The following is a 214,766-nucleotide window of genomic DNA, read 5'->3' as shown; positions in this document are numbered from 1 at the left end:
AGCCATTACCCAATTGAAGGACATTTACTGGATTTTCAATTCTTTGCCACCACAAACAGGGCTGCTATAAATATTTTTGTACAAGTAATGTTTTTACCCTTTTTCCTCATCTCTTCAGGGTATAGACCCAGCAGTGGTATTGCTGGGTCAAAGGGTTTGCACATTTTTGTTGCCCTTTGGGCATAGTTCCAAATAGCTCTCCAGAAGGGTTGGATGAGTTCACAGCTCCACCAACAGTGTAATAGTGTCCCAGATTTTCCACATCCCTTCCAACAATGATCATTATCCTTCCTGGTCATACTGGCCAATCTGAGAGGTGTGAGGTGGTACCTCAGAGAAGCTTTAATTTGTATTTCTCTAATAATGACTTAGAGCATTTTTTTCATATGGCTATAGATTACTTTGATCTCATCTGTAAATTGCCTTTGCATATCCTTTGACCATTTGTCAATTGGGGAATGGCTTTTTGTTTTAAAAATATGACTCAGTTCTCTGTATATTTTAGAAATGAGTCCTTATACCTCATAGATCTTTAACAAATATTTGTGCATGTGTACTTGCATGAATGAGTTTATAAATTACAAACAAGACAGGATCAATTATTGAGTTTCATCACTAGTGAGCAAATTCAACCTCTGATTCCATGTTGTCTTCCAGAATAAAAGTGTTTAAATGATGCAGTGGAGGAAAATGAAGCCTGCAGTCAGGAAGACCTGATTTGAATCTGATCTCAGATACTAGCTATGTAACCCTGGGCAAGTTATTTAACATCTTTTTTCCTTAATTCACTGGAAAAGGAAACCACTTGAAACCCTTTCCCAAGAAAACCCCACCAACAGGTTCATGACTAAACAAAAATGACAAAGCTACGTGGAGCATTTATCAATCACTTACTGTATAGAAAAACCTAGATAACCACTGGGATATAAATACAAAGGGAGAAAAAAGAGTGCCTATCCTCAAAGAGATTACAATTCTAATGAGGGAAGACAACACATACAAGGGAGTTACAAAGCAGAAGAATGGAATGGAAACTCCCCATGTGACTGAAGAGTCATAACAGACCCCAGGAGAAGTGAGCATAGGTTTTCATGAAATTATAACCAACTCATCAATCAGAGGAGGGGCAGTAGGGCTGGATGGAAAGTGGAAAAGTCCAGAGAGAGAGAGTAGTGGAGGAAAAAGCAACTCTTCTTCTGATAAAAGTCCTTATCAGTAATCCCACCCTCCCCATTCTTCTTGTCTTCTAGAAGATTTAAGCAATGCTAATTGTACTGAATAACTCTAGTTGAGCTTCTTTTCTGCAATCTCAGTTAGTCTTACATAAAACTCAGACTTGTCATTTAATCAAGTCCCTAGGGGCAGCTAGGTGGCTCAATGGATAGAGCACCAGCCCTAGAGTCAGGAGGACCTGAGTTTAAATTTGGCCTTAGACACATAATAATTACCTAGCTGTGTGACCTTGGGCAAACCACTTAACCCTATTGCCTTTCGAAAACTACAAAGACAAAAAAAGTAAAAGCAAAAACAATTAAGTCCCTTATCACCCACAATTGCTCTGGTGTGTGTCTGGACATGAATTTCTGAGAGACACATGGGTAAACAAACATACCCAAACATGAAAGGTTGGGAAGTGAAAATCTACCAATTTTATTTTTGGAAACCCAGACTTTTTATAGCAAAAACTTATCTCAGGAATGACTGGTTAAAGGAGACCCAGTTTTACAATTTCCTGGGTAAATTTACAATATTTCTTCTTAGAAATCTGCATACTTCTCTATTAAAGAAACCTTTTGCAACCACCTCTGAAGCCACAGATTATCCTAGGTCAGGGTTCACTGGTGAGCCAACAGATCCATACAATGAGCAATAATCCACACATATTTTTGATGGAAAAAGTCACCAAGTATATGTGAATATCACTCCCTGGGGTTGGCCCTCTACAATCCCTGACCAGTATTTAACATGAGCACTTTAGGCTGGGGTAAATCTATAATGGATTAGTTTTCATAATTACCTTAAACTACATATAGTCTGTGACACTGGGTGCTGATGTATATCTCAGGGTGGGCAATCTGCTCAACTTGGATATTATCAGATATTCTGTCTTTAGAATGACCCGGGCAGAAGCAACTAGCATAATGAGAGGGCAATGCTTTTTGCAGAAAATAGAAGGAAGAAAATGAAAATGTCTGAACTTTCAACAAGTAATTTAATGAGGCTATAAGAGGTTATGCTTCAAAATAAAAAGATTAATTCTTAACATGCAAGCAAAAAAGGATTATAGTAATAAACTATAATCAATACAGAGCTTTAGAAAGGAGTCTCTCAAAATGAGGGATACACTTGAAGTGTCAGTAAGCAATAAGCCAGAATAATAGCAAAAATAAGTATAGCCATAACAATCATAATAATAACCATATTATAACTATCATAATAGCAGTAACAGCAACAATAATAGACTGACTTGATCCATCATTTAGCCTCACTTTTACAGGTATAAATTTATAGTTCTTTAACATTTAGGAGCATGACACAGGTAAAAGCAATCAAAATAAGGTGCTATTGAAAAAAATCCACACAGACCATCCTAATAATTTTCTATTTATGTCCATTGATATAACTATTTTCTTGTATGTGCATCTTCTGTGACTGTACAAGCTAGAATAAAGCATTTTTATTCATACCATTAAAGTAAATTATTGGAAGGAAGATAATATTGGAAACAGTATAAATGACCCAACAACTCCTTTTATATTAAAAGTTCTGGGCAATTAACTCTTGGCCCTCTTCACTTCTTGTCTGCTGAAAGTTATAGCATTCAAGATATGATATTGGGTTTACTTTCATTGAAGATTTTGAAATTAGGACAGTGGATAGAGCACTGGCCCTGGAGTCAGAAGTACCTGAGTTCAAATCCAGTCTCAGACACTTAATAATTACCTAGCTGTGTGACCTTGGGCAAAGCCACTTAACCCCATTGCCTTGCAAAAACCTAAAAAAAAAAATTTTTGAAATTAGTCTGAAGTAGCTCCAGGAAACACTTTTTTTTAATTGCATGGATACATTTTTTTCTTTCTGAAAATGGGGGTGAAAGTGAAAATTATGGGATCTTTAATGTTTCTTGGCATCCAAGAATCTTCACTCTAGCTTTTTATAGGAAATCATAGTACTAAGATTCATACAATTCTTTGGTCTATAAAAAAGGCCAGATAGTTATCTAATGACCATAATATTTTTTCTTTTGTTTTTTTAGCAAGGCAATGGGGTTATGTGTTTTGCCCAAGGTCACACAGGGAGGTAATTATTGTCTGAGGCCATATTTGAACTCAGGTCCTCCTGACCCTAGGACAGGTGCTCTATCCACTACACTACCTAGCTGACCTGTAACCATAATTTTTAAGGTATAATCATAGCAATTTGTCTTTTCTTTTAGATTATCATTATCATGTTTATTGTTATCTATATGGATTCTCTCAGAGTCACAGAACTCAAAACTACTGGAAATAAGTCCAGTAAGATTAACTAAGTCCAAGACCCTATTACTCCAAAATCTTAAACAAATTTATTGCCTAGCATGAACATGGCAAGTCAGAAAATGTAATCATCATTGGACCCTGTTTTCCCCATATGTAAGATATGCTAGAATTAAATATCTTTAAGGACTGTAACTAAGGGATCGTTAATTTTCAGTGAACATTTTACACCTTAAAAAGTAGCAATCCTACAAATCAGTTTGCAATTTATATTTTTGTTGATTGTCAACTTAGGAATGTGTTACTAATACAGAATCAACTTAAAAATGCATGTGCATACTTTTTGGTGGGAAGAGAGCCAAATTGTTAAACATTTCCTAGCACATCCCCATATTACTCTATAAACATTGCTTGAATGGAAGTGCAATGTAAGACTCAGAATTAATTCTTCATAATAGTGGAAACTTGTTAACTGTAGGCTAACCAATAATAATAATAATTGATAATAATTGATATATATATCACTTTAATGTTTACAAAGTGCTTAAATTTATTATCTCATTTGACTTTCACAAAGCCCATATCAACAACAATTCTACAAGTTCTTTGATTCTCAGATGAATATGAGCCAAATTTCAATTCCTATTCCCTTTTTCATTTTAAGCAAATAAAAACTGATGTGGGTCCAGCAATAGCCTATTATCTGAGGATCATCTTTATTAAATTTGAAGAGGCTCACCATCAGATGATGAATTTTTTCTGCCATAGTAGCTCCTAAAGACTACTAACATATGAAATGTGTCAGTCTGTAGTAGTGGAGGGAGTATTTACACCAGTGAAATCCAACTCCTTCGAATAAGTAGAGGTAAAGCTGGAATCCACATCTCTGATTGTTCAGACTATTGCTCATTCCAAAACTGCTGTTGATCTGAGTGAACCACAAATGTAAATTTCATGTTCCCATAAAAAATGAATAATATTAATTCATATTCTTTCCTTATAACAACAGTATAAGTATCATTTTTATTTTACATCTAAATGAATTGTATGGTACTGGTAGTTTTCCTCTATATTGATGGGTATATGAGGAGAGACAGGTAGCTATGAACAGTCTATTTACTGTGACCAATATCAGCATAATTCAGAAGATGATACTCCAAGGCCTGACGACCAGACCCCCAGTCCATATATATATATATATGTATATATACATATATATATATATATATATATATATATATATATATATATATGATTGTAGATTGTACAGTGGCAATCACTGAACATACTTTAGGAAGCACTTACAAACTCTCTGCCTATCTGAGTTCCTCTATAAACCCTCAATCTAGAGTTTACAATGTAAAATTCATTAGTGTAAAGCATTTCATAAATTTATCCAGTCTACCTATATTTCCTATTAATATTCTTATCCCCTCCTAAATTTATTTGACCAAAGGAAAACACATCTGCTTTGTAAATTAGAATACATGTACAGAAGGAAATCAGAACTGAAAGTATAGTAGTGTAAAAACTCAATGCCACTCTGTCACTGATCAGTGAAAACCTGAAAAATTGCCACTTCATTCCTTGTTCCTCATCTAGGTATCCCCAAGTCAACAGAGTGATCTTTAAGAGAGCACATCCCTGCATTCCATTTTCAAAGTCAAAGACAAAGAGAGAAAGGGGGGAAATGCCACTCCCACTCCCCTATTGGAGTAAACAAGCCACCAAAATATTCCAGATCAGAAGTTACACTAACCATCTCCCAGAGCTATAATGATCTGAATGTAATGTGCCCCTAAGAAACTCTGTTCTTTACCCTGTTACAAGGTTTCTGTCTTCTATTGGCAGGGTTCTGGCAGTTCTGACAGGTAAGTAAGTATTGAGTATGCAGGAAGTCATAGGGAGTGATCCCCACCTCACTGCAAACTCCTATCCTTTATGGAATTCTCTTGGTTTCCTGAGGCATCTGGAATAAAGCAATTTATTGTCTTCATTTTAAATGCCCAATTCAATACAAACAACAGCCTTTTAGGGAATTTTAATGTTAACAGTTTTGGACAAATCATTCCCAGCACCCTATATTTCCAGTCCCTTTACAATGGGAAAATACAAAGGAATAATAAGGGAAAAATACATCTTTAATTCAATGTCATTCAGATGAAATTATTGAGTGTCTGAAGTTGAAATTGGTTTCATGCTCACACAGTATCTAAGACAGAATTTGAATTCAATTCTGACTATAGGTCTAATACCTTTCTAGTTAGATATATTACTTTCTTAGAAAATTTTTTTTTTAATTTACATCAGAAAAAGAGCTTGGAGATGATATGGCCCCAGCTCTCTCATTTTCCAAAGGGCTAAGCAATTTGCTTAAAAGTATAAAGATATGGGGCGGCTAGGTGATGTAGTGGATAAAGCACCGGCCCTGGAGTCAGGAGTACCTGGGTTCAAATCCGGTCTCAGACACTTAATAATAACCTAGCTGTGTGGCCTTGGGCAAGCCACTTAACCCTGTTTACCTTGCAAAAAAAAATTATAAAGATATTTAATAGCAAAGGCAAGATCTGAACCCATGTTCCTTGACTCTCAATTAATTCATCACTCTTTCCACCACATGATCCTACCTATCATGCCCTTTGAAACACTGTAGAGATGTTACAAACATCAGAGGCCCAAAAGCAGTATGCAACCCACATTTTCTAATGTAGCCCAAACCAGATTAAAATATAATACCTAGGGGCGGCTAGGTGGCGTAGTGGATAAAACACTGGTCTTGGAGTCAGGAGTACCTGGGTTCAAATCCAGTCTCAGACACTTAATAATTACCTAGCTTTGTGGCCTTGGGCAAGCCACTTAACCCCACTTGCCTCGCAAAAATATATATATATATATATATATATATATATATATATATATATATATATATAGCCTATCTGAATTTAATGTGTTGATGGATTTTAAAAAATAAGAAATATATAAACATAAATTAATAGAACAAGAAACACTCTGTCAATCAGATCTATGGAAAGGGGGAAATTTATGACCAAACAAGAATTAGAGTAAATTATAAAATGCAAAATGAATGATATTGACTCTATTAAATTAAAAAGGTTTTGTACAAATAAAATCAATGCTGCCAAAATTAGAAAGAAAGCAGAAAGCTGGGAAACAATCTTCACAACTAGAAGTTCTGATAAAGGTCTCATTTCTAAAATATATAGATAATTGCATCAAATTTATAAGGTTACAAATCATTCCCCAATAGATTAATGGTCAAAGGATATGAATAGACAGCTTTCAAATGAAGAAATTAAAGCTCATATATATACTCATATGAAAAAATGTTCCAAATCATTATTGATTAGAGAAATGAAAATTAAAACAACAATGAGGTATCATTTCACACCTATCAAATTGGCCAAGATGAGAAAAAGAGAAAATGATCAGTGTTGTAGAGATTGTGGGAGGATTGGGACATTGATGCTTTGCTGGTGGAGTTGTCACACTGATCTTACCATTCTGGAGAGCAATATGGAAGTATGCCCAAAGAATAATGAAAATGTTCATACCCTTTGAGTCAGCAATTACAATTCCAGGTCTATATCCACAAGAAATTATAAAAAATGGGAAAAATCCTACATGTTCCAAAATATTCATGGCAGCTCTTTTAGTAGTAGCAAAGAATTGGAAATTGAGGGGATGACCAACAATTGGGGAAATGGCTAAACAAGTTATGGTACAAGAATACTATGGAATACTATTGTTCTATAAGAAACCATAAATGGTTGGACTCTAAAGAAGCATGGAATGACATACAAGCATCTGGGGTTGAGAGAAGGGAACAGAACCAAGCGAATAATATACACATCAACAACAACATTTTGAGATGATCAACCTTGATGGAAGCAACTCTTCTTAGCAGTTCAGAGACCTAGGATAACCGTTTTAGATTGACTAGGACAGTGTTGTCCCCATACAGAAGAAGAAAAACAAAACAAGACAAAACAAAGAAAGAAAAACCAATCCTTCAGAATCTGATGAACACTTTGTAACAATTATCTCTTATGTATCTCTTTCCCTAAATCCTAATTCCTCATACAGAAAATGACTAATATGTAAATATGTTTATCCAGAATATGTATGTGCAATGCTAACCTAACTGCCGCTGAGGAGAGTAGGGTGGGAAGGGAGGGTGGAAGGAAATTTTTGTAACTTAAAAATATGCATGTGCATATGGATGAAAATTAATTAATTAATTTTTTACAAAAGGAAATATATAAACATGTGTGATTTTCTAAGTTAATATGCAGCTCACAGGTATGGTTTAGTGACTCCCTAATTTCTTTTTGAATTTGCTACCACTGTGGTTGAGGATGCTTGAGAATAGATACAACTTTGCTTATAAGTAATATTTTTCAAACTTCTCTTGGATTATTATAATTATTAATCTTATATTTTTTCACACTTTATAGTTTTTGAAACATTTTCACTAAATTGTGGCATTGGAATGGCAGTTCTTAACAAACTCAGTGAATGCTGATCTCATCCCAAAATCAAATGAGACAATTTTTGTAAAGCATCTAGCACAGGGCCTGGAACATAGGTTGGTATAAATGCTTATTGTCTTCCTTGTCCCCTTCCTCCCAAGAAAGAACTTCTAATAACACTCCTGTAATCTAAGTGTAGCAATCTATTAATAGTTGAGCTTAAGTTTATTAATAAGTCTTTATGCAAACATAGCTGCTACTAAAATAGTCTTTTCAAGAAGCCTAGAGGGATTAACAATAGAGACCATCTGTTCGGTCAATTGGGTAGTAGGTGATTGACAAATACTATTGACTTAAGCTAAACTTGGTCATTTTGCACACATCACTAAAACAGCATTGTGCCACCTCCCCACCCCCATGTCTAATTCTTTTTTCAAGAAACTACAAAAGCAAACTATTAGCTTTAAAATAGCAAACAGTGCTGCAAATCTTGCAAATCTGACATATCACTTGTAAGGTTTCTCAGCATGGATTTGAATATGGTTTGTACTTTTACCTTTAGAATTCGGTCCTCAAATAAATAATAGGTCTCAACACTAAGCCAGAATAGCTTAGTGGATAAGGTACTGGTTCACAAAGCATAAATAATCCTTTCTGCCTTGACCACTGTAAACTCTCTTTCGAGGTCCTGGCAATATTCCTCAGCAGTTTTCAAAGATGGAGAAACAGAGTTGATTTTTCTACTGATATCATTCAGCCCAAGTTATGACATATATTTTGATTCTTTAGTATAAAGAATATACAAGTTTTCCCAAGACAATCAAGTGTGCTTCCAAAAATAATTCCCCAAAGCATCTATGTGGAGACAAATTCTGCTCCAATTTGGGGTCGAGAGACAAAATGCAAATATCTACCAAACTAAGGAAAATATCAAGGATGAATTTGAAGAAGACACAAAAGTATCTCACTGTGTCAAGGTAAGAACATTACTATAATCACTAATCCAGGTAGAAACTATGAATATGCAAACAAATTTAAGAATCTAAACTCTCCTTTTTAATTGAGCTGTTGGAAGTCCTTAAGTGGACATTTCTTCTATTCTGAGTTATACATTATTCCTATGATGATTATGATGCTTATATGTCTTGCATTTTCCTCAATCCAAAGGACTTTCATCAACAAAATCAGCCCATATTCATCATTTCTGCACTCTGAAAATAATTAAATGGGAAAAATAATTAAGTATATTTAATGATGAAGTAAAAGATGAATAGATCTTATGACTGCAGACAGTATCCTTAAATAGTTTCCCTAATCTTCCTATACATAAAAGAAAGAATAATTCTTAGATTCTAGTTATTTTCAAAGATTGCTACATGGTGAAACTGATACTTTAGTATTAAATACTAGAGAACCAAGAATGGGATTTTTTTCTTCTTTTATCTTCTTTTAGTTGGAGTAACTCCTAAGAGTGAGTTTTCTAATCATAGGCATAATTATTGGTCCACTTACTGATGGAAGTGTTGAATACTTTTGCAGAGAATATAGTCACTTGTGTTTGTCTATAAATAGAATCACCTAATAATAGAACCATTTAATAGAAAATTTGTTTTATTTTTGCTAGTGTCCTCACTTCATTAGCATAGCACTTTACACATACATACTTAAAAAGTGTTGAACTGAATTAAAGGTTGAGTTGATTGATAATAAAATTTATTAGACTTTAAAATGAGAAATTTTTGTTGTTTTTGTGTTTTTAATGTAATGATCTCATCCAGAATCTAACATAGCATTTATACTTTTTGCTAGTGACACATAGTGTCATATTGTAATTACACAGACCTGTAATTTGGTCTTCTGTTTTCTCACTCTGATGATATTACAAATTGAATTGTGAAAAGTCAGACAATCAATCAAAAAGAAAATTTGGGGTGCATTGTACTAGGTGCTGGAGATACCAAGACAAAATTGAAATAATTCCTAACCTCAAGGAGCTTACATTCTGTAAGGGGATAGATTCCATGGATAGATGCCTTATAAGTTTATACTTGTGGTTTTGATTTATTTGGAAGCTTTTAAGTAAAGATCTATGATTTCATTGAGGTAGAAAACTTACAGTAAAAATTTCTCCCAATATACCTCAACAACTCTTTTGCATCTTTAAGAGGTGCTGGGGAGACTTGGACCATCACATAGCCAAAATTTGTTAAGAGGTTGAATTTGAACCAGTCTTCTCTATCTACTAAGCAAGACAACCTTTAATAAGAACTATATACAAAATAAATACATTGTAATTTCTGAAGTAAAGGAAAGGCATTAGCAACTGGGGAACTCTGTCTACAACGGGACCTTTCCTAACACACCAATTACTTGGTGTTTTAACAAATAGTGTGCATATACATTTTTTATGTACCTAGTTATTAACACATTGTCTCCCCTATGATGGCAAGAATGGCAATTCTGCATCACTTGGCATAAGCTGGTTTTCTGATTCATTTCTCCACATGTAGAATATAAACTCTTTGAGGGGAGGGACTATTCATTTTTGGTTTGTCATCTCCAGTGCCTAGAAAACTGCCTGACATGTTTGTTGATCAATCAATTGATTAGTATAGGAGATGGCGTTTGATTTGAACTTTGAAGAAAGTTCACATTCTAAAAAATGGAGATGATCAAAAAAGTATAATCTAGGCATGAGAGAAAGCCTACACAGAGATTCAGAGATGAGAAATGTCCAGACATGCATGAAAAATAGGGGAAACAGTTTGACTAGACTACATAAAGGGGAATAATATATAATAAATCTGAAAAGTTAGATTTTGAACCAGTTAAGAGTTTTAAATACCAAGTAGAAAAATTTGTATTTGTCCCTAGTCATTATTGTTTTTGTTCAGTCATGTTTGAATTTTCATGTCCCCATGGTCAAAAACATGCCAGGTCCTTCTGTTCTCCACCATCTGAAGAATATGTCAAGCTCATGTTTGTTTCCAAAATACTATCTATTCTCTTGTCCTCTGCTGCCCCTTCTCCTTTTATCTTTTCCAATGACTCCTATCTTCCCATTGCATGGCCAATGTATTTAAGCCTTAGCTACAGTATTTGTCCTTCCAATAAATATTGTTAATTCATTTCTTTATCTAATGGTTGATTTGATATTCTTAATAACCAAAAGACTCTCTAAAGTTTTCTTCAGCATGACAATTTGAAAGGATTGTTTGTGTGCCACTCAGCTTTCCTTATAGTCCAATTCTCATAACCATACATTACCAGTGGAAAAAACATAGACCTGACTACATAGACCTTTATTGATAAGGTGATATCTCTGCTTTTTAATATGCTGACCAGATGCACCATAGCAAATGTCTTTAATTTCAAAGCTGTAGTCATTCTCATCAGTAATCTTTGAGTCTAGAAACTATAAAATCTGACCTGCTTCCATTTCTTCTCTCTCTCTATTTGGTAGGAAGTGATCGACTCAGTTACTAAGGTTTTAGGAGTTTTGTTTTTACTTTGTTTTTTTATGTTAAAATTCAAGTCAGCTTTTATACTCTTCTTACACTCTCATCAAGAGGCTTCTTAGTTCTTCACTTTCTTCCATCAGAATGATATTGGCTGTTTATCTGAGATTGTTTATGTTTCTTTCAGGTTTTTGATTCATCTAGCTTTGCATTTTGCATAATGTTAGTTATGTAAGTTAAATAAAGAAGGTGACAACATATAACCTTGACATACTCTTTTTCCAGTCTCAAATCAATTATCTATTCCATATTCAGTTCTAACTGTTGCTTCTTGACCAACATACAGGTTCCATAGGAGACAAATAAGATGATCTGATATTCTCATCTCTTTGAAGACTGACCACATTTTGTTTTGATTCACACAATGAAGCAAAACTAGATTTTTTTCCTAAAACTCTCAAACTTTCTCCATAATCCAGTGGTCTCTAGTTCCTTTGCCTCTTTGAAAATCAGACTTCATTTTTGATAATTCTTGGTTTACATATTGCTGGAGTTGGGTTGCACACCTATAAGTTTGCCATATAAAATAAGTGCAATTGTTTGGTAGTTTGAACATTCTAGTATTGCCCTTCTTTGGCAATTGGGATGCCTAATATTTTGCAACCCAATGACTGCTGTTTAGTTTTCCAAATTTGATGGCATATTGATTGCAGTACTTAAAACAACATATTTTAGAATTTTAAATAGTTCAGTTGGAATTTTGTCATGTCCATTAAACTTATAGTTAGCAATGATTCCTAAGGCCCATTTGATTTCATTCTCCAGGAGGTATATCAGTGGTATTATGATCTTTTTTTCTTTTCTTTTTTTGTTTTGGGGTTTGTTTTTTTTTGGTTTTAGTTTTTGCAAGGCAATGGGCTTAAGTGGTTTGCCCAGGGCCACACAGCTAGGTAATTATTAAGTGTCTGAGGATGGATTTGAGCTCAGGTACTCCTGACTCCAGAGCTGGTGCTCTATTCACTGCGCCACTTAGCCACCCCTATTATGATCTTGCTTGTATAATTCTTCTGCAAATTCTTGCCATAACTTTTTTGTTTGTTTGATTTTGCTAGGCAATGGAGTTAAGTGACTTACCCAAGGTCACACAGCTAGGTAATTGTTAAGTGTCTGAGGCTAGATTTGAACTCAGATCCTCCTGACTCCAGAACTGGTGCTCTGTCCAGGGTGCCACCTAATTGACCCACCACAACTTTTTAATCTAACTTTAATTTAACTTCTGTTGAATTCCTACCATTTTTTATAAAAAAAATTCTTTGATATCTCTAATTTTCTTGAAGTGATCTCTTATCTTTCCCATTCTATTATTTTTCTTCTATTTCTTTGCATTGCTTATTTAAGAAAATCTAATTTCTCCTTTCTTCTCTCTGGAGTTCTGTTTTGAATTGGATTTATCTTTCCCTTTCTCCTTTCTCTTTCATTTTCCTTCTTTCCTCAACTATTTATAAAACCTTATGAGACAGCCATTTTGCTTTATTGATCTTCTTTTTCTCTGGAATGTTTTTTTCTTGCTGTTTACTATACAATATTATGAACCTCTGTCCATAATTCTTCAGGCACTCTTATCTACCAGATCTAATCTCTTAAAACTATTCATCACCTCCACTTTATATTAATAAGGAATGTTATTTAAGTTATGCCTATACAATTCCTACTTTCTCTGATTTGGTTTAAATTTTGCAATAAGAAGCTCATAATCTGAGCTGCAGTCAGCTCCAGGCCATGTTTTAACTATTTAGAGCTTCTCAACCTTTGCATGCAAGGTATATAATCAATATGATTTTGATAATGATCATTTGATGATGTCTATGTATAGAATTGCCTTTTGAGTGATTGAAAAAGAGTGTTTACTATGACCGATGAGTTATCTTGACAAAACTGTTAGTCTCTGATTTACTTCATTTTGTACTCCCAGTCCAAACTTGACTATTATACAATTACCTTTGATTTCCCATTTTAGCATTCTAATCTCTTATTATCAATATGATATCTTTTGGGAGCATTTTTTCTAGATGTTTTGGCTTTTGTTTTTTTATTTTTATTTTATTTTATTTAGGTTTTTGCAAGGCAAATGGGGTTAAGTGGTTTGCCCAAGGTCACACAGCTAGGTAATTATTAAGTATCTAAGGCCAGATTTGAACTCAGGTACTCCTGACTCTAGGGTCGGTGCTCTAACCAGTGTGCCACCTAGCTGCCCCTGTTTTGGTTTTTATAGAACTGAGCAACTTTGCTTTTTCACATCAGTATTTCGAGTATAGTCTTGTATTAATGGGATAAATGTTCTGACTTGGATTTGAACAGATATTATTCTTGTCATTTTTTTAGATTATACCCCAATATTATTTTTCTTACCCTTTTATTGACTATGAGGGCTTACTCCATTTCTTCCATGGATTATTGTGAAGCTCTAATGAATTGATATATGTTTGCTTTGCAAATTTTAAAGTGATTTGTGGATATGAGCTATTATTATAGAGTAAATTAGACATTTCATAGACAATTCCCAAATCTACCCTTTAATACTCTTCCTCCACTTCTCATTATCAACTTTTTTTCATGTTTAATTTTGGCCCGTTGGAATTATAAGCTCCTAGAAGATAGGGGTCTTCTTCTTTTCCTATATTTATGTCCTTAATGCTTAACATATTGCCTGCCATGTAATAAACAGTTGAGGCCTTATCTTTCTAGAAGGAATAAAAAAATATGGCAGTGTTCTTTCCATTTCATAGAAGAGTGATTTCAGAATCCAGGAATAGCAATCAGTCCAGAGTTATATAAGGATTCAAATGTAGAGTTGATAATGAGACCCAGGACCCACTTCTCCTTTTGCTTCCTGATACCCTTTAAACTAAATTCTTACCTATTAACTAGGTTTTTCTGTTACTGTCTCTATTACAATTGCCTTGAAGATAACTAGATAACTTAAGCTGTAGTTTTAAAGCTGATCATTCACCTGGGTTGATACACCAAGGACAAGGTATCTCCTGGGATTCACACTCATATAAATTCCTCCAAATCAACTGATCTTCCCACAGTTCTTCTATCGCTCTCTCTTTGGTTTTTTCTATAGCTCACCTACTACAATTCACCTGATGTATTCACCTGTTGACATTTAAGGTCTGGGACCTAAGAATGGATCCAGGTTGTGCAAATCATTTGGAGAGTGGGAATAGGTATGGGAAATGTGCCATCATTTCCATAATGTTGGGGAAATGGTCTAGATACCAAGGTAAATCTAGAAGAAAGACATGTCTTTTTTTTTTCAGGCGATAAATACTGGTCAATCAGCCCAAAATACTGTATCTTTATGAGGTTATTCCTTCTATGAAGTCAGAAAAATATTAAGCCTGGGTGGAAAGGACGGTGTTGGAATGAAAAACGATTGTGGTTTCCCTAAGAAAATATTATTGAACCCAAGTAATTTGTCCCTAAGGCCCAGGAAAAAACCCAAGGTTTACCAAGAGGTAAGTCTATATGTTAGGCACCTAAGTGACAGAGCACTGGACTTTGGATCAGAAGAGTCAAATCTCTCTGAGTTCAAATCTGGCTTTGGGAAATATTGGACAAAGAAATATGTTTTATATTTACTAATCTGTTCCTTCTGCACACACACATATACAGTACATTAACATGGACCCCTCCTCTCATCCCATTGTCCAAGCTGTGAGGTGAGGTCAAAGAACTTTCAGTTAAGTACTTTGTCCCTCCTTTGCAGAGGACTCAGTAAATCCCTGCTCCTAGGCACAAAATAAGTCTGTATCAACAAAACAACGAATCTCTGCCTTAGCCTGAAAGATAGGTCTTCTACCCACTAATCATCATTTACATATCCCTAATTATCTCATCTCTACTACAGGAGTTACTACCACCATCAACATATATATATGAATTACCTTATCTTCCTGCCCCTTTAAAAGCTCAACTGACCCTTCAGTTGAATTGCTTGTCTTCCTTTGAAGCTAGATCACTCAGGGGAAGGTGACCTCACCCCCATGCCTTTCTTTATTAAATATAGCTTGCTGCTCACCTTCCTTTGGAGGCGAGCATGATCCCCCAAACTCTCCCACTACCTCTCCATGCTAGACCCTTGTGGTCCCAGTTCCATGTTACTGGAACCGTGTTGATCAACCCCAGTCACTGTCTCCTGGAAGTTTCCTTTCCCTTTTCCCCTTCTTTAGCTGTCCTTGATGTTCTTGCCAGACTAGTTTGTAGCTGTTTCTTCCTTGTTTAAATTTCACTACTTCTAAAAACTCACTTTCTTTTCCTTGTTGAAGAACTTAACCTTTGAACCTTTTGTAGTAACTTGTGAACTTTGACAGCAACCTATGAATTAAAATCTATCTATGCCCTTTTCTTACCATCATGAATTAGAAAGTCTGATGATTTTGTTACTCAAAATGAATTACAGCTACCTCTTCAATCTCCCATGCAGTTGCTTGGTAGCACTCAGACCCTTATTAGCTATGAGACTCTGGGCAAGTAACCTTTAACCCTGTTTATGTCAGTTTCCTCATCTTTAAAATGATTTGCAGAAGAAAATGGCAAACCATATCAGTATCTTTGCCAATAAGATGTCAAATAGGGTAATGAAGTTTTGGATGCAACTAAAAATGAATGAACATCAAATCTATAGGTAGGGTGATGATGTTTGTCCTTCTTCTGGAAGAAAACCATGACACCAGAGAAGTGATGTCATAACAAGCACATGAAGTGGATTTAAATCAGGAGATGCTGTGCTAAGTCATCAGCCTCCTTTTGTCCTACAGAGTCATCTAGTCTAGAGACAGATAGAAACCAGGGTCAAGTGATTTGCCCAAGGTCATACAGCTAGTAAGTATCTGAGACCAGATTTGTGCTTAGATCCTCCAGATCCTAGGATTGGTGCTCAATCTACTGTACCACCTAGCTACCTAGAAGCCCTGAAGGTAAAGTGGAAGACACAACAATCAGAAGCTTAAGGGTATGACTTTCCCCAAGGCTTTCCTTGACTCCACTGTAGTCTGTGAACTCTATTATTACTGCCTTCAAAAGAAAAAAAACTCTAGGAGACTTGTTGATCAGAGACCAACAGAGTCAGACAACTTTGGAACTCACCAGTAGAGCCAGGGTCCTCTCCACTGGTTGTCCTTGGAACAGCAGCTGATGAAAGCCTCTTCTAGCCTGAGCAGCTTTTCAAGGTGAAAGGGTTGCCATGGCAGTGACTCTCTCTTGTCCTTTTTTTCAGAGACAATTCCTAACCCCATCCTCTAATATTCTGCCTCCACTCCCTATCCCCACTGCCAGACAGTTCTAGGCTTTGTAAACAGTAATACTGTCTTCTCTCTGAAATAAGTTATAGCTTTCTTGTACATTAATAATAAAGGCACCAATTTTTAAAATGCTTTAAAATTTACTATGCACTCCTTACCACAGCTCTGTGAGATTGGTATTATTATTATTATTATTATTATTATTATTATCATAAAAAATGGGGAAACTGATATGGGAGTAGTTATTTGCCTTGGATAAATTTTCCAGGTCTTAGTTCAAGATATTATTGGGTTCAAATACTAGGTCATAGAGAGGAGATGAGAATAAAGACAATTTTAGACTATAAACCATGATGTAAAAATTAGCATTACCTGAAAGCATGGAATGAATATGGTCCCTAGGACCAGTTTTGGGGGGTTTTTTTGGTTTTTGGTTTTTTTTCAAGGCAATGGGGTTAAGTGACTTGCCCAAGGTCATACAGCTAGGTAATTATTATTAAGTGTCTGAGGCTGGATTTGAACTCAGGTACTCCTGACTCCAGGGCCGGTGCTCTATCCACTGTGCCACCTAGCCGCCCCTCCTAGGACCAGTTTTGAGAAACAAGTTGTGAGTAAACATGCTCTGGTACTAATTAGTTGCTTTCATCACAGGTACCTTGCTACCATACTTCCACTGACTTTTCTCTCTGTGCTTTAGTCCCCTTCTTCCATTGGTGAGTTCCTCTTGAAATCTCCATTTTGGACAAACTATCCTTCATTCTCCAAACTTTACCACCATGACCTCCCACAGTTACATCCCTTTTCCCTTTTTTTTAATCTTCTTTTTAATTTGTCTTCCTAAATTCTGAGGAAAGTGATCCTCTTTCTTTTTGTTTGTATTTGCATTCCCAGTCTAACATAGTTAGCACAAGCCAGACATGTAGTTATAACTTAATACACTTTTTTTGTCTGATGCACAGATGCCTTCCCTGGCAGAATAAGTAGAAGAGAAATTTTAAGATGGAGGGATAGTGTTAATAGTGGGTTTAATAATGAGATCAGAGGCTGTACTCATAACTAGAAGGGAAGGGACAGCAAAAAGTACACAAAGATTAAGCTAGTTTTTTTCTGTCATGATATATAATGTAGCTATTCAGTGCTGGGCACTGAATAGGGGGCCACTGAGTTCAGACATGAAGAATGAGATATGTTTGAATTGACTGAATTTAACAAATGAATCCATGACCACTGATCCCCTCTTCAGATGTGCTATGTCCTGGCTTCCAGGCAGCATTGAACTCAAAAATGTTCAAGATACTCAGTGTAAAATTTCACACAAGCCTTCTCTGGAGGTATTTTATTAGTCAGGTTACACACCATACAACCAAGAAAAATGGGAAGGAAACCCCTAGACTGACACAGTCCAGTCAATCTTTCAGAGTCCCATCTGCCAACTGATCATCCCTGCTCCCTCACATGCAACATTTCAATTCCTGCAAAGGATGGACTAACCTGACCAAAGTGCAACAGCCATCAGGGTGATGCAGAGGTGTCTCTTTAAACCCATTCCTTCCCTACCAGATATGGGTAGAATCCATGACTGACTCTTTATGACCCCACCCCTCACTACCTGATACCACTCTTTATCTGCCCTCTAAGGTTCCTCTATAACCCTATAGCTCAGTAAAGAAGACTCTGACCTTTAAGGTGCTTTTGGTCAAAGTATCCCATAAGTACCAGGACATGGACATACATACCACATGGTCCTCAGAACTGTGCCCTTTCCATGACAGCAGGCAAAAATTTTGTCTTTTCATGTACAATACAAAAATCTCCTGTATCTCATCTTCTCTGGTGAGAAGACAAAAAAAAAAAATGTGACTGGTCTTTTCCTTTTTTATGTGAGTATTCACAAGGGTATTCATCTTTTAAGTAAGAATTATGATTCAAAGGGTAAATTTTCCAAGTTATTGAACCTGGACAGGTCACTTAATATGTGTCTGTCTCAGATTTTTTAGTTTTGTTTTGTTGTTTTTTTCTTTTTTTTTGCAAGGCAAACGGGGTTAAGTGGCTTGCCCAAGGCCACACAGCTAGGTCATTATTAAGTGTCTGAGAACGGATTTGAACCCAGGTACTCCTGACTCCAAGGCCGGTGCTTTATCCACTATGCCACCTAGCCGCCCGTCTCAGATTTTTTAACCATAAAATAGGGATAATAATAGCTCTGATCTGCCTGTATTGCTTGCTATTTACTCATTTCTTTTATTAAACCTGGCTAGATCAGCACACCTTATTGTTGTTCAATTGTTTTAATATTGTCTAACTCTTTGTGACACTATTTGGGGTTTTTTTTTGGCAAAGATACTGAAATAGCTTGTTAGTTCCTTCTCCAGATCATTTTACAGATGAGAAAACTGAGATCAGTAGGGTTAAGTGACTTGCCCTGGGCCACACAGCTAGTAGCATATTTCCTCATGTATAAGACATACTTTAATTTGGGGGTCTGAAATTTGAAAAAAAAAAACGTATTACATAAAGTTATTGAACTCAAATTTTATTCATCATAAAATTCATATAACTCCTTATCACTGTCAAAACTCCCATCCATTAGCTCATCCTTATCTGTGTTGGATGATGAAGAGACTCTGACTGCTCTCCTGCCTGTGCTCTGGTCTGGAGTTGACCACAAGCTCTCCCTGGTAAAGTCTAGTGTATGGATGCATGCTTAGTCCATTCTGTTCCATGGACCTGAAGCATCAATTGGTGTCCTCCTTTGAAATCAGTCACTTCCTTTTCATCAGCAATTCTTCTTGCCTCCTGCTGAAACATCTTTGTGGACACAGGAAATCCAATGGTCCTTTGCTCTTCAATCCATCTCTTCACTTCCCTCTCTAAATCAGGTCATTTAGCTGACTTGCCTCTCTCTTGGCCTTCTTCTGTTGGAGTGTTTTCAGTAGGGTTTCTTCTTCCCATAGTCAGTCTCAGATTGTTTTCTCAGTTAGTGGAGGACCAGATTTAGGTTCAACAGCATGATTTCTATTCACTTTTGCAAACTGGATCACTTTGAACTTGAATTCAGCACTGCATGAAAATCTTTTCTGAGTCATTTCTGGGCAGAATGAGGCAAAAAGTAATCTAATATACTGGTAACAATGTGAAACAATGAGAACAAAAAGATAACAAGTGTAAAAAAGCAGAAAATGCAAGTTAAAAAATCAACAATCACTGTATAATACATTCCCAGTTTTTAGACCCCAAATTTTTCAAAAAGGGGTACATCTTATACATGGAGAAATATGGTATGTATCTGGAGGCTGGATTTGAACTCAGGTCTTTCTCATTCCACATTCAGCACTCCATCCACTTAGTCCTAGCTGCCCCACAATATACTTCAAATCTGCTTTCTTATTATTAGAAAATATCACAGGATCATAAAATTTGAGAGTTGGAAGAGACTTTAATGATCATCACCAACCCTGAAAGAAATCCCCATTGACACCCCAATAGAATTCTAAAGTCTCTGCTTGAAGATCTCTAAGGCCCTCAATCACAACCTCTCAAGGCAAGCCACTTCACCTTTGTACAGTTCTAATTTTTAGGATTTTTTTTCCCCTGACATTAGGCCTAAATTTTCTTCTTTGCATCTTCTATAATTGCTCTAACACATATATGCTGTACATATGTTTTATATATATATATATGTACATGTTTATATACATGCTCACACACAGAGCTCTACTCTCCTCCAGTAAAACCCTGATCTCCTTGAGGGCAAGAACTGTCTTTTGCTTTTCTTTATATCTATATCTCAGCACAGTATCTGACATTTAAGAGGTACTTAATAAATCCTTTTTGGTTGGTGTATGATGATTCTAAATGACAGCTCTTCAAATATTCTAAAACATCTACTATATTCTTTCTAAGCTTTTTCTTCTCCATACTAATTATACTCTTTCCTTTAAACAGTTCTCATACAGAGGGACAATCAAATCTATTTATTAAGGTTATAGTCCACTAAAAATCCTTGGAACTTTTACAAACTCTTATTGAACCATGCTTCCCCCATTCTTTTTTTTTCTCTTTTTTTTTCCTCCCCATTCTTGCTTGTGAAATTGAATTTTTTTTTTAAATTGTAGTCAATGTATTTATTTATTTATTTATTGCAAGGCACTGGGGTTAAGTGACTTGCCCAAAGTCACACAGCTAGGTAATTATTGAGTTTCTGAGATCAAATTTTAACTCAGGTCCTCTTGACTCCAAGGTCCATGCTCTATCCACCCAGCCACCCCAAAACTGAATATTTTGTACCCAAGATAAGACTTTACACTTATCCTTACTGAATTTCATCTTTTTTTTTCTTCTAGAATAATGCTCTAATCTTTCAAGTTTTTTTGGATCCTAATTGTTTCATCCAGTGTATTAGCTATCTTATCCTTCCCAGGTTTGTGTCATCTCCAAATTTCCAAATTTGATGAGCATCTATGCCTTTTATTCAAAATCATTAATAAAATCATTAAACTGTTCTTGTTGTCCTTCATTCCTGAAGAGGAGCAAAATGGAATCACTAGGTCAGAATCAAGTTACAGTGTGTCCAACTGTGGCTGATCATATCAATACAATCTCAGAATGCTCAGGCATAAAAAATCCATATAAATAAATCCATATAAATAGTTGGAGTGATTTTGAGTGCATTTCATTATTCTTTTGAGCTACTTCAATTCTGCTTTGCTCATAAAGCACAATACTTTCTCTGATAAAGGCATGCTACTCTGCACAGTTCTGTCCCAGTCTCTCATGCCATGCAATCATTTCCAAAGTTCATTAAAGAGATAAATGTCCTTGTGTCACTTTTTCTAACTATCACATGAGCACTTGCCTTGTGTGAGTTCTCTATAAAATGGCTTTTTAGGGAAGCATATGATTGTCATTCAAACAACATGGTCAGCCTATCCCTGGAATATTCTCCTGAAGCCTTCTTTTCCTGCCAATACTGAACCATTAACAAATACTCAGAGGCAGCAAGACAGCACAGTGGATAGAGTCCTGGGCAGAGTCAGGAAGATGTCAGTTCAAATTCAGCCTCAAACACTTACTAGTTGTGTGACCCTGAGCAAATTACTTAACTCTCTCTACCTCAGTTTCCTCACAGAGAATAACAGGACTTACCTTGCAGAGTTTTTGTGATGATCAAATGAGATAATGATTGTGCAATACTTAGTAAGAACATAGTAAGAACTACATAGATGTTAGCTATTTTTATTATTATTATTATTATTATTTACAGTGCAAAGATTATTCTCTTTAGCAGAGAAAACATAAAACTGAGAATTTAGCAGCTCTACCTTCATTCTGTTGTCAGTTTTCATTTTCCCATTCTTAGTTACAGTTACATAATTTCACACCTATTCTAGACAATCTATAGAACAATAAATGCTACAAGGAAATATATATATATATATATATATATATATATATATATATATATACCCAAGAAGAGATGAGAGATTCTAAAGAATAAAATTCTGGAAAAGACCAGAGCTTAATAGAAAATTTGGACATCAAAGAGGAGGCTCAAGAGACACATGAAAAGGTAAAAAAAAAAAAAGGGAGGGGTAAAGAAAAATAAATACTGCTATCCAATAAGATGAAACTGGCTATATACCCACTTGGGTGAAAGGTTCTCATAACTCTTGAGAATTGTAACTCTTTTAGAGAGAATATACTTAGCCAGAAGTGATAGACACTCATGACTTTCCTGTGATTCAGACAGAATGATTTAAAAACAACAACTCAGGCAGCTAGGTGGCGCAGTGGACAAAGCACTGGCCTTGGAGTACCTGGGTTCAAATTCGGTCTGAGACACTTAATAATTACCTAGCTGTGTGTCCTTGGGCAAGCCACTTAACCCTATTTGCCTTGCAAAAACCTCCTTAAAAAGGGGGACAGTAAGGAGACAGGAAGAGGGAAGAAACTGAATGGGGCAAATCTCATTACATTAAGAGGTACAAAAGATCTATTGTAATAGAGGGGAAGAAAGGAGAAGCTGGGAACCACCTGACTCTTCCTCTCATCAGACTTGGCTTAAAGTTAACTTATACAAACACTCAATTAAGTTAAGAAACTTATCTTACCTTTATAATATTAAAAGGGGAAAAGGAGAGGGAGAAGATGGGGAGGGGGAGAAAAAGAGGAACTAACAGAAGGAAGGGAGGGAAGAAGGGGAAAAGAGAAAGGGAAAAGGGGAGGGGAGATGACATAGAAGGGCAAACACACTGAAGGTGGCAGTATCCAGAACAAAATACTGGGGAATATGGATAAAGAGAAAAAAAGGAGAAAAATACACACAGAGGGAAGAGAGCATGGAGGGCAATAAAGAGTTAGTAATTATAACTTTGAATGTGAATGGAATGAACTCTCCCTTAAAACATAAGTGAATAGAAAAATATGATTTCTCATCACATTCAACTTAGATCAATATATACCATGGAAACATTGTAAAGACTAGCAGACTGCCTTCTGTGGGGGGAAGGGAGAGGAAGATTGGGGGGGGGGAATTGTAAAAACTCAAAATAAATAATATCTTAAAAAAAGAATAAAATTCTGAAGAAACAAAGGGAAACAATTCCAATGTGGGGGGAAATGGGATTGGTCTGAAGAGTTCAATGGTTTGTATAGAACAATCATAAAACAATTTAGATTTTTAAAAAGACCTGTTTAGAAGATGGGCAGTAGACCAACTAACAGAGTATTGATATAAGACATTGTCCTAGAAAGACAACGTCAGAAGAGTGGAAACTCAGAATGAATTGAGGCTAAGGAAAACAAAACAGGAAAAAAAATTTAAAAGAAAAAAACAAAACAAATGTTTATTGGAAGAAAAAAATAGAGTGGTTAAAGAAGGGACAGTTCCTTTGCCTAAGAAAGTGATGAAGAAAAACAAAGATATGTCCTGTACATACTCTTTTGGCGAGCTGATTTTTAAATATTTACTAGCATATTACTGGCAATAACAAAGATTAATATGTAGCCCTTTCCTCACAATAACTGCTAGATAATTAGTATTATTATTATTACCATTCAGAGAAGGAAAGCCCAGGTCACACAGCAAAACTAGTAAAGGTCAATTCAAACCCAATTCTCTTGATTCCAGGTCAAATATACATTCTACAATACCCATATCAAACCTTATTTTTTTTAAATTACTATTCTTACATGCCTGAAATAGCATTTATTTAAATTCTCTTTTTACTTATTTTTCTAATTCTGAGATTTCCTATAAATTTAAGGCATAATGATGAGACACTTCAGAGTAAAAAACAAACAAGATGTCCATTGGGAAAAAACTGTTCAACTTTTACAAAAAAAAAAAAGGTTAGATATGAACTAAATGATCTTGCAGCAACACAGTATTTTCTTCAATAATTTGGGTTATTTTTATTATCGCTTTCCAATTAGGTTGTTAGTAATGGCCAGTAGTATTATAACAACCCATCATTAAGTTATTTTATATAATTTCTCTCTGTCTTCATGACCTTATCAAAAGCAATCATCATTCTTCAGATCTCATTCACCACCTCATATTCCTTTTTTTCCCCCTCACTGAAGCCCCTTTCAGAAACACATCATTTTCCCATAATCTTCGAAGTGAATAGAGATGTTTAGCCTACACTTGGAACTCATATGGCTGGCTAGCAGTTGTGAGGAAAGAGAGACTGTGAGAAGATTATCTTTGCACTACACTCCCTTCATTATAATCAACATAATGTGCAAATCAAACCATCATTCATATGATGTCATGATCCTCTTCAATTACAAAGGACAACAATAAGTCATCATATGTTAATAGAAGTAGGGTGTTCTAGTACACGTTTAAAAATAAGCTCTTTGAAAGAATATACGCAAGACGCAATTTTGTTTTCTTATTATTTATAGGTTCATTATTAAAATTTCTCCATCACTTTCACAATGAAAAGGACAATAAATCATGATTTACAGTTTTGCCATTTCCACAAAGAAATGTGAAATTACAGGACTGGACATAAAGTTCTAGGTCTAATGACCCACTTTTCAGTTGGAATTGGACCCCACAAAAGATGATCAATGAATTATACATATGCCTTTTCCATTAGGAGTTTCCAATTCCTTTAAAGAACAGATTATGAGGATACTATCAGGATCCCCATGTCAAGATTACCCTTTTCTTTTTATGTTTTCCTAAGTTAAGACCTTGCAAGCAAGCTGTGTCCTGAGTTTGGCATAATAATCTTTGAGCTCACCCTCTCAATGAACTCAGTCACAATAAAATCCCAGAATTTTTTCTCATCAGTCCCAGGTGATCCCTGAGCTTGGTCAATCACCTGCAGGACCCATGGTTCTGGTCATGAAGGTCTACTATGAATGAAACTTGTCTCCTTGTTGCTGTTAACCCTCATTATCAGGGATACAAGCATAGCCATTGTTTTATGTATTAAGATTTGACCTCCCCAAAGATGGTCTCTTTCAAGAGGAGGTCTTGGCACATGTGTCTAGTTTCCCTTCTCCAGGGAAATAAAGATAGTTTTTTGCATATGACTACTATGACCTCTTTGGTTTTTATATTTTTTAAAATTTTATTTCTTAGAGTTAACTGAGGTTGTGAAACCTATGTGAAGTCTTTGGTATTTTGACAATTGCATAACCTCTGTGACTTTTTGGTCATGTTTTCAGACTTGACACTGCCTTAAATGTAGGTATTCTTAGTTTCAATAAGAATGATAAGAATCATAAATTATAAAAAATTGTGGTACCATGGTAGATCAATGAAATAGATTAGGTACAAAAGAAACAGTAATAAGTAACTATAGTAATTTCCTGTTTGATAAAGACTCCAGTTTCTGGGATAAGAATACTCTCTTTGGGAAAAACAGCTGGAAGGGGGCAGCTAGATGGTGTAGTAGATAAGCACCAGCCCTGGAGTCAGGAGGACCTGAGTTCAAATCCAGACTCAGACACTTTACCTGTGTGGACTTGGGCAAGCCACTTAACCCCATTGCCTTGCAAAAACCTAAAACAAAACAAAACAAAATAAAAAACAGAACTGAAACAGGTTGATAATAGCAATCAATTCATCAAGTGATAGAAAAACAACTGGAAGATAAGGTTGAAGTGGGTATAGGATTTAGACATAAAATGTAATACCATAAGCCAATTAGGAGAACAAGCTAGAGTTTATCTGTCAAAAAAGGGAGCCATTTTTGACCAAATAAGAGATAGAGAACATTATAAAATACAGAAATGAATAATTTCAATTACATTAAATTGAAAGTATTTGTACAAATAAAACCAATGTAATCAAGATTAAATGGAAGGCAGTAAGTGGGGAAATAATTTTTACAGCTAATGTTTCTGATAAAGGACTCATTTCTAAAATATATGAAGAACTGAGTCATTTTAAAGAATACAAGTCATTCCCCAGTTGAAAAATGGTCAAAGGATATGAAAAGATAATACTTAGATGGAGAAATTAAAGTTATCTATAGTCATTTGAAAAAAAATGCTCTAAACTAGAGAATTGCAACAACTCTGAGGTACCACCTCACACCTATCAGATTGACCAATATGACTTAGAAGGAAAATGATCAATGTTAGAGAGGATGTGGGAAAACTGTTACAGTAATGCATTGTTGGAAGTTGTGATCTGATCCAATCTTTCCAGAGAGCAATTTGAATTTATGCCCAAAGGGCAATAAAACTTGGCATACCCTTTGATCCATCCATCTGAGCAGAATCAGAAGAACATTATACACACTAGCAGCAACATTGGATGTTGATCAACTATGATGGATTTCTTCATTCCATTGTTATTTTTGTTTTTAATTTTTTTTTACCCTAACTACATGAAAAAGAAAATTTCAACATTTATTTCTAAAATCTTGAGTTCCAAATTCTCTCCTTTCCTCTCACCCCACTCCCATCTTTGAGAAAGCAAGTTACTTGATGTAAGTTAAAAATGTATCACGGGGTGGCTAGGTGGCATAGTGTATAAAGCACCAGCCCTGGAGTCAGGAGTATCTGGGTTCAAATCCAGTCTCAAACATTTAATAATTACCTAGCTGTGTGGCCTTGGGCAAGCCACTTAACTCCATTTGCCTTGCAAAAACCTAAAAAAAAAAGTATCATCATGAAGAACATTACTACAATAGTCATGTAAAAATAAACATAACCCACCTAATTCCCTCACAAAGAAAGAGAAAATTCAAGTGAGGAAAAGTGAGGGGATAAAAAGTGTGCTTCAGTCTGTATTCATACAAGATCAGCTCTGTCTTTGGGATGGATAGCATTCTTTGAACTCACTCATTTCAACAGTACAATAATCAAGACAATTCTAAAAGATTTGTAATGGAAAACACTATCTATATCCAGAGAAGGAACTATGGAGTTTAAATGAAGTCCAAAGTTCACTATCTTCAATTTTTTTTTTGTTTTCGCAAGACAGTGAGGTTAAATGACTTGCCCAAGGCCATACAGCTAGGTATTTATTGTCTGAGACTGGTTGAACTCAAGTCCCCCTGACTCCAGGGCCAGTGTTCTATCCACTACACCACCTAGCTGCCCCTCTATCTTTGATTTTGAAAGTTGTCTTATACATTTTTTCTCTTTTTTTCCCCATTTTCATTTGATTCTTCTTTCACAACATAATTAATATGGATATGTTTAACATAACTATACATATATAATCTATATTATATTGCTTTCTGTGGGGAGAGGGGAAGGAAAGAAAGGGAGGAAGAAACATGTGAAACTCAAAACCTTGCAAAAAAAATTGTTGAAAATTATTGTTGTATGTAGTAGGAAAAAAATGAACTATTAAAAATGGTGAGGTGGAAGTGATCCTAGAAATCAACTAATTGAACCCCTTATTTTGCAACTGAGGAAGCAAGTGAAGAATGAAGATCAAACACAGAGAATAGCAGCTCTATGTATGGCAGGGTAGAAGCAGAATGGGGAGGTGGAAGGTTGAAAATGATTATAGTCATGAAGACCAGTGACATGAGAGATAATTTTGGTATAATGAGTGGCCTGAGTTGGAAGACCTGAAAATCCCACCTCTGACATATACTGGCTGTTTGATCTCAAGTAAGTCACCACTTCTGTCTGAGGCATCTCTGTCGTATTGCAGTACACTGCAGGTACAGATCTACACGGGTGGAGGGCATTTCCTCACTGAAAGTTCCCTACAACAATGAAATCATAAGTCTAGTTTAAAAAAAAGGAAAAATTATTTCCCTATATTGGAGGACCTCTTTAAATAATTAGTGTTTTCTCAAGCATTAGGTCTATCTATTAAGGATGAAATCTCTGCAATTCAGAGATGGTTAGACAACAAAATATTTTTTGTATTATTTAGAAGACAACAGATGCTCCTTTTTAGATCTAATTATATTGCCTCCAAGGGCTAACATAACATAATTCACACAAGAATACATGACTTTTTGCCCAGCTGGAAAATGAAAATGTATGGAAATTAAAGGACTGTGGACACAGCTGGACAGATCAGCTAAATCAAGTAACTCTCAACATATGGAGAGTTTGTAAAGACTAAAAGAAAAATGATGATGAAGGAGGGATCATGACTATATAGAAAAAAAGGAAAACACAACTCAAATAAGTATCTATGCCGCAGTCTGAGTACTTCACCATTATCAAAATTTCTTAAATTATTCAATATGGATAAACTCAATGGTCAAAAAACATTTGTTAAACACCTACTAAATAAGGAACTATGCTAAGAGCTGAGGAGTACAACCAAAGAAATATAGTACTTGCCCTTAAGGTGCCTACTATCTAAAGAGGAAAGATAATATACAAAAGCTGAAAAATGGGTGGGGAGGGAAAGAAGGTAAAGAAGCTATCCAAATTAAAGGCATGGTAGAAAAAGTAAAAAAAAAAAAGTCCAAAAATAAGTGCAGCCAGATGTGAAATGGGATGTCCTATGCCCCTCTTCTTCTTTTTCTTTTTCTAAGTTGAATATAAAGTCTTTGGTCTTTGTTCAAACCTCACAATTCTTTCTCTGGATACAGATGGCATTCTCCATTGCAGATAGACCAAATTGTCCGTGATTGTTGTACTGATGGAATGAGCAAGTTTGTCAAGGTTGACTGACCATCACCCCATGTTGCTGTCAGGGTGTACAATGTTCTTCACTCAGCATCAGTTCATGCAAATCCTTCCAGGTTTCCCTGAATTCCCATCCCTCCTGGTTTCTAATAGAACAGTAGTGTTCAGTGAAACATATATATATATATATATATATATATATATATATATATATATATATATATATATCACATTTTGTTATGCCATTCCCCAAATGAAGGACACTCACTTAATTTCCAATTCTTTACTACCACATACAGGGCTGCTATGAATATTTCCCCATGTATAAGACACACCTCTTTTCAAAAAATTTGGGATCTAAAAACTGAGAGTGACTTATACAGTAGTTGTAAATTTTTCAACTTGCATTTCCCATTTTTTGTGTTTGTCCTTATGTACATTTTTTCACATTTGTTACTGGTATATTAGACTACATTTTGCTATATTCTGTCCAGAAATGGCTTAGAAAGGACTTTCATACAATGCTTAAATTCAAGTTCAAAGTGATCCAGTTTGCAAAAAGTGAATGGAAATCAAGCTACTGAACCCAAGTTTGGTGGTCCCCCAACTGAGAAAATAATCTGAGACTGTCTAGGGAAGAAGAAACCCTGCTGAAAATGCCCCAGCAGGAGAAGGTCATGAGAGGCAAATCAGCCAAATGGTCTGATTTAGAGAGGGAATTGAAGAGATGGATTGAAGAGCAAAGGGCCATTGGAATTCCTGTGTCCACAAAGATGGTTCGACAGGAGGCAAGAAGAATTGCTGATGGAAAAGAAGTGACTGACTTCAAAGAAGACACAATTTTGGTGCTTCAGGTTCTTGAAACAGAATAGACTAAGCACCAGACTTGCCTAAAAGATGTCTGAAAGTTATGAGCAGGAATTGAATTTCATGATGAATAAAATTTGAGTTCAATCACCTTATGTAATACATTTTTTCCTAAATTTCAGGCCCCCAAATTAAGGTGCATCTTAAACATGGGAGAGTCTTATACAAGGGGAAATGCAGTACCTCTCAAGTGTCTGTGCTTTTTTTCATTGTTCCTTTTGGAAACTCAGCAAATTAAATCTGTATTTCTATTTGATATCAACTGATATTCGAGGAAGAAAGCACACTCCCCAACCATTTAGGGCTACCCATAGAACCATTAGCAGAGACAAAACTAACTGGTCCCATCAAAACTCCTTTCTACCATCTCTACCTCTGTACCATTGCATCCTCTCTACCATCCTTCATTCATTTATAAATTTAACATTTTTTATCTAGTTCCTCATTTTTCTACCCCCCCTTCCTTCCCCCCTCCCCATGGCAGTGAGCAATTCGATATAAGTTGTTCATGTACAACAATGTTTTACATATTTCCATATTAGTCATGTTGTGAAAGAACCAGAACTAAGGTGGGGGAAAAACCCAAGAGAAAAAGAAACAGCATAAAAGAAGTTTCAAAACATGAACACAATAAGCTTTGCTCTGCATTCAGACTTCATAGTTTTTTCTCTGGATGTGGATGGTATTTTCCATAATAGATTTCTTAGAATTGTCCTTGATCACTGAACTGCTGAAAAGAACTGTGTCCAACATAGTTGATTATCTCAATGTTGCTGTTGCTGTTTACAATTTTCTCCTGATTCTGCTTATTTCACTGGGCATTAGTTCATGCAAGTCTTTCTAGGCTATTCTAAAGTACTCCCAAACAACATTTTCAGTGATTTCCTAATTAATGGGCATCCCCTCAATTTCTAATTCTTTACCCCTACAAAAAAGAGTTGCTATACATATTTTTGTACATGTGGGTCTTTTCCTCCTTTTTAAAGATCTCTTTGGGATATAGGCCTATCATTTACAAATATTTGTTAGCCACATACTAAGTTCTAAGCACTGGGGATGCAAATTTTAAAAATAAAATTGTCCCCAAATTGAGAAGCTTATATTATATTGAGGAGAAAAAAATATATATACAAATAAGTAAATACAAAACAATTTCATGGTGGAGAGGATACTAACAAGTGGGAACATTAGAATGGGTCTCAACTAGAAGGTGACACAATCAAACTTAAGCTGGAGATACTGAGAAGTGGAGGTGAGGGAGGAGAGTAGTCCATGCATAGGAACAAAGATATGGAAAGGGGAGGGCAGAAATATAGAGAGAGGAGAGATAGATTTTTAAAAAAAAGCAACTGGGCTAATTTGGCTACATGACTGAGGATAATATGCTATAAATTTAGAAAAGGAGGCTAAAGTCAAATTGTGAAGGACTTTAAATGCAAAGCATGGGAGTTTGAACTTTAATCAATAGGTGATATGGAATTACTAGAGCATTCTGAACATCCTATATGAAAAATGAGTTGGAGATGACTGCACTAAATTAATATGGAGAGCCATCATGACTAGAAAAGACAAGAAGCACAGGATTCACATCCCACTCTGACTTATACTGGCAAACTTCTTAGCACTCTTGGTTACTCTCTGAGTTGCAGAGATGATGACTTGCATTGGCAGAGTCTTGCTTTCCTGGGAGTTCCTTATACTGAACTCCCAAGTCCAATGCCTACTCCCTATCCCTAAAGACCAATCTGACCATTTTATTCCCTCACCAAAAATCTGGAAGTGATTTCAGAATAGATTTTCTAGATAAGACAAACCTTAGGGCCGGATTCATTATGTTTCCTCATGCACCAAAACCATACCCATGAGGTTTCACCAGTGTGTTTACCTTTAATAATCAACCAGAGAACACAGCAAATGAGTTTAACAAAATAGCAAAACAAGATAATTATAGCTAAAAATATTTCCCCCATAAATCTTCTATACTCTATGATAAATATCAATGGAAAGATTAGATAGACACACTTCTGGGAAGACATATAGCCAGGGTCCAAATTTAGAAGGACACACAGATAAAAAAGATATCGGGCCAGATTGTTTTCATTGAAGGGCATTTTATATTTCTGGCACTGAGGATCACTGATGTCTCCTATGGCTCCTGGTAATGTCATTTTACTACTCTAACTAGGTTTATTCTCTGATGATCCCTGATGGTCTTCATTTTTCCCACAGACATTGTTCTATTCATTATGTAGCCTCTGCTGTATTCAGTCTCCATCAGTTAATGTTGGTCTCCACAAAGTCCTGCCAGACATGAACCCACTAGGCATATTTATAACTCTGGAGTTACTCTCTGCTTTAAGTTTCAGTTGAAGTCCTTTGTTAGAGTGCTCTCTTTTTTTTTTTTTGCAAAGCAATGGGGTTAAGTGGCTTGCCCAAAGCCACACAGTTAGGTGTCTAAGTGTCTAAGGTCGGATTTGACAGGTACTCCTGACTCCAGGGCCAGTGCTCTATCCTGCCTAGCCACATTTCTGCCATTGCATATAAATACTCAACCTGCCAACAATACATTAATACCACTATATGGGCCAAAGTCTAAATTACTCTGGGGCTCTCACTCTTAGAATCTGGCTCCAACATACATTTATAGACTTATCCTGTTACTCTCCTATGCCTATTTGACATTGCATCTGAAGTATTTCTCATCCCTAACCCCTGCCTCATTTTGTCCTCTCACATCTGACCAGCCTAGAATGGACTGTTTTTCCTCAATTTCCATCTCTATCCTTTGAAGTTCCGTCTTTCAAGAACCAATTCAAGTGCCATCTCTTCCATGAAACCTTCCCATATTTTTCACACTTCTCACTAAGTTTAAAGCAATCTCTCACATAGATCTCTCTTTTGTACTTATCATACTACTTTACATCATGATTATTTGTGTATATAACTTTTCCTTTTTCTGTTCTTAGATTCTGATCTCTTGCAGAATATAGTCTGTGTCATTGTCACCATTGTTTTCCCCACATATGATATAGCACTTACCACATAGTAGATGCTTAATAAAAACTTTTTTAAAAAGGGAATAGGGTTTAATGGCTACATGTTCTACTATTTCAGAGAGTGTATATTATACTTTTCAAGTCTGTAAGCTCCTTAAGGATAGGGATTATCTTTTTATTAATCATAACCACAATACAATGCAGTGACTAGCACCCAAAAGACCCCTAGTAAATGTTTATTGGATTAAACAGTATTAGATTAATCTCTTATTCAGTGAAAATGAACTTGCTTTTCATGTTGAACTTTTTTTTGTTTCATTCACTCAATTCAGTTTAACAAAAAGTTACTGTCTATGGCAAGCAAGCATTGTGCTAGCTACAATATTTCAAAAACACAATCCTTTAAAACCTATAAATTCTGTTTTTCAGAACTCCATACTTCTAAATTGCTAGAAAGAAGGAATATAGGGTTAATTAAATAAATGCTTCATTAATAAATCCCATTTTTTTCTCATACATTTAATCAGAACAGAACCTGATTCATGAAGAATTTACTGTGATCATATGTTAAAAGCATGAAAGAATTTTTGACTACTTCATTTTGTATTTGTATCTCAAACAATATTTGGCACTTAGAAGACAGTAAATGTTTGTACTTGATTGAACAAGGTTGGGTATGTCTCTAGTTAGACTGAAATTTCATATATTTCTGCAAATTGAGCCCATAAATGTAACACAGCTTTTTATGAAGGAAGGAAAGAACCATTTTTGTGCAAAAGGTCAGTAATGAGTGTTTCACAGTTTAGAAAAACTAATTTATATCATCTCATTTTAACTACTGCAATAAAAATATCACCTTTTCTTTCCTCTGTGGTTAAGGACAATATATCCTTAAGGCAATTAATTGATCCAAGGACACATTCTAAGACTTCATACATTAAGATGAGAAAAATACATTTCAAGGTTTAGGATAGTTACATAGGAGCCTAAGAGATTGCCGTTTTCTCTATTGGAATGTTTGTTGAAATATAAGGAGAGAGGGTGGCTGGGTGGTGTAGTGGATAAAGCACCAGCCTTGGAGTCAGGAGTACCTGGGTTCAAATCCACTCTCAGACACTTAGTAATTACCTAGATGTGTGGCCTTGGGCAAGCCACTTAACCCCATTTGCCTTGCAAAATCCTAAAAAATATATATATATATATATATAAGGAGAGGAAAGGGGGATAATTATATAACAATACATTAATACAACTTCATGGGCCAGAATGTTCTGCAGTATCTCTTCTTATAAGGGAAATACTTACAGTGAGGTAAATATTTTTTCTCTTCCATGAAGGTCATAGTCCTTCATTTGAATGTGAACTTGAAGGCAGAAACTGTTAACTACCCCACCCTACCCTTTCTTTTTTAAATCTTTAGGGCTTAGTGCAGTATCTGGTACATGGAAGGTGCTTAATAAATTGTTTGTTGTTGCTGCTGCTGCTGATGATAGATGTAATTTCATAGCAATTGACTTTGAAGTTAATGAATGGACAAATTTAATCAGAGAATCAAGTCATTTCTCATAGTTGGCAATGCTTAGGAGACTATTAAAGAAGTATCCACATCCAGAGAATGAACTAAGGAATCTGAATGCAGATCAGTCTACTATTTTCACTTCTTAAATTTGTTTTATGTTTTTTTATTTCAAAGTTTTTCTTCCTTTTTGTTCTGATTCTTTTTTCATAACATGATTAATATGAAAATATCTTTAACATTGTTATACATGTATAACCTATATTAGATTACTTGTTGTCAAGATAAGGAGAAGGGGGGGAGAAAAAATGTGGAACTCAAAACCTTATCAAAAATGATTGTTGAAAACTATCTTTGCATGTAGTTGGAGACTACTGGACAGTGATTACCAATTAGGGAAATACCAATTTCCCAATCAGGGAAATAGTTTTATTAAGTTATCATAATCTAATATAATAATAAATTTATTTATTCATTTATTCATTCATTCATTCATGTGTTTATTTATTTGTTTGTTTATTTGTTCATTCATTCATTTACTTACTCATTCATTCATTCATTTATTTGTTTGTTTGTTTATTCATTCATTCATTCATTCATTTATTTGCTTACCTATTTATCTATTTATTCATTCATTCATTTATTTATTCATTTCTTTATTTATTCATTCACTCAGTTATTTATTTATGCATTCATTCATTCATTTCTTTGCTTGTTTATTCATTCATTCATCTTTTATTTATTTGTTTGTTTGTTTGTTTATTTGTTTATTTATTAATATCTCCCGATACCATCTGGGAGATAGCTTGGCTGACTAGGATGGAAACTCAGGTGCTTTGTCATTAGTTCCTTTCTTAGTGAATGCCAAGGGATTCCTATTGCCTCTGGAATGAAAGATAACATGCTTCTTTTTGACATTTAAAGCAATTCTCAACCTGGTCCCAATCTACCACTACAACTTTATTACACATTATTTCCCAAATTGGATTTCTTATTATTACTAATGTATGATATACTCTCTTTTAGTTGTGTTCTGTGCTTAGAATGTACTCTGCCCTCATTTGCTTCAGAATCCCTGGTTTTCCTAGAGGCTTAGTACAAGCGTCACCTTCTCTACAAAAAAGTCTTTCCTCATCCCCCTAGATACCGGTGGGAAAGATTGCTCTACTTTTGGCTTTGTATCATCAGGGTCCTGCATAGTGCCTGGAATCTGGCGAGCACTTGAGTAATGCTTTTTGTTTCATTTTAATGTAGAACACCAAGGCCCTATCTGTAGCATGAATTAAGGCAGTTCTATTTGGCAGTTCTATAAGGCAATATTGTTCCTGAATGGAGTTGATTGTGGAATTCAGCTACCAGATCACAAAAAGTAAATCAAACCATATATAATGTGAAGTACAGGGGGGCAGGGTGTGGGGGTAGGAAGGTAAATTGTACTTAAGTCAATTCAAAAGCAATGTTATCATCACAATGTATCCCTGCAGGGCAGCTAGGTGGCGCAGTGGATAGAGCACCGGCCCTGGAGTCAGGAGGACCTGAGTTCAAATCCGAGCTCCGACACATAATAATCACCTAGCTGTGTGGCCTTGGGCAAGCCACTTAACCCCGTTGCCTTACCAAAAAAACAAACAAACAAAAACCAAAAACTCAATGTATCCTTGCTTCTTTCAGTCAAATGTGCAACTGTATAGTTTGCTATAGAATATCATTTGTAAAGCATAACCATGAACTTTTCATAATTCATTATGGAGCATACATGAGTTTTTGTTTTCAAAACTACTGCAAACACTTTACTGTGAATTTTAGTATCTAAGTATAGGAAGGAGCTAGTAAATGTCAAGTATCTGAAAGTGAATTTGAACTCAGGTCCTCCTGACTCCAGGGCCAGTGCTCTATCTACTGCACCATTTCTCTTTGCCTCCTTTCTGCCACCTCACAAAATACCTTTCTTCTTTTAAGATTCTACTTTAAGTTACCATCTTGTTGCATGAAGCCTTTCCTGAATCTTTCCAATTGCCATTGCTTTCCCTCTCAAACTACCTTCCATGTTACTATTTTATATATATTAACTTTATTCAGGGGCAAGTTTTTTTTATATCCACCTTGACCCTTATCACCAAGTTTTAACTCAGGTACCCTGAGAGGGAAAAAACAACTTCTGTTGGAAATATATAGTTGTTTTCCTTCCTCTAAATGACATCTAGTTCAGATATACAGTCATAAGTATGTAGTAGATATAGAGCTAGAGGTATTTTTTTGTTTTTGTAAGGCAACGGGGTTAAGTGACTTGCCCAAGGCCACACAGCTATGTGATTAAGTGTCTGAGGCCATATTTGAACTCAGGTCCTCCTGACTCCAGGGCCGGTGCTCTATCCATTACGCCACCTAGCCACCCCAAGAGGTATTTAACTAAGCAGAAAAATTGCCTACTTTTTCTTAAGATGGGCCGCAGAGTAGCACTTCCCTAATTCTTCCCTAATTCTTCTCCTCTTTACTCAGCCTTTTCCACAGGAGAACAAATGCTGTGAATAATGATGGGGGTCAATTTTCCAAAACATTCTCTTATTTAATAAGCCTCTTTCCCCTAAAGACACTTTTTAACTGAATTATGGCAATAATGAGTTCACATGGCTTGTTTGGCTGTGTTTATAAAAATATTAAATATAAATAATAGTCTTTCTTTTATATATTAGGTACTCCCAGTCAAGACTGAACCCTGACAAAATAGCATGTACTTTCACTTTTTGCCTGTATACCAGAACTATTTGTTGTTTTTCCTTTACAATTCTCAAATAATAAAACAGAGATCTATTATGTCCAGTCACTTTGTAAAGGCAATTGCACATTCAAAACAAATTAGAGAGAAAATATAAATAACAGTAGAAAATGGGAATAAGCTTTGGAGAGAAATTCACTCTTCCTGAAATGGAAGGGGAAAGATAAAAGTATCATAACCATCTGTCTTGGCTGACCCAAGCAGCCATTGACTCTTTTATGGCATACTCATAGCTTAACATTTAGATTCTATCAGCAGTAGTAAGTAGTCTTTCTATACTTCTTCTTATATGAATCTAGAGTCACTGTCTTGTTCCCACCCTTATGATTTGGTCACATATTGAACTTCTTGAGATCATCTCAGCTTTTTCCAGAAAGTTAAGATTATCTCTTTAATACATAAACCCTTTTAAGCCCATGTATCCTAACATCTAAAACAATTGCATTATGATAGAAGAGGTTTATTCTTCAGTGACATTCTATGTCAGAGAGGCACTAAGTTACAAATGAAAGAAAAATAAATTTTATGAAAGAAAAAACAATGTGATTTTTGCATATTTATGTTCACTAAGTTAAACCAAGCACTATAATTTCTTTTTTCCACAGGTACACTACATATTTTCTCTTCATATAAGAGAAAACAAGCATTCAAAAAATGCAGGAGATTAGACTGTTTTTATGTAAAATTTATATTGATATCTTTCATTTTTAATGTCACCTTCACTTTCAAATATGCTATCCTAACCCCTACCAAAGAATAAGGAAGAATGAAAGGAAAACAAGCAATTCAGTAAAATTTAACACCATACCAACTGAGTTTGGCAATGTATGCAATGTTCTACCCCCTGATAGCCCACTTCTATAGAGAAGGGAAAGACATTTTCTCATTTTACATATTTTCTTTTTTTTCTTTCTTTTTTTTTGCAAGGCAATAGGGTTAAGTGGCTTGACCAAGGGCACACAGCTAGGTAATTATTAAGTGTCTGAGACCAGATTTGAACTCAGGCACCCTGACTCCAGGGCCAGTGCTCTATCCACTGTGCCACCTAGCCACCCCTACATATTTTCTTCTGACTTTTCTTACTTCACTTTGCATTAATTCATTAAAGAATTCCTGTTTTTCTTTATATTCTTCATATTAATCATTTCATATAGCTCAGTCCTATATCATTATATTCAGGTACAAAAATTTGTTTACCATTCCCCAACTTCATTGGTATAGAGATACCAAAAGGTATAGATATTTTAGTAATTTTCTTATCATAATTCTAACTTTCTAGAATTGTTAAACCAATTCAAAACTCTATTAGTACAGTATTCATGTGTCTGTTTTCCCCACAACCTTTCCAATATTGATTATTCCCATTTTTGTCATCTTTGCCAATTTGTTGTGTGTAAGGTTCAGTTATGACTTATATTTCTCTTATTATTAGTAATTGAGAGAATTTTACATGGCTATTTAGAGCTTTGGATTACTTTGAGAACTAGTTATAATACATTATATATATATATAATTTATATATACATTATATATATAATGTATAAATAAATTATATATATATATAATGTATTATCAGGTTTTATTTTTTTTTTGAGATCTTTCATTATGAAGGAAGGCACATTGAAGATAAACTATTGGCATATGGTGACATCTGCTGGAATAATTAAGCATTGCCTGAGTCAGATTCAGTAAATTTTAGAATTCAGTCATACTACCCATATCTAATACGTGTGTTAATAGTTACTGAGATTATTTAGACACAGAATTTTTATTATCCAGTCGGATAACTTCAGTCACATTAATGATTTCTGATATAACAATATTAAAACTACCAAAATATTTGAAATGCTGCAAAATTGCCTTCTTAATGTGTAAGTCACTGGTTAAACTTAGAATTGTTATAAACAAAGTTCCTTACTTGTTAACAACTCTAAAAGGCATTACTCATCCATTTATTCATATTTGTGGTTAATATCAAAGTACTGAAAGTATAGCATCTGCTCAAGGATGACTGATAGATAAAAGAATCAATAATTTGGTCCCAATCTACCTTTGCAACTTTATGCTTCATCAGTTGCCAAGTCAGAAGTGACTTCACTAATCTCTGATGTTATAACAGTATTTTGTTCCTCTCATCACACTATTAAAATCTACCTTGTCTTAGTAGAGTTAATTATCTATATAACATCTCTCCCATCATCCAGTAAGCTCTATGAAGTCAGTGACCCTATCATATTCTTCTTTGTCTATTATATACCTTGTATGTAGCACCCATTTAGTAAATATTTGTTGAAGTGGACTGAAACTCAAAAGGGCCAGAATGCTGGGCTAAAATAAACAATACGAACTTTAATAAGGTAAACTAAAAAAAGAAAAGCTTTGCATTTAATTTAATATATGAATTCCACATGTATAATATGGGGGAGAATTGGCTTAAAAACAGGTTATTATGGTCATTAGTATAATGTATTATTTTTAAAAGCCATCAATACATTCATTAATACCTTAGACTGAATAAATAGAAGTAGAGCTATTATTATTACATCTTTGGTTTCCTATCTATGGGCAGTGGTCATAGACTCATAGTCTTATAATATATATATATATATATATATATATATATATATATATATATATATAGAGTTGGAAACAACTAAAAGTCTATTTTGGGGGGAGGGTATATGAGGAAATTAAGACCAATGAAGAGCTATAGAATTGCTGTAAGGAGCTCATCAACCTACAGGTGTACTAAGAATTCTCATTTTGTTCATCTGATTCCAACAAAATTGTACTCTGAATAATAAATAAGTTGTGGGATGTGCTGGAGCCAGTTTATACCAACCCAGGAAAGAGCCCATTGTTAAATTTTCAGGTTTAGTAGTTACACCACAGAAATCGGCAACTACTACAAATCAGTGATTGATGTATTGTTTTATTGATTTTCTAGATTTAAGAAAATGATAGAGGAAATTTTAATAGGCAAATTAAGCATAAAAGTAGGTCATAGGATCAATGGTTTCTCTAAGAGCTGTTGCCAAACATTAACCAGCACATCCCTATGTAAACTGAATAAATGATGTCTTATTCCTATATATATTATTTTTCAAACATGCAAATATAATGATTAATAAAATAAAAATTAATTATAAATTATGTTTAATTCATAGTAGCTTTTTGTCACCCTATATTTAATCAATAAATGAATACTAATAGTTCAAGTAGTATCAAATAGGGTTCTGTGATATTCAGCTTGAAAAAATTGGGAACCACTGATATAAATGAATGATAGAATTAGTTCCACTTAAATCTATACTGATTAATTTGTGTCTGAAGTACTGAGTTCCATTCTGAATACTACACTTTTTTTTCTGAACACATTCTTTTTTTTATTTCTTTTTTCCTGTATTTATTTATTTATTTTTATTTTTGTACAAATGATGTTTTTTTATATACATTACTAAAATATTCTTGTTCAAGAGCAAAAATAATACCCCCTCCCCCCAAAAATATAGACCCTCACAAGAAATAAGTAAAGGAAAGAGAAAAAAAGTGCTTCAGTTTGTGTTCCTATACCACCAGTTCCATCTGGGTTAAATCACATTCTTTATCATAAGTCCATCACAGAAGTTACTTCCATATTTTTCCACCATCACCGCTGCTGATCGCAACTCCCTCCATCCATACCTCCCCATTACCATATACTATATTTTCTCTCTCCTTTCACTATGCCCCTCTTCTAAAATGTGCTGTAGGGTAGCTGAGTGGCTCAGCTAACTGATCACCATCCCTGGGGTCAAGAGGCCTCGAGCCTACATACCACCCCTGAGACCCAGCAACCATCAAGCCCTGTGGTCCTGGACAGACCACCCAATCGCAGCCCCTTGCAAGAAATAAAAAAAGAAAATGTGTATCTGACCACTCTCCCCCATGGTCCACCCTCTCCTCCATCACTCACATCCCCCCCTTCCCCCGTCCCCTCCTCTCCTTTTTACTCTAGATGTCTATACTCCATTGAGTGTATATGCTGTTTCCTCTCCAAGACACGTCTGATGAGAATGAAGGTTCCCTTATTCCCCCTCACCTTCCCTTCTTCCATATCATTGCAATAGCTCATTGCAATAAAAAATAATCTTATTATTAATATTATATAAGATAAATATTATGTAAGATAAAATATCTTAGCCTATTCTACCTCTCCTTTCTCTTGCTCCCAGTACATTTCCCTTTTAGCTATTGACTTCATTTTTACAATATATTATATATCTTCAAATTCAGCTTTCTCCTGTGCCTCAACTGTATAAGCTCCTTCTACCTGCTCTATTAAATGAGAAGTTTTATATGATTATCATCAGTATCATTTTTCTACGCAGGAATACATGCAGTTCATCATCATTAAGTCACTCATATTTTACCATTCTCCTCCACTCTCTATGCTTCACTTGAATCCTGTATTTGAAGGTCAAACTTTCTGTTCAGCTCTGGCCATTCCAACAGGAACATTTGAAATTCCAGTTTCCTTGAAAGTCCATCTTTTCTCCTGGAAGAGGATGTTCAGTTTTGCTGGGGAGTTGATTCTCAGCTGCATTCCAAGCTCTTTTGTCTTCTGGAATATTATATTCCAACTTTAATGTAAGTTGCTGCTAAGTCCTGTGTGATCCTGACTGCAGCTCCACAATATTTGAATTGTGTCCTTCTGGCTGCTTGTAATATTTTCTCTTTGACTTGGGAGTTCTGGAACTTGGCTATAATATTCCTGGGGGTTGTTTTTTTGGAATCTCTTTCTGGGGGAAGATCTGTGAATTCTCTCAATTTCTATTTTGCCCTCTGCCTCTAGGATATCTGGGCAATTTTCCTGTAGGAATTCTTTAAAAATGAGGTCAAGGCTATTTTCCTGTTCATGACTTTCAGGGAGCCCAATAATTTTTAAATTATCTTTCCTGAATCTGTTTCCCAGATCAGTTGTTTTTTCAATGAGATGTTTCACATTTTCTTCTAATTTTTCATTCTTTTGGTGTTGAAGTATTGTCTTGATTTCTTGTAATGTCATCAGCTTCCTTTAGCTCCATTCTACATCTGAAGGATTTGTTTTCCTCAGAGAGCTTTCTTATCTCCCTCTCCATCTGGCCAATTCTGCTCTTTAAAATGTTCTCCTCAATAACTTTTTGAACTCTTTTATCCATTTGACCTATGCTAGTTTTTAACATGCTATTTTCTTCAGCATCTTTTTGGATCTTCTTGACCAAGCTACTGACTTCTTTTTCATTTTTTTTCTGTATCTCTCTCATCTCTTTTCCCAATTTTTCTTCTATCTCCTTTACTTGATTTTCAAAATCTTTTTTGAGTTGTCATAGACTGAGTTCAATGTCTATTTTTCTTGAAGTCTTTAGATGCAGGAGTTTGTACTTCCTCATCTTCAGATTGAGTATTTTGATCCTTCTTGGGATCATAGACAATGTATTTCTCAATGGTGTTCTTCTTTTTTTCCTCTGTTTACTCATTTCTCCAGGCTGTGCATGGTTTGGGGGGGTGTTTCCTGAGCTTTTGAGTATTATTGGGTCACACACAACCCCCACAAGGATCTCAGAGTATGAAGCTCTGTCTTCCCTCCTGGTCTGTGAATGACCACAAGCACACCCCTCTGTCATGGGGCTGAGGTGGGGGCCCCTGTTCTATGGGGGGCCTAAACTGCAATCAGGATCTGAATGTGGTCAGAGGCCCAGAGTCCTGTTCAGGTACAGAGGACAGACCCTGGAATTCTCTCTCCACTCCCTTACCTTCTGTGGGTTAAGCATTCAAGGCTCAGTTGCCTGGGGGCTCCTGCTCCTGGGCTCCACCTGCTTCCTTTTCCTGGATCTGGACTGCTGAAGCTGTAACTGCCTGCTGAGTGCCCGAGGGCTGGACTTCACTTGCTCTCTCTGACAGAGGTCCTTTCCACTGATCCTCCAATTTGTGCCCAGTGCTCCCTGTGATGTAGGTCAGAAAACTGTCCCACTGCTATGAGCCACAACTCCCAGGCACCCTGGGGCTGCCTCCAGGAGGCTGAAGTTTCTTCACCCTGGCAGTCCACCCCTCTAACACACAATTTTCCAGGTTACCTTGGTCTGGTGAAGTGCCTCACTGGATCTATCTATGGGTTTTGTCTCTTGAAAATTTAGAGTCATAATTTTAAGATTTTTGAAATATTATGGAGAGAACACCTGGGAGAGGCTCTTCTCTTGTTACCATCTTGGCTCCTAGGTACTACATTTTAAGAAATATTGACAAACATTCAGGGGAAAGTGAACAAAATAGGGACCAGTCTGGACACCATATCACTTGGAGTATGGCTTAAGGAACTGGAGATATATAGCCTGAACTAAAAGAGGGCACTGAAAGCAGTTTTCAAATATTTTTAGACCTTTTATGTTTTTGTATCACCCACATTTCCAAATGTGTCCCTTCCAGAGAAGGATGCCTTGTACATTCCTTATAACAATGAATTTATAAAAGAAAAAAATTCAGCAAAACTATCCAATACATTAACTGTATATGACATTATAATTAAATGTTCTATAACCATATCTCCACCTCTGCAAAGGGGAAGGAGACTTTTTTATCTTTTTTTTTTCTGATGCCAAACTTAAGTCCTCATTTCACTGCTTGCAGTTTTGATGAATTTATTGCTTCTTTCCAATCACTTTGTTGTAGTCTTTGGGTATATTGTTTTCCTGGTTCTACTTACATCACTTTTCAACAGTTCGTGTGATTTTTAATCATTTCCTATATGCATTCAAAATTTCATCAGAATCATTATAATCTGTAGTTATAAAACATAGCTTTTCCTATCAATGAACATCTGCTTTGCTTTATGTTTCTTTAGTACTATAAGATATGCTATTACAAATATTTTACTGTATGACTTAATTCCAGTTTTTTTGTTAAATTTGTCCTGTAAGTTTAAAATTTCTAGTGATCTGTTGTCTGTATCCTAAAAGTAACAGTTACTATAATCTTAGTGTTGAGAAGGATCATAGGCATCATGTAGTCTGAAATTCTGCCACCAGTTTATGGATGAAGAGATTGAAATCTAAAGAAGCTGAATTGAGGTTATATTGTAAATTCACGAGAGAGTTATATAGTCAAAGTTAGCACCTAGATCTTCTAATATGGCCTTTCCACTATACCAGGGTGCTTAAAAAAATTAGGAGTGGGGCAACACCAAAATACACATCTAGGGGCAGCTAGGTGGTACAGTGGATAGAGCACCAGCCCTGGAGTCAGGAGGACCTGAGTTCAAATCCAACCTCAGACACTTAATAATTACCTAGCTGTGTGGCCTTGGGCAAGCCACTTAACTCCATTTGCCTTGCAAAATCCTTAAAATAAATAATTGCTTAGCTGTGTGACCTTAAGCAAGTCACTTAAGTCCATTGCCTTACATAAAATTTTAAAAGAAGAAAAGAAAAAACATACCCAAATCTACTCAAATTCTAAAATTAAAAGATCCTTTATCTATCACAGAAACTTTGAAATGCAAAACAAGGCAATTCTACAGCTTCCAAATAAACTGTACTACCTGATACTCAATCTGGCTAATTAATGAGTAGTTCCTCTTATCAAAGTCCTAAAACTTAAAGACCTTAAGATGCTTTTTTCATCATTTACCACCAGAGAATATACATACAGAATCAAATCCCAGTAACACTAACCTGCTGCAAACACAAAGCCCAGTCTGTTATGAACCATTGCAAAGGCTGTAGAGTCCAAAAACTGCTAGAGATCAGTCACAAAATGTTCCTCTTAGGGGTGTATAGGTGGTGTAGTGGATAGAGCACCAGCCCTGGAGTTAGGAGGACCTGAGTTCAAATGTGATCTCAAACACTTAATAATTACCTAGCTGTGTGGCCTTGGGCAAGTCACTTAATTCTATTTGCCTTGGGAAAAAAACCTAAAAAAACGTTCCTCTTAGGTGCTATTATTATCACTGTTTTTTGAATGAGGAAACTAAGACAAATAGGTTAAGTGATTTCTCCAGGGTCACACAGCTAGTAGGTATTTCAGGCTGAATTTGTAAAATGAGGATAATAATGTTTGTACTACCTACATCAAAAGAACTTCAAAAAAATCAAATAAAGAGCTATACATAAAGCACTATTTAAATACAGAAAAGTGCTGGGAAATGCTTAACAGGTGCTCTATGGGGAAGTGGATGCAGGACATACTTTACAGTTTAATCTGCATTATTAATGGACAGTTAGGTGGTATGGTGCATGGAGCTCCAGACAAATCAGGAAGACTCATCTTCCTAAGTTTAAATCTGTCTGTAAACTTAACATCTATGTGATCCTGGACAAGTCATAACCATGTTTACTTCAGTTCCTCATATGTAAAATGAATTGAAGAAGGAAATGGCAAACCACTCTGGTAAAAACCAAGAAAAAAAAACCCTTGAATAAGATCACAAAGAGTGTAACAACTGAATAGCAACAACAAAGCATTATTAACAGTTTCTTCATCATTTCTAAAGTCAACAATCAACAAAACAACAAAAAAATGAGGACTGATTTGTAGCATTTCTTAATTTCCAAAATGTGAATTCTTGTACTGAAAATTAGCATTTGTCCAGGCATATATGAACTGGACCAAGCACATAATGATGATGATGATATTCCCAAAATTCACTGAGTATTATACCTGAAGTGGTGATGATGGAGAAAACAAAGATGCTCCTAGGGCTCTCTGGTGTTTAAATTATTTTCCTTTCAAGACTTCATTAAGCCTTTAAACCAAAAGGTGCCTAAAGAAATCCAATCTCCTTTCAGATTCTTCTCAATACTGATCAGGCCATTACTTCCTACCACTTATAGGGTCCCCAGTTCTAATTAAGGGCTTGAATGATAAATTAGGTTTTCAATTTAAGTTAATTTAATAGTTGCTAAATCTTCATTTTATTCAATAAATTAGAATTCCCCTGGCAGACAAAAAAAGTAATGCAATTCCTCATCTTTCCCTAAAATTGGAAAATGGCATATGTGTCCCATATCCATTTGCAACTAACTGTTTGAGACTTAAGATACTTTTACAAAAGAGAGATGGGGGTCAGTGGTACTAAAAACAATAGGACTGTATTGCTAATATGTTTTAATGAACACAGAGAAAGGTATAAGGCCCAATTTGAGATACTTGGGGGCATGGGACATCAAGGGGCAAAGGTAAAAGGATGTGGACAAAGATATGACCTTTCAGTTGAATTCTTCAGGTACTTCTCAATTACCAAATGGAAAGTATAGACATCCAGACCTTAGTCACCAGAGAGGCACTGAAGAATCTCATGCACAGTAATTAACAGATAACAGAAGAAAGGCATTTGAAGGCAGCAAAAGGTCATTTTCAGAATCTCTCTGTGCTTTGCTTTCCTCATTTGTAAAATGAATTGGTTGGCTTGTCTGATCTCTAAGGTTCCTTCTAACTACTTATCTATGATTCTATAAATCTATGACTTGACACTTAGAATTTGCCAGTCTCTTAGCATCCCTCCTACTTCAGAATAGGAATATCTAGACCCTGTCCTCTGGAGCAGAATAGTTCAACATATTAGAATAACCTACACACTAAATAAAGTCAACCCAGGGCGGCCCACAAAAAAAAATTATTATTAATTTGGAGTCCATGAAGTTGCATTGCAAATATTTTGATAACCATATTTCAGTATAACTGTTTTTCATTTTTATCCTTTGTTTTCTATTTTATGCATTTAAAAATATCATTCTGAAACCTGGTTTCATAGGCTTGACCAGTCTGACAAAGGGATCCAAGACACAAAAGTTAAAAGAACCTCTGTCCTAGAGCATTAATAAAGCAGGTCAGAACGACATGTTATTAAGGAAGTAGTAGGCACATCCAATTGGTTGTCTATCTCTGACATTAAAGGCAAGGAACTGCCAGGATTTGGTTATTCTTTTAGATGAAGTTGAGAGCATGGGATTGGAGGTTCCTAGCACTGACAATTCAAGATATGGAATATTCCAAAAAAGGAGTAGGACTAGGAATGCCAACAAGAGGATAAAATGTGTTTATAACAAAGGCAACCCATTGTGCACAAGACTTAAAGGTCACACAGAGTTTCCCTTGTCTCCACTTAAAAAAAATAGCAAGAGTTATTGTTGTTATTTTACTACCACACAATGGTACAATATCCTAGACTTTGAAGGGTCTATAGGGATGCTCTAGTTCATCCCCTTCATTTTATGAATGAGAAACACAGTAGCCTAGTGGTGGTAAAATCTGTATCATGCACTGGTAAGTGCAATGATGTCAATGAACTAACACCATAGTTCTCAAAATCATATTGTTATGAAATGAATTGTTATTAAGAAAAAAATCACAATCTATTTTATTTTATTTTATTAGGTTTTTTGCAAGGCAATGGGGTTAAGTGGCTTGCCCAAGGCCACACAGCTAGGTAATTATTAAGTATCTGAGGTCATATTTGAACTCAGGTCTTCCTGACTCTAGGGCTGGTGCTCTATCCACTGTGCCACCTAGCTGTCCCCACAATCTATTTTTAAAAAAAAAAGCTTTATAAAACGGTTCTCAGTCATAAGCAATGTAATATATATATATATATATATATGTGTGTGTATATATATATACATATATATATTAAGGAAGTAGTAGGCACATCCAATTGGTTGTCTATCTCTGATGTATGTATACATACACACACAAATTAACCAGATATTATTCTTTACTGTATACATAGATTATTTTATTAAGATAATATAGGGCCCTTGGTCTGTGCATATTAATATCCAAGTTAAGGACTGATGAATTTCATGGGTAGATATCAGTAAAATTAGCAAGAATATACAATCCTGTCAGAGTAACTACAAAAATATATTACAACATGAAGGAGTTTTTGTGTGTGTTTGTGTGTGTGTGTGTGTGTGTGTGTGTGTGTGTGTGTGTGTGTGTGTATCAGGGCTGGGAGGAGAGGGAAGTTTTCCTGTCAACGATTAAAAAAACCTCTTCATTTCAATAAGCATTTAAGCATCCCATAGGTACAGAACGATGTGATACCTACTAGGTATCAAGAAAAGTAAAACTCATTTGAACTTAGAATTTAACTGTGGGACTGAGACCTCTGTAGCATTAACCACTGGACAAGATTTGTCAACTTACCCAGGTCTCTTAGTGAGTATCAACCACCAGTCTGCTAACCCTTCCATTCTCAATCTTAGGGAAAGCTAGTGTTCTCATTAACATCTAAAAGTTCCAGTAGTGGCTTGCCCTCAATTTTTCTTCCTTCCTTCCTTCTTCCTTCCTTCTTCTTTCTCAGTAATATACATCTACATATGTGTATAAGTGTACACACATAAAGAATCAAAGCTTTTTTATGTAAAGCTAAGTAGGAAGTACAAAGAAGGGATTGGGATAGTGCAAAAATGAGTAGGTGGAATGAATTTAGTGAATGACAAAGGAAAGGTAGAACTATTTAATTTCTATTTTGCTTCTATTTTTTTTTCTTTCAAGGAGAGAGATCTACAGCCTGGAAAAGAGAGACAAAAATGATTAAGAAAGAATTGGGGAGAGGGTCCAAGAGATGTAAGGAAGCATACAAGTACCTTTTCTTCCCCTCAGTAGATTCAAGTCTCATGACCCAAACAGATTAACTCCTAGGTTAGTAAAAGAACATACAGATACAATTGGGGGTAAATCTTTATTTTGTCATCAGTGATCTTTGAGGAATGATAAAAGGGAGTGCAAGCCTGGAAACAAACCAATTCTAACCCAATTTTCAAAAATAAGAAAAAAATGCAAATTTTAGATAGATCAATGAGTACGATATAAATTCCCCAAAAGTATCATAGAATGGTTTATTAAATAGATGGTTTTCATGTCTAGGGTCTGTTCTATCTATACAATGTAGGTCCTAGGATAGGTATTCTAGAACTGAAAGATAGAATTCCCCCAGTGTGATTCAGGAAACAGAGAACTGTCTTCAAATCCAGGAAGACCTGGTCTCTAGTCCTACCTCTTATATTAGCTACTTTACCCTCTTTAGAACTCTAGGCATCAAAACAAATGACTCATGACAATCTTGAGTATGGTCCCAAACAGATGAAAATGTAGTTCCTACCTGATTTTTTTTTAGGATTTTGCAAGGCAAATGGGGTTAAGTGGCTTGCCCAAGGCCACACAGATAGGTAATCATTAAGTGTCTGAGCCCGGATTTGAACCCAGGTACTGCTGACTCCAGGGTCGGTGCTTTATCCACTGTGTCACCTAGCCTCCCCGCTACCTGATTTTAATGTGTTGCTATATGAATAAAATAAGCTATGTATGTATATACATATGTAAGTAAATATATAAATACATACACACAAACATCTATATCTATATCTACATCTACATCTACATCTACATCTAGATATAGATATAGATATATATATAAAGAACCATGTTTGTCTAAGTAAGTATATAGCTCACAGGTAGAGTTTAGTGGTCCTCATTTCTATTTAAGTTTGATGTCATTGCTCTAGGCAGTTCTGAAGTGATGAGGTCAGTCTATAATGGTAGAAGGCATAATAAATAAGTAGATAGACAGATAGACAGACAGATAGATAGATAGTTATAGATATAGCTACCTACACATGATGTGCTTAGAAAGGGAAAGGATGACCATTTCAGGTCATATCACAATAATTAATCTCATTTCCTTTTTTGATAGGGTACTAAACATATGTAACAGAAAATGAAATAGAATAGAATACCTGTATTGCAAGAAAGAATGCATGCATGTAGCCTTGGGAATAGGATAGACAGGTGTGAATTGAGCTATTGTGCAACTAGGAAGATTTGGAGCTTGCCCAAAGATTGAGTTCCAAGAATGTTAATTAAGAGCAGTCATCCAATAAGCATTTATTAAATGCCTACTGTCAAGAACTGTGATAAGCACCAGGGATACAAAGAAATGCAATAACAGTTCTTGCCCTTGAGGAGTTTACATCTAATGGAACAATGTTGGAAAGTCTCTAGTGCGGTAGAAGTATTGGAAAATATAGTAAAGCAATGATTCCCAACATATTTTGTTTCAAGAATTCCTGTCAGCAATAACAAAAATGTGTCGTGAACTCCCAGGATAATTTAGCATACTACTCATAATATTCTGAAATTATTTATTGCTTAAGTGAAAGCTAGTGAAGAATTTCTTTTTTTTTTTAGCATGAACCTCATGAGAACTAAATGAGAAAGTTCTTATTCTACTTGGCCCCTGTGGGGCCAAAGAGCAATAGTTGAAATTTGAAAAAATACTTTAAAGCTTCCTTGATCTTATCGTTTAACACTCTTAACAAGTTAAATAAAAGCATTAATAGCATACTTATCTGTTTTTCAAATGACACAAAGTTGGGAATCATGATTGACAGACTTGTAACTTACTTATTTTTTATTTTATTTTTTCAACTAAAAGCAAAGATAGTTTTCAACAATCATTTTCTTGGCAAAGTTTTGAATTTCACATGTTTCTCCCTCCTTTTGTTCCTTTCCCTTCCCCCTAGACAGAAAGTCATCTAATATAGGTTTGCATGTATAACTATGTTAAAATTAAATTCATATTAATAATATTGTGAAAGAAAAATAAAATAGAATCAAAAGGCATATGTTTATGATGATATATATGTATATGACATTATATTTATATATATATATATATATTTTATATAAACAAACATTAGAGAGAAAAAACATACATGAGACAACATTTAAAAATTGAAGATAAATTCTGACCTGCATTTAAACTCCACAGTTCCTTCTCTGGATATGGATGGTATTTTCCATAACGAGTCATCTAGAATTCAGACTTACAATTTAAGAAGTTTCTAACAGGTTAGACTAATAGACTAGGACAACAGTTCTTACACTTTGGGATTTCAAGATCCCTTTATACTCTTAAAAATGATTGAGCACCCTAAAGAGTTTTTGTTCATGTGGGTTATATCCATCAATATGTATCATATCAAATGATATTAAATTAAAATGGATTATCTTTAAAATATTTATTTAATTATTTAAGCACAATGATAAATACATTACATATTAATGTAAATAATAGATTTTTATTTAAAATATCTACATTTTCCAAAACAAAACAAAAATCAGTAAGGAGACTGGCATTGTTCTATGTGCTTTTGCAATCTAATATCTGACTGGATTCTCATGTCTCCTTTTCTATTTAATTTGTTGCAATATATTGTTTTTATAGAAGTATATTAAGAAAATCTAAAGTTACATAGATGGTATTTGGAAAAGGAAGAACTAATTGAACAGGTAAATAACATATTAGTATTATTATGAAAAGAATTTTGACTTTGCAGATACCCTAAAAGGATCTCAGTGGCCCCCACCCCCCACTCCAGGTTCCTTTGACTACATTTTTGAGAACTATTGATATAATCTTTTTTTTTGAGTTTTTTTATTAAAGATATTATTTGAGTTTTACAATTCCCCCCCCCCCCCAATCTTACTTTCCTCCACCCACCCCAACCCCCATGGAAAGCAAACTGTCAGTCTTTACTTTGTTTCCATGTTGTACATTGATCCAAATTGAGTGTGATGAGAGAGAAATCATATCCTTAAAGAAGAGACAAGAAGTCTAAGAGGTAACAAGATTAGACAATAAGATATCTGGTTTTTTTTTCTAACTTAAAGGGAATAGTCCTTGAACTTTGTTCAAACTCTTTCTCTGGATACAGATGGCACTCTTCTTTGCAGACAGCCCAAAATTGTCCCTGATTGTTGCACTGATGGAATGAGCAAGTCCTTCAAGGTTGATCATCACCCCCATGTTGCTGTTAGTGTTTTTCTGTTTCTGCTTATCTCACTCAGCATCAGTTCATGCAAATCCCTCCAGGATTCCCTGAAATCCATCTCTCCTGGTTTCTAATAGAACAATAGTGTTCCATGACATACATATACCACAGTTTGTTAAGCCATTACCCAATTGAAGGACATTTACTTGATTTCCAATTCTTTGCCACCACAAACAGGGCTGCTATAAATATTTTTGTACAAGTGATTTTTTACCCTTTTTCATCATCTCTTCATGGTATAGAACCAGTAGTGGTATTGCTGGGTCAAAGGGTATGCTCATTTTTGTTGCCCTTTGGGTGTAGTTCCAAATTTCTCTCCAGAAAGGTTGGATGAGTTCACAGATCCACGAACAGTGTAATAGTGTCCTAGATTTCCCACAACCCTTCCAACAATGATCCTTTCTGGTCATATTGGCCAATCTGAGAGGTGTGAGGTGGTACCTCAGAGAAGCTTTCATTTGCATTTCTCTAATAATTAATGATTTAGAGCAATTTTTCATATGGCTATGGATTGCTTTGATCTCCTCATCTATAAATTGCCTTTGCATATCCTTTGGCCATTTGTCAATTGGGGAATGGCTTTTTTGTTTTAAAAATATGACTCAGTTCTCTGTATATTTTAGAAATGAGTCCTTTGTCAGAATCATTAGTTGTAAAGATTGTTTCCCAATTTACTACATTTCTTTTGATCTTGGTTACATTCGTTTTATCTGTGCAAAAACTTTTTAATTTAATGTAATCGAAATTATCTAATTGGATTTTGGTGATGTTCTCCAACTCTTCCTTAGTCATAAACTGCTCCCCTTTCCATAGATCTGACAGGTAAACTAGTCCTTGATCTTCTAATTTGCTTATAGTATTGTTTTTTATGTCTAAGTCCTGTAACCATTTGGATCATATCTTGGTAAAGGGTGTGAGGTGTTGGTCTAATCTAAGTTTCTTCCATACTAACTTCCAATTTTCCCAGCAGTTTTTAATCAAAGAGGGAATTTTTATCCCAATAACTGGACTCTTTGGGTTTATCAAACAGTAGATTACTATAATCGTCTCCTGCTTTTGCACCAAGTCTATCTACTGGTCCACCACTCTTATTTCTTAGCCAATACCAAACAGTTTTGATGACTGATGCTTTATAATATAATTTTAGATCAGGTAGGGCTAAGCCCCCTTCTTTTGCACTTTTTTCATTAAGCTCCTGGAAATTCTTGACTTTTTATTCCTCCATATGAATTTGCTTACAATTTTTTTCTAACTCATTAAAGTAATTTTTTTTTGGAATTTTGATTGGTAGGGCACTAAACAGGTAGTTTAGTTTTGGTAGAATTGTCATTTTTATTATATTAGCTCTACCTATCCATGAACAGTTGATATTTGCCCAGTTATTTAAATCTGATTTAATTTGTATGAGAAGTGTTTTATAATTGTTTTCAAAAAGTTTCTGAGTCTGTCTTGGCAAATAGACTCCCAGGTATTTTATATTGTCTGAGGTTACTTTGAATGGGATTTCTCTTTCTAGCTCTTCCTGCTGTATCTTGCTAGACATATATAGAAAAGTTGAGGATTTATGAGGGTTTATTTTATAACCTGCAACTTTGCTAAAATTGCTAATTGTTTCCAGTAGTTTTTTGGATGATTTATTGGGATTCTATTGATATAATCTTAATTAAAATGAAATAAAATAAAGTTAAATGTAAAGTCCTGAACCTAGGGTAAAAAAAAAAATCAAGTACTCAAATACAGAATGACAAGAACAACATTTTAAGGGGTTTTAATGAATAGTAAGTTAAATCAGCTTCAATACTTCTAAGATCCAAAATTTTATCAATGTAGGTGCCCCCTCCACTAATGCATATAACTTAGGGGACAGTTTCTACCACTATAAAATTCATCACCCTGTAGCCAATTTGATGAATCTTCCATTTTTTTCACAAGCTAGGTTGAACCTTGGACATCAGACATGCCATCTTTAATCAGGGACATATTTGAAGACTTTCCAGTTTGGCAGAACTTGACAAAGCTAACATTCTACTTTAAGCCTAGAAAATCCCAGAGTTATCATTCCAAGAAGTATTTTAATAAATGTAAAGTTCTTCTTATTCTTCTTGGCCCCAGTGGGGCCATAGAGCAATAGTTGAAAGTTGAGAAAAAGATGGCACAATATCAGGGAGAAAAAAACCCTTTTCTTAAAAACAATTACAGTTGTCCAAAAATTGAATAGGCAGAAAGATCACTTAAAATACACACCCATTCAGGTACTAATACATTGCTGTATTAGGTGAAACTGTGAGTTGATCCAGTCATCCTGAAAAGCAATTTGCAATTATTCTTTTAAAAAAAAGTGATTGAAATGTCCTTACCTTTTGTCTTAGAGATCCCATTACTGTGCATATACCTCATGAAGATCAAGGACCTAAAGAAAATATTCATTTTTAATAGGAAAAATGAAATATGTACACATCAATTTGGAAATGGAAAAACAAATTGTAATACAGGAATATAAAGGGATATTATTGCACTATAAGAAAAAATTAATAAATACATGATCCAATGCAAAATGAAGTAAACAGAACCAGGAAAACAATACATACAATTACACTACAATGTATATAGAAAGAACAAAAACGTTTCTAAACAATGTGTCATATGACCTAGGTTGATGTCAGAGAATAAGTGAGAAAAGTGACTAAACTATTCATAACATTTGACCTAGTCGTCTCACTAGAAGAATACTCAAAGAAAATCAAGGATAAACAGGAAGGTCCCAGTTATATACAGAAATATTCACAGCTGTATTTTTTCCAACAGCAAATAACTGAAAACAAAATGAATATCTAATGATTGGTCATTGACTGAACAAATTATGGTACATAAATTATTGGAATACTTATTACACCATAAGAAATTATGAATATGAGGAATTTAGAGAAAGTTGAAAAGATTTGTATGAATGGTTACAGAGTGAAGAAAACAGAAACAGGAAAATATGCAAAATGGCTCAAGTGATGTAAATGAAGATCTATTATTAGTTATTTTGGCTCCTAGAACATACTTTACCAAAATCAGGAGAGGCAAGCAGCATGAACTGGTCCTTCAAGTCAATTTTTTAATACAAATTCAATTCAAATACAATTCAAAGAGAGGGAGAGGGGAGATAGACTCCAAAATTCCTTGAGGATATTTTGAGGGAAGCTATTTCTAGGGGAAGAGAATAGAGAATATGATAGGTCTGTGGGGAGTGGGGAGTGAGAGATCACATTTTAAGAGAGAGCAGATAGAAACCCACCCATCTGGTAGCTTTCTATTTTAATTGCTGATTAGGAGCTACATTCAATTATTTCTTAGTTGTTGAAAGATTGTATACTCTAAATTGAAATGACCTGGCAAAAAATTCCCACATCCCATCCTAGTTACAGTCCTATGTAGTTGAAATAATAAAATAAAATAATAAAAGGCAGCTGGACTCAGATTAAAAGTAATGACCAATATTGGTTCCAGAGGACAAACACAGCTAGGGAATAGGAGACTATGGGTGCAATGCTATAGATTCATCAAACCTATAAGAGGCAATCTTGTGTTGGTTTGGCTTTGCTCAACTGTTTTCATTGTTACCAGGGAGAATTCTGTGAGATGAAAGTTTATTGGAAACTATCAGTGGTATAAGAAATAAAAAGAATCAATAAAACTTTAAAAAATACATAACTGAAACAAAGAATAAAAACAAGGGGCCATTATCATCTACTTCAGTTTCAGAAAATAAATTCAGAACTGTCTTTCAGTATATAAATGATGGGGTTGGGACATTTAAATGAACAAGGTAGTTATAAAGTGAGGAAGTAAAATGTTTTCTAATGTTTAAGTTCATAGTTCAAAAAACTAAGAGACTACTTTCTAAATGAAATTGAATCTCAAATTCCTTTCTACCTTTATGCATGTTCTATAGAAATACAATTCTAAAAGTACGCAGAAATATTTGGCAAAGAGATACCTTAATTCTGCTATATTCTTTTATATGTAAGAAATGTTTAAGACCTAAATTATAATAATATATACTAAAGGCAGTAATTTTGAAACTGCTAGTACTGATTGTTCAGTATTTATGGACTAAACAGATATAAAGAAATACTAGCCTTCATAAAGGGTTTGAGCATACCATTGTAAAAACCAATGTTTTATTACAGTAATGGCTATTTAGATCAGAGCCAAGGGATTGACTATTCTTCTAGTGTCCTGTGAGGTTAGTACCTTCAGAAATCAATTGTGGCTACTTTATGCAGTTAATCTTATTGAAAGTTCCCATTCAAAACCAATATTCAGGAAAGTGGATCCCTGGAGTGCTCATAACCAGGCCCAGGCTTTTCTCAGAACAGATATTGTGTCACTGAAGATATTAGATGATGCCTTTGTAAGAAAGAAAGAAGATAATAAATGGATTTCAGAAGCCCAAACTTATATACTACACATTTACACACACACACACACACACACATATGTACATATATATATATATATATATAGAACACTAATACATGGAGTCAATCCCGTTAAGCATCTCTTGACTCTGAGCAGTAGATTGAAGCAGATCTCAGAGGTCAAGTAGCTATTGATCTGAGAATAGAACCTTAACCTGGGGAGTGGGGATCAGGGATAGTGGAGTTGTCTTTGTAAAGGAATGGAAGAGAAGTGACATCTGGAAGGGAAGGCATGTTTTTTTCAAAATTCCTTTAGATTTCTTATTGTGGCTATTATCACTTTTCTGAAATTTTTTTCACCTGGAAAATATATTTAATTTTTTCCTAACTTTTTTTCCTATAACTTCTCTCACAACAAAAGTACAGAAGTATGAGAACAAGGCAAAAGGCTTAATGAAGCATGAAGGTGGGGGGAGGGAGGAGAAATAAAGGAAGTTTGAAGGCAAGGCTGGTAGGGGGGAGATCACTTGACTGTTCAGACACATACATTAACAAATGTGCTAATGTGTTGGAAAGTGTTTTGTAATAGATTTTCAATATCAATAAAAACCCCTTTTTTACTCTGATTTCTATCAGTATGGAGAGAGTCAGATATGTATGAAAAGTTCCTTAAGGCCATTAAGAAGGAAATAAACCAGCTGTTAAAGAAGTTTCTGCTCTTATCTAAAAGGCTGAGGTTGCCTGGGGACTCTTCCAGTCTTTTTCCTCTACTTCCTTAGTTTAAAAGCACTCCAGATCCTCACACCCGCAGCTTGAAAGGAACCCTTCACATCAAGGCTAAATCTGTGTTAGCCAATTCTGGTCTGATTAGGGTTTTCTCAGCCCTTTTCCATTGCCCAAACTGAGAGGGGAAAGCTTTGCTGCTAAGCAACCGCACGACTCCCAGGAGCTTGAGGAATAGAGGCTTTCCCTATGGTTCACAGATCTGACACTCAAACATTCAAATCTGCTCTATAATTAGCCCTTGACAGGGCTAAGTCCACCTGCTCAGCAGTGTCAGTAGTTCAGTATTGTAAAGACTTCAGTAACACCTGATGTCTACAAAATGCAATTCTCCTTCCCCTTCATCCACATAACTACAAGTTTTGTTTAGATTTTTTTTTTAGTTTTTGCAAGGCAAATGGGGTTAAAGTGGCTTGCCCAAGGCCACACAGCTAGGTAATTATTAAATGTCTGAGACCGGATTTGAACCCAGGTACTCCTGACTCCAGGGCCAGTGCTTTATCCACTACGCCACCTAGCCTCCCTGAGATTTTTCTTTCTTATTTGGAACTACTACATACAAACATGCATACATGTATACACACACACACACACACACACACACACACATATATTATATATAATATGTATTTTAAAACCCCCTACTATAAACTTCAGGTCTCCTGTAGTGGATTCAGGGCACCTAGCTAATCTGGTACCAGCCCATCTCAATTCCAAACAAACCAAAACAGGGTAAAGAAGCAGGAGAAGGGGGAATTGAAAGGAGAGGAATCTGAAGTGAGAAGATGAAAATATTAGAAAACACCAACATTCTCGAAGAAAAACTGCCAAAAAAAATTCAACAATAGGGAACTTTCTCAGTACTAAAACTATGATCAACTAAGTGTCTGTTGGTAGGTCCCTTAGTGCAGGCCCAGCATACAAACTAAGTCAGACTAATTCAGTAACAGTGAGCGCTCCACGGGTTCCCAGAAAGGGCCTCATGAATGAGAAGCCGTTGCTAGGTTTCCTTCCCCCTTTCATCGTTTTCTCCTCCTCCCCAATTCCCCTTAATACTTTTAAAACCAAAAGAAATAGCCCAGAGATCTCTAGCTTTGTCGAATTTGCAGACAAGGCTAAATACACACAATCCTAGAATGAGCCCTTTACTGTTTCAGGACCCTGGAGAGCGGCCGCGGCCCGGAAACGATTGACCCACGTAGTCCCAGGGCTCTTGGCACCCTGCTATCTTGGGGTAAGCCATGGGCACACCAAGCACTTTTTCTACTACATATTCCCTCCATTTCACATTTGTTTACCAGTGATTGTCTTGGACTCGGAAGACCTTAGTTTAATTCCCATTTGTAAATAGATTAGGTGGTGCCTTTCAGCTCTCCTTTCACTTTTCGCTTTCAGTTTGCTTGAGACTAGATCAGATCAACTGGTCTACAAACTATATTTTTACCAACAATTCCCCCAGTTTATTAACCATAGGAAAATAACTTCAGTTGTTTGGGGGGGGGGGGTTGGGAGAACTGTATGTGTAGATGGTTTGTTTTGAATTTCAATAAATATGGATAACCTAATAAATCTTTCTCTCAGAAGTCTTCTAAATAAAATACTCCCCTCATTAAGGCCTTCCCCAAGATTGCCTAAGAAATTAGCAAACAATGACCAGAAAGGTCCATGATCCAAATATTTCAGGGCATATCATAGTGAGGAGAGGCCTATTTTATTTGTGCAGGATTTTTAGAGACAGCCCCAGCTGTGGGGCAAGTTCAGACCTCAATAATCATGTCTCTTTTCTGTATACTACCACAAAAATAGGGCCAGGAAACCCTTTGGTTGCCAAAACTAGTCTGAAATTAGCCTTTATTAACTCTAACAGTACTATTATCATGTAAGTGTTTCCTAGTTGTCTATTCCTATGGAGATAGGTTGACCATTGCCAAGGTACCCTAAGGGCCATAAATTCGGTTCAGGGGAGAGATTGAACAAATTCATGTTCTTCACTCCTCAAGAATTGAATTGTAAAGATGCTTGTGGAAACACCAGAAAACTAAAAGAGAATAGGAAGAATTTTTTTAAACCATTAACTTTGCTTTTCAGAAGAAATATAGCACTATGAGGAAAGTAAATTTCTGACTGCAAGCTGACTTGATTGTGGGTGGAACTCATAGTAATGGTGTATTTTTTTTGTTTTTTTTTCTCATTTCCATTGCTCTCTCCCTGGATAGCAGCCTCTAGACCCCTCTGCTGCCCCCAAAGCTGCCAGACTCCTTTTTAGCCTGCTATCTGGCTTCCCTCCCTTCTTCTCTCATCTTCTTCAACAACCCCCACATCAGACTCACAGTCGTAGTCCTGACTTTCCCCCTCTGATTCCTGCTCTGCCAGTTGCTGACCTCACTCGCTGGAACCCAGCTTCTGTAGGTTCCTTTCTCTCCTGGGGGGAGGCAGCGACTCCAGGTCATTTCAGAGTCTTGTTCTGGACAGCCCTGGCTCTGCCCATCCGCAAATCTTGGGAAAGTCCACCAAGTCCTACATGGAAAGACGCCTGGCTCTGGAAAGAGGATGGGACTACTTGGCAAACCTCATCCATTCCTGTGAGTATAACTTTTTTCATCTACATTCCTTTACTATTACCAAATGATCTTAGCCTAGTCTTACTCCTAAACCACATCAACGCCAGCCTAAAATTGCCCAAACAACCTCAATTTTTCAAAACTTTTGCTAGTTCTCAACTATACAGTAAGAGGAGGGAATCAACAGAAGGAACAAGAATATTTGAGGAAATTAATACTAATCATGGCACTCTCTGCTTCCTTAACAATAGTCATTGATAGATAGAAACCTCTCCAACATTTCTGTTTTTCCATGGACAGATTTGAGACTATTTTCCTGAGGCATTTATATCTTTAGTTCTCAAAAACTACCAATCACCATTGCTATTCCCATGATCTGCTTTTAAAGTTCCTCCTCCCTCCCCTCCTTCCTCCCTTCTCCTCTTTCCTCCCCCCTCCCTCCCTTCTCCTCCTTCTTCTCCTATCATCTTTTCTGTCTCCCTCTTTCCTCACCCCTAATTTCCCTGTCTTTCTGTCACAAGTGTTCCTGAGAAATGGAAAGAAATGATGTGATGATATACATGTGTCAGATCAGTTTACAGCTTCAGAGAAAAAATATTTAGTCCTTCTAGGTCTAGCACAAAGCTCCCAAGCATATGCAGCTTCTGATTTCCAAGTGTAAACTCTCATCAATTGGAAAATGCCTCAACTCCTTTCCAGCTCCTTTATTGTTTCCTTTCCAGGACCAGTGTGAATGAGGGGGGGAAAGTGTTTTCTTTAAAACCTGAGGTTTTCTTAAAATAGGATTTCTCCTAAACTCGTCTCTACTGCCTGTGTCTCAGGAGATGATGAGAGAATTCTTTTCTCAATGGGATCTCTCTGGGAGTCTAGTTCCTAGGATTAGACACAAAGGGCATGTAAGTGTTAGCCTTCCTTTCTTACCTTGGGATAGGTCCAAAAAAAGAGCAGGTTCTCGATTCTTTAAGAGATGGCATGATTAGAGACAGGAATGGGGGCTGCAGGACAGGGCAATGTGTCCCTGAATTGAGGAAGACGTTGGATGTAGCCCTTTACACAGAAGTGTATCCTGGAAATTTTTTAAAAAGAGTATAGTGTTGTTTTTGTTTTTTAATTCTAAGCACGAGGAGCCTTCGCCCCTACTCCCCTCCGACCCAAACGCCATACCTCTGTGGTTCAACTTACCATACTTACAGTACATAAGCACGGTCCTACATATTCTTGCACATACACATACGCACCCATAGAATGCTTTGTCCTACCCACCCCATTCCTCCCTCACAGATGTGGCTCTGCACACTCCAGCTGCACACCGCCTATGGTTCGAGTAAACACTTCCAGTATTTCATAATCCAAAGAGCCTTGGGTGAAGCATGAGTGGGGGAGGAGAGAAAGAACAACACAAGACAACCCTAAGCACCTCCACTCTTTTTCCTTTGGCTTGTCAAGTTACAGCTGTGGCCAGCTTCCGTGGGGGAAATGATGCTGCTGTCCAGGGACCGGGTGAGGAAGGGAGCTGCTGTTACCCACTATCCTTTCCGAGGGGATACTTTTATTCAGTCTCCCTGGTATTCACGGTTCACTTCTCATTTATTCCAATCTAACCAACGTCTCCTCCCTGTTTTATGAAGCCGCCTCTTGCCGCTGCCTCCGTGTTTACCTCCAGCTCCCCACCCCAGCAGCAGCAGCAGCAGCAGGAGGCTGAGAGCGGAGCCCAGGAAGCCCAGATAGCTGGCTGGGAGTGGGATTAACTGCAGTGAGGACTTTTATTTATTTTCGTTTGTAGTCGGAAAGGGAGGGAGTGGAGAGCAGGAGTGAAGAGGTGGGAGTGGGAGGTGGCAATGGAGTGAGTGGGATAGCCACTATAGTAAGAATAACAATCATCAATATTAAAAAAAAATAGAAAAGCTGGGGGGACGCATGCGCATGGCTGGCGAGCCGCCGTCCCTGGGTGAGGAGCCCGCTGCTAACCCATCAGATCCAGGCAAAGATTTCCATCTGTCTCCCGGTCCTGATGGTGAAACTGTAAGTACCGATCTCCTCTCGCCCCAGCTCCGCCACCGCCGAGTTCTCCTCCTTCCTTACTTTCCCCTCCCTAAAGTTGCGAAACAAAGTGGACTACCTGCAGGGTGGGGAAGTTCTCAGGGCTGAGGCTGGGCTGAGGCGGGGGCTTGGGTTTCCAGTTTTATTTCCCCCCTTGGGGGCAAGAGGGTAGCTTCTCTTTGTGGAATACAACGTCTTTTTACCACAAGGAAAATATCCCCCCCCCCAAAAAAAAGAGGTGTACGGTGTCGAAGGGTCATTCTTTCCGTCCTTTACTTTCTCCTCCATTCAGTTTGAAGTGCTCAGATTTTTAAATAAGTTGAGTGTATTAGAGATGAGGGAGAGATCATTCGATCGATTATTCGTGTGGGTCTAGCTAGCGATTGCAGAATGACTCTAGTCTAAGTGGATGACTAGGAAGGAGGTGGGATGGTGAGGGAGCTGAATAGCTTTACATTTAAACTGCAAAATGCATTTTAACAAACTAAAAAAAACATTCCAGCAGCTCTGAAGGGGAGAAAATGATTCTCGAATTGGACAGTAAATGGGAGTGGGAGAGTTTAGGGGCAAGTGTTAGTAAGAGAGAGCAAAGCATAACCCTAGCCCCTCCCCCCAAAATACATTGTCTCTTCTGAAGAATATACTGCCCTGGAATGGGGGTGATGGAGGAGGTTGAGCTAGGTTGGAAAAGTGATGGAAGAAGTTTGAGGTCTCTGGTTTCAGGTATTCTGAGGAGGGCAGGACTCAGTTATTACATTTTCAAAGAGTTTTCTACTTTAGGTGTCTTAAAGAGTGAAAATCCAAGAACATTGATATACTGAGCTTCCCAGACATGTGAGATTGGGAGTTCCGGCAACCCTTCCTTAAACAAACATAAATGATTATCCTTCCAACTTCCCTCAACTGGAAGATTCAGAAGCTGGGAAAGAGCGACGAGTGGGACTGAAGGAAGTTTGTAAAGTATAGGAGCGGCAGAGAGGTGGCAGCTAAATGGTCTCGAGGTCACTGGCGTGAGGGGATGGGGAATGGGGGCTCCCAAAGACCAGAAGAGAAGTCTACCGTACAGAATCCTTTCCTCTGAAAAGAGTGCCCCCTCCAAGAACTGTATGAAACAAAAAAGGGACTCCTGAAGGCAAACTTTAGAGCTGGGGGGGGGGGGGGGGAAAGAGAGAGACAATAAGTGGGTTTCTAGAATTCGGAAGAGAAAGAACTCTGATCCAGAAACGTCCAGTAGGAACGAATCTTCTACTAGGAAACTAGACAAAGGTGAAAGAGAGGGGGCGGCTAGTGTTCTAATATGAACCCTTTAGCTGAAAGACAGGCAAAGGGGAAGATTATGGAAGGGGGTGGCGGGGGACGGTTGTTGAAGAGAGCGATCTCTTAGAGAGAGAATTAGCAAAGCGTGAGGCAAGAAGTGGTGCCAGGCAAGTGGAGGAGATGGAGAAGTTGCGACAGAACAGCTTTCCTTTTGGAAGTCAATGGGAAAACCCTTCCTCATTCCTTTCCCTTCTCAGCAAAGGGCAGAGTCCAATATTCATTCTTTCCCTCCAGAGGTCACTTCGTGGTGCTTACTAATTGCAGCTACCTTCCCTGCCTGCTTCAAAGCAGCCTCAATTACTGGGCATCATGAGGATTTCTCTCCTGAGTTCTTATGTTCATGCTCTTTCTCAGCCCTCACTGAGAAGTGGTCAGAGGATTTATTAGCAGTTATAAAGGATCTTTTCTTCCCAAAACATTTATCTTAGCATACCTGGTAATTGTCAAGGGTGGATTGCTTCTTCCAGGCTTCATAGCTGTACTTTCAGTGACTTTGTATTCTATTACCCAAGTGATTCATTTCCATACTGTATATCAGTTTTTTAAGTTAAAGGCAGAAGATTTTATATTTATAGGCAATTATTACAATTTTACAATTTTAACTGTGGGCAGCTAGGTGATGCAGTGGTTACAGCACCTGACCTGTCCACAGAAGACCTGAGTTCAAATATTGCCACTAATTGTGTGACCCTGGTCACTTAACCCTGTTTGCTTCAGTTTCCTCATTTATCAAATGAGCTGGAGAAGGAAATGGCAAACCACTCCAGTATCTTTGCCAAACAAAACCCAAAAAGGGGTCAGGAAGAGTGGGTACTCCTGAAAGAAAAAAAAACCAAAACACCTTAGAACTGGAAGAGGTCATTTGGAGGTCATTGTCTTCAACTTATTGCATTATAGATGAAGCCCAGAGTGGCTATGTGACTTCACCAAAGACACACAACTATCATGTATCTGAGGCAATAATTCAAATCCATATTTCCCTTACTCCAAGAATCATGTAGTTCTGTATCCTTTGAAAACTCGGCAATGTGGGTTGTGATAACATATCCATTGACTGTGACTATCAACTGAAAGTTACCAGAGATATGAATGGCTATTTATGATTTGTTACTAAAACTATTTTTTCCTCACCTCCTAATTTATATTCCTGTACTTCTGCCACTTTGTTTAGCCTGCCCAATGGATCTGAAATAATGCTACTGATACAAGCCAATATCTCTGAAAAAGAAAGAGTTCTGTAATTTCCTCAGTATAGGAGCATTCAGATGGTTACACAGAAAGTATGTATCAGAAACATAATCTGAACTTGTCTTCCTGATTCCAATACCCAATACTTCTTTACCTAATACCCACACTGAGAAAGAGGGAGTGTATGAAGCAGACAGACATGGTCCATATACTACTGAATTATATTTAAATACTTGTTTGTTTTTTTCTTTTTTTCAAGGCAATGGGGTTAAGTGGCTTGCCCAAGGTCACACAGATAATTATTAATTGTCTGAGGCAGAATTTGAACTCAGGTCCTCCTGACTCCAGGGCCGGTGCTCTATTCATTATGCCACCTAGCTGCTCCTATTTAAATACTTCTTAACCGTTGGCACTGCATTTATACCATAGTCTTCAATCTTGTTTTTTCTCTAAATCTACTTCTTATTTGTAATTCAAATAAAATGACTAGAATGGGGAATACAATAGGAATACTATTGAATCTTTTAAAAAGATTTATTTAATGGAGTGATTAGGTGGCACAGTGGATAGAGCACTGGCCCTGGAGTCGGGAGTACCTGAGTTCAAATCCGACCTCAGACACTTGATAATTGCCTAGCTGTTGAGGCCTTGGGCAAGCCACTTAACCCCACTACCTTGCAAAAACCTTTTAAAAAAAAGATTTATTTAACCATTTATTATATCTCCCCCGTCTCACTGAACAAATTTTTAAAATAATAAAACCTTCAGACTAGATTAGTAGTGCAACAAAACAAATCCCATGCCCAAAAATGTATTTCTCAGTCTTCATTTTAAGTCTATCACTTCTCTGGAAGGAGTTGGTGTCATGTTTTGTCTTCAGTTCTTTGGATTTATGATTTATCAATATATTGGGTTAGAGTACTAAAATCTTTTGAAGTTATTTTTCTCTACAATTTCATTTTCAATCTATAAAAATTGTTGTAATTCTGCATGCTTCACTTGGTATTAGTTCATAGAGATCTTCCCAGTTTCTTCTGAACTTTTCCATTCATCTTTTTTTATGGTACAATAAATTCTATGACATTCATATACTATAATTTGTGTAGCCTTTCCCAACAAGAATGCTATCCCCTAGTTTCTAGTCGGGGTTAATACAATATAATACCTATTGTAAACAGTACATACAGTTTTTTTTCCTTTTTCTTGGATCTTTTTGGTAATGACATAGTTAATCCAATTTACTTGCAAATCTTGGCATCACTTCCCTGATGCCATGGTCTTTTTAGAGAACAAAGGACAAACAACAAACTCTTGGAGTGATAGGAGTGGCCTCATTGCTGGCAAGTTGAGCTACACAGCTCCCTCCTTTGTTCCTTCCTTCCTTCCTTCCTTTGATTGTTCGTTCCTTCCTTTTTCCTTTCTTTCTTTTTCTTTTCACACACTTATGGGTGCTCTGCCCAAAGGCCTGGTAAGATTTCTTGTAGTTTATAGGCCCCCACTCACTCTGGTTCTCTTTGATTGACCAACAATGGGTCTCAGGCTAAGTCCACTTGGTTTCATTGATTGGTTCAAAATTCATGCAAAGAGCAATTGTTTCTGTCCTGAAGTCCTGAAGGTCTTTCCCTCCCAGATTGATTTGTAGATATAGATATAGATATAGACAGATATTGAACTATGCAAAAGAAGCTCTCCTTGCTTCTTTTCATTCTTACCTTAATCATTGAGAAATTCTTGGGGTCTTCACTTTCCAACAATTTTTTTCTTTTTTGGAAATGGTCATTCTTAGCCTCTTTGCCTCATCTCTTTCTTACCCAACTTAATGACTTGATTGAGTGTTGCTTCGGTTGCATCAGCCTGGAAAGGGCCTAGCTTTAAAAGACCAAAGTCTCCCACTGCATCCATCTTCAGTCCATGATCCATATCTAGCCAATTTACCCACAGTACTCTCTCTCAATCAAATCCATGGCATCATATCCTTGACATCATGTTCTTCTTCCAAAATTAAGGACAAGCAACAAGTTCATCAACCAGCATTTATTAAGTACCCAGCTAGTATCTGTCAGTCATTGAGCCAAGTGATGGGAATAAAAAAAGAAAAGATTCTCAAGAAACTTATAGTTAAACAACTACATACAAATGACATACTCAGGGTAAATTGGAGATAGTCTCAGAAAAGGCACTAATATTAAGGAAGACTGGAAAATGCTTCTTGGTGGGATTTTAGCTGAAATTTAAAATAGAAGTAGAAGAAGAAGAGGAGGGAGGAAACTCAAAGGACTGGAGACAGCCAATGAAAAACTCTTGGAGTTGGGAGATGAAGTGTCTTATTTGAGAACTGACCAAAAGAAAGGTCAGTGGTAAGGCATTTCAGAGTATTTGGAGCATAGGATATAAGAATACTAGAAAGGTAGGAAGGGCTTTAAAACCAGGTTTTTATATTTGATCCTGGAGGCAATAGGAGGCCCTTGGAATTCATTGAATGAAGGCAGGTTTGGATGGGTGTGATATGGTCAAATATGTACTTTAGAAAGATAAATTTGACAGCCGAGTAGAGAGTGAATTGGAGTAGGGAGAGATTGGAGACAGGGAGACCAGTCAACAGACTATTATACCAACCCAGGTGTGAGATATTGAGGCTCCACATCAGGTTGGTGTCAAGTTCATTGAAGACCAGTGATCAGTGCCTGTTTTCATACAGCCCTTCCAATATCTATAATTTTCTTTTTTTGTCATCTTTGTAAAATCTGATGGAACTGAGGTGCTTTAATGTACAGTTCTCTAATTTTTAGCGATTTAGAGCACTTTTTTATATGTTATTGGTACTTTGGATTTCTTTCTTTGAAAATTATTTGTTCATATCCTTTGATAATTTATCTACTGTAGGAAAGATCTTATTATTATAAATTTGAAGGAAGGAAAACTATTGCATATTAATCTTTTTAATTAAAGATTTTATTTATTTTGAGTTTTACATTTTTTCCCCTAATCTTACTTCCTCCCCCTGACACAGAAAGCAATTTGTCAGTCTTTAAATTGTTTCCATGTTGTACATTGGTCCAAATTGAATGTGATGAGAGAGAAATCATATCCCAAAGGAAGAAACATAAAGTATAAGAGATAACAAGATCAGACAACAAGATATCAGTTTTTTTTTTTTTAATTAAAGGGAATAGTCCTTGAACTTTGTTCAAACTCCATGGTTCTTTATCTGGATACAGATGGTATACTCCATTGCAGACAGCCCAAAATTGTCCCCAGTTGTTGCACTGATGGAATGAGTGAGTCCATCAAAGTTGATCATCACCATGTTGCCGTTAGGGTGTACAGTGTTTTTCTGGTTCTGCTCATCTCACTCAGCATCAGTTCATGCAAATCCCTCCAGGCTTCCCTGAAATCCCATCCCTCCTGGTTTCTAATAGAACAATATAGTATTCCATGACATACATATGCCACAGTTTGCTAAGCCATTCCCCAGTTGAAGGACATTTACTTGATTTCCAATTCTTTGCCACCACAAACAGGGCTGCTATGAATATTTTTGTACAAGTGATGTTTTTACCCTTTTTCATCATCTCTTTAGGGTATAGACCCAGTAGTGGTATTGCTGGATCAAAGCATATTAAATTAAGCATGTGGATATTTTCATTTTCCCCTAAAACTAAGAAAGTTTTAGTGAATACTCATATCTATTATTATTAAGCAAAAAGAAATATAAGAAATCACCCTGGTCAAACATATTTGACCATAGCACTTTGTCAGAGCTGAATTTATATACACTTCAAAATATGAGAGGTTCAGGCTTCAAATGCACATTTTAATACATTATACAGTTCATTAAGTGTTTTGTATTTTTAAAATTTTTTTCAATCAATTTCAGGCTATTCTTAACAAATTGTCTTCCATTATAAAGTGGAAAACTGATAAAGAGATGTTTCTTCCGTGTCAATTTATCATTCTAAATCATTTCAAATAGAATACATTTCTTCAGAATTTGAAATCCTATTTCAAGTTGCCTTGAAGTTATGTCAAATAATATTGAACTCTTCGTGTAACTTCCAGAAACAAACTGCATAGTCTCTACATTGCTGTAGAAAGTAACACTCTTCTTGTCTGAAGAGGATCCTCTTAGTGTGTCAGATGCCCTTCCCTCAGTGTTTTTATTTTACATGTTTTATGGGTATCTGTGTATCAAATTGCCTATTTACTACCCACTACTCTTAGTATATTTCTTATCCACCTCTTTTTCCAATCATGCATTTCCTTAATAATATCTTTCTAGGTGTGTCTAACCCTTGGTCTTTAGCAATATGTGGCCCTCAAAGCCCATTCATGTGGCATTATTACATTTTATTATTATTATGCTCATTTGGTAATATGGGCCACAATGTAGTCATAAATAAATATTAAATTTTATATGCAGCTCTTGACAAATTTTATAAGATGATGTGACCCAGAAAAGCTAAAAGGTTGAATATGCATGCTTTATACAATATCTTTCAAATAATTGATAGAATTAAACCGGAAATATATATATATACATAGAAAATGCATTCTGAGCCTTAACATAGTGAATATAAATTATCTTCTTTTAGATAGTTCTATAACCTGTTATCCAGCACCTCATGCTCTAGGTTTACCTAGACTAAGTTCAATGGGGAGAAGAGGAAGAAGTCTCAAAATCTCTACTTGGTTCATGTCCCTTAGAATTTAGATCATTTTGATCCCATCTAGGAATTTCCTTGAGGAAAAATTAGTCTATAGTTCAAGATGTAGATGTGGGTAAAAAAAATCTACTTTTGCACAATTAGACTTTCTAAATATATATCCATATATATGCACATATGTATACATATGTAGACACATGCATTCAGATATATGATAAAATTCTTATTTGGTAACTACCTATGAGATTACAGATCTCATAATGTGTATGCTTGTATATATCACACACACACACACACACACACACACACACACACACACACAAGTTTATGACTAGTTAAGGACAACTCTTTCTCTCTCTCTCTCTCTCTCTCTCTCTCTCTCTCTCTCTCTCTCTCTCATAAGTCTTATCTTCTACTCAGGAACCTACATAGTACTTCAGACTCTTAGGTAGCCCCTGTGATTAAGACTACCATGGAAGGAAAAACAGTGAATAGAAAAGACCCCTTTCTCTCTTGTGAGCCCTTCTTTCCCTTGGCACTTTGGCAGTCCCACAGGCTTATAGTGCTACCCTGTGGTTTGGGGTCTATGCCACAGAGGGAATTTTGCATTTGTATTTGCTAGAAAGTCAACCCCCTTTCCTTTTGGATTTGCATAGTATGAACATATCAAAGTGGTCTAGCTTTACTCCTTTTCTTTGTGGTTTAGTTCCTTGTTTCTCCAGTTTGGGAACCTTGTGCTTGCTTCAAAACCATGCCTTCATGCTGAGTAACTTCAACTTACTCAACTCTTCCCTTTTTAGCATTCCTTTGAATGTGAGCTCTCTGAGGGCAAGGACTGCTTTTTCTTTTACTTGTCTTTGTATATTCAGCACTTGGCACAGTTCCTGGCTTATAGTAAACACCTAATAAATACTTGTTTCCTTCCTTCCTTCCTTCCTTCCTTCCTTCCTTCCTTCCTTCCTTCCTTCCTTCCTTCCTTCCTTCCTTCCTTCTTTCCTCCCTCTCTACCTTCCTCTAGTCATCTCTCCTCTCCCTTCCTTTCTTTCTTCCTCCTTCCTTCCATCCCTCTCTCTTTTCCTCCCTATCTCCTTCCAGCCCTCTCTTCCTCCCTCCCTTCCTCCATTTCTTCCTCCTCCCCTCCAGTCCTTTCTTCTTTCCTCCCTCTCTCCTGCCTTCCTTCCTCTCACCTGCCCCTCTTTCTCTACCTCTTTCTCCCTTTGTTTTTCTTCCTCCTTTCCTTATCTCTCCCTCCCTTCTTTCCTTTCTCTCTCTCCTCCTTCTCTCTCTCCTACCCTTTCTAATTTCTTTTCTTCCTCCTTCCCCTTCTTGAGTTCAAGAATTCAACAATGAACAAGAATTCGGTATTTCCCAGGAAACTCCCCAGAGTCTGAGTCTAGAAATATTTGTCATCCCACCCAACACTCCCAACTATCGCTATTGCTTGTGATATGTGGTTTCTTATTCTCCTCAGGGCCATTTAGTATCTTTTTATTTGGGGGGCTGAGTTCCTTGCATGTTTCCTCTCTCCCCCAGGAGATAAGCTCACTGCACATCTTGGTTCATCTCACCTCTGATGTGGTTACCTAGTCTACTTCTTTGTCAGACCTGGTTGTTCCCTTTAGAAGTCTGAGTTCAAGAGTGATGCCCAATATTCTTGACTCAATAAATCTATCTGTATGTGGTGTTAATGGAGATATCCACATATACCACAAACAAGTTTTGGGGGTTTTTTAAAGACAGAACAAAGCACTCATCCTTTAACCTTGTCAAATTGATCAGACTACTTTACCCCATCAAGGAAATGAGGTAATCTTCTCTATGAAGATTCCATATTTAGTACAGAGGTCTTCAGTCTCCTACTAGTTGCATTGTCTAATTACTGCATTAACTATTTCATTAAAAGAAACTTTGAAAGCTATAAACAAACATGTCTTTGTATCCCTAGCACCTAACACAGTGTCTGAGGGCTCATAGTAGGTAATTTTTTTGATCAACTGGTTAGCTGATTGGTTGGTTAATACTACTTTGGTCTCACATTAAAGTGTCCTTAATGTAAAAAACCCATCTATTTAAACTCACCTGACTTTAACATATCAGGAAACTGAGGCTAAGATATGATAAGTCACTGTACAATATCACTCAATGGTAGAAGCAATATCAAGATTAGAAATTTTATCTATCTCCCACTTCAGGGTTTTTTCCACTACATCACTTTGGTGATTTCTTATTTATAAGTTCCCATATTCTTTAAAATATCTTAGAGGAGTAATGATGATGATATTATATAATGACGTGATAAAAGAACAAAATACAATCATTTGGGTTGGGGTTTTTTAAAAAAAATAAAAATAGTATACATCTGCTTTTTCCACCATGGAAAAAGAAGATTACACCTTAAACCAATTTGGACTTCTTTATTACTTGACCTTTATATGGTCCATTGCACTAGTTAAAAGACAAGATCTAAAAATTTGCCTAAGGTTATCAAGCAAACTAGAAATAAACCAGAATTAAATTTTGGGGTCCATTCCCCACCATCCCAACTATCCAATTTGTTGCTTATCCCATACAATGATGGCAGTCATCAATTAATCCCCTGCAGTCCCAATATGATATCATAATTTCAAATTGGAATTCATTTTGATTCTTTCTCAAATTATGGAAGACATATAAGTTCTTGTAGAAAGAAGTTTTGTAACCATTTGGAGGGAAATGCCTTGGACATTAGAGGACTAGAGAAGGTGACAGGAACATAGTCCTATTATTATCCAATAGTCTATCCATAATTCATTGATCTTACTCTCTGATATTTAATAGAATGAATGAGAAATCAGTGTCCACATAGGTAATACTAACTTCTATGACAAGTAACAGTAACAGACTTCAAAAAGTATCTCTAATGTGAATATTTTAGGGATAACATTGAAGAATTTTTCAAACGAGTCTTTGGCATTGCAAAGTTATTTAAGGATATGATGTCTTCCAGGAAAAAAAATATTTTCAAAGAATTATGGTTGAACCCTTCAAGGAAAAAAAAAGCCAAGGTTATTTTTCCAATGAATGAGATGGATATTTCCCTTCTCATTGAATTTCAAGGACATTTACCACATATCTTCAGATGGATTCTCAGACCATGTCAAGGAACATGTCTTACTATTTCACACCCCAATGCGATCCAGTATAGGAGGCTCTTAAAGCATTATGAAAATAAGTCAGATTCCAATATGATCAGTGTGAATTATTGTCCAAAGTGAGGGATGTTATGAATTGGTACCCAATACACCACCAGATGAGTCATGATGTGAGCTAGTATTCAAACAAGTACAGTGTCAATCAACTCCTAATACAGTTTAGTATGAGTCAGAGCTTAACATTCAGTTCAATATGTGCGTGAGTCATTGACTAATCTGGCACCATGCAAGTCTGTACCCAGTAAGCTACACTGTGCTGTTAGAAAGTTTAGACAACATTGTATGTTGTGAGTCAGTTCATAATACCATTGAATGGAATTTTGGAGGCCATTCACAATAAGTGGGATGTGATTGAAAGCTTAATTACATGTAAGTATGATTGGAATGTGTAGAATGAATTAACTCGATCATTTTCTTAACTATTTGCACAGAGATTAATTATTAAATATAATTAATATGATCATTTATCCAAAATGATATGTTGCATGACTCTTCTCAATGAGCATTAAGACAATTGAACATCTTTCTGATCTGAGAGGCTTACTTTTTAATTAACATTAAATTTCACTTAGGGTTTGAAAATAATTTTTCAATACCATTTGTAATCATATAGACCAGGAGTATGCCTTTTTGCATGTGTCATGAACTCCTTTAGCAATCTGGTGAAACTTAAGGATCCCTTCTCAGAATAATGGTTTTAAATAATTGGAGAAAATGCTAAATTTCCCTTAGAGGTTAGTGAAAATAAAGATGTAATTTTTTTTTTCCTAGTGGGAGTCCTAACTTGGGATTCCACTGATTGTAGGGTGAGAAACTTCAATGTAGACAAGAGACTTAGGCAAAGCTATAGTGGGCTTGGATAGGATCCAATATAAGCACCATCTCAACTGTGGAAGAAAAAAGAATTCCTTCTTTCCTGCTCCTCTTTTTTTCTCTATTTCATCTGGGTTTTTGACTAATTGAAATGAAAGTCTTTCTTAACCATTTTCTGAAGCTGTATTTTGGCTATTAAACAGCAAGAAATATGTTTTATTTTCTGGCTCTGAAGTCAGTGAAACCAAACATTTCTAAGATAATTCCTCAATATTTAATAGCAGTTTTTGCCTTCATCATCCTTGTCACCCACTCTTTCAAGGTACACAAACTTTAGTGGAGCTTTGTAGAACCAATCTGGTCATTCATAGTACAGGAGGAACAAGTAATCATTCACTTATTTGTGTAAATCTATATATAGTTTAGAAGCTTAAAGAAACATTAGCTTGTACAAAAGCATATAAGATAATGGTTTGCTCTTAAAATACTTATATAATGTTCTCCTCTTTGTTCACTGATGATATCAAGTCCCAGAACTGTGGACACACAATTTTATTATTATAAGCAAATCTTTTCTTTCTTCCTTTCTTTCTCCTTTGTTTGTTTGTTTGTTTCTCTTTCTTTTTTATAATTATTCAGTTTTATGCGAAGAGACAGATGCTTCTTCATATTGAATGGAATCTTTTATACACAAGGAGTCAGATTATTCTAGGACTTAATGCAGTTCTAATTTAAATTTAGAAAATTTTAAAAGTTGAAAATAGAGGTGTAGTGTGTCCTAATGGATAGAGCTAGCTTTGAAGCCTAGAAGATCTGGGTTCTGATGCTATCTCTAAAACATAATGGCTGTTATTCCATGAAGAGATCCTTTAACTTTATGCAGATTTTGGCATTTCTGTAAGACTCCAAGTAGCTAATCTGAATCTATAGAGGGAATTTACTCAGGAGTTTCTTATACCAATGGAACTATAGGTCCAAGCCCTGTCCTTATCATCTTTGGAAAGAGCATGTGTTCTTTCATGCCACTGGGGTTTGTTTAACTGTGAATTATGAAGGACTGGGTTCAGACTCTCTTAGATTCAAAACTGGAAGTGCTTTAACAGCCATCAAACCCAACTTCCTCATGAAAACTGAGAACCCAAGGGATAAAGTCAAGAATCAGTAAATAAACATTTATTAAGGATTTACTATGTGCCAAGCTGGAGATTCAAAGAAAAGCAAAACATGATCCCTGTTCTCAAGATATTCAGTCTAATGGGGAAGATAACATGCAGATAACTATCTATAAAAAGGATATACAGTAAATCTGAGATAATAGAACACTAGAATTAAAGAAGATTGAGAAAGTCTTCCTGTAGGAAGTGGGATTTTAGCTAGAACTTGAAAGAAGGCAGAGAAACCAAGAAGTATAAATAAGGAAAGAACATTCCAGGCATAGAGCACAACCAATGGAAATGATAGTCAAGAAATGGAGTGGCTTTGAGGAGAATGACATGGAGGCCAGTAACACTGAATCACAGAGTATATAGCTGGAGGAGGGGGCTGGATATGTGAGGAAAGACAAGGTATTGGAAAGGTGGGGAAGGAGCAAATCTTGCAGATTTTTGAACAAACAGATGATTTTATATTTGACCCAGGAGGAAACCACTGGCCTTTACTGAGTAGATCTATATTCAAGAACATCACTTTATTTATTTTTAAATAAATATTTTATTTATTTTCCAATTATATGCAATAGTAGTTTGATAATCTTTACATACATAGCAGTCTGATAATCTTTATATTGTTTCCATGCTATACATTGATCAATTTGAATATGTTTGAGAGAAAAATCATATCCTTGAGGAAAAAATAAAATATCAGAGATAGTAAAATTATGTAGTACATAAGTCAACTTTTTTTTTAATTGAAGGAAATAATCTTTGGTCTTTGTTTTAACTCCACAGTTCTTTCTCTGGATACAGATGGTATTTACCATTGCAGATACCCTAAAATTGTCCCTGATAATTGCATTGATGGAATGAGCAAGTCCATTAAGGTTGACCATCACCCCCATGTTGCTGTTAGGGTATACAATGTTCTTCTGGTTCTGCTCATTTCGTTCAGCATCAGTTCATGTAAGTCTTTCTAGGTTTTTCTGAAATCCTATCTCTCCTGGTTTCTAATAAAGCAATAGTAGAAACATCACTTTAATAGCCCAGTGGAGGGTAGATTGGACTTGTGTCAGGGAGATCAATCAACAGACTCTTGAAGTAGTACAGACATTAGATGATGAGAACCTGTACCAGGTTGGTGGCTGTCCCAGAGGAGAGAAGAGATTGAATCAAGAAATGTTATGAAGGTAAAACTGGCATGTTTTAATCCATATGGACAACTAGCTTTAATTTTTGAAGTCCCAGAAGATCATGGACATGGAGTGTCCTTTTTTTTTTTTGCTTTCTGTGTGAGGTGTGAGAGTGAGGAGTAGAGGAAGACACCTGGATTGTGAGACCAGATGACTGAGAGAATGGTGGTACTCTCAACATAATAAGGAAGTTAAGAACAAGGTAAGGTTTGGGTGGGGAAATAATAAGTTCAATTTGGACATATTGCACTTAATAATTCTTCTGGAGATCCAGTTCAAGTTATCCAATAGACAGATAGAAATTTGAGAGTAGAAGTCAGGAGAAAGCTAAGGGCTAAAGAAGTAAATTTAAGAATAATCAGCATAGAAATGATAGTTTAATCCATGGGAGCTGATGATATTAGTGAAATTTTATACATAGAGAAAAGAAGGCCCTGAACAAAATCATATGGGACATCCATAGGTGAGACCTGGATGGAGATTCAGCAAAGGATACTGAGAAGAAGCAGTCAGATAGGTAGGAAGAGGACCAGGATAAAATAGTGTCCTGAAAATCTAGAGAGAAGAGAGTATATCAAGGACAAGAGGATGACCAGTAGTGACAAAGGCAGCAGAGAGGTCAAGAAAGATAAGGGTTAAGAAATTATATTGGGCAATTAAGAGATCATTGATAATATTAAAGAGAGTTGTTTTAGTCACATGATATGATCAGAAGGCAACCGTAGAGAATTAAGAAGTGAATGAGAAGAGGTACCTAAAATAGATGGCCTTCTCTAGGGGCTTAGCCACAAAAGGCAGGAAAGAGAAAGGATGATAGTGAAGATGGATGGCTCAAGTGAACATTTTTTGAGGATGGCAGAAACATGAACATGTTTATAGATAATAGGGAGGTGGACAGTAGACATAAGAAGAAACTTGGCAAATGGCCTCAGTTTTTTTAGTTTTGTTTTTTTTAAGTCAAAGTCCTTTGGAAGAGGGAAAGCTTTGGGAAATTTAAGCAAAGGTGAAAAGATTTGGAAAAGTTATTGTAGTAAGATAGTAATTCAATTACAGGATATAAGAGGATTGCCTTGCTACAGTGAGGGTCCAGTTGAGATTACATAATATAAATTTGTAGTGGATCTGATCAGCAAGGTTTAGTGATTTTCTTCAGCTTTATTCATCAGCATGAGCAGGAGAAAAATCAAAAAATAGTAGAAGTAATCCAGAATAAAATCAGCAATATAAGGGATAAAGAATTCAAAAGAAAAGGACAATAATAAAGTTGAATCCATTTACTAAGGAATCAAGATGAGGAAAGGAGTGAAGTACTGTAAGAGCAAGGAGATGATTTCTTGGCAAAAATACTGAAGTGGTTTGCCATTTACTTTTCCAGTTCATTTTACAGCTGACAAAACTGAGGCAAACAGGGTTAAGTGACTTGCTCAGGTTCATACAGTTAGTAAGAATCTGAACCCTGGTTTGAATTCAAAAAGATGAATCTTCCTGATTCCAGACCTAGTACTTTATCCACTTTACCATCCATCTGCCCCAAAGGTGTTTGAGGAAATATCAATATGTATATATTGAAGTTGCCTAATATGAAAACAGGAGTGGAGAGAACAGAAAGAGAAAAGCCAGGTAATGAACTCTTTAGGGAAAGAAGGGGGGTATTCCAGAAGTCAATAGTCAACAACTACCAGAATTTTGATTGGGTGGTAAGCACAGTTAAGCCAAAATCAAAGGAAGAGAAGTGATACTGAGTGGTAGTGATAGAGAAAGAACCTGGATATGATGAGGAGCAAGAAATATAAAAATCTCCACTCCTATGAATTCAGGAAGCAGAGGGAAGAATGAGGGAAAGTCAACTAGTGCTAGAAAGTTTGACCAAGGAGGTTATTATTGGAGACAAGTCTCAGTGAGAACCTGAAGTTGAAAAGAGTGGGAAAGGAAAGGATTTAAGTTAAAAGCAAGGAGAAAAGGCAACAGATGGTGTTACCTTCCAAGCAAGTAGTATAGAGAGCACAGTAAGATATAGGTAAGCTTTAGACATTAGGAGGTTGGATTGACACAGACAGTAACAATGAAGTGACTTCCCAAGATCATAGAATAAAGTCAGTGGAAAGTGACATTACCTGGCTTCAATCTAGATCCTCTAACTACAAGTTTACTACCCTCAAGATGACTTGAAAATGCAGAATTTTTTTAACGACTTACATGATTAATTTAAACATAATTAATTGGGATTTAGGGTATAAAATGTTTGCCTCTTCTTATTCCAGATACTTTTAAAATTTTCCATCTGTTTCCTTTAACAAAATCATGTTTTAATCCATATGGACAACTAGCTTTAATTTGTGAAGTCCCAGAAGATCATGGACATGGAGAGTCTTTTTTTTTTGCTTTCTCAAGTTTAAGCTCTCCAGGCTTATATACACAGTACAACTCCTCCTGCAAGATTTGTGCCAAGTAGGTATTTGCTGAGACATTAGCTGAGATTGAAAACAAAAGTATGATCATCCTTTGGCAGCAGTAGTTTCTTGAAAAGACAACTTCCCCCAGTTCTTTTGACAAATGTGTGGCAATCTGTTAAGAGAAGGCAGTTATGTAACAGCCTAGAATATGTCACATTTTCATTAGGATTAAATTTACAATAAGGAAATAGCCCACTTTGAGAACCTTTAAATTATTTATTTTTCTGGTCTTTCTTTGCTAGCAAGTTTAAAATATATTAGAACTCTATGACTGATATCTTAAATAAATTTGGCTTTTGGGGGATGAATGAAGAATATTCAGCATTTGAGCAATAGATAATTAACTCCTTAAAAATTACATTAAAATAAAGAACTGGAATAGAGTATGTAAATATCATGAATCTCAATTAAAAATATTTATTTGCCTACACAAAAAAACTTATCAAGTCCCTTTCTTGATAATACAGGTATTTAAAAAAGCAATACCTTAAACATCCATGATCTGGAAGGTATATTTGGTTAGTGAATATCATATCTGTTCTGAGAACCCCCAGAACTGGAAATGACTATTTGGGGGTTGAAATCCAAACAAATTTAATTTAAAAGGTATCTTGGGGTGACTAGGTGGTACAGTAGATAGAGCACCAGCCCTGGAGTCAGGAGGACCTGAGTTCAAATTTGACCTTAGACACTTAATAAATGCCTAGCTGTGTGACCTTGAGCAAGTCACTCTTTTTTTTTAGGTTTTTGCAAGGCAAACAGGGTTAAGTGGCTTGCTCAAGGCCACACAGCTAAGTAATTATTAAGTGTCTGAGACTGGATTTGAACCCAGGTACTCCTGACTCCAGGGCTGGTGCTTTATCCACTATGCCACCTAGCCGCCCCAAGCAAATCACTCTTAACCCCATTGCCTTAAATAAAAAAATTTTTAAAAAAGATATCTTGATGCCCTTTTGCATTGTATCGAATTTCATTAAAACTGAGCTCCAGTGTCCAAGGAGACATTGGGGTACAGTGGAAAAAGCACTGCCACTGGAGTCAGAAATCCTGTCTGTCCCTTACTGCCTATGTAGCCTAGGTCCTTCAGCTGTAAAACAAGGGTATTGGCCTAGATGACCTTTAGAGTCTCTCTTAGCCCTAAATGTGTGATCCAATACCTTAGTATGTTGAGTCCCCTTTCCCCAATTTCTATGGCTAATATTTTCAGTGTTCATCACAGAATGATATCTTATTAAATCTTATCATATGAAAGTCTTATACACTCTTCAAGAGTTATATATTACAGTGGACAGAACAATGACCCTGAAATCAAGAACTCATCTTCCTGAGTTCAAATATGACTTCAGACACTTATTAGTTGTGTGAGACTAAGCAAGTCATTTAACCCTATTTACCCCAGTTCTTCATCTGCAAAATGAGCTGGAGAAGGAAATGGCAAATCACTCCAGTATCTTTGCCAAGAAAATTCTTAAATGAGATCACAGAATCAGACACAACTAAACAGTAGCAGCAACAACAACAAAACACAATTAAAAATAAGTAACACCACTTTTAGGTCCTTTTGTTCCCCAATTTTAGAATTGTACATTGATGTATATAACTTTTAATAACTTTGAGAAAGAGGAATTTTAAAAAAATCAAAAATCAAAAAGACCTCTGTTCAGTCAAGCATCTTAAACATACTGAAGAATACCCAAAACATAAAGACTGTAGAGTCACAAATAGAATACAAACAACAGCAAAATCAGGAACCAGCAGGAGAGAATACGACATAAACCAGACCTGTGAAGATCTATCCTGGGAGCACTAATGGTAGCTTGAGACACAGTTGTACTCTGGGGTTTCCTATTAACCTATTTTAATCAACAACAGGCCTGCTGGAAAAAAAGATTCCAGACACACTTGCTAATGAGAACAAGCAAATGCCAGTATTTCCCTGATCTTGGTCAATACCAGTATTAATCTGGAGATTGGGAAAGCTGTTCATCATTTAATAACTGTCTGTAGTAAAAGTTAATTATTGTTCCTAGATGAGATATTTTTCTGGGAAAATTTCTTAAATATTATATATCTGAAGCAGAAAGACATGCCAAAAATAGGGTATAAAAGTACTTGATTTTGGAGTCTGAAAAAGCTGAGTTCAAATTTCACTCCCAAGATTTACTAGCTGTGTAACTTCTGAGCTGCTGGAAATTCTCTAAGACTACCATCTGATCCTTATGACCTATATGTTCTTGAGCAAATGTTTCAGCTTCTAGGAGCTTTAATTGATGAGTTGTACAATGAGGAGTTTTTGTGGTTCTTCTCTAAATGTGACTCCAAATCAATGGACTTATGAATAAGGTAAGCAGGCTGTGATACAATGTGACAGAGGGAATTCCCATACTGAGGAAATCATGGATCTTTGGCCTACTGATAAAGATATTATACTTTAATTGTTACCATAGAGGTTATTGTGAACTGAAAACCTCCATCTTTAATTTCCATTCAAGTGCTAAATGTCATTGGAAATCACTGAAAAAATTGCAAACTATATTCAATTTGAACATTTTTTATCAGTGATAATTTTGTTTTAAATAGAAAAATGAATCATGGTGAATTTAAGAGGTAAATTGATGCCCTCTAGCATTGTATCAAATTTCATTATAATCAGTCAACTCCCCCTAAAGATTATATAGAATGAACAGCAAGTGAATATAAAATATTAAGCAATTGAATTAAAGATACTATATCAATGAAACAGAGAACAATTCAAAAGCTATGCAGAATTTAAGTCCATGTATGATAATATGGTTCAGACTTAATGTCTATTTACTGAGGAAATTTGAAGTAAGAAATTAAAGTTGGAGTGGGGGGGGCATATACTCTTTTCTGGGTTTCAAGGTTAGGAAAAATTTTAGTAAGGGAATTGTGTCTTGAGTTGGACCTTGAAGTATAGGATCTAAAACGACAGAAAAGGGGGAAAGAGATTCTAAATAAAGGTAGAGTAGAGTGGTAGAAAAATTTGGAGTTAAAAGACCTAGATTCAGGTCTCAGCTTGAACTTATATAGATATGAGTCATGTAAAGTCAAGGAACCATTCCAAAAAAATGAAAGTTGAAGGAGGAGGAGAGAAGGGAACGCAAATTTATTAAACACCTGTTTTGAGAAAGAAATTAAATTCTTTATAACTACCTCATTTGATCTATACAGTCCCATGAAGTTTCTTCTATTCTTAAGATTCTATATGTATATTCTGAGATATATTAGAGGGTGCAAGACATTAAATACGTGGTTAAGTACTTTAAAATTTATATGATAGAAAGTGGAAGCTGTTGTAAGAGAAGTTACAAGATTAATGGATGAAGATAATAGAATGACAATAAGAATAAAAGATAGTGACAACAAGAATAAAATGGAAAAAAAAGAGAGAGATGAGAGCAATGGCAGAGCCAAACTCAACAGGTTTTGATAACATTGAAAATAAGGTCAGTCAGGAGGCAGCTAGGTGGCACAGTGGATAGAGCACCTGGAGACAGGGGTACCTGAATTCAAATCTGACCTCAGACACTTAATTACCTAGCTGTGTGGCATTGGGCAAGCCACTTAATCCCATTGCCTTGCAAAAAAAAAAAAACCCTAAAAAACAAACAGAAAAGAAAATCAGGGAGAGAGAAGATCCACAGACAATGCCTAGGTTTCGAACATGGGTTTCAAACAGAGGTGATGTGACTTACACAATTTAAAAAAAGATCCGCTGAGTCTAATTAGAGTCAAAGGGTCTATATTTAAAGTCAAAATATATTACTTAATACCTGGTGTAGCCTTGAGCAATTTTCTTTCCTGGGTCTCTAAGTTTCATCATCAGTAAGATGTTGGATTTGGACTAAGATGATGGGATGATTTCTATGATTATAACTAGTTCTGAGTCTTATGCTCCTTTCATAATAATAAAATAAGTAGAATTAAGAAAATAATATTCCCAATGACTACTACAACTCAGTGAAAAGAATAATAACAATAACAAAAAGACTGTACCCTGGAAAATTGTAGTGAGCAAGTTTCCCTGGAAAAGAGTTGAGAAAATGAAGCTCCCTCCCTTCTTTTTCAAGATATAGGGAATATAAGTGTGAAATATTTGCATGTATATCAGAGATTGTTGTTATATTCATTTGTTCTCCTGAACTGCCTTATTTTATTGTTACTTTTCTTTTCACTTTTTCTTTTTTACTTCTTACTTTTCTTTTTTACATCTTACAGATGGATCCCTGGGTAGCAGAGGAGTTACTGATATGTTAAGAAATGAAGATAATGTAAAAAATCAAAAGATTTAAAACATTTTTAAAACCTACAAAACTTATGATCCTAATTATTAATTTTAAGTAGGGAAATCAGAAAGATGAGTAGGCTTTGGTATTAGCTAATGATGTTTAGGTTGGCAATTGTATAAAATGAGAAAGCATGTGAACATACTTAAATCTGAAGAAACTTTAAGGGGGGGGTGATTAACAATGTTAAATGCAGCAGAGACATAAAGGAACATGTTGACTGGGAAAATCTCACTGTATCTGTGTGGGAGAATGTTGATGATTTAGGAAAAAAGAAGTGGCAATGAATTAGTGAAGTGCCAAAGCAAGATTTTCATGGATTTAGGAAGGCATTAATGATAAGGAAAAAGGCAATGGGTTTTAAGGATTATCTAGAATAATGGAAAGGTCATGTAAAAAAAATTAAGATAGGAAATATTGCAAGAATGTTTAATGACAGGAGCTGCTAGGTGCCTAAAGCATTGGCCCTGGAGTCAGGAGTACCTGGGTTCAAATCTGGTCTCAGACACTTAATAATTACCTAGCTGTGTGGCCTTGGGCAAGCCACTTAAACCCATTTGCCTTGCAAAAAAAAAAAAACCTAAAAAAAAAGAATGTTTAATGACAAAAAGGAAGGAGTGAATGAGGAGGGAGCAAATAATGAAAGGAATGCAGTTCTCAGGTAAAACGATAGGATCAAGAGTACATAAAATAGTATGCTGTGTGTGTTAGCAATGCTACTGCTTGGATCTTGGCTGGGATATTTAAAGAAAAGGTATAAATAGCTGTCTATCTTAGCTGAAGTGTTTGGGAATAATCATGATTATGTTCACCAGGAGATTAGGGTTTCTGGAAGAGCTAAAGCATCAGAGGCAAGGGAGGAGTTATTTCAGAGGTAAATTAATGAGTCTTGAGTCAAGGATAAGCCAGACCTGAATGACTTTGGGTAAGACTAAAAGAAGCTAGATATTCAAAGTTAAGTCAGGTCCCTGTAGAAACAACTTGATGAGCAACAAGGTACAGCTGTTCTCAGTTTCCCTTTGAGAGGCAGCTAGATGGTATAGTGACTCAAACTCTGGACTTGAAGTTAGGAAGACTTGGGTTCAAATTTGACTCAAACCAGATTTGAATTCTGTGTGACCCTGGGTGAGTCACTTAACAGCCTTCTGTCTTAGTTTCCTCAACTGTAAACAAGAATGATAATAGCTTCAAACCATCAGGTTTTGTTTTGAGGATCAAGTGATATAATATTTATAAAGCCTTGAGCATAATGCCTGGTTCACACACAGTAGGGGCCTAATAATGTTTGTTTCCTTCCTTCCGTGAGTATGGCAGTCATACTTAACCTGTCATATTAAAAAAGCCAGAACTTTGTATCCCAGATTCCTAACAGCATGTGCTGCTTTCTACCATTATCATCTCACTAGACCTTGTCCCCCACTCCAAGATGGGTTAGTTTTTAACATGACTTACATGATTAATTTAAACATAATTAATTGTGATTTATGGTATAAAATGTCTGCCTCTTCTTATCTCAGATACTTTAAAAATTTTCCATCTGTTTCCTTTAACAAAATCATGTTTTAATCCATATGGACAACTATAGCATGACAAAGTCATACTTTCCAACACTCATTGCCTTTATCACTGGTCTTTGACAGAATATTCTTTAATTACATTGATAGTACCAGACTTTTCTCTACCAATATTTCTCAGAATCTTCTCCTTTGCAATTCACATTATTCAAATTTATCACCAATCAAGATTCTACTGGTTGTGATCTATCAATCCTCCAAAACTCTCCTTCCTTCCTCAATAAATTCAGTGTCTGGTTCCTTCTCCAACCCAACTCATGCCTTCATGCTAAGGACTTCTATGTACATGTTGATGTTTCCTCAAATATCATAACTTCCCAATTTCTCGGTGGAATCAACTTATATGACCTACTCCTTACTCTACCTCAGCTACACTTATATAGTCATGCTCTTGATATTGATGTCACCCACAAGAGTTCTACTTCCTTGTTCAGGAACTTTAAAATTCTTTTCCTGAATCATAATTTGATCTTTTCCTCAATAACCTTCTACCCTTCAATATTTTCCAGGTCATTATCCCTTCTCTAGTCACATCTCCTTTCTCAATTGTATCCCCTCAATTGAAAACAGTTCAACTGTATCCTATTCTAAACTATTAACTCTCTTGCTCCCTCATCCTAACTTTATTCATGTCTTTACAACCCACTTAGGAACCCCTCCCATCTGCCTTCCCAACGTCTATTCATATGCTGCTGAATTGAACTAAGACAGTAATGAAACTGTGCTGACTGGTTCCAAGACAAATCTGTTTTCTGCTCTATGTAGTAAGACAATCCTTCTCCCTGATTCTTTAGCCCATTCACTGCAGTGGCTCATGCAAACCCTTATTTCTCTTATCAAAATTTCTGGAGCAATCCTTTTATCTGAACACCAGGAACATCACTCTGGACTCTTTGGCTCTTTTCTCCCATTGCTGAGTTCCTCCCAAGGTTGAGACCAGCCATCTTTTCATTCCTCTCCTCTTTCTACTTCTGACTCTACAAGTTAGCATCATACTCCTCTCCCTTTACTCCCATTTTTCAGCTCCCTTTTATGTATTTTCTTCACTCGTTGGAATGTAAGCTCCTTAAAGGTAGGAATGATCTTTGTTTTTTGCTTGTTTTTGTATTCCCAATGGTTGACCAAGTTCCCAGGACAAAGTAGAGTAGAATGTTTATTGACTGCCTGTTAACTATCTGAAAACCTTACTTCACACTTCTTTAATAAAATTGAAACCATTCACTGAGAGTTGCCACTTCTCCTCTAATCCTTTCTATTAAAAGGTGAAACAATGGCTCTATTTTTTTCTCAAGGTAATCTTTTTTTTTTTAGATTTTTGCAAGGCAAATGGGGTTAAGTGGCTTGCCCAAGGCCACACAGCTAGGTAATTAGTAAGTGTCTGAGGTCGGATTTGAACTCAGGTACTCCTGACTCCAGGGCTGGTGCTCTATCCACTGCGCCACCTAGCCACCCCCTTACCCCATTTTTCACATACCTTCACCAGCAGATTCTATTCTCTACTATCTACCCCCCTCTTTCCCTATTTTAAATCTTTCCCTGTCTGCTTAAATCCTTCCCTGCTTCCTATAAATACAGCCACATATCTCTCATACTTAAAAAAAACAAAACTATGTCCTTTCATTGTGCTTGCAATCCTAGTTTTTAGCTCAATTCTGAAAAATATCTATATGTGGTGCTACACTTCCTCTCCTTTCACTCTCTTCCAATCCACATTCTTCTGCAATCTGGCTTCCAATTTCATTATTGAACTGAAATTCTCCCAGAAGTACCAATGTTCATATAATTATCAAATCTAATGACTTTTTCTTGGTCATGAATCCTTTTTTTTTTTTCAGGTTTTTGCAAGGCAAATGGGGTTAAGTGGCTTGCCCAAGGCCACACAGTTAGGTAATTATTAAGTGTCTGAGACAGGATTTGAACCCAAGTACTCCTGACTCCAGGGCCAGTGCTTTATCCACTGCGCCACCTAGCCACCTCTCATCAATCCTTTTTACCTCTGACACGATTGAACATCTCTCTTGAGAACTCATTTCTGTGCTTTTGTGACTTTTTTTTTCTCTATTCATTCTTCTACAAACCTGATTATCTCCTTCTCAGTCTCACTGATAGGATCTTCATGGATCATGTCCACTGTCATAGTACCTAAAGACTTTTCCAAAGTCCTCTTTCCATTCTATATTCTTTCACCATGGGCTCAATTATCACTTCTATGCAGAAAATTGCTAAATCAGTGTATACAGTTCTAGTCTCTCTATTGAGATTCAGTAGTTCATCCTGAAATGCTCATTGTTAGTTTCAGATTCAATTCAAATAAGTTCAATAAACATTTATTAAACACTTATCCTGTGCCAATCACTGTTCATTGCAAACTGGATATCCTGTTGATATCTCAAATTCAATTTCTTCTACATCCCCAACCTACCTCTCTTCCAACCTTCTCTAATACTTTTTTTTTCTTTCTTAGATATGCTCCTTCTCTCCACTCACACAGTCACCTCATCAGGTGAGGCCTGATAGTTCACTCTCATCATCTCTTATATAGACTATTTTTTTTTGGTTTTTTAGATTTTTCAAGGCAATGGGGTTAAGTGGCTTGGCCAAGGCCACTTGGCTAGGTAATTATTAAGTATCTGAGGTCAGATTTGAACCCAGGTACTCCTGACTCCAAGGCCAGTGCTCTATCCACTGTGCCACCTAGCCGCCCCTCTTATATAGACTATTGCAATAGTATCTAATTGGTTGTCCTGCCTGAAGTTCCCCATTCTTATACACCTTCCATTCAGATGCCAAAATGATTTTTCCTAAAACATGGATCTAAGTATATTACTCATATACTCCTGCCCTCATTAAATGAATAACCTCTAGGATCAAGTTGTTGCCATTCAATTGTTTCAGTTGGGTCCAACTTTCTGTGACCCCATTTGGGTTTTCTTAGCAAAGACACTGGGGTGTTTGCCATTTCTTTCTCCAGATCATTTTACAGATGAGGAAACTGAGATTGAGCAATTTGTCCAGGATCATACAGCTAGTAAGTATCTGAGGCTGGATTTGAATTGTCAGATGAGTCTTGTTCTCAGCTTAGTTCTGAAAATTATATGTGGTGCTTCCACTTCCTAGCTTTTTACCCTCTTTTAATCTATAATCCTCTGCAACCTAGTTTCCAACTTCATTATTGACATGAAATCCTCTTCAAAGTGCTAGCATTTTGATCCCAAACTTAGTGCTCTATTCACTGTCACTTAGATATCCCTATCAAGTATAATAATATCGTAAAATAAAGTATAGTATGGATTAGTAAGATCCTAGATAAAAAACATCTCTACTTAGATTTTTTTTAAATATGAACTTTTTATATAACACTATTTACTTCTCTTCCTATTGTAATAAACAGTGTTGGACTTAGAATCAAGAAGATTTGAATTCAAATCCTTTCTCAGGTATTAGCCGTGTAGTTCTAGGCAAGTCATTTAACTTCTTACCAGCTTTGTTTCCTCATCTGTAAAACAATAATATCTATTTTACAGAATTTTTGTGATAATCAAATGAGATGATATCTGTAAACTACTTTTCAAACTTTAAAACCTATATACATGTTAGCAATTAGTAGTAGTAGTAATAATAGTTAAGAGAATAGCAAATATAATTTACCTGTTTCCTGGTGACTGATACCTTCAGAAGCTATCCAGTTCCTAGCAACTATTCATATAATGTGACATTTCTATGTTAACCCCCATCCGGATAACATTGTTGGGCCAATTACCTTTATGTAGAGTATCCTCAGATTGTTATGATATTTTCGTTAGTGTTTTTCCTCTCTTTCTCATAGCCACCTCCTGTTCCCTGCTATCACTTTTGTCAATGACTGGTTGAGTTTGGTTATTATATAAATTGTCATTTCTAACTTCTTTAACTATTTGTGCTGTGTGCCACTCTATTGTTTCTTTGTTTCTTTCTTCTTTCTCTGATGCTTCTTAGATAATAGCCATACAATCATAGAATAAAAAAACTAAGGAGAGATCATCAAATCCAATCCTCATATTCTAAAGTCTCAAGAAGGTAAATTATTTGCCCAAGTTAATACTAGAAAGTGGCAGAATCAAAATTTTGACTCCAAATACTCTTTTCATTGATCCCATACTGCCTCTTGATAACTCCTACCTGCTAATAAATAGGCTCCTTTCTTTTAACTGATGAACATTTAAGTCCCTTGTTCTACAAATGTTCCATTTATTCTTGTTCTATAAACTTTCTTTATAATTCTAGCTTTTATCAGATTTTCCTTTGTTTTGGTGCTTCTGGAGGATGAAATTACCAGAGTCAGAGTACTGAATAATGTCAGGGGAAGGATATAGTCATGATTTATTTTCTGAAAAATAATAGAACAAAGTTGTAGAATGTATCATAGATTTAGAGTCAAAGGATTCTTAGAGGCCATCTAGTTTGATGTCTTCATTTGACATGAAATTAGAAATACCAAGTGACATGTATTTGCTTAAATATTCTTTTAATTTTCTTCCTTTTAAACAAATCGTTTTTCATTCAGTTTACACTTTCAATGGTCAAAAACTTATAATATAGGTTCAACAGGTTTAGCTTGAAGAACTGTACAAAGCTGTATGCTGTGCTATATAAACTCTTAAGGCTGAAATTTTGAAGAGGCAATTAATTTTCTTTCCAAGAATGGAAAGTAATTCCGAAGTTCTTGAAATCATCTATGAAGTTAGCAACAATGAATGCTGCTCTCCTGAGAACAAAACTACCTCTATTTCTTAGGTCAATATTGGACTTTCCATTTTAATAATTATCTTTTATAATGATATTCGTAAATAGAGAATGAGAAGAAATAAAACAGAAGATTTAAAAAAATTATTTCTCAACTTTAGTAGGTAAAACCTTTTTAAAAGGTTTTTTATAAAGGTTTTTAAATAAAAATGTGCCCATTTTCACTTCAAATTTCATAAATGTGGCTTTTTTCTGGTAAGCATCTCACTAAGAAACTATATAGCAAAAACTCAGAATATTGTTTAGGATTGGATAGAACTGCAAAATAAAAAGAACAAAAAGGATTAAAAAACTTCCTCTCATATATCCCATAATGTCTTAGTAATATTACCTCAGAATATTCAAGCTGTGTATAGAAGAATAGAAAAATAAAGTAGACAAATTGTCCCTACTTAAGTTATCACTGGAAAATATATGTTCATTTCAAGCTGAAATTTTAGATTGACATATAGCAATTTCCCAAGGAATATTCAAACTGGAGTTTTTGAAAATATCTCATTATCACTAAGTATTAATATAGGCAAATGTGAAACATTGTGAGGTCTGTATCATAACCTTTATGAGCAACTAAAGTCACTAAAAAGGAGGTAGTTTTAAATACAAGAATCTTCTATGGACTGTTTTTGGTATATATTATGCAATTGAAGAAGATACAACTCCAATCAAGGTACAGTCTCTTCTGTGGCTAGTAGATCCTTGTTTTATCCTTTGATCATCATTATTCAAGACCCCCTAGGAAATGCTTGCACTTTTTTTAAACAAATACGACACTGGAATATTATATATCCATATCAATGCTTCTCCCTTCCTAAAAACAAAACTATAACTTCTCCCAAAATGAAGAATGGTTCTTATTTAAAGACATAAGTTTGTATAAATTTGTTAATGATTTAGGCTTATTACTTCCCTCATCTTATATGATGCAGGATACATTTTCTTCCAAGACTATGTTCATGGTCTTGGCTTCCTCTGATTTCTCTTTCTCCTTTTACCCTGTCCAATACAGGCCAGTATATACTATTGAGTGAGGGAAACAACTAAACTTGATTTATAGAGTGAGGTAATTCCATGGAACTACATATGATACAGGGTGATTCACCAATATTTAAGATTTAAAACATGAAATAATCCCTCCAAGTGCTCCCAGTGATCTCTTCCCTTTTAATTCCCTCTTCTGACCTTTGAAAATAAGGTCCCTCTGAATTGTCTTCACAGTCTGAAGTCCACCTCAGGGTGAGCTACTTATTTGCCTTCTTTAAGTCTCTGAAGATATAAAATACCTTCCTGCTTAGTAGATATACCTTTTCACATAGACCATTGTCCCAAAAGGAACCACCTTTACCAACTGAACTGTTTTCCTTCTTTCTCTTTGACTTCTGTTGTCAGCTTCTCTTTTACTCTCTCTACCTTCTGCCTCTTTGTTATGTCTCATGGTGTGTTGATTTGGCCTCTTTCTTCAACAAATATTTACTTAGGGCCCTGCCTTCTATGTATAGAGCAGTGTGCAAAACACAGGAAAGGATATAAAAAGATAAATAAGGTATTATTCCATGCCACCATTCCATGACTGCACTACACTATAGCCTAGTACTCTAATGACACCTGAATTTTTTCCTCCAATTCTGGTACCTTTTGCTGTGACTGCAAGTCTGTGTATAGCATCAACTGCTCTGCACCTGTTTGAGGCTGGCTCTCTGCTGTCCCTTAGTGGTTAGTAATAGTACTGCCCTACCTCTATCCTATCACTAGATATTCAGAACTTAAAACAGACTTAAAAATCTACAACTTTTATTTCCCTTTTCTCTTTTGTACCTGTCCTCCATTTTTTTCTGAAGTACTCTGGTTCTCTGCAGGTCTACTGCTATTGTCATCAGGTTTCTTAAATTAGTGTCCCCATACAGGACATATTAACATTTTAAAAGCTTTTTTTCTTTTTCTTTTCCTTTTTTTTTTTTTTTTTTTTTTGTATCTGGCCTGTTTAATGAAAGGGCAATTGGTGGCAGTGTATAGAGTGCCTGACCTGAACACTTACTAGTTGTGTGACCCTAGGGAAGTCACTTAATCCCATTTGCCTCAGTTTCCTCATGAGTAAAATTAACTGGAGAAGGAAAAAACAAACCTCTCCAGTATCTTTGCCAAGAAAACTCCAAATAGGGACACAAAGAGTTAGATTCAATTAAAATGACTAAACAACTGCTTAACAAAACTTTGAAGAAAGATGTAGAACATGTTGAATAAATGAACATATACTTGGAGAGAAAAATCAGTTATTTAAAAAAGCAAGATTTAAAGAAATAGAACAACTGTAAAATAAATGCCTTCCTTAATAGTCCTTTACCATTACCAAAAGCATTCATGATTTCTCTATAAGCATGAGCTCATTCATTTGGCAAATATTATGTATCTACCATATGCAAGTCTTGTAAATTAAAGACAAGATTTGTGTCTGATCCCACAGATTCATTATGATATTCTGTAACAATGTTTATAATATTAAGAGCATGAGACATAAAACACAGCAATACATTTCTGACAAAAATGTTTATCACTATCATGAAAAATTCTTGTGCAAAATTCAATGAAAGAGGTATTGCCTGTAGATAGCACTTCTTTTTTATGAGTGACATTGTGCTGTGATTGCACAAAGCCCCAGAACACTAGGCAGCCTCCTTAATGAGATCTTGTCCACTGCTCAGAAGAGATTATTTTATTTTATTTTAGTTAATTGGTTGAGGTGGAAAAGTGTCTTGCATGACCTCATGTGAAGAATCAACATCTTATTTTTGCCTTGGGAGGGAGAGGAATAGAGGACTGTAAAGAAGCAGAGAATTTGGAATTGCAAATTTTCTTTTCCTATCCCCTCCTATTTTATTTTTTCATCAACCACATATAATACTTATTTCATATTTTATATTTTTCACTTACCTATAAAACCAATTTTAGCATTCATTTTTCAAAGTACCAGATTAATTTTCTCTCTCCTTCCCACCCAACCACAACAATCCACATAGTTAAAAAAAAGGTGGATAAAGTATGGATATTGTCCCAATTATCAAGAACCACATGTGTATATGTGGATAAGCAGTAGAGATGGAAACTGAACAGGGTCTGAAATTGAATAGGAGAAAAGGTAAATTGAATTTATGAAATGCTACACTTTCAACAAGCCTATAGTGTTCCCTGATACAAAAACTTATATTTTAAAGATAAATATTCTTCAGATGATGATCCATGAAATACCATGTTTTCTGAAGAGTCATAAATGTGTTTAACCAAAAAATGTAATGGAGAAAAACCATTATGGTAAAAGTAGCCATTTATTCCAGTAAGAGTATCTTTACTTTAAATAATTTTGGAATTTTCTTCAAGGTTTGAGAAACTTTTGGGGAATAGCTTCAAGATAGACTTTATATTTGGAAATAGCTCCAAAATATTTAGAACCAAAGGTATTGCATAAATATGTAGAAGAGCAGAGCAATATGGTTTTAGAGGAAGAAAAACATTTTCTTACATGGTTCACAAAACGATTCTGAAAGCAATTGCAAAAGAAGAATTCCAAAAATGTATTGAGAAGTGGTATAGTCATTGTAATGAGTGTATTTATTACTTAGGTGACAGAGGGCAACCCCTATTTGGATAGATATAATCTAATGTTTATAAATCAGTCTCATTACTTTATGGTCAAATCTTAAAGAATGTCAACGTGAATCATTCATCTAAATCATGGGACAGTGAATTATCAGAGAACATTCAATTACTATCAGATAAATGTGCCACCCAGGCAACTGTCGATAGAGTACCCAATCTATAGTCTGGAAGACTCATCTGCCTGAATTCAAATCTAGACTTGGATATTTACTAGCTGTGTGACCCGGTCCATATTAAACCTGCTTACTTTAGTTTCTTCATCTACAAAATGAGCTGGAGAAGAAACCGGTAGACCACTTCAATATCATTGCTAAGAGAACCCCAAATGGGGTCATATAGTGTTGGACATGAGGAACAATAACAACAATGACAGCACATTTGCCATTATTTTCCTAGTATTATTGATAAATTTGGGAATGATTTCTCTTAAGCACAGTGGTGTAGTATTTAGCAAAGATATTATATTAAAAACATTCTATTATAAAAATGTAATAATGAAATATTTATTTCTTAATTTTGACTGTGTATCTGTCAAGGTTAAAGGGGATATTTGTGTGATTAAAGTTTTTGAAGAGTTATCATTTTCCTAAATATTTCAGCAACCATATTCTTTTTTTTTTTAATCAATAGAGCATGCCATGTTTGGCTTTTTTTTTTAAGGATACTTCTCACCATGTGCAAGAAGTTAATTTCCTAGGATGTTGCTGGACTACTATGATACCATCATATATATCTTTCCAAGTTTCACCTATAAAAATCTGACTTCTCCATCTAGAAAATAATAAGAAAAAAAAGATTTGACAGGCAAGAAAACATGAAAGACAGCAATTCCAAGAAGATAAAATCATAAAGCAAACTATAAAGTTATTCTGAGCTATATACTCATAGATAAACATTGCACCAGGGAGAAAGGAAATAATAATACCTCCTGAGGCTGCAGTGGCCAAGGCATTCCTACAATATTACTTTTCGTTTTATGCATTGAAGTACAGTTACAGTACCTGAAGTACATACAGTTCAATTACCTGAAGTACAATCAGGTCAGTGAGAGCTCAGAAGACTGAAAAATAAAACAAACTAGGAAAATTTGTTCCTTAGAAAATAAACTAAAGAATGATTTTTAAGTGGATAAGATTCTGATTTGTATCAGAATATTTTTAAAGGTCTAAAAAGAACTATATATATATATATATATATATATATATATATATATATATATACATACATACACACATACATACATATATGGACATAGCTAGAAAAAATAGATTAATTATAGTGGATAGTTATAGTAACAGAAAAAAAAATTATAGCTGAAAGGAGCTTTCCTTATCTTCTAAACTTTCAGAAATATGGTTTTTGATCTCATCATTCAACTGAAACTACTCTCTCCAAAGTTACCGATGATTTCTTAAATTCCAAATCTAATGACTTTTTCTCACTCTTCTTGAATTTTTCTGCAGCCTTTGGCACTATTAGCACCTTCTTCTGGATATTTTCTGCTCTCTGGGTTTTCTTGACTCATTTCTCTTAGTTCTCCTTACCTGACTGCTTCTCAGATTCCTTTGCTGATTCTTCATCCATGTGAAGCCCAGTAATTATGGGTATCCCCCAAAGCTCTGTCCTGTGCACTCTTCTTTTTTTCCTTTTACATTCTCTTTGGTCTTTTTGGCTCCCATGAGTTCAGTTATGCAGATAATTCTCAACTCTAGTTGGGAATCTTAGACTTAGTCTTTTTCCTTATCCCTGCCTATCAAAGTCTTCCATAATTCAGCATGTTAGCTATTTCTCCCTTTCGTGTCACCTGAAAATTTCATGCCTGAAAAAGGCATGCCATCTAGCCAATTCAGCAAGAATTTATTAAGTACTCATTGCATGCAAGGCACTATGCTAAATGATGGGGTTACAAAGACAAAATGAAAATCTATTGCTGTACTCAAGGAGCTTTTGATTTAACTGTTTTTTTATGTTTTCTATCATTGAAAATATTGTATAACACACACACAAATCCCTGGCAACTTTTTCCTGTGTTGATTGTCTTTTAGATCTAGCCATTCTCATCATGCTTTCCATTAAAGAATAGTTTTTAGGGGCGGAGCCAAGATGGCAATAAGAAGGGATCGAGTCTTAGGAGCTCTCTGATAAAATTCATCAGCTAAGGACTCTAACTAAACTTTCGAGAGAAAGAACCCACAAAGGGACCCAGTGAGGCAGTTCTCCTACTCAGGGTAACCGGGAAAAGAGCAGAAAGGCTCTGCTCCCTGAATTGGAGAGACGGCCCGCGGGGGGGGGGGGGGTGGCCCGCCAGAGCCAAAGAACCTCAGCCCCCCGGAGGCAGCCCCAGGGTGCTGGGGGTCTCAGCTCACAGCAGTGGGGGAGTCTCCTGAGCTGCACCCTGGGGAGCACCGGGCACAAAGTGGGGGAACAGCAGAGGACCTCTGCCAGAGCAAGCACATGGAGCCCAGCTCTCAGGGCACACAGCAAGCAGCATCTTTTTTCCCCAGCCCTGATTCAGGAAACAGAAGCAGGCAGATGGTAAGCAGGAGCCCCCAGGGCATGAGCCCATGGAGCTGAGGGAGGGGAGTGAAGAGAGAGACTGCAGAGCTCTGTCCTCTGACCCTGAAACAGGACTCTGGGGCTCTGACCACATTCAGATCCTGATGGCAGTCTAGGCCCCCCCATAGAACAGCAGCCCCCCCCCCCCCCCACCTCAGCCCCTTGGCAGAGGGGGGCGCTTATGGTCATTCACAGACCAGGAGGGAGGACAGAGCCACACACACACTGAGACCCTTGTGGGAGTGTCCCAAAATCTCAAGAAACACCCCAAACCAGGCCCAGGCTGGGAAAATGAGCAAGCAGAGAAACAAAAAGAAGACTATTGAGAAATATTTTGCAAATGAGCCCAAGAAGGACCAAAATACTCAGTCTGAAGATGAGGAAGCACAAGCTTGTGCATCTAAAGATCCAAGAAAAACAGAAATTGGGTTCAGGCTATGATAGAGCTCAAAAAAGACTTTGAAAATCAAATGAGGGAGTTGGAAGAAAAACTGGGAAAAGAAAGGAGAGAGATGCAGGAAAAACATGAAAATGAAGTCAGCAGCTTAGTCAAGGAAATCCAAAAAAAAAGGTGAAGAAAATAGCATGCTAAAAACCAGCTTAGGTCAAATGGATAAAACAGTTCAAAAAGTTATTGAGGAGAAGAATGCTTTAAAAAAGCAAAATTGGCCAGATGGAAAAAGAGATAAGAAAACTCTCTGAGGAGAACAAATCCTTCAGACAAAGAATAGAATTCAGGGAGACTGATGAATTTAACAGAAATCAGGAATCAATACTTCAAAACCAAAAAAATGAAAAATTAGAAGAAAATGTGAAATATCTCATTGAAAAAACAACTGATATGGAAAACAGACTTAGGAAAGATAATTTAAAAATTATTGGAATACCTGAAAGTCATGATCAGGAAAAGAGCCTTGACATCATTTTCAAAGAATTACTACAGGAAAATTGCCCTGATATTCTAGAAGCAGAGGCAAAATAGAAATGGAGAGAATCCACCGATCCCCCAGAGAAAGAGATCCCAAAAAACCAACCCCTAGGAATATTATAGCCAAGTTCCAGAACTCCCAAGTCAAAGAGAAAATATTACAAGCAGCCAGAAGGACACAGTTCAAATATCATGGAGCTGCAGTCAGGATCACACAGGACTTAGCAGCAGCTACATTGGAAGCTCATAGGGCTTGGAATACAATATCCCAGAAGGCAAGAGAGCTTAGAATGCAGCCAAGAATGAACTACCCAGCGAGGCTGAATGTACTATTCCAGGGAAAAAGATGGACTTTCAATGAACCAGGGGAATTTCAAATGTTCCTTTTGGAATGGCCAGAGCTGAACAGAAGGTTTGATCTTCAGATATAGGACTCAGGTGAAGCATGGAGATTGGAGGAGAGGGGGGGAAATATGAGGGACTTAATGAGGATGAACTGAATGTATTCCTGCATAGAAAAATTACACTGATAATATTCATATGAACCTTCTCAGTTAATAGAGCAGGTAGAGAGAGCTTTTATAGTTGAAGCACAGGAGAAAGCTGAATTCGAAGATAAAATATGGTGTAAAAATGGAGTCAATAGAAAAAAAAGGGAAATGGAATGGGAGAAAGAAAAAGGAGAGGGGGAATAGTCCAAGATACTTCACATAAGATTTTTTTTTTATTACATTGAGCTATTGCAATAATATGGAAGGGGGGAGGCAAGGGGGAATGAGGGAAAATTTGCTCTCATCAGAGATGGCTAGGAGAGGAAACAGCAAATATACTTAATGGGGTATAGACATCTGGAGTAAGAAGGAGGGGGAGAGCAGGGGGAAGGGGTGGGGATGTGAATAAAGGAGGAGAGGATGGACCATGGGGGGACAGTGGTCAGATATAACACATTTTCTTTCTTACTTCTTGCAAGGGGCTGGGAATGGAAGGCCTGCCCAGGACCACAGGGCCAGGTGGATTCTGGGCCTAAGGGGGTGGTATGGGGGCTCAGGGCTTCTTGGCCCCAGGACCAGGGATCTGTCTGCTGTGCCACTCAGCGACCCTACAGCAAGAGTCATAGTGAAAGGAGAGAGAAAATATAGTACATGGTAGTGGAGAAATAAGAAAGGAGGGAGTTGCCATCAGCAATGGCAATGTTGGAAAAATATGGAAGTAACTTTTGTGATGGACTTATCATAAAGAATGAGATCCACCCATGACAGAGTTGTTGGTGTTGGAACAAAGACTCAAGCACATTTTTTGTTATGATTATTTGGGGGAGGGTGCAGGGCAAGTGGGGCTGGATGGCCTGCCTAGGGCCACATAGCGGGGTGATCTTTGGGTGTCTGGGGCCGGATTTGGACCCAGGTGCTCCTGGCTCAAGGGCCAATGCTCTGTCTGCCACCCAGCCACCCCTACTATTATTACTATTTTATTTTATTGTGGGTCTTTTTTTTTTCTTTCTTTCTTTTTTTTTTTTTTTTTTTTGCAGGGCAGTGGGGATCGGGTGGCTTGCATGTTACATGGCTGGGTGATTGTTGGGTTTACGAGGCTGGATATGGACTTGGGTACTCCTGACTCCAAGGCCAGTGCTTTATCCACTACACCACCTAGCCACCCCAAGAATAGTTTTTAGATTCTTGGTCAAATGCATGTAAAATCCAAGTGTTAGATAGATATAATCTGTATCTCTCTGTAGATATAGATAGATTCAATCTACCTTTATCTACTGAGATATAGATCGATATATAGATAGATTTATATATATATATATTTATATCTCCTAGATTTTAGCATTTATTTGAAATTTTATATATTTATATATATATATGTATATCTACAATTGACTCATTTAGTTATCTATCCTAAAAAAGGAAATAGTTAGTCTAACATGTCTCCTGTTCAAAGATGGATCCAGATATCTTTTTGTTATTGTTGCTTCCTTTTTTAGATGTCTACTAGCTATCTCTTTAATAATGCCTTCTTCAGTTTTGTCAGTTCACTGACTTATATTTTTCTGAATCCACTTTCTTCTATTTTTGAAAACTAGAAGAGCATTTACTCTTCTCCAATCCTGTAGTATTTCACTCATTCTTCAAGGTCTTTCAAATATCATTAATAGCAGCTTAGCAATCATAATAACTACTAACTTTTCCCCCAGTACCACAAAATATTGTTCAGTGATTTGAACTTATTTTTGTTCTATCACTTCTAGTTCACAGATCATCATCCTTCTCAGAGAAAGAAAAAGGAGTAGTCTTCTATCACTGTCCCATATACCCCAGAGAGTATTATTATCCCTTCTTTTATCTTGTTTTAGCAATATAAGACAAAACACTTTTGAGAACCCTTACCTTTCCTTGTCAACTTCAGTTCATTTTGAACTTTAACACTTCCAACTATTCTGAAAGAACCACTTCTATAGATACCCTCTGTTACCTGCTCCCATCTTCTCTATTTCAGTTTATATTAAAAATTCTATAAGTTTCTCCTTCATGAAATATAGGTGGAGAGTTACTAGCAAAGTATATATATATATATATATATATATATATATATATATATATATATATATATATATATATATATATATATATATATTCATTGCCAGGCAAGTTTTTTGTATCAGATATCTCTGATAAGGAAGGATTAAATCTTGGGATGAGGTGGGAAACTACTACTGCACAAATATAAATGTTGCACATCAGTGGAACATTTTAAAATGTATTTTATTGATTCTCTTTATTACACCAGATATTATGTATTCTCTGTCTAGCAATGAATCCCCTTACATAACAAAACCCATTAAACAAAAACAATTATTATTTTAAGTTACCTTGACTAACAGTGTAAGCAACAGTTTTCTTCTAGAGTCCCTTACCTCTCTGATAAGGGGATATGTCGTCTGTTCTCCAGAATCAAGATTAATCTTTGCATCATTTGACTTCTGTTTAGTTTTCTTTCCATTTCCATTATTATAGTCATGATGGACAGATAGTTCTATTTCAAATTAATGCATACTTCAAATTAGTTCAAAATAGTTCTTTTTCAAATTAGTGCATATTCTCTGCATTCCTAATATTCCTCAATTCTTACCGCACAATAATATTCAATTATGTTTATATGCCATATTTTTTAGCCATTCCTCAACCAATCACTTTGTTTCTAGTTGTTCATTAAAAGAAGTGTTTCTGTGGATATTTTAATATATTTATATATATATATATATATATATATATATATATATATATATATAAAAGGTCTTTTCCCCTATCTTTTACCTCCTTGGTATATGTTCAGTAATGGAATCACTAAGCCAGAGGTCATTCATAGTTTAGTCACTTTTCTATCAGCAATACAAATTATTGTACAGAATATCTTGACAGTCATATTTCTATCAACAGTTAGAAATATCCTTCTAAAAATACATTTTATTTTATTGATCTCTTTTCTATTTATTGTCACTTCTCACCTATTTACCTTGGAAATCTTTTACATATCTAAATGGTTGGTGAGTTCCCTGTAAAGATGAGTTAATGTTGTTTCTCAAGGTACACAGGCTTTTTAATTTAACTGAAGAAAATTGAGCAAGTTCTCTTATTCAGAGTATTTCTACATTTGACAACAAATGCTTCTCCAAAAGAATGACTTTTAGTAAATTGATGTCTGTACTATGTAAAAGAGAAAAAGACAGAGAGCTCAGAAACCAAATTTATATAAGCAAATAAGATTTATTAAAAGATATTTTTAACAGTTGATCAACTGCTGAAGAAATCTGGGAATAAATGTTCTAAGTCTACCAATCTGTATAGACCAACAGACACATTTGTATATGAAACATGGATTTCTCAATTTCCTCTTTTGTACAGGAAAGGTTCTATTTTTGATACTTGATGATCAGTCTTCCTCTCTTCTCAAGGGTTCATGGAAAGCAATTGATGGAGAAGCAAGGCATTATCTCTTACTTTTATTGCTAGATTTACACTTTGGGAATGTAGAGTATTGTAATGGGATGCTTAGTGGAAGAGGGGAGAAAAAAGGAGTGGAGCCAAGATGGCGACAGGAGAGGACAGTCTCTTAGTTGCTCTGGAGCAAAACTGATAAACCAAGGACTCTACATTTTTGAGAGACAGAACCCACAGAGGCATCCAGTGAGGCAGGTCTCCAACCCAAGGTAACCTGGAAAAGAATGGAAAGGCTCAGCTCCATGGGATGGGAGGGGTGGCCCACCAGAGGTGTGTCCCATGAGAATGAAGGAACTTCAGCCCCAGGGTGCTGGGAGCCGCAGATAACAGCAGTGGGGGCAGTTTCCTGACCTACACCCCTGGGAACACCAGGCACAACTTGGGGGGAACAGCAGGGGACCTCTGCCAGAGCGAGCACGTGAAGCCCAGCCCTCAGGCCACATAGTGAGTGTGGCCAGGGAAGCCCAGATCCAGGAACCTGAAGCAAGCAGGAGCCCCCAGGGCATGAGCCCTAAACCTAGGGAGGGGAGTGAAGAGAGAGAGAGATTGCGGAGCTCTGTCCTCTGTCCCTGGAGCAGGACTCTGGGGTTCTGACCACATTCAGATCCTGATCGCAGTCTAGGCCCCCCCATAGAACAGCAGCCCCCCCACCTCAGCCCCGTGTAGAGAGGTGCGCTTGTGGTCATTCACAGACCAGGAAGGAAGACAGAGCCTCACACACATGGAGATCCTTGTAGGGGTATCCCACTAATACTCAGAAGCTCAGGAAACACCCCAAAACCAGGCACAGGCTAGGGAAATGAGTAAGCAGAGAAAAAAGAGGAACACCATTGAGGAAATACCTTGCCTGTGAGCCCAAGAAGGATCAAAACACTCAATCTGAAGATGAGGAGATACAAGCTCCTGCATCTAAAGACAGAAATTGTGCTCGGGCCATGACAGAGCTCAAAAAAGACTTTGAAAATCAAGTGAGGGAGATAGAGAAAAAATTGGGAAAAGAAATGAGAGAGATGCAGGAAAAACATGAAAATGAAGTCAGGTGCTTAGTCAAGGAGATCCAAAAAAATGCTGAAGAAAATAACATGTTAAAAACCAGCATAGGTCAAATGGATAAAACAATTCAAAAAGTTATTGAGGAGAAGAATGCTTTAAAAAGCAGAACTGGACAGATGGAAAAGGAGATAAGAAAGCTCTCTGAGGAAAACAAATCCTTCAGACAAAGAATAGAACTCAGGGAGATTGCTGAGATTTACAAGAAATCAGGACTCAATACTTCAAAACCCAAAGAATGAAAAATTAGAAGAAAATGTGAAACATCTCATTGAAAAAACAACTGATATGGAAAACAGATTTAGGAAAGATAATTTTAAAATTATTGGAATACCTGAAAGTCATGACCAGGAAAAGAGCCTTGACATCATTTTCAAAGAATTATTACAGGAAAATTGCCCTGATATCCTAGAAGCAGAGGGCAAAATAGAAATGGAGAGAATCCACCAATCTTGCTGAGAAAGAGATCCCAAAAAAACAACCCCCAGGAATATTATAGCCAAGTTCCAGAACTCCCAAGTCAAAGAGAAAATATTACAAGCAGCCAGAAGGACACAATTCAAATATTGTGGAGCTGCAATTAGGATCACACAGGACTTAGCAGCAACTACATTGGAAACTTGGAATATAATATACCGGAAGGCATAAGAGCTTAGAATGCAACGGAGAATCAACTACCCAGCAAAACTGAATGTTTTTCCAGAGAAAAAGATGGACTTTCAATGAACCAAGGGAATTACAAATGTTCCTGTTGGAATGGCCAGAACTGAACAGAAGGTTTGATCTTCAAATAAAGGACTCAGGTGAAGCATAGAGAGTGGAGAAGGGGAAAATATGAGGGATTTAATGATGATGAACTACATGTATTCTTGCATAGAAAAATGACACTGATAATACTCATATGAACCTTCTCATTTAATAGAGCAGGTAGAAGTAGCTTTTATAGATGAAGCACAGGAGAAAACTGAATTTGAAGATATATTGTGGTGTAAAAATGGAGTCAATAGATAAAAGGGAAATGTAATGGGAGAAAGAAAAAGGAGAGGGGGGAATAGGCTAAGATATTTCATATAATAAGATTTTCTTTATTACAATGAGCTATTGCAATGATATGGAAGGGGGGGGAAGGCAAGGGGGAATGAGGGAATCTTCGCTCTCATCAGAGGTGGCTAGGAAAGGAAACAGCATATATACTCAATGGGGTATAGGCATCTGGAGTAAGAAGGAGAGAAGGGGAACAGAGGGAAGGGGGGGATGTGAGTGATGGAGGAGAGGATGGACCATGGGGGGGACAGTGGTCAGATATAACACATTTTCATTTTTGCTTCTTGCAAGGGGCTGGGATTGGATGCCCCGTCTGGGATCAAAGGGCCAGGTGCATGCTGGGTAAGGGGTGGTATGGGGGCTCAGGGCTTCTTGGCCCCAGGACCAGGGATCTGTCTGCTGTGCCACTCAGCGACCCTACAGCAGAGTCAGAGTGAAAGGAGAGAGAAAATATAGTACATGGTAGTGGAGAAATAAGAAAGGAGGGAGTTGCAATCAGCAATGGCAACAGCGGAAAAATATGGAAGTAACTTTTTTGATGGACTTATCATAAAGAATGGGATCCACCCACGACAGAGTTGGTGGTGTTGGAACACAGACTGAAGCACATTTTTTATTATTATTATTTTCTGGGGGGTGTTGCAGGGTAAATGGGACTGGGTGGCCTGCCTGGGGCCACACAGCTGGGTGATTGTTGGTTGTCTGAGTCCGGATTTGGACCTGAGTGCTCTGGCTCAAGAGCCAGTGATCTGTCTGCCACCCAGCTGCCCCTACTATTATTATAACTATTTTATTTTATTTTGGGTCTTTTTTTTTTGGTTTTTGTAGGGCAATGGGGTTGGGGTGGCTTGCATGGGGTCACACAGCTGGGTGATTGTTGGGAGTCTGGGGCTGGATTTGGGCTCGGGTGCTCCTGGCTCCAGGGCTGGTGCTCCATCCACTGCGCCATCTGGCCATACCTACAATTATTATTATTATTATTATTATTATTATTGTTGTTGTTGTTACTATTATTATTATTATTATTATTATTAAATTTTAATTTTTTCTCTCCCCTTTATCATTTATGCAGGTCTATATTTTCTTGGGGGGAAGGGGTATTATGTTTACTCTTAAACAAGAAGATTTTAGTAATGTATAAAAAACATTATTTGTACAAAATAAGAATAAATAAATAAAAAAAGAGGGGAGAAAACAAAGTAGAAAGAGTTTGACTGATTTCTATGCTAAATTTGTACCTCCTCTGAAAGAAATAGGAGCTTGTTCTTCATGGCAATGGCTAGACATGGAGGCATTCCTAACAACTATGAGCTCACTCTTTGCCCTTATTAATAGGTCTCATACAAACCAATGAAACCTGTCATTAAAATTGTTCAGGGTCAGCTAGTTGGTACAGTGGATAGACCACCAATCCTGGAGTTAGGAGGACCTGAGTTCAAATGTGAATTCAGACATTTAATAATTACTTGGCTGTGCAACCGTGGGCAAGTCACTTGACCCCACTGCCTTGCAAAAAATAAACAAAAGAATTTACTCATGATCTGGATTTCTGAATTAACTGTTTCCTCTCTTGAGTCCCTCTCCAAAATCTAAATGTTGCATAGGTATATTAAACAGACACATTCACTCAAGGGTTTTTGTTCAGTTCCTCATATATTGGGGTATCTTATTTTGATGTAATGAACCAGCAGGCAACTGCCTGGGACTAAAATAGGCCCTAATCATCATTTTTTGCTTTCTTTAAACAACTTTTCTTTTTCTCAATAGAATTTTTGTATCTTCATAAAGCTCGGTGGCACAATAGATAAAGTGTTGGATCTGTAGTCAAGAGTTCCTGAATTCAGATCTGGCCTCAGACATTTTACTAGCTATGTGATCTTGGGTAAGACAATTAGCTCAGTTTCCTGATCTGTATAATGAGCTGGAGAAGTGATATGGCAAACCATATCAGTATCTTTGCCAAGAAAACCCCAAATGAGATCATGAGCAAAGATTTTTTTGTGTCTTCAGAATTTCATTCTTGAGAGTTAATCATCCTTTTAAAGAATTTTATTTCTTGGCATGCTGCCTAACCTTTCCCTTAAGCCTTTGAAATCTCTTCCCCCAAAATCTATGGTGACTGTCAGAAAATAAATAAATTTATCTCCAAGAATTTATTAAGCGTCTATCTAATTAATTTAACTCATGAGGGCTGATTGAGGTCACTAAATGAGAAAGTATAAGAAGAGAAGAAGGTTTGGGACAGAATTTTAGGACACAGAACATTTAGGGATATGAAATGGATCATGACTCAGGAGAGGAGACTAATAATCTAGGCTATCTCTAATCACTACTTCATGTTAACATCATTTCAGCCCCATTTTTATTGAGGAAAGATGGAAATCTTAATAAATAGGTATGGGGGTGGCTAGGTGGTACAGTGGATACAGCTCTGGCCCTGTAGTCAGGAGTACCTGAGTTCAAATCCAGCCTCAGACACTTAATAATTACCCAGCTGTGTGGCCTTGGGTAAGCCACTTAACCCCATTGCCTTTCAAAAAAAAAATCTAAAAATAAATAAATAAATAGACAGATAATAATATATATATATATATGGAGCAACTACTCTGCATGTAGTATTAAGCAAGTCATTATGAGGAATTCAAAGAAATATAGAATATGGTTCCCTTCTATTCAGAAAGTTACAATGTAGTTGGGAGATAAAGCATACCCAGTGATCAGATTTCTCATCTTTGCTTGGTTCACACAGCACACTTCTGCTGTGATGCTATTCTTAAAATTCCTCTCCCTCCTAAGAAGACTAGTTGTCATAGGTACTGGTAGAAGAAGAGGGGAGCAGAACCTTCTGCCCCTTTTTTCTCTCCAGCTGCTGCCAGAATGAAAATGCTTTATCTGTCATCCCTGGGGAAGGTGGCATTGGTAATAGCAAAAGTTGCCTTTTGAAGTGTCACCACAACTTCATGCTACATGTTGACAGAAGAGAAAACAGAAAATGCTCTGCTTGGGATGTATGTGTAGGGGATATATGAAGCCAGGCAAAATCCCATTATGTAATTCTATTATAATAAAGTATTATGAATAGTGAAGCAGTTTCCAATATCTTAGCACATCACTTTGTTACTTAGGTTATAAAGAATTTCCCACAAGTGAAAAACACATCAGAAAATGCTTTCTGTGGTTCTTGTTCAAATAATAATCACTCTCTATATTATACTCTTTATATATGGGCAGCTAGATGGAGTAGTGGGTAGAATAGTCCTGAAGCCTGGAGGACCTGAATTCAAATTTGACCTCAGACATTTACTAGCTTTGTGACCTTGGGCAAGTCACTTAACCCTAATTGCCCCTCATCTAGGACTTTCTCCAGCCATCTTGATTCATATCAGATGGCTCCAGAGGAGAAAGTGAAAATGGTGTCTCAAATCCGATTCATGTGCATGTTACAGCATCACATTTCCTAATATCATTGGGGCAGCTAGGTGGCACAGTGGATAGAGCACTGACCCTAGAGTCAGGAGGACCCGAGTTCAAATTTGCTCTCAGACCCTCAATAATTACCTAGCTGTGTGGCCTTGGGCAAGTCACTTAACCCCATTGCCTTAAATAAATAAAAAAACTTTTTTTAAAAATGGACAAACATTCTATAGTTCATTCTATAAGTGTTTTGTTGTTTGTACTGAAAGAAAGGAGAAATAGAGCAGTAAGTTTCTTAAGGTGGATATTCAGAGACCTCATGTACAATATAAGCATTGTAGAACAGATCAGACTTCAGATGAAGGTGAAGCTAGACTGGAACATGGAGGTTTGATCTTAATTGTACCATGGACCCCTTTGACAGATTAGTGAAGTTTATGAAGCCTTATTAGATTGAGATTTTTAAGTTCAGAAAATAAAATATATGAAATTACAGAAGAAATCGATAATGCTGAAATAGTTATCCAAATATAAAAACAACTTCAAAGACCCTTTGCAATCTATGCATAGACCCCCCACCCCGAGAATCTATAGAACCATTTTGGGAAATGGCTAACAGACCCTACCTCACTCTCCTTACCACATGCCTTCAAACTATGAGATTCTATGGAGGGAAAAAAAAAATGAGCTTTTTAAAACACTTTGCCTTTATCAAGCAACATTTACCCTTAAACTTTCCTAATCCCCTTTTCCACCTCAAACATCTTAGCCATCCCTTCTAGTATATTAAATTCTCAAACTGGCCATAAAAACAAATGACAAAACGTTGCTAGAGCTCTAAAGAGAAAAGGAATGGAGATCAAGCCATATATGTATGATGCACTGTATTCAGGGCATATCTTTTCCTTTACTAGAAAATTTAGACAAGTCTGAGAATGTGATCTCTAGGAATGTAAACATGAATTTCAAAACAAAAATTTTGGATGCTCCACTCATTTTAATGAAATTTAAATTTTAACTCTTATAAAGAAACATAATCTTTAAATATATAAAATAATTTATGACATATATATATATATACATATATACATATATACCAGTTCACCTCTACATTGGTAGAAAGGAGCTTCCCAAGTAAAGAGAAAAATAGGAATTTAGACTTCTAAAATTTTTCTTTAAAATAATCCTAGTGCTCATTTCTATAGAATATTAAAGTTTGTAAAATAACTGACTCACAATGCCAGGATGGAAGAGGGAGTTCAAGTATGATTACCTTCATTTTTTTAGGTGAAGAAACTAATTTGGAGAACTGGAATGACTTACCAACAATTTACTCTTTTTTTGCTATGGCTTTGTCAAGTCAGACTGACACTCTATGGGTAACAATTGTATCATGATAACATTACTAGAAATCAAATTCCCAGATTTTATAGTGAAACCTTATAGTGAAACAACCAATGGAAAGACATGCTCTGAACAAAGAGAATCAGGCATCTTTGACTTTATATCCCTATCCATTTCTTCTCACAGAGTTAACTGTAGGCATGAGACTCAAGCTCATGTCAAATCTGATGTTCATTGGAGTATCCTCTCTATTACATAGCAGTGCTTCCTGAAAAACTAAAAAATGCTTTTATTGCATTCAAAGGAACTAGACTTAAAAACAATTCAGTGGAAGCAGCTGGGTGCCACAGTGGATAGAGAGCACCAACCCTGGAGTCAGGAGGACCTGAGTTCAAATCCAACCTCAGATACTTAATAATTACCTAACTGTGTGACTTTGGGCAAGTCAAGCCCACTGCTTTGCAAAAAACACACAACAAAAAAATCCAATTCAATGGATTGTAGGAAGCATATTGAGTTACATAATGTTGAAACAATATTAATTTAAAATTTTATTGGTGTAAAAATACAATGAAAACTTATTTTTATTCATTATTTTAAACTCAATAAAACTTTAAAAATTTAACCACTTATTTTAACCCTTGAATCAGTTCTAAAGCTTTCCTAATTTTTCTACTGATCATATCCACCTATTTAAAGAGGAGGCACACAAGATCCTACCATACTACTGGGACATGTCCTCTTCACTGAACCAGTTAGTTTAAACCTGTAATATCTTTTCCCTTGATTTGATCAGACATCAAAAATGATAATTTCACCTTCAGCAAACTCTTAGATTTTTTGGTATGTTCCCTTCTCAGAATCATGTTTTAAAATGCATAAAATAAAATACATAGGATTGCCAAGGAAACTAATTATATTGAATTGAAGATGTAATTTTTCCTCCTCCAAAAAAAGATAAAAATAAAGATGGGGCACATAAGAGTCTCAATATGCACTTCAAATGGTATAAGATTGTGTGTGCATTTATGAATGCAGAGAAAGGTAGCATGGGATAGTGGGTCATAATGGATAGTGTTGGATTTGAATTCTTGAAGACCTGAATTCACGTCCTGTTTCTGACACATACTAGCTGTGTGAGTCTAGGAAAATCACTTAACTTATGTTTGCCTCAATTTCTTCATATGTAAAAGGAAGAGCTTGGACTAGATGACTATTAAGGTATCTTCCAATGATCCAGGAAATAAACAATTCAGCAAGATTGGTTCAGGATCTATGAAAAAGGGACAAATTTATGACCAAACAAGAATGAGAATAAAACATAAACTGCAAAATGAATGATTTTGACTATGTGAATTAAAAAAGTTTTTCATTAAGAAAATCAATGCTGCCAAAATTAGAAGGAAAGCAGAAGGCTGGGAAAGAATCTTCACAAGGAGTTCTGATAAAGGTCTAATTTCTAAAATATATAGAGAATTGCATCAAATTTATAAGGTTACAAGTCATTCCCCAACTGAGAAATGATCAAAGAATATGAATAAACAGTTTTCAAATGAAGAATTAAAGCTATATATAATCATATGAAAAAATTCTCCAAATCATTGTTGATTAGAGAAATGAAAATTAAAACAACTATGAAGTATCACCGCACACCTATCAGATTGACCAAGATGAAAAAAAGGGAAAATGATCAATGTTGGAGAGGTTGTGGGAGGATTGGGACATTGATCCATTGCTGATGGAACTGTGAACAGAAAAACTCCATTCTGGAGAGCAATATAGAACTATATCCAAAGAGCAATAAAATTGTTCATACCCTTTGACCCAGCAATTCCAATTCTAGGCATATGTCCAGAAGAAATCATAAAAAAAATGTTAAAAGTCGCACATATTCTAAAATATTCATAGCAGGGTTTTTTTGTAGTGGCAAAGAATTGGAAATTGAAGCTTTGCCCAACCATTGGAGAATGGCTAAACAAGTTATGGTACATGAATACTATAGAATATTATTATTCTATAAGAAACTATAAATGGTTGGATTCTAGAGAAGCATGGAATAACGTATGGGATCTAATGCTGATCAAAGGGAGTAGAACCAAGAGAACAATGTACATACACATCAACAACATTGTGAGATGAACAACCTTAATGGAAGCAGCTTCTCTCAGCAGTTCAGAGAGCTAGGATAACTGTATTTGACTGTTTGTGGTCAATGTTATCCCCATCCAGAGGAAGAAAAACAAAACAAAACAAACAAAAACCCCTTCAGAATCAGATGAACACTTTATAAAAATTATCTTATGAATCTCTTTCCCTTAATCCTAATTTCTCATACTGAAAATGACAACTCTGTAAACATGTTTATCAGAAATATGAATGTACAATGTTAACCTCGCTGTTCACTGCTGAGGGGAAGGAGTGGGAAAGGAGAGTGGAAGGAAATTTTGTAACTTATATACATGTGCATTTGGATGGAAAAAAAATTTAAAAAGAAAGCAAAAAAATAAATTTAACATATTTCAAAATTAAAAAAAAAGATTGGTTCAAATCAAATTTATAACAAACACTGGTTATGTGGCCCTGAACAAATTATTTCATTTCTCAAAGCATCCTGAGCATTTCTTTAAAACTCTAAGGTGCAGTCACTAAGTCTGTATCCCAAAGAGATCATAGAAAAGGGCAAAAGATCCACAGGCACAAAAATATTGTAGTGGCTCTTTTTGTGATGGCAAAGAATTAGAAATTTAGGGGATGCCAATCAGCTGGGAAATGACTGAACAAGTACTGGTATATGAAGGTAATGGAATACTATTGTGCTATGAGAAGTGATGAGCAAGTGGAGTTCAGAAAAACCTGGAAAAACTTACATGAATTGATGCTGATTGAAGTGAGCAATGTGCACAGTAACAACAGCATTGTGTGATGAACAACTGTGATAGATTTAGCTCTTCTAAGCGTACAATGATCCAGGAAAATCCCAAAAGACTCATGATGGAAAATGCTAAACACACCCAGAGAAGGGACTATGGAGTCTATATGCAGATTGAAGCATACTATTTTCACTTTTTTTTTCATGGTTTTTGCATTTTGATCTATTTCTTCTTTCACAACATAACTAATGTGGAAATGTTTTACATGATTGTACATATAGCCTATATCATTTTGCTTGCCATCTTGGGGAGGGTGGAAGGGAAAGAGAAAAACTTGGAACTCAAAATTTTATAAAAAATGAATGTTGAAAGCTATATATGTGATTGGAAAAAATAAAAGTACTTTAAGGTGTAGAACAGGTTTGTTCCAAAGGGAACTCTAAATGAGGAGCTCCCAAGCCAGTAAAATCATAGATCCAGTAAACATAATAATAGTAATAGTAATAATAATAATAATCATAATAAGTATGTAAATATATGATATATATATACATTAACATCATAAAATAAGGCAATGTGATATAATGGAAAAAGCATTAGACCAGATATCAAGAAAACTAAATTAGAGTCCAAGATTTATCCTTATGTAGCCTTGGGCATATCAGGGACAATGAATGGAAGTTTTTATTGTTCAATTATTTTAATTCATGATCCCATTTGGCATTTTCTCAGCAAAGATACTGGAGTTGTTTGCTATTTCTTTCTCCAATTTATTTTACAGATAAGGAAACTGAGGCAAACAGGGTTAAGTGACTTGCCCAGAGTTACACAGCTTGTGTCTGAGGCAAATTTAACTGAGGAAGATGAGTCTTCCTAACTCTAGGCTCAGCACTCTGCCCACTCTGCCACCTAGATTGAAGTTATAAAAATTAGTCTTGCTAAAAGAAAAAACACTTCCTAGTATTCAGAACTATTCAAAAATGGATAAAGTGATCTTAGGAGATAGTGAACTCCTCCTGACTAGGGGTCTTCAGTCAGAGATTGAATAATCACTTATCAGGTGGGAATTCTTTTTTAGGTATGGCTTGGATTGGGATGACTGCTGTCATTTCTTCCAACTTTGAAACTCTTTGATTCTATGATTTTAATCTCTGTAGATCTGTTTCCTGATTTGTAAACTGAAGGTTGGAACAAGGCTCTGTAAGGTCTGCTCCAGCTATGAAATTGTGTGATTTTTGTGTATGCATTCGAATGTGAATATTCATTATTTAGAAGCTGTGCATATTTTAGTATATTCATATGTTTATGTGTATGCCAGCTGTGGAAATCAAAGTAGAAATTCTGTATCTGAAAGTCAAGTTTAAGAGATTTATCCCAGGAATGGAACAGATTGAAACAAAATCTTTACCAAACTATAAAGTACCAAAGACTCAGCCTTGAAAAGAGTAGAAAGGAGAAATGGGTTCTAAGTAGTATAAGGTAGAAGAATGTCATGCCTGTCCCTCAGGGTACCTCAGAGGGAGAAGGAGTAACAACTCTAAGGTTCATACTGCTGGCTGGTATCCTGCATGTGACTAATTAGCTGAATAATTGTGAGCTATATGTAACTACTCCCTTTTCCTAAGAATTTCTGTGCTTCTAAATGGAAAAGTGATTCCTTTGTTCTAGGTCCTCTAGATGATTTCCTTTTAGTGGACACTATTATTCTGACTGCATTGAGCCATAGAATACTGCAAGGCCTGCTTGATAATGTTCCCCAGTCATTTAAAAATTTAGTTTAACAATACATAGGATCAGTTTGGGGAAGAAGGGGGGAAGATACATAAAAGTGCCTTTTATTCAGACTAAGTTATGGTACTAGATAGACCAGTTATTGAGCTAATCCACTAGTACATCTATTTGGACAGATAAATGGACAATGAACAAGATTTAAAATTGACTGAGAGAAAAACAGCCAGCTGGATCACATCTGAGAAACTGATTGGCATCTTCAAAAATTCTAAATCATTCCCTGAAACAAAACTGATCACTATAACCCCACAAGGCTTTACAAGAATGTTATACAGCAACCAGAATGAGTGTGGAGTGAGGAGCACTAGTCTCAGAGCAGCCCTGCTGTGAGAACCTGCAGTGGGAATCTGGGGAAACCAGCCTGCACCTCCAGAGCACAGCCCACAGATGATAAGGGGGTCAGGGGAGACTACAGAAATATCTCTGCTCTCCCTGGGGCAGGACTCTGCTGTTTGCCCATACTCAGATCCAGCTTGCAGTCTGGCTTCCATACTCAGATAGCAGGGCTCCTCCTCACAGCTCCAGGACAGAGGGGAGTGCCTGTGGTCATCTACATATCAAAGCACAGACAAGAGAGCATAAGACCTTGGAGGAATGAAGGTCCCAGTGGGGAGTCCCAACCCCCGCCAAAGCAGGTGTCCCAATAATACTCAAAAACTCAGGAAGCACCCCAAAACTAGGCACAGGCTGGAGAAATGAGTAAACAGAGAGAAAAAAGAGGAACACTATTGAGAAATTCTTTGTCTATGATCCCAAGGAGGATCCAAATACTCAATCTGAAGATGAGGAAGTACAAGCTCCTGTATCTAAAGACTTCAAGAAAAATGGAAGTTGGGCTCAGGCTATGGCAGAGCTCAAAAAAGACTTTGAAAATCAAGTAAGGGAGATAGAAGAAAAATTAAGAAAAGAAATGAGAGAGAGATGCAGGAAAAACATGAAAATGATGTCAGCAGTTTAGTCAGGGAGATACAAAAAATGCTGAAGAAAATAACATGTTAAAAACCAGCATAGGTCAAATGTACAAAACAGTTCAAAAAGTTATTGAGGAGAAGAATGCTTTAAAAAGTAGAATTGGCCAGATGGAAAAAGAGATAAGAAAGCTCTCTGAGGAAAACAAATCCTTCAGATGTAGAATGGAGCTAAAGGAAGCTGATGACTTTACAAGAAGTCAAGATACACAACTTCAACACCAAAAGAATGAAATATTAGAAGAAAATGTGAAACATCTCACTGAAAAAACAATTGATTTGGAAAACAGATTTAGGAAAGATAATTTAAAAATTATTGTGATACCTGAAAGTCATGATCAGGAAAAGAGCCTTGACCTCATTTTTAAAGAAATTTTACAGGAAAATTGCCCTGATAGCCTAGAAGCAGAGGGTAAAATAGAAATTGAGAAAATCTACTGATCTCCCCTTGGAAAGAGATTAAAAAAACAACCCCCAGGAATATTATAGCAAAGTTCCAGAACTTCCAAGTCAAAGAGAAAATATTACAAGCAGCCAGAAGGACACAATTCAAATATTGTGGAGTTGCAGTCAGGATCACACAGGACTTAGCAGCAACTACATTAAGGGCCCATAGGGCTTGGAATATAATATTCCAGAAAGCAAAAGAGCTTGGAATGCAACTGAGAATCAACTACCCAGCAAAACTGAACATCCTCTTCCAGGTGAAAAGATGGACTTTCAATGAACCAGGGGAATTTCAAATGTTCCTGTTGAAAGGACCAGAGTTGAACAGAAAGTTTGACCTACAAATACAGGACTCAGGTGAAGCATAGAGAGTGGAGGAGAAGGGTAAAATATGAGGGATTTAATGATGATGAACTGCATGTATTCATGCATAGAAAAATGATACTGATAATACTCATAATGAAACTTCTCATTTAATAGAGCAAGTAGAAGGAGCTTTTATAGATGAAGCACAGGAGAGAGCTGACTAAAAGGGAAATGCACTGGGAGTAAGAGAAAGGAAAGGTGGAATAGGCTAAGATATTTCAAATACATATATATATATGTATATATATATATTCACATTGAGCTTTTGCAATCATATGGAAGAGGGGAGGCCAGGGGGAATGAGGAAACCTTCACTGTTATCAGAAATGGCTCAGAGAGGACACAGCATACATACTCAATAGGGTATAGACATCTAAAGTAAAAAGGAGAGAAGGAGGAAAGGGAGAAGGGTGGAGATGTGGGTGATAGAGGAGAGGGCAGATCATAGGAGAGAATAGTCAGATATAACACATTTTCTTTTTTACTTCTTGCAAGGGGTTGGGATTGGGTGGCTTGTCTGGGACCACAGGGCCAGGTGGTTGCTGATCTCAGGGGTGGTATGTAGGCTTGGGGCCTCTTGGCCCCAGGGCCAGTGATCAGTCCGCTGCGCTACTCAGTCACCCTACAGCACATTTTAGAAGAGGGACAGAGTGAAAGAAGAAAGAAAAAATAATATGGGCGTGGGGAGGAATGGATAGAGGGAATTACAGTCAGCAACAGCAACAGTAGAAAAATATGGAAGTAACTTTTATGATGGACTTATCATAAAAAAAATGTGTTCCACCTGAGACAGAGATGATGGTATCAGAACACAGACTGAAACACATTTTTTTTTCCTCTTTACTTTATTTCTCATGAGGGTCTATGTTCTTGGGGGGGGTATTATGTTTGCTCTTAAGAGTATTTTAGTAATGTATATAAAAATACATCACTTGTACAAAAATATTCATAGCAGCTCTGTTCATGGTGGCAAAGAATTGGAAACTAAGTAAATGTCCTTCAATTGAGAAATGGCTTAACAAACTGTGGTATATGTATGTGATGGAACACTATTGTTGTATTAGAAGCCAGGAGGGATGGGAATTCAGGAAATCCCAAAAAGATTTGCATGGACTGATGCTGAATGAGATGAGCAGAACCAGAGGAACATTGTGCACCCTAGCAGCAACATGGGGGTGATGATCAACCTGCAACATGGGGGTGATGATCAACCTTGATAGACTTGTTTATTCCATTAGTGCAATCAGGCACAATACTGTATTCATATTCTTAAGGATACAATTTCTCTTTCCACATTCAACTTAGATCAATGTATACCATGGAAACAACATAAAGACTAACAGACTGCCTTCTGTAGGGGGTGAGGACAGAAGGAAGCAAGATTAGGGAGAAAACTATAAAAAAAATTTAAAAAAGAATGCTATACAACTACAAAAACTGGACCACTACAATATCTAAAGAATGAAAACTGGTAACCCAAAGTCAGTGGAAAAAGAGATAATGGGTACACATAGGCTTCAGCAGTTAGCCATGTGTTAAGAATAAGGCTTGACATAAAAGTTATGGAGGCGGTATATTTTAGTAGAAATAGACAAGGTCTGGATTTGAATCCTGCTTCAAATACTAACTGTATGAATCTAAGTAAGTTGCTTATTCATTTTATCTCAGTTTCCTTATCTGTAAAATAAGAATAAGAACAATATATCTCTGAATTGTCATAAGGATAATATAAAGTAATATATCATATATCATATCATATTAATTATATTATATTATATTTATAATATATATATTATATGGTGCTATGAATACATATATATATATATATATATGAAATGCCTTGCAAACTTTAAAATACTACATAAATGCCAGCCAATATTATTCTCCAGGAAATATAGAATTAAAAAAAAGAAATGAGGAATAACTGATAGGCAACATCTGCACTGGTCTACTATTCACATAGTGTTAAAAGATTTGAAGAAAAGTCTCCAGTCTGTTGAAAGAATCCTTTTTTTTTTTAAGATTTAGAAAAGGACATTCACAAGAGTTGTATAGCATAAGGAAGTGTAAGTGAATTGTAATCTGTAACATTGAAAGAAGGTTTTTTGTTTTGTTTTGTTTTTTAGGTTTTCGCAAGGCAAACAGGGTTAAGTATTGCCCAAAGACCATACAGCTATTTAATTATTAAGGGTCTGAGACTGGATTTGAACTCAGGTACTCCTGACTCCAGGGCTAGTGCTCTATCCACTGCGCCACCTAGCCACCCCTCACCACCTAGCTGCCCTGAAAGGAGTTTTGATAGTAAAGGGATCATGATTCCTTAAAGTATCAAAATATATATGAAAAGTAAATAATGTTCAGTACAGCTAATAAAGTATGTATCATTAGCTCATGCAGTCAATAATTATTATTATTTATTTTTACGAAGTATTTTTCCAACAACAGTATTGTGAGGTCGATACTATACATATGATTATTTCCAATTCATAGATAAAGAAACTAAAGTTTAGAAAGGTTAAATAATTTGCCTAAACTCATTCAAGGAAGCTAAGTGGTACAATGGATAGAGTGGATGGAGACAGGTCTGAAGTCAGAAAGATTCATTTACTAGCTATACACACTTAACCCTGTTTGCCTTCAGTTTCTTCATCTGTAAAAAGTGGTAGAAAAGAAAATGGCAATAACTCCAGTATCTTTGCCAAGAAAATTCCAAATGAGGTCACAAAGAGTTGGACATGACTGATAAATGACTGAAACTCATATAACTAGCAAATGACCTAGATCTTCTGAACTTCAGATCTTATGCTTTTTCTATTATTCCAAACTGTCTCAATTCAATTCATCAGTTTGTTATAATAATTCCTAAATAATATCACTAATCATTATGGGGATTTAGTAAGCTTTCAATTAATTAGACTTTAAGTACTGATCAATTTTGTGAGTGGTTTCCTAATTTTTATAACCTTCAGATATCCAAATTCCATTAAAGTACATTGCTACACTAAGTATGCATTTCATAATTTTAAAAAATGAGTAGTGACTTCAACCTCATTCCATTCATATGATAATAATTATTGTGTATTTCTCTCACCTATTTTCTTCTATTTATACTCCTCTCTCTCTCTCTCTCTCTCTCCCCAACTGTGTGTTACATACATACATTCTTCCCTCTTTAAAACAATTTTATGAGAATGAGGTTCAATCATTGCCCTCCCATTTCCCCCTCAATATAAAAGCTATTTTAAATGAGAAAAACTTCATTCTACTTCCTCCTTTTCTCCCAGTGTGCATGCCCTTTTTTCACTTCTTTCATTTACTTATTTATTTATTTATTTATTTTGTTTGTTTGTTTGTTTGTTTTGGGGGGGGGGGATCATCCCAATATAATTGACACTCACTCATGCCCTCTATGTAGAATCCTTCTAACTACCCTAATGTCTTAAGTATTCAATGAATCATTTTCTCATATAGGAAGGTATACACTTTAACTTTATTAAGTCCTTTGTGATTACTTTTTCATATTTACCATTTTATGTTTCTTTTCAGTCTTGTACTTGAATGTCAGATTTTCTAATCAGCTCTAGTTGTTTTTAATTGGGAGTACTTGAAAGTCTTCTATTTCATTATTATCCTTTTTTTTTCCCCCTTGAAGAATTGAATTCAGTTTTGCTGAGTAGGTTACTCTTGGGTAATCCTAGATCCTTTACCTTCTGGTATATCATATTCCAAGCCCTCTTGTTTTTTTTAATGTGGAAGCTGATAAATATTGTGTGAGTCTGATTGTGATTCCACTATTTGAATTGTTTCTTACTATATGTTTATAATATTTTCTCATTGACCCAGAAGATCTGGAATCTGGCTATAATATTTCTGGGAGTTTTCATTTTGGGAATCTCTTTCTAGAAGTGACAATTTGGGGGCAGCTAGGTGGCGCAGTGGATAAAACACCAGCCTTGGAGTCAGGAGTACCTGGGTTCAAATCCAGTCTCAGACACTTAATAATTACCTAGCTGTATGGCCTTGGGCAAGCCACTTAACACCATTTGCCTTGCAAAAACCTAAAAACAAAAACAAAACAAAACAAAAAAAGAAGTGACAAGTCTTTCAATTTTTGTTTTATCTTCCAGTTCTAGGATACTATACTGGGGAAGTTTTCCTTTATAATATCTTGAAATATGCTGGGCTCTTTATTTTTGATCATGACTTACTGGTAGTTCAACAATTTAAATTATCTCCTTTTTATTTATTTTCCAAGTCATTTGTTTTTCTGATGAAAATTTTCACAATTTCTTCTCTTTTTTTCATTTTTTTTAGACTTCATTTTATTGTTTCATGGGGTTTCATGAAATGATTAGCTTTCACTTACACAATTCTAATTTTTAAGGAGCTATTTTCTTCAGTGAGCCTTTTATACAACTTCTTCCATTTGGCCAATTCTACTTTTTAAGTTCTTCAGTATTTTTTTGTGCCTCTTTTACCAAGTTGTTAATTGGTTTTTTTTTCATAATCTTCTTACATCACTCATTTCCCAATTTTTCTGCTACCACTTTTATTTCTTTAACTTCAGTAATTCTTTTTTTTGTTTTGTTTTATTTTATTTTTTAATTCTCATTTTGTACAAATGTTTTTTTACATTAACAAAATATTCTTGTTTAAGAGTAAACAAAATACCCCTCCCCCCATGAATATAGACTTGCTTGGGCGATAAAGTAAAGGGGAGAGGAAAAAAATTAAAATTAAAAAAATAATAGTAATAATTGTAGGTATGGCCAGGTGGCACAATGGACGAAGCACCAGCCCTGGAGCCATGAGCACCCGAGGCCACATCCACCCCCGTAGACCCAACAATCACCCAGCCATGTGACATGCAAGCCACCCGGTCCCCACTGCCCTGCAAAAACCAAAATGAAGAAAAAAAAAAGACCCAAAATAAAATAAAATAGCAATAATAGTAGGGGTGGCTGGGTGGCAGACAGAGCATTGGCCCTTGAGCCAGGATCACCCGGGTCCAAATCCGGCCTCAGACACTCAAAGATCACCCTGCTATGTGGCCCCGGGCAGGCCACCCAGCCCCATTTGCCCTGCACCCTCCCCCAAATAATAATAATAAAAAATGTGCTTCAGTCTTTGTTCCAACACCAACTCTGTCACAGGTGGATCGCATTCTTTATGGTAAGTCCATCGCAAAAGTTGCTTCCATATTTTTCCAACATTGCCATTGCTGATCACAACTCCCTCCTTTCTTATTTCTCCACTACCATGTACTATATTTTCTCTCTCCTTTCACTCTGACTCTGCTGTAGGGTCACTGAGTGGCGCAGCAGACAGATCCTTGATCCTGGGGCCACGAGGCCCTGAGCCCCCATACCACCCCTTAGGCCCAGAATCCAGGCCCTATGGGCCTGGACAGGCCTTCCAATCCCAGTCCCTTGCAAGAAGTAAAAAAGAAAATGTGTTACATCTGACCACTCTGCCCCCATGGTCCATCCTCTCCTCCTTTATTCACATCCCCACCCCTTCCCCCTGCTCCCCCCCTCCTTCTTACTCCAGAGGTCTATACCCCATTGAGTATATTTGCTGTTTCCTCTCCTAGCCATCTCTGATGAGAGCAAAGGTTCCCTCATTTCCCCCTTGCCTCCCCCCTTCCATATCACTGCAATAGCTCATTGTAATAAAGAAAAAAAACTTATTATATGAAATATCTTGGCCTATTCCCCCTCTCCTTTTTCTTTCTCCCATTACATTTCCCTTTTTTTTTCTATTGACTCCATTTTTACACCATATTTTATCTTCAAATTCAGCTTTCTCCTGTGCTTCAAGTATAAAAGCTCCCTCTACCTGCTCTATTAACTGAAAAGGTTCATATGAGTATTATCAGTGTCATTTTTTCTATGCAGGAATACATGCAGTTCATCATCATTAAGTCCCTCATATTTTCCCCCTCTCTTCCAATCTTCATGCTTCACCTGAGTCCTGTATCTGAAGATCAAACCTTCTGTTCAGCTCTGGCCATTCCAAAAGGAACATTTGAAATTCCCCTGGTTCATTGAAAGTCCATCTTTTTCCCTGGAAGAGGACATTCAGCCTTGCTGGGTAGTTCATTCTTGGCTGCATTCTAAGCTCTTTTGCCTTCTGGTATATTATATTCCAAGCCCTATGAGCTTTCAATGTAGTTGCTGCTAATTCCTGTGTGATCATGACTGCAGCTCCACAATATTTGAACTGTGTCCTTCTGGCTGCTTGTAATATTTTCTCTTTGACTTGGGAGTTCTGGAACTTGGCTATAATATTCCTGGGGGTTGGTTTTTTGGGATCTCTTTCTCTGGGGGATCAGTGGATTCTCTCCATTTCTATTTTGCCCTCTGCTTCTAGGATATCAGGGCAATTTTCCTGTAATAATTCTTTGAAAATGATGTCAAGGCTCTTTTCCTGATCATGACTTTCAGGTATTCCAATAATTTTTAAATTATCTTTCCTAAGTCTGTTTTCCATATCAGTTGTTTTTCCAATGAGATATTTCACATTTTCTTCTAATTTTTCACTTTTTTTTGGTTTTGAAGTATTGATTCCTGATTTCTGGTAAATTCACCAATCTCCCTGAATTCTATTCTTTGTCTGAAGGATTTGTTCTCCTCAGAGAGTTTTCTTATCTCTTTTTCCATCTGGCCAATTTTGCTTTTTAAGGCATCCTTCTCCTCAATAACTTTTTGAACTGTTTTATCCATTTGACCTAAGCTGGTTCTTAGCATGCTATTTTCTTCAGCATTTTTTTGGATTTCCTTGACTAAGCTGCTGACTTCATTTTCATGTTTTTCCTGCATCTCTCTCCTTTCTTTTCCCAGTTTTTCTTCCAACTCCCTCATTTGATTTTCAAAGTCTTTTTTGAGCTCTGTTATAGCCTGAGCCCAATTTCTGTTTTTTCTTGGAGTCTTTAGATGCAGGAGCTTGTGCTTCCTCATCTTCAGACTGAGTGTTTTGATCCTTCTTGGGCTCATATGCAAAATATTTCTCAATGGTCTTCCTCTTTTTTCTCTGCTTGCTCATTTTCCCAGCCTGGACCTGTTTTTGGGGTGCTTCCCGAGCTTTTGGGACACTCCCACAAGGATCTCAGTGTGTGAGGCTCTGTCCTCCCTCCTGGTCTGTGAATGACCAGATTCACCCCCCCTCTGCCATGGGGCTGAGGTGGGGGGGGCTGCTGTTCTATGGGGGGGGCCTAGACTGCGATCAGAATCTGAATGTGGTCAGAGCCCTAGAGTCCTGTTCCAGGGATAGAGGACAGAGCTCTGCAGTCTCTCTTCACTCCCCTCCCTCAGCTCAATGGGCTCATGCCCTGGAGGCTCCTGCTTACCGGTTCTGCCTGCTTCTGTTTCTGGATCTGGGCTGTAGAAAGACCAAGCTGCTGGCTGTGTATCCTGATGGCTGGGCTCCACGTGCTCGCTCTGGCAGAGGTCCCCCGCTGTTCCCCCACTTTGTGCCCAGAGGGGTGGCCTGCCAGAGGGGTGGCCTGCCACAGCAAAAGAACTTCAGCCTCCCGGAGGCAGCCCCAGGGTGCTGGGAGCCATGGCTCACAGCAGCGGGGGAGTCTCCTATGCTGCACCCCGGGGAGCAAAGCCTTTCTGCTCTTTTCCAGGTTAGCTTGAGTAGGAGAACTGCTTCACTGGGTCCCTTTGTGGGTTCTGTCTCTCAAAAGTTTAGTTAGAGTCCTTAGCTGATGAGTTTTATCAGAGAGCTCCTAAGACTGGATCCCTTCTTGTCACCATCTTGGCTCCACCCCCAGCTTCAGTAATTCTTTATGGGATTGTATCCAATTACCATTTTTTGAGGCTTTGTTTATAGAGATTTTTCATATTGTTTTCTTCTGAGATGGTGTCTTGCTCTTCCCTGTCACCATAGTAGTTTTTATCGTTAAGTTCTTGTTGTTCCTGTTTGCTCATTTTTCTACCCTGTTTCTTTCTTTTTTTTCCTTTTTTTTTTACAAGGCAATGGGGTTAAGTGGCTTGCCCAAGGCCACAAAGCTAGGTAATTATTAAGTGTCTGAGACTAGATTTGAACTCAGGTACTCCTGACTCCAGGGCCAGTGCTCTATCCGCTGCGCCACCTAGCCACCCTCTACCCTGTTTCTTGACTTTGAAGTTCATGTTAGGGATGGGGAGGTAATAAAGCCTCAGGGCTTTTGTACTACTGTTTCCAGAGCTAGTTCTGGGAGTCTGAAAGTATTTGATGTTTCCAAGGTGGTGTGATATAGGGATAGGTGTGGTCACTGCTCTCTTTATCTGGGAAGAGCCTAGGATCCCTTGCAACAACTGTCCTTGCACTTCTCTTGGTGCTGGAACTGGAACTTACATTGTAGGGAATGGGGTCATGCCCATTAAACCAATTTTCATTAACTATTGCCTAGAGTCAACTAGATATTAAATGAAGTTTTATATAATATATTTAGTTTGTCGGTAGTACAGTGAATATTAGGTCATGACTAACATTACCATTGAAATTTCTAAGTCATTTGTGATACCTAAATGCAATAGAAAATTACTATTCTGTTAGAAATAACAAATATGATGAATACGGAGAAGCATAGAAATTATAAATTATAAATTATAAAATGAAGTAAGCAGATTTACTACACAGTAACTACAACAATGAAAGTGGAAAGACCAACAACCACAAAATAATAATAAAAAATGAATGTTACAAAATGAAAAAAAAGATCACACTTGTCTCCAAAGATGACAAATGAGAAGATACTGGCCTCTACTCTTTTGAAGTTGGTGATTCTTTACATATATATATATATATATATATATATATATATATATATATATATCTTTGCAAGGCAAATGGGGTTAAGTGGTTTGCCCAAGGCCACACAGCTAGGTAATTATTAAGTGTCTGAGACCGGATTTGAACCCAGGTACTGCTGACTCCAAGGCCGGTGCTTTATCCACTATACCACCTAGCCACCCCCAAAGTGGGTGATTCTTGAATGGAGAACAGTAATGTGGGTGGTTTTTTTTCAATATGTTGATTTATTTGGTGGTTTTTTTCTTCCTCTTTTTTTCTTAAAAAAATTCTTTGAGGGGCGGCTAGGTGGAGCAGTGAATAGAGCACCAGCCCTGGAGTCAGGAGTACCTGAGTTCAAATCTGGCCTCAGACACTTTCTAATTACCTAGCTGTGTGGCCTTGGGCAAGCCACTTAACCCCATTGCTTTGCAAAAATCTAAAAAAAAAATTCTTTGAGATTTATGGCCAAGATGACTACTTCAGGAGACATTGTTCCACTCCCAAATACCTATTCCAGCAAAACCCAGTCCAAATAAATATCAAGAAATCCAATGAATAATTACGGTAATTACTACTTTTCCATAAAGACAATAGAAAAGGAAACTACCAATATAATCAGTGCTAGTGAAGGTTAACTTCCCTGAATGACTGAGACAAGACAGAGAAACTTGGAAACTTCAAAGTTTTCTGTCCAGAGGCATCAAGGATTCAGGATTCTCCAAAATAAGTCCAAAGATGGTCAGAAACTTTGGAAGTTCCAGGGAGCTATCATACAATAGACAAAGATCTGCTATGAGTGTTCAGATCAGTGCACCCCAGTGCCTTACACTCTGTTCTGAAAAGCCAACGATGGCCCTGAAAATAACATTCAACCTCAAAGATCAGCAAAGCCTACTTCCAGGAGATGAAGGTCAACATCCTGAATTCCAGATGGAGGACAAACAAGGCTGATTCCCACCTTAAAACATTGCAGGGGATATGGAGCCTGGTCCTACCCAAAGTCCGCTTTCAGGAGAGAACTGAGTGAATAAAGGAAAATGCATCCAGTATCAAAAATTATTATAGATCTAATAGACTCCATAAAAGCTATAAGTAAAGACCTACAAGTAAAAATGGATTCTCCACAGGCTTCATGAATACTTAGAAGAAATGAAGATTAAAAATTAAATAAGTTATTTGGAGGAAAGAATTGGAGGGAGAATAAGTAGCTTAGAACAGAAAGCTGTCAACCTTGTTGAATAAATGGATTCTTGAAAACTAGAATAACTCAAATAGAAATCAATTACTTCACAGAGAGCTAAAAATATTAGAAAAAACTCTAAATATGATAAAATAAAAGAAAATTTATTAAGAAATTTATTATTAATAAAGAAAACTGATCTAAAAACAGGAAAAGGGAGATATAATTGTATTTCCTGAAGTTCTTGACAAAAAAAAGCCAGGATACTATATTTCAAGAAATCATAAATGAAAAGTGCCCAGATCTATTAGCATCACATAGCAGAAGAAAAGAAAAGATAGAAAGAATCCATTGATCATTTCCTGAAAGGAGTCCCAAACGGAAAAGTCAGGAATACCAAGCCCAAAATCCAGAGCTCACAAGGCAAAGGAAAAAATATAGCAGGTAGGTATTCACAAAGAAGTTGATGCCAAAACTTTCACATTCATCCATAACATAAGATGTTTTTCATAAAGTTCTTTTTTATTAGGTTTTTTTTTTTGCAAGGCAATGGGGTCAAGTGACTTGCCCAAGATCACACAACTAGATAATTTATAAGTATCTGATACTGGATTTGAACTCAGGACCTCCTGACTCCAGGACTGGTGTTCTATTCACTGCATCACCTAGCTACCCCTTTGATAAATTTCTTACTGATTTCTCTTTGCTGTAAAGCTCATCTGAGATATTTCAAAGTGTTATAACAGGATATACCAGTCTACCATCTCAAAAATAAATTTCTGTTGAATTGAATCTAAGTGTTTTAAATGAATCCTTTGGGAACAACAACTCAATGTCTCCTCTCATTGTTCATCCCACATCCAACTTTCTTTAATCCGACATTTCAACAATTTATTTCGACAAACATCCTTCATCAGAGTAGGGCCACAAACAAAATATAGGGCTTTGCCTATAATAAACATTCAATAAAGGTGTTGGTTGATCCCTCCCTACAACCACAGCTACCATTTCCATCTGTCTGCTAAGCCACCTCTTTTTCATTGTTTAAATAGCATCTGAAATCCTATCCCTTTATGAACCCTGAACTTGTCATGAAGAACCACACCCACCTTCTCCAAAGTGGGGCCACTCAACCTTTTCCAAAGTAGGATATAAAAATATAGTGCCATGTAGTAAACATTCAATAAATGTATTTTTTGTGTCTGCCAAGGTACCTTTCTTTAAATAGTTTATGAATTTCTGTCTGTTTTGTAAAACCTTCCTATGCAGTTGAGGAGTTACTGTTTTCCTTCATTGTTCTCAGGTTTGACACATAATCCTCATCAATTAAACAGCAATAAATTAGCAAACATTTATTTAGTACCTATCATGTGTCAGAAACTATACCAAGGCATATAAATTCAAAGAAATTAATAATCCATACTCACAATTAATTTCCATTCTAACAGGGGAGAAAGTATAAATATCAGTATATGGCAGAATAATATTTTAAAAATCAAATAAATATAAACTAATTAAATAAATGGTAGTTTGGGAGGAAGGAACTAGCAGTTGAGGGGATAGGTTATGTTAGAAGGTAGTACTAGAGCTGTGTCTTGAAAGAAAAAGTATTTTAGGAAGTGGAGGGAAGGAAGAAGTGTATTGCAGGTTTAGAGTATGGGAAAGATAAAATATCAATGAAGAACAGGGAGAAAGTAAATCTGTCTTTATCACAGAGTACCATAATGCACAAGATTTGAAAGATTATTTGGGACCAGATTGTGAAGGGTTGTAAATGCTAAACAGAGAAACAGTAAGGAGCCCCCTGGAGTTTACTAAGTAAAAGGGAGGCAGACACGGTCAGGTCTGGGCTTAGGAAAATCACTCGGGACACCATATGGAAAACGGATTGAAATTGGGAGAGTCTTGATGAAGAGACCAATTTTTAATTTTATTTAGTTAAGGCAATGGGGTTAAGTGACTTGCCCAAGGTCACAAAGCACGGCAATTATGAAGTGTCTGAGGTCACATTTGAATTCATATCTTCCTGACTCCAGGGCCAGTGCTCTATCCACTGCACCACCTAGTTGCCCCTGACCAATTTTTATAATATATTATTTCATTTTTTCCTATCACAAGCCAAGTCTTCAACATTGACCGATTTATAATCTTCTGAGTTCCACATTTCTGAATTTCACCCCCCCTTCCCGTGGCAGTGAGCAATCTGATATAAGTTGTACATATTTAATCATATTTAGCTTATTTCCACATTAGTCATATTGTGAAAGTAGAATTAGAACTAAAGAGGAAATAACCATGAGAAAGAGAGAAAAAAACATAAAAGAAGTTTTTAAAAGTGAACATAGTATTCTTTGGCCTACTTTCAAAGTCCATAGTTTCTTCTCTGTCCTTTAAGCTGTCCCTGATCACTGAAAAGCTGAGAAGAGCTGAATCTATCATATCATAATTGATCATCTCACAGTGTTACTGTTAATTTGTACAGTGTTCTCTTGATCCTGCTCACCTTATTCACCATCAGTTCATGAAAGTCTTTACAGGCTTTTTTGAAGTTCATCTACATGATTTCTTTTTTTTTCAGGCTTTTAAAAATTTCTTTATTCTTCTAACTATATATAGTGTGAGTTTTCAACTATCATTTTTTTTACATTTTTCTCCCTTTCTTACTTCCCCTCTCCCCCTGTCAGAAAGCAATGTAATATAGGCTCTATATTTATAACAATCTAAACATAGATATATTAATCTTGTTGCAAAAGAAGACACATCCAAACAGAAGGGGGAAAATAGGAAAAAATGACAATTCATATGACAACTTTTTTAAAAATTAAAAATAGTAAATTTTTGGTCTACATTTAAACTCCACAATTTCTTCTCTGTATATACGAATGGTGTTTTTCAACACAAGTCCTTGAGTATGGTCTTTGATTATTGTGCTGCAGAAATGATCAAGTCCAACATAGTTGATCCCTGTATTGCTGTATAATGCTCTTCGGGTTCTGTTCACTTTACTCAGCATCAGTTTATACAAGCCTTTCCACGCTTTCCATGCTGTTCTGAAATCCCATTCCTCATAGTTTCTTATAAAACAATAGTTTTCTATAACATTCATATACCACAATTTAAGAGACCATTGCAATAATCCAGGTGAGAGATGATAAGGTCCACCACTAAGATGGGAGCAATGAGAATAGAGAAAATGGGGGTAGACAAAAGAGGTATTGTGGAAGTAGAAACAGCAAGATTTAGCAACCAATTGCAAACGTGTGGAATGAGAGGGAAGAATTGAGTATAATATTAGGTTTATGAACCTGAGAATAATGGTGGTGTCTTTGATAGAAAGGGGGGATCTAGAAGAGAAGCTGATTTGAGAGCAAAGATATTTAGTTCTGTTCTGGAAAAGATGTGTATGAGATCCAGTCTGAAATGTCCAATAGGTGATTGAAGTTCAAGAGAGAGATTCAATTAGATTGGTGAGTTACTGATAAAAATAATAATAAATAAGAGCTGATGACGTCTCCAAAAGAAAGCATTGAAATGGATCTCTGGAAGAACCTTGGGATACATACACCTTTTGGAGCTATGATATGGATCACAAGCCAGCAAAGAAAACTGAAAAAAGGTCAATACATAGAAAAATAATAAAAAAGTAATGTCATGACAGCTCAGAAAGGAGAATCTGAGGAATTACTAAATAGCATCAAATGCAGCAGATAAGTCAGATTCAAAATGTTAAAAGATCATCAGATTTGGTTATTAACAAATTGGGAATTTTAGAAAATTTTAGAAAAAACTCACAATCACCTTTCTGGGGATATTGTGCATTGAAAAAGAATGTAGGTACTCTGTGAGAAATGGGTGGTAATTTAAACAAGTAGTATTTCCCTTGATTGATAATCATTTACATTGAAGTGTTATAAAACATAAATCATTCCTTTTAAAATTTTTTTTAATTTAAGGCAATGGGGTTAAATGACTTGCCCAAGGTCACACACCTAGACAATTATTTAGTGTCTGAGGTTGGATTTGAACTCAGGTTTTTCCGATGCCAGGGCCAATGCATTATTCATTGTGCCACCTAGCTGCTTCTGAATCATTCTTTAAGTTAATTGAATCTAGGTAATGGAAAAAATGAAAGCCAAGTGATATGATACAGGTGATAGCAGGTAGACCTTGGATTCAGAAAGATCTGGGTTCCAACCTCTGATATATGTTAGTTGTGTGATTACAGGCAAGTCACTTAAAAGTGCAGGCAAATATCTAAAACTATAAATTATAGATGGGTTATCAAACTTCATCAGTACAAGGAGTTCCCTACATGAAAGAAATTTCCAGTCTAGATGCCTCTCCTTCCATTATTAACTAATTGTGGTTTGTTCAATTATTTGGCAGTCTCAAGTTTATATACAATAGTTCACTTTCTCTGCAGCACCAGGATTCTTGTAGTGGTAAGAATACTAGATTGGGCGGGGAGGAGCCTTGAATTCTGAAGTTAGAACTGCAGCTAAAGAGCTATGGAAAAAGGAAATCATTTAGTTATTGGGTCTCAGTTTACTTATTATAATAATTTTGAATTTTGACTTTATGACCTCTATCTAAGTTCCCCTCCATCTCATTCTGACTCAAGAAAGGACAGCTTTCATTTGGGAAATATTTGTGGATTTTTTTTCTGACAGAAAGACAACTATAGAACAATCCCTTTAGGTCACTGAAATTTCCTCAGCACCTGCCATTATAGAAAGAGTTGGTGCTATAACCCTTAACAGAGGACTCTTATTACTGTTCTCCTCTCCTCTCTTTGGGGTTCTGAGTAGTCTATAATTTTGGGTACTGACCCTGAAGTCAGGAGGACCTGAGTTCAAATCTAAACTCGGATGCTTACTTAGCTGTGTGACTTTGGCCATGTCACTTAACCCTGATTGCCTTGCATCCAGTGATCATCCTGATTCATATCTGGCCACTGGACCCAGAGGAGAAGGTGAGACTGGTGACTTAGCACAGTACCCCCTCACTCATGTGATGCATGTCAAGGCGTAACCTTCCTGATGAAATGGGCTTCTTTGAGAATAAAGGACAAACATCATCACCAATTCTGGAAAAGTAAAAAAAACTATGACTCTCCTCCATTCCAATATCCTCTCCATGGTCCATATATCAGCAATAAGTCATCTCAAATTTGTTTAGGATTTCTTAAGCCTTTGTCTTCCAAGTAAAGGATTTTATATATATATATATATGCATTGGGCAAAACAGGTTTATCCCTAGTACTGTCCCATAGTAAATTTCCCCATTTTCATTATTACTTTTGCAGTCCATGGGATCAGAGCGGATGGAGATGCGTAAACGGCAGCTGTCAGTGCCTCAGGAAACAACAGACTGTACTCCAAGTCAACACGAAGTGGGAAATAGAGCCTCTAATGCCTGTTGCTTCTGTTGGTGCTGTTGTTGTAGCTGTTCATGGTATGTTTTCCAACTTCTACATTCACACTGCTTGTGGTGCAGCACCCCAGAATAAAACAAATTCATACAGCTTAATTTAATTAAATATTTTTATTATCACTAACTGATAACTAGATACAATGCTAGCTATGATGCCTAACTGATACTAGGTATGATGAAGGATACCAAAGAAATAGATTACCATTGTAATGGTTCTTACCATTAAGGGGCTTACATTCTACACTGATGTGTAAGGAGATAAAATTTACCTTTATGAAGCAACTGAAGAACAATGTGAGTTCATGTATAATCAAATGCAAAATCTTGTTACAAAAATGAAGTGCTAGGTGAAGACAGGAAATAAAGAAGCAGATTAGTGTGGTCTGAAGCTGATAAAGATTTCATGGAGAAAGAGAATGCCAAAAGCTATTATTTCTCTCCCCACCATGAAAATGAATTCAGAAATAAACTATTTAAAATGGAGAGAGAAAAGCATATATGATTTATAGTAAAGAACCTTATGTTGATGGATGTTGTGTCATTGATAGACATATAGTCTTAATTGGAATGTTTGAGTTATGGAATGGAGAATTATGCAGAATCTTTTTTTTGTCACCATTAAAGTTTTGGAGAAATTGCTACCTATGTTTTCAAATTAAAGGAAAATGTATTATTGTGCTAATAAAATTTTTGCAAACTTTTATATATTAAGTAGATAAAATCAGCTGCATATAATTATTGAATATTCCTCATCTCATTCATTGAATTTATATCACTATTTGATCTTACAGATAATCTAGATTAACCCTTTCATTTTATAGAGAAGGCCTAAAGAGATAAAGTGACTTTCCCAAAGCCACTCATTGGAATCCAGATCTTCTCAGCTCCAAATGACAATGATCTTTCCAATATCCCACACTGATAACATGCTCTTACTGAGACTTATTTTGGCTATTTTTATATGATAGAGAAGTGGCCAATTCAGCTAGTTTAATAAAATGTTCTAAATATTCAGTAAGAAAAAAAAGGTCAAATATACATTTTATCATAACAAACATACAGATATATGTGAGGATATGTGTAAATATCTACATGTATATGGTATTAGATATGTACGAGTGTACCTGTGTCCATACATGTGTACATGAACCATGCATTTCTTTATGTACAGTTCTAGTACATGACTAGAAATTACTGTGTGAATATTCTGGTGGTGTGTCATCTGAAGCAAATGTGAAATATGAGTGAATTCAAAATTTTAAAATAGTTAGAAAATGTGATGCTCTTTAATTAGTTCAGTTACATAGTGTCATAGTTCTAAAGATACAATTTCATCAAATATCACATTATTTAAAATTGTATTTGCAAATCCCTTATAATAACTCCAAAACTTCAAAGAGTAAAGTTGAATGACTGTCAAGCAAAAAAATAGGCTGAGCAGAAGTGTAGAAATGCATTCATTTATTTAATGTTTAACAAAATATTCTTATAGAATAATAGGAATCTGAGAAAATCTTATTCCATTGTGTTTTTCTCTTGCACCTCTTGGTAGAAAAACATTAATATTTATGATACATCTAATGGAGAAAAGTCATTTTCTTTAAAATGTCAGTAGCACATCAACATAATAGATACTACTTCACAGTCTGGTTTCTTTCTTATAAAATGTTGGCTCTTATTTGAAAAGAAAACCAGGAGAACCTAAAAGTATTTTTTCATCAAAATGCTGAGTTTGAAAATTTTAATAATTGAGTTAAACAATTAGCTAAGCTTCCTTCGTTTAAAAACAACACTATTCAGTTCAGTAGTATAGTTGAGTGGAACCATAGTAATTATTTGGAGCTAGAATGAAATAACTTAGAGATGGCTTTTATTATGGTGAAAGAGGCTGCAGTATTTTTTTAATATACTCTCAAAGTACTGGTTCAAGGTGCCAGGGTTCTCACTGAACTGCACAGTAATGTGCTTATATTTTCAGAATATGATAAAGTGAGTACAGGTTCAAACAAAGTCAGTACAACCTGCATTAGGACCTACTTCTGACATGTGGCTATGTAACCTTGGGCAAGTAATTTATGTACTTTCATGCCCCAGATTACTATCAAAAATTATCAGTTACGATATAGTTATTGATCTGTTGATAGAAAGAAGGCATTTCCTCACTATGAAGTCTCTATACATATGGCATAACAGGTCTAAACAAACAAAAAATTGAGTTCTATAGTCATATTATTAGGCTTATAAGTATTGAGTTAGAGTTCCAAGGGACCTTATATATCATTGACTTGGCTTTTAATTACATTTATAATTTAATAATATGAGGGCAGCTAGGTGGCACAGTGGATAAAGCACCAGTCCTGGAGTCAGGAGTACCTGGATTCAAATCTGGTCTCAGACACTTGATAATTACCTAGCTGTGCAGCCTTCGGCAAGCCACTTAACCCCATTTGCCTTGCAAAAAAAATTAAAAAATAATATGACATAAAATTTACCTGTAACAGACTATTATATTCAATTCTGTGTGAAGACTAAATAATTAGATTTTAAACATCTTTTTGTTATATTAAACTCTGCAAAATTAAAATCAAAGTATCAAACATAATCAAAAATTCTGATTGCAGATTTACTTATTCAATATTGTTATAATTGGAAAATAGCCTAGATATCTGTTGAGAGACACATTAATATGATTCTTTATTATAGATTTAGAATTTCTAGGAGTCAATTCATGTAATCCATATCTCCATTCTATACAGCAAAACTTGATCCACCAGACTTTTAAAGTAGATAGTAATCTGTCTTCCAACATCTCCATCATAATAAGATTCCAGTATATATGAAGAGGCTGACTAAATCATTGGAAGAGCTATTGGAAGAGCTCAGAAAATATTTTAAATATCAAGTAAGGGAGGTGGAGGAAAAATTGGGAAGAGAAAATTATGAAAACCAAGTCAGCACTTGGCGAAGGAGATAACAGAAAATAACAAAGAAAATAACATGTTAAAAATCAGTTTAGCTCAAATGGAAAAAGCAGTCCAAGAGATCATTAAGGAAACTGCCTCAAAAAAGCAGAATTGGCCATATAGAAAAGGAGATAAGAAAGCTCTCTGAAGAAAATAACTCCTTCAAATGTAGAAGGGAGCTAAGGGAAGCTGATGACTTTGTGAGAAATCAAGAAACAACAAAACAAAACAAAAGAATGAAAAACTAGAAGAAAATGTGAAATATCTCATTAAAAAAAAAAACAACTGACCTGGAAAACAGATTCAAGAGGGATCATTTAAAAATGATTGGGCTAGGGGTGGCTAGGTGGGACAGTGGATAGAGCACTAGCCCTGGAGTCAGGAGTACCTGAGTTCAAATCTGACCTCAGACACTTAATAATTACCTAGTGTGGCCTTGGGCAAGCCACTTAACCCCATTGCCTTGCAAAAAAACTAAAAACAAAAATGATTGGGCTACCTGAAATTTATGACCAGGAAAAGAACCTAGACTTCATGTTTAAAGAATTTCTCCAGGAAAATTGCCCTGATATCTTAGAAGCAGAGGGTAAAATAGAAATTGAGGAAATCCACTAATCAAATCCTGAAAGAATCTCCCCCCCAAAACTCCCAGAAATATTATAGCTAAATTCCAGAGCTCCCAAGCAAAAGAGAAAATATAAGCAGCCAGAAAGAAACAATTCAAATATCATGGTGCTATAGTCAGGATTACACAGAATTTAGCAGTTTTCACATTAAGGGTTCATAGGACTTGGAATAGAATATTCTGGAAGGCAAAAGATCTTGAATTACAACTGAAAATCAACCCAGCAAAACTGAACATCCTCTTTCAGGGGGAAAAGATGGACATTCATTGAAATAGGGGATTTTTAAACTTTGCTGTTGAAACAACAAGAGCTGAACAGAAAGTTTATTCTCCAAGTACAGGTGAAGCATAGAGGGGGTGGAAGGAAGGACAAATTATGAAGGAATAAATGATGTTGAACTCTCTTATATTCTTGCATGAGAAGATGAATCTGATAACTCATATGAACCTTCACATTTATTAGAGCAGGTAGAAATAGCAAAAATAGAAAAGGCACAGGAGAAAGCTGAATATGAAGATTTACTATAATACAAAGATAGAATCAATGGGCAAAAAAGGAACATATTGGGAGAAAGGAAAAGGAGAAGTAAAATGGGTTAAGATATTTCATGTAAAAGAGTCAAGGAGAAAAAACTTTTGCAATGGAATGAGGGAAGGTTACGGGGAGTGAGAAAAACTTCATTCTCATCAGAAGTGGCTCAGAGAAGAAATAACCTACACACTCATTAGGGTATAGAAATCTATCTTACCCTAGAGGAAAAAGAAGAGGAAAGGTATGAGAGAAAGGGGGGGGGCAGGGACAGTGGAGGGGGAGTATAGGTGATAGAGGAGAGAAAGATCTTGGAAAAGGGTAGTCAGATATAACACACTTTTTTGTTTCTTTCTGCAAGGCAATGGGTTGGTTGACTGACCCAGAGTCACACAACTGAGTGGTTGTTGAATGTCTGCAACTGGATTTGAGCCCAGGTCCTCCCAGCTCCAGGGTCAGTGTTCTAGCCATTGTGCCACCTGGCTGCCCCACAACACACTTTTGAGGAAGGACAAAGTGAAAGGAGAGAGAGAATAGAATAAATGTGAATGGGGAGGAATAGAGTGGAGACAAATACAGTTAGCAATAGCAACTGTCAGAAAAAATATTGAAGCACCTTCTCTGATGGATTTATGATAAAGAATGTGATCCATCCCAGAAACCAAGCTGACACCATCTGAACACAGACTGAAGTACATTTTTTTCTTTTTCTCTCACTTTATTTTTCTTGAGGTTTCTCTATCTTTGAGGAGATTATATTTACTTTTACAGCAAGACAATTGTAGTAATGTGAAAATAAATAAATTAAAATTAAAATAATCTGATTCCAACCTACCTTTCCACACTTATTTTGCATCTATCCCTTTTAAGCATTGAATCTTCCAGCTAAACTGATCTCTTTTGCAGTTCCCTGAATTCAGTGTCTCATATTCCCACTCTTGGCCATTCCCCAAGTGAACTTTTCTCCATGAGCAACTTCCTGCTCAGACTTCTTGTCACCACTACCACCATTACCATCACCACTATTACCTACATTTCTAAGTACTTTCTCCGGCCTCAAATTATCTTTCACTTACCTTATTCCTCCAGGTCAGTTTTCATTTTTGTCTTTGCACCCTGACTACCTAATACTGGTAGTTAAATGTTTATTTAACTGAATTGAATGGGGTACAGAATTGGATAAGAAGAGAATAGAAGGAATTGCAGGTGAGAAATTGCCAAGTGCTCATAATAAACCAACACTGACCCTTAGTGCATAATTTTAATATTTATTTTTTCCAGTGGTATTTGTATGGTTGCAAATCTTGGAACATAATAATTTACAAAATTAAGAGAGGGAGCCAATTAAAGGAAAATACATACATATGATGACACAAGTAAGAAATAGTATAAGATATATGTGTATACATATAGAGAGAGATGGAAAGGAGAGACTGAAACAGACACAGAGAGAGCAAGAGAGGCAGAGAGCACAGGGGAAATGTATGAATGGAAAAGGAAGGCCAACATGTAATGAGAAGAAATGATAACAATTGGGATGACCCAAATGCATCCCTGGTGCCTATAAAATATAGAATAGATCTGGAAGAATACTTCCACCACATTTAGTTTCTTCTCTACAGAATATGTATGAGAGAACACCATATGGGAGAATATAAAGAATAATCACACAAGTTGAGAAAGCAAGGATGATTTGCAATATGGTCCAATGGAAGGGAGAGTTGTATTCATAAGGTCATAGATTCACTGAAGTATCAGAGCATTCCAAGTGGAATACCGTCCCTTGTAAAAGGAGAATGACTGGATTTTTAATAACCACTTGAGCAAGACATAGTAAATGCTATTTAGTTATATAAAATATTAAAATTTGACATTTCATTCTTTGTAACACTCCTTATAATATGGAAGACCTTTTGGGGGACTTGTCTTATTTTTCATCATATATTCTTACCATTAACCCCTATCCCACTATCTAACACAATGCTTTGTATATAATAGGTGTTTAATAAATATTTGTTGAATTGAATAATTCAGTAATTTTCTTTTCCTCTGTCTGAAATGTAGCCTTCCTCTTTGTACGCACCCTCACTGTCTTTTAATGAGACCCAAACTATCATTGTTCTCTCTTTTCTCCTTTGCCACCTACATATCTGTCACCCAGTTCTGTTTCTTTCTCAGCAATATTTCTCAAATCTACCCCTTCCATTAATTGCCATAGACACACTCTAGTTGAAAAACCTTTTAGTTCTTCCTACTGCCTCTAGCTCTTTCCCCACTATCCTACACAAAAGAGTCAGAAAGAAGAGAGTGGGTGGTAAGGACAAGGGGCCATGGAGATCAGATTACTTCTGTAAGAAACTTAGTAGTGAAAAGAAAAAAATGATGTAATAGCTAGATGGGAACAGAAGGACTGAGGGAAGTTTTGTTTGCTTTTGGTAGTTTTTTTAAAAGGATATGGAAATTCTAAGCTTATTTTATGAAATTGGCAAAAAGTCCAAAAAAAAGAGAATATGATTAAACAAGCATAATCAGGAATGATTGTTGGATCAAGGTCCTGGAGGAAACAGTGGGAACTGGAATCAAGGGCACAGTTAAAGAAATTGACCTTAGCAAGTAGTAGGAATACCTCTTTTTATCCTCTCCTTCTGTGTACAGGGACAAGAGAAATGGGTAATGATGCTGGAAAATTTGGAGGAATAAAAGAGTTGAGGAAGCACTTGGTCAGTCTTAATTATCTCAATGGCACAGATTGTCATCTGCTTTTAATGTGAAGCATGGGTATGTAGTTGTGTATTTAAAGTAGAAATAACAAGGTTGAAAAAGATTGATGTTCATTCCCTTACAACACCATGGTCATTATTTAAAGTTACAGAGGAAATAGAATTGTCAGGAAACAGTATATGTGTATGGGGTGTAGGTTGTGTTCAAGAAAGACTATTACCATCAGGAGTACCTGGGTTCAAATCCGACCTCTGACACTTAATTATCTAGCCGTGTGGCCTTGGGCAAGCCACTTAACCCCATTGCCTTGAAAAAAAAAATCTAAAAAAAAAAAGACTATTACCTCTTGCATGAAGGCTTCCAGGTCCTTTTAAGAGTTGCTTTCCACTTTTGATGTCCACCTGAGCCACCTAACTCTCACCTGTGGCTCTAAAAAGTTGCAGCATGCCACACTCCAGTAAACTATTTTGGCAGGAAGGCTAAACCACGTTGAGAGTAACTGAGGGAGTCTCAAACTCATCAGTGAGTTGTCAGGGGTACCTACCCCAAGAATGTGAAGTCTTCCATTGGTGGAAAGGGTGAATGAGAACATTTCATTCCAAGGGTCATGAAGGCAGCTGAAGCAGATTCTGTGGAGAGCTTAGAGCTTGGTTGATAATACCAAGGTCATCCACCACCTCAAGGGTCATGACCAGTTGCCTTGACTCTGTCTTGACACTGGATCATGATGACTTTGGAAGAGAGAGAGATGGACAACTTTGTACAACTCTGCCTCATTTAGATCCAATTTATATATGCATCAATAGACATCACCCATACTACTTTATATTCCTATCTCAAAGTCCTGTGATGATAGGCAAGTTGTGAAGCAGTAGGTGCAGACACAATGGGAGCTGTTGTCACAACCCCCCACACAGGTGGCCCACTGAAAGGAGCAGTGAGATTCGGCAATCCCCTGGGTGACTGAGCAGTCCTTTTTAAGAATTGCACTGCCCATCTCCTGGTGTCATAAAGGGGCTAAAAAACGTGCCCAAAATATTGTCTGCTTATCTAACCCTGGTCTGATTACTGTGGCAGTTGGAGATCCCACCCTGTGGACAAGACATAAAAAGAATCTAAAAAAACTTCTTCAAAGAAGATTCCACTTACCATCAGCATATAGAATGTGCATACACTCATAGACAACATAAGATCCAACAGCTTTTATTGCAAGAGAATTCAACAGGTATCATATCCAAATAGCAGTCCTGAGTGAAACAAAGCAGGCAAATGAAGGCCAGCTTACTGAAGTCAGAGCTGAATATACATTTTTCTGGTGTGACCAGAAAGGGAAATATCATGAAGCTGTAATCAAAACTAAGCTAGTCAACAATACAATGAGATTGCCACTTCCAGGAATCAGTACCTAGGCTCTCACCATGACAAACTCTGATGAAGTCAAAGAAAAATGTTATGAAGACCTGGAGACCTTTATCATTAATGTACCAAAAGAGGAAAAACTTATAATTCTGGGTGATTTTAATGCTAGAGAAGGCTCAGACCACCAGACATGGCAAGGAGTCCTTGGAAAGAATGGAGTTGGAAACAGCAACAGCAATGGTCACCTTTTACTGAAGACTTGTGCTTCTCATGACCTCATCACAAGCACTGTCTTCCATTTACCTAAAAGCAATAAAACTTCCTGGATGCACACTCATAGCAAACATTGGCTTCTAGACTATGTGATTGTAAGCAAATGAGACAGACAGGATGTGAGAGTGACAAAGATAATGTGTGGCACAGAGTACTGAACTGTTCACAGACTCATCCTCTCCAAGCTAAATATTCACATTCAACTGAAGCCACAGCCCCAAGGCAAAAAAAAAAATGATTACTAGAAGAACTAATGCCAAGAGACTAAGGTATCTCTCTGAGCAGGAACAGTTTGTTGATAACTTGGAGGAACACTTGGCATTGGCAACAGTGAAACAGAAAAAGAGCGGGGCGCTTTCAGAGATCTGTTGGGGCATTTTGGTCTTCTTTGTCATTTTGATTTTCTTTGATAATGAAAGATAATATGTGTGTTTAACCACAATATATACACATATATTATATATAAAGAGAGACACATAAATTTTTGTAGTCAAAACACCTTAATAATTTATACGTTTTAAGTCAAATTTGCAACTCTTCAATAGTCTCTTCAAGAATAAACAAAAATATTGAAAACACAAACTAAGGACAAGATCATTTTTTTGACCAGTCCTACTGCTGAGCAATCAAAGATCTGATGGCAGGTAGGGACTCTTTTATCAGGAATAAAAACCAAAACTTTTTTTTTGTCATTGTAATCAATAAATAATCATAGACTCTCACAGGTGAAAATGGTGATATTAAGTGCTATTTATGTGAATTGCATTCACATACCTGAAAAGGTATCTGCTTGACAGCTGAACTGATAAACCTCTCTTTTTCACTGAGGAAGGCCCATTACTTCTCAAGACAGTCAATTCAACTTCTAGATGGTTTTAATTCTGGACAGCTAGGAACATTTTCCTTATATCAAGCCTATCTTTATTTTTTTTAACATTTCTCCCACATTTCTCCTAGTTCTGGACTCTGTGACCAAGCAGAACACATCTCATCCTTCCCCATGAAAATCCTTCAAATACTTGAAAACAGTTAAAATGCTACTCTTAAGCCTTTGCTTCTTTAGTTCAAACATACTTAGTTCCTTCAAATGATCTTCAAAGTGATACCAATTCTTTAGAGTCTGAATAAACAACCAAAAATACCTATTTTACCAGCTATTCAGTCTGTCAACCTTTCATGTACATACTAATAATGAAACAGTAAACTGTTTAGTTTACTCATTTGAATTTGATATGACAGTAAAAAAATCTGATTTAATTTAACCCTGATTACATATCTATTTTAATTTCAAGAATAATTCTTTAATTTTCAAACTCACTCATTTTCTAAAAACAACTGTCTTGAGATACCACAAATACAAAAAAATAAAATTACTAAAATTAAATGTCATATAATCAAGAAGAAATCTTTTAAAAATAACAAAGTTCATGTCAATTGTGAAGAGAAATAGGTTTCTAAGAAAGATATACAATCCAAAACTTTCATATAAAATGAGAAATATGATGGGACTCATTTTCAAACATCCTGTATTAAAAGATTATCCATTTGCCAGTAGTGAATGGTGCCACCCATAGAGAATACACCTCCTTATCTTGTTCATTGCCAGAAAGGGAAAAAATTCCTCCTATATAATAGGTACATTCAATCAGAGGATCTGTCTGGTTTTAGAAAGTTCTAGACTACTAGTGTCTTCCCCATAATCAAAGGTAGTAACAAATGTGAAGTTCTATTATTCTCTAATTAATATTTTCATGAATCCCACTAATTTCTCTTTCATGCCCTAGGATATTTGAGAAGGCCTTCTAGAATGCTTCAATACTTAGTACCATACCTTATACATAGTAGGTGACTTAATAAAGGTTTCTTTCACTGGAAGGCCTTTTTTTGTCATTGTAACCAATAAAAACTTCATTGTTTACAATGAAGATGATTGTTATCTGGCAGATGATTAATAAATATACCATTTTGTTCTCTGGGATAGAACCATTCATAGCTTATCTCTGTAAATTAGCTCAAAGCAGCTTTGGGGGTTATATATACTCATATTCTTATAAATAAAGAATTCATCACTCTAATACAACTGCTTTCTGAGAGATTTCTTCTTAGGTCTCAGAGAAAGACAACAATATACCAATGTGTATATATATATATATATATATATATATATATATATATATATAATCATTGTTTGTAAAAACCCCAAGGAGGTCCCAATGGCCATCTGTGTTCACACACACACACACACACACACACACACACACACACACACACACACACACAAACATTTTCACAAAATAAAAAAAAAATCTCCAATAAACAATTCTCTAGCAAACTATGCTAATCTCAAATAATCTTTTCCCTATAATCCAGCTCTACCCTTCCTCTGGGCCAAGTTTTGACAGAGGTCCTAGATACTAAATTAATATCAGTAAGAAGTCTGATTAACAAATTTAATTCTGGGGCAGCTAGGTGGCTCAATGGATAGAGCACCGGCCCTGGAGTCAGGAGTACCTGAGTTCAAAAGCAGCCTCAGACACTTAACAATTACCCAGCTGTGTAGTCTTGGGCAAGTCACTTAACTCCATTTGCCTTGCAAAAACCTAAAAAAAAATTAATTCTACTTCAAAATAAAGAACAGCAGAATAGGAATATTGTTACCTATGAAACTATCTTAATGCTGAAGGCATATGATTCATCAACATGTTCTTTAGAAATATGTATGAAGACATTGTCTTAGTAATAGAACTACTTTGCGAGGAAAGATATTATTCAGGCATAATGGGAACTTAAGCATCTTGTTTCAATCAAAGCTTTCTTATTTATTGAGTATGTCTGTTTCCAAAAGTTATTCTCTGAAGGAATTTCATCATCTTTAGAAAAAGGAAAAGTGATTTGAGTGGGAGGAAATGGCTAGAGGGAAGGGAATCTGTGGAATTAAACCTGGCAACATTTTGGGTAATTTAAGGAAGAAGGAAAAAGGAAGGCAAGAAGTGTAAGTATTTGAGTCAAGACTTCTTGAAGTTCTGCTGATTTCAAATTTTTATGCTATTATTCCTAAGCTCCCTCTCCCCCTTCTCTTTCCCAGTTCTTAGTCCCTCAATCCTCAACCAAGAGAATATTATTTGCTGACAATATAGGACTTTAAATTTACTGAATTAAAATGTACCTTGTGGAGAATGAGTCACTTGACTAGTCAGAATTCTGAAGCCATATACTTATGTCATTGTATTTGCCTCCCTACTCTCCATTTTTTTCCCTATATAAATACTGAATTGATATGCAAGTAAAGATTAAGAACAAAATACAATCTCTGTTTCCTCACACAGACAAGCTACATTAAATGATCCTTGCTTAAAAAATAGGACACTCTTATAAATGACTACATGGAGAGATAATTCCAGAGCTTAAGTGCTACATTTATTATGGGTTATTATATAGTTGCAATTAAACTCTTTTGAAATCTTATATCAATCTCTCCCATTTTTCCATCCTCTATTTTTTATTTTAACCTACTGAGCAGTTTTATATCCTACTGTGTAGAAGACGGCTAGGAAGAACTCATGAAATATTGATACTAAAGAAAGCATAATACCAGTCAGCAAGGTGCATTTATACCTTTCATTTCTATATGCCACCATCTCAGAAAAGTTTCTTGCTCTGATTATGTAAAGACAAAAAGTCAAGAGTTCTTGCAATTTAATTGGAACAAAACTGACAATACTGTAGCATAATCACAAAACAGCTTTGTCAAAATGACTCTAAGAGCTTACAGTTCAGTTCTATAATAAGTGCAATATATATATCAATTAACTTTGGTGAAGAGAGATTGAAATCATTTTCAGAACTCCATAAGATTAATAATAGGGTGAAATAAAAAATGTAATTAATTGAAAGATTTATTTCTGAATTATATATAAGTAAACAACAACACACTGACAATTGGAAGCAGTTACTATGAAGTGGTTGAACTTAGAGTTAGGAAGATCTAGATTCAAATCTTTCTCTGCAATATATTAGCTGTGTGACTATGGACAGGTCACTTTCTGTTCATGAGTTTTAAGGAATGTCATGGGACATTCTACATATCTACAAAAATCATAGAAGGGAAAAGGTGAAATGCACCCATATACCAGGTTGTCTCCTTAAAGCTCTTAGGAGTATGATATGTAAAAATTAAAACAGCACACAGGCAGGAAAGGTTTTTACAATCATGGTTTTAGTGCTTATTATATTTAGTGCTATATTATACAGTCTAGCACTGGATAATAATTTTATTCTTAATATTATTTTTAATTCTATAGTTTTTCTAAAATATTTTTCTTTTTTTTTTAGTTTGGATTGGAAATTTCTCAAGAGCAAAGAATGATTTTAATTTTTTTTTAAACCTGGAGTGCCTAGCACAGTGGTAGATATAAATCAAAAATTAATTCTTATTGACTTAACAAATTGTATTTCAGAAAACCATCTGTGAAAGAGATCTTAACAAACTGGAAACTAAGCTAGGCTTGTGTAAGTTTTATGAAGGGAAAAACGAAGAACTTATAATTTATAATTCGTTCAACTCTGAAGTCTCTCCTTATGTATAGCAAATTGGCAAGGATGATAGTGCTGGAATGGTTGTAGAAAGACTGACAGATTAAGGCAGTTTTGGTTGATTTTCAACCATTCAGGAAAGCAATTGAAATTTTGCTTAAAAAGTTACTAAATTGCCCATACTTTTGATGTAGAAATTTTACTTTGAAACATATCTCAAAAAGAGGACAATTAGAAGAAGAAAGATTCTCATATTCTCCAAAATATTTATAGAAGTTTTTATCATAACTAAGAACTAAAAGTATATGTTCATTAACTGAAGAATAGCTAAAGAATTTGGTCTATGAATGGATGGATGTACAGGACATAAAATTTGGTAGTCCTATATGTAAAAGTGCTGAATATGAAGAAGACAAAAAATGCAAAAGAAAAGAACAGAAGATGAATTGATACAAAGTGAAGTAAGCAGAACCAGGAAAACTATTGCTTTATTGTTGTAATAATAGCTAAAATTTTAAGTGCACCTATTATGGACCAGGAACTGTGCTACATTCTTTACAAATACCTCATCTAATCCTTACAAACATATTTGAACTCAGCTCTTCTTGACTCCAAGCCCAGTACTCTAATTTCTGAACCATCTGGCTCCTGACTAACAAAAAAATTTAAAAAAAACGGGATTTGAACTAAAGTCTTCTGAATTCCACATCTAACGCTCCATCCATTACGTCATTTAACTATTTAAAAAAACAGTATACACAATAACCACAACAATGTAAATGCAAAGTTATATTTATTCAATTTATCCTACAATGTTAAGATTGTATAATTTGTTAATGCTGAGTTGCCATTTTAATCTAGTCTGCACAGAGAAAGAAAAATCTAGATCATTTTTTTAAAAAAGGAGGATTTAGAGACCTGAAATTTTTTTTACAGATAGTATTTAAGATAATTGTATGAATATAGGCTTAAGTGACTTGTGACCATGTCGTTCCTTGCAGTCTTACTGTTAGAAACCAAGAAGAAGAAAGAGCAAGGAGAGCATCCTATGAACTCAGGACAGAAGAACTTCCAAACTGTGAAGAAAGGTAAAAATTTAACATTTATATAGGATGTACCATGGTATCAGAAATACAAGAGTCTGATTAGGGCATACAAAAATTAGCTATTACATTATTACTTTTTATTTTAATTTTTTTAAATTCAGTTTTAGCTTATTTTCAGTTCCAAATTCTCTCCCCGCTTCCATCACTGTTTTTCTAATCAACTGAGAAAGCAAGAAAGCAATGACCTGTCTATCTACAGGTAGACAGCACATTTTATCAAGGGTCCTCTAGTTTCATTGGTTTGGTCAAAATTTCCAAGTTTTTAAAAGTTTTTTTTTCTTTACAATAATGTGCTATTCTATAAATTGTTCTCTTGGTTCTCCTCATCTCACTTTACATCATTTCATAAAAGTCTTCTCAGGTAGTTCTGAAACCACCCACTTTCTTATTTCTTACAGCACAGTAGTACTTTATCTCATATGCATAACTTGTTCAGTCACCAATTGATGGACTTTCAGTTTCCAATTCACCATGAAAAAAAAGCTATTACAAGTATCTTTTGTTCATATCAGTCCATTTCATCATTCTTTGATCTATTGACATAAAGACATCATATTAAACATAGTATATAGACATATTTGGTATTTGTAAGTCAAACAGTTTACATAGTTTAATTTTGGAGCATGGTTCCAGATTGCTTTCCAGAATAACTGGACTAGTTCATGACTCAACCAAGTGTGCATTAATATACCTGTTATCCATAGCTTCTCCAGAATTTGTCAGTTTCCTTTTTCTCAACTTCACAAATCTGAAGATATGAGGGAGTTGCATTCCTCTTCTTATTAGTGATTTTAGAACATTTTTCTTCATGACTACTGAGCCTTGAATTTCTTCTGTTGAAAACTGTTTACTCATATCCATTTTCCATTTGACAATTAAGGAATTGATTTTATTCTTTAAAATTGGCTCAATTTCCTATATCTTTATCAGGGAAACTTTTTTTGCAAAGGTTTTTTTCCCCCAAATTTTTCCAACTTATCTTCTAATTTTTGCTACATTGTTTTGTTTGTATAAAAATATTTGTCCATTTTTCTCTAGTGAGCCTCTCTGTCTTTTGAGTGGTCATGAATCTGCCCCCTATTCATAGGTCTGAAGATAATTTCTTCCATACTTCTCTATTTTGATCATGATGTTATCCTTTATTTCTAAATGGTGTACCCATTTGGAGCTTGTCTTGATACACAGTATGAAATATTAATACCTTAGTTTTGCCAAACTACTCTCTGTTTTTCAAAATATCTTCACCAGATAATGAAATCTTGCCCCAATAACTGGGACCTTTGGATTTTTCAATCCTTAGAATGCTGTGCTCATTTGCTTTATATATTCTTAATACCTAATTTTTCCTCTGATCTATTTCTCACCACAGTGCCAAATTGCTTTAATAATTATGGTTTTGTATTATGGTTTGAGTTCTGACATTGATTGACTCTATTCCTTCCCATATTTTTTAAATTATTTCCCTTAATGTTCTTGTACCTCCAAATAAATTTTGCTATTTTTTCTAGTTCTATTAAATAATATTTTGGTAGTTTGGTTGGTATGGCACTGAATAAGCAAATTGATTTAGGGAGTATTTTTATTATAATGTTTCAGTCCTACCACAAGCAATTATATTTTCCTTTTATTTAGAACTATCATTATTTATGTAAAGCTTTTAGAGTTGTGTTCATATAGTTCCCATGTGTATCTTGGAAAGTAGACCAAAATATTTTACACTATCTGTAGTTATTTCAAATGAAATTTTGCTTTCAATCTCTTCTTGTTAGGTTTTTGGTAATATCAGAATGCTGATGATTTTTGTAGGTTTATTTTATATTCTGAAACTTTCATGAAATTATTTATTGTTTTAATTAACTTTTTAGTTGATCCTCTGTTATCATATAATCTACAAAAAGTAATAATTTTGCTTCTTTTTTGCTTTTACTTATTCCTTCAATTTAGTTTTCTTTTCTTATTACTGTTGACAGTATTTCCAGAAGTTAATGGTAGTAATGAACATCCTAACTTTACCTTTAATCTCAAATGGAAAGGTCTCTAGCTTATCTCCTTTACAGATAATGCTAACTCTTAGTTTTAGGTAGATAAATATTTATCAATTTAAGAGAAGTATAACTTATTTCTAAAATTTTTAGAATTTTGACCAAGATGAGTATTTTATCTTGTCAAATGATTTTTCTGCATTATTTGATATAATTACATAATTTTTAAAAATTTTATTATTAATATAGTCTATTGTGTTGATAGTTTTCCTGATATTGAACCAATCCTGCAATCCTAGTATAAATCCAGCCTGATAATAGTGTGTTTAATTTTGTGATAAATTATACTCACCTTGTTAAGAATTTATTCAAATTTTCTTTCATCAATATGTAAGAAATAATAGCCTATAGTTCGCTTTCTCTATTGAATCTCTCTGATTTTAAACTAAAATCTATATTTGAATTAAAGAAGGAATTTGGTAGGACTGCATATTTTCCTATTTTTTTTTTTAGGTTTTTGCAAGGCAATGGGGTTAAGTGGCTTGCCCAAGGTCACACAGCTAGGTAATTATTAAGTGTCAGAGGTTAGATTTGAACTCAGGTCCTCCTTACTCCAGGGCTGGTGCTCTATCCACTGTGCCACCTAGCCACCCTTTTATTTTCCTGTTTTTTTAAACACTTAATGTAGTATTGGAATTAATTGTCTTCAAATTCACTTGTATATCCATCTGATCCTGGGATTTTTGTCTTTGAAAATTCATTTTGGGCATGTTCAATTTTTTTCCCCTCAAGTTAATTAAGTTCTCTATTTCTACTTCTCTTGATATGGACAATTAATACTTTTTTGTAAACATCTATTTCATTTAGACTATCAATTTAATAGCATTTATGGGATGAAACAATTCCTGTTGAACCCAAAGAAGCAAGATGGAGACTGAGCTATGAATTTTGAGGAGCACATTTTATTACCATTGAATATGTGGGGATACCTCCTCAAAGCACATAGCATTGAGGGTCCAGAGAACAAGGTTTTTATAGTATTTGGGGGGGCATGTATTGTGAGCAAGCAAGATATAGAAGCAGAGATAGCAGTTAGATATATTTCCTTGTCAGACTATTACAAATATATGCAAACATATGGCCTAGTATAGATTTTGCTTTATGTCTTAACATGTTTCTTGAAACCGAGGGAGTCACATATTCTCGGGCTTCCCACAGGTTCAAGGAGAGTGGAATTTTATAGATACAGCAAAATGATTAGGTTAACAAGAGCCTTTTGTGTATCTCAGACAAATTTATGGTATAATCTCGTGACCCCAGAGTCAAGCATTTGGGTCCTGTTCGATTATTCTCAGACCCAAAGGTGCCTAGCTAAGTTTATATTTCTGAGAAGTTTCTCAGGGCCCAGAAAGGTATCAAGGACCCCTTTTATACAGGGATTACACAAATATTAATATTGTACTTCATTCCAAATAATTTCTTTTATCTCTCTGTCTTTGGCTGTGAATTCAGCCTTTTCATTTTTGAAATTGGCAATTTAGTTTTCTTCTTAAGTTTTTGAAAGAAATTTAATCAATGGCTTATCTTTTTTATTGTGTTTTAGAGTTATTTGATTCATGAATTCTTTAGTATTGTTACTTTGTTTCTAATTACTTTTTAATCTTTGTTTCAAAGGTCCTTTACTGAATACAATTTTAGAGCATTTTAGTCAGTAAGAGATATATTTAATATTTCTTCTTTTCTCCATTTTTTGTGAGGTTCTAATGCCTGAATACATGATCAGTTTTTGTGAAGGTGCCATGCATAGCTGAGAAATAGGTATACTCCTTAAAATTCACATTTAATATTCTCCAAAAGCTTATCATATCTAATTATTCTAAAATTATGTTCTATATTTTGTTTTTTAAAATTTGTTTTTTTTTGTGAGACTTATCTTGCTCGTAAAGGGGATAAATTAAATTTTAAAAAATAAAAAAATAAAAAATAAAAGGGGTAAATTGAAATTCTCCACTATTTATAATTTTTCTCTCTCTTTCCTCCTTTAATACATTTAACTTTTCCTTTAAGAATTTAAATGCTATCTTATTTGATGCATATATGTTTAGTATTGATGTTAATTCAATGTCTATGGCATCCTTTATCAAAATATAGTTTCCTTATTTATTGCTTTTTTGCATCTATTTTTGTTTCTGTTTTGCCTGAGCTTATGATTTTTCCCTTGCCTTTTAAAAATTCAGCTGACACATAATAGACTCTGTTCTAGCCTATTATTTTAATTTTATTAATTTAATATAATTTAATTATATTTTTTATTTCAAGTGCATTTTCTTGCAAACAATATATCATTGGTTCTAGTTTCTAATTTTCTGTTTTATGTATGAGTCCATTCCATTCACATTTATGACTCCTCACTAGCTTTCTTCATCTTATGCTTTTTTCTTCTCTAGTCTTTCTAGTCTTCTCTAGTCTTTCCTTTAAGAGATTGCTTTGCTTCTGCTGAATCCTACCCTAAACTATTTTCCTTCTAATTCTAGTTTTTCCTTCCCCTTTCCCTGTGGATCAAACATTTTTCTGGTCCCAAATCTCTGTGTGTGTGTGTGTGTGTGTGTGTGTGTGTGAGTGAGTGAGTGAGTGAGTGTGTGCATGTGTGTGCACATGCATGCACACACACACACACACACACACACAAACACACACAGTCTTCCCTCCTCTTAACAGTTCAGATGAGAGTGAGGTTGAATGTGCCTATTCTCCTGTGCTCTCTCCTTCTTGTTTTTTGACTTCTACTTGCTCACTTCATTTACAGGACATAATTTTCTCCATTTTTTCTTTTCCTATCCCTCTTCCCAGTATACTCCTCTTCCCCACTCTTTCCATTCTTCTTTTAAAGTCATCAAAATGTACAGAATCATTCTTAGGCCCTGAGTATAATTAGATTCCTTATATGAGCCCTGATGATGAATTTAACTCTGTCTAGTTCCTTATAATTGCTCACTTATGTTTACCTTTTTATTTTTCTCTTTACTCCTATGTTTGTATGTCAGATTTCTTAACTAGCACTGATCTTTTCATCAGGAATACTCAGAAGTACTTTATGTCATTATAGCTCTATTTTTTCTTCTATATAATTATATTTAGTTTGTTGGATGAGTTATTCTTAGTTGTAAGTCTAAATACTTTATGGAAGATCATATTCCAAGTTATATATACCTTCAAAGTATAACTGCTAAGTCTCATATCATCTTAGGTGGCTCCTCAGTAATTGAATTCTTTCTTTTTTGGTTGCTTGCAATAATTTAAATTTGACCTCAGAACTCTAGATTTTGGCAATAATATTCTTGGGAGTTCTCATTTGTGTATGTGTGTGTGTATATGTGTATGTGTTTTGAAAAGGTAACTGGTGAATTCTTTTTAATTTCTATTTGTCCTCTGGTTCTAAGAGATCTGGATAATTTTTTAAATGATTTTTTTGAAATGTAATGTCTAGGCTCTTTTTTGGTCACAGTTTTCAGGTTATCCAATGGTTCTTAAGTTATCTCGTCTTGATCTATTTTCTTTAACACTTATTTTTACTATGGGGTATCTTAAATTTACTTTTATTTTTCCAATCTTTTGACTGTTTTGCTATTTCTTCATGTTTCGTGGAGTCATTGGCTTCTATTTGGTCAAGTCTAATTTTCAAGGAGTTAATTTCACAGGTAAGGTTTTGTATTTATTGTTCTAAATTATTAATATTTTTTCACATATTTCTTCCAATTTTCTTATTTCTTTTCTCAGTTTTCCTGTTCTCATTCAGTTTTTTTTAGGTTTTTTTTTTTGTAAGGCAAACGGGGTTAAGTGGCTTGCCCAAGGCCACACAGCTAGATAATTATTAAGTGTCTGAGGCCGGATTTGAACCCAGGTACTCCTGACTCCAGGGCCGGTGTTTTATCCACTAAGCCACCTAGCTGCCCTCATTTAGTTTTTAAAGTAATTTTTCAGCACCTTTAAAAAAAATTGTTTTTATTATTCTAGTAATTCTTGTTGGACTTCTGACCAAGCTGCATTTTTTTTTTGAAGTTTTGCTTACAGAAGTTTTTAGAAATTCTCTTCTTTTGAGTTTTTGTCTTAAGTGTTCCTTTTACCATAACAGCTCTTTATGGTATGAATCTTTATTCTTTTTTTCCAGCCTACTTCTTGACATTGGATTTTGTTGTTGTTATTGTTAGAAGTTTGTGCATCTCTGAATGACAGGAATGGGGGGTGGAGAGGGGAGTCTGATCTGAGCTTCTGTCTTCTAATATCCTTCTGCTGTTTTCACAACTCAAACTAGAAACCTACAAGTTTTCAGTGCTCCTAAAGTGATGTGATCTGGAATGAAATCTGCTCACTACCCTCTCTGGTCTATGCTCGGCAAATTACTGTCCCAGGTTTGGTCTGTCTGATCTGGGACTTCTGTCCTGGTAATTCCACTACAAGTTTATACCAACTACTAGAAAAAATTCTTTACTCCGCTCTTGGGATCAAAGCCCCACAGCTTCTTTTTTTCCCAGAATTTATTCTTTGATTAGTGCATATTTAGAGCCTTACTGGCAATCACTCTCTGGGACCACTCTTATCCTCTTTGCCCTGAATCTATGACCCAGATCTGGTTAGTTAGCCACAGAGTTGCCAGATGGAGTCTATTCCTGCTGTCTTCACTAATTCAGGAATGTCTTGAGATCTCTTCCCTGAACTGGTTCCTAGTCTCACTCTCTTTTAACCCCTGGATGCTGAATGCTTCACAAAGTGCATTCCTAACCAGATTCTATCCCCAACATCTACAGACTTGAATGTCTCCCTAGTTTGCCCTGGGCTGGAAAAAATTATTTGCTTTCCAAAGAAATGGACCTTCTATGTGTCATTGTAGAAAATATTCACCGGCCCTAGGGTTAGGAAGACTTGAGTTCAAATCTGACTTCAGACACTTAATAATTGTCTTGCTGTATGACCTTGGGCAAGTCACTTAACCCTATTGCCTTAAATAATTTTTTTAAAAAGATACTTATTAGCCTTTGTACTCAAAAAATCCAGGATAATTAGACTGAATGAGAAAAAGTAGATGCAACTAGAAATTTATAATATACCAAATTCTTTCCCCCTTTTTTGAAGGCAGTGGTTAATTGGTCAAAATATTCATTTCTTTTTCTTTGAGGGGGTGGGGTTGCAAGATAATTGGATTAAGTGACTTGCCCAAGCTCACAAAGCTAAATTAGAATTAAGTGTCTGAAGCCAGAACTCAGGTCTTTCTGACTCCAGGGTCAGTACTTTATCCACTGAGCCACCTAGCTGCCCCAAAATATCCATTTCTGAGCAATTATTCAGCAACTTTTGATTGTAGACATTTTAGCCCTACCTAAATAACTCATTTAGATGCAATGGAAAATAATATTGAAATATATTGATTGCCTGGAAATAAGAGAAATTCATACTAAATAAACTTTTTTCTTCCTATGTAAACATGTTTTCATTCTATTAGGAGGGAGGGGGAGATTGTTTCTAATAGTAAAATTAAAATGAATAATTATTAATTTTTCTTCCTCTTTAATTTTTTTTGGGGGGGGGGGTCTCTCCTAAGCCCTACACCTACTCTGGAAGAAGTGAATGCCTGGGCTCAGTCATTTGACAAGTTAATGGTCACTCCAGCAGGAAGAAATATTTTCCGGGAGTTCCTCCGAACAGAATTCAGTGAAGAAAACATGCTCTTTTGGATGGCCTGTGAGGAACTGAAACAGGAAGCCAATAAAAGTGTTATAGAAGAGAAGGCAAGAATAATATATGAAGATTATATTTCTATTCTTTCTCCTAAAGAGGTAGGAGACTATTCCCTAGATTATTTATATTAGTTTAACTATCCCAAACCCTCTCCATTTGTATAGGCATGTATACTTTTCTTGCCCTGACATTAGAGGTTCAATCATAAATCTCAGTTCAGAATTATGAGGATATGTCCAACTGCTGTCTTTGGACTGAGTAAACTTATTTTAACAGCTCTCTACCTTCCTTCCTTCCTTCCTTCCTTCCTTCCTTCCTTCCTTCCTTCCTTCCTTCCTTCCTTCCTTCCTTCCTTCCTTCCTTCCTTCCCCCCTTAGACTTGGACTTGCTAAAGAGATTTTTTAAAAAAAATTCACATCTCCCAGTGGATCCTCCTCTCAGGAACCTATCTTTCAGATGTAGAGTACAAACTTTGGGCTGAGAGCTTCCCCACAAGGAGAAAGCAACTGAGTTCACTACAGTAGATTCCTTTCAGCCATAATCGCACAGTACACATTGAATCCTAGCCTCAGAAGGCTTTCCCATATCATGGCTTTAATCCTTATGGATCTCCAGTTATTATATCTGTTGGGTCCAATAATGTAGCATTGTCTAAGAACTCTTTCTCTGTGTCTAGCTAGGGTTCTAAGTCTTCAAACTTCTCCACTTGGCCAAAAACTCTAGAAAGGTAACACTCAACATACCACAAAAATTACAAATGGAGAAATGTGAAAGAATTAGACTTCTACTTGAAGGCAGAACTGGGAACCACAGAGAGAAGCTGCAAAGCAGCAAATTTAGGTGCTATATAAGGATAAAACTGCTAGAATACTCTAGAAGTTAAATGATCCACACTGGAAAGAAAAGGATCTTCCCTTTGCTCTTCAAAAGCCAGATAGTTGACAATTTGTTAGAAAAAAATTACTGTTGACATCTGAGTTGAGCTAGTTGGGCTCATATAGGATCACAGAAGTAGAGTTGGAAAGGGCTTCAGAAATCATTAAGCACAACTCCTCATCTCCATTTTGTAGATGGGAAAACTGAGGCAGTGACCACAAACTTTTGTTTGTTTTTGTTTTTTAGGTTTTTGCAAGGCAAATGGGGTTAAGTGGCTTGCCCAAGGCCACACAGCTAGGTAGCTATTAAGTGTCTGAGACCGGATTTGAACCCAGGTACTCCTGACTCCAGGGCTGGTGCTTTATCCACTGCGCCCGCCACCTAGCCTCCCTGACCACAAACTTTTATGAAGTGCTCACATTGTGCTAGTTCTTGGGAATACAAATACAAGTTAAAAATAGAAAGATAACCCCTGTCCTTAAAGATCTTATTTCTTATGGAAGAGGGCAACCCATAAAAAGGAGCTGAAAAAGGATAGGGGAAGGGTAAAGTCTGGAGAATTGGGTACATAGCTGGGGAAGAACTGAAGGAGGGGTTATGACTGTCCTGGGCTGAGAGAGGTTCAGTAACTTGCCCATAGCTAACAAGTATTTGAGGCAGAATTTGAACTCAGGTCTTCATAACTTGAGGTTCAGCTATATCACAATCTGTATACCTTAAAGTTTGCAAGGTATTTTATGATATTCTTTTCATGTGATCCTTACAACAATCCTGGGAGGCAGATGTTATTATCCACATTTTACAGTTGAGAAAACCAAGGTAAATAGTGGCTAAGTGACATGCTCAGGATTACAGAGTAAATGTCAGAGGCAAAATTCAAATTCAGGCTCTCATAAATTTAGAGCTGGTAGGGACCATGGAGGCAATGTTATACAAAACCCTCACTTTACAGATGAGAAAACACAAGTTCAGAAAGGTGAAATTCCTAGTCCACATAGGTAAGTGGCTGGGTAAGGATTTGGACATGTCTTCTGCTTCTGACAATGTTTCTTCCCATTGTACCATGTTGTCTCTCTTGGATCTTTCTGACTCTCCATCTAACCCTCTATCTACTGTGCTAACTGCCCAGGACTTGGACATTGAGTTTCCTTTCTCTTCAGAGATTCGGGGACCTACCCCTTCTGTTGGTCATTGAACTATCTTCCACACTATTATTGCCTCCTCGACTGCCTCCTCTGGGACCCCTGGAACTGGGGAGAAGAGGCTTCTTTTTGGCTATCTTAGCTCTAGTATTGTTTCGATCTGTATTCACTTTGCTTTTAAAGGCCAAGTTTAACTGTGTAGCTCAGGTGCTTAATTAGCTATATAAACTCAATTTTCCTTAATATGGTGTCAGTGGGTCATTTAGTACCTCAGGCAAGAAAATTTCCTACCTAATTAAGAAGACTTTATCAATACAAGATCAGGGGTTTTCTCATTATTCTCATTAATTATATGAGTGAGGAGGCCACCTTGCCCAGACAAAGGACCTTGATTCCCAGGATATATGCTTTATTATAGTAATAACAATTAGTATGTATATTGCATTTAAGTTTTATGAAGCACTTTTCCTACAAGCTACAGCATAGTATTTTGAAAATTATTTTCATTTTTACAAATAAGAAAACTGAAGCTCAGAAAGTATAACTAATTTGTTCCTGATCACACAACTAGTAAATGTGTAAGCCAGGATTCAAATCCATGTTTCATGATGACAAATGTGTTCTATAATGCATCATGGTATCTTACAGTCTACAGATGTGGAAGGGATCTCAGAGGCCCCTTCATTCAACTGAGAGCAGAAATGAGAATCTCCTTTGCAGTATCCTAGATATATATAGGAAAAGTCTTTCCTGGGAGATTTTTGACAAAGAGCTCACTCTCTCTTAACAGCCTTGCCACCCTTAGGCAGATCTGTTAAATTCCTCCATATAATGACCCCTTCACAATATGGCTCTAGTCTCTTTTTTTAGGATAATTACAAATGACTTTCATCCAAAATACACCACAACCAAACTGGATCATTACCAGATTAGTCTTTTCTGTGATATCTATCTGACTTTATACAGCCTTATTCCTCATATCTGGAATGCTCTTCCTCTTTACCTCTTCCTCTTCTTGAAACCCCATCTCCCTTGAAGATTCATCCCACATGCTTAATTTCACCTGATTAATGCCCTTCTAAAATCATTATGCAGACACTCAAATATATCACATTAATATAAACATATATATTTATTTAAATATATTATATACATGCATTTGTAAATGTAGCAAATGCTGCACTTACACACTATATATAGTTGTTGTTCAGACACATCTGACTCTCTACTACCTTATTTGGGGTTTTCTTGGCAAAGATAGTAGAACAGTTTGCCATTTCATTTACCAGCTGATTTGGATGAGGAATTGAGGCAAATAGGGTAAAGTGACCTGCCCAAGATCACACAGCTCTAGTGTCTAAGGCTGAATTTGAACTCAGGTCTAACTGACTTCCTGACCCAGTGCTCTATTCAGTGAACCACCTAGCTGCCCCACCTAGTTTTTATTTATACACAAACACATTCACACATGTATATACATATTTATTTATTCATATATACCCATATATGCCTAAGTATATACTGTATTTATTTAACTAATAGTATTTTGCCTCTCTCCACTAAAATGTAATTCATTGAGAGAAGGGATTGTTTCGCTCTCATGTTTAATTTCACCAACGTCTATGTATTTGTATTATGTAATAATAAAGTTCTTAACAAATGCCTGTTGATTGATTGTACCAAAATCTACTTTTACCTACAGGTATTAACTCTGCCTTCTGGGATGGTGCCAAAGAGATATAATCAATCCCTTGTTCTACATGACCCTTCAAACATATGAAAAGTGCTATTATGCTCTCTCCATCAATCAAATTTTTCTTACACAATCTCAACATTCTCAGTTCCTACAAAGGATATCTGCATGAATTTTAAGTCCCTTCAACACTTTGGTTGCTTTTGAGTCTTTTAAGTATCCTACCTAACTGCCAATGTGTCCTCTTGGCTATTTACTCAACAGAAGTATAGCCAAAGTGTTCTGTGGTGACTATTTCTGTGAAAGAGATCTTTTATACTAGGAAAATCATTGAATGATAGATAATTTGAAAGTAAGAGATAATTATTTTTGCATATATTGCATATGAAATACAGTATATACATGTAATACACTTATAAATTTCTTCTCGTGTTTGAGTTTAGACCCACTAGAACTGGTAAAAATGCTCATTTCATTTTTTTTCTAAGTTTTGGCTCATGCTGGAAACTTTCATATGCTTTGGTAGTTTGGCTTGTATATGGATGAGAGAGTAATAGATTTAGAACTAGAAAGGTCCTTAGAGGCCAAATCCAACTTCCTCATTTCAGAGAAATAAAACTGAAGCCAGGAGAAGTTAAGTGAGTTGCCCAGGGTTACACAACTAGGAAGTATCCAAAGTTGAATTTGAACCCAGGGTTTCCTGACTCCAAGGCCAGCTCTCCAGCCACTATGATAATGCTCCAGTCTGTCAGCTAATAAATGTGCAAAGGGAACACAAAAGTCAATGTCATTGATCCTACCAAAGATATGTCACAAGCAACAATTCCCAGGACCCTATTAGCCTTCAGTGTAACTATGCCTCTGAACTTTAGGATATAAACATTCAGCCCACTACTTCAGAAAATAGTAGGTTAAATCTATGCATGCAGCTCTCCTGCTCCACAGCAACTTGGAAGGAGAGTAACCTAATTATCAGTGCTCCAGAAAAATTTTCAAAACCTACAAAAGAAGGAAAAGTTTATTTTCTTAACTATACCAAGGATCTGTGATTTCCTCTGCATGGAAACTCCCTCCACGAAACCCATATCTGTTTGAATAAGAGATTCCTGAGTCTCAAACAGGTTAAATAACATGATTAAATTCATGGTCACAAACTTAAAGGTCAAGACCTCTAACAGGACCAAGACTTTCTAACTCCAAATGCAGCACTCTGCATGTAATGCTGACATTTTCCTTTTCTTTAAAAGAAAATAACAAATATGCTATCAATTTTTGTTATGTCAGAAAAAATAGGGAAGGAATTCCTTATTTTTATTACAAAAGGAACTTGAAATGGAAAAAGTAAAAAAAAAAGGTTTTAAAAAAAGGTAAAATGGAGACATGATAAGAAATGGAACAATTCAGAGCCTTATGCTGACATCATTTGTTTCTATCCACAGGTCAGCCTGGATTCCCGAGTAAGAGAAGCTATCAACAGGAACATGCTAGAGCCATCACAACATACATTTGATGATGCACAACTTCAAATATATACCTTAATGCACAGAGACTCATATCCCCGATTTATGAACTCTGCTCTTTATAAGGACTTACTTCAGTCCTTATCTGAGAAATCCACTGAAGCATAGGATTTTCAAATGTATTTATTATTAACATTAACAACATCAACATCAATAAACTTGTGGGCCACATCTAAGGACAAGAGATTTAGAGATGATAGTATCTTCATCTGACTTAATACTCAGGCATATTTTAATAATGGACATTGTTTCCTTTTACAGAGGGCTTTAAAATCACAAGTCAAAATGTAGTCATCAATCATCTTTAGTAATATTTTGGATAGACTACAGAAAATATGGCTTATCCTTTTACAAAGATAATATTTTTATTCTTATAATAATAGCAGCATGTTCTCAAAGGCAAAGGTTACTGTAGTAAAAGGCTTCCATTTTAATTTACTTGGTACAATCACTGGAAAAAAAAGATCAACATTCAGACTTTTTGTAGGAGTTACATGAAGTTGTTCAGTAGCAGTCTGCTAACTCCTGCCTTTCACTGGCACTCTCACTTTTGAATGCAACATACATTTGTGCCATTACTAGTTGGCACATATAGGTTGAAATCCACATTTTCTAAGTGTCTTTTAGTAGATGTGGACCTTTCACCTTAGAATGTAGTTATGGATATACATGTGTTTGTATATACAACATATGTAAGCAGTGTTCCCTTAATAAGGATCAATTCAAATGTGTTGGCAAACTGATTGGAAATACTGCTCCTAAAATTCTTTTGTTAAAGAGTTACTGTTATTTTAAAATCAAGGTTTGACTAAAGAATGAATTAAGTTAATAGTGTATTCATGTTTATAAAAATGGTATCAAGTGAAGTTACTTCCATTTTTTTAATTTTGGAAAGTGAAGACAGTTTGGGTATTTACACTCTAAAAAATAAAGCACAAAGGTTTTATATCGTTTCTTTCTTTTCTCTTACATACGGTATGCAGAAGGGACAAAATTTGACTGAATGAGTGAGAAATGAAATTAGAAATGTTTCAAACTCCTTACTTCCATGTTTAGAAATTTATCTTCCACAGCTCCAACCCTGGCATCAAAAGTACCTGAGTTCAAATCCTGTTCTAAATAATTTACCAGCAGTATGACTTTGGGCAAGTCACTTAACCTTGATTGCCTCTCAAAAAGCTAAACAAACAAAAAAGAAATTTACCCTTACAGATCAATAATGCTGACATAGTAAATGGGAATAATTTTTGTTGACTTGTATGGAAAAAATATTTATATGTCTAAAACAATATTGAAGAAAAATCTTGTCTAATTTGTAGTGAATCTAAAAGGCATTCTTAGTTCTATCTTTTCTTTACATGAAATTCTATAGAAACAGTGCTGTGTAGTGTAGTGGGTAGGAAGATTGGTGTCAGGAAGACCAGTGTACAAGGACTACCTTGGCCTCATATTGACTGTGTGAACATGGGCAAGTCAAGTAATATCTTAGTAATCCTAAATAACTCTAAGAACTGCAAATATTTATCAATGAATAACTTTTGCACACAGAAACTTCTCTATACAGATGAAAAACAGGATTAGACCAAAAAACAAAAGAATAATTTGGAATTGTTAAATTAGTTGGATAGAAAAAGATATTTCAGGAACAAATGCTATGGAATTAGCCTTCTAACAGGTGGCATAATTTCACTCAGTCAAGAAACTTTTCCAAAAACATGTTCTTTATATGCCATTTGGAACAAAATCACTTTGACCAACATAAACTTCACCAATATGAGAAAAGCAGAAAAAAAGAATCAAACCTGATCAATGGAGGAAAAGTTTTTTTTCAGAAATTTGGTTGTAAGATATTATGTTAGAAGGTAATGACAAAAAATGCAAAAGAGGAATAAATGATAAAATAATGTTTATATAATGTAAATGATATATATAATATAAAAACATGTCAAGTGAAACAATATTATGAAGAGTAGTTGTTTCAGAGGAACAGCATAAATTACTATAATTAATGTTACACTAGTTTCATGACTTTCCATTTATTATACTTTATATAATAAATATTCTATCAATATTATTGTTATTCCAAGTTAAGACTGAATATGTCTGCCTGATACCCAGAAAAGGTTTAATTATCACTTGTAATAATTCAATTATATGCACAAGAAAAGTTACTTTTAGATAGATGACTTTCAGGCTCACTTCAGGTTAGGCAATATTTTTTGTTCAATAGACATAAATATATATTCAAAAAGAGTTGTACATCTTGTATTAGATATCATACTAGGAAAAAAGCTGAATGAAACAAAGTTATATGTGTATACTTTATAAATAACAATTATTTTACTGGTTAGCCATTAGTAAAAACTTTTTCCCTAATATTGGTGATGTACATGCATTAGAGTCATCTGTAATCTTTTGCCTGATATGCCAAGTACCCCTTAGTGGAATCAATAATGAGAGATTTTTAGATGGATGATTAGTGGTTACAGAATATGATTTTTCCTTTTGATTATGCAAGATAATGAATTAAATCCATAACTGATCTCATTAGCATCTCTTTCTCATCATCTGATTTAAATGTCTCATAAACAGATAAAGGGAAGCTAGTTAGTGGTCAAAATAAAGATTAGCCATAAGCCTAAATGGCAAATTTCTTTAGCTTTTGATATTTATTGAAATAGCTGTTTTAAAGAGGTACTTTGGCATTATGGATAGAGTGTTCAATATGGAATCAAGTAGACATGAGTTTTAATCTTACTTTTGACACTAACTTTGTGACTACAAAGTGACTCTAACTCTCTGAGCCTCAGTTTCCTTATCTGCAAAATAGCTGTAGTATCAACCTCATAAGACTCTTATAAAACTCAAATGAAATAATCTATGCAAAATGCTTTTCAAACCTTAAAGTGTTTTGTAAATGTTATCTATTACTATTAATATAATGAAAATAACTGCCTAGTCAGCATGACCACAGATCTGCTCAAAAAAAGAGTATAAGAAAAGTATAAATCATTGTGAATGTTAATCAAAGCAGCAAAAACAGTTTTGAGTAGTTTACTAAAGAATAGATTCAAAAAATTTAAATGGAGGCCTTTTGAAGATAAGCATGCTTATCTAGCCCCTGCTTTCATATTTTTAAAAATTATCACATTATCGGTACACATCCTCACTTAATTGAAATTGCTCTCTGTGTTTACTGATATCTTCTTAATTACAAACTCTAAAGGCTTTTTCTTAATCATTCTTCTTGACATTTCTGCAGCATTTGTTATCCTTGACTCCTTTCTCTTCCTGGATACACTGGCTTTTCTCAGCTTTCATAAAATTGCTCTTTTACTTGATTCTCTTCCTTAGTTTGACTGCTTCTCTTCAAACTGGATCTTTGTCCGAGTCATACCCACTAGTTATGCGTGTTGCCTAAGGCATTGTCCTGGGTCCTCTTCTCCCTACAGATTCTTGGTGATCTCTCATCATCTCCTATGGCTCCATTATCACCCATAGAGATGACTCTCAGCTCTTTAAACACAGTCCTAGTCTCTCCTGAGCCCGTCTTGTATCAACAGCTGTTTATTGGACATTTCAAATGGGATGCCCCATAGGTATATCAAACTCAGTATGTCCAAAATGGAAGTCAATTTTCCCCTCAAACCTATCTCTCTTCCAAACTTTCCCTATTACTGTCAAGAATACCACCCTCCTTATCAGGCACAATTTTGGGGTATCTGTGATGGAGAATACCATCTGTATCCAGAGAAAGAATTGTAGAGTTTGGACAAAGACTAAAGACTATTACCTTCAATTTTTAAAAAAGTTATTATGTAATTTTGCTATCTCTTATACTCTATTTTTTCCTTAAGAATATTTCTCTCTCATCACATTCAACTTAAATCAATGTATACCATGCAAACAATGTAAAGACTAACAGACTGCCTTCTGTGGGGGGTGGGGGAGGGAAGCAAGATTAGGGGAAAATTTGTAAAATTCTAAATAAATAAATAAATTTTAAAAAAGAATACCACCCTCCTGGAGGTGACACAGTGGACAGAAAACCAGCCCTTGTGGCAGGAGGACCTGAGTTCAAATCTAGCCTCAGACACTTAATACTTATTTAGCTGTGTGATCTTGGATAAATCCCTTAATCCCATTGCCTTGCAAGAATCCAAAAAATAAAAAAAACACCCCCAAAACAATACCACCATCCTACCAGTCACCCAGATTCCAAAATTCAGTGTTATTCTCCACTCCTCATTCCCCCTTATATATCCAGTCATTTTTCTCTGCATCTCATATATATATATATATATATATTGTCCCCTTTCTCTCATAACCACCACCTTAGTCCAGGATCTCATCACCTCTCAAGTAGACTATTGTAATAGCTTCTTAATTGGTTTTCCTGCCTCAAATTTCTTCCCATTCCAATATCTCCACATTCAGTCTTTCCAAAAGTAATTTTACCTAAAGCACAGGTCTCACCATGACACTCCCATACTCAATAAACTCTGGTAGCTCTACACTATCACTGGAATCAGAAATGAAGTCCTTTTGCCATTAAAGACTTCACAACCTAGCCTTTTCCTATCTTTTCAGTCTTCTTCCATGCTATTCTTTGCCATATACTTTATGGGTCCATCCATGTTGGTCATCCTCTCACAAGGTGGGCTATCTCCATCTCCATGTCTTTGCACTGGCTGCCCCCATTGTTTGCTCCCTTCTCACTTCTGCCCCCCTAAGTTTCCCTGGCTTTCTTCAAGAGGCTAAATAAGAAGTAGAGTAGAATATCTTGCATATCAAAAATGTTTTTAAGCAAAAATATAGTTTACCATTTTGCTGGAAAGGAAAGTCAATTAAACTTCCAAATCATTTCTAGAGTTAGTGTTCATAATGGATGATAGAGAAAGTTAATAAGGAATTTTAAAAGACTGGGCTATTGGTGGTAATATTCCATTTTATTCCTTTTTCTCTTGAAGAGTTCAAAGGAATTTAGACCTTGCCCACTTAGGGAACATATTTAAGCTGTCTAACATATCATATGTGATATTTGTGTTCCTATCATTGTAGCTGATGCCATTAAGGAAAAAAAAAGGTCTGATGTCAAGGGAGAGGATTTGGAACATGCTAAGTCATCTGTGGCATAGTCACCTGTGCTTTAATTTTCCATCCACAAGAGTCATAAACAAGCTAAAGTGTAAGAGTACACAGATGGGTTTTTTAAATGATTTAATAAAAAATAATAACACTGTTGCATCCCTTTGCAACACAGAGAAATCTCCAGAGATCATCTAGCTCATTATCCTGCTCCCTGTTAACTACAACCAACAAACAGGAAAAGATCTCTGTGCTTCATAATCTTCAGGGAAAGAGGTTCCTTAATTTCCTTTAGTAATCTAAATTATCTGCTTCAAACATCACACCTGGAATTTAACTTCCCTTACAATTCAAAAATCATGTGACAACAAACTACACAGCTTAAGTCATTCTATGTATCTCCTTTGTTAAAAGAACTAGCCAAGGGATGAAGAACCAGCTTACTGGTCCTGGAGTCTGGAGGGACCTGAGTTCAAATTTAACCTTAAGACACTTAGTAGCTGTGTGACCCATGGCAACTTACAAAAGCCAAATTGCCTCAAAAAGAAAAAACAGGAAAAGGACTAGGCAAGACAGAAGAAACACTGGACTTTTTTTACATGGAAAGATGGTTTTCAACATTTGATTTGTGTAAGATTTTGAGTTCCTTCCCCCTTCCCAAGACAGTAATATAATATAGGTTGTACATGTACAATTATTGCAGTGAGTTTGGTATTCTCTGGTGATGAATCACTCTCCAACCCAGAAATGCAGGTGTATAAAGAAAAAGATTTATTTAAAAAGGAAATTGCAGCACAGAAGAAAGTGATAGAAAAGTTAAGAAGAGATTTAAAAAAAGCCAGGTGGATTGCTAATTAATCTTGGCAGGCTAGTTGCCAAGGTAAGCAGAAGTCTGGAAGCAAGAGAACAAGAGAGAGCAGAGGGTGAGCCTCTCCCAAAATCTCCTTAAATTCCTCCCTCAGGGTCCATGGGAAGAGGTGGTGACTTGGGAGTTGCCCAAGTCCCTCGTTGGAGTTTTCCTTTTGGGGAGGGGTCTAGGGTCTATTGATTCTGGTCTGGGTGGTCTCTGATGTTGTTTCAGCACCTGTGCAGCCTAGCTTGCCTTACCAATGAGAATGTGGCCACGGTCAGACTGGGGGGTCAAGACAGAGTGTTTTAATAGAGTGATAAAGAGTGAAGATTTACAAAGTTTTGTTTCCAATTAATTTCAATATTCTCTATGCCCATGGTTCTCTGCATCACAATCATGTTAAACATATGCTCATATTAGTCATATTATAAAAGAAAAATCAAAAAAGGGAAAAAACAAAAAACAAATTTAAAAAAGTGAAAATAGTATGCTTTGGAGACCTTAGGAATTATTAAGGCCAACATCCTCATATTACAGAAGAAACAGAAAATATATCTTCAATCTTCATAATACCTTAAAACCATATAAATTGCAGTATCTACATTGTCCCTAGTCCAATTAAGTAGTTCCCAAGAGTCAAACATCTTAACCATACAAATAATTACTGTTGCTATGATGAGTGAGAGGGGCTGGTGTTCATAGCTCCTAACTCCAATGCCAGTTCTATGTAAAGTATTTTCAGGGGATGCAGGATGGGTATTTACACATATACACCCAATTTATTGGCACCATACTTCAGATATTTTGATGAATTTGGAATTTCATCCACATGGGCATTCCCACCACCACTACAAATCACAATCTGTACCATTTATGTACAGGATTTGTGAAGGATTCATGAAGTCTAAGATTCAAAGACCAAAATCTAGAATTCCCCTTTGCATGTACCCTGTATTTTGGTCCCCAAATACAAAACTTATATGTACACTAGAGAAACAAAAAGATACATGAGCTCCTGATTACTTTCCCAAAGATATAAAAAAGCAAAAGCACATGGAAAAATTCTAGGAGACCAAAGGAGAAAATTCTAGACCAACAAATCTAAGATCCTTGTTGCTGCTCATCTTTCATTTTTTGAAGAGGACCAATGACACCAGAAGGGCTGTCTTTCACTTGCAAGTGAATTGGATTTAAGTGAAGCAAAGTTGTGCAGACTCCTCCCGAGTCATCCCACAACTACAGACCTAGAGACCCAGCCAGATGTAGTGGGAGACCTTGGCCTTTTTAAGCTAAGGGCTTTTCCACATCTCAGTTTCTCTGAGGTAAGAATTAAGGCAAAAGATGGACTAGTTTGCCTACTCAAAAGAATCAGTCTGAGAAGGGAAGGCGCTCTGGGTTTCTGGTCAGAACAGAAACAATTGCTATTGACATTCCCTCTGAGTCACCAAAACCCAAATGAGCAAGTTAGACTTTATTTGGGAACGATTATTGGCCAATGAGAGTTGGAGTGATTGGAGTTTAGTGTACACTAAAGCAAGTACAGAGCTGGTTTAATAAAATATTTAGCAAATCAGAATGAAGTCCCTAATCACCTCTGCGGCACACTCGGCTCAGCTCTTCTGCCTTTGTACACATTGAAATCATTAATGATAGATACATAGCCCTAGCTAAACTATAGAAAGTTCTAGGTCAAGAAGTTCCCAACCTTAATGAAGCAGAGGTTGAGTTGTGAGGTCCTCCCTTTGAACCCTATGGGGCAGTTAGGTGGTACAGTGGATAGAGGGCTGAGCCTGAAGTTAGGAGGATTCAAATATGCCTCATCTGTTTCTTGCCAATATTATCCTATGACTTAAGAATTCTTAATTCATTGTACATAAATCAATTGGAATTTTTTAAAATTGAAAATGATTGTCACTGACAATGCCTGAATAGGACATATCAAAATTCTATTGTCAGACAGTAAGCAATAAATATTTATTGGACATCTGCTAAGTCAGGTCCTGTGCTAAGGTTTGGGAATACAAATAAAGTCAAAAGGCAGTCCCTGACCTCAGGGAGCTCACATTCTAAGGGACAAATACAGCACATAAAAAGTTGAAAAGTGAGGAGGGGCAGCTAGGTGGCATAGTGGATAAAGCACTGGCCTTGGAGTCAGGAGGACCTGAGGTTCAAGTCCAGTCTCAGACACTTAATAATTACCTAGCTGTGTGACCTTGAGCAAGCCACTTAACCCCACTGCCTTGCAAAAAAAAAGAAAGAAAAGCAAATAGGGGAAGGGGAAAAGCCAGACACCTGGTGGGTGATAAATCTGTAATCCAAGCGGAAAATGACCTTGAGATATTTGCCCTGGGCCTCCTCCTTAAATGGAAAATCTGAGGAGACTTTAAAGGTTTGCCAGCAAAGGCAATCTCATTAAAGTGTTAACCAGGAAGAGTCCACAATATAGGACATTTTTTTTTTTGCGTTTTCAAAGCACCTCAAGATGGGGGAATATTCTTAAAGTTTTGACATGCACAGACCTCAAGCAGCAACCAAACTTTCTCTTTTATTTTGAAGAGAAAATTTACAATCAAGTAAATTTAGAATTCAAAGATGAAGATGGTATCCTGTATGGTTTGGTCACACTACAAGATGCAATACATCATCCAGCTGGTAAATTCAGGTGAAGTTATTCTACTATCAAGGAAACTAAAGAAATGTTATGAATTTTTTTGATTAGAGGAAGCAGTGAAAAATTTTCTCGGAACCTTTGCAAGTATCCCATCCCATATGCTACAACAGTATCTCTAAGGTAAGCTAGGTGACCCAGAGGTTAAGGAACCAGGAATGGAGTCAGGAAGACTCAAGTTCAAATACAGCCTTAGATACTTACAAGCTGTGTGACCCCCTCAGCAAGTCACTAAAGCCATTTGCCTCAGGTTCATATTTAAAATAAGATCATATGTCAAGCTTTTAAAAACTTTTCAATCAACCTTATTTCCTAATTGATGTGGTTTAAATTATAGTCTTGTTATGTTATATATAAAAAAAAACCTCCAAGAGTTTTGTTGAATGTAAAGCACTGGTATCATCGTTGCCAATGGGATTTGGGGTAACCACATAAAAATGGAGATTGAGGGTTACTGAAAAAGGAGGAATTGGCATGCTCCCTGGGATTTTAAAACTGCTCAGGATTTTATTATAAATTATTACAAAGTATACAGGTTAAACTTTTCTCCTCCCAGAGAAACAACAGGCACTTTAGGGCAGGATGAATAACAAAAGGCTAGGCCAGGTTGCTTGGGAGACAGAGAGATAGAGACAATAAAGAACAGTCAAGCAGAGGCTGGGGGTTGGGACTGAGGAGACAGGATACAAATTTTACATTTAACAATAAAATAATAGTAGTCAATTTACATCTTAAGAGTAAGGAACCTTCCACACTTTAACAAGATTTAACAGGATCAAAGATTACATTATTGTTTCTGATTATAAATTTTCTACATTCATAGTTCTCTGCATCATCATCAATTGCCCACATTCATAAGATTCTTCACCCTTGTGCACACAGTATACCTTAAATCAATTTACCCTTTTAAGATTATTTCACCAACTGCTAGTCAATAAAATCAAATCTTTGGGTTTTTTCCCTTTTTTAGGTTTTTTTGGTAAGGCAAATGGGGTTAAGTGGCTTGCCCAAGGCCACACAATTATTAAGTGTCTGAGACTGGATTTGAACCCAGGTACTACTGACTCCAGGGCTGGTGCTTTATCCACTACACCACCTAGCCACCCCTAAAATCAAATCTTTGTACAAGAGAAAACAACTGAAATTTTATTTTTCTAACATTTCAATTTCTGGTGTCATCATTTAATCAATAAAAATTAATTATGTTGAAAAATAAAATAGGGATAATGGCACCCACCTTCTAAGGGTTGTGAGGATCAAATGAGATAATACTTGCAAAGTGCTTAGCACAGTCTCTGGTTCATAGTAAAGCATTATATAATGCTTGTTTTACATAAGCATTATACTATATAAGCATTTATATAGTAAATTATATTAACAGCTATTATTAGTTTGCAGAAATTCTTTATTTCACACACTCATTTGAACTCAAGATAACAAATCCTTCCAATATAGAAAGATTTCAGCTAATACAAAAGAAAACCAAGTTGTGAGGATTAAGAATGTTTCAGGAGAAAGAAAAAACAAAGTAAATAATGCACTGGCAAACCCTATCTTTTATTTTCTGTATGACCCCAATGCTGAAACCCTTAGGTAATGACATAACAAAATTTATATTAAACAATAAAAATTTGCCAATAGAAAAATTCTATAGATTAAGCATCTAGGTGACAGAGTGGATAGTTTTATCAAGCACACAGTCAGAAAGACATGAGCCCAAATCTATCTTCATCTGTGTGACCTTGGGCAAGTCCCTTAACTTTCTGCTCACTTTCCTTAACTGTAAAACAGGGATGGAGAACAGCACCTTCACTCAAAGGATTGTTGAGAGGATCAAATGAGATACTTGCAAAGTGGTTAGTAGAGTGATCAACATATAGAAGGCACTTAAAATGTGCTTCTTCCCCTTCCTTCCCTATTGTCATGACTGGAAACAAGAATAAAGCAGATTCACAAACTAAAAACAGCGTAATGGTAGGTCTCATTATATTCTATATTCATGTAAATACAATATAAATACACAGGAATATTTGCCAAAACTTTAAAAATTAATATAAAAGGTTTTATCATAGATCTAAAAGCAGTTAGCTAGTAGCATAAAAGTCCTTTTGTATGCTCTAGTGACAGTATAAAATATTTGAATGAAGTAACTTCTAAGCAAATTAATCTAGATTGCTTTGACACCCTCGCTTTAGAAAAAAATTAATATTCTCAATGGCTGAGATATAATTATAATTATTTTCATTCTTGCTTTTTTTCCCCTCTTCCCTTTTTAAATCAGATTCTGGATCCTGAGATTTTTTTTTTCAGTCAAAATTAATTTGTTATAACCTTTGGAGAGATGTTTTTCCTTTCAACATGGACATAATAAGGCAACTAATTAAACATGGAATTTGAAGCTTTACTGAGAAAAATTGTATGGATTGAACTAAATATTTTCAAATGTGGATTTTGGGGGAAGACTAATATTTAATATTGCTTTTGTGTGGCAAAAATTCCACTTTATGCTATTTTAAAACACTCAAATAATTTTTCCTTTGTGCTTTTTTTTCCAAATATAACCAAGATGATGTTTAAATTACTTTTGTTGTAAAATATGGTACCCAACCCAAATTTGTTTAAATTAGTAAAAAAATGAGAACTTAATAGAAGAGTATAAATTTACAGACAAAATAAATTTATAATGGATCCAGTCAGCAGTGGTGAAAGTTCTCGAGCAGCTTATAAATTTGAATAGGGGTAGACAGTAGGAAGTAATCCAGGATTGGAATTTGACAAAGGTATAATTGTTGGAAATAGAACAAAGGAGCAAAGGATAAAAAGAGTATTGGATAATTAACCTGGTTCACTCAGGGGTTAAGATTGGGAAGGAAAGAGAAAATTCCCAGTGGAGAGATGAAGGCCCAGGAAAGGGTTGAGGAAGGAGATTGCAGATAACAGTAATGATGCAGGGAGTTATGGACATAGATGTTATAATTGGAAACAAATTTTGTAATCTTTTTATATACTGCTGAATTCTGAGTGGGGAATATGTATTTGCACCTCTGACTGTTCCATTGTTAAATGTAAATTTTCAACTTCATCTTATTCTTTCCCCCTCACCCCCCAAGCTTATAGCCTTTTACCCGATTTCAATCATGCAGAGGGGGAGGGATTTCCCCCTTTGCCCATACTGTCCTGATACTTCTAGCCCAGGGATGGGGCAAGACTATAAAGTCTGGTGTGGACCACCCCCCTTGTGGTCCATAGACTCACTTGAGTCTCAGCCCAGTCAGCTCTCCAATTTGTCTGTCTCAGTTTCTATCCCCAACAAATCTTGCCTAGGCTTGTTACTCATCCCTGTCCTCAAAGTGCTTGCCATTCCTCCAAGAGGAGAAAAGGTTTTGATCTGTAAACTTTGCAAGCTTGTGAAAAGAAATTCTAAACTTTAACACCAAGACTAAAATGTGATTTTCTTTCACTTATGAGAACCCTCAAATCTTAATTGACAGCATCAATCTTCTGGCAATAGTAAGGGTAAAGGGATTAAAGCATAAATAGAAAGATGAAATGATAGACTATAATCTTATAATTGAATTTCAGAATTCTCACTAACCAAAGTAAATTATTTGTGGATAACAGGAAAATCAAGGGTATGGTCTACCATCTCTATGTGTATATTAGATGAAGTGGAGAAGTAAAGAAGTTGAGAAGACTTTAAAACTGGGGAGGTGAGGCTATTTATTAAAACATCAGCATGTATATTAAATCCCTTACTATAAAAGCAAGATTGAGATGGAGAAAAAAAAATCAGATTACATTAAACCAAGAGTAGATGCTTCAGAAAGGTTGAAAACTACAGCCCTCATCATTAAATTAAAATTTTTTTAAATTCTCAATATGAACAGCATTTATGTTTCTTATACTAATACACTAATAGTAATATCAATTTTTATATATTAATATAGTATATTTATACTAATATCTTTTATTGCAGATAGAAACAGAAGTCTCTGATCCTTAGTGGCTATCAAGAAAATAAACTTCACTTATGTTCTAAAGATTATATGAACAAATATGGAAAGGCATAAAATACAATAGGAAAAAAAAACTAATGTTTATCAAAGGTTTAACTAATAGGTTTGTGTTTAGGATGGAGGTGATAACCTTACAAATGGGGATTGCATTAAATTCTGCTCACTTTCCTTAACTGTAAAACAGGGATGGAGAACAGCACCTTCACTCAAAGGACTGTTGAGAGGATCAAATGAGATACTTGCAAAGTGGTTAGTAGAGTGATCAACATATAGAAGGCACTTAAAATGTGCTTCTTCCCCTTCCTTCCCTATTGTCCCCTTGTTTTAGAAAGAACAGAAACAAACTGGAATACTCGAGAAGACCATCCAGGAAAGTGAAAGGGCTAGATAAGAAGTCATCAGAACCCAGAACCTAGAGCAGAAATGCAATTAAATTCAAGTATTAAAAGACTTACTATATGGAAGAAAGATTATTCATACTACTTGGCTCCAGAGGGTATAATTAGAAGTAATGAGCAATAAATTACAGAAAGTCAAATTAAGAAGCCAAATTAGAACTGTCCAAAGGACGCAAAAGCTTTTTTTTTCAGAGAGAATAGTAAATTCCTTATGTAGGAAATCTCCAGAGGCTGGACAACAACTCATCAATGATTTTGTAGTGGGAAATCTGTTTAGGTACAAGTAATTCCAAGGTGCCTCCCAAGTCTGAGATTCTATGAAAAATCTACATTTTTGGAGAGTTGTTGAAGGGAGAAAAGAGCATAAGACAGAAGAAATCCAGGAGCCTAGAAAAACAAATCCTCCTTAAATTCCTCATAATCCTTTTATTAAATCACCCTGTCATAAACAACCTTTTGGTTTAATTTATATATCTGGCCAATGTGCATTTCATGTGTATTTCCTTTACATCTGGCTACGCAGGGGAACTGCCTTTATAGTTCCCAGGTCAGAGAGACCTTGCCCATTATATATACATATCTACAAATATGTGGGCATATGCACACATATATATATAAACTTGCATTTACAAATCATACAAAGAAATTAGAAACCTAAAGGTTGGTATTTACTTCATACTCTAATTTGCAATTAATTATCAAATTAGTGCTGGATAAAACTTTTTATCTATATAACCCTACAGATTCCTTTTAAGATTCTTTTAAGTTTTCTTTTAAATTTGTCATTACTGTATCTAAATTGGCTACAAGGTGAAAAACTTTGTAGTTTCTTGGTTTTTTTTGAGTTCTTGGAATAGAGGATAGGAAAGACATTTCCTATTTTCTCTCTAAAAATAAAGAATGCAAGTTAAAAATCAAAGAGGATAATTTTTAAAATTCTGTTAAGATAAAAAGTTCAAGTAAAATCATTTACATAAATGTAACAAAATTCATTTTGCTGCTCCCTATAGTAGCTAAGATATAAGGGAACAACCCTTTGGTTGGAGTCCCTGCCCCTTTTGAACTTCAGGAGTAGAAATGCCATTACTCCTTTAAGGGACTGGAGTCTCAAGTAGAATTATTGCTAGCATTGAGAATGCTATCCTTTCTACCTTGAAGGAAAAGCCAAAGATTCTTGAAGAAAATATGCTAGAGTTACTCTGGCTTTCTTTCATTGCAGACTGAGAGAACATAGAAAGGATACTGAAGAAAGTCCTTGGGATATAGTTCAGAAGATTCTGAAAAGAATGCTGGTCCAACCCTAGAAACAAGTTCAGAAGTTTCTTATCTAGCACCTATGTCAAAACAGTTTTGCCACCCTGTACTACTATTAGAACATAAGTTTTCTTAAAAACTGTGCATAGGAGTAGTTAGGTGGTAGAGTGGACAGAGCACCAGTCCTGGAGTCAGAAGGACCCAAGTTCAAATATGATCACAGACACTTAATAATTACCTCTGTGACCTTGGGCAAGTCACTTAAGCCCATTGCCTAGCAAAAGAAAAACACACTCAAGTGTTTAGATCCTGATAAAGGATATGTGCAGATATAGATGGCTAAATATGCCCAAGGGTCACTAAAACTTCCCCCAAAAAACCTGACTATATAGAGCTAAGTATTTTCCAATGTTAAATCAGTCTACACTGAATAGCTTTCTCCAAACCTTTTCTTACAGCCTCTTTATACAGTTTTCATTATAACTCCTATGAACTTGTCAGTAATCCTTTAATTTATTATGTTAGCAGTACCTGTGCTTACTTTTATTCTCTTGGGGCTCTGAATCAATTACAGGTTTCATTAGCAAGGCCAATGATACTTTCTACGATTATTTTTCAATAAAATGTTTAATTTCTCTTGAATGGACAGTTTTTCTAGGGCTAAATATGAACAAAAGATCACTGCTTAAAAATTCCTTTCTTGAGATCCTAACAGTTTTATGTCTAGTTTTTAGATTTGATTTCTATTTAAATCTTCAAATTAGAATACATTAGGCTTCAAAGGGAAAAACAAGAATACAGCTACTGAATTTGGAATTTTTACTCAACTACATCTTTGACTACCATCTACTGGTGATTTACAAATACATCATTTTTTCTACAGTTTATACTTATGTAAGAACCATTTTTTAACAACTTTCCAAGCCAATTTTAACATCACACACACAGACACACACAGACACACACAGACACACACACATACACAGAAAATTTCAAGGATCTGTAATTTTGTTGGTATACGTACTTACTCCACCAGAAAAGACAATTCTTCTGTGCTTTAACAGATAGTCTCTGAGAATTGTGATGGGCAAAACATTCATCACACAGTAGTCAACCTGATGACTGACTTATCCAAATTTGGCTAGGCTGACCTTTAACTGTAAACTCTATCAATGGATTTATAGCTTAAAACTTTCCAGCTTGGTAGGACTTGCCTGAGCTTAAGCTTTGTTGGCATGGACTTCAGACCACCTACATATACAATGAGGCAAAGGAGGAAGACTTTACTAGAGAAAACAAAAAATATACTCTCCTATGGCACTTTCTTGAAATATTCCCTCTATTTCTGCCTTCCTCCAAGAGTAATCCAAGAGCAAGACACTTTGCTTTTTATTCTATTACCCTAATATACAATTATCAACATTCCCAAGGATTTCAATTAATTTTAAAATTAGACTGCATCAGTTTCAAAGTGACACTTCCATTAATGTTTTAACTAAAAGATATTTAAAGAAAGGCTAAACATATAAATGAAATGCAAAATAAGATGGGACTATCAATTAAGTTCATAAAAAGACCTTTATTGAGTCATTTGAAAAATTTAATACTTTGAGTTACATAAGATTCCTATTAACTTAATGTTTAACTTTTTTCAATTTTCCTTTTATCATTTTTAAATCATAAGTCAAACATTTTTCTTCACTTCAGTAAATGCTATCTAGCATTTGTGGGATAGAATGGCCTAAATAGAGCAATTTTTGAAATACAAATTTTAACCAATGTTATTTTAGATAGTTTTCCATATTATATCAAATGGATCTGTAAAATATGCATATTTTGTGGGAGATGAAGAGTGGCTTTGAAATGGCATAAAGAATGTTACAAGAGTATTCCAAAATTATTTAATATTATCTGTTTAACATTTGAAGATGAAAAAAAATTTACGCTGTCATCAAGGAAAACTTGGAATGAGAATCCTACTTTTACCGACCAGTATTTAGTGGTTTTAAAAAGTATAATCAGAACTTTTAAGGGTGCAGCTAGGTGGCATACTGATTAAGACCAGCCCTGGAGTGAAAGGGAGTTCAAATCTGACCTCAGATCATGATGCTTAGCTAGCTTTGTGGCCTTGGGCAAATCACCTAACCCCACTGCCTCACAAAAAAAACCAAAAAACCTTCAGGATAAAAAAAATTTATCAATCTAAATGTGAGAAGAACATAGCTTTAATGTTTAATGGATTTTCAAGCTTGATCACTGACTATCATTTATTATTATTATTGTCCTATACATCAAAATAAAGCTCATGGACAGGTTAGGAAAACTATAGTAACTGGTGAAATTTAACATTATTTCCCTCAATGTATATTCTTATAAAGAACTGGTCTAAAATCTACCAAACAATGGTCTTGTTCATCAGCAAAATCTTTAAAAATCTGATGTCAAACAAGTAAATAAAAAACAAAGAACAATTGGTCAGTTTTAACAAACTACTTATTTTAAAGTAATTTTTCCAAAAGTAAGATCTATTAAGAGCAAGTAATTTACAGACTTAAGAAGTACAATAAATGATATTGGTCACAGCTAGTCACAGATGCAAAATGTTACCTAATCACTAAGGTTTATTAACAATCATTATGATTAAAGTGAGATGCTAATTCAAAAATGGTATTTACAAATTAGATAAGCTGTCCAAGTATTATCTCATTACCACATTACATTTGGTAAACCTAAAATTATACAAATCGTTCTTCTCCCTTAATATAAGTAGGAATATGCCAATATGGAAACAAATGCAAATTCCACTTTCACATTAATAGAGAAGAGAAGTAAAAAATCTCTTGTGTATGTCTCAGATTGTAAAAAAGTTAAAGTACATTTTCCATTTGTTATGAAAAACAAACAAGTTACCAAAAGTTTAGATTGATAAAAGTTTTAATGTTGACTTACTTATAAAAATGAAAAAATAGTTTTAAACATACACCATACAATTGACTACTTGATCTTACCACTGACTAACTCTAAAGAAGGCTTTTAAGAAAGGGATGGCTGTGTCAAAAACAAAAAAACTAACCCAAAGGATGTACGCTGTTTTAAAATTTTCATTTGCAGGGAAACTAGAATCTTGGTCTAGTTTTTTAAAGCTAATTACAAAATCCTCTTTCGTAAGTGTCCAGATATCTTCCCAATTCCTTCTTCTAACAGAACTGTAAAAAAGAAAAGAAACTGTGAGACGTCTGTGAAAATGATACAAATTTGTTTTCTTTTTTGCATTAAAGAAAAAAGGCTTTCAAAGCTATACAATTCAGAATGTATGATTAAATTCATTTTTTAAAGCACTTTAAGTTAGAACTTAATATATCAAAACTTTAAATATTAGCACTTTTAATTAAAAACAAAATCAAAAGATAAGTAATCATCACTTTGTTAAAAACTTTATTTTCAAAATCTTAAATGTTACTCAAGCATGTATTTTTCTACAGCAATAATCAAGATTTCTGAATATTCACCATATTGCTTCAAAGATTATATATAAAATCATAAAATCTAGATATATTAATAGATATAACACATTTTGAGCAGACCCTGTCTCTTGGCAGAAATGTAGCATGGGAATTCCATCCCCAATCCTACCATAAGGCTAATTTATAGGCAAAGATGTCAAAAAATCTCTGTATCAAACAGAAGAGGGTTTAAAGATTATTGTTCAGTTGTGTCCAACTCTTCTTGACTCGTTTGGGATTTTTCTTGGCAAAGATCCTGGGGTAATTTGCCATTTCTTTTCCCAGCTCATTTTACAAATAACAAACTGAGGCAAATAGAGTTAGGTAACTTGCCCAGGGTCATAGTTAGAAAGTATATGAGGTCGTATTTGAATTCAGCAAGATGAGCCTTCCTGATTTCAAGTCTGGCCCTCTAACTGCCACACAGGTTTTAAGGACAGCACCCCACAACTCAACTTCCATTTCATTTGATTATGAGCTCATCATGGCAGGGACTGTTGCATCTTTCTGAATCCCAAGTATTTAGAAGAGTTCTTGGCACATAAGTAGATGCCTGATACTCACAGACCGATTTACTGTAAGATGTCTATTGTTGGGATTTGTCTAAGCTAAACAGTTATAGACATATCCTTAAATGATCAACTTGAATAGTCATAATTAAAGAGTTTAAATACATATATTTAAATGATCATTTTTCCTCAAAATACGTTAACCCCCCCCCCAAAAAGAGTACAAATTTGTGCTAAGGAACATTACAAATTATTCACAACTTTAAACAAAGCCATTCAAGAAATTAAGTAAAAAGCACCAATACAAGGGGAAGGACCTTAAAAGTAGGATAGAGAAATAGTAAATATAGGCCATGAAATATATAGGTAAGGTCATGATGTTATGACTTTAAACTAAAAGAATGTCAGAGAAGGAAAAACTGCCAAAGTATAGTGAGAGATTAACAAATAAGAAAAATTATTATTGAAATACTAAGAAACTTAGACAAAAATAAAAAAAACAAGTTCTAAAACCCATGGCTCCAGCTGTTCATATATAATATAGGCACACAAAGTTTAGATACCCCCCCCCCGAAAATGAGATTAACTAGAAATTCCAATTCAAAGTGAATTGATGTCACAATTAGATTTGAGAGATGAGTCTCATGAGAAGAATGTGGCATAAATGAATTTAAAAAGAAGCAAGAAGGTAAAGAGAGGGTAAGGGAGAAGTTGTATTGTTTAGTAATATAGTAATATGATGTACTCATAACTAGAGAAATTTTGGGTGAAGAATGATGAAGAGCAAAAGGAAGTGAAACTTATCAAAGTTTCAGATCACTTAGAAGAAACAGATGAAGAGTTTGAAAAGAACATAAGCCTGGTGCAGTATTGATGGGGCATTTCAATTATTAATACAGTCATCTGCTAGGGCTCTTCCTCTTGAGAAAGTAGAGAAGCAACTACTTAACTTAATATGTTAATTTCATACATCAAAAGATGAAGAATCCAGAGATGGAGAATTCGATTCTGGATTTGATTCCCACCAACAAAATAAACTCCAAAGAACATAATTATTTAGCCACAAAGGAGAACAAAATTCTAATGAGAATAAAAAGTAATTGTTGAACAAAATCATCATGAACAAAGAAAACCAAGATTTAAAAAAAAATTACAGCAGATGGAATAGAAGTGTTGAAGTAAGAAAAGTGTAGTATAATACACTAAGAATAAATGTTAGTACACCCAAAGGGCAACAAAAATGTGCATACTCTGATCCAGCAATAACACTACTGGGTCTATACCCTGAAGAGATGATGAAAAAGGGTAAAAACATCACTTGTACAAAAATATTCATAGCAGCCCTGTTTGTAATAGCAAAGAACTGGAAATTGGGTAAATGTCCTTCAATTGGGGAATGGCTTAGCAAACTGTGGTATATGTATGTCATAGAACACTATTGTTCTATTAGAAACCAAGAGGGATGGGAATTCAGGGAAGCCTGAAGGGATTTGCATTAACTCATGCTGACTGAGATGAGCAGAACCAGACAAACACTGTACAACTCTAACAGCAACATGGGAGCTATGATCAATCTTGATGAACTCACTCATTCCATCAGTGCAACAATCAGGGACAATTTGGGACTGTCTGCAATGGAGAATACCATCTGTATCCAGAGAAATAACTGGAGGTTGAACAAAGCCCAAGGACTATTACCTTTAATTTAGAAAAAAAAAATTGATATTTTATTGTCTGATCTTGCTATCTCTTATATTTTATGTTTCTTCCTTAAGGATATGATTTCTCTCTCATCACATTCAATTTAGATCAACATATACCCCGGAAGCAATGTAAAGACTAGCAAATTGCCTTCTATGGGGGCAGGGGGAGGGAAGTAAGATTAGGGGAAAAACCATAAAACTCAAAATAAATAAAACCTTAAAAAAAAAAGAATGTCAGGAACATTAAAGCTCATGATGCACGGAGGAACAAAAAAGATGCTTTGGGGTTTTGTTTTGTTAGGTTTTTTCCAAGGTAAACGGGGTTCAGTGGCTTGCCCAAGGCCACACAGCTAGGTAATTATTAAGTGTCTGAGATCAGATTTGAACCCAGGTACTCCTGACTCCAGTGCTTTATCCATTGTGCTACCTAGCCGACCCTTGGGTTTGTTTTAAATTAAACTGGGGGGAAATGATATCTAAGAAGGGGACAAGAGCACTGCACTACTCAACAGTAAAGGGGTAAATGACCAATGACAACAGAGAAAGCCAAGCTGTTCAATTCTTATCAGCTATTTGTTTAGTCTAATGACCTTTGGAAAGTGCCAATAGGAAAGTGATAACTCAAGATAAAGAAGGCAATTAATACAAGATCCTTTAACTGCTCCTGAGTTAATATCACCCAACCCCCAAAACCTACATGTCAGAGTATTGATAAAAGTGACACATCATTGCTAAAACAATGTCAGGAAAATTAGATTTTAAACAAGATATTTCACAGAGTATCTCATGTAGCTGTTGTGGCAAAAGAGATAAGGATATTAGATGGATTTTGAACTAATTGAATGCTCAGACTCAAATAATCACTAAGGATTTCCTGTCAACTTGAAAGGTCTATGGACTGCGATAGGGATCTGTGCTAAGTTTTATGTTTAAATATTTTGAAACAATGATTTGGACAAAGGCTTTCCTCATTTATAAAATGAGCTAAAAATGACAAACTAGTATCTTTGCCAAGAAAATCCAAAAAGGAGTAATATAAAGTCAGACACAACTGAAATTAGTAAATAACAAAACAGAGGGCATCCTTATCAAATCTGCAGATAACACAAAGCTAGGAGGGACAGCTAAGGATCCAGAATGACAAACCAGAGGACTGAGATGACCAATACAATTAAATTCAAAAGGTATAAATGTAAAATCATAAACCTGGGGTTAAGAAACCAACTTAAGTATAAAATGAAGGGGGGGTTTAGTTAAGCATTAGTTTGTTCAAAAAAGACTGGGGGGGGAAGGGAGTTCAAGACTGATGAGAGCAATGAAGTGATATAGTTGCCACAACAGGTGGTTGATCTTGCATGTTCTGAGAGGAATAGCTCCTAGGAATGAGATAGTAAAGTTCAAAGGTATTCTGCTCTGGTCCCCTAAGAACATTGTTTTCAATTTGGTCCACAATATTTTAGGAAGGATATTGATAAAGTAGAGAGTTCCAAGAAGACACAGACCAGAATATTGCCATTATAAGGACCTATTGAAAAAAAACAGGGATGTGTATAATGGAGCAAGAAACTTACAAGCGCCAGAAGTGTTGCAATCGAGATTCTCATTCACGTATAATTTTGCCTAGATGGAATCAAGGCTCCCCAATTTTTAAATTCTAGAATTCCTTCTTCCAGTAATAGAGAACATAACAAGAACATAGCAGTCACTTTATGCCAATCCCCCAATGATAATCAAATAAATAAATAGTTGTGGGTGGGAGGAGAGCATTTTTATTTAGAAAGGAACTTCTATGTCTATGAGTGATTTCCAAAGTAGATATATCTTTACAGCTTTAAAAAAATTATTTATATATTAGTACAGGAAATAGATAGATAGATAAGACAGATAGATAGAATAGATGATAAGATAGAGCCATACCTTCCATCTATTTCCACATTCATTACAAACAACAAATGTTGTCATGGGTTCATCAGCACTGCGGGTTTGAACCTGAAGGGGAGAAAAAAATCAAAAATATAATATCAATTTGACAGTGATCAAAAAGTCTGATTTAATTGAAAAGATTTCAGAGCAACAAAATCAATGTCACAAAGATAAAGTAAATCAAAGACTAGGAAAAAAATCTTTGCACCATATGGTTCTGATATCTAAGATATAAAAATATTAATTCAAACATTATTAGGACCAAGAGTCATTCCCCAATGATTATATGGTCAAAGATTATAACCAATCCTCAAAAGAATATTAATAATTATATGAAAGACTGTTCCAAATTGCTGATATAAGGAGGCAGCTAGGTGGTACAGTGGTTAGAGCACCAGTCCTGGAGTCAAGAGGACCTGGGTTCAAATCCGACCTCAGACACTTAATAATTGCCTAGTTGTGTGACCTTGGGCAAGTCACTTAATTCCACTGCCTTGACAAAAAAACATCAAATTACTGATATTAAGAGAAATACAAATCAAAACAACTATGGAGTTTTACCTCATACACAGCAAAATGGTAAAGATGAGTTTAAAAAACAAAACTAATCTTTGAGGATACATTTTTTTAAAAAAAAGTAACTAAAATACCAATACCCTTTAATTCAGAGAACTTAGTACAAATACAAATCACACACACACACACACACACCTCTCAAGGAAATCAATTATAAATAGAAAAATCCCATGACACCAAAATATCCATAACTGCATGTTAAGGTAGCAAAGTACTTGAATTAGGAAACAAATTAGAGACTAGTTAAAACAAATAGTCATTCAAATAGAAATTAAGGGGGCAAGTAAGTGGATAAAGCACTTGCCCCGAACTCAGTCATACATACCACCTGTGTGACCTGTGGGGCAAGTCACTTAGTTCCACTGCCCCACAAAAATCAAACCAAAAAAAAAAAAAAAACAAAACCCCAACCCCCCCCCAAAAGAATATGGGAAGTCTTAAATGAAATGACAGATGATATGAATAAATGGTTAAATACTCAAATTAACTGAAAAATTCTTTTCCCCAAGCATATCAACGAACTACACTATTACTATAATTGCTTTTCTGGCATTGGTAGTTTTTTTTTAAAGTTTTTGCAAGGCAAATGGGGTTGAGTAACTTGCCCAAGGCCACACAGCTAGATAATTATTAAGTGTCTGTGGTGGAATTTGAACTCGGGTCCTCCTGACTCCAGGGCCAGTGCTCTATCCACTGTGCCACCTAGCTGCCCCAGTAGTTTTCAATACAAAAAAACTCAGGTTGCCCCCATGTCTAAAATGTCAAAGGAAGTAAGTAAATATAAAATTGCCAGTTATAAAACAGTAGTTTTTATATATAAATATATAAGTTCAGAGAACAAAGAAGTCAATATTTTTTTTTAAACATTTCCAACCCTTTACTGGGGCTCTGTTTGCCCCAAATAAACATAATACATTAGACCCCATCTCTGGGGGGAACACTAGACAGTCAGCCTTCCCTGTCCATAGGACTGCCCACCCTAGCCCAATCCCCCTCCTAGGGACAGACTGACCCTTGCAAAATAAATTACCCAGAGGGGAAAAAAGTGGGGGGGGGGGGAAAGCTGCAGAGAAGGCCCTTGCAATCAGCGCCAGGATCATCTCAAATATCATCTGGGAGAGGGAGAGGCAGTATCTTCTTAAAAAATACTAAATATACTAATATATTATTAGAGCTTTACTTTGAATGATTGTGATTTCATGAGTACTTCTCCCACTGAGTCTAAGTCCTTTACCTTATATGCATAATTTTCCCATATATTTTAAATAATTGAAAAAGGGCCACAAAAGTCTTCTATTGTTTTATAGGTTAATGTTTTCAAAAGATAGGCCACCCATTTTCCTTCTAAGTTGAAAAAATAAATACAGAAGTATTGAAATATATTGTAAGTCTCAAAAACTTTAACTTAAAAGCAAAAGAATCTATTAAAAACTACTAAGATTAGGGGTGGCTAGGTGGCACAGTGAATAGAGCACTGGTCCTGGAGTCAGGAGTACCTGGGTTCAAATACGACCTCAGATACTTAATAATTACCTAGCTGTGTGTCCTTGGGCAAACCACTTAACCCCACTGCCTTGCTAAAACCTAAAAATAAACAAACAAAAAAAAACCCTACTAAGATCAGAGGACACTGGATCTGTTATTTCATTGACATAATTTCCAGATGAAGAAATTCTATCAATGTAAATCAATGCCTTCTCTGAAGTTTACAACTTATTGTTCTAAATAATGGTCTAGAGAGTATTAAGAGGTTAAATGACTTGCCTAGTCTCACAGGTAGGATTTGAATATGGATTATCACACTCTAGGAACAATTCTCTATTCACTATGACACCGAACCTCAAAATGTCATTTATACAAATTAACACTTTATAAATTCAACAAGTACTCAATAGTTCTCAGAGTCAGAGAAAACAGGAGTATAGTAGTTTTAAATTTTGTTCTTAATTTGAAATTTCTAGCTAGCAGGAATTCTGATCCTATTTCAATTCAATTCCAGATTAGGTTGAACTCATCAATTTCAAAAAAAAAAAAAGGACCAAACCAACCTCAGTACCTTACAAAAGTTACAACTTTTTAAGAGAAAAAAATTTTTTAAAAAGCTTAACTGAATTAGTGTCAATTGTACTAAACAGGGAACTTTTTAGGATTTCTAAAAATGAAATAAACATAAAGGAATAGTTACATACCTGTGTATAGGTACAGTTCTTCTTTTTACATTTGCCACATGTAAACAGGTCAGTTTGGGTCCCACCTGTTTTAGCCATCTGATGTTCTCTAATTGCTTCTTTGGTCAGGTTTTTACGCATCTCTTTAAGTTCATCACTAGCCATTTCCTATGAGGAATATAGTAGCATAAATTCCTCAGGGACAGCATTTTCAATTTATCAGACAATTTCATCTATTAATGTAAGAGCAATACAAAAACTGATCATTCAATTTTAAATTATAGAAATGATACTAACTTTAAGAATACAAAAAGTTAACCACTAGATCACTCATTAATTCCCTTAATCATTGTTAAGATATTTATACCAATCATGGAAAGTTTTTAAAAGGCAGAAAAAAATCAACTCATAATAGTGTACAAATATGAAACTATACAACTTCAAAAGCATTACTTTAATATCACTGCAGCTGTCATTTTTTTTTAAATCTAAGAAATTTTAAGACTGGCAGGAAAAAGACAACCACATCAGTGCTGGTTTTTCCCCCAATAAGAAATATGGTTTATGGAGTCAATTTTCCAACTAACAATGAGCAGAATAATTGGCAACTATATCATATAAGCCACAAACTACTTAAAAATAGGTGGTAGACAGAAGCCAAATGTAAGACAACAAATGAATTTTTCAAAATAACATACCATAGAAATCTAACAGAAATTCTTAGGATCCAAGATTTAGTGTTAAAAGGGACACACCATACAGGTCATCTAATCCAAACCCTTCATTTGACTAAGAATTAACATCCAAAAAAGTTAAAATGATTTTACCCATGATCTCACAATGTAAATGCAAATGACAAATCAAGGATATGAACCAATTCCAAAACTTTTCATTGAATTATACTCTCCCTTCATTTTAATTTAACATAGAGTAACCAGACATGATTTAGGAAGGCTTTGAAGGCATTTATAGCCCAAATGTTTTTAAGTTTTGAACTTTATAAAGTTACAAGGGTGATACAATCACGTTTCAAGAAAAAACTTTTGAAAAGGTAGCTTCTGAAATATCAGAGAATATTTTAGAAATTATAATTAATGAAGTATAAAGAAGATTTGTTAAATTAAAAGAAATAAATGCAGGTTAGCAAATTCAAATTTACTTACCTCTGCCGTCATTCTAGCAAACAAATCTGGAGGTATGTTCCCACATAGTACATTTTTCCTTAAATTTGGATTCTTTGCATCCTTGAGATTTGCTATCCTACTTCGTACCCTATTTTTATATTTCATGTCTGTGTTCCGTAACTCCTGATATATAGGTATTATGCAGTTAAGGAATATGGTATTCTAACTGGTCCACAAAAACTGATCATAATTCAATTAAGAAAGGAATGATAAATTCTATAGTCTTTTTGTCTTCATCTATTTTTAGGAAATAATCTCTCTCACAACATAGTTAACAATCAACAAGCATTCATTAAGTACTTCCTCTGTGCCAGATACTGTGCTTTAAACAAAATCCATCATAGAGAAAAAAAAAGGCCTAGGACAGGGGCCTTTGGAGGAACGCTCCCAGTTATATGGGGATACAAAGAAAAACAAAAACAATTCCTGCCCTCAGGGATCTCACATTCTACTGTGGAATGCAACTGAGAAGTAATCAGATACACAAAAGATATGGAGGACAGATGAAAGGTAATCTTCTAGAAGAAAACTACTAGAAGCTGGTAAATAGAGAAAGGTGTGCTGCAGAAGGTAGGATATGAGAAAACCCTAAAGCAACCCTGAAAGTCAAGATGAGGCAGCAGAGGGGAGAGCTAGTGCAAAGGCACAGGAAGGGACATGGAGTGTTTAAAAAAAAAAACAAAAACCCCAGCAAGTGCAGACAGACCACAAAATGCCAAAGATAAATTTAGTGTACTGAAGAGTTAAGGAGGGGGTCCTTTAGATCAGATGCCAAAAGTAGTAAGGAGTCACTGAAATATTAAGTAGGGAGGGAGGGGTGTGTATAGCATAAAGGGACATAGAACTAAAGAAGGAGAGAGTGACACAGACCAATACTGAGGAGAGGTGGGTTTGGAGTAGGAGAGAAGGAAGGTAGGGAGATAAATAAGAATGTATAATGACAGTCAAATTAAAAGTGATAAAATGCCTGAATAGGTGGAGGTTTTCTGGGAGGAAAAAAATCTGATGAAAGTAAAAATGAAAAGATTAGAAAAAATATTTCATATGGTACAAATGATAGGGGAGAATCAAGAGAAACTTAAGTGGCCTACTTGGATGACCAGGATGACGGTGATGTCCTTGGCACAAACAGAGAAGTTCAAAGGAGGAAAAAAAGATAACTTCTGTTTCAGACATGTTCATTTTGAGATGTTTACAGGAAATTTAGTTCAAGATGTCTAAAAGACTGCTGGAGGGAGCAGTAGGTGGCGCAGTGAATAGAACACCAGTCCTGGAGTTAGGAGGACCTGAGTTCAAACATGGTCTCAGACACTTAATAATTACCCCATTGCCTTGCAAAAATCAAAAAATTTTTTTAAAAATTTTAAAAATAATAATAAAAAAAGACTACTGGAGAGCCAAGACTAGAAAGGACAGAGTGAAGTTGTACAAATCTGGGAATTAATCTTTTATAATTAATTTGTTAATCAACTGATTTATGATTAATGAAATGTCATTTTGTTGGTGCCTATGAGTTCTGTGCTCACCCTGTCCTATATGTTTTGGTCCTCGTCAATTACAAAGGACATCAACATTATCATCATTCTCCTTTATCTACTATTTAGGAAGACAGAGAAGGGCAAGATTTCAAATAGTCTAGGAATTTTAGGTGGGAAAAAAATTTACATCTTTATTTTCTAATCTCTAAATGAAACTTAGTATTTCTTTTAATTATGAATACAAAAATAAAAGTTCAAAGAAACCTAGAAAGTTGTCTTATTTGAATTGGAAGGAATTGTATAATGATCTAGTGCTAATATTCTAATTGGGTGATGAAGAAATATCCCTTTGAAACTAAATGTCTTCAAATGGAAATGTGGAGGGGGATGAAATAAGAAAAGCAAGTGGGTTGGTTCTGTTGTGAATGTTGGAAAAGGGAGAGTAAAAGGATTACTCTGGTGTAGACAGGAGGGATGAGGTAGAACTTAACTATTTCCCACAACTGAGAGTAAAAAAAGTATACAAAGAGGTAGAGGAAGCAGTAATAGATGAACCTCACTCTTATCAGAAATAGACAAAGGAAGGTTGAACACACATACCCCAACACATATCAACACGATTTAGTGCAGAAATACACCAACCATTAAATTCAACAGAGAAACAAGGATAAACAGAGGTTATGATGAGGGAGGATAAAAAAATCAAGGAAGGAGTACTTAGAGAAAGCAAAATTTCTGATCTGGAAAGAAAGGGGAGAGGAGGGAGGGAAAGTGGCATACAAAGAACTAGCATCTAAAGGATCCTCATCAATTGAGGAATGGCTGAACAGATTTATGGCATATGAATGTAATATAATATCAATTCACTGTAAGAAATCCCAAAAGATGATTTCAGAGAATATTAAGGAATATAGATTAACGGAGAGTGAAGTGAGCAGAAAAAACAAAACACTGAAGAACTCTGAAGGACTTAAGAACACTGAACAAGGGGCAGCTAAGTGGTGCAGCAGATAGAACACCAGCCCTGGAGTCAGGGTGACCTGAGTTCAAATCCAGTCCCAGAAACTTATAATTGCTTAGTTGTGTGATCTTGGATAAGTCACTTAACCCCACTGCCTTAAATAAAAAGAAAATTAAATAAGTCTTTAAAAGGAAAAAAAAAGAGCACTGAATAACTCTATCATCAGTGTTTACCATGACACGTTATCTACTTCTTGACAGAAAAGTTAATGAATTAAAGTTGTCAGAAAAAAGATAGATGTTAGAGGCTGTGAACATGGTCCTAATTGGATTCTGTTTGACTTAATGCCTTTTATTACAAGATTTTTTTCCCCTAAAATATGCTCCTGGTTTTTGATTGGTCTGTTGCAGGAAAGGGAGCATGGATGCCAAAAAAAAAAGAGGTAATGAAACCTTTTTAAATGCATATCACAGAACATAACGGAAATTCATCCAGAAGGAAGCACAGACAAGTAGGGTTATTTCAAGAATATACTTTTTGAAAGTACGCAGTTTAAGATGGAAATTTAAAGTTCAGTGGACAATTCTTTTATGTTCTGCTATGTACACTGGAATATTCTGATTTGGAGGGAAGAATGCATTCATAATAAAAATAAAATTAATTTCTTTTAAAAAGTCACCAACTAGGGGCAGCTAGGTGGTACAAGTGGATAAAGCACTGGCCCTGGAGTCAGGAGTACCTGGGTTCAAATCTGGTCTCAGACACTTAATAATTACCTAGCTGTGTGGCCTTGGGCAAGCCACTTAGCCCCATTTGCCTTGCAAAAACCTAAAAAAAAAAGTCACCAACTTTCATAGGTTCAATTATTATCTCTAATGTAGATGAATTCTTTATTTTTTAAAAACAATTGCTAAAACTTTAGAAAGAGAAATTTAATTAAATAATGAAGTTGGAATCCAGAGGAAGTGAAAGAACCTAATTTAAAGTTTTCTCAATGAGTTTTATACAAGAAGGTGAGGAAAGATGAGAGGATGGCAAATGATAGAGATAGCAAGATCAAGGTTGAGGAAGAAGATAGGAGCCCATTTGAAGACAGCAAAAACCCAGAAAGGGAAAGACTTAAAGATTAAAGAGAAAGAAGGAATAAGAATAGGGGAAAGATGCTAGAGAAAATGTAAGGAGGCATCAAAGGGTGACCATGGCAAAATCTTACTTGTTTTTTCACTGAAGTATAAAACAAAAGTCTTCAATTAAAATGGGGGGGGGGATAAATGTCATAGAAGACTTGAGGAGAAACAAGAAGTTTTGAAACAACTGCTGATAAGAATGAAATAGCAAAGTAAGTAAGAAGGACTAGCAGAATTGTGTAGCCACAGTGAGGACCCAATTGAGATTAGAGAAGATAAGTTTGTAATGGACCCAGCAAACATGGCTTTTTGATTTACTGCAGCTCTGTACAGCAGTCCATGAATAGGAATAAAGAAAATGGTTGATGAGGGCAATAATCAAGGGTTAGATTTTATCAAAATATGATCGATGGTGATAGCATGAGTCAGATACTGTGAGAAGACAGAATATTGAACTGGCTCACAAAGGGAAAAATGGTAGCCAGTATAATAAATGGGGGGGGGGAGGGCATCAAAATTAGAAAGAATGGAAGTCCTGGTAAAGGGGGGAAAAAGGTTAGAGATGGTAAGGTATTGGGAAAGAAAGATTAGATTGAAAATGCCTTGAAAGAAGCTCCTTAACACAGTGCCAGGAAAATAGTAGGCACTTAATAAATGCTTAATGACTTTACTATAGTCAGATAAAGGAATTTCAGAATCAAAATGTGGAGCAAAAAGATTTGGTGGCTTTTGTAACACCAAAGTAAATCCATTTATGCAATAGCCGAAGTAAAGGAGGTCTTGAATAGATTAAGCAATGAGAAAATTAGGGTATTTGAAGGAATTATCAATATGTGAGTGAGTCCCTTGGTATGATGAGTTAGGCACTCAACTCCCTAAAAAAAAAGGGAGAATATCTGGGAATCAATAATGACCACTAGAATCCAGACTTGTTTATGAACGCAGAAGGCATGAAACTGAAAGGAAAGGTAAGGAGTAGGAAGGAACAGTCTGCTTTTACCACCATCAACAGTGAGTTGAAGGGTATCAGTTAAAGTATGGCTAGTACAGGAGAGAGCAGTAAGGGCAGCAGTGCTTTCTGAGTCAGGTCTCAAGGCAGTGCCAGAAAAATAATTAGAGAAAGAAATACATTTAAGGCGAAAGGCAGTTTTTGATCATTATGGAACAAGTTAAGCCAGAAGACACACTGGAAGGAGCAGGCATATCTTCTGAAGTAGAACAATACTGGGGGAGTAGAAGGATTTTCACTGAATAAAGTAAGTATTAATTCCTCCCTAAGGGATATGAAAGCACATAATCAAAATTTCAGAAAGTAAACATTTTCAAAGATATTTTATCTTTTATTTACCTAACAATATATAAAAGATTCCTTGACAGCACATTTAAGAGTGGACATAAAAATTATAGGGCACCTAGTACTGAGGTGAGAAAGAATGAAAAGCCATTACATCGAATCCTTTGATATATCTTACTGCTAAGTGACAGCATATTAAACATATTAAACAACAGGACAAAATAGGTTCCTGTTAGCTCTGATCCAACTCTCACTTTCAAACAATTTCAAATGAGGTGTTAAATTGTGAGATTCCTCTCTGACATTTGTGGAAACCCTATGTAAGAAGACTTAAAACTAGAGGATATTGATACAAATATCCAACTTAGGCTATAACTACTCTAATTACATTCTCAAAGGATATCTTCCTCAATCTGAGATCCCAGCTCTTCTTCATCAGCCCCAATAGCAATGTAGTCATCTGAAAATAATTTATAAACATTCATAAGTTTAAAGTTTTCTTAAAGTATCTGAAAAGAATTCCTGAGAAAGGGAAATCTTACAGTGAAATAATTTAATTTTGCAAAAAGCGAAATATATCACTCTTACTATTTAGAAACCACTGTGCTAAATGCTGAGAAGGATACATGAATGAAGGTATGATGCCTGCCCTTGAGAACTTCAAAACTGCCTAGGAAAATAAAGTTTTATATTATCTCTGCCTTCCTCTACCACTACCTAGCATTTTAATCTTTAAGCAATACTTCTTCCTTTTAAAAAAATTTTTTTGTAAGGCAGTGGGGTTAAGTGACTTGCCCAAGGCCACACAACTAGTTAATTATTTATTAAGTGCATGAGGCCGAATTTGAACTCAGGTCCTCCTGACTCCAGGGCCAGTGCTCTATCCACTGCGCCACCTGGCTGCCCCCAAGCAATACTTTCAAAAATGCTTCTTTCAATATTAAAGTGTTCAAATGAAATGACAAAAAAAGTGGGCTAGTTAGCCTAAAAACTTGAATATTATTACATAATATGCAAAACATTGCTTATGATTCTGTAATCAACTAACTTCCATTACTCTCTGACCAAAAATATCTTTGGGTTCAAAGGGCCTAAAAGGCCATGTGAACAATTTCTACCCACTGTTTCTAATTCTGCATCTTGGGCTCAAGGAGAAAAAAAAAAATCTAATCCTCCTTTCAGGTGAGGGCCCCTCACTTGAAGCAGGATAACCTTCCCTGGTTGATTTGTTCTAAGTATTCTAAAAATTACTGTCCTTCCTAAAATGGGACATTTAGAACAACGCTCCCAAATATTCTGACTAGAATTGAATAGAGTGGAACTATCACCTCTTTAGTCTTGGATACTTCTCATTTAATTCACACTGAGAGTATTTTTCTTAGCAATGACAACTTTAGTAGCTCTGCTCTTTGGGCAGCTAGGTGGCACAGTGAATTGAGTGTTAGGTCTAGAGTCAGGAAAACTCATTTTCCTTAGTTCAAATCGGCTTCAGACAACTACTAGCTGTGTGATCCTGGGAAAGTCACTTATCCCAGTTTGCCTGAGTATTTTCATCTGTAAGAAGAATTGGAGAAGAAAATTGGCAAAACACTCCAGTATCTTTACCAAGAAAACCCCAAATGGGATTAAAAAGAGTCAGAGATGATTGAAGCAACTGAACAACAAAAATACTTTTATAAAGTCAATATCAACAAGGTAAAGCTGCAATTATCTTAAAAATGTAAGATGAATAGAAATTATATGCATAAATCTTTTTAGAAAAAGCAAAAATTAAAATAGTAAAAATTCTAAAAAGTTCTCTTAAGTATTGTGGTTCAGTGGAAAGATCATTGGACCTGGATCCAGGAAAATTTTATTCAGATCTTGGCTCTGATGGTCAATCATTAACTATGTGGCCTTGGGCATGTCAATTCAACTCTCAGTCTGTTTTGTCAAAGCAGTCAGGAATAATAGGAGATGCTTTAGGGGTCACTAGATAACCAGCCACCAGCATCTAGATGGGGTGATAAATTTGTGCAGTGTGAACCTCAAATGAGAAGAGATTATATTCTGTGATAGTGGCAGAGGATGAGTCTGGAGGCAGCATTGGGGAGTAAGAAGTGTTCTGACTCTGCCACTATGAAAGAAAGATTATGAAGAAAAGTATGGTCAGGACTGGAAAAGGTGGCTGGGGAAGCAATGACATCCAGAAGGAACCAGATCTTTATCAGTGCCAAAAGATGGCAGGAGCAAGAAAGACATCTAAGATGGAAGTAAATGTGTTCTGGAATCAGTGGTACAGAAGACACACTGCAAGAGCTGGGCAGATCTTACCTCCTGTTCTGAGGGCTGCAGCAAGCATCTCTCGGCACTTCATTCGAACAGAATCTGAAGTGCTTGGTGCCCGGGGAAAAGATGGAATGAAGGAATCAGAAGCATTTGTCTCTTCCTTTCTGTTGCTTGCATTGCTACTGGAGCTACTAAAAATAGACAAAAATCAGGAAAAAGTTCTTAAAGCAATTTGTTTCCTTGCTATCATTTTTCAGTAAAAAATAATACTTTTGGCTTAAATGAAGTAGAAATATAAAAAAACATTTGCAATAGTTTTTAGGATTAAATATATAGGATCAAAAAGCCTAGGATACATAGAGGAATTGGAGGATCTTATTCCTTCTTCCTTCCATGAAAGTGCAAAAGTTAAAATCATTGTGAATGCATTACTTTTGCAATTACAAGAGAGCAAACTATTATAAGCCAACCCTAATTGGCCTAAGTAATGGATTTCTTAATAAAAATTACAATTCATTACAATGACACACTAAAGAAGTTTGGTTCTCTAGAAAAGGGAGTATTTCAATGAAAAAAATCATAAGAGAAATGAGAACATCCTCTAATTAGTACTAGATGGCCTTTCAAGAGAAGAGTGTAGAGCAGAGTCTTTTCCACCTGAGTAGCAGATGAGAGAACACAATTAAATGATCACCCTTCAGGCAAAAAGCAGTGAGTACTTAGAAGTAAGTAGTGACAAAGGAGAAAAATCTACTTCTTTTTCTCTTCAGGAAAAATCCTTCAAAACTAGCAGTTTAGTGAGGAATTTAAAGAATATTTCTCACCCAATTTAACTATTAACAACTACTTCAGATGAATTTTTTCTATTACATTCTCACTAAAAATAGGTATTCCACAAAGCTCTTTCCAAATGATATCGTCTATTTGCCCAGTTACAACTTCATTTTTACCCATCCAGTGTCCCCATGCAATTCACTGTTATCACATTTAAAATGGTTAATTCTACAAAGAAACTTCCTAATCACCATGGATAAAATGATTTTACCTACTCTGTAAATTCCATTAAATCCTTTTCACTTTTTCCTTTAACCTATCAAATTCTACTTTTTACTTCATAAAAGACATAAGCTTCTGCTTTTTTCCCTTCTCTCTTTCCTTTACATAAAAAAATCCAGCTTGTCTGCAATTTCCACCCATTGTTTCTAGTTCTACCCTGCGGTAAAAGCAAAATAAGTTTCCACTCACAGTCCTTCAAATACTTAAAATATATAGCTATCACATTCCCTCTTATTTTCTCTCCTCCAAATTAAACAGAACAAATTCCTTTAACCAATTCAGATATAGCATCTTTTCCATTTCTCATCAGTCCATTTTATTTACCTTTTTCTGGATACATCTTAACTAGGTTCTTGTCCTCAATTAGCTGAATAGATGAATACCATCTTTCCTGTGTAAATCAAGTTATTTAATCTATCCCACATCCTCCAAAAAAGCTCTACAATTATCAAACTATAGGTTACCTACTAGTCACTCCTTGTTTCAATTTTACCTACAAATTATTTTTTCACTCTGAATTTTTCTAATACTCTTTTGATTACTGCTCAGCTGATATAATACAATAAATTTTTCTTCCCCAGATATCTGCCACAAACATTTCACTAGATAGTTACCATTATGCTTTCATTTTCTTTACACAGAGATCATGAACAGTACATACCTGAAATCATAACACCTTGCAATTTGTTTTTCATAAAAGCTGTTTTTATTCATTTATTCAACAAGAATATTTTAAGTTCCTCTTAAGTACAATATATTTTATAACAGGAAAGAGACTTTCTTTGAGTCTTAATTACTTTAATCATTGAATATTTAATAGTAGCTGACACTGACAGACTGATAACCCAAAGGAGAAAGTGCTGGACTTGAAGTCAAAATGGTTTAAGGCTCCAGTGCCATCTTTGAAATATTTACTAGCTGTACAAATACAGGCAGTCACAACCTATGTGTATCAATTTTCTTATTCAGAAATGGGAATAAAAATAACTATAATGCCTACTCAGAGTTACTGAGAAGATAACTCTGGAATAACATGTAGATTCTCTAAGCCCCAATTTCCACAGGGGTTGGTAAGAAAATTTCTGTGGGGGGCCCTTACAGTTCTAAATGTATGGTCCTGTGTATAATCAGTTCAATCTCATTTAAAAAAAACAGTTTTGAAACTTTACAACATACCACCAGTTATTATTTATATAGCCTTCTTCAAATTATAAAGCCTTTTATAAACCTCAGTGCATCCGATCCTAACAGTTCCAAGAAACTTATCTCAAAAAAATAGCTATTATGTAGAAAAGGCAAGTCTTTAACCAAGATCTTCTAACAAGAAATGTGTTCTTTCCACAATACTAAAACTGTCTACATATGGTAAATCAATGTCATGATTTAGAATGTAAATTTCCAGAAAATCAGGCCTGTGTCTTAGAACAACTTTCTGGATTCTATATCACTAATATTTTATAGAACCTAAAAGTTGGAAGGAACCTCAAATACCACTTATTCTAATAATTAATGATCCTAATAAAACAACAATAATAGCCAGTATGTACATAGCACCTATTGTGATGTCAGGCACTGTGCTAAATGCTCTACAAATATCTCTTGATCCTTATAAGAACACTGGGAGGGAGGTACCATTATAATCCACATTTCACAGGTGAGGAAACCGGTTAACTATCTGGCTCAGGATCACACAGCTAGTAAATAAAATGCCTGAGGTGAAATTTGAATTTAGGCTTTCCTGATTCAAAGTCTCAGCTCTATCCACTGCACCAACTATAACAGATGGGACTGAGCTTTTGCTTTATCTCCCAAGACAGCCTTAGCAGCTCTGGGATAACTAATTTTTAGAAGATTGTTTTCTAAATTTTAGATTTTTTTCCTTTACATAAAAAAATCCAGCTTGTCTGCAATTTCCACCCATTATTTCTAGTTCTACCCTGTGGTAAAAGCAAAATAAGTTTCCACTCACAGTCCTTCAAATACTTAAAATATATAGCTATCACATTCCCTCTTATTTTCTCTCCTCCAAATTAAACAGAACAAATTCCTTTAACCAATTCAGATATAGCATCTTTTCCATTTCTCATCAGTCCATTTTATTTACCTTTTTCTGGATACATCTTAACTAAAACGAAATTAATCAGGACTAAACACAGTACTCAACCCATGGGTCAGAGTATATTACATTGAAACTATGAACTATATTTACTAAACTTCTTCTTACTCAGTTTGATCCCTAATTATTCTAACAGCTGATGAAGAAATGAATCTAATGCCTTACTTCACTATCTCTGTGATCTCAACAATATGGGTAACGTATGAAGTGGAAAAGGTAAGTCTTGCACTTCTGCTTTAAACAATTCTAGTTGAATCAAACAAAAAAAAAAGGTACCACTTCTAAACTCTGTGACTAAACCTGTCTGCACCTAGTCCTTCACCCCTGGTTAATTGCCTTAGAACATCATTTCTGCATCTTTCATCTTTCACTGGTAGATTTGCCCTATTATAACTTAATCTTAGCTTCCTAGAGTAAAGCACAACCTATCTGACCTGAAAACTATCTGAATATAATGAGTTTGAAATAATAGGCTCACCTAAACTCAATAAACCCTTTGACCCAACAATCCCACCAGTGTGCTTATATAAACTCAAAGAGTTAATTCATTGACCCACAGAAAAAGTCCATATATACAAAAATATCCATAGCAGCAACTTTTATAACAGCAAATAAAATAAATAGGTCCCCATTTAACTGGGAAATAGTGGAACAAATTCTGATATAAATGGAACTGGGTTCTTATAATGAATAGTGGGCAAATGAGAAAGAAAAATGGGAAAACTCGTATCCAAAGGTACTATTGTACAAAGCAGTTGAGATTCAGATTAAATGATCAATTGTGATGTTTGAAAGCTGATGATGAGAATTTATCATACAGCCACTTACTGAACAAACATTATCAGCTGATTTTGCTTACCTACTTTTCTTGGCTTTAGGAGAGGTCTATTGGGAATAGAAAAGTAGGGAAGTCTTTGGTGGGGAGTGACTACGGTTAAAAAAACAACAACCCACAAATATCATCTATAACACTTAAAAATAGTGAAAGATTCTGTTCTAATATCCTCATTTTCACGGAGAGAAAACAAACAGGAAACAACTACAAAGGTCATTCACTTCAAGATGAACTATAGTATAATTCCTTTATGTCTTATCTATTCCGAACTTTAAAAATTTTGACAACACAGAGGAAAACACAAAAAATAATGATAGCACATATGAACAGGGAGGTATATAACCAAATTTGGATTAGTCTATATTTGAGTCACACAGAAAAGAAATTATCATGGGATCTCCTTCTGCCTGATTACTACACCATAAATACCTACACCGTCTTCTATTTAAATAAACACGAATTATGTGATAGGCAAGAATACCCCAGGTTCACAAGAGTCTCAGTAGAAAACAATGGTACAGCTTTGAAAAGTGAAGTCATAATACATACTATATTAAGGCAACGACAATTCAGTGAAAATTTCATACGAGTATTATTTTCTGCACAATTAGGTAAGCACATTTAAGATCAAAATACCTTTCCTCCTTTGCTTCAGGGCTATTTTGAGAGGAGATAGCAGGTTCTTTTTTCTTTTCATCAGAATCTTTATCAGTAGAGGGCCCATCTGAAAATGTACAGAAGTAAAGAGCTTTAGTCATTTGTTACAAAGACTGAAATATAACCTTTAATTAATGCTTCATATTGAAGGGGGAAAGTTAAGATCTTAAACATTAAAACATAACTCTTATTAAATGGATGAAGTTTGGATCCTTTATTATTCTATAAGCATAACAATGAAAACTATTCACCACTTCTCCACTCTTTTTTTCCTTATTAGCTCTTACTAAAAATATGCTGCCTTGAATTAAAATGAATACTTAGGTTTTTTCCATAAAAATAAGGATGTGGCTATAGAATACCACAAATGAAAATGAACTTAAACAAAATGCAGCAGTGATCTCGAAATAAGTATGTCTACTCTAAAAACATTCATCAGGTTCTAACTATATGTTATGTACTGGAATATAAAACTAATCTCTATCTTAAAGGAACTTATATTTTACTAGGGAACATAACATTTAGTGTAAGATAAATTGAAGAGTATTAATGACTAAGAGTATCTCAAGTTTTTTTAATAGGAGATGGCACCTGAGTTGAGCCTTGAATAAAGAATTCTAAAGATCTTAAAAGACAAAGGTGATAAGTGAATATGTTGTAGTGATGGGAGAAAGGGAAGAAAATAAAGGATAGAACATTAAGTTCAAGAAACCACAAATTGTCTGTATTCTATTTGGATAGGTAATAGAGTATGTGAAGAGGAATAATGAGAAATAAGTATGGAAAGAAACTGTGGCTTTTTACTTAATCCCACAAATAAGAGAGAGCCATCTAAGAATCTTAGGGGGAATTACATGGTCCTGAGCTTTAGGAAGACTGAAGAGGCATGAGGGTAGAGGATGGATTGGAAAGTACTAATGGAAAGAACTAATTGGAAAGAACTAATGCTTTTCTCCAAAGTAGCTTTGTAAAAGGAGTCTTTTTGAATACTTCAGGCAAAAGATGGAGGCCTTACTAGAATGGCAGTTATGATGGAGGTTTTTGAAAAAATAGATCTGACATGAGACTCCAACTGAAAAACAAATCACCATCATAACAACAAACAATTACAGAGTATTTTACTGTTTACAAAGTGCTTTATATATACTACTTTTAAGTGAGCTTCACAACATCATATATTTATTTTAGAGATGAGGAAATTGAGGGTTAGAAAGTATAAATGACTCACCTATATAGCCAGTAAGTCAGAATTAATATGAGTCTAGGTCTTCCTGACTCCAAAGACAGCATTTGTTGGTTTATTCGATATAGTTGTTTATAATTCATACAATTTTTGAGAGCTATGTTAATATTCTTTGACCATTTAATCATTGGGGAATGGCTTATTTATATGTAGACAACAAGGTAGCCCAGTAGATAAAGTGCTAGACCTAGAATCAGGAAAATCTGAGTGCAGATTCAACCTCAGACACTAGCTCTGTGTCCCTGGGCAAGTCATTTAATTCTACAAAGTGGAGGAAGGGAGAATGAAGAGACAAAGATGACTCCAAGGTTCCAAACCTTGGTGACTAGAACAATTATGGTGTTCTCAAAAAAACTGGATAAATCTAGAAGAGAGATGAATTTATAGAGAAAGATAATGACTTCTGCTTTGTACAAACTGACTTGGAAATGATGTCCAACAGACAACAGGTAATGTGGAATGAAAACTCAAGGTAGAATGAGGCATGAAGGAATAATTCAAATATGTTTTAAACCCACTAAGAAGCATGTTATTTTACAGGCACGTTTAAAAAAAGAAAAAAGACTTTATCCAAATAATCTTGTGGTGCTGGTAAATTGAGAAACTAAGTGTTCTAGCATATATCTATATTAATTTTTCCTATTCATCTGAATGGTAGTTTATGGAAAACCATAATCAAAAGATTATTACAATAAAACTCAGTAGCAAAGCACAAAAATAAAATGTAATGTCTGGTGTGATGCTTTCCCAGGGATATAAACCTGTCTTTCAGAAATGCATACTCACTCACACAGTCTATATGAAAACTTCACTCATTTTCAACTACAAATCTGAAGCTAATAATTTCAAATCTTTATTTAGAAGGATTAATACAATTTTTAAATTTTCTTATTAAGATCATCTTTAAAAAATTTTAAAATAATATTTTCCCAATTATATGTAAAGATAATTTTAAACATTTTTTAAATAAAATTTTAAAAGTTCCAAATTTTTTTCCTCTTTTCCTTCCTAAGACAGTAAGCAATTTTATATGGGTTAAATATGTGTAATCACATAAAACATATTTCAATACATAATTGAAATCCAATAAACAATGACATAAGTAATTTCAAACTTGTTTTAAGAATGCTTCTAAACTTACCTTATGCTTTTAATCTTTTTATCATAATTTAGAGTAAGTGGATATTTTTAAAAACTTTCTTCTAAGAGTTTTCTAACTATGAACATACATATATATATATGTAAATGTATTTTGATATAAATAAAATATAGGAAAACAACATATATAATATTTAGGAAAAGTCAAAAATGAGTGCTAATTAATTTTAATTTAAAAATTGATGAAACGAAGACCACCATTATTATAGATATAAAATAACATCATAAGCTAAGTTTGGAGGAAGAAAAAAATTTGAGATGCAAAAAGTAGAACAGGACATAGTTAAGAATGCAGATTATTATAATACCAAGCAACTTCTTCCAGGATTTGATGAGACTCTTTGCTAAGGATGTAACTTCTTCATCTGTGCTCTGCTTGCGAATAGCATTTACTGACATTCCAATTCTTGTAGACTGCAAGGCAATCACAAAAGTAAATTTATTTGGGCAACTAATGTTTATTTTTTAAATGTTTTTTTTTTATTTTTTTCCAAGTACATGCAAGGATAATTTTTTCAATATTCATCTTTTTTGTAAGCTTTTGAATTGTACAGTTTTACTTCCTTCCTCCCATCCCATGACAATAAGCAATCAAACATAGGTTACAAATGTACAATAACATTTAACATATTGTTATGTTGTGAAAGGAGAAAAAAACCAGAAGAAAAACAAAGAAAAAAAATAAAACAAACCTTAAAAAGTGAAAATAGTATGCTTTGGACTGCATTTAGATTCTAAACAAACTATAGCCTGTTACAAATAGTCTCAAATTTCACTCAAATACTACTACTTGCCATGCATCCAAACTTCTATTCCATGATGTAAAAAGTTATAGGATTCTATTGATCAACTTAATTCTTCAGATGAAACTTTATATATACATAAACATTATTTAATTATAAGCCTAACATTTTATTATATCAAATGTTGCTTCATCAAGTCTATCATTATATATATATGCAGATTGCTTTATAAAGTTCTCTTGAAAACAAGCTTGGGAAAACTCAATAACCAAGTGTTTGATGAACCCAAATTACTTGGAAAAAGAACCCTGTATCTAACAAGAATTGCCTGGAAAACTGGAAATCAGGTTTAGAAGGAATTATATTTAGATCAATATTCTATACCATATGCCACATTAAAATAGAAATACAAACTGAATATTAAATGATTATACCATAAAATATGAGAACCAAGTGAAGTACCTTTCAAAGATATGAATAAGAGATCTTAAAAAAAAGGAATAGAAGCTATCATAAAGAAGAGAATATTTTGAGTTAAAGGCTACTGAACAGCTTTTGCACTAAGAAAATCAATATTATTAGCACTGGTCAGATGGATAAGATATATATATATATATATGTATGTACATATATGTATATGTGGGTATATACACATACCCACATAATAAATGTATAAAAAAATATGACTACTTAAAGCAGCATTTATATAGCACTTTAAGGTCTGCAAAGTGATTTACATGTGTTAACTCACTAAACCTCAAAACAATCCAGTGAAGTGGGTACTATCTTTATCTCCATTTTATGGAAGATGAAACTGAGGCACAGAAAAGTTAAGTGACTTGTCCAGGGTCCAACAGGTAGTGCCTGAGGATGGATCTATATATACTCAGACTTTCCTGACTCTAATGTCCAGTATTTTATCTACTGCGCTACTTTGCTGTCTATATAGAAGATCACGAACCTTTCCCTAATGGTTAAATGGTCAGAGGACATAAGTTCTCAAAAATTATAAACAATCACATTAAATAAATCAGCAAGCATTTATTCAGCATTGTGCTAGGCACCAGGGACACAAATGAATTGATATATAAATGAATGAGTGAATGAATAAATTAAAGTTCCTGGATTTGAAGAATTATATCGGGGAAGACAGTGGTCAAGCTAGTAGGTGGTATTGTCTTGACTTACCCAGCACCAACTGCCACCTTTGTCTCCCTCAGGGTGCCTTGCCAATTAAGCCAGGCTAGTTAGCCTGTCCTTAGATAGAACTATAATCATATAAATTTGTTGATTTTTTTTAACTACCAGCTGTAATTGTAATGATGAAACCTAGTTCCAGAGAAGAGTTGACAAAATGACCCTTACTCCCACAAAGTAAGGAGGGATATACTCTGAATGAAGACAGAACTACTGTCAGACTCAGATGAAGTGTTTGTTGGGTTTATCTAAATTATACTCCCCTCACTTTTTTCATATATATTTCAAGAGATGTCTCAGTGGGTAGAAGATATGGGTGGCATAGATCAGAAATAAAGGTGATGTTAAAAAAAAGCTTTTATTAAAAATAAGAATGTTATTCTTGTAGGAGAAATGGCAGGTTGGTATAAGTATATAAAACATACCAGCTTTTGTTAATATGCATTTCTAAGGGCCAAAAGACATAATTGTTAACTTTCTTTTTTTGGTACTTATTGTAATCACAGGATCACAGATCTACAACTGACAGGTAGGACCATTCAGGCTACCTATAGATTAGAGAAAATTCCTTTAGATGAGTTCACCTTATAATAAAAAAAGGAAATATGGATGGTAAGAAAAATATATCAAATCAATCATAATGCTCATCATTTTTGTCTTTCCTAATTACTTATTCTTTAATTATGGCATCATGTTCTCTTAAAGTCTCAAATTTAACAGCAAAACCCAAAGGTACTTTAAAGGATCATGTTTTATAATTATCCTATTAGGCTCATAATGGTCAACCAATACAATTAATAGATCTTGATTTCCATACTTAAAACCAAAAAGATTAAGATGTTTCATCTGCCAAATCTAAAACCTGAAAAGGAGTTCAGATTGATTTGTTCTCTCTCTCTAACTTCTAGTCTACCAAGTATAATATACCTATATATGTTGGCCCAGATAATTATAGAAATAAAATAGATTAACAGAAAGATTAAAAAATGCATAGACATTCAAACCTGAAAAGTTCAGCTTCTAAAGAACTTCACACGTCCCAACAAGTTGTATATACTTGGTTAATGAAAAGTAGTATGATGGGGCAGCTAGGTGGCGCAGTGGAGAGAGTACCGGCCCTGGAGTCAGGAGTACCTGAGTTCAAATCCGGTCTCAGACACTTAATAATTACCTAGCTGTGTGGCCTTGGGCAAGCCACTTAACCCCATTGCCTTGCAAAAAAAAAAAAAATAGTAGTATGGTTAAACTGACAAATTATTTATATTTGGACACTGAGTATGCTTTTTCTACTTGTAAATATATCCTTGACCTCAGTTCCTAAAATACAGTAAGATGTTAAAATAAATGCTTGTTGACTGGAACTTCATTCCTTAACCCCTCACTTGCACTCACTTAACATACCTAATCAATTACCAAATTTTGCTATTTCTGTCTTTACATTTCTTATCTTTGATCCCTTCTCTCTACTCACACAAACATCATGCTAGTTCAGGGCCTCATCAACTCACACAAACACTATTAGGATGGCTTCCTATCTAGTCCTCAAGTTTATTCCTGTTCAGATCCATCTTCCATAAATATATTTTCTAAAGTGATTTTTCTCAAGCAAGATCTGACAATCATGTCATGTCTCTACTCAAGCTAAAGACTCCCTAGTACCACTAAGATACTGTTTTTGCTTTTAAAGAACTTTTCTCTGACACCAAATGCAGCTTTCCAGCCTCATTGTACACAAATCTATCTCCTTCAATTCTGTAATGTGATCAAACTTGTCTTCTGTTCAGCGCGCGCGCGCGCGCGCGCACACACACACACACAGCATTCTGATCCTCATGCCTAGAAATCACTCCCTCCTGACAGGGAACAAAGCTCAAGCATCACCTTCTATATGAAGTCCTTCTTAATCCTCTCAAATGTTTGTTCTCTCTCTCCCAGTTTCTATTTATTTTGTATATACTTTCATGGGTACTTGATGCCTCAAAATATAAACACACTTTTATGACATGTAATTGGAAAAATAAAAATACCAATTAAAAAACACATAAAATATGACCATAATATATAGATAGATAAACTCTTTCTTAGAATAGGAATTGTTTCATTCTTTGTATTTGTACTCAATACTGTAGGGCTGCCTAGAGATTCAGTGCATAAAATGATGGACTTGGGAGGCTGGTCATGGATACTTACTAGTTCTATGATCCTGGCCAAATCACTTAAACCTGTTATCTCAGTTTCCTCATCTGCAAAATGAGCTACAGAAGGAAATGGCAAACCACTCTGATATCTTTGCCCAAAAAAACTCCAAACGGAGTCACAGAAAGTTGAATACAACTGAAATGACTGAATAACAACAAACTCAACATTGTATAAGTATAGGCACAGTAACATAAGTATATTGATTGTAGTGTACACTACTAGGTGTGGTACCTCTTAATGGGTAATAGGTAAATACACACATCCAAGAGGTCAAAAATGTGCAAGCAGCACGGAGTCCACGATGTTTCCCAGTGCCAACCAAACCAGAGTAAAAAGCAACTGAGAAATACTTGACAAGATAAATAAAAATATAGATGCCTGTGACAATGCAGTTTTCTAAGTTAATATGTAGCCTGTAGGGATTAGTGGCTCCAATTTCTATTTGAATATGCCACCACTGATATACACAATATACACATGAAAAAGACAGCAATTTATAAGGGGAACAAAAAAAAAAATCACAAAATTTTAGACTTAGAACCTCAGCAGTAATCTTGTCCAAATTAAGAATATAAATCACTTCCAATTAATATAATAACATGCAAACTCAGAAAAACACTGTACATCCTAACAGCAACATGGGGGTGATGATCAATCTTCATGGACTTGCTCATTCCATCAGGGCAACAATCAGGGACAATTTGGGGATGTCTACAATGGAGAATACCATCTGTATCCAGAGAAAGAATTGTGGAGTTGAACAAAGACCAAGGACTATTACCTTTAATTTAGGAAAAAAACTGTTACCTGATTATGTAATTTTGCTATCTCTTATACTTCTATTTTTCTCCCTTAAAGATACGATTTCTCTCTCATCACATTCGACTTAGATCAATGTATACCATGGAAACAATATAAAGACTGACAGACTACCTTCTGGGGTGGGGGTGGGGGCAGAAGGAAGGAAGACTGGGGGGAAAAACTGTAAAACTCAAATAAAATCTTTCTAAAAAAATAACATGGAAACTAACACCGAACAAGCAGGTTAAAAAAAAGTCATGGTAACGCTGCTAGTAGTACTCATTCTCCTTCTACTACTAATAGTTAGCTTTCATATAGCACTTTTAAGGTTTGCAAATATTTTCTCATTTTATTCTCCACCATAACCCTGGGAGCTAGGGTTATTATTATCCCCATCTGATGGATAAGGGACTGAAAGAAGTAAAATGATTTGCCCAAAATCATATACTTATAGCGTCTAAGGCTAAATTTCAAATGTCGTCTGACACAAAGTTGAGCAATATATACACTGTACTGCTTGCTTAGCTGCCTCAACCATGGGTTTGGGGATACTCTGAGCTATAAAGCTAGTTTTGATGGACCTAGAACACCAGAAAGAAAGCATTAGAGAGGGAAAGGCCTGAGAAAAATGTAAAAGAAAGGAAAATAAACAACTTACCTGTTTATTTGTATGAATTCTTTATAACTATTCACTTAATCTTTCAATAAGCATTTACCAAACAACCACGTCGTCCAAGATATTGTGCCAAGTGTTATATAGGATATAAAGGTTAAGATATAATCACTGACTTCAAGGAGAAGACAACCTAGTTGTAGAGTTAAAACATGAATTTGACAATTGAGGAAAATGAGGCCCAGTGAAGTCACAAAGGGGATAAGTAACAGACATTTGAGACTTCAAATCCAGCGTTCTTTCAACTACCTGAAATTGTCTCTTAATTCACTACTCTTCACTAGCTGTGACTTAAACTAGGAAAGATGACTAGGAGGAAATTCTGGCTAGGAAATACATCCCAGAAAAAACATCGTGTTCGTCGTCTTCTTTGAATATTACTTTTTTTTCAATTACATATAACGATAGTTTTCAACATTCATCTTTTTGTCTTCTTTGAATACTTTTAAGAGCATCCATCGAAATCCTTTCCATAATCCCCAAAAGCTGGATCTAAACATAAAGTTGGCAATCAATGCCAATAACATGCTCTTATTCTTCCCTCATCCCATTATGTTTTTAATTTCTTGAAAACGAACAATTTAACTCAAATTTTGGAACTAGTTCTTATATCCAAAGTAAACTTATGACTATTTTAGGTTATCTCAAATTTTAAAAAATGACTAAAGAACGAACTGCTTTATTATAGCATGGGAAAAAAAAGGTCACAACTTCAATCAGGAGTATTTAAGGTATTGATTGGGGTTCATTTATTTAAGCATTATGGTATACCATAATTCCCTTAATGATATAAGAACATACCTGCAATAATTCCAGAGTCATAGGAATATTCTTAAGTTCCTTTAGTAAATCCAGCGCTCCAGCCTATAAAACAAAATATCAAAATATTTAATTTAGTCACATTTTAATATCCTAAAGAAAGTAGAAATGAACTTTTAACATATTTTCCTATCCATGATCCGTTGTTTCCACAAGGTCAAAATAGATAGCTCTTGGCACTGCTGAGAATTGGATTGGGGGGGGCATTCTTCAGGGGTTTGGAGGAAAACAGGCAGAGGGTGGCAGGGTAAATAAACTAAGGGGAAAAAATGTCAAGGAGAGTCACCATGAAAGAAATATGAAATAAGGCAGGTGAAAAGCCAAACCACCAAATGTACTTTACAAAAGTATGATCTCATCTGAACCTCACAACATCTTTGGAGTGGCATGCCATTATCACCCAATTTTCAGCTGAGAAAATTGAAGCCGAAGTTAAGTAACTTTGCCCAGGGTGTCACACAGCTAGTGTCTAGGGCTAGATTTGAATTTGGGTCTTTCTGACCAAGCCAGTGTCCCAACTAGCCTCTAATTACATACAATAGTATAATAACACTTTAAATCCCATCTGGGATATATCAAGAAAAGATTAGTCAGTTCTTTTCACACTAACTTGTAAATACACCTAATTTCTCCTAAGGAATATTCTAATGCTTAAAGACAATCCAATGTGGACATATTTATCAATTACTATCCCTCCCTCCCCCAAATCTATATTAATGAAAAGCCTTAGTCCTGGCCCATTCTGTTAAGCACAAAATTTATTGTACAAGCACTTTCCCCCTCTTCAGAAGCATTACTGAAGATCTAAAGATCTAAAACCTAAAACTCACACTAAACATATCGTGTACATTCTTATCAGTGTGGCTACAGACTATAACTGGTCTATATATTTTCCCTTCTGTGTGATTGTTTTTTTGGCTCTATTATTTCCATGGATTCACTAAACAAACAACTTAAACTTAAGCCTATGTGCTTTACCAGAAAAATTGAAGTCAAAGAAAAAAAAAGAAAAAAACTTATACTACCTAGGAGACTAACAAAGCACTTTTCCCATTTTTAGTAGTTATAAAAAATAAAAAAGAATTTAAAATACTGTAATTTGCATACATTCCTGAATTAGCTGGGAATATTGTCTTAAAATTTCAAGATTCAATCTTTTCATTTTCATCTTTTTGAACTGAGACTAAAATTGTGGAACCTCTTGAAATATATACTTAATTGTCGTGTTTAGTTGGATTCAAACCATATTTTGCATTTAATTGGCAATGAAAAGCTAAAATCAAACAAGCTAGTTACTTAACATCAAGTCTAATAGATTACAGCATCTCCTACTGATAATGATGCAAGAGGAAGAAAGAATCAGTTTAATTTCAAAGGCAAAATTAGTTCATAGTACTCACTGAAAGTTGAATATATAAGATCTAGTAAAGATTCATTAATGCTTTATTATGAAACACTTAACACATTATTTTGGAACAAGACAATTTGTCACACTAGTTCAAATAGACAATGCAGAAATAGTTCGGAGTACTACATCTATAACAGAGCAATAAGGATTGGCATATTACACTAAGACAAAACGATTAATAGTCATAAAGAAATCTCCCTCCAGTCATCATTAAATCTTTTAAGTCATAAGATTCCTGAAATAATTGTTAACAGAACTAACAATTTTACCTACAAGAAAATTTAATTTGTAATAAAGTTAAAAAAAAAATCAACCATTCTTAGAAATAGAAGCTTTGATGTCCAATCAGCTTACTTCACATGATCCAATTGCTTAAATTTTTATATATGAAGATCATCCTAACTATAATTGGAAAAAAGGAAGGAATGCTTTTGCCTTAGCACACCAAAAGTTAAAAGAAAAACTTTCTTGATAAAGCAATTATATACTTTTGAATAGTCTATATTTAGTAAATTTTCTACCTTATAACATATTTATGACTCAACCCAAGAAATTCTAACATCAAACCTCAACTACTCCTGATGCAATTCAATTACCATTTAGTTTCAAGTTCAAAAGAAAACCAAAGAAACTTGTTCATAATTACCCACATAAACTCTCTTCAAAACTCTAAGTTCTCTCTTTACTCATGTTTCCTTCTTTCTATGCTTAGTATAAACAAACTTCCAAATAAAGCTAAATCTAAACCCTCTTCAAGGTCTCCATATTTAATTAGGTTAAAAAAAACTCCACTTATTGCCAAAATATAATCAATGTCACCAAATGATATAGAACTGGTTCCTGAATTCTGTAGGTAATTAATGATTTTTCTCATTCGTACCTAAAGGCACTCAAAAGGAAGGTTAACAAGGAGAACTAAACTGGCTAAGAGTTAGTTGTGTGTGTGTGTCTATAAAAGCTTTTTTTTAAAACCCTGGTCAAGGAAAATCTGCCTAATTTTAAACCTTAATAAATACAATTAGCAGATGGCAAATATTCCATCTGGTTTTTTCTACTACTTTAAATAACTGAAGGATAGGAACTGGACCTGAGCTTTCATTTGTATGAGGTTAGAATGCAATCCCCTCATTTCAGAGTTAAGAAAACCAAGAAACATTGAGATTAATAATAACTGTCTTGGGGAAGATTTGAAACAAGATTATATACAGATTACCATTTGTCTGTTATTCTAAGAGAATTATTTACATATGGGTTGAATGAGATGGCCTTTGAGGTTCCCTTCTCAATTATTTGTTTCTATAAAAACTTATTATGAAACAAGGAAAAAAAGACATTTCAGAATTGGGAAGGAGACATAGTTGGAAAAGTGCTCCAAAGTATTCTAATGACTTCATTGGGAGAATTTTTCTCCCCCCATAGAAACACAGCTCCAATTTTATAATCAAAATCAAAGGCAAAACAAATAAGATTCACTTCACTGATAACTTAGCAATTCTGAAAATTAGGGTATACCTCAATTTATCATACCTTTAACTAATCTTATGTTTACAATATTCTTTGCAGGAAAAAAAGACATAAATTCTAAATTTTTTTAAAAGTGAAAATTTTATCTGGAAGCAAACTCTTTCTAGAGCAGAATAATGTGTTGTGAGGATGTCAAATGCACTAAGGAATTTTATGTGATCCTTTAGGTAGGATTTATGGGAAGAGAGTATCAAGAGTGGTGGGGGGGGGGGAGGCAGCCAGGTGGTGCAGTGGATAGAGCACTGGCCCTAGAGTCAGTAGTACCTGAGTTCAAATTCTGCCTCAGACACTTAATAATTACCTAGCTGTGTGGCCTTGGACAAGCCACTTAACTCCATCACCTTGCTAAAAAAAAAAAAACCTTAAAAAAAGTGGTACAAGGGAATTGAATAGAGTACTATGTTCACTGATGCATTGAAGAGATCTTCAGATTTTAAAGAACATAAAGGACAAATTGCATAAAAGATAATCTTACACAAAAATTTAATTCTACTATCAGATGAATGGATTCACAATATGTACTATCATGACTGGGTGATAAGCATCACAAGACCTAATTTAGAGGAAAAAACAAAATAAAGGTTTTATCAGTCATTGATGTTTGACTCAAGTGATTTGCCCTAATTTTTGAAAAGAAAAATAACATAAATGTTGAACAAAACTATGGAGATGAAAGTTAGAACTGCCATCTTTTTTCTAATTTCTGAAAGAACTTTATTCATCAACATATAAGTTTATAATCCCCAATCCAATTTATTCCTAAAATATTTTTATTTCAGAGAACCAAAGAACTTCAGTTTGGACTAATCTCTAAAAGATGACTTCCTGCTTCATTTCCTATCTGTGAGTTTTTTGACATTTGGCTATACAGAATGATTTTAGGTTGTTTTTTTTTTGCAAGGCAAATGAGGTTAAGTGGCTTGCCCAAGGCCACAGCTAGGTAATTATTAAGTGTCTGAGGCGGGTTTTGAACCCAGGTCTGAATGATTTTAAAGGAAAAAAAATATAGCAGAATTGTGCTGGCTATCAGTTTATGTCTAAGTCTACACAGTCAAAGGTATTTTTTAAGTCCACTTGTGTAAAGAATACAGCTTAAAACTTATGGAAAAAAATTCGACAAAAAACATTTACCTTGGTGTTTTAGATTGTCTTGAGAAAAGTATTCACAGGAAAAGGACAGGATAAATGTAAAATTAACAGATAAAAATTGTGATAGATGCTTAGTGGAGTACAAAAGTTAACTATCATCCCCACCTGCCCCAAAAAAGCAAACAAATAAATAAATAAATTGCCATAGGTAAGGGGAGAATAAGAAGTGGATTTTTCTGAATCAAAGATAAACATCAAATCCTTTAAGTCTTCACCTTTGGTTGTATTCATCAGAATCAGATGGAAAAGGTCTCAGAAACAATCTAGTTTTTTAAGCCTTTGCCTCAGCACTTGAGGGTGGGGGGCAAATTGGGAGTTGGGGAGCCTTCCCCCAAATAGTATAACTTTGAGAACAGGGAAGGGGACTTGGGATCAGAAAGACCTTGGTTCAGATCCTACCATAGTGGGATCCTGGTCAAGTCACTGAACCTCTTTTTCCTCGATTTACTGGATTTGAAAGCCTCTAATATTCCTATGACTTAGGTGGCCCATTTAATTTTTCTTTTTACTAACTAAAGTAATGACATATATTTCTTTCTCTTCTTCCTTCATTCCTGATTTGGAAAATAAAAATTTTAATTCCAGTAAAAGAACAATTAGAACGGGGCGGCTAGGTGGCATAGTGGATAAAGCACCGGCCTTGGAGTCAGGAGTACCTGGGTTCAAATCCAGTCTCAGACATTTAATAATGACCTAGCTGTGTGGCCTTGGGCAAGCCACCTAACCCCATTTGCCTTGCAAAAACCTAAAAAGAGAGAGAGAGAGAGAAAGAGAAAGAGAAAGAGAGAGAGAGAGAGAGAGAGAGCGCGAGCATTTTGAAAGAAAACTTATAAGGCTTGAAAATGAACTTTAGAGAGAGTGATTGAAGCAGGTGGGTGCCAACTACGGAAAGGTTCCTGAAGTTGATGAATTCCAAGCGTGAGAAAATGTGAAGTACAGGCAAAAAAAAGAAAAGAAGTGGATCCCAGCAAAAGCTGCTTCCCTCACCCACTCAGTGTGGATCTGGGAAGCACCACGGCCACCCTGCAGACTGGCTTGACTGCGGTTAGGGGTGGGGACGAGTCGGAGCATTTGTTCCCGGGTAACATTTGGGGAGCGCGGTAGTTACGCTGTGGGTCGCCGCGGCGGCCCGCGCCCCCGGACGGGGCCGTGCCCCCGCGCCCCCGGACGGGGCCGTGCCCCCCGCGCCCCCGGACGGGCCCCCGCGCCGAGGACACTAACAAGCACAACGCAGAGGGGCGGCCCGTGTGCGGGCACGGCTCACGTGCCCGCGGCGTGCGGCCCGGGCCTGTGCGGCCCCCGGCCCGCCGACCACCGCCTTTGCCCCGCACACACGCACCGCCACGCGGAGGAGCGCGCCGGGCCCCTCGCGGGGAGGACCCTCCCGACTCGGGGGCCCCCGGGCGCCCCAAAGGTAGAGAAGCACCCGCAGCGGCCCGGAGCCGGGCCGCCTCCCCTCCCCCCGCCCGGCCGCGCCGCCCCGCGCGCGCCCTGCCCCCGCCCGCTGCCGAGTAACACCCGGGGCGCCGGGAGGGGGCGGCGCGCGGCAGGCGGGGGGCGGGCGCTCCCCGGGCCCGGCCGGCGCTCCGGGCCGCCGCCTCCCGCCCCGCGCGCCCCGCTCACCGCGTTCTTCTTCTGCACCATCTTATCCATCTTCTTGGCGATACGAATGATCTCGTCCTCCATGGCTCCGGCGGGTCTCGCGGCCCCCCACCCCCGTGGGGCCGGGACGCGGGCGAAGCCGGGGCGAAAGGGCGATGTCCGGGGAGGAAGAGCCGCCGCCGAGGAGCCAGGCCCGGGCCCTTTCAGCAACAAATAAAGCCCGGGCGTCGCCGAGCGCCCCGCCCCGGCGCAGGCCTTGTCAGTCTCCCCATTGGCCGAGCCGGGCAGGCAGCACCAATCCACCCCCGATACCCGGAGACCAGGCCCGAAGGCGCGAGCCGAGAGGCGGAAGTGGCCCGCGCCGCGGGGGCCGGGCCGGGGCGGCACCTCTGCGGAGGGCGGCGCAGCGAAGCAGCGCGGGGCCGGGCTCCCTCGGCGCTCACCTCGGCTCCGTCCGGCAGATCGCCTTCCACGACCGGCGCGGGCCGGGAGGAGGATCGGGGAAATGGTACGACTGCAAGTAAACAACAGCTTCAAGAGTAAAATAAAATACCTCCGTGAGGCGGGAGACTTGGAAAAAGGAGAGCAAGGCGGGGAGCACGAAGGCCCCCACGCGGGACCAGGACTTCCGTTGCCCGCCCGCCGGACTCGGACAGTCTTGGCACCGCGTCCCCCGGCTCTCCCCCTGCCCCTGGCCCTCACCAGCGGCGCCGCTCCCACCGGCCATGCCAGCGAGGGCTTCTCAGGAAATGCGAAAAAGCACCCACCGCTTCCTGCCCCCTGACCGACTGGCAGCTGAGTAACGTGGGCACGTTGGCAGCGCGCAGCGGGGAAGACAGCCTCCGAGAAGCGGGGTCCGCCTGCGATCTACCCGGCTCGGTCCCGGGGGGCTTGCATTATTGGGACGGTAAATTGAAGCCAAATTGTAAATTGCTTCAAACGAAAAAATTTATTGTTGATTCTAAGTATTATATTGAGCAGAGAAGGGACACGGTCCGAGCGGAGCTCTAGGAAAGCCACTTGGAAGCCAATTAGGGGGCTGGTGCAGTAGTTCTGATGACAAGTGATGAAGGACTGAAGTAAGCTGGCCGAGCCAGATCTGAAACCTCGTGGATATCTTGTGAAGGTGGAAGCAAGAAGTTTAAGCAATTAATTGGCTGTTTGGGATGAGGATGAGTTTTGAATCAGAAGGGGATGACAAAAAGTGTGGCAGAAGGGTGAGTTTTGGGAGAAAAGGTAGTTAACTTGAATTTGAGATGCCTGCAGTTAGTTGAGTCTGAAATGCCCTGCTGGCTGTCCTGTTAGTGAAGAGAATTGGACTTCAAGAGAAATTAGGGATGGATCAACATAAAACAAATCCATGGGAGAGGATGAGGTAGAGTGTGGAGAAGGGGACCCAGACTCCCACGATCAGCCAGTAGAAAATGACCAATTCTGGCCCAGGTGTTATGTAAAAAACACACACACAAAACCACCCTGCCTTTTTTAGTTAATGCTCTCAGCTTCCAAAAAATGTTTTTAATCATGTGTACATATCACAGCAGGATACAGGGTCAAGGACAGAGGATTTGGGGTTTTTTCCTTTGTATCCGCAATACCTCATACACACCTGTGATTACATGGTAAATAGAAAACTATCTTTATTTCATGGTAAATGGAATAGCTTTGTGAGAAAACTACCTTTACTAATGCAGAAAAAATTTCTTGAAATTTTAAAAGAATCTTGAGTTACCTGAGGCCACCGAGAAAGAACTTGTCCAGAATCGTGCAGCCATTTTCTGTCAGAGGCAGAACCTAAACCTAGGTCTCAACAATTCTGAAGCCATTCACATATAACATTTTACATACCATTTCCTCTGCCTTTTAAATAGGTCTTTAAAAGTTAGTTGAATTTTACCCTTTTTCGTGCTTGGCATTTTGATCTCTCCTCTATTTAAACTCTTGTACTCTTTGCTGACTTTCCACATTCAATCTGGTGCCAAATATTGATTATTCTACTCCAAATTTTTCTGTGCATCTATTCCCACTACTGCCAAGGCACTGCCACCCTCCCTGGACTATACCAATCAAACCTACGGTACTTGCTAGCCCAGCCAAAGTGGGGAAAGAAAGCTATAACTTGGCATTCTTCCTGATCCCATCCTCTCACCTTTTCTGGACCTTTATTCAGTTACCCACAATTCCAACATCATCTCTGTTGAAGTCCTCATCTCTAATCCACCTTTCTCACTGATTGCAGAGAGCAAGGCTAGAGGGCCCTCAGAAAGATCAGTTATATCCTGGCCTCAAACACTTATTAACTATGACTCTAAGCAAGTCACACTCAGCCTCAGTTTCCACAACTGTAAATGGAAATAATAGGACCTGTTTCCCAAGGTGATTTGGTTTTGAGGATCAAATAAAAAAAACTGTAGTGTTTAGAAAAGTGCCTGGTACATAGCGTTATAATGTTTGTTAGGGATTATATATTGCAAAGGATTTTGAACTTGCCCTTTGTATTATTTCGTACTGTCACATCCTCTAGACTATAAGCCCCCAAAGGGCAAGAAACAATGTCTAATACAATGATATGCACACAATAGATACTATTAGATAAACTGAAATTCTTATTTCCCCTACTAAAAGATTGCTTCATTGGCTGAAGTCTTAAGTACTATCCTAATAGGGTCTTTCCAGATAACCCCAACCACAATTATCCTCTTCTTATCCCCAGGTCATAAAAATGTTCTCCAAAACTTTCATGTACACCTGTTCAAAAAAATCTTCCCCCAGCATCCTCCATCTATAACCATCCTTCAAAAGCCCAATTCAAACACCACTTCTTTCAAGCACCTTTCTTGATCAAACAAACCTGAATTCCCAGTTCATCCTCCAAACACAAAGTACTACCTTTCTCTAGTGTTAACTGCCTTAGAATAATGCTAGTTTAGATAAGACTTGCATCTCTAAAAGATATATATTAACAAAAAATTCAAAACATCATATTCATCTGTTCCTTTACTTCTGCACAGAAATATTGAGATTTAAAAAGGTGCAATGGTGTTATATTGCCTCAAAACTTAATGGAATTGGCGGCCAGGTGGCACAGTGGATGGAGCACCGGCCCTGGAGTACCTGAGTTCAAATCCAGCCTCAGACACTTAATAATTACCTAGCTGTGTGGCCTTGGGCAAGCCACTTAACCCCATTTCCCTTGCAAAAACCTAAAAAAAAAACTTAATGGAATTAAAGTATCCCTAACTGCAAGAATTATTTAGAAATGTTATATTATTGAGTTTATCAACTAAATAACTGCCTTCACCTTCTCTTTAATTTGATTCAATTTCACCTTATTTTAGAGCTGGGTCTTGAGAGATCCTCTAATTCCTTTGTTAATAGGAAAATAGATTGGGCTCAAAACTAAAATAGCTAATTGTAGAAGAGCCAATTAACAAATTTTGACAAAATCTCACCCATGCTTATCAAGAAAAACTTTTAATATTTTCTTCTTTGGTGTTTTTAGGATTCCCCAATTCATTGCCTTCGGCATATGGTCCCATGTCTCTGTATCTTTCTCCTCCATTTAATGTAGACCAATCTTTAATTTTTAAAATTCATTTAATAAAGGGCTAAAAAAACTAGTCACATGTTGATCAAGAAGCCAAATGACTTTCCAGTGTTGAATTGTTAATCTGGCACTGTTTCCATTTTCATGGCTAATAAAGACATATAGGGTCAAAATGGGTATATGATTTATACATCAAGATATTGGGGGGGAGGTAATGGAGTACTTTTTATCTGTCAGATATATGGGCAAGGGAAGAATTTATGATCAAACAAGAGGCAAAGCATTATGAGATGTAATATTGTGATTAAATTTAAAGGGTTTAGGGGTGGCTAGGTGGTACAGTGAATAGAGCACCGGCCTTGGAGTCAGGAGTACCTGGGTTCAAATCCGACCTCAGACACTTAATAATTACCTAGCTGTGTGGCCTTGGGCAGGCCACAACCCCAGTGCCTTGAAAAAATCTAAAAAAAAAAAAACGAAAGGGTTTTCCACAAAATTGATAAAGCCAAGATTAAAAGGAAAGCAGAAATGGGGTGGGGGGATTTACAGCAAGTGTTCCTGATAAAGGCTTCCTTTCTCAGCTAGAAAGAAATGAATCAAATTTATGTCATTCTCTAATTGCTAAATTGTTGGAGGGTAGAACAAATAATTTTCAAAAGAAGAAATCAAACCTATCTAAAGTTTATGACAAAAATGTTCTAAACTATTAGAGAAAGGCAAATTAAAATGACTCTTCAGGGGCGGCTACGTGGTGCAGTGGATAAAGCACCAGCCCTGGAGTCAGGAGGACCTGAATTCAAATGCGACCTCATGCACTTAATAATTACCTAGCTGTGTGGCCTTGGGCAAGCCACTTAACCCCATTGCCTAGTAAAAACCTAAAAATAAAATAAAATAAAATAAAATGACTCTTTAGGTACTACCTCATACCTATCAGATTGGCTAATGTACCAGAAAAGAAAAATAGTTTGAGTTGTGGGAAAATTGGAACATTAATGTACTGTTCCTAGAATTGTGAACTGATTCAACCATTCTAGAAAGCAATTTAGAAATATACCCAAAGGGCTATAAATCTACACATACCTTTTTGTTTTTAGTGTTGTTTTTTGCAAGACAATGGGGTTAAGTGACTTGCCCAAGGCCACACAGCTAGGTAATTATTATTGTCTGAGGCCAAATTTGAACTGAGTTCCTCCTGACTCCAGGGCCAGTGCTCTATCCACCAAGCCCCCACCTATGCACACCCTTTTCACCCACCACTATCAAGACTAAGTATATAATCCAGAGATGGGGGGGGGGGGGGGGGGGGGGGGGGGGAGAAGAGGGAGGAAAAGGATCTAAATTCTAAATTCAAAAATATAGCAGCTCTTTTTGTGATATCAAAGAAATGGAAATTGAGGGAATGCCCATCAACTGAAGAATGGCTGAACAAGTAATGGTATAAGATTGTGATGAAATACTTCTGCTATAGGAAATGACAAGTAGGATTCCTTCAGCAAAATATGCCAAGACTTCTATGAACCAATGTAAAGTGAAATGAGCAGAATCAGAGTGTACATAGTAACAGCAATTCTATACAATGATTTAGCTATTCTCAACAATACATGATCCAAGACTATTTCCAAAAGTCTTATGATAAAAAAAAAATAGCAAACTTTTTAGGGGAAGAATTTAGAATACAATTGGGAAAAAATAAATATTCAATTTTTTTAAATTAGGAGAAGATGGTTTGGAGAATATGATTCCATATGCTAGACTGAATCTCTGAAAGCTCCAAGACAGATATGTAGCCAGAAGCATAATTTTATCCTCTCCTTTGTATTCTTCCTACCTTAAAAGCCTCAGAAACTCTGAAAAAGGAGTTTTGAAAAGAAGTAAAGGTGTTAAGTGGTATGTGTTTTTTATTTCAAGTGGTATGTGTTTATTTTTTATTTCAAACTTAAAAGAGAATCAATTTGTATTTCTTTTATCAATATTTCTAACATTCATGAAAAAATGGGGGAAATAACAAGAACAATTTCTTTAAAATGCTGGAAAAAGGAAATAGAAATGCAAAATATATATATATATATATATATATAAAATACAATACTGTAGGGTTTTCACTAAAACTGTTAGAATCTTCTCTGCAATATTATAATTAAAATTAGTAAGAAAACATGATTTGCTTTGTAAACAACTTACAGAAACCATGGTTACCAAATCTCCTGATAACACAAATCTGGGAAGGACTAGCTAATGTAACAACACATGGAAAACAAGATTCAAAATTCTCAGTTAGGATAGGCCCAAACAAATAAGAAAATATTCATCATTGTTAAAGGCTTATGTTTTTGTTCACAAAGTCAACTGTACATCAAACTTGGTAGCATGGAATTTTTTATCTAATCACAAGTCCACATGGGATTAAGTAGTATGATAGGTATAGGATTTATGATTTCAATAGGCTAACAAATTAACCATAAACATAAACTTCTACCAATAAAGATTTTTGGCACTCTTCTCTGCAACTCTGAAAGATTATAATCAGAGAGAAGCCTATTGCACTGAGAAATTAAGTGACTTACCAGTTGTTACACAGCCTATACATGCCAGAAGTTAAACTTGAATCTGTATCTTCCCCATTCCAGGCCAATTCTATCCACTGCATTACAGTGTCTCTCAATAAAAGCAATATGATATGCAAATAGAAAATGATAGAACTATGTACTTTGTGCTGATAAGAAATGTAGAATACTGGATTCAACTTTGTATGACATTTCAAAAGCACCTGCTTCAGCAGATGAACAGACTAGAATGGTTCTGCAGGAGAAGAGTCTATCTAGTGAGGGGTTTTTGGTAACCATCAACCAAATCATTTATATGATTTGAAAGTGTGAAGGAACAAAGTAGATTAGATCTGCAATAGAAAAAAATCAGGGAGCATGACATTCTATTTTAATGGCTAGCATTTGAGAAAAGAAATTCTTTGCTTCAGGGGACATAATGATGAATAAATGTAAAGCACAGGAAGACAGATTACAAATCAATGAAAAAACTATCAACCAGAACTATCCAATAGTGGATTGAAATAGTGAAGAATTAAGATTTTCATTATTTTAAGTACTAAAGTTGAGCCAATTTAAATTTTTTTCTTCTGGAAGGAACTGCTGCATGTGGCTAACTGATGAATTATAAATTATTTGGCTAAATGATCATAGAGGTCCCCCAACTAAGAAGTGAGAATAAAGTGAGAATAAAGAAAATTGTGAATAATCTGCTATATTAATGATATAATGGGTATCAGAAAATTATAAAGGGAATAAACAGGGATTAAAAACTAATATTAAAAAACAGGGACTACAAAACAATTAAACTCTTTGTTCCTAAAAAAAAATGAACAAAAAAATAAAAAATGAACAAAAGACTATGAGAGGAATAAGGGGTATGACATTCTGATGCCTGGACCCATTTTCATCCATTGCCTAAAACAGAAAAAAAATATACAATTATTATAATCCCTCATGCTAATGTCGCGCTTTTTGTCAGGGACCCATCAAAATGTAAACACAAATAGTAAAAGACAATGAAAGGAAAATACCTGTAAGACCATTCACAAAAATGTCAGCTTTAAACTTTATTTCACATTTGATAGAAACTGTGAAAAAGATGTACATCTTCCCAACTACAGCAAAACATTTCAACGGAATATAAGATTTCTTACCATAAATAAAGTAACATTTTGTTGATTTTCATCCCAACTAAAACAGTTTATGTTCTTCAAAATAAAGAAAAGTGATTCAGTAAATGATTGTTTTAAAATTTTAAGCCCAGACCTTAAACTTTTGGTTTCATTATTAACATTCCATACAGTACATTACTAAATTATAATCCATTATGTGTCAATTAGCACCTATTTAATAAAGATGCACTGATAACATAGCAATAATAGAACAATTACAATTCTAAAACACCAAGCAT

General features: G+C 35.8%; 2 protein-coding genes across 3 annotated transcripts; one reads left to right on the top strand and one right to left on the bottom strand.

Moving 5' to 3' along the window:
- Positions 1 to 61,013: 61,013 nt before the first annotated feature.
- On the top strand, positions 61,014 to 156,963 carry RGS20 (regulator of G protein signaling 20). The gene is made up of 5 exons (XM_074200103.1): positions 61,014 to 61,584; positions 127,929 to 128,077; positions 142,061 to 142,147; positions 149,744 to 149,978; positions 155,031 to 156,963. Exons 1-5 carry the CDS (start codon positions 61,480 to 61,482, stop codon positions 155,217 to 155,219), a joined length of 765 nt encoding a protein of 254 aa, XP_074056204.1. The 5' UTR covers positions 61,014 to 61,479; the 3' UTR covers positions 155,220 to 156,963.
- Positions 156,964 to 170,156: 13,193 nt separating this feature from the next.
- Positions 170,157 to 207,463, bottom strand: TCEA1 (transcription elongation factor A1). 2 transcript variants are annotated; one of them, XM_074200691.1, is made up of 10 exons: positions 207,281 to 207,463; positions 201,559 to 201,621; positions 195,453 to 195,558; positions 192,723 to 192,810; positions 188,125 to 188,267; positions 186,215 to 186,271; positions 180,931 to 181,085; positions 179,789 to 179,935; positions 177,018 to 177,089; positions 170,157 to 172,591 (listed from the first exon to the last, which is right to left on the bottom strand). In XM_074200691.1, exons 1-10 carry the CDS (start codon positions 207,341 to 207,343, stop codon positions 172,583 to 172,585), a joined length of 903 nt encoding a protein of 300 aa, XP_074056792.1. In that variant the 5' UTR covers positions 207,344 to 207,463; the 3' UTR covers positions 170,157 to 172,582. The 2 variants fall into 2 exon arrangements, with proteins under 2 accessions (XP_074056792.1, XP_074056791.1); XM_074200690.1 differs by having other exon boundaries at positions 188,125 to 188,270; positions 207,281 to 207,461.
- Positions 207,464 to 214,766: the final 7,303 nt, after the last annotated feature.

This window comes from Macrotis lagotis, chromosome X (genome assembly GCF_037893015.1).
Source record: "Macrotis lagotis isolate mMagLag1 chromosome X, bilby.v1.9.chrom.fasta, whole genome shotgun sequence".
In the NCBI taxonomy this organism is placed as follows: Eukaryota; Metazoa; Chordata; class Mammalia; order Peramelemorphia; family Peramelidae; genus Macrotis; species Macrotis lagotis.
Note: the sequence above shows the minus strand (reverse complement) of the source record. Positions and strands in the feature narration are given on the sequence as shown.

Excerpts from the sequence above, each read along its gene's own strand:
- RGS20 (XM_074200103.1), top strand. The coding sequence starts at position 61,480 with ATGCGCATGGCTGGCGAGCCGCCGTCCCTGGGTGAGGAGCCCGCTGCT. Across the intron at positions 61,585-127,928 it reads CCGGTCCTGATGGTGAAACT|TCCATGGGATCAGAGCGGAT; the intron begins GTAAGTACCGAT and ends TTACTTTTGCAG. Across the intron at positions 142,148-149,743 it reads CTTCCAAACTGTGAAGAAAG|CCCTACACCTACTCTGGAAG; the intron begins GTAAAAATTTAA and ends GTCTCTCCTAAG.
- TCEA1 (XM_074200690.1), bottom strand. The coding sequence starts at position 207,343 with ATGGAGGACGAGATCATTCGTATCGCCAAGAAGATGGATAAGATGGTG. Across the intron at positions 195,559-201,558 it reads TGACTCTGGAATTATTGCAG|TCTACAAGAATTGGAATGTC; the intron begins GTATGTTCTTAT and ends ATTGCCTTGCAG. Across the intron at positions 192,811-195,452 it reads ATCCTGGAAGAAGTTGCTTG|ATGGGCCCTCTACTGATAAA; the intron begins GTATTATAATAA and ends GTACATTTTCAG.